We start from the raw sequence: 285,827 nt of genomic DNA on the forward strand, positions 1-285,827 counted from the left end.
CTTTCAGGGATTCTATGAGTCCTTTGAAACCATATGCAAGGTTTTCATAAGTGGGCCTACCTCTTTTTCTTTTCCTTTTTCTTTCAACCTAAATTTTTCTATGGAGAGAGCCCTAAGCTTTCATCAAATTCTCAACAGAGTTAGCGACCCAGAAGAAATTAGTAACCATTATAATAAATGGCTTCTTTAAAAAAAAAAACAACACTTTTTATCACGGAAAATTTCAAATATACACAAGAACAGAATAAATGGGAGAACTGTGTCCTTATTATTATTCAAGGTTAATAACTGAGGTGATCTCCTCATCCTTTTGAAAGTGTTAGCATTTTATTGCATGAGGTAGCATTATTTATGTTTGACTTTTTAAAAACTTATTACCTGTAAATGGGTTTTGTTCTTTAACAAATGGGTGTTTAAAAGAGGGAATGGTAAACTTCACAGACTTCCACTTAAGCCTCTCATCTGTCACACAGGATTCTCTGTACAACATGGTGGTGAATGTCCTTGCTTCTCTCTATGGTGCAGGAGTTCCTTTACTCCTGCCAGTTTAACTGTGGCTTTACCGAAGACTCAGTTGTATCTGTTTCTGCTAGTTGTCACAAGTATTATAAATATGTAATATCCTTCAATGTGTCCCTAAATTATTGCGTAAGAGGTCAGAGTATGTGAGCTGAAAAAAAGAACATCACTTTTTCTCATATATGCTCTTCTGAATTTTCTCCCTGCCGCTGGATGATCTCTCCTGTAGATGTCACAGCATTTCCACTCACTTCTGGCTCTTAAGAAATCATCTTGCATTTAGTTATTCAAAAGTGGCGACCAGTTATATCAAAGCTTCTCCTCCACCTCTGTCTTGGGCCTGACAGAATCCCATTGAGGGCATAGCTGGCTTTTTCTTATTCTTCTGCCTCACTCAGCTGTGGTTCCCCCCTCCGGCCCTCCCTCCCTCTCTGTGCTGCTTCTGAATATGCAGCCTTGGAAGCCAGAGGTGGGTGGAGGGGGGTGTGTCTGAGGCCAGTGAGTCTGTAATAGGGCACCAGCACTCTGAGAGAGACAGATGGCCCAGGTATTCGCTCTCACAGGACATTTTCGTGGACCTCCTACCTCACGACACCTTGGCACACACAAGGCTCTCCCAGTTGGCCATTTATGACTTTCCACTCAGCTCTGAACTTCTGATGAGTAGCTGGGCTGGCAGGCAGATGTCTTGGACAGGGCTCTTCCACAATGGTCAAAATTAGCTATTTTGAGTGATGTCCAGTCTGACCACTGGGAAGCACACCTGCTTGGCGGGCACTGGCAGAGGCATGACAGTGGGAGAAGTACCACTGTCCTTCCTGTAGCACTAGCTCCTTCTGCAGCCAGAGGCCGAGTCTTGCTCTTAAACTTCTCCAGGCACAAATCTGGCTTCCGGTCTTGGTGACCTTCATTTCCAAGAACCCGCCTCATGCTGTTCTGGCAGTTCCCTTAGAGGTCACTCCTTGACCTTAACTTCAAACAAATTCCTTCTATCCACCTCTTTCAGGACCTCTCCCCTTCTCATGTAGCCTGGAGGTTGATGATAAGCTAAGTTGTGGTGGAAAACTGGGGCTGTTCCACTGTGCAGGGATGACCTGTGTCCTCTCTTTCCATCTGTGTACTAATGATCCTTGTTTTCCGTTGTTGGGCCTCAGCCCAAATTGAGATAAGTGAAATATTCCATTTAAAATCCATTGTAAAAATGTCACTTAAAATGTGAAATGGGGGAAATGTTAATGTGGAAGGGAGTTATTTCTAGGAAAACGAAGTGAAACATTTGGGAAAGACAAAAAACAAAACAGAAAACCCAAACCCAAATCATTACAAAGATCCTATAGAATTCGGTGCAGATGGCAGCTACTGATTGGGGGCATCGTAAAGATCAGAAGGATTACGTCCTTAGAGTGTTCAAGATCTTTCAGTTCCCACTTCTCTCTCTCTCTTTTTTTTTTTTCCCAAAGAGAAGAATTTACTACTTGATGCACAGTAGGAATAATATATTACATACATGCATACTGTATCCATGGGGACTCAGGTAAACCAGATAGTCACATTTAAAAGCAAAGAAACAGCAAGAATACTCACGTACTTTTACTTATGAGTTTATACCCACTTAACTCTATTATCTAAAAGCTTCATGCATTTCTGAATTCATTCTTATAAATGAATTCTCAAATGCTTGCAACTTTATATTGGGCAGTAGGTAAAAATCTATAAACAGATTCCAAAGATTCAGGTATTTGCATGGAGAGTGTTTTTGAAGGGCTCAGGTGTGTCCCTAGAGGATTTCAGAACAAGATTGCTGCCGCCTCTTTTCAACATTGCAGCCTACTGTTTAAAGGAAGGTAGTATCCACCAGGCCCTGCTCCTCCGTCTTTGTGGTTTTAGCTGCTGTCTTCTTTCAGGATTTGGGTGGCTTGCACTATCCCCTAGGTCAGCAAGGGGTTGCTGTCCTCCTTGCTGTGGCTGTCTAGGACCAACGGAAAGCCATCCAGCTTCTTCACCTTGGCTCGGTTATTTTTGTTCTCATAGCACAAATTTCAGCCAGATGAATGAAACGGGACTTAATTCCTGTGGCCATATTGGAGAGGTCATGGTTGGCTTTTATGCAGCCAGAGGTGCTGAAGATGTTTGTGGTATCTTTTCCAGTCACATGAATCACTCATAAAAAGATTAGATTACTAGGGCACCTGAGCGGCACAGGTGGTTAAGGGTCCAACTCTTGGTTTTGGCTCAGGTCATGTTCTCAGGGTTGTGAGATCGAGCCCTGTGTTAGCTCCACACTCAGCATGGAGTCTGCTTAAGATTCTCTCTCTCTGTCTGTCCAATAAGTAAATAAAAATCTTTAATAAAAAAAAAATCCATGTAATACTTGTGGCTTACTAGGTATATATAGTTTTAAAATAAGTCCCTCAATTTCTCTTCTAACCATGAAGCTGTTCATGAACCCCTTCTGGAAAGAAATTCTCAACCTGGAGACAACTTGGCAAAGAATTCTTCCCTAAAAGGAGTTTTATGAATTAGAGTAGTACATTTAACATTATTACATTGACAAATATCTGGTTCTTTTCCTACTCTAGTCACATGAAGGGCTGTACTTCTCAGTCCTTGCGGGTGGACAGGGCCATGTGACTAGTTGTGATGGCCAGTATAACAGTGTACATCATTTCCAGGCTGAGATGGTGAAATGGTCATGGGTGATTCTCCAGGCTCTTTCTTGCTACACCAAGGAAATAATGGAGAAGGCCTTATGCTGAGATGGAAGGCCCAAAAGGTTGAAGCAGCCAGAGTAACTAGGTCACCATGTGGAGGATAACTGGCCAGGAGAGAAGCCTTGACCCACAGAGGAGTTTTATGTAAGAGAGAAATAAACCTTTGTTGTATTAAGCCTTTGAGATTTGGGAACTGTTTGTTACTGCAGCCTAACGTATCCCATCCTTACTAATAAAAGAAGGAATGTTCCAGGGAGTGCCTGTTATTTCACCTCTGATCCCATCCTTCTCCTCCAGGTAATCTTTTCTTTTTTTTTTTTTTTTAAAGATTTTATTTATTTATTTGTGAGAGAGACAGTGAGAGAGAGCATGAGTGAGGAGAAGGTCAGAGAGCAAAGCAGACTCCCCATGGAGCTGGGAGCCTGATATGGGACTCGATCCCGGGACTCCGGGATCATGACCTGAGCTGAAGGCAGTCGTCCAACCAACTGAGCCACCCAGGCATCCCCAGGTAATCTTTTCTAAGACAGACTCTTCTTCTCCAATCCTCTTCTGAACCAGAGAACCCTCCTAGGTCTTTCTTCCCCAGTCAAACAATCCTCAGACCCTGGTCAGTTATAGAGTTCATGCTTAACTGCTCAAAACTCAGGATGCTGGAAGACCCGAGAATCTTTCTCAGCTGCATTGGCCTATACTGGAAATTCTGCTGAAATTCTGCTGAAACTCATCTAATTGTTTCATGAAACAAAACCTATAAAGCCCGGTGGAGAATTAGTTTGTATATCAACATAACGGAAAATATTTGACTTTCTTAATAAGTCCCTGTATCTAGCTAAATCATAAAGCAGTTCAGGATAACACTACTTTTCCTTTATCTTGACACTTATATGCCAATCTTAGGACTTAAAATGTGTAACTGTCCCTCAGAACAACATACTGCTTAAAATATAACCCATAAAAAATTAGACTAGCTACCACGCATGCTTAAATATAACCTTAAGAAAAACACATACTGGCAACAGACCTCTGGGAAAGAGGACAATATATGTTCTTAAAGCCGAGCAACTAAAAATGCCCAGCCCGCTCACAGCGGAATGCTGCCTGCTTCAGTTTTCTGTTATGTCCCCTTCTCCAGAAAACACCTACAGTTAGTCAGACAATCCTTTTGCTTGGGCTTGCTCACTGTAGGTCATGTACTATGTGACCAGACATGCTCTGCCTTTCTTCTTACGTATCTACGAGACTCATGGCCAATGTGTAACCTACTCTGGCTTCTTTGTTGGTTGTTACCTACTTTCTGCTTTTCTACTGTCTTTTCTGTCGACCCCTACTCCCTTTGTCTTGCAGCTGACTTGTTTGTGCCTCGTTCTTCTCCCGTGTGGCATTTTTCCCGTGTGTGCTTTTTTCTTTCTCTGTGAGGTTAACACCGAAGTGTCTGGGAGGCTGTGTCAGTGACCCAAACTTGAACTGCAAGCATTTGTAGAGAAAGATGCCTCCCCCACCAAAGAAAATGCCTCCTTCGCCTAGAAGTCAGGCTTGTAGCAAGTCAAACTTGTGAACCACTCCATCAGTCTAAAACTTCTCACTCCAGCACCATGACTGCTAGAAGGAACTCTGGAAACTAAGTAGATCATCTTTCTGATCTCACTGTGAGCTGAGCCCAGCACATCAATGAAACAAGGGACCCATAGATGTGCTTTAAGAAATCCACTGAGATGAACTGTGACATTAGTCAAGTAGATACCACTTGGGTGAGATGACTCTGTTTGCTATATACCTTATTTAGAAGCAAATAACAGAACATCTCATTATAGAGCCTTAAACAACCAACAGTTTAATTGATCATTTCTACTGGTTTGATATTTTAGAGTTTCAAAGACCTCTCTGAAGGTGAGAAGTAGACCTCAGAAAGTATCAGAATGTTATCCTGGTGCTCAGGGATGGGAACTCTTCATGAGCTCTATAGAGAGATCAGAAAGCAGTTAATTGTTATGGTCTATGGACCATGGGCAGGGTAAAGAGGGCTCCAGGGCAGAGAGCATGCTGATCTTACTTTCTGTAGAGGATCCTAATGGTTGCCTCAATGGCAGGCCCTGTTAATTATCTACCCAATATCCTATGTGCCCTTCCCTTCCATCTCCACTTGTTTTGGGGTGGCAGTATGTCTGGTGGGAAATCATTCCTCAACAGAATCCCATCCTGACAACACTGCTTCCTGCTTTCTCAGACTCATTTAAGTTGAGAATGGCAGGTCCTGTGACCTCATTATGACCAATGAGAGAGATACAAGAGAAAGTTTGCTAGGGGACTTCTGGGAAAATAATTTGCATTGAAAATGAAATGGACTAGGGGCGCCTGGGTGGCTCAGTGGGTTAAGCCGCTGCCTTCGGCTCAGGTCATGTTCTCAGGGTCCTGGGATCGAGCCCCGCATCGGGCTCTCTGCTCAGCAGGGAGCCTGTTTCCTCCTCTCTCTCTCTCACTGCCTGCCTCTCTGCCTACTTGTGATCTCTCTCTGTCAAATAAATGAATAAAATCTTTAAAAAAAAAAAAAAAAAAAAAGAAAATGAAATGGACTAGCATGGATGGCATTAAATCCTGGGTTAAATGTAATGATAATGCTCAGTGATATAGTAACCATTTTGTGACCATTATTAGGTCCCATGAGTGAGGAAAATCTTCAAGAGAAAGATTAAGATGGGGACGCCTGGGTGGCTCAGTTGGTTAAGCAGCTGCCTTCGGCTCAGGTCATGATCCCAGCGTCCTGGGATTGAGTCCCGCATCGGGCTCCTTGCTCCACAGGGAGCCTGCTTCTCCCCCTGCCTCTGCCTGCCATTCTGTCTGCCTGTGCTTGCTCTCTTGCCCTCTCTCTCTGATAAATAAATAAAATCTTAAAAAAAAAAAAAAGAAAGAAAGATTAAGATGGTAGATGTCCCCTCACCCCCACCCCCCAAAGACTTCTGCTTCTGGCTAAGGTGGCATAATGGGGATTAGAGTTACCCTTCCACCTTAAATGAACATAAAAGAGAACAAAACATAGGAAGTGACAGATTTCAAAACGCTGGGACATCAGGCAATGAAAACAGGATACATAAGAGGCCTGGAAAAAAAAAATGGAAACCCTATAATTGCCCCAAAATACTGCCTTGAAAGAGTCTGCAGGCTGTGACAGGTGGGGCAATGTAGGTAGAACTCAGAAGACTCTCTGAGTGGCTGTAATATGGCCAGCACTTGAGGGGACCACAGCAGCTAGAGTTTACAGGACAGAGAACCAGATTAGAAAGAGCTATACAGAGAAATCCAGAGATCTGAAGAGGGCCCTCCTTGAGTTTTCACCAACTACTGATCTTCAAATACATATTTAAAAAGTTACCTAAAGCTGGAAAAGGAACCACCCAAATGGATTATGGTATGTTGCCTGACCATATGGAATTAAATTAGAAATGAATAATGAAAAGATTTCTGGAAAATCCTAAATATTTAGAAACTAAATACTTTTCTAAAAAATAGTGACCAAAGAAATCAAGAGGAAATTTAGAAAGTAGTTTGAACTGAAAAAACAAACAAACAAACAACATATCGTATCTTATGGGTTACCACTAAAGCAGTGCCTAGGGGGCATATCACAGCATTAAACATCTGTCTTAGCAAAGAAAAAGATCTTAAAGTCAGTGGTCTAAGCTTCCATCTTAAAAAAACATAAGAAGGGGCACCTAGGTGGCTCAGTTAGTTAAGCAGCTGCATTTGGCTCAGGTCATGATCCCGGGGTCCTGGGATTGAGCCCCACAGCCAGGCTCCCTGCTCAGCGGAGAGCCTGCTTTTCCCTCTCCCTCTGCCTGCTGCTCCGCCTACTTCTGCTCTCTCTCATCTCTCTGTCAAATAAATAAATAAAATCTAAAATAAATAAATAAAAATAAAGAGTCCATGAAATCCAGAGTAAACAGAGAACAGAAATAATAAACACCACGGCAGAAATCACTGAAATAGAAGATAGAAATAGAAAACAGAAGAAGGAGAAGAGGAGGAAGGGGATAAACAGGAAGAAGGAGGAGGTAGAGGCAGAACAGGGGATGAGGTAGTGGAGGAAGAAGAGCAATGAAACTTAAAGCCAGTTGTTTGGGAAGGTGAGTGTAATTGATAAATCTTAGTAGAAAAAAATTAGACACAAATTACCAATGTCAAGAACGATGGAAGTAATATCACTACAAATTCTATAGGTATTAAAAAGATAATAGGATGTAATGAGTACTTTTATGCCAACAAAATTGATAGTTTAGGTGAAATGGAAAAATTATTCAAAAGACACAAATTGCTAAAACTTACTCAAAAAAAAAAAAAAAAGGAAAAGTTGACTAGTCCTACATCTATTAAAGAAATTGAACGGGGGCACCTGAGTGGCTCAGCCAGTAAGCAAGCGTCTGCCTTCAGCCCAGGTCACGATCCCAGGGTCCTGGGATCGAGTCCCACATCAGGCTCTCTGCTCAGCAGGGAGCCTGCTTCCTCCTCTCCTCTCTCTGCCTGCCTCTCTGCCTACTTGTGATCTCTCTCTGTCAAATAAATAAATAAATAAAAATCTTTAAAAAAAAAAAAAAAAAAGAAAGGATGAATACCCAGCTTTTGTATCAATATGGACAGGACTGGAAGAGATTACGCTGAGTGAAATAAGTCAAGCAGAGAGAGTCAATTATCATATGGTTTCACTTATTTGCAGAGCATAACAAATAACACGGAGGACATGGGGAGATGGAAGGGAGAAGGGAGTTGAAGGAAATTGGAGGGGCAGATGAACCATGAGAGACTATGGACTCTGAAAAACAACCTGAGGGTTTTGAAGGGGCAGAGGGTGGGAGGTTGGGGGAGCCAGGTGGTGGATATTATGGAGGGCACACATTGCATGGAGCACTGGGTGTGGTGCAAAAAACAATGAATTCTGTTATACTGAAAAGAAAAAAAAGAAAAGAAAAGAAAAGAAATAATACTAATCCTACAAAAAAATCTTGTCAAAAATTGAACACCAGAAAAACACCGTAACTCATTCTGTGAAGCCATCATTAGCCTTAGACTAAAACCAAAGATATTACAAGAAAACTACAGTCAGGGCACCTGGGTGGCTCAGTGGGTTAAGCCGCTGCCTTCAGCTCAGGTTATGATCTCAGGGTCCTGGGATCGAGTCCCGCATCGGGCTCTCTGCTCGGCAGGGAGCCTGCTTCCCTCTCTTTCTCTCTCTGCCTGCCTCTCTGTCTACTGTGATCTCTCTCAGTCAAATAAATAAATAAAATCTTTAAAAAAAAAAAAAAGAAAGAAAAGAAAACTACAGTCAGAAATGAAAGATTGGTTTAACATTTGAAAACTATCTATCAACACTGATCTATCAATAATATATATATAAAATATCGGGGCACTTGGGTGGTTTAGTGGGTTAAAACCTCTGCCTTCAGCTCAGGTCATGATTCCAGGGTCCTGGGATCAAGCCCTGCATCCCACTCTCTGCTTGGCAGGGAACCTGCTTCCCCCACCCCCCAATGCCCCGCCTGCCTCTGCCTACTTGTGATCTCGGTCTTTCAAATAAATAAATAAAATCTAAAAAAAAAAAAAAAAAAAATATATATATATATATATATATATATATATATGTGTGTGTGTGTGTATATATAATATAAACTATGTAAAAATCTATCTAATGATATATCAATAATATATATAAAATAATAACTATATAAAAAACTGAAAACAAAACATAATAAAACAACGCTATAAGATGATCTCAATAAATTGGAAAAAATATTTAACAAAACTCAGCATTAATTCCTGACAAACTAGGAATAGAAGGAATTTTCCTTAACCTGATGAAAGACATTTATAAAAATACACAGTTGACATCATTTTTAATGATCAAAGATGAAAATGCTTCCTTTTTAGACTAAGAACAAGACAAGGATGACTCAATACTTCTGTTCAGCAATGCCCTAGAGGTCTCAGCCAGAGCAATCAGGCAAGGAAAAAAAAAAAAAGGCACTGAAACTGGAAAGCAAGAAATAAAACTGTCTATTTACAGACACTATAATCTGTAGGAATTACAGTGGAATCTACAAAAAAAGCTACTAGAATGAGTGAGTTTGGCAAGGTAGCAGGATATATGCATATCATATAAAAATCAATTGTATTTTTATATACCAGCAGTGGAAATCAGATATTTAAAAATTTAAGAGCAGTAATAATTATAATAGCATAAAACATATGCTATAATTAAGGACAAATCTAACAAAAATGCATAACGTCTGTATACTGAAGACATTACTGAAAGAAAATTTAAAATACATAAATAAATGACAGATAAAATGTGTTTATGAGTCTGAAGCCTCAATACAGTAACACCACCATTCCATCCCAGTTTATAGATTCTATGAATCCCACCCCAAATTCCAGGAGGGTTTTTAAAAGAAACGAATAAACTGATTCTAGAATTCATATTATAATACAAAGGACAAAAAAATGGCCAACCATCTTTGAAAAAAATTGTAGGACTTATAGTACCAATGTTGAGTCTGATTATAAAGCTACAATAATCAAATGGATCAATGGAACAGAACAGAACAGAGAGATCAGAAATAAACTCAGACATATACTGACAACTTTTCCAAAATTACAAAAGCAATTCAGGAGAGAAGTTAAGTCTTTTCAAAAAGTGATGCTGAAACAACTGAATACCCATAGACAAAATGAAAAAAAAAATGACGTCTGATCTATACCTCACACAGCATACAAAATTTCACTCAAGAGACCTAAATGTTGTTATCTATAACTTTTTTTTAAAAGCTTCCATAAGAAAATGTAATTAATCTTTGTGACTTTGGATTGCACACAGATTTCTTAGATACACCAGTAAGAGTGTAATTCATAAAGTAAATAATTTATAAATTCAATTTTATCATCATAACTGCTTTTTCAAAGATACAGTCAAAAGAATGAATAAACTGTATACTGGGAGAAAATATTTGTAAATCATTCATCTGATAAAAGACTAACTTCCAGAATAAATAAATAATTTTCAAAAATTGGTAAGAGGAAAACAAACAACCCAATAAAGAAATGAACAACATTTTAGACAGACACTTCACCAAGAAAATGTATGGAAATAAACACATACAGAGATACTTAATATCATTAGGGAAATGCAAATTAAAATCACAATGTGATACCATTATATACTTCTCAGAACAGTAATATGGAGGAAAAAAATGACCATACCTAGTGTTGTCAAGGATGGAGAAGAACCGGAACTCTCTTACCTGCTGGTAAGAATGTAAAATGGTGGAACCATGTTGGAGAACGTTTTGCACCTTCCTTAAAAAACAAAAAGCAAAAAACAAAAAATGACTTATCATATGATTGAACCATTCTACTCCTAAATAGTCCTGAAGAGATAAAGAAATGCATATCCATACAGAGGTTTTTACACAAATGTTCATGGCAACTTCATTTGTAATGGCCAAAATCTGGAAACAATTGAAAAAAAAAAAAAAAAAACCATCTGGAAACAATATAAATGCCCTTCAACAAGTGAATGGATAAACAACCTATGATATATCCACAGGTGCAATTCCACTTTGGAATTAAAAGGGGTGAACTACTGATACACAAAACAACATGGATAATCTCAAAACTGAAAACAGGCAGGGGCACCTAGGTGGCTCATTTTGGTTAAGCATCTGACTCTTGATCTCAGCTTGGGTCTTGATTTCAGGATTGTGAGTTCAAGCCCTGCACTGGGCTCCACGCTTGGTGTGGAGCCTACTTTTAAGAATTTTTAAAAGTCAGGAAGAAAGGATACATGCTATTGATTCTGTTTATAAAAATTTCTAGACAATGCAAACTTGTGATTTCTCTCTATCAAATAAACAAATAAAATATTTTTATTTATTTATTTGACAGACAGAGATCACGAGTAGGCAGAGAGGCAGGCAGAGAGAAAGGAAGGGAAGCAGGCTCCCCGCTGAGCAGAGAGCCCGATGCGGGGCTGGATCCCAGGACCTGAGACCACGACCTGAGCCGAAGGCAGAGGCATTAGCCCACTGAGCCACCCAGGCGCCCCAAACAAATAAAATCTTAAAAAAAAAAAGATGCTGTCCCTAACCTTGTTGAACAATTCAACCAATGATAGTGATCTCTCTCCAAATCTTTGAATATAAAAAACATTCTAAAGAATTAAGCCGTGGCAAGTCATTTTTCCACACTTGTAGCTGGAAACACAATTTACTGCTACATTAACCCCAAACCTTGGTTTACATATAAAAATTACAGAAAACTAAAGCTTGAAGGGACATTGGGGATTAGTCATGCAAAGCCTTCCTCGAATCCCCACCCCCCTTTTTAAAATATATGCAAACGAGGAAAAAGAAACCCAGAAAACTGGAGGGGACTGGCCCAGGTCCCTTGGGAGATCCAGGAAGAGAACCACAGCAGCCTGACTCCCAAAGGGGGATCTTTCTAGTACAGTATACTGCAATGTGCCATTTCAATTATTATTGTCTATTATTGTATTTTCCTAAAACGGCAAAGAGGAAAAAGTGCGGAGTGGCATTACTGCATACAAGTGGAATTAGCTAGAGGAAGGGTTGTATGTTTTATAAATGAGACAACAGAGCACCGAGGGACAGGAGAGAAAGGTGATATTTTCTCTTAGACTCACACAGCAAATACAAACACCACTTTCTTGAGGCAAGTCAAGGAAAATGACACCACTTGCCCTACATAATGCTCAAACGTAGAATTACTTCCAGGAGTCAACATCTGCCTCTGGTAAGTGCTCCTCTGCGCGTGCGTGCCTGGAATAGCATCAGACATTTTAATCCTGAAGTTTCTGAGGGTGTTCACATGCTAAAAGTGAGGTGCCAAAATGCAGGCATTCTGTGTTAGCTGACATTTTAAAAATGGCATATCTTTTTTTGTAACTTAACACTAAATTTGTTTGAGATTAAGCTTACTCATGAAGGCCTGGAAGTTTGTTTTATTCCTTAAATGTTCTCATCTTTGAGCAAAGGCCCAGACAATGAAAAGGAAGAAGTAGAATACCACGCAAATGCTTCCCCCAAACACCGTTTTTTTTTTTTAATATGTTCAGATGGGGAGAAAGAAACCCAGAAATTTAAGAGACTTGCCCAGATATGTTGGGAGATCCAGGAAAAGAACCACACCTTCCTGACTCCCAAAGCGGGGCTGAGGTAAAATAAGAAAATTAGTATTTCACCAAGTCATAGGTGCCTGAAAACCTTCCTGGCCACATGTTATCAAAATCCTATGTGTCAAACAAAAGTGGGGATCATGGCTTTTGTCTGTTGGTTAACTTCAGTTTTCTAGGACATAGCACCAACACACCTTATAAAACTTCCCAGCTGAGAAAGGCTGATTTCTACTATTCTTCCTTTACAGGAAGAGTAACTCCACATCCTGGCTCACAGGGGATGTTGGAAAGTCTAGGAAACTTGGGGAAAAGATACCGAAATGCCTGAATTTTGAAACATAAAAATGAACCACGAAGAAAGATGCAAGGAATTGAAATCACTCACCCTCAGTGACAAGATAAGAGGATAGTGGATCTCTACCCAGTATTATCTCCCGGTCTTCCTGTCCAAATTCTGTTGGAATTTTTTATGATGTTAATTACACCCTATGGCAGACACCGATATTTGCCTACCCAATATCCATTCTAGTTTCATCTCCCAAAAGGATCCAGGTCTTGTGTACAAGCGGCCACATGCCCACCAAAACCACTCTTCCACATTCCCTTGCAGCTGGGGGTACCCATAGGAATACTCATCCAACCAATGGGACACAAGCTAAGAGTTTCTGGACTGCTTTCCCCCTCTGCTCTCCTGCACTCTTTCCTTTACATCCTCTTTTCTGTCACGGTGACAGGAAGCTTAGAGGTGCAACAGCCACCTGGAGATAAAGGTAATGAGCATGAGGAAGATGGACCATGGAGCCAACCCCCTTTTTGAAATTCTCAGGAGAAATGTTCCTTGGGCAAAAGGGAACTGAGTATCTGCCTTTAGAATTTTCTGTTTTGCCGAATGGCTTCACCATGAGTGTGTTGCTATCATCAAACCCTTGGAAGTTACCCTTGAGCCACTCCCTTCACTCCCAAATCCCTACAATTCTACCAACCAATGATTGACCAACAGGTGCCACACACTCACCATTTTTCTTATTGTGGTAAAATACACATAACCAAATTTACCATTCTAACATGTAAATTTCGTGGCATTTACTACCTTCACAATGTGCCAACATCACTGCTATCTTGTTCTAGAATATTTTCATCATCCCCAAAGCAAACCCCATGCCCATTGAGCAGTACTTCCCATTCTCCCCTACCCCTGCTTCCTGGCAACCACTAATTTGCTTTCTGTCTCTGTGAATTTGCCGGTTCTCAATATTTCATATAAATGAAATCATAGCATATGTGGCTTTTTGTGTCTCACTTCTTTCACTCCACATAATGTTTTCAAGGTTATCGATGTTGTATTATATATCTGTATTCCATTCCTTTTTGTGGCCACATAATATCCGTTGTGTGGATAGATTACATTTTTGTTTACCCACTCATCCGTTTATCCACTCATCCTGGTTTGTTTCTACCTTTTGGCTATTGTGAATGGCGTTGCTATGAACATTGTGTATGTTTTTGTTGGAACACCTGTTTTGATTTCCTTGGGATACCTACAGATGGAATTGCCAGGTCATATGGTAATCCACATTTCACTTTCTGAGGAAGTGTCCACATTTTAGTGGCTGGACAACTTTACGTTCCCACCAGAAACTGGAGGGTTTCAATTTCTCTACATCTTCACCACACTTGTTATTTCCTGTTTTGTTTTCATTACAGTCATCCTAATGAGTGTGAAGTGGTATCTCACTGTGGTTTTGATTTCTATCTCCCTAATGACTAATGACATTGAACTTCTTTTGAAGTGCTTATTGGCCATCTCCTTCCTTGGAGAAATGTGTATCGTGTCCTTTGCCCATATTTTAATTGGCTTGTTTGGTTTACTGCTGTTGAAATAGAGTTCTTTGTATCTTAGATATTAGATCCTGATCAGAACTCTGACTTGGGAGTATTGTCTCCTTTCTCTGGGTTGTCTTTTCATTCTCTAGGTAATGCCCTTTGATGAACAAAAGTTTTTAATTCCGATGAAGACCCATTTGTTTATTTTTCTTTTGTTGCATATACCTTTGGTGCCCTGTGTTCACCTTGGAGTCCTTTAATCCATTCACAGAGCAGAATGCTTCACATATTTACACCAGATGGTCACTCCCTCCTAACACCTTTGGCAGTTTTCCACCACATGGAGGCTAAAGCCCCAGCTCCTCTCATGGACTACAAGGCTCTGCAGGACTTGGTCCCTGCCTTTCTCCTGAGTCTTATTTTGCTTTCTTCACATTCTTTGCCCTCAGTTTCCCCAGTATCCCAAGCTCTCTTTAATCCCAGGGCCTTGTTACATGCCACTGCCCCTACCTGGAAGACTCTTTCTCACCTTTTCTGCTAATTCCAATTCATCCCTCAGGTAAGTGTCACCCTCCCCCCCCCCCACACACACACCCGCCTTCCTCAGCTCTTAGCCCCAGGTTTGTTCCAGCTTGGGAGAGGTGCAGTTTTGCAAGATGGATGCTAAACAGCCATTAGAAATCCAATTATATAAACACAATGAAAGGCATTCTATTAAAAACAAATACTTGAAACATTACATACTTATTAATTTATGACTTTGTGCTATTATCCATGCTTTTGAGGCCATCTACACCTGACATTATAGCGTCCTGGCCCACTCCTGTGCATCTCATCTCCACTCTGCCTCTGGTGGCAGGTACAGCCTGTCATCAGTCATGGCGGAAATATTTACGCAAAGGGTACAAATCTGGGTTTTTTTGGTAGGGAAAGCAAGAGTAACATTCATCAACACACCACTATTGGCTCTCCCTTAGATGCCACCAGGACACCATAGACTTCTGTTTGGTTTTCTGCACTCTTGTCATCTTTTTTTTTTTTTTTTTAAAGATTTTATTTATTTATTTGACAGAGAGAGATCACAGGTAGGTAGAGAGGCTGGCAGAGAGAGAGAGGGAGGGGAGCAGTCTCCCTGCTGAGCAGAGAGCCCGATGTGGGACCCGATCCCAGGACCCTGAGATCATGACCCGAGCCGAAGGCAGCGGCTTAACCCACTGAGCCACCCAGGCGCCCCACTCTTGTCATCTCTTAATTTATTATTTGAAATAGTGTGTTTAATCTATGTTTCTCATAAGAATGGGAATTTTCTGAGGGAGGCATCGGGGTACCTGATGTCCCCTATTGACCTCCATACTGCCTGCGCCTCCCACAGCTAATGGCACACGATACATATCTAAGAATTGTGTTGACAGACTGTCAACAAGGCTCAAGAAGCAAATTCCAACCTTTTAGATATAGATGGATCAACGGCAAGGCCTCATCTAGAAGAGGATGACATTTTCTGTTTCACAGCCTGGGCTATCTTGAGGATTTAAACACTGATGATCATTTAATGATGTTCTAAACATCAGCAGGCTTAAATGTTTCCTGGATGCCCTTTTAATTAGAAGATAGCCAGTGACGGCCAAAGGCGCTTTTCACCTTAGAGGTCTGTACAGACCTACATGTCTGCCCCATCCCCCTGTCCTCCCCCAACTGATTTCCAACCTCCACACAGACTTTTTTCTTATGTGTTTTCACCATCTTCTTCCAAGGACATCAGTCACTCAGAATTAAGGACCTACCCTTCTTTAGTATGATGGCGTCTACACTAATTGTATCTGTAAGACTCTATTTCCAAATAATGCCACCTTCTGAGATACTGGGAGTTAGGCCCATGTCTTTTTTGGAAACACAATTCAACCCATCACACCCTGCACATGGCCCATGCCATCGTGAATGCCCAGTGCCTCACCAGCAGCTGAACCAGGAGGCTGGGCCTCTTTACTTCCTCTGCTTCCTCTACTGCCCCAGTATCCCACAGTGACCCCTCCTTCAAGGAAAATCAAGTTGTTTTGTTTTGTTTGAGGATTTATGTCAAAGCACCCACAGGCCCTAATTGCCAGGAATTAGAAGCTGGCTTGGCCTCAGGGCCCAAAGGCATACTTTCCAGCCCTAGGCTGGGACACCTGAGTGGAGGGAGCCAGGATCTGCCCCCAACTCTGCCTCAGCACTGAAATGCTGGAGTAATTCTATCTCTCCATCCCTCTGGGGACATTTGCCTTTACAAAGCACGGGTATAGATTCAGTGACTGTAGAGCTAGAAAAACCAGACAACTCATCTGGACCACCCCTCTATTTTACACAGCCACAAGCCCCTGCCCAGGGTCATCAGGTTTGAGAAGGGCAGAGCCAGAACTAATGTGCCCTCCCTTGTGCAGGCACGCTCAGCCCACGGCTTCGCAGTCAGGTCCGTGGCCACAGGGACCGGGACATTCTTCCATGGGTTCAAACTTATGGTGAAAAAGGTAAACCAGGACTACAGACAGTGGCCAAATGTGGACATGCTCTCTGACATGTAGGAAAGAATATGCCTATTGTGACTTCCTCCTGAGAAGACAATAACTTACATGGTTGCCCCCCCCACCCAACCATTAGAATCATTATCATAAGTGGCTTTGTTGGGAGAACAAAATACCAGAGCATTCATAAGAAGATTTAACTGTTACTAGCAGAATACAACCATCTTGGCCAACAGTTCCGAAGGCACAGAATTTAGAGCTTTGCGATCCAATTTCATTCTATTTAAAGGCTTAAGAAGAATTACACCTTGGGAAGTCTAATCAGAAAAACCAGTATCATATGCCAGGCGAGTACTCCCACATCCCCAAGGCCTCTGCCACTCCCACTCTACGTTCCTGGGAAGGGAAATGAATTAAAAATGACTATCATAGTTATATATAGATGTTTCTGGAAGGCTCTGGAAATTTTCTGCTTAAGTGGGGCAGATTAAGCACTTGCATTCATCTCCACTATCTCCTGAAATCCCACCAAAATGATAGTAAACCTGGGGGAAAGAGCCATAAATCCCAAGTTTTAAGAAAATGAAATCAAGGGGCGCCTGGGTGGCTCAGTCGTTTAAGCCGCTGCCTTTGGCTCAGGTCATGATCTCAGGGTCCTGGGATCGAGCCCCGCATCCGGCTCTCTGCTCGGCTGGGAGCCTGCTTCCCTTCCTCTCTCTCTGCCTGCCTCTCTGCCTACTTGTGATCTCTGTCTGTTGGATAAATAAATAAAATCCTAAAAAAAAAAAAAAAAAAGAAAATGAAATCGAGGTAACTAAGACATATTCAAAGAACAAAGTTAGGGGGAGCTGGAAAGAGAAAAAGACTTACCAGACCGCCCTCGGCCCGCAAGGATGACAAGAACCCTGGTTCGGATGCATCTTCTCTCTCTTCTCTTCTTTATTTCCACAAGTCTACACACTTATATACGCTTACATGACCAATCAGCGAGCAGGGTACAGGAGGGAGCGAATCAGGCTGTGCACCTAAACGAACAACTTCGCTAGCAACCAATGCTGTTTACTTCCTCTTTGGGCGTTCTGCTTAGTCTCACGAGGCAATCCTAACCTGGCAACTAGCCAGGCGCCATCTTTTAATGGCAGAGGCCGCCCTGGCCAGGGGCCTGCCTCCAACATCTCCCCCTTTTTTCTTTTATGGCAGGGATCGTGCCTGTCTTAGGTTGTCAGTGGCGGGGAATATCCTTACCCATCATCAGACGGCAGATATCAATGATCTGCGTCCTGTCTTAGGTTGGTATATTTCCCCCACCAATCTTACCCGTCATTGACTACCAATCCAGCATACTTAGCCACACTTGGGGGGATGTTCCAGACTCGATGGCTAACAAGGCCTGCACCATGGCTTGCTGTTGCCTAGGTTGCTGTCGCCTCCAAATTTGCAGTTTCCTTACTAGCAGAATCAAGCCCACTACGAGGATTGTCATCAGACCAATTACACTAACCCATTGTTTCGTAAAGGTTAACACATCTTGCAATGTTTTGATTATCTCTGGGAGGGTTGCAAGCTCAACTTTGGTGTTATTTATCCTTGTTATGCCTAGTAGCAGGTGCTGAGTATAGTTTTGGAATTCTGCGGACTAATTCCCCTGCAAGTATTGGGAGAGCTTTCGGGAGACATTCTGTAAGTCACTCATATTAGTATAGGCTATGGGAGTTACACAAATTGCCGGGAAGGGTGCTATACATCCCAGTCCCAATAGGGCCCCCCATATGTCCACTTGTTCTTGAACAAAATCCACTCCCTGGTTGACTATCAGGATTTCTGCTTGCAGATGTGCATTGACCTGAGTCTATGTTTGAAGGGCAGCCGCCGTTCCTTCTGCAAGGTGTTCACAGCTTCCGCAGTGGGTATAGTTGCAGCAAGCAAGACTGCTGCTGCCGTGGCAGCTGCTGTAGATATAGACAATGCTGTCACAACGGCGGCTGTGATACTAAAATCTCTCTTCTTTCTGGATAGCACCAGGTAACTTGTCCTCTGGAATGGAAACTGGGATAGGAACATGGGTAAGGATACGCATAATCACAGCCAGCTTGAAGGCCGTGACATTCCAGCACTGGGAAAGATAGCAATTCTTAGTGAAATTCAACGTATCATTCAGCTCGCTAGCATTTGTTACAAGGAAAAGGAACGGGGGCCAGACGCATATGGGAGTGGGCTGATAAGTAATATTATTGGGATAAGACACATTACTAGAGTCATTTTGTTTATAAGAACAGTTGAGGAATTTGCCACCATTTAACATGGACACTGCTGAGATATCAGTACATGCTCCTAGCAAGTTACAGACCTGCCATGCATCAAAGGGAGAGAAGAGAATATGAGAGAAGAGTTAGTCACTGGTAAAGGATATGGCCATGCTTTAACCACTGCTCACAGCTCTCTGGCTTGAGTCTGCCACAGGAGGTGTAGCATCCCCAGAGTTATCATCAGCATCTTCAGCATCATGACTGGTGTCTGGAGGCAAGGCTGCACGCACCAGCCGCTCTGGGATCCAAATTGGAGCCTCCTTTTCCTGTGGGAAAACACATACAGACCCCCTACTCCATACTAACACTGGATCTGGTCCATTCCACTTTCCTGTGAGGAGTCCATCCAAAGTACTAAAGGCTTAGGGGAAGCAGCAGCATCACTTGCATGTCTGTCTGCAACTGATTTACCCGTTTTGTCCAACGTTAAAAAATTCAAAATAAAGAGAATGGTGTCGAGCTTATCTTTAGGGGAACTGAAGGTGTCCCCTATTCCCCCTTTTTGTTTATAAAGCGCATTTTTTATTGTAAGACGCGCACGCTCCACAACACCCTGTCCTTGTGGGTTATAGGGTATTCCATGTATCAAGTGAATGTCAAGTTGTTGTAGGAAGGCTTTAAAGGGTTGTGAGGTGTAGGCTGGACCATTATCTGTCTTTAATTGGCATGGCTTTCCCCATGCCACGAAAGCCTGTAGGCAATGGGCGATAACATCTCTGGATTTTTCCCCCGTATGCACTGAGGCGAAAATTATTCCAGAGCAGGTATCTACAGAGACATGAACATATCTTAACTTTCCAAATTCTGAAACATATGTGACATCCATATGCCATATATGATTAGGTAACAAACCCTTAGGATTAACCCCCCAAAGACGGTGCAGGTAGTAAGATCATGCAATTTCTGCAGGAGACTACTACGTCCCGTGCCTGTGCTTTTGTTATGTTAAATTTGAGGCGAAGAGTTAAAGCATACTGTTTCTTCAAATCCTCCCCTAAGTGGTCCCATTGAGGTAAGTTTAGCAAGCCTTCATCTAGGAACCATGGAGCCGCCTTTTCCACTGTATTCAAAAAGGCCCGAGCAGTTTTTGCTTTTACGCGGACGTTAAAGACTTGCAGCTAAATTCCCGCTTTAAGACCGCCCCACTTCTTATTGCAGACTTGTAAAATCCCGGCTCTAAGGCCGCCTGCCCAGCTTCTTATTGCGGACTTGTACAAATTAATCCCGGCTCTAAGGCCCCCACCCCCCGCTTCTTATTGCGGACTCGCTAAATCCCAGCTCTAAGGCCGCCCCGCTTCTTATTGCGGACTTGTACAAGTTAATCCCGGCTCTAAGGCCGCCCCGCTTCTTATTGCGGACTTGTACAAGATTCCCACCACTTTGATTGTGATCCCTTCCCCGCTTACCTGCGGTTTTGATAAGAAAATCCCGGCTCTATGGTCTCCCCGCTTCTTGATGCGGTCTTGTACAAGTTTCCCCCCACCTTTGTCGTGGTTTTACCCCGCATACCTGCGGACTTCTCCCTTGCAAGGTTTTTCTATTTTTACTCCCCGCTTTACCGCGGAATTCCCACTTTTGAACGTGGCTAATGTCCCCGCGGACCTTTACTCCCCGCTTTCCTGCGGATTACCTTGCAAGATTCCTTTATTTAGTTCCCGGGTGCCGGCGCCATTTATCGCCCTCGACCCGCAAGGACGACAAGATGCCCTGGTTCGGATGCATCTTCTCTCTCTTCTCTTCTTTATTTCCACAAGTCTGCACACTTATATACGCTTACATGACCAATCAGCGAGCAGGGTACAGGAGGGAGCGAATCAGGCTGTGCACCTAAACGAACAACTTCGCTAGCAACCAATGCTGTTTACTTCCTCTTTGGGCGTTCTGCTTAGTCTCACGAGGCAATCCTAACCTGGCAACTAGCCAGGCGCCATCTTTTAATGGAGGAGGCCGCCCTGGCCAGGGGCCTGCCTCCGACAACCGAAGGTCCCTGGGACGGAAGCCTGCAGCAGGGAAGCCTGCAGGAAGAGGGTTAACTTCCCCAGCAGAAGCCCACACAAGCCTTGGGAATTGGAAAGCAGGGGTGCAGAGAAGGGCTGAGAACTGGAAGATCCTTTGAATGTAGGGGACCAGCGAGGAGGCAGAGCCCCTCCCTGACCCCAGCATCGCCAGAAGCCTGTCTCTCCTGGAGCTGGCAGGAAAACAGGAGCTGGACTCTTGGAGAAACTGAGTCACGGAGGATGTGGTCTAGGGGACTCCAGCAGGGAGGAGGCACCACATGAAGTTAGGTGAAGGTCTGCGCACGAAATGGAGAGAGCCCAACCCCTTCTGCTTCTGTCTCAGTACACCTCCAGCCAGCCACGTACAGTCCATGTGAGAGATGAGAGAATTCTGCTCTGCAGACTCTGAGCAGCCCCAGATGGATACTGACAAGGGTGCGGTGGAGTGGGGGTCTGATCTCTCAGCAGGGCCTCTCCAACTCTGGAGCACGCTGGAATCACCAGGGGAGCTAGGCTCCACTTCCAGAGCTGATGAAATTGCTTAGTACAGTCCAGCATCAGGAATTTTTAAGGTTCCCCAAGTGATTATAATGTATAGCCACGCCAGATAAATTCCACTTCAATGAAACCTACCAGTCCACAGCATCTTCTAAGTGTCTCATTCCTGATTTTTTCAAAGAACCAACTTTTAGTTCTACTGATCTCTTCTATTCTTGGTCCATTTCCTATTTCACTCATCTGCCATTGTATTTCCTTTCTTCTTCATATTTTGGATTTAATTTGCCTTTCTTCTTCTAGCTTCTTTTTTTTTAAGATTTTATTTATTTATTTGACAGAGAGAGATCACAAGTAGATGGAGAGGCAGGCAGAGAGAGAGAGAGGGAAGCAGGCTCCCTGCTGAGCAGAGACCCAATGCGGGACTCCATCCCAGGACCCTGAGATCATGACCTGAGCTGCAGGCAGCAGCTTAACCCACTGAGCCACCCAGGCACCCTTCTTCTAGCTTCTTAAAGTGGAAACATAAAGCACCTGTTTGAGATGTTCCCTTTTTTCTAAAAGTAGCACTTAATGCTATAAATTTCCCTTAAAACTCTGCTGTAGCTGGATCCCACAAATGCTGATATGTGAGGTTTTCATTCTGATTCTGCTAAAAATAATTTCCTAATTTCTCTTGTGATTTCTTCTAAGTATGCTGCTTAATTTCTAAGAATTTGGGTTTTTTTCCTGGATATCTTCCTGTTTATTTATTTATTATTTTAATTCTATTGTAGAGAGAATATACTTTGTGTAATTTTGATCCTCTTAAATTCATTGAGACTTGTTTTATGGCCCAGAATATGTTAACACCTTGGTAAATGTTCTATGTTCATTGAAAAAAATGCATACTCTGTTGTTAGATAAATTTTTCTATAGAGGTCAGTTAGGGAGTGTTATAAAACTGCCTATATGCTAACTCATTTTTTTGTCTATTTCATTTGTTCATTATTGAGAAAGGAGTATTAAAATATTCAATAATAATTTTAGCTTTGCATACTTCTTTCAGTTCTAAAAGTTTTTGTTTCAAGTACTTTAAAGCTATGTTATTGTGTGCCTATACACTTGGAATTACTATGTCTACTTGATGATTGTTCCCTTTATCACTGTGAAATATCTCTTTTTATCCCTGGTAATATTATTTGTTTAAAGACTACTTTATCTGGGGCACCTGGGTGGCTCAGTGGTTAAGCCGCTGCCTTCGGCTCAGGTCATGATCTCAGGGTCCTGGGATCGAGTCCCGCATCGGGCTCTCTGCTCGGCAGGGAGCCTGCTTCCTCCTCTCTCTCTCTGCCTGCCTCTCTACCTACTTGTGATTTCTCTATGTCAAATAAATAAATAAAATCTTTAAAAAAAAAAAAAAGACTACTTTATCTGAATGCAATTCAATATAGCCTCTGTCTAACTTTCTTGTGATCAGTAATTACACACCATATCTTTTCCAATCATTTTGCTTTTCCTCCATTTGCTCTTAGAGTTTAAGTAGTTTTCTTGTAGATAGCACATAGTTGGGTTGTTTTATAAGATTTTAAGATTCTTTTGATGGGAGATCACAACAGAATGATGTTTGGATAACTAAAAGGCAGGGTTCTGTTATTTACAGCTCCAAAGGGGAGCAGGCTGCCAGACAAGGCAACACAGGGCTCTGCCCCAGGGGGAACAGGAAGCTGGAGCTGGAGCGAACAGTTCAGATATGATAAGTGGGATAGGGTCTCTAGGTTTGGTAGTGTCCCTTAAATAATATCAAGGGCTCCAGAGGCATAGAGGATGTCCCTAGCTGTCTGGTACCTGGCCCGGTCAGTTATGGCTGGTGCTAGTGGGTGGTCGCCAGGCTTCTGCTCCCTCATCAACTGTGATAAAGGAAACGGTTGGAGTGCAGAGTCAATCAGCTGCTCCAGAAGGGAAATTCACTGGCTTCCAGCCAAGGTCAAGATTGCGTCAAGACAGCAGTTTAAAAAAAAAGTAATTTTTTTGTTTTTTTAATCAAGTGTAATAATGTCTACCTTTAATTAGAGGGATTCGATAATTTACATTTAATGGGATTATTATTATGGCCAAGTGTAAGCCTATTATTTTGCCATTTGTTTTCTATATTGTTGTTTGTTCCCTTTCCTCTCTTTTGCTGACTCTTTTAAAATTTAGTGTATTTAATGATTCCACTTGATCTCTACTATTGATTAGTGATACCTCTTTGTTCCTTTCCCATTTTTCCTCATGTAGTACAGTTTATATTTTTTGTTGTTGCTTTTCACTTTTAAATATTTGCTCTAGGGTCTTAGTCTGTATTTTTAACTTCTCATAGCCTCTGTCCACACCAAAGTAGGTCTTAAGGACCTTGTAACAAAGTACCACAATTTCCTGAAAAACACCCATTTTTTGTGTTATTGTGGGCCTAAATTCTATTTTACAGATGTTTTAAACCCTGCAGTACATTTTAACTTTTAAATTAAAAACATTTTTTTAAAGTAGGCTCCATGCCCAATGCTGGGTTCAGTATGGAGCCCAAACTCATGACCCTGAGATCAAGACCTGAGTTGAATCAAGAGTTGAACACTTAACCACCTGAGCCATCCAGGCTCCCCTTTAAAAATTTTTAAATAAGGAAAAATATCTTCTACAATTACATACATATTTACAATTTCCAGCATTTTTAATTTTTTGCATAAATCCAAATTTCTACTTGGTATCAGTTAGCTTTTGCTTGAAGACTTTCCTTTAATTTTTGTCTATGTGTGTGTATTTCAGGTCTTCTGGCAGTTAATTCTCCCAGGTTGTTTGAAAAAGCCTCTATTTTGCCTTCATTTAAAAAAGATGTTTCTGAGGGCGCCTGGGTGGCTCAGTGGGTTAAGCCGCTGCCTTCAGCTCAGGTCATGATCTCAGGTCCTGGGATCAAGTCCCACATCAGGCTCTCTGCTCGACAGGGAGCCTGCTTCCTCCTCTCTCTCTGCCTGCCTCTCTGCCTACTTGTGATCTCTCTCTGTCAAATAAATAAATAAAATCTTTAAAAAAAAAATAAAAAAAAAATAAAAAAGATGTTTCTGATAGATGTAATGTTCTAGACTGACCTTTTTTTATTTATTTTTTATTTTTTTTATTTTATTTTATTTTTATTTTTTTTTTAAAGATGTTTTTTTTTTTTTTTTTAAAGATTTTATTTATTTATTTGACAGACGGAGATCACAAGTAGGCAGAGAGGCAGGCAGAGAGAGAGAGAGGAGGAAGCAGGCTCCCCGCCGAGCAGAGAGCCCGATGCGGGACTCGATCCCAGGACCCTGAGATCATGACCTGAGCCGAAGGCAGCGGCTTAACCCACTGAGCCACCCAGGCACCCTAAAGATGTTTTTTTTTATTATTTATTTGACAGAGAGAAATCACAAGTAGATGGAGAGGCAGGCAGAGAGAGAGGGGGAAGCAGGCTCCCTGCTGAGCAGAGAGCCCGATGCGGGACTCGATCCCAGGACCCTGAGATCATGACCTGAGCCGAAGGCAGCGGCTTAACCCACTGAGCCACCCAGGCGCCCCTATTTTTTTTTTTTTAAAGATTTCATTTATTCATTTTACAGAGAGAGATCACAAGTAGACTGAGAGTCAGGCAGAGAGAGAGAGGGAAGCAGGCTCCCCGCCGAGCAGAGAGCCGGATGTGGGACTCGATCCCAGGACCCCGAGATCATGACCCGAGCCGAAGGCAGCGGCCCAACCCACTGAGCCACCCAGGTGCCCCTAGACTGACCTTTTTTTAATTAAAAATTTTTTATTTATTTATCAGTCAGAGGGAGAGAGAGCACAAGCAGGGGCAGAGGCAAGCAGAAGGAGAAGCAGGTTCCCTGCTGAGCAGAGAGCCCAATGTGGGGCTTGATCCTAGGACCCTGGGATCATGACCTGAGCCAAAGGCAGACATATGCCCAAGTTCTGGCAGACACCCAGGCGTCCCTAGTCCTCAAAAATATTTCAGTCAGACCACAATCAAAATGGCCTGATGAGTCACCTGCTCCTTTAAGAGCTATCAGAGATCAGCAAACTTTCTCTGTCAAGGTCTAGATAAGCAGCGTTTCCACTTTGCTGGTTATCTCTGTCCCAACTGGTGAACTCAGCTGTTACAGCTGGTTATATGTTTTATCAGAGCTGGTGTTTGCGTGTTTGGCTTTTTCATCCAATCCCTCCCCCCCTACCCCGCCCCGCCTTTTTTTTTTTTTTTTTCCTGTTCCAAGAAAAGTAACAGGATTTGCACCAGTGGACTTTCTAGAACAAGCTGGATAATGGCTAAGATGTCAGGGAGAGTCTATTCATTTTGGTTTGTCATTAGGATTTCATTTCATGGAAGGATTTTTCATGAGATTCTCACTAACATGCCAGGACAACTTCAGGTTCATTCTGTGAACTTACAGGTACTCTCTGAAGAACCACAGATGTTTTTTTACATAGCATGGCTCTCTGACCAGCTCTATCTTTTGTGTTTGTTTTCATCCTGGTTAAAAACCACAACAACTACTCAAATGCAAAGAACTGAAACAGCAAGAAGTAATGTCTGACTCCTGGAAATTGAATATTTTGCTTTTCCACTTGCTTGCAGCCTATCTTATTTAATCTGCTGAGAGCAAAAAGGCAAAATAAATGATCTTTTCCAAGAGCTGCGTTAGTTCAGAGGACAAGCAGTACTTGTAGACTGAGTCACAGAAACCTCAGAATGTCAGTCATTCAGCACCAACTTACTGGACACTTACTGTGGGTCTGGTGTACATAAAGAACAGAGTGCTGAATGACACCAGGGTCCCTGTCCCCATGCAACTTAAGTCTAGTGGGAGAGACACAGGTTTAAAAAATAGAAACACTACATCTATACTTATCAACTGTGATGAGTTTTCTACAGGAAAAGTAAAGAGAGAATATAATTTAGACGGTGGCCTCTTTGGAGAGATGTTCTTTGATCTGGGACTTGTAAGTTATTAACAGGAACTTCCAGTTATCTATAACTGCATGACAAACCATGCCAACTGAACAGCAGACAAGATCATTTTGTGCTAAAAAACCCTAGAGGTCAGGATTTCAAACGAGCCATGGTGGCAAGAGCTTATTTCTGCTGCACATTTAAGGTCTAGCTGGGGAAATGAGACTCTCTGGAAGTCATTCAAATAGCCGTATTCTGAAATCCTCCCTGGGCACCTTCAAGCACATGGCTGGTGCTGTCGTGGGTGGAACAGTGGCTCCAAATATATGCCCAAGTTCTAGTGCCACTACCTGTGAAAAGGACGTTATCTGGAAAATGGGTCTTTGTAGATAAAGTCAGGGATCTCGAGATGAGATCATTCTAGATTCAGAGTGGGTCCTAAAGCCAACAACCAGTGTCCTCATAAAAGAAAGCAGAGGGAAAGTTGAGAGGAGAAACACAGGGGAGAAGGGAATGTGAAGAAACAGGGAGAGACTGGAGGGTTGGGTCTACACTCCAGGAATGCCAAGTATGGGTGACTACCACCAGAAACTTGGAGGGAAGAATAGGTCAGATTATCCCTCAGAGACCCCAGAATGGGGCAACACCCATCGACATCAGGGTCTCAGACTTCTGGCAGATTTCAGAACGTCAGAGAATGAATTTCTCTTACCTCAAGCCAACAAGTGTCCGCCCCAGTAAACTAACACAGGGGCCTGTACTGGAATGACTCAAGGACCCAGCAGCTGCATGTTGCCTCAGCTTCTCACAGTGTGGTAGTGAGGTTTGGAGGCAGAGCTTCCCCAGAGCAAGGGTGGCAAGAGCATCACCTTCCAGAGACCAGGACAGAGGCTTTTCTTGCCTAGCCTAGGAGGTCACACAAACATCATTTCCATCATATGTCACAAACTCACCCAGATTCAAGGAGAGGGAATAGAGGCTCCATGTCTCGATTGGAGAATTTGTGACCATCTTCTAAAGCGGCCTCAGGGAGCTGGCCGTTGGTAGCTGGGAGTAGTGTGATCCGGATATGGACTGTCCATTCTAGCAGCAGCTGGTCAATGGGGCTATTTAAATGGAAACCAATCACATTGCAAGTACTCAAGAGCTGCCTGCAGCTAGGGGCCTCCATGTTGGAGAACATGGACAGAGGACGCACTTAGCAAGGTGGGAGGTTCTGTTGGACATGCTGCCCTGGACGGACGTAACATTGTGGCCCACATCTCTGAGTTAGAACATAAATGGACTTAGAAGTGGAATAGGAAAACAAAAACAGAAACAAAAGAAAAACAAAAAAAAACCCCAAACCCTGGCTTTACATACACTATATGCTAATTAACTGAATTTGAATAAAATAAAATTTAAAAAATAAACTACACAGTGAATATACACTACAAGATAAATATTTGTCTTTCCTGAAAACAAAGGGAGAAAGAAAGAGAGAGAAAGAGAAGAAAGAAAGAAAGAAAAATTTAAAAAAAGAAAAACTGGCTTTAAGGACAGGTTCGTTGGCTGTTTTTTGCTGGTGTGTGCCTACCATCTAGTCAATAATAGGCTCTCACAATTTTTTTGTGGAACGAAAGGATGTACACATACTGAAGGCTTAAGTATACCACATGCCAAGCTAGGGAAAAATGGCCTCAGATAAGATTGGAGGAGTAGACTGGGGTCAGATCACACAGGGCCTTTCTTTCTTAAGGAGATTATATTTTATTTTAAGTAAAATAGAACTCATATAATACGTTGTTTCATTTTTGCTTATTTATGGGAGGCTTAAAAAAATAAATTCATTGTAGCTAGTTGGTTTATTTGTCAGTAAAAAAAGCAGTAGACAGAAATCTAGAAATAACAAAAGTTTGACCAAATTAGAAATCCATTTATCTCCATTTATACAAATGTAGGTTGTGATGGCAACTACAGAATCATCAGGAACCCAGGCTCTTGGTTGAGACTTTTTTTTTTTTAAGATTTTATTTATTTATCAGAGAGAGAGAGGGAGAGAGAGCGAGCATAGGCAGACAGAATGGCAGGCAGAGGCAGAGGGAGAAGCAGGCTCCCTGTGGAGCAAGGAGCCCGATATGGGACTCGATCCCAGGACGCTGGGATCATGACCTGAGCCAAAGGCAGCTGCTTAACCAACTGAGCCACCCAGGCGTCCCTGGATTCATTTCTTTAAATACCTTGAGGGTTTTTCCTGTCCTTCTCGAATTCTTCTCTGTTCCTTTTGGCACATTAACTTCATTGGCTGATACAGCCTGGTCCGGGTATGGTGGGATACAGGGCTGCCCGTGGCTAGTAGGCCTGTATCCTTGGGTTTTTGTGATTAGAGAGAAACAAGAGGTTCTGTCTCTTTCTTTCTCTTTTTTTTCTTTTTTAAAAAATGGGCCAGCCTCTTTGCTTTCTTTTCAGGAACAAGAAATTATCCCCTGGCAGGAATTTGGAAAGTCCCAGAAACCCTAATTAGCTTAATTTAGGTCATGTGTTCTCTGCATAGACCAATCACGGTGGCTGTGGCGGTGAGGCCTGGTGCCTCCCCACTCTGTAGCCAGGAGGAGTGTTTCCTGAAGACTTGGGAGGGAGAACTGTTCAGCAGACCCAAGTGATAGCCACCCTTCTAAGGTTGTTTGTACTAGCTATTAGATTATAAGCCATCTTTGCTTACAGATTATGTCTTTTTCCTTTCTGGTTGCTTAGTTGGCTTCCTCCCAACCCCACAGTTTTTATGTTCAAGTTTATAGAGCTGGCTGCAAAGTTTGTTGCAAAAAAATATCAGCAGTTTCCATTTCTTCCCCCTTCTTCAGTGGCAACTAGTTTCAACTCTCTGAACTGGTTCTTTCAGTTTTATTTCCCACCCAGCAAAATGGCATTTTTCTATTGCTATACTTGATTTTTCAGTTTTAGGCATAATCTGTTGATTCCTACCATGAGAGATAATATCTCTCAAACACACACACCTACACTTTGCACCCCACACAGTCATCCTTTCTATCCCCCCAAATTCACAATAAATTCTGTCAGTATCAAGCGGACTAGCTCAGAATTTAAAACTCACATGTTAAGTAGTAAGTGATTAACATTATAGGATTATGACCATGTAAACACTGTTTCTAACTGAGCCACAGCTGCACAACCTTTGGCTCTCCTGTGGGCTCATCATTTTTTTCCCATAGACATTCAGTCCCTAAGTCTCCAATGGTCTAATTTGCCTCGAAAAAAATACATTCAGATTTATGAGGCATACTATATCTTCATCATCCTGAAGAAATATCTGAAGTTTGCTGACCTACTCCAAGATGAACCAGACCCCACTCCACTTCCCTACCTTCCATGTTGGACCCCTTACTTCCTGTGGGGGTAGCCTTCCTAACAACCATTGGTGAAACTACCTGTAAAATTAGATCATACTGGATAGCTACCCTGAATGAAAAAGAATTAGTATCCATTAAGAGTAAATCGAAACATGAATGTTAATTATTGCAATGAAACTTACCTGTTCTATGTTGCTGTTTAAAACAATGGGAAAGGTAGGAGCTGGTTTCCCTTAGGTTCTACTTGAAACATTTAAAGATGACATATAACTTTGTATCTATTTTACATTAGCATTCCTGTAGCAGCTTGAAAGAGTGAGGTTAGAATGATATGGCTCTCTGTTTCAATATTTATATATTTTTAGAACTGTCACATTGAAAAGCTCCTAAAAAACTCTGTCTTGAGTACTCAACCTCAACCAGCAAACATCTTGAAAAGAATTAACACCCAGGTCTGAATTTGAGACTCCACTACACTAATTCCAGGTTACCTAGACCCCCAAAATTCACTTTTTTTTTTTTTTAAATTACATTTCCTAAAATGGTTCAAAATAAGGCAGCAATGTGGTTGAAAATAACTTTAGGAGGACCTATAGTTAGGGAAATATATCAACTTCAGTCATTATTAAAAATATATAGATAACTACCTCTTCAACAATGTAGAGAACACATAAGGCAGAGCATATAAACCTATTTCTGAACTTCTGATCACAGCTTTTTAGGATCTGGCGGTACATATATTTATTGTAATATTTGGTGCTTTCTAAACGTTAACTTGGCCAAATGTTTCTAATGTAAAGAAATAATTTCAGGAAACGTATCCTCATAGCAGTTCTCAAAGTATGGTCTAGAACAGCATCAGCAAATTCACCTCTCCCTCCATGACTCCCCTTAATAAAAAAGTGAACAGGAGAGAGGAGAAGAAATTTGTGTTTTAACACCCCACGTGATTCTGCTGCAGACTAGAGTTTGAAAATCATCATCCTAGGAAAACACTGTAAGTTAGGGATCCACTGTTAGTAACAGAGAACCGAGGTAACAGTAGCTTAAAGTATGTACCAGTTTTTTTCACCCATAAAAGAAACTGAAGTGGGTGGCTTTGATGGTTCAAATGTCATATTTTCACTCTTTCCTTGCAATAGAACTTGTATCCCCATGGTTTTAAAATGGCAGCTGAAATTCCAGCTACCATAAACATATTCTAGACAGTAGGAGAAAGCAAGACAGGTGAAGGAAAGTGAACCAAGTAATCCATCTTTTAAGTGTATTCTCAGATGCCCCAATGACTTCTGCTTTTTCTTATTTGTGATCTCTAGTTGAAAGCGAGGCTGGGAAATAACATTTGGTCATATTATTGCTCAGAATAAAAATACACAGAAGCCAGGGAGAATGGGTACTAGAAGGAAACCAGCAACTTTTAGAGCCTTCCTTAGAATAGAGCTAAACAGGGGCGCCTGGGTGGCTCAGTGGGTTAAGCCGCTGCCTTCGGCTCAGGTCATGATCTCAGGGTCCTGGGATCGAGTCCCGCATCGGGCTCTCTGTGCAGCAGGGAGCCTGCTTCCCTCTCTCTCTCTCTGCCTGCCTCTCCAACTACTTGTGATTTCTCTCTGTCAAATAAATAAATAAAAAAAATCTTTAAAAAAAAAAAAAGAATAGAGCTAAACATAAAAAATTAGGCTTTCAGAATATTATTCTGAATGAGCACTTCTTTTTAAAGATTTTATTTATTTATTTGACAGACAGAGATCACAAGTAGGCAGAGAGGCAGGCAGAGAGAGAGAGAGGAGGAAGCAGGCTCCCCACTGAGCAGAGAGCCCGATGCGGGGCTCGATCCCAGGACCCTGAGATCATGACCTGAGCCGAAGGCAGAGGCTCAACCCACTGAGCCACCCAGGCACCCCTGAATGAGCACTTTTAACCAGACATAAAACACCTTCTTTTGGGTGCCTGGGTGGCTCAGTGGTTTAAGCCGCTGCCTTCAGCTCAGGTCATGATCTCGGGGTCTTGGGATCGAGTCCCACATCGGGCTCTCTGCTCAGTGGGGAGCCTGTTCCCTCCTCTCTCTCTCTGCCTACTTGTGATCTCTCTCTCTGTCAAATAAATAAATAAAATCTTAAAAAAAAAAAAACCTTCTTTGATCTGTTAGAGGAATGGCAGCATCCTTGTGTAAGATAAAGCATTTTGCTCACTTTGACAATCAGAATAGTCATTTATCAGAATAAATATATACAGTTCATTGCACATAGGTTGAGGCTATGTTTAATATACACCGACCAAATGTCCTATGCAATTCTTTGACAGGGTGATATGTCAAAGAACATGTAACATATGAAAAGCAATCAGTTAAAAAAAAATCCATTCTCTTCAGAATTGTAATTCCTTTTTCAGAAAGTAATTCAAGGAAAGGAGAAGCTATATGTACAAAGCTGTTCACAGTACTGTTATATATGGCAGCAAAGAAAACAATTAAGTAACTTGCAATCCAAATATCCTATAACAAAGGAAAGGCTGAGTGAATTATAGAGTGATCATTAGATAGCCATAAAGATCATGCAGGAACATGGGAATATAATTGTAAATATATTGGCAGTGGGCAGAGAGATAAAAAGCATACATGTATGTGGATAAGATTAGAAGAACATTCAGAGTGGATGGGGGAACCGTCCTACACTGTTGGTGGAAATGCAAGCTGGTGCAGCCACTATGGAAAACAGTATGGAGGTTCCTCAAAAAATTGAAAATAGAGCTACCCTATGACCCAGCAATTGCACTACTGTGTATTTAAAGATACAAATGTAGTAATCTGAAGGGGCACCTGCACCCCAATGTTTATAGCAGCAATGCCCATAGCAGCCAAACCATGGAAAGAGCCCAGATGTCCATCGACAGATGAATGGATAAAGAAGATGTGGTCCAGGGGGAGGAGTCAAGATGGCGGAGGAGCAGCAGGCTGAGATGATGTTAGGTAGCAGATCAGCTAGATAGTTTATCAAACCATTCCGAACACCTACAAATCTAACAGGAGATCAAAGAGAAGACGAGCAGCAATTCTAGAAACAGAAAATCGACCACTTTCTGAAAGGTAGGACGGTAGAGACGTGAATCTAAAGCAACAGAAAGATAGACCGTGGTGGGAAGGGCCAGCTCCCAGCAAGCGGAGGAGCAACGAAGCACAAAATCTGAACTTTTAGAACTCTGCTCCACTGAGGGACATTGCTCCAGAGGCTAAGCAGGGCTGGAGTCATTGTGGGGACAGTGTAGTCTCAGGTGCCCCGGGGTCATTGAAGGATAGGGGGTATCTGAGTATTGCAGAGCTCACAGGTATCAGCGCAGGGAAGCCAGCTACAGAGACGAAGCTGAGGAGTGAGCTCTCAGCTCGGGGTTACCTTAAACTGTGATCTGTGGCATAGTCAGACCACTGCTTTTTGAGCAGGGACCCCACAAGTGACAAATCTGGGGATACTTCCCGCCTGGAAGAGCAGCAGTGATCTGCTGGGTTTGGAGACTCCAGGCGAGGCTGTGTGCCAGAGACAGAGACGCTCAGTCACAGGCTGGGTGAGCTCGACACGCAGCTGGAGGCCAGGGAGATGGGAGTGATTGAGCGCTTTTCTCTGAGGGTGCACTGAGAAGTGGAGCTTGAACTCTCCACTCCTCTGGGGGGGAGATTGGGAGGCCACCATCTTCATTCCCGTCCTCCAGAAAACTATGGAAAGTGTTCAGGGAACAAAAGCTCCTGAGAGCAAAACTGAGCGGATTACTTAGCCCGGCCGCTGGCAAAGGCAGTGCAATTCCACCTTGGGCAAAGACACTTGAGAATCATTACAACAGGCCCCTCTCCCAAAAGATCAGCAAGAACATCCAGCCAAGACCAAGCTCACTGATCAAGAACAGCAGAGTTCCAGAGAAGGAGAAAGCAAAGCATGGAATTCATGGCTTTCTTCCCATGATTCTTCAGTCTTGCAAAATTAATTATTTTTTTAAAATTTTATTTCTTATTTTAATTTTTTTAAGTTTTACTCTTTCCACTTTTAATGTTTTTTAACTAGTTTATCATAACAATACCTTTCATAAAAAAATCTTTTTGAACCTTCATTTTTATAGTCATATTTTATCCTTCATTGTATCTAACTTTATTTTTTGTATACACACAGGGTTTTTTCTTTTAAAAAGTTTCGGGATCTAACTTCTTCTAATAGATCAAAATATACCCTAAATCTAGCACAGGGCTTTGTTCTAGTCTCCAGCCTGAGCAAATTCTCTCCACTTTTTTTTCTTTCCTTTCCCAACCAACTTATCTTATCAATTCCTTTTTTAGAATTTTTAAAAAATTTTCATCTTTACAGTCATATTCCGTCCCTTCATTGTGTTTACCCTTATTTTTGTGTATGTTTTTCTTTCTTTAAAATTTGGGAGGTAGTTTCTTCTAAGAGACCAAAGTACTCCAAAAGTTAAGTGGGTGGCGCTGTTCTATTCCCCAGTCTAATATCTATATTTTCTTTCTTTCTTTCTGAACATTTTAACCCCTTTGTCCCCGCACAGTTTGGGGTCTCTTCTGATTTGGTTAACTCACATTTTTCTGGGGTCTTTGCCACTCTTTTAGTATTTTATTCTCTCCTTCATATATTCTTATCTGGATAAAATGGCAAGGCAGAAAAACTCACCACAAAGAAAAAGAATAAGAGGCAGTACCAAAGGCTAGGGACTAAATCAATACAGACATTGGTAATATGTCAGATCTAGAGATCAGAATGACGATTCTCAAAGTGCTAGCTGGGCTCGAAAAAAGCATGGAAGATATTAGAGAAATGCTGTCTGGAGAAATACCCCCCCCCTTTTCTTTTTAAGATTTTATTTACTTATTTACTTATTTGACAGACAGAGATCACAAGTAGGCAGAGAGGTAGGCAGAGAGAGGAGAAAGCAGACTCCCCACGGAGCAGAGAGCCTGATATGGGGCTCAATCCCAGGACCCTGGGATCATGACCTGAGCCGAAGGCAGAGGTTTTAATCCACTGAGCCACCCAGGTGCCCCATAAAAGCTCTTTCTGGAGAAATAAAAGAACTAAAATTGAATGAAGCTGAAATAAAAAAAGCTATTAATGAGGTAAAATTAAAAAATGGAGGCTCTTACTTCTAGGATAAATGAGGCAGAAGAGAGAATTAGTGACATAGAAGACCAAATGACAGAAAATAAAGAAACTGAGCAAAAGGGAGACACACAACTACTGGACGATGAGGGGAGAATTTGAGAGATAAGTGATACCATAAGAAAAACAACATTAGAATAATTGGGATTCCAGAAGAAGAAGAAAGAGAGAGGGGAGCAGAAGGTATATTGGAGAGAATTATTGTGGAGAATTTCCCCAATATGGCAAAGGGAACGAGCATCAAAATTCAGGAGGTGCAGAGAACCCCCCTCAAACCCCCCTCAAAATCAATAAGAATAGGTCCACACCCTGTCATCTAATAGTAAAACTTACAAATCTTAGTGACAAAGAGAAAATCCTGAAAGCAGCCCAGGACAGGAACTCTGTAAATACAATGGTAAAAGTATTAGATTGGCAGCAGACTTATCCACAGAAACCTGGCAGGCCAGAAAGAACTGGCATGATATATTCAGAGCACTAAATGAGAAAAACATGCAGCCAAGAATACTATAACCAGCTAGGCTATCATTGAAAATAGAAGGAGAGATAAAAAGCTTCCAGGACAAACAAAAACTGAAAGAATTTGCAAACATCAAACCAGATCTACAGGAAATATTGAAAGGTGTCCTCTGAGCAAAGAGAGAGCTTAAAAATAGTAGACCAGAAAGGAGGGGAGACAATATACAGTAACAGTCACCTTATAGGCAATACAATGGCACTAAATTAATATCTCTCAATAGTTTCCCTGAATGTAAATGGGCTAAATGCCCCAATCAAAAGATACAGGGTATCCGAATGGATAAAAAAACAAAACCCATCAATATTCTGTCTACAAGAAACTAATTTTAGACCCAAAGACACCTCCAGATTTAAAGTGAGGGGGTGGAAAACAAATTTACCATGCAAATGGACATCAAAAGAAAGCTGGGTGGCAATCCTTATATCAGATCAATTATATTTTAAGCCAAAGAATATAATAAGAGATGAGGAGGACACTATATCATACTCAAAGGGTCTTCCCACCAAGAAGATCTAACAATTTTAAATATATATGCCCCTAACATGGAAACAGCCAACTATATAAACCAATTAATAACAAAATCAAAGAAACACATCAACAATAATACAATAATAGTAGGGGAAATTAACACCCCCCCCGAAAAGGACTGATCATCCAAGCAAAAGATCAACAAAGAAATAAAGGCCTTAAATGACATATTGGACCAGATGGACATCACAGATATATTCAGAACATTTCATCCCAAAGCAACAGAATACAAATTCTTCTCTAGTGCACATGGAACATTCTCTAAAATGGATCACATCCTGGGTCACAAATCAGGTCTCAACCAGTACCAGAAGATTGGGATCATTCCCTGAATATTTTCAGACCACAATGCTCTGAAGCTAGAACTCAATCACAAGAGGAAATTTGGAAAGAACCCAAATACATAGAGACTGAAGAGCATCCTTCTAAAGAATGAATAGGTCAACCAGGAAATTAAAGAAGAATTGAAAAAATTCATGGAAACAAATGATAATGAAAACACAATGGTTCAAAAATCTGTGGGACACAGAAAGGCAGTTCTGAGAGGAAAATATATAGTGGTACTAGCCTTTCTCAAGAAACAAGAAAGGTCTCAAGTACACAACCTAACCCCACACCTAAAGGAGCCAGAGAAAGAACAACAAAGAAAACCTAAACCCAGCAGGAGAACAGAAATAATAAAGATCAGAGCAGAAATCAATGAAATAGAAACCCAAAAAACAGTAGAATAAGAAAATGAAACTAGGAGCTGGTTCTTTGAAAGAATTAATAAGATTGATAAACCCCTGGCCAGACTTATTAAAAAAAAAAAAAAAAAAGGAGAAAGGACCCAAATAAATAAAATCATGAATGAAAAAGGAAAGATCACAACCAACACCAAAGAAATACAAACATTTATAAGGACATATAATGAGCAAGTATACACTAGCAAATTTGACAATCTGGGAGAAATGGATGCATTCCTAGAGACATATAAACTACCAAAACTGAACCAGGAAGAAATAGAAAACCTGAAAAGACTCATAACTAGTAAGGAAATTGAAGCAGTCATCAAAAATCTCCCAAAAAACAATAGCCCAAGGCCAGATGGCTTCCCAGGGGGAATTCTAGCAAACATTTAAAGAAGAAATAATTCCTATTCTCCTGAAACTGTTCCAAAAAATAGATATGGAAGGAAAACTTCCACGCATTTTATGAGGCCAGCATTACCTTGATCCCCAAACCAGACAAAGATCCCCTCAAAAAAGAGAATTACAGACCAATATCCTTGATGAACACAGATGTGAAAATTCTCACCAAAATACTAGCCAATAGGATCCAACAGTATATTAAAAGGGTATTCACCACGACCAAGTGGGATTTATTCCAGGGCTGCAGGGTTGGTTCAACATCCACAAATCAATCAATGTGATACAATACATTAATAAAAGAAAGAACAAGAACCACATGATACTCTCAATAGATGTTTAAAAGCATTTGACAAAGTACAGCATCCTTTCTTGATCAAAACTCTTCAAAGTGTAGGAATAGAGGATACGTACCTCAATATCATCAAAGTCATGTATGAAAAACCCACAGCGAATATCATTTTCAATGGAGAAAAACTGAGAGCTTTTCTGCTGAGGTCAGGAACACGGCAGGGATGTCCATTATCACCATGCTATTCAACATAGTACTAGAAGTCCTAGCCTCAGCAATCAGACAACGAAAAGAAATTAAAGGCATCCAAATTGGCAAAGAAGAAGTCAAACTATCACTCTTTGCAGATGTTATGATACTTTATGTGGAAAACCAAGAAGACTCCACTCCAAATCTGCTAGAACTTGTACAGGAATTCAGTAAAGTGTCAGGATATAAAATCAATGCACAGAAGTTAGTTGCATTTCTATACAACAACACCAAGACAGAAGAAAGAGAAATTAAGGAGTCAATCCCATTTACAATTGCACCCAAAACCATAAAATACCTAGGAATAAGCCTAACCAAAGAGGCAAAGAATCTGTACTCATAAAACTATAAAGTACTCATGAAAGAAATTGAGGAAGAAACAAAGGAATGGAAAAATGTTCCATGCTCACGGATTGGAAGATCAAATATCGTGAAACTGTCTATGTCAACTAAAGCAATCTACACGTTTTATACGATCCTTACCAAAATACCATCTATTTTTTTCAAAGAATTGGAACAAATAATCCTAAAATTTATATGGAACCAGAAAAGACCTCGAATAGCCAGAAGAATGTTGAAAAAGAAAGCCAAAGTTGGTGGCATCACAATTCCAGACTTCAAGCTCTATTACAAAGCTGTTATCATCAAGACAGCATGGTACTGGCACAAAAACAGATACATTAATCAATGGAACAGAATAGAAAGCCCAGAAATAGACCCTTAACTCTATGCTCAACTAATCTTCGACAAAGCAGGAAAGAATGTCCAATGGAAAAAAGACAGTCTCTTCAACAAATGGTGTTGGGAAAACTGGACAGCCACATGCAGAAAAATGAAATTGGACCATTTCCTTACATCACACACAAAAATAGACTCAAAATGGATGAAGGACCTCAATGTGAGAAAAGAATCCATCAAAATCCTTAAGGAGAACACAGGCAGCAACCTCTTCGACCTCAGCCGCAGCAAATTATTTCTAGGAACATCGCCAAAGGCAAGGGAAGTAAGGGCAAAAATGAACTATTGGGACTTCATCAAGATCAAAAGCTTTTTGCACAGCAAAGGAAACAGTTAACAAAACCAAAAGAGAGCCGACAGAAGAAGATATTTGCAAAGGACATATCAGATAAAGGGTTAGTATCCAAAATCTATAAAGAACTTACCTAACGCAACACCCAAAGAACAAATAATACAATCAAGAAATGGGCAGAGGACACGAACAGACACTTCTGCAAAGAAGACATCCAGATGGCCAACAGACACATGAAAAAGTGTCCACATCACTCGGCATCAGGAAAATATAAATCAAAACCACAATGAGATACCATCTCACACCAGTCAGAATGGCTAAAATTGATAAGTCAGGGGATGACAGATGCTGGTGAGGATGCAGAGAAAGGGGAACCCTCCTACACTGTTGATGGGAATGCAAGCTGGTGTAACTACTCTGGAAAACAGCATGGAGGTTCCTCAAAAAGTTGAACATAGGGCTACCCTACAACCCAGCAATTGCACTACTAGGTATTTACCCTAAAGATACAAATGTAGTGATCCGAAGGGGTACGTGCACCCGAATGTTTATAGCAGCAATGTCCACAATAGCCAAACTATGGAAAAAAACTAGATGTCCATCAACAGATGAATGGATAAAGGAGATGTGGTGTGTATATACAATGGAATACTATGCAGCCATCAAAAGAAATGAAATCTTGCCATTTGGGATGACATGGATGGAACTAGAGGGTATTAGACTTAGCTAAATAAGTCAATCAGAGAAAGACAATTATCATATGATCTCCCTGATATGAGGAAGTTGAGTAGCAACATAGGGAGTTTGGGGGGTAGGAAGTATAATGAAAGAAGATGGGTTCGGGAGGGAGACAAACCATGAAAGACTCTTAATCTTACAAAACAAACTGAGGGTTGCCAGTGAGAGTGTGGTATGGAGATGGTGGTTGGGTTACAGACATTGGGGAAGGTACATGCTATGGTGAGTGCTGTGAAGTGTAAACCTGGTGATTCACAGACCTGTACCCCTGGGGCAAATAATACATTATATGTTAATTAAAAATTTTTTTAATTAAAAAAAAAGATGTGGTCCATCAAAAAATATAAAATCTTGCCATTTGTAGCGATATGGATGGAACTTAAGGGTATTATTCTAAGCAAAATAAGTAAATCAGAGAAAGACAATTATCATATGATTTCATTCATATGTGGAATTTAAGAAACAAAATAGTGGAGCATAGGGGAAGGGAGGGAAAAATGAAAGAAGACAAAGTCAGAGAGGGAAACAAACCAAAAGAGATGCTTAACTCTAGGAAACAAACTGAGGGTTGCTGGAGGGGTATTGGGTAGGGGGATGGGGTACTTAGGTGAACGGTATGAAGGAGAGCATGTGATGTAATGAGCACTGAGTGTTATATAAGACGGATGAAACACTGAACTCTACTTCTGAAACTAATAATACACTACATGTTAATTAACTAAATTTAAATAAATTTTTAAAAAAAGGAGCATTCAGAGAACTATAATGGTTTTGTCAGGATGTTAGAATTATGACTATAAATGATTTCTGTTTATATTTCTTTTATTCTATAACAATGAAAACAAAAAAGTAAAATAAATTCACTCAAGTCAGGGACCACAATTTTTCCTCAGATTCTCTTCTGGTTGTTTGTCTTCTCCATGATCCAATCCCGGTGCTCCCAGGAAGGACTTTGCTGCTCTGCGTGAAGGCCACACCTGAGGCCAAGTGAAGAGTCAACACACCCATGTGTGTGAAGACACTGATCATTTGTCTTTGAAGCAAAGTTCAAGCTGTTTGCTATGCATTTTCCCAGGAATATCTTTCCAGCAGTGGGAATAAATTTGCAATCATCTGCTCTCTCTGCCAGGGTTTCCCCATAATTAGTTTCACGAAATGAGAAGTCACATGTTCTAGTTCCTATGTAGATTTCTAGATCCCAAAGGCAATAAAAAACACATAGAACTGACTCCTAGGAATAGAGCCTAAGGGTCTTCAATATGATGCGGAATAACCCCACCCCCAACCAGTATCAGAAAAAGTCCAAGTCCTTCCACGAGATTACTGTGGATGCGCATCGCTGTGCAGTTTGGCCAGAGTGAGAATTATCCAGAGGTTAAGAGTAGATGTTAATTTTTACTATGTCAAAGATTCCCAACATGGCCTTATTCCTTGAGGCAGATTGTGATTTGTGGATGTGACATGTGTACTCCTTGCCAGCTTGGGAGGCTGGTGACAATTATGGCTTTATATAGGATGACAGAGGAAAACTGGTCAGGGGCATTTTCCGAGTGGGTGGGAGGCATGGAGATCAGTCACGTGAAATGGTCCTTAGCTTTGCAGAGTAGGAAATGAGCCACCAACCAAACTTGAGGGCCCTGGAGGAATCCAAGTCAAGGGGCTCACCCTGAGGCAGGAGTCCTGGTGTGCGGGAGAAAAAGGCTTCATTCTCCAGGGACCAAGGAAGAGCTATGAAGAGCTCTCTCTCCTTGCTCTATAACTTCCACAAAGTAATCCAGCACAAAGGAATACTTGTATTGATATTTCATTTTAGGAGTCAGTCTGGAGGAGAATGAAGACAGAGATTCTGAAAGATTCCTTCAAATTGAAAAATTCAGGTCCAGGTGCCCATATTTTGTGGATAACCCACACAACAAACTCTTTAACTCTGAAGTGAAATCACCCGTGCTTTTCAAATACTGGGTGAGTGTCATAAACGGAAAGTCTTTGTGGGGAACCAGTACTATCAGAGAAAGGAAACATCACAAATGCCAGGGGTTTGGTTTTTGGAGCATATTTTATTTTTCAATCCTAGAGAATTAACATCTGCTAGCAGTGTAACACAAAAATTTAACATCAATCTATTTAAAACTCCTATAATGGGAACTATGTTTTTCAAAAATGGTAAAAAACAACACAAAACAAAAAAACCCCAGACACACAACAAAAACAGTTGTAACATACATATAGTACATCCACTTTCCATTCGCAAAGAAGATTGTCATTTTTCTTTTCGTGAAATTTGTCAAAATATATATGTCTGTATAATATTCACATTCTGGAAGGCAAGAGAAATCTTCAAATTTAACTGTAAATTTAAACATTTTATTTGTGTATGTGTGTATGTATGTATACATATACATATATGTATGGATATACATATGTATATGTACACATATATATACATATATCTTAGAACCAAAACATTAAAAATAGCAGCAACATTGATCTTTAAATATTATAATGTTATAGTAGATTGTTCATATAATGTCGATCTATTTTAGTAGCTTTTTCATTATTAATATCTAATACAACATACAAACTTTAAGGTCCTGGTCTTCTTGCCGAGTAACTTAGAACCTAGATTCCATAAATACTATGCAAAGAATCATTATAAAACACAGACTACAGAACATTTTCTAGACCAGAAAAAAAAATCATACAGAAAGGTTTTAGCAGAAAAATCAGGTCTCAAGGAGGTTCAAAGACATGTAAGGAAACTGCAGGATTCCCAAGGCAAAAGAGATGACCTGACAAGCTCCCTGAAATGTTGAATTGAATCCCAGGAAATATGTCAATGTGGACAAAAAGGCACTGCCGTGTCTTTGTGAGGCCGTGTTTCATTGGAATATGGCATGAAAGTGATTAACAACTGGAAACTTTCCAGAGATAGAATCATTTCTCACCAGGAGGCAAGACACTGGACAGGAGATCAATATTTATTTTTCAGCCTTTACATTTATTCTGATCGCCAACAGCATAAAAAACAAGATTTCAGCAGGACCTTGTGTACTGAAGCCTAGAAGGTTGGAAAAACTGATCCAAGCCACTGGAACGATGTGCTGATCCTGTTGGCTTAAAAAGAACTCCAGATGTGGTAACAGGGATTTCTTTGAACCCAGCTTCATTTACAGAAGTTGCTCCTGCAACTGTGACTTCTTTTATATTTCAAAGGTTTTGCAGAAGTCAATGGTTAGGTCTCACAATGGGGCTGGATCTCTGTCTGCCCTGTGATGAGACTCAGCTCTGGTATTTATTGTTAACAGTTTGTTTTCATTTTCAAACCAGTTCACACACAGTTTTAATTGATTCTCTCTCTCTCTCACACACACAAACACACACACGAATGTGTGAGGAAGCCAGGGTATGCATCCAAGTACTATCAGAAAAACAGAGGCTCCCACAGATCAAAATGACTTAACTTGTCACAGACACAAACACAATCAAACTCTAAGTGTCTTCTACAGAACTTAACTCTATCCAACAATTATTATTTTTATTTTTATTTTTTTTTTGGATTTACTTATTTTGGGGTGGAGAGAGGCAGTGGGAAAGAATCTTAAGCAGACTCCTCACTGAGCACGGAGCCCCACACGTGAGGCTCGATTTCATGACCCTGAGATCATGACTTGAGCTGAAATCAAGAATCAGACACTAAACTGACTGAGCCACCCAGGGGCCCTCAACAGTTACTTATTTTTAAGAAGAGGAATTTGGTCATAGTTGTTTCTGGAGAATAAAGTAATTTGAAGGGGGTAGGGGGAAAAAAGAGAAAGAAAAATGAGTTCCAGAGAAGAAGGTGAGAGAAGTGGTGCCACTTGGCTCTCAGTATCATAAACATTTTAAAACCAACAAAGTACATTTCACAGGTAGAACACAGGCACTTACAAAAATATTTACTCTAGTCTTCCAAATAGTCTCACATTGGCCTTGATTACTACATCTTTATGTAGATGCTGAGGCTGACACTGAAACATAAGATCAGCAAAAAATTTTTACATGAGTTCCATGTTTCCTGAGATGTAAAAAAAAATACTACAACCTGTTCTTACCCTGTTCCTGTCCCACTTCACCCCCGGTACAAGACAGTGACATTAAAATAGATGTATATTTGATTCGTCTGGTAGTTTTCTAAGGTGTAGGTTTTACAAAATACCATTAATGAATATTCTTCCTATGTCATTAAGAAACTTAAATTTTCCTCTATCTAAGCTGAGGAGACTTCAGTAGACTTAAATAGTTTTTGTAAATTTAAGCTTGGATTCTACTTGGATAGTTACTGGAGACGTAAGCAAAAATTTTAAATTACCATAATAGTTAATTTAGAAAGCTGTTGGGACGCCTGGGTGGCTCAGTTGGTTAAGCAGCTGCCTTCGGCTCAGGTCATGATCCCAGCGTCCTGGGATCAAGTCCCATATCGGGCTCCTTGCTCCGCAGGGAGCCTGCTTCTCCGTCTGACTCTGCCTGCCACTCTGTCTGCCTGTGCTCGCTCTCGCTCGCGCTCTCTGACAAATAAATAAAAAATCTTTAAAAAAAAAAAAAAAAAAAAAAAAGAAAGCTGTCATATTTTACAAACCTTTTCGAGAAAATTCAGTGATTCTTAGCTTAATGGTTCCATAAAACAAAATTACACTAATTCCACTATAAAAGAACCCTACATATAAGGATAATCTAGGAGCTAGAAGACTTAGGTTCAACATTTGGGAGTGTAACACTTTGAACTATTAATCAAGTTCTTATATTTAATCAATAATTTTAAAGAACTAATTGAATTAAAAAGAGATCATTCACGAAGCCATTGTGTAACATGATGTGAAAGTCCTACAGATCCCTTTGTTTCTCTTCAGGCACCATTTATCCCAATCCCCTCAGGCCCCACCCAGCCTCCCTGACATTCACCCACTGTAAATGTCCCGCCAACAGAGTCTTTGGACTCTGAACTCAAAGGGTGAGGCACCAATAGGAAAATTATGCTTTGGCAAGGAAGAAATTGGACAATCGTTTGAGCTTTCCTGAGGTAGTGGTTTCTCCTTCAAATATTCTAATGGTTAAGAAAAGTCTAGGGAGCTGAATTAAAAGACAAGTGGAGTGTTGGTCACTGAACATAAACACTACCCTGAAACTGGTGGTTTCAATGGTTACATGATTATCCCACACTCCAACACCTTTTCTGTAGAATCTTGATTGCTATGAGGAAAATGTAAGATATTAAGGTTGCTGTGGGGCTAGGGCAAGCCTTGAAGGCATTGTACAACTCATTGCAATTTGGATTAAATTCCTCCGTGTTTCTATAAAAGTACCTGGCATACAGCTGGAGCTCAGTAGTTTCTGAGCTCTGATAATGGACCATTTAGAATCTCTGATTTAGCTCCATAAGGTTACAAGGAAACAAACATAAAAACACCCAACCAAATTCAGGCTAATTGTCGCCTTTGTGCATGGAATTATGGACACCTCGCAAACTATGAGGAGGTTAAGTTCAAGTGGAACCCCAGTATGCCCAGTAGGGCATACAAGTCCATAAGAGCTCTATTTATCAGACACCTTCCTTCTATCATGATTTCATCATGATGTGATTATGGGATTTTTAGCCCTAAGTAAGTTTTTTGAAGATAAAGTGATCCATTGTCTCTGGTGCTCTTCAAGCATTTCCGCCAGGCATTTAATCAAGACAGGATCCACCTTAGAATCAAATTTATTAGCAAACCAATGCCCGTCGTTTATCAGCCACCTTAATTCTGCTGCCCCAAAGATACACACACTTCGAAGGTGGGAGCCCGTACATCGTGGATACAAGAGGCCTTCGTGATAGTTCCATTTGACAAGGCGGGTCTTACTCTGCAAGTCAGACACATCTTGGGCTGACCTAGAAATCTCCCCAGGTATTCCTGGTACCCGAATTAAGGTAGCCCAAAAATGTTCATCCGGCGAGTACGTATCTTCAGACCAGGCAAAAAAGTCTTTAACGAGGGAGTTGTTGAAAATGTATTTCACAAATGCCCGACTTAAAACAAAATAAGCACTGCCAACAAATATCTCAATGTTATGAGGGGGGGCTTCCTTGGAGACGTTTGTCCTTACTGGTAGCTTTACATATTCATAAGGCATCTGTCTGAGTTCATAGTGATAAGTGAATCTTTTCATTTTACTGGTTGGGGGTTTCACCGTTTCTAACATATTTGCTCCGTTGAGTTTCTTCAACTCTGATACCAATTCAAAATTTGACTTCAATGGAAAATCTTGCCCACACAGATTGATAACGTATTTCCACCGAACTGAGGACTTGAGGAGGTCTGACAAGCAATTCAGATCGGCCTGGAGTCTGGAAATGTGCGCATATTGCACTGTCTCCAATTTGGAGGCAATGAAAACATTGGAGAAGCACTTGGCTAAATTGTTCATGGCAACTTTGAAGACATCAGGTGACTTATGGTCATAGTGGATGCAGTAAATATTGTGCTGGTGGTATATAGCATGGAGTAGCCTTTCAACCATAATGGCATCTTTGTGAACGACCAAAGAGTAGGCTATGGGGAAGCTCTTCTCCTCCCTTGAAACGGGCTTTTGATGGTACCTTCGCAGGGTCTGATAAATGTCACAGTCACTGGTTATTGCCACGACATCCTCATCATCCAAGTCAATGATGTCTCTCCTTCTTATTTCCAGACTCTTGCCGATTTCCAAAGGAGCCTGTTCATAGACCCCTGAGCAGTTCACGTCATACCTGACTTCATTCTTCACATTAGTGTACCTGTTCCTTACAAAAGGCGAGGTACTCAGGAAGGACTCGACCAAGTAAATATCTCTTTGAGGGAAGAAGAGGCTTTTCACATTTAGAAGCTTCAACAGGGAGAACAGCCACAGAGTTACAAATAAGATGAAAACTTTCTGCTGTGCTGGGTATTTAAAACAACATTTGAATGCCTTCATTCTGTAAGAGGAAAGAGGAGTAATTCAGTTGAAATATGAGAAAGAGAACTAAGAGAAAATTAGTTCAGTTCAATCAAAATTCACTGGGTAGTACCTTTTACATGCCAGGCAGAATGCTGGGCCCCGTGGTAAATAAGACAAGGTTCTCTCACCATTATGAAAATCCAGAAAAAAAAAGGAATGAGAATATACAGAATGATAGTATTTTGCGGTATCTGTGTTAACTATATCTGAATTGTGAGAGATGTTGGTTACCAAACAGAATGGCCAATTATGTAAACTCCTAAAATATGGGTACTGTGTAACTTTTACTATCTGCATTTCTGCTTAGCGTATTTGGGGAGAGATTACTCCGGTTTGGGCAGAACTGGTCTACACAGTTAGATGTCATTTAGGGGTCAGGGGAGATGCGAATGCCCCACCTGAGCCTAAAAGGGGCATCCATAGTGAGTCTCCCTTCAGATCCTTATGAGATCTAGATCTGAAGTCAGATGGGGAAAGCCCATTGTTACAGACTGCATCTTTATGTCTCTCCCTGACTCACAGTTTGAAACCTAAGCCTTGGGGTGATGGCATTAGGAGATGGAGGCTCTGGGAGGTGATTAGAACATGAGGATGGGGCCCTGGTTGATGGGAGTAGTGCCTTTATAGAGCTCCCTTTACCCTTTCACCATGTGAAATATGGATTAATTACATTCACACCATGTGAAAAAGTCTGAGACTAGCCTGCATCTGCCCTTGTGGGACGATCCCCATGACACACAGTGAAAGGGAAATGAGCAAAATGTGTAGCTGTGTACAGTGTGCTCACATGTGCGTCAAAAAAAAAAAAAAAAAAAAAAGTGATATAAATAGCATCTACACCCAAACAGCGCACGTTGGCAAACTTTTCCTTCCTCTGTCACAACCACTCAACAGCGGCCATTGTAGTGGGAAAGCAGCTGCAGATAATGTGTTAAAGAGAGGGCTTGGCTGTGTTCTAATAAAACTTTATTTACAAAAAGGCAGGTGGCTGGCTATTTCTAGAGGGATACTGTATAGACACGACACCAGGAAGAGGAGCTGCTTTGCAGGGCAGGATGGGACAGGATGGGGGATTAGCAGCCTGGGTAGGAAGAAGATTTATTAATCACCAAATATCCTTCTGTATTTGATTTTTAAAAAATGATTATACGCTTTTTTTTTTTCCTCAGATAAAAAACAGACTAATCAAATGGAGGCACAGATGAATTTATTTTGTAAAGAGCAGGAGCATCCCAAGGTCTGAGGACAGGAGGGCCAGCTGAGTTCATAGGGCTGCTTCAGAGAGGTTCAAATCCTGAGACCTGTGGAGGTCTGAGGAGTCCGTGTGCAATTTCTTAATGATGAGGGAACTGAAGTCTGGCTGAGGACAAAGGAAAAGCTGACACCGTGCAACCTCCACCCACCCCCAACTCCTGGGTGGGACATATGGGACATTCTTTAGGAATCTCCCAGCTATCTTAATGTTAATACCTTGCTAGAGGTAAAAACCTTGACAATGGTAAGGCCTCAAGGCCTCCAGTATCTTGTAGGTCCTCTTTAGCATATGAAAGTTCTTTTGAAACCTCCCTTTTTCCTTACCTCCTCCCTCACAACCCCTGGGCAGCAGCTCTTTCTGCCCACAGGGCATGTCCCTGTGCTTTAATAAACCACCACTTTGCACCAAAGATGTCTCAAGAATTCTTTCTTGGTCATCAGCTCTGGACTCCACCCCACTGAACCTCACTTACATCCTAAAACTTCATCATTAACACATATCAGTAAATCTTACATGAGGACATAAATCCTTGTTCCCAATTTCCTTAGAATTAACAAGCCATTTGAACCTGATTTATTTTTTCATATTTCTTTACAGGTCAATTGAAATAGCTCTCCTGGGAAGGGCATGGCACGTCCACCTTCACTGGAAAGACTTTCGTTAAAGAACAACACCTTACTGACAACAAACTGTCCTCCCCAATCCCACCACAGCCTCTCCCAGGTGGGATTCTCTGGGGTCCTGTTTCTGAACTGCTCTTCTCACACACTCTGTCCCTAGTTCTCTGGACTGTGACACATTGCTGACACCTTTGTCTCCAGCCTCACCTGCTGCCCAGGCTTCTGACATGAACGTCCAGTTGCGTGATGGACATCTCCACATCTCCACCAGATATCCCGCAGGCACCCTACCTCCAATGAATCCCAGACTGAACCTGACATCTCCTCTCCTGTGTTTTTGTGTCAGTGTATGGTGAGACCAACCACTCAATAACCCAAGCTTGACATGTGAGAGCCAGAGTCTGACTCTTATCCACATTATCAGATCATCTCATAAACACCATCCCTTCTTCTCCAACTGCATTAACTGATCAGCATCCAGGGAATGCCAACCAGGCTTGTGGCCCTGGGTCTCGGCTTTCTGCTCCCCTGAAGCAAACTGAAGTGGGTTCCATACACTCAGGCTCAAGCCCAAGGTTCCTGCCAGTTGTTACAGAGCATGGGAGAATGGACTCTGGATACACAGGGCCACACAAACTGCTTGAGCATGCACTCAGAAGTACATGTTGTGATAAAATTTGACTTACAAGATTTATCAGTCCCAAATCAACCTATCTCATCATTGTCCTAATGCATGGTAAGTAGGCATACATAGGAAGGAGCTTAAATAAATGGTTAGGATTAGAATGAATCCTACCCAAAGTAAATTTTTGCTTTTTCGTTTCTCCCTTTATTGGTCTAAGGGATCTCTACTTAGCGTCCGTTACTAGTTCCCCTGATACACAGTGGTATAATGAAAAGATCCCTCCCTCTCTTCTTTCTTTCCTCCCTCCCTTCCTCCCTAAGATTGTATTTATTTATTTGAGAGAGAGAGAGAGCATGAGTGGGTAGGAGAGGGAGAAGCAGGCTCCTTGCTGAGCTAAGCAGGGAGTCTGATGGTGGGACTTGATCTGGGGACTCCGGGATCATGACCTGAGCCCAAGGCAGACACCCAACCAACTGGGCCACCCAGATGCCCCAATCCCCTTAAATTTCTAGAGAGGCTTTGAAAGACTTCCAGAGTTGTTGTGGTGCTTAGGATGTACCATGTAACTATCATCTTCACGTATACATAAAAAAGCAAAGGCTGGCTCCCTGTCCTGTCACCCATTTCCAGGGGCTCCTTGCACCCAAGCTTCCCCATCCTTCCTAAGAACCCCTGGAGCACACACTTCCTGATTCCAGTCTGGTGCCTAGAAAGCCTGATTTGAGGTAGGGGGCATGGCTGCCTGCCCAGAAAGGGAAGGTGACTGGGCACTGGTGGCAGGGGCGCTGTGAGAAGTCCTGTGGGAACTGGCTCTGGGTCGCATGTCTGAGCTTCACCAGCCAGGGATGAAAGGTGATTTTAAAGCAACGAGGGGAGGGAACTGGGACAGCCCAGGCATCTGGCTGTCAGATTCTTCTTCTCCTTTCCTACTCTGGGAATCTTTAAGGAGGAGAGCTCCTTACGGATCAGCCCTAGACATCAGGGGAACCAAGCAGCCCCCCAATACCACCCTGTCCCAAGTCATCGGGGGAAGTGTAAGCCCTTTGGTGTGAAAGAACTTTTGTCAAATCCTGAAAGGGACTGTGGGCCTCTTCCCGGCTTTGGTGAGAATCTCTAAGGGCACGAAAGCCTCAGGAAGTGAGAAACCACAGTTTCCGACCGTGGCTCTGCTTTCCTCTGGAGAGAATCTGTGTGTGACACCCATGGGGAGCCACAAAGGGTACAGGTGGGCTGCGGGCAGGTACCTGCCCAGTGTGGCACCTGCCTCAACCCCTTGCCACCTGCAGCCTGAACTCAGGAGTCCCCACGATGGGAATGAGCTCCTGAGGTCTGAGCAGACCTTGCTGAGGTCAGGCTGCAGTCCTGTGGCCACATGGTTCCTAGGAGACGAATGTAACGACGCCACCTTCTGCAAACACCCAATGCCGGCTGCTTCCTTCTTCAGGCCCCAGGAGCAGGAAGCAGGCAGGCGTTTTGCTGCCAGGAAGTAGTCTGATAATTACATTACAAATAAGTGCCCACCCACAGGAGAAGGGGTACTTCACCCTCCACCTGCCCAGACAAGTAAGGAGCCCGGTCCACTGCGGAGTTCACTGCCACACACGGGGACTAGGGAGGAAGACACAACTGAGAAGGACGTGATAACAAGGCTGGCTCGCTCTAGTTCAGCAGAAATAAGGTCTTTTTGGATAATTCAATAAAGAACCAACAATGATGGTGAATGAGGCCTTTTCCATAAACCCTGTTCTTTACCCTGCCTTTCCAGGCACTGTTTACAGCCTTAAAAGAAACAGCAGGCGCACAAAACATACACCCAGCTAAGTGATGATAATTGTAGTCAGGGCTAAGTGGCTACAACCATTAGCAGCTCTTCCTCGAACCCTCCTTAAGTCAGCAATCTCAAAACCCAGGACTGCCAAATAGCGCATGCTTGCCTTCCCGAGGGAGGAGGGAGAATGAAAAATCAGGACGCGGAGGAGGCGGCTGAGGACCAGAGCACTGACTCTGGTTTAGCTTAGGGACCAGGAATGAAGGATCTACCATCCGTATTTGCAGATTAGGTGTTCTCTGCTCCCTCCATTCTCCTGCCTCTCTTGCTCCCTCCCTGCACACCCACACTCCTCTCCAGTAACTCAGATGGGGAGGGCAGCGCTTGGGAGAGATAGTACGGAGTCGGGAAGAGGCTTCAGGATATTTAACCTCTGAAGCCCAGTTTTCTTGTCTCAAAATGGGAATGAGAAATCCCCTCGAGCTGCTGCGAGGGCACAGGAGCCCCTGCATGTGAATGGGGTCACCCCACAGAGAGGCACAGTGTACCTGACACCTGTGCCCATCGTGCCTGACTCCAAACCTTGGGGTTTCTAGTACATTACACAGGATGCGCTGACAGGCAGACAATGTTAAGGAAATGACTGACCCCTTTTCTGACCAACACAGGAGGTGGAAAGGACAACAGGGGAGCAGCCGAGAGCTAAGACCTCGCTCGGAGGCTGCACCAGAAAGGCGGATGCCACAGGGGTGCCACAGTACACGTCCCCTGCTCCAGCCACACAGCTGGGGCTTCTGCCCAGAGGAGGCCCTCCACTCATCTCAGAAACAGCCTATGGAGCACCTGCACCTTGGGCAAGTTGCTCAAACTCCCCCATCTCTGTGTCCACATCAGTACAAGTCTGCTAATCACAGCAGCCTCCTATAGGGCTCTGGAGGTTAAACGGGGTAAGGCATGCACAGTCCTGACACGGGACTGCCTGGCCAGTACTGGCTGTGGCTTCATCTTCATCATCATCTTCACCTGCATCACAGTCACCTGAACGAAGAGCTACCCCATCCTCCTCTGCATTGACTTCCTTAAAGATCCCGCCCACACCTCTGGTTTACTGTCCTTTTTTTTTTTTTAAAGATTTTATTTATTTATTTGACAGAGAGAAATCACAAGTAGATGGAGAGGCAGGCAGAGAGAGAGAGAGGAGGAAACAGGCTCCCTGCCGAGCAGAGAGCCCGATGCGGGACTCCATCCCAGGACCCTGAGATCATGACCTGAGCCGAAGGCAGCGGCTTAACCCACTGAGCCACCCAGGCGCCCCTGTCCTGTCTTTTTAATCTACTTTCCATTTTCCCATTCTGACATAAATTCAATGTTTTAGAATGGATGCCTGAATGCTTCTAGGTACTCTTTATTAAATTAATATCAGCATTATTATGAACGTAGAGTTCCCAAGGAGTCGTTACATGGGGCAACGTTCTAGGTCCTCTGCATGTGTGCAGCCCTTCAGTGGATCTATGCGGTGAGCACGACCTTCATCCGTCTTTTACAAGACAGGAAACTAAAACCCGTGGGGACTGAGAAATCACCTAAGGTTATACGGAGCTAGGATCCCCATCAGTTGAAACTTGAACCCAGAGAATTGTGTTCCTGGGATGCATTCTTAACCCTCTAGGTAATACTAATACTGTCTCTTGGAACATAACGTTTTCCACAACAGTTTCAGTCCTTGAATAAAATTTCTCATTACTATGTCTTACCTGACCGTCCCAAAGCTGAAACAGGAAATGAACATCAAATCACCTCACCCTGAGACCCCTCCACCCAGTTTAAGGGATTCCGTACATGGAGAATTAGCCTGGAGCCTTGCTGGGGGAGGCACACACTCTGTTCCTGCGGTCAGAGGCTGGGGCAATCCAGGAGACCAGTCAACCTTCCGGCCATGGAACCCATCAAAGGAAAAGCAAGCTAGCTCAATTGAATTCTTGTCTTATATCCCGTCACTGACGATTTACTTGGTCTGGTTGGGGTTCTCTGAGAATAACTAACTAGTTTAGCAAACTTTCGGGGCGAAATTTCTCTCTGCATGAAGAATATCCCCCCTGTGGGGAACCCTTTAACTTCTTAAACGTGGTATCATTACATGTTAGCGTGAAAAATGGGATTTGAGAGTTGACTGATTTAGAAATGTCAGGGTTTTGTTTGTTCCTAAAGCTTTACAAAGAAGAATCATCATTTAAGAACATTAATATAAAGATGAACTCACTATAAATAAATAAATAAATAACCTCCTCATCTAGCTGAGTAAGCTAAGGTCCTTCTACCACAGCGTTTTGATTTCATTAAGGTCATTGATTCTGCCCTGGGTAACAGGCTCATCATCAAATCGAGAGAAAGTTTTGGAGAAGACCATCAGTGGGAGGATGACTCACCCAAGATGCATTTCTCTAACACCCCACAGCACCTGCAGAGTCAGTAAAGGAGCAGAAAGGCAAGGCTCTTGCCCAGCTGACCTAACATTCTCATTGTTCTAGAGGGAAGACAGCAAAGGCAAGTAATGATCAGACCGTGAGTAGGTAAACAGTAACCACAAAAAAGACAAGAATGACGTGACTCCGGCCAAAATACGATACAACTAGAGGACAAATCCTCAAATAATTAAGAGGTTATAGGCTCCAAAGGGAAAAGAAAGTGTTTTTCCGTTCTGTTTATAAAAGTAAACACTTCCATTTTAAAAAAATGAGAAAGACAAGTCTAAAGAAGAAAATAAAGCTCACCAGTAATCCAACCGCCTGCCAAAAGCATTCTGTTGGCCAGGATGTCCTTCCAGACTATTTTCAGTAAAAAGACACTGCTGTGGGCTTGCTTTTTTAACCAGGAGTCTCGCTATTTAGGTATTGTCTTATCTGTTTCTTGCATTTCACAATAAACTTAAGTCCTATTCTAAACTGTGTCCATAATTGTTAGAAACTAAACCACTTCTGAGGTCAACATACTCTTCTATGGGGGAAAAAAAAAACCATTTCAATAATAGAATTTACTTTTCTGGGCCTTCTTCACCAAAGCTTAAATTATCGCATAATTCCTGCAGAAACCTAGAAGCAAAATCCTAAAACTGACAAGGACTTTAATGGTAATGGAGTTCAACTTCCTCCTTCTCTAGATGAGAAAACAGAGTCCTAGCCACCATTTTTTTTTTTTTTCATAGCAATCATTTAACACCGTTTTATTCTTGGGATGCCAGGAATGTGTTTATTCTGTTATGTACACGTTTGTACATCCAACTGCTCCCCCTGGAGGGCCTGGACAGAGCGGGGACTTTAATTGCCCAGGATTTAGAGCCCTCATGGTGGTATTCTGTCCAGCCTGGCTCGGCTGCTCCCTCAACTCAGACTGTTCAGGTCAAAGTCAATAAAAATCATCACTTTCCCAGATTCAATGGACCCATGCCTGTCATTTCCTAACGGTCTATCCTGAGCACTAATACTATTTGTGTTACTTATTCCACTCAATAAACCTACTAGGTCTATTATCCCTATCATTCATTCTTTATCCCCCCATCACTGTGCCCATTTTTCAGATTAGGAAATTGAGACACTGAAAGTAAACAGCTAGTATAGGGAGGACAGGATTTTCAACTCTAGCCTAATTTCAGAGCCTATGGTATTAACCACAATGCCAGGGTGCCTCTCCAATCTCTTGGCAGGAGTAGAACCCTGTTGGTTCTACATCTAAAATGTGTTTTGAGGGGCGCCTGGGTGGCTCAGTGGATTGGGCCGCTGCCTTCGGCTCAGGTCATGATCTCAGGTCCTGGGATCGAGCCCCGCATCGGGCTCTTTGCTCAGCGGGAGCCTGCTTCTCTCTCTCTCTCTCTGCCTGACTCTCCGCCAACTTGTGATCTCTCTCTCTGTCAAATAAATAAATAAAATCTTTAAAAAAAAAAAAATAAAATAAAATGTGTTTTGAATCCACCCACCACCACATCCACGCCATTCCACAGGAACCACCCAAGGCCAAGCCATCATTAACTCGTTGCCTCTAAAGGAAATAGCTTCCTCACTAGCCTCCCTTTTGTCCCTCTAATCCATTCTCTGTAATATAGCCAAAAGAATCATTTCAACACATAAATCAGACTGCTCTCCCTCTCTAGTCCTACTCCCCCCCCGCCCAACTTAAAACCCTTCACTGGGGTTTTACTGCACTTGGAATAAAACCAGAAATCCTTTCCATGGCCACAAGGCCCAGCCAGTTCCTGTCCTTACTTTCCTCTCTAACTGCATCTTATTCTGCTCTTCTTGCCCATACACTCTAAGCAACAGCTGCCTTCTCGAAGTTTCTAGAATGCCAGTCCCTTTCCTGCCTCAGGATCCTTGCACTTGCTGTCCCCATGTTTAGACCATTTTTCTCTGGATCCTGGGGTTACTTGGCCCTCACCGTCCTTCAAGCTGTAGGAGAAATGTCCTTTCCTCTGGTCCTCTCTGATCACCCTTCTCTAGTCTTTTTCCTGACTGTTGAATCCTTGTTTTCTTTCAAGCACTCATCACAGCAGCAGTAACTTTGTTTGCTTGTTTATTTCTGTCTCCCTGACAAGCCTTGGTCTTGTTCTAGGTCCAGATCCAGGTACATACCTAACTGGCACAGAGTAGTCATTCAGTGGGACAAAATCAGAAGAACCAAGTTCTAGTCTGGGCTGTGCCATCAAAAACTCCTCAAGTCAGGGCCTGAGTGGCTCTGCTGGTTGAGTGTCTGACTCTTGACTTCCACTCAAATAATGCTCTTGGGGGTTGTGGGCTCGAGCCCCTTATGGGGTTCTGCACTCAGCATGGAGCCTGCTTATCTCTCTCCCTGCTCATGTACGTGCTCTCTCCCTCTCTCAAATAAATACATAAATAAAATCTTAAAAACAAACAACTCAACTCATCCTGGCAAGTCATTTAATCTCGGGCACATCCTTACTTCCCATGTGTTACATGGAATAATGTTTTGCTATCCGGCAACGAGATCATGAAGGTCACAGGTATGGACCTCTCTACTCAGGCACAGGACTGCAACCAGAGGAAATGGTTTCTTGGGAAAACTGGGAAAGGCTCCATACGTTGCGGTTTGGTTTTCTTTTTCTGAAATAGCACATGCATTGTTTCCTGCATTCTGACATTCTAATTTTTTTTTTTTCTCACTCCCTGACGACATTCTTTTTTGCTAATGTCTGGTGCAAATATCGTTCCTGCGGACACACACCCATCTTGGATTTTGAAAGACAGGAGAATAGTTACTCTAATCAGAAGCTGATTTTTCTTTTTCCCTCCATCTGCTCAAAATTGTTTGAAAGACTGACAACCAAAGAACTCCTTTCAAAGCAACCAGTTCTGGGCAGTTATCATCGGCTAACCAGCTCCTGTAAACTCCGTGCATGGCAGAAGCTGTATCAGTTCCCCTCAGTTCAGTATCTTTACGGGCAATTCTCCAGACAGTGTAAGACTGCAGTGACGCGTTAGAGCATCCCTAAGGATCATGTCCCATGCAGAGCAGGACTAAGGACACCACAGCAGTGCAACACACAAAACACACCCTCAAACAGGGTCTCTGCCCGCACTCAGTAGCACTCAGTTGCTCAGACTGTCAAGCTAACACTGTCTGGGTGCAGGAAAGCGGACCCTCCTCATCGGAGGGGAAGTGGATGGAGGCACCTGCAGAACTTGTCACAGCTAAGAGTTTCGGTCTACAAGTAGGAACTCTATGGTCACCACCTTCGAGACTGAAGGTCTGAATGCAAAAGGTAGGCATGAACATCAGGGTGTCAACACTGATTAACACTGTTAATTCTTTCAACTAGTAACTTCACTGGAGTTTCTTCATTTTGGGGAGACTTATGGGGGTCATTTAAAGTCATAGGAGAAACGAGCAATCCATACCAGGCTGTATTTACCAGATGGTGGTCCCCCAAGGTCATCAGAAATCTGGGCTGCTGCAAAAAAGTGCAGAATTCAGGCAGGTTTTTATAGTCACAAAAATTGGGAGGTGGCCAACTTGGTTCTGGTTTTGGTGCATCTGGTCCACAGGGCAAACATCAAAAGCTGATTGTGTATCCTGCTGGGCAAAAGTACTGGGGTAAGTCTTTAGCAGGAAATCTAAAGGGCCATAAATGATACTATTGAATGAAGTTTCTATTTTGTAATGATTTGTGACCCTCATTATGTTGCAAGACATTGAGAGATTTTTCTGTAGAAAACCCCCAAAATATAAAAAGGGTGGGATTTCAAAATATCTACACCCTTAAATTTTAGCTTCGATGGAAATGGCTTAAATAAAATGCTTCCTCCTTTTTAGATAGAAAATATTACCCCCCAAAAGTTAATTAATGGATCTGACCTCTGTCTCTCAAGCTTTATGAACAGCAATGTTACATTCCTTTCTTAGTTCTTCTCGTCTCTGCCTTCCACACTTAGCCGGACACAATACAGAGCCAAATATATTTTTTATGTTCTAAATGTAAAATGTGGGTTGAAAATATCTTGGCTTCTTTTTCTACATGGAAGAAAAACTGAACCGAAAAACATTTGTGTCTTTCTTTAAAATGTATGCTAGAAAGAGAAAAAAAACTTTCCTCACCCAAGGTCGGCATGTAATTTCACCCCCCAGAAATTTCTAGAAGCACTTATTTGGTTTATGTCTACCTCCATATTTTATACTGTCCAGAATTAATTCCTCAAAGGTTAGGTAGCAGCCGATGAGGTATAGTAACTCTGATTTGCATGTGTGCACTTAAAGTGGAATCTTTAATGCCCGTAACCACATCACAGAGGCAGCACAGGGATAAACAGATGTGAATGAAGGATACGGATGGCAGAGATGGCTAAAGGCCAGGCCACAACTCTCTGTGAATGGATTAGACACACTCTGTTTTAAATAATCAGAAAAGCGTCTTTGTGTGTTTTCTGTGTTTCGTTGATGTGGTGGGGAGCTGAGCTGGAGACTTCAATATGCTTTGGGACTCCACTAAAAAACCCAAGACCAGCTACCCTAGTGTGACCTCATCATTTCACAAAGATCTGTGCTTCTTGGTTGAAAATGTATGTACATTGTGTGTGTATAGACACCACAAAGTTAAGACTCAGGAATTTAAAATTAAGATAAAGGGGCGGAACAAATACAGTCTGCAGTGCCTGAAAAAAGTTCTGACCAAAGAGGAATTTCCAAAAGCAGGGATTTCATGTGAAATATCTGCAGAAGTCCAATCTAGAAATGACTTTCGGGAACTCTCCAGTTGGCATCTCCTACAAGGATGCATGCTAGCAACGGTTTTAATTAAAATAACATGTCTCAACATACAGGTTTATATTTGAAGTTAATACCATGAAAAAGTAAAAGATTTTTTAGTTCAGAACAGTCTAAGCAAACATACACACCCAACTACACAGAATGCAAAAACAAGAACCAGACTCCTCAGATTTCCACGTGGATTATAAAGTAACAGTCATTAAACCGGTCTGATAAGGGTGCCAGAACAGAAAACAGCTCAGGGAGATGAACTCGGAAACAGACCCAACAGGTAAGGATGTTGTCTACAGATCTGGTAGAGATGGTCAGTTGCGCCCCAACATCCATCCTCCCTCCCATCTTTTTTTTTTTTTTTTTAAGATTTTATTTATTTATTTGACAGACAGAGAGATCACAAATAGGCAGAGGGGCAGGCAGAGAAAGAGGGGGAAGCAGGCTCCCTGCTGAGCAGAGAGCCTGATGTGAGGCTCCATCCCAGGACACTGGGAATCATGACCTGAGCCCAAGGCAGAGGCTTTGACCCAACTGAGCCACCCAGGTGCCCCCCCTCCCTTCTTTACTGAGGACCCCAACATCGTTGCTGGCAGAGATGTACCCCCCACACAGCCTTTCCGTTCAGCCTCCAATGTAGAGGAATGGTCAACGCAGGATACTGTATGGTATCTGGAACATTCTTTACAGGAGCCTGATTCAGGGGGAGGTATGCCATTTTGTACTTTTTCCCCTTTGCTCACTTTTCTGCATGGAACTCTGACATGATGGTTAGAGTTGCAGTAGCCATGTTGGGGCCATGACGAAAAGGTCAAGGAGTCTCAGAGACCTCAGCCCCAAAATCCTCAAACCACTGAACCAGCAGCAGGAAACACCCACTCTGCCTTCTTGTTACATGAGAAAAATAAGCCCTTGTATGTCGAAGGAACTTTGCAAAGATGCACTTTAAATGATGACCATATGAAAATGGCAACGCTCGACATACAGACACAAACACACAAGCAAGATGAAGCTTACATTTATCTAGGTTACAACAACTAGGTACAACTCCTGTACGACAGTACAATCCTGTAGATGGTCAAGTGTGAAATTCTAAGTCTCAGGTGATGTGACCTTCTCAACTGTGTTCAGAGGCAGATGCGGACTTCGGGTAAATATTTGAGCAGAACAGACCCCCTGATTTACCAAATGAACTCGGATATTGGCACCCCCATGCTCACCCCACATCAGGTAGGCACCACTCAGCTCTTAGCAAACCTCTGCTTTGCAGGGTTCTAGCCACAGGCAGGGGGGCGGGCCCCATGATCCCTGAAAGTCACCTTGCAGGCAGCCTGCCTTCTGGTGTGCTTATGCATTAACAGGCTTGTTACCTATTAAGGAAGGTATCAGTACCACGTAGGGTGACCATGTTGCATCATGCTTCCCTCCCTCAACCGCCTGACCCCATTCCTCTCTTCCCTGCCTCTCCTGAACCCCTGCATCTCACCCTCCTGCTTTCTACCTCTGTGTACGACGTAACTGGTTTGGAAAAAGCAGTTGAAGCCAGTGGTTCTGAATTTAAGTCCTGACATCACCAAGAAGCTGTCACCAGCCTAATGAGTCCTCTGCCTCCTTCCCTGAGAAGGTGGGCCAGGGTGCTAGTATACGGATGCTGGGATGACTAACTGAGCACACGCACTGAACATTCTTTTTTTTTTTTTTTTTTTTTTTTTAAAGATTTTTATTTATTTATTTGACAGAGAGAGATCACAAGTAGGCAGAGAGGCAGGCAGAGAGAGAGAGAGGAGGAAGCAGACTCCCTGCCGAGCAGAGAGCCTGATGCGGGACTCGATCCCAGGACCCTGAGATCATGACCCGAGCCGAAGGCAGCGGCTTAACCCACTGAGCCACCCAGGCGCCCCGCACTGAACATTCTGACAGGAGAGCAGACAGGCATATACACGGCACAGCAGTAAGGGGTCAAAAACATTTACACGAGCGACAGCTGTAGGAGGAGCACCAAAGATCAGAGGCCAGCGACTGTTCTGCAAGCTAGGACTGGGCTTCACCCCCAACCTGCCACCAGCACTCCTGCACCCAGAGACCACCTCTGAGAGGCAATGGCCAGGGGTCTCCGCAGGGCCGGATGGCTCAGAAGCCATACCAAAGGTTTCTGCAAGGAGAAATCAGCCTGTGACCACTGTAATATTCTTACAACTTTTCTGTAGGCTTGGAGTTTTTCAAAAAGGATCCCCCCTGCCTTTTTAAGTGGGAATCATAGGGTAAACAGGACTGTGCAGGATTCCAAGCCTTCAGAAGTCCCTGCCTCCAACGGGATTCAGGCAACTCATTTTTAGTAGCATGATCTTAAACCTCTCTGTAAGTCTGGTGCCACTGCTATCTTCCTTCTGCAATTATAGGTTCCAAGTCTTCTGTGGTTCACTACTTTGCTATAAAAAATATCTTCTCTTTTGTTGTTCCATATTTGTTGGAATCTAGTAATCTAGTGATCATAAAAATATTCTTTCTTCTATTATTTTATTGTGGTTAAATATACTTAACATAAAATTTACCATTTTGATTATTAGTGCTAAGAAAAAAAAAAATCTTTGCTTCTTGGTTTGTCCTAGAAAAGCCATTCCATAAATGTTGGAGACGACATGGGTGGATGACAGTGGACAAACAGATGGAAGGATGGATGGGTGGATGGACGGACGGATGGACGAGCAGATGGGTGGACGGACGGATGGATCCAGTTAAAATTTCAACCATTTTTAAGTTCTGCACCATTAGATATATTCATGCTGCTGGACAGTCATCACAACATCCACCCACAGAACTTTTTCTTTTTCCCCAGCTGAAACTTGGTACCCGTCAAACACTAATTCCTTGTTTCCCCCTTTGGCAGCTCCGGGGAAACATCCCTCTGCTTTCTTTTTATGTATCTGATTCCTCTAGGACCCTTGTATTGGAGGAATCATAGTGTCCATCCTTATTGTACTTAACATGTCTTTGAAGTTCATCTATGCTGCAGCGTGTCAAAAGTTTCTTCCTTTCAAGGCTGAATAATACTCAATTGTATGTACACCCTGCACTTTGACCATGCGTTTGTCCACGGACACCTGAGTGGCTTCAGTCTTTTTTTTTTTTTTTTTTTTAAAGATTTTATTTATTTGACAGGGAGAGAGCACAAGTAGGCAGAGAGGCAGGCAGAGAGAGAGGAGGAAGCACGCTCTGCGCTGAGCAGAGAGCCTGATCTCCCAGGACCCTGAGATCATAACCTGAGCCCAAGGCAGAGGCTTTAACCCACTGAGCCACCCAGGTGCCCCCCAGTCTTTTGACTATTACGAATAATGTTGCTATAGACAAGAGAATACAAATACCTATTCATGTCCCCGTTTTTACTTATTTTGTGTATGTTTTATATATACCTTCATCCTTATATCCTATTTCTATCCCCCTTCAGCTGGTTGCCCATCCACCCAGCCAACGTTTACTGTGTGCCCACCACGTGCCAGGGAGGGGCTTTGTTAGAATCTGGAGAGATATGCCCAGAAGCTGTCCTGCCTGGAGGAATCTAGAGAGAAGTAAATAGTGAGGTCCTAGGTGACCTGACAATACAACCCAAGAAATCCCAATTTTTTATACAATTTTACTGGATACAAATATTTCAGAAAAGGTAAGTCAGCAGCTAGCATGGAGAAATGGTTCTTGTGCTAAGGGATTTTCTTGCACAGTGGTGATTATACGTTCCTCCTTTTAAGGATCTCTTCCCCAGTTCCACATCCCTTCCTTCAGCTCTGTAATCTCCATAATCTCCATAGAAGTGCCCCCCCCCCCCCCCCCCCCCCGCCCATGCCGATCTAGTCACTGCAGCTTAACTGGTGTCTGCCTGGTGTGTCACTTCACTTCTGTCTCCGGACCCATCTGTGACTACATTGAGCTCTGGCCGCCTGTGGGTAGGGCAGGGTGCTTGCTGGGAAGACTAAAGGAAGGAAGAACCGGGTGGAAGACCATGGCTGGCCAGAGCAAGCCCCTCCTTGCTGCACTCAGGTGGAATGTACAGGGGGTGGTGGTGGTGAAGAAAGGACACAACTATGCAAATATTCCAAACGTGCCACAGTGATGCAAAGGAGCAGAAGGAAGAGAAAAGGAAGCTTGGCAAGCCCAGGAGCTATGGTAAGCCTAGTTTTTCCTGGTCGTGGGCACAACTGGCCACCCTCTGCTGCGGTCTGAATGAGCGGCTATCTGTCATGGGCTGTCTGGATCTGAAAAATGGCTGGGAGAAATAGCAAAGTTTGCAGAACCTTTAGAAATAGGTCCAACCTGTATCCAAGAGCAGACAGGCTGATCGTCTAAGTCTGAACATAGACAGAAAGCTCTCCTCCAAAGGGTCGGGTGGCAGGGGTGGGGGTGTGTGGGGAGAAAAGCAACCAAAGAGCGAGAACTACACAGTATTCCTGGAGATTTACTTGAGGGAACAAAGAGCTCCCTTACCACCAGGCACTTTTTTTTTTGGTTGCCTCAGTAAGGGAGAACATCCCATCAAGAGACGTTTGGAAGCATCTTGGAGAAGGAAAAGGGGGCTTAGATTTTATTGAGCCTTTTGCAGTTAGGTTTAAGGCTAGTGTTTCAGTGCAAGGGGGAGGGTTGTGGGAGAGGGCTCCAACAGGACTGGATAAGGATCATGACTAAGATTCCAGGCACTTTTTCTGTGCTCGAGCAACCATGGCTAAAAGCATTCTTGCCATCAAGTTGTTTTGCTTTTTGCATTCTTAAACTTTTTTGGTGCAATTATATGATCTAATTTTAATTAACTTAAGAATCTCCCTTAAGAATCATATGTGAACAAAATTCAACATTAAGGAAATTTTAAATAACCTGAATCTCTTGTCTAAAAGTGAGCTTTAGCACAGAAGTCAGGCGGTCTAGAGCTCGGCCGTGGCAGTGAGGGGTGGCGTGAAGCACAGAGAAATGACAAGGCACAAGTATCACTTCCGATTACTTTGAAATTTCTGTCCTCTTAATCTGCCATTACATAAGCCGAAACTTACCTCTGTGTTACCTACATGAAAAACCCCTAAGCTGACAGTATAAACAAAGCAGGGAGAGGGCAATCCTCATCATGGACATGTAGTTCCTGACTGTGTGTCGGCAGGTGACTATATGGGATACTGGGCTGTGGGTGGTGGGTGCTTGCGGGTGGGGACACCGAGGCTGGAGTCAGAGAATATGGTCCTCACGGAGCAACCCCATGAGGGATGTTTCAGAGCAGCTATAATTTAAATGCAAACAATGATGGGGCCGATGACAATTCTTCAGATGTCAGCTGCACAAGGACTGCAAAAGATGCCAACTTTTTAAGCCTCATTAACTGTAAGGAAGGCCTCTAACAAAGATACTCACATCGTTATTAATTCCTCTGGCCAGGACATCAGCAGCCAAATCAGCAGAGGACACAAAGGTTTATAGGAAAGAGGGCAGAAGGAGGATCCAAACAGATTTAGACAAACTTGAATCAGGTACGATGCAGTTTAATGCTGATTAATACAAAGACTAACATGTAGGGCCAAGAAATTAACTGCACTTGTACCAGATGGAGAAATGGAGTTTAACAGGAGTATTTGCAGAGAACAGTTCAGGGTTTGGCAGACTGTAAGTCTGGGAGGAGTCACAGTTTGTTGGATAGGAGACTGCCAAAAGATTTTTTAAGGCAACAAATGCAAAGCGAAACCCAAATCAGAGTGGTCCTGGACAGTATGAGAACCACAGAGCTGCAGAACATAAGGCCCAGAGCACTCTTAGAAAGCATCTTCCGGACACCTGGGTGGCTCAGTCAGTTAAGCGTCTGCCTTCAGCTCAGGTCATGATCCCAGTGGTCCTGGGATCCAGCCCCGCGTTGGGCTCCCTGCTCAGGGGGGAGTCTGCATCTCCCTCTCCCTCTGCCTGCCGCTACCCTCTGTTTGTATTCTCTTTCTCTGTCAAAGAAGTAAATAAATAAAAATCTTGAAAAAAAGAAAGCATCTTCTACCGGGCTAGACCTTGGGACAGAGGAAGGGACGGGTGGTGTCTGGGTACAACCCTCCACAAGGGTACCGACTGACAGAAGTGAAGCAGAAGAGTGACCACAGGAGGGAAATGGAAGGTCAAGACTGAAGAAGTAAACATTCCAGAGGAATAAAAGTTGGCTCTAGGGGCGCCTGGGTGGCTCAGTGGGTTAAGCCGCTGCCTTCGGCTCGGGTCATGATCTCAGGATCCTGGGATCGAGTCCCGCATCGGGCTCTCTGCTCAGCAGGGAGCCTGCTTCCCTCTCTCTCTCTCTCTCTCTCTGCCTGCCTCTCCATCTACTTGTGATTTCTCTCTGTCAAATAAAAAAAAAAAAAAAAAAAAAAAAAGTTGGCTCCAAATATTAAAAACACAAGCTGCGGGGCCCCATCCCCAGAAGGTCCAATTCAAAAGATGTGAGTGGTCTTGGAATTTCCATTTCTAAGTTTGCAGGGGATGCCGGTATGGCCAGTCCAGGGACCACACTCTGAGAGCAATGTTCTAAAAAGAAAATTGTAATTCAGAAAAAAAAATATGTATTTCTGAGATTTTACTAAGATACCATGGCCATTCCCTGATAAGTTCAAATTAGAGAGAATTTACTAGTTTTAAAAGCCCACACATTTATTTTGAAGATTATGCTCTTTTTAAGATTTTATGTTGCTGAACTCAAGTTCTACCTTTACTTCCGACCCTTAGTGTTTCTTATTAGTTCAGCTTCATAAAGCAAAATTTTGCTTCTGTTTCTGCTTTATTTTTTGACATTTTATACGGCAGGCAGTCTCCCTTTGGTCTTCCATGCCTCCTGTCCTGTGTATTATACTCAGCAGGTCAAGCTTCATTACATATTAAATGTGACCTGTTTTTATCAAATGGTATCTGGCTTCCCACATCTTCTAAAATAGTAAATTTTTTTTTTTTTTTTTTTTTTTAAGATTTTATTTATTTATTTGACAGAGAGAAATCACAAGTAGACAGAGAGGCAGGTAGAGAGAGAGGAAGGGAAGCAGGCTCCCTGCTGAGCAGAGAGCCCGATGCGGGACTCGATCCCAGGACGCTGAGATCATGACCTGAGCCGAAGGCAGCGGCCCAACCCACTGAGCCACCCAGGCGCCCCTAAAATAGTAAATTTTTAAAAAAGATTTTATTTATTTATTTGACAGAGAGAGAGAGAGATCACAAACAGGCAGAAAGGCAGGCAGAGAGAGAGGGGAAAGCAGGTTCCCCACTGTGCAGAGAGTCCAATGCGGGGCTTGATCCCAGGACCCCGAGATCATGACCTGAGCCGAAGGCAGAGGCTTAACCCACTGAGCCACCCAGGCGCCCCTAAAATAGTAAATATTGATCCAGTCCTTTCCCCCAAGAGTCCACACTGAGCCCACCATGCCCAGGGGCCCATTAGGTTTCAACCCAGCTGCATTCAATTCCTGATTAATTTTATTTGATCTTACATACTTGAAGCTTTGGCCTTTCGATCCCAGTAGGAAAATTACCAGCATATGGGATGCATATAAAATGACATGCAAAACAATGCAAATAAATACAAAACATACACCTTTAAATTGTTTGGGAAAAGTCTGTAAGCTAGGACATTGATACTATCTGCTTTGCTTCTCTATAGTCTGGTGAACAGCGACCAGGTTCTTCTAATACCATTTATTTTCCCTGGCCCCCAGCACCTGACACTTGTTAGCGTGCTACACAGAGGACGTGCCTTTGCCTGGGAGCCAGGTAAATGGGATCCAAGCCTTAACTTCGCCACTGTTTGGTTCTATGGCCTTGTACAAGTTCTCGAAGTTCTCTGGTTCTCAGATCCTACAGCTGGCAATGATGGAAGGGGCACAATCACAATAAAAATACCAGCACTAAGGCTTACAGAGCACCCACTAGCGGCTGGCGCAGTGCACACATGCACACAGCGTGTCCACACTTTGCATGCATGACTCACACACACTCCCCTCACAACAGCCCGGGACAGGGTACCATAAAGGCACCACGCAGGTGTGACGCTACTTCTGGGCCCGGGAAGCTCGGCCAAGGCCACACGCTCGGGAGGCAGTGGGACGGCGGCCAAGTTTGGCTCCAAGGGCCCCTCTGCCCTGATGCTGCAGCTTTGTGACACAATTCCCATCCGTGTTTTCCTAAACACGAAGTTTGTCTAGCCTATGAAGTAAAAATTTAAATTTCATGCTCATTTGTGCTTCAAAATATTGTTTCTGTAAGACAGGACTTTGATATCACAATCCCGCACAGACTGTTTTTCCGGAAATGGACTCCAGACAGCCTTTCCTGCCCACTGGCTCCATCCCATTCACATATAAATTATGTGTGAGGCTCTCTCATCTTAAAAAAGCCATTCCGCCGTCCTGCCTCTCTCTTGAGGAGTGGCTTCCAAGAAGCTAAGCATGGAGGCCACTGCCAGGGCTCAGCCCATACCGCGCCCCACCCCACGCAGGGTGCTCACTTCCCGTGGGCTTTGGGAGAGACGTGCAGCCTGGCTCTCACCCTTCCCCATGAAGGTAGGGGTTCTGTTCAGGCCTGCACCCCTGTCCCATCCACCCCAGGCTTTGAATAGTGCCCCAACACAGACACAATCAACCAAATCTATCTTTCCTCCAAACTCTACCCCTCCTCTAATGTTCCCTCTTTTGTAAATGGCAGCAACACCTGCTCAAACCTGGAGGGACTTGCCCTGCCCTGTCCTACACAAAAGTAGTCACCAAGTCACTCCAGGGTCTGCCTTGAGTCTGAGCACTTGTGTAACCCTACTGCCCTTGGCACAGCCTAGCCCACCAGGCCTCTCACACCCTTGCAACAGCCCTGTTTACCTTTCGGGAACCTTAGATCCACTCTCGCACAGCAACCTAGGAATTCTGAATGGAAATCTCACCAGGATACCCTCAGCAGTGAAACTGTTCAGAGGATGTATTCCACATATCGACCCCAAAGCATGGCATCATCTTTTCCAATGGACTTCTCCATTCCATGAACTCTCTGCTAGCTCTCCTCTGTCTTAGGGCACACCATTCCCTGGGGGGAGAATGCTTGCTTCTTCCTTCTCCTCCCCGCTTTGCCCTTAGTGTAAGCCACTCCCACCCACCCTTCAGGCCTTCTGACCTTAAAGCTCCCCAAGAAGGCCTCCGGTCTCTATCCCAGACTCAGGGCATCCGCTCTCCCACAGCACCCAGCACTGGCCTGACCCAAAGTAAATGCTCAAAAAACCTGGACCGATAAACCTGGACGGATGAATTGATTATTCAACCCTGCATCACATAATCTCACTATGTTGCTGTTTTCTTCCTGCTTCCCAAAGGAAGAAGGAAACTCTTTGAAGCAGACACAGTTACACTTCTGATATTGGTGCCAAGATAAGCCCCAGGTCACCAACTCATACTCCCCAAACCAGCTCCGGAGTCAGTGATTCAAGAGAGGGAGGGGGAAGAGAGGAAGCTGGGCACAGTCATGCATACTCTCTACTTGGCACACCTCCCCCCAGCCATGATCTGAGTTCGTTCAAAGGCAGATTGCTAACTACTGCTTGCCTGTCTTCAGAGTACTTTCTTAGCATGATGTCATCAAGTGCCAACTTTGACCTATTCCCCAATTATGCCATTCACCCCTACCTAACTCTGCCGCTATTATTCTGGCACTTAGCAAATTACTGTAAACTTTGGAATGAGTACAAGTACTAAACAGGAGGGGAACCCCCCCCCCCCCAATTCCCCTATCAGTTTTTGAGAGTTACTACCATACAACTGAATTCTTTGGCTATTGTTTATACGCTAGTAAAAGAAGATAATCCAACAGCATCCTAATTAGTGATTTCTCGGACAGTACCAGATCCTTAGAAAGTGCAACACAGGAAATGTTCTTTGCAATAATTAACTTATTTTTTTTAAGATTTTACTTCCTCAAGACACCATCAAAAAAAGCTGTCAAAAGGGACACTGGGTTCTAGAACGCCTTAGGCTGATAAGTAGTTTAATAAAGGCACGTTTTGGGGCGCCTGGGTGGCTCAGTGGGTTAAAGCCTCTGCCTTCCGCTCAGGTCAGGATCCCAACGTCCTGGGATGGAGCCCCGCCTCAGGCTCTCTGCTCAGCGGGAAGCCTGCTTCCTCCTCTCTCTCTGCCTGCTTCTCTGCCTGCTTGTGATATCCATCTATCATATAAATCTTTTTTTTTTCATATAAATAAAATCTTAAAAAAAATAAGGGTACGTTTTACGCGTGTAGGATCAAAAAGGGTGACTTCTATGCCTACCAAACTGCATGGATACTTAATATTATTCCTGATTCCCTTAGTATTCTGGTTTGTTGCTCTTCAGTATTACGGATGAGAAGAGGCCAGAATAAGGCCTTAAGGGCTGACACCACCTCTTCGCATGCCCAGTAAGGGGGTAAAAGCCCAAGTTTCCCAGGCTACAATGACCCCGAAAACCTCCCAAAGACAGGAAATTCAGTTCTAAAACTTAACGAGCAATACCCGTTCACTCGCCCTGTTCGCCTAAGATGGTAAACTGACTTGAGGGTCCAGACCTCTTGGCTCGGATGCCCGGAGGCTCCTAGCCTGCCGGAGAGGCGCTGCCAACTCGCCGGGGGAACGTCCCAGTCAGCTCTACGGCAGGAAAACTTGACCTTAAAAAAGCGCAGAAGCCAGTCCCTGGGAGGGCACTGCCGGGAAGTCCGCCCCGCAGCTTCCGACCCCCAAACTGGTAAGACACCCCCACTTCCCCTGCCAAGCACCTAGTCCTAACGGAGAAGCCACTGGAGCAGCCCACTCCCGAGCACCGCATCCGCTCCCGCCCACTCACCTCCCGCCTACCCCGGGCGAGGACGCCCACGGCCGGGTCTCCCGCAGCGTCGCTCGGCCCGAGGCTGGGGCGAAGCTGGCGGGCTAGTCGGGAAAAGCGAGCGTCGTGACCCTGCCTCTCAGCGTCCCTCGCCTGAGCGGTTCTTCCTGGCGCCCCGGCCGGGAGGTCCTAGATTGCGCGACCACCGCCTCGGGAAAGGGCGCATGCCGGAGCCGCGTCCTCACCGCTTCGGGAGAGTCTGGGGAAACCCTGGTGCGCACACGCCGCGCGACTCCCGGCCGCCGCGCGGGTTCCCGAAGTTGCGGCGTCCGCTTGGCGCGCGGCGGGGTCGCCCACAGTAGCTCCGGGCTCCATCTGCGCGCCGACACCGGCAGGCGCGCAGCCAGGCGGGGGCTCAGCTCGGGATCCCGATGCGGCACCCCGGGGCCGACGCCCCAGCTCTCACCCCCGAGAGCAACGCGGCGCCCAAGTTTTCCCCAGCGGGAAAGTGAAAGTCTCGAGGGGGTAAGGGTCCCGGCGTCCCGGCCACCCCGCGGCTGGGATCCGAGCCCCGCACCCGCCACCGCGGGACAGCTCTGCACCCCGGCCCCGGGCGTTCCTCACTGGCCTGCGTGGCCAAGTCGACTTACGAAAGGGAGCAGGGGAGCCCCGAACGCGGGGTCCCCGCGGCTGCAGAGGCCACCCCGGCGGGGTCCGCGAGCTACGCTCCGGGATCCCGGCCTCTCTGCGGCTGCAGCGGCTCGCTCCCGCCTCCTCCCCTTTCGCCAACTCGGCGGCGCGCCCTGCTAAGGGAGTTGCTCTCCCTCGGCCGGGGGTGGGAGAGCGGCGAGCGGCCCCCGTGACGTGGAGAAAGGAGGAGCGCCGTCGCCGCGCTCCTGCCGCGGGAGCTCCCCGCCCCTGCACTCCCGGGTCCTCGCTCCACGCTTGGGACAAAGTTCCGAGGCGCGCGCGGCGCGCTGCACTCCGGCTGAGCCGCGCTGCTCTGAGTGTCATCCAGGTTAGGTTTCCTCCCCGCAGGAAACACACAAGATCCCAGGTCGGGAGGGCCAAGATACTTGCCCGAAGTCGCTCAGAGGGCGGTGACAAGGCAAACTTAAATCTGCGACTCCTTGCTTTTCCCCAAGGCTGTGCTCTGTGGGGCTCTGGCCTGCAGGAATCGCCTGGCTCTCATTGGCAAGCCGGGGACAGTGTCCCACGCAGCTTGGAGAAATATCTAGGAACAGCGTGGGAAGGTGGAGCTTTATGGCCACTAAATAGGGTACAAAGTTGTTTTTCAATCAGTGCCTACATGCCAAATAGACACTCTACAGACCCCTCTTCACCCTAAAGCGGGGGTGAGGGCGGTAGCCTTGAGGACGCAGGATCCAGTGCCAACCCTGCTCACTGAATAATTGAAAGCAAGCACAGACGCGCTTAACCAATTGGGCAGTATTGAAATACATCAATTTTGTGTTGTGGGCGTGATGCAGGCAGACTAGTCTGAGGACTCAGAGTGACCCGGGGTCCTACAGATCAACCAAGTCTACAGGCAAGATGGAGACCAAATGCTTGCCAGGAGGAAGCGAAAACAGAGTTTATTGAATACCTGAGTACAGAGAAGAGCAGAGAGAGTGTGTCTGGGAGACTCCAAAAGGGGAATAAATCTAGTGGTTGCTTGGGTTTAGGGATTTCTATTGGAAAGGAGTGCAGGGTACCTGCCTTCAGTAATCCAGGATATGGTCTAGTGGAAGGTGAGTGACAGGTTATTAATAGGTGTTAATTTTATAAGTCATGGAAGGTACAGGGCGTTGATGCCAGCGTCTTCTCAGGTTTGTTCAAAACTAAAGTGTTTGGGATCTGGGTAGATGTTATCAGGTGTTTGAGGGCCTAGTGCAAAGCTCAGAATGACTAACTTTCTTGTTATCCCCTTGGAGTGGGAACATACTTCTTTGGTTTATTTAGATGCAGGAAATGGGACCTAGCAGGAAAACAGCAGAGATGGAACCCTTCTAAAAATGGAGTCTCTTCGGTTTTCCTGTTTCAGATACTTTACTAACTGTGCTGGCAATTGCCATACTTCCGGAAGTCTCCTGCAGCACTCCTGTTTGTTTCAGGGCCAGAGGATCCTAGGCCCTGCTTTATAGAACAGGAGGGGCACAAGGTAAGTCAATCACGGCAAGTGTGTTCCTTCCTTCCTCTGTCCGTCTATGTTGGCTAAGGGCATGCTATATGCCTGGCTGGTTGGTGGAGAGTCATATAGGACCAGGCCCCAACACCCCATGAATCCCAAAATGGGAGCACTGCATAGGACGCCATATCCTTTACTCCCAGTATCCTGAGTCTGTCCACAGTAGTAGAAACTTGGAGACAACTCTGCCTTTTAAAAAATTCTCTGTGCCAGGGGAGGGAGTATTTTCAAGCAGACATTTTCAAGTAAATGCCTGCTTTGCACTTACCTCCTTTTCCCCAGTGGAACCTCCATTTCCTGCAAGAGTCTTTAAGGTCAATTAACTCACCCTTCTGCTCTCCCTCATCTGCACAGGACGACGATGATGATGAGAAAAGCAAGTGAGGCTTCTATCATTCATCTTGGGTGCCATTCTAAGCAACTTATGTAGACTCCTTCAATCCTCACAGAGTTAGTAGGGAGGTGCCGTTTCTATTCTGATTTTACACATGAGAAAGGAAGCAAGTGAAGTGTGATAACTTGCCAGTAAGTGGAATAGCCAGAACTCAGATCCGGGGGTTCTGTCCCAAGTATCCAGGTTGGGAACAATGGAGGGAACCGAGCCCTCCATCCTGGAATTCAAGTGGTCCACCAGCACATGTCAGCCCCAACTCACACTAGCTCACACCAGTTCACACCACACATGGAGCATCCAATGATCTCAAGTGCTGTGAAATCCACACTCACATAGGGTTGATCCTATTTTGAATATATCATATAAGCCGTAATCTCTTCATTCACTTGCTCCCCTGTCTCCAAATCCCAGATCCATCTTTTTGTCATAAAGCAAACTGTTTCAGAGCACCTGGGTGGCTCAGAGGGTTAAGCCTCTGACTTCGGCTCAGGTCTTGGTCTCAGGGTCCTGGGATTGAGCCCCGCATCGGGCTCTCTGCTCAGCGTGGAGCCTGCTTCCCCCACCCTCTCTCTGCCTGCCTCTCTGCCTACTTGTGATCTCTCTCTCTGTGTCAAATAAATAAAATCTTAAAAAAAAAAAAAAAAAGCAAACTGTTTCTATGAGGGGACCTTGAAAATGCCTTTAACATCAAATGTGTAAACATTGTTTTGGATTGTTCTGTATTCTGACCATACCAGCTCTTTTCCTATCTTCTGCTTTCACTGCCTTCAATGACTCCCTTCCCTTAAAACAGTGCCCCAGGTCTTCTAAAAGCCAACTATCCAAGGCTGGATATGGTCTTTTTTACTCTGGCCTGCAGGCCTCTCCTACCTTTGACAAAATGCTCAGCATTCCTGGATTCATCTCCCAGGGCTGCGTAACAAATGACCACAAACTGGGTGACTTAAAACAGCAGAAATGTAGTCTTTCACAATTCTGGAGCTAGAAGCCTGAAATTAAGGGGTTGAGAGGGCCACACTCCCTCTAAAAGCTCAAGGGAAGAATCCTTCTCTGCCTCTTCCTTGATTCGGGTGGTTGCTGGCCCTCCCTGGCATTCCTTGGCCTGCAGAAGCATCACTCCAGCCTCTGCTTCCATCACTGCATTCTTTGTCTGGGTCTCCTCTGTGTCCAAATTTCTCTCTTCTTTAAGGATACCAGACGTTGGATGTAGGGCTACCCTAATCCAGTATGACCTCATCCTAACTCCTTTATATCTGCAAAGACTCTATTTCCAAATAAGGTCATGTTCACAGCTTCTGGGTGGACATGAATTTTGGGGAGACACTATTCAACCCAGTAGCATCTCTAAAAATCGTTGTTAATGAAAATGCTTGAGCTAAGAATGCAAAGAGGTATAAATCACAGGCCTTCTCCTCAGAGTAAGACACTGTACCTACAGATAGAGTCTCTATACCCAGAATGTAGTTTAGCAGCAAGACAGGAGATGTCAAGAGCCAACTGACTGGGGCCAAATGACAATCTCATGGGCCAAATGAGAGCTGTGCCCAAGAATTCAGCCAAGGGGGCAGAGTCACTGAGGACACCACTAAAGGGCTCTACTCCAAGCAGAGGGTAATCTAAGCATGTCCTTGAAGGAAAGCAAAGATGAATCAGGAAGGCTTATCAAAAGCACAGCCCTAAGGGCAGTATGTGTGCCAGGCAGAATCTTACTTCTGAAATTTCATTGCAGACATGAGAGACTGAACAGTTGTGAACACTTACTGTATAAGTGTACTACTTTGGCTATAATAATAGTATGTGGTAATGCCATAGCAATGAACATGCTTTATAGTGCTCTTTCCTTTCATTAATTTCATTTGTCTTTGTGACAATCCTGAGTGTCCATAGAGAAAAGGACAGCATATCTTACAAGGATTCTGGAGCTCAATAGAGGTGCAAGTAACTTGCTCAAGTCAAACAGCAAATCAGTTGTAGAATTGTTTTGAAACACATTGGCCTCAATAGTCCTTGTTCAGGAATTTCCTTGCCCCAAGTGAGCGTTCACCCTGGGTGAGAGCCTTCTAGTACTGGTTGTGTTGTTCCTGGCCCAAGGAAAGCATTTGAAGAACATGGTAATCCTGTAAGAAATGAAAAGCCTTCCTCAAAGACATGTGAATTCCAAACTGGAATTGTGATAAACCTCCCCCAGACATCCGAATTGGTTTCCCTAAAACTTCTGGTGATTTTTGACTGTATTAAAGAATCTCTTTTGGCCTTCAGAGACATAATAGGATACTGTGGCCTTCTGAGAACTCAGCTGATCATCTTACAAAAATAGAGGTTGAATGAAACTCGAAGGCACACAGAGACATGGGTGAGAAGTTGAATACAAAAGACCATAAATTATATCACAAAATAAGTTGGCAAAAACTGATAATCACAACTTAGTGTCTGATCTCATCAGTGCGGAGTCATGCACAGAGGACCAGATCTTGGCAGATTTTAAGGACTTTCTAATAAGAATCTGTAACTGTGGCTACAGCTGGAAGCAAGCAGAGATTCTAGCCTTGGACTGAGTATCTGATGATTGAATGTGTTTTCCTGGATTTTCCTTTACTAAGTAAGCAGGGAACTTACTGTATCCTCTGCGGGTTGTCCTCAAAGGTATATTTAAGGATGAACTGCTTTTGAGTCTAGTGTGATTGACTGAGTTCTTGATTGTGCAAAGTGCTATACTGGTTGCTATAGGAGAATACAAAAATACAGAAGACGGTCCCTGACCTTGAAGAAAAGCCCATCTAATTCAGAAGATTAAAAATGGTATAAGCGGGGCTGCAATAGAATTCTTTTTTTTTTTTTTTAAAGATTTTATTTATTTATTTGACAGAGAGAGATCACAAGTAGGCAGAGAGAGAGAGAGAGGAGGAAGCAGGCTCCCCACTGAGAGGACCCTGAGATCATGACCTGAGCCGAAGGCAGCGGCTTAACCCACTGAGCCACCCAGGTGCCCCAACTGCAATAGAATTCTTAAGCAATTTCTTATCACTTGGTTGACTGTTCCGATGCAACTTCTCCAAACCAGGCCTTAGCTTGCCACCCCTTTAAAAATAATGCCGTACAGGGCGCCTGGGTGGCTCAGTGGGTTAAGCCGCTGCATTTGGCTCAGGTCATGATCTCAGGGTCCTGGGATCGAGTCCCGCATCGGGCTCTCTGCTCAGCAGGGAGCCTGCTTTCTCCCCTCTCTCTCTCTGCCTGCCTCTCTGCCTACTTGTGATCTGTGTCAAATAAATAAATAAAATCTTTAAAAAAAAAAAATGCCGTACAGTAACTTCATATCACCTTCTAGCCCTTTATCTTTCTCCAGGGCCTTTATTACATTCGTCACTATCAGAAATTGGGTTGTTGCCTTGTTTACTCTGCTCCTAGACATAGTATCCGTAAGGACATGGAATTGTCTTGGTTTTTTTTTTTTTTTTTTTGCTATATAACAACTAAAACAATGTTGGGCATATGTTAGGTGCTCATTAAATATTTTTTAAATAAATTAAGTACATATTAATCAATGGAAAATGGCCCAAGACAACTTGAATTAAAACAGTGTTTCTCACATTTGCCTGATAAGACTTATGTGGACATTTTGATTCAGGAAGCTTCGAGTGGGGCCCAGGAATCTGTATTCTTAAGAAGCATCCCAACTAATTCTTTTAAAGGGGTAGTTGGGGAAACACGGGATTAATGCAATGATTGGTGGTGGTTGGGAGAAAAAAGTGAAGTGACGAGATTAGTTTCCAAAGATCAGTGGCTGCTCACTGGAATCATCTGGGAGAGATGAAAAAAATCCTGACAGCACAGACACTACTCCAGATCCATGAAATTAGAATCTTTGGGGGTGGGTCCTGGATTTGGGCCAGGTTTTAACATTCATCGGGTGATTCTAAAGCATTCCCAAGGCTGAAAATATTTTGTAGAAATATTTTGTAAGTACTCCAAGTATGTTACTGAGTTGTGCCCCTCTTGCTTCCAGCTTATGTCACGCAGCTGGAATCCTTGATCTCCTAGTCTAGAAGAAGCGTGCAGAAACTTAACACAATAACTCCATTTGGGGACAACTATAGTAACTTCTTGCTATTGTAAAAAAATGTTATCTAAAGCGACAACTGAATAAAATCTCATATACTTCATGGCTAGAGCAGAAAACAATTATAGTATATGGAAGGTGAGAAATCCAAGGCCCCTTGGGCATAGCCTAGGTGATTAGGGTGAGTCACAGAGAGCAAAAATGCTGTGCTTTTAACAAAATGGTAGAATGCATAGGAGAATACTGAGTTTCTCTTGAATGCCTAGAGAAAGAAAGATGACAGGTGGCCCAGGAGAGGGAAGGGGGCAACGTGGACAGAGTCTAGAGCAGTGGTTCTCAGTGTGACTGCATATTAAAGTCACGTGGGGAGTTTAAGAAATTACTGATCCCCAGACTTGTTCTCAAAGATTCTGCAGTAATATGTGTGTGTGTGTGTGTGTGTGTGTGTGTGTGTGTGTGTGGTGTGGCAAGATTGTTATTAGAGGTTTAGGGAGGAGAGCCTGGGCAAGTTACCCCTCATAATAACAACAGCTATCATTTTTTGAGCAGCCACAGTGGCTGATGCCTGCTTTACAGAGCCTACCTCATTTAATCCTAACAAACATCTGGGGAGGGAGGCACATTGCTAGCCCCATTTACAGAGATGGAGGGGTAACAAGGTTCTGTAACCCTAGAGAGGGTCACAAGGTTCTGTAACTAGAGGGTGGTAGAGCCAGGATGTTGGCCCACTGCCTGCCCTCATGTCCACTCTCTTGTACTGTTTCAATCGAGACAGGCTCTGATGAGAAGGTCATCAAGGAGAAGCTCCCTAGGCCGAGGTCATGTCCAGTAATTCAGTTTTGTGCTCTGCTGTGCTAGGACTCCTTCCCCTTTACCAGGCTTCATAGGAGAGCTGGGTGGGTGGTGCTTTGGGGGAAGGACAACTGGGTGAGAATAGTATGAGGCAGAGGTGTATGTGAGGTGGGGAGAGCTCTAGTGGCTGAGAGCAACGTCCAAGGACCAAGCTGATCAGGAGGCTGATAGAGTGTCATAGAAATGCTGTAGAGTGGGGAACATAGGTCCCTTCTTGGGAAAATGTAGAGAAACAGGAGCAGGGGGACATAAAATGGGGTGGTCATGGACTCTGCCCTTATGTTGACTATGCAGCTCAAGTCATTCCACTTGGATCTAAAGAAAAAGGACATCCACAATTCGAGAGAGTTAGGGCTCTCTGGGCTCACATGACTACACATAAAATAATTTGTGGCACAGAGCTGGGTTCTTCCAAATATGACTATCTACTCTTTTATTTATCCTAGAGATACACACACACACATTTTGGCAAAGAGGTGTCAAAACTTTCTTAAACCTCTCCATATCCACACCAGCATTTTTTGGTTTTGAGCCATTTGTACACAAAGAAACATAATTTTTGTTTTGCTCTGTGTAATCATCTCAGGACAGTTAATGTGTAGGCAAAATGAACAGAGAACAAATATGCAGTGTGTGGCTGCAGCTGTTGGGTGATTAGTGAGGCTCCCCCACCAGCTGGTGACCTGCCTCACCACTTCCGCACTTCTGGCTTTGAAGGATACGACCCAGCTTCTTACCTCAGCCAAACTGTCAGACATCATGGAATGTTAAGGTGTCTTGTGAAAATCTAAAAACAGAAATGTTAACTGCTTTTACTTTTAGAAATACCACTATTTACATTACAGCTTCAAATGTTTTCATCTGCTGTTCCTACTTTAAAGCCCCTGCCAAAGTAGCCTAAATGAAAGAATATGAAGTTACAAATATGTCCAAGGAATTTAAGGTTGACCATGCAGCCTGTATTCAGGGCTTAAGTTAAGATTGAGACAAGCTGATCTGACATGGCCTCAAATTCCGTTCCTCTTATTTAGGTGCTAGAAGAATTAGGGACAGGAGAATCTTATGATCGAGTTCAAGCAGAAGCTTACTATAGCTCTTGGCTTTAACCTGTTTAAGAGTGATATGTGTCCAGTTTCCTTCTGTAAAATAGGCTTCAACATAAATGAGCTGAGGGGAAATAGGACAGGGAGTCCAAAGAAACCCATGGAGGGTGCTGTTACCTCTCCACATACTGAGCATCTGAAGGGACTTAAAGTCCAGGTTGTATGGGCACATGCTTTCATTTAAAAACAACAGGATGGTTCTCCACGAAAACTGAGTTTGGGCAATACCTCAGATGAATTTGCTTTACTAATTTTTATACCTGGAATACCCTAGATTGAAAAAGAGAGAGCCCAAGAGCAGATACCCATGTGTTCATATCACGACTCATCCAGTAAGACTTCTGCCTTCCATTTTCCACCTCTGTCTGTCTGGGCCTGACACTACCTGTCATTCACCGAAGTGAGCAAACACTGACTCCCTCAGAGTGTGTGGGTGGAAGGAGTCAATAGGGTCATCATCACTCAGGATGATGTCAACACTCTTTGCATCATTTAACATATATATCCAGGCAGAAACTTTTGGTTGAGAAAGAGGAACCAGATGACGCCTGATAGCATGAGTTCTGAAGCCAGACAACCAGGTTTGAATCCCCGCTTTAGCACTGGGTAGCTGTGTGACTTTGGGTCGAGTTACTTCACCCTGTACCTCTGTTCCCTCATTCGTAAAATGCAGATAAGATCTCCTCCCTCATAGGGTATGGTGAGGAATTAAATGAGTTAATACTATAATAATGACTGGCATAAATAAAGTGCTCGATAAATATTGCTCTCTCAGCCCTACCTCTCCCCTTCCACATTTATTTGTTTCTGTGGGATTTTTTTGTTTGTTTGTTTTGGTTTTTTTTTTACTGTCAGAGTGTGGAATCTGTACAGCTAGCTAAGTACTCCCCTGCTCGGGGGCATATACTTACTCCTCTTGGCTGGTTAACCCCACTTCCCTGGCCAGTGACTGATTTACAAATGGGCAGATGGTACAATTCTAGCCAATGATACACAATGTCCAGGAGTTGGTGATGGTGTCCAGAAAAGATGTGCATTGGAAGAAAATATTTCTTTTCTTCTAATGATGCTGTTTCTGTATGTCCTCCTGCCTGTAACAGTAGAGCCACCTTGGCATCGTGAAGGGAGTTGGAAGCAAGATAGAAGCAACAGTTACAATGTTGAGTTGAAGAATGAACCAACTCTGAAGTTTCTACATCTGGACTTGTTATAGGAAGTAATATGTTTTCTTTATTGCTTAAGCCATTTGGAGTGGGGTTTTCTGTTATTGTGCCTGAAACATCCTAACTGGTTGGTATTTCTTGAGCATCTAGTATGCTTGAGATAGTTTACAGGAAATAAAGTATAAAACTCTAAGCCTGATCTTGCTCAGTTTCCCAGCTACTTTGGGGAGAAAAGCTATGAAAACTAGTAGTACCAATCTGTAAATATTAAGTGCTTGGATCGGGGTGATCTGAGACAGCAATACATGAGTTCCTATATGAGGAGAGGGCTCAAAGAATAAAGAACACATCAATGGGCAGGAGAAGGAATGTTCTAGATAGTATAAGCAAATGTATGGGAGAATTAGGGATTGTATTCACCTGCTTGAAGTGCCATAAAGGAATACCCCAAACTGGTTGGCTTAAACAATGGAAAGTTATTTCTCATAGTCCTGCAGTGTTGAGATCCAAGATTAAGGAGTTGACAGTGTGGGTCTTATTCTGAGCTCTGCGTCCTTGGTGTGTAGATGGCTGCCTTCTCACTGTGTCCTCACACGATGTTTATTTGTGCATGTGCATCTCTGGTATTCCTTGGTGTGTCCAATTTCTTCATATAAGGACAATAGATTATATTGGGACTTAACTTACTGACCTAAAGTATTTTAACTTAAACACCTCTTTAAAGGAACTATTTCTAAATATAGTCACATTTTAAGGTCTCAGGGATTAGGACTTCGACATATGAATTTTGAGGGGATACAATTTGGACTATAACAGGGGTGCTAAAGGATGACTTCCTCTTAAGAGTGAGTCAAAAGTTAGAGATGATTGGGAGATGAAGCTGGAAGGTTATTTTAGGGCCAGAGAATAGTGGGTCTTGAATGTTGGGCCTAGATTTTACTCTTGTAGCAGCAGGGAAGGAAAAGATCTTTAAGAATAATTTGGCACACCGTGCCATAGGTTTTATAAAGAACTGGGTTGAAATGGGGCAAAATTCCAGTTGCATTGACAAATGACTGAACTCAGGGAGGTAAGTTGAAAGGAAACAAATGAAAGAGGAAATTGAGGAGAAAAGGACACGATGTGTGGTTGGCCCTTCTCAGCAATCAGGCCAGTGGAAGTCTGTGCCATAATAATTCAACTCATGAACAGGAGTATTTTTTAATTTTTTAATTTTTAAAAGATTATTTATTTATTTATTTGACACACAGAGATCACAAGTAGGCAGAGGCAGGCAGAGAGAGGAAGGGAAGCAGGCTCCCTGATGAGCAGAGAGCTCAATGTGGGGCTCGATCCCAGGACCCTGGGATCATGACCTGAGCTGAAGGCAGAGGCTTTAACCCACTGAGCCACTCAGGCGCCACAACAGAAGTATTTTTATCCTAATAGGATTGTGAAGCCTGGAACATTGTGGTTCCACCTTTCTAACACAGGAATACCTGTCTGAAAGGGAATAGGCTTCCCTGTTGGGTATGGAGTATCCCAGGGGTATTCAAGTTAATGTTATAGAAAGGATACAAGTATCAGGTAGGAGATTGGATTATAGCTATTATTGGAGGTCCCTTATATGGCTTATGGCCAGAAGTTTGAGGGTTTCAACCCAGAAAAGACAAGACATCTAGCAAACACCCAAAATGTTGTCTTCTTTCAGGGATTATATGGTGTGACATAGCTCTCTGGACTCTAGCCCTGGTTGGAGTAGACCCTTTTGTTGTTTAGTTTGGGCAACACCAAGCATGCCTCAAGGGCACTGGATATTTTGTAACTTACCAGTTAGGGTATACATTTTTTAATTGGCTAAGGAAATTTAAGAATTTGATCATTAACATGAAAACTCAGATCTTCAAGCTCTTGTACTATAAACTTACAGTATATGACTTTTGTAAATTGTAATAACTAAGCAAAATACCTTTTTAAGTTATTCTTTAAAAAATATTTTTCAAGTTTCAAAAGAAATATGTGTTTTCTTAAGTTGAAAGTACACCGCAGAAGTATCCTTCCACACTTCCCAGTTTAACTTCCTTGGGGCAGGCATGGCAAATCATTTTCTTGGTGGCATTCCAGACTTTTTATTCAACATACCTCTACCCCCACCCCACACACATATTCATATATACAAGTACACATTTCATGACTCATCAAGTATATATAGAATACATGATATAAATACATGCATATTTATATGACTATATATATTATACACACATTCAAAGGCACATTTTTTATTTAACACAATCAGGACTTCTACATTTTTTAAAAAAAGATTTGAGAGAGAGGAAGCATAAGCAGGGGCGAGAGGGAGAAGTGTGGGGCTCGATCCCAGTGTCCTGGGATCATGACCTGAGCTCAAGGCAGACACTTAACCAGCTGAGCCACCTAGGCACCCCAGTGAGGACTTGCATTAACCACTGTTTAACAATGTACATTTTTTTCATTTATATACACGAGTTCCCATGCTAAAACATATATTTGCAAAGGAGTCATGTTTTAAATATCTCCTTAAGTAATAAAAGCCAAATAGACCACCTCATGTACATTATTCAAGAATTAGAAAAATAGGGAAGTCTAAGAAAGTGATGGCATAATAATCTTGTCAGTTCTCAAATATTACAACTTGTAGGGGCATTCTAACCTAAACATTTTCAGTGGACTCTCACAAGAATAAAAAATGATCTGACATCTTTACACTTTTAGTAATATGAAACCTTTCCAGGTGCTTTCTTTTCAGATAATTGAAACTTTTAACAGTAAGAACACACACATATAATCAACTTCAAAGTTTGCCAAAGAGCACATGTAGTTAAAAGTCCCCCTTTCCTCTCAGCTCTCTAACCCCATGATTTTTCTACCCGCAGGCAAATGTTAACCAGTTCCCTATATATTCCAAAGATACTTCAGATTCTGTATATTTAATATAAAAAAAATACAAAAATGGGTATTCATCCTTTCTGATGGCTGAGTAATATTCCATTGTATATATGGACCACATCTTTATCCATTAGTCTGTTGAAGGGCATCTTGGCTCTTTCCACAGTTTGGTGATTGTGGCCATTGCTGCTATGAATATTGGGGTACAGATGGCCCTTCTTTTCACTACATTTGTATCTTTGGGGGTAAATACCCAGTACTGCAATTACAGGGTTATGGGGTATCTCTATTTTTTTTTTTTTAAAGATTTTATTTATTTATTTGTCAGAGAGAGAGCGAGCGAGAGCGAGCACAGGCAGACAAAGTGGAAGGCAGAGTCAGAGGGAGAAGCAGGCTCCCTGCGGAGCAAGGAGCCCGATGTGGGACTCGATCCCAGGATGCTGGGATCATGACCTGAGCCGAAGGCAGCTGCTTAACCAACTGAGCCATCCAGGCGTCCCGGGGTATCTCTATTTTTAATTCTGTGAGAAATCTCTACAGTTTTCCAAAGTGGCTGCACCAACTTGAATTCCCACCAACAGTGTAAGAGGGTTCCCCTTTCTCCACATCCTGTCCAACATTTGTTGTTTACTGTCTTGTTAATCTTTGCCATTCTAACTGGTGTAAGGTGGTATCTCAATGTGGTTTTGATTTGAATTTTCCTGATGGCTAATGAGGATGAACATTTTTTCATGTGTCTACTAGCCATTTGTATGTCTTCTTTGGAGAAGTGTCTGTTCATGTCTTCTGCCCATTTTTTGACTTGATTACCTGTTTTTTGTGTGTTGAGTTTGAGGAGTTCTTTATAGATCTTGGATATCAGCCCTTTGTCTATAGCGTCACTTGCAAATATCTTCTCCCATTCTGTAGGTTGCCACTTTGTTTTGTTGACTGCTTCCTTTGCTGTGCAGAAGCTTTTTTTTTTTTATTTTTAAAGATTTATTTATTTATTTATTTGACAGACAGATTACAAGTAGGCAGAGGAGATAGGCAGAGAGAGAGAGGAGGAAGCATGCTCCCCGCCGAGCAGAGAGCCTGACGTGGGGCCCGATCCCAAAACCCTGGGACCACGACCCGAGCCGAAGGTAGAGGCTCCAACCCACTGAGCCACCCAGGCGCCCCTGTGCAGAAGCTTTTTATCTTGAAGTCCCAAAAGTTCATTTTTGCTTTTGTTTCCTTTGCCTTTGGAGATGTGTCTTGAAAGAAGTTGCTGCGGTCAGTGTCGAAGAGGTTACTACCTATGTTCTCCTCTAGGATTTTAATGGATTCCTGTATCATGTTGAGGTCTTTCACCCATTGAGAGCTTATCTTTGTGCATGGTGTAAGCGAATGGCTGAGTTTCATTCTTCCTGTATGTAGTTGTCCAATTTTCCCAGCGCCATTTATTGAAGAGACTGTCTTTTTTCCATTGGATATTTTTTCCTGCTTTGTCGAAGATTAGCTGACCATAGAGTTGAGGGTCCATATCTGGGCTCTCTACTCTGTTCCACTGGTCTTTGTGTCTGTTTTTGTGCCAGGAGATTATGCTGAGTGAAGTAAGTGCAGCAAAGTCAATTATCATATGGTTTCACTTACTTGTGGAACATAAGGAATAACATGGAGGACATTAGGAGAAAGAAAGGAAAAGTGAATTGGGGAAATCGGAGAGGAAGATCAACCATGAGAGACTGGGGACTTTGAAAAACAAACTGAGGGTTTTAGTGGGGAGGGGGCGGGGAGAGAGGGGATGGGTGAGCCTAGTGGTGAATATTAAGGAGGGCACATATTGCATGGAGCACTGGGTGTGCTATATAAAGTATCTTGGAACACTGAAAAAAATAAAAATTTACAACAATATCTTATCCCAAAGTCTAGCACTTGTGAGAGTTACTTTTATCGCAGCTTAACTTCTTTACCCAAATGAGAAAAAAAGGATGGACTCAAGCCATGAAGTTAAACAGCTTCTCTGGGTGCCTGAGATGGTGACACATGAAGAATAAGATGGCAACCAAAGGAGGAAAACAGGCCCTTAAGAAAACTTACCAAGTTTCTTTTACAAAAAATATCTTTCTTAAAAAAAAAAAAAAAGAGAATCTTCATGATGATAATGTACCAAAAGTCAAAGGTGAAGTATCCTATTTAAAATAATCAGCCCCCAAATCAACATTTGATTCATTTTTGTTCTATGACTTATCAGTTAGTTTTATTTATGCTAAATTTTATTTATGCTAAATTTAAATTTTATGGAATTTAAAATAAACCTTTTTGATGATTTTACATTTTGGTTATTTGGACATCAAATTTTCATGTGAAATAGATTCACTTTATTTGGGCCTTTTACAGACCAATTATCACTCTTTTTTTATCCTTACTTCCCTTAAGGAACAACTGTTATTTATACAAAGATAGAGGTGTTGATTGAAAGATTAGATTTACATTTATGTTTGTAAAATCAAAGCCAGAGAATCAATATGGTTTAATTCAAAAAGGCCTTTATTTCAATAGCAAAAAGGTATTAATTGTACTATAATAGTTCAAGTTATATCTTTTTTTACAATGGTAAACACACATTTTAAGTAGCAACTCATGAAGGGTGTGTTAAAATAGGCTGTCCAGCCCATAAAATATGAATGTGGGTTAATGAACAAATGTCTAATAAGTTACTACGAAAACAAAGCTTTAGAATGTTAGCTCTTCACATTCCACATAGAACTTCCAATGCTGATCCATTATATGGCATGGGAGAAGTTCTTGATCGCTGATTAATAGTACTTCATTTATTTGTAGATAATGTGGAATGCTTTGCATTGACTCTCTGGAAGTTCCTGTTTAAAGAAGTGCCAATAAATTAAAAACTGTCTTTATAAAATAATATTTAAATTTACTTATTACAAATCCTAGACCCTTGTCAAATCTATGAGCACACAGAGATTTTGGACCAGTCATAATTTACTCCATTTTTCTTTTCTTTTTTTAATAGACTTAATTTTTTATTTTATTTATTTGACAGAGCAAGAGATCACAAGTAGGCAGAGAGGCAGGCAGAGAGAGAGAGAGAGGGAAGCAGGCTCCCCACTGAGCAAAGAACCCCAAGTGGGCCTTGATCCCAGGACCCTGAAATCATGACCTGAGCCGAAGGCAGAGACTTAACCCACTGAGCCACCCAGGCGCCCTAGACTTAATTTTTTTATTTGTCAGAGAGAGAACAAGCAGAACTTTGATGTTAGAAGTGAATTTATATATCATCTTGGTCTTGGACCTGTTTTACAGATGATGAAACAGAGTCAGAGAGGTAAAATGGGTTGAATGAAAAGAATTCATAGGTTAGTGATATTTCAGAAGTGAAGTATCAGTTAAAATACTGAACCTGATTATTTTTGCTTTTGATCTATTAAGGGAAATTTTTTTAAAAACTAGAGGAAAAAGAAAAGTGAAAGCTAAAATTATTTTTAACCTAACTAGTTAGCCTGTCATTTTGAAGTGCTAATTTAGGCAACTAGATAACATGAATAGTTGCATGAGCCTATTCTTTTGCCTAGTGATGAATCTCACAGTTCACTTCAAGGAGACTTATGCAGAATATCTAACATTTGGTTATATTATTTGAGAAGGATGGCTTTCTCTCTACTTCTTTCATGAGCAGAATGGTTCTTTAGCTGTGCAGTGCTTGTTGGGGACGAGGAGCAGCAAGCAGAACCACACTCACTTATATGGCTATTTTCCTAGTTGTACTGGGCTTGAGAAGTCTTGTAACTTGCTTGAGATCACACAAGTTTGTATGGCCTAGAAAAGTGATTATCCATCTTCCAGACTAATACCATTTTCAGTGAAAAATAATAATAATAGCTTATATTTATTGAATGTTTGCTATATGTTAACCAGTAGCCAGTCATTTCACAGCAGCTTCCCATCTAATCTTCACAACGGTTTTATTCTTGGTTTATTGGAAATTGAGGCACAGAGGAATTTGTACAACTACCTTCAGAAGCCTCAGTCATCCTTTTCCTGCCGTGGTGTTTTAGACTACAAACAGCCTTTTTCTCAAGATAAGCTGATGCTGATTTAGTTTTATCTTGGACATAGAAAATGGAATGAGACTGGACACCTGGGTGGCTCAGTCAGTTAAGTGTCTGCCTTTGGCTCCGGTCATGATTTCAGGGTACTGGGATCGAGCCCCATATCAGGCTCAGTGAGGAGCCTGCTTCTCCCTTTGCCACTCATGAATTTAAAAAATCTTAAAAAAATTTTTTTATATGTAAAGTGTTCATGTTTTTTCTGCCTTTGTTGCACAGACATGAACTCTGGAGTTTTACTAGTTGGAAGCTCCTCGATGGCTTAATGTATATGCAGTGGTCTGGCAGGGGGCCTGGCATATGGCAGGTGCTCAACAGAAAATTAGTTTTCTTCTCTTTTCTCTTCTATCAGTAGATGTATCGTCCATTTTATGAATTAGGTCAAAGTTAATCATGATACGATGATGAAAAATAATTATGATTAAAGTAATGAAAAACAGGGAGCCTGGGTGGCTCAGTGGGTTAAGTCTCTGCCTTCGGCTCAGGTCATGGTCTCGGGGTCCTGGGATCAAGCTCCGTATCAGGCTCTCTGCTCAGCAGGGAGCCTGCTTCCCTCTCTCTCTGCCTGTCTCTCTGCCTACTTGTGATCTCTCTCTGTTAAATAAGTAAAAACAGTATTTTTAAAAATTTTTTAAAAAAGGAATGAAAAACAACACGAATTGTAAACAGGAGCTGAAGTAAACACCTTCTGCTCTGTTATCAGGCACACATCTTCCTTACGTGTTTAAGTTTGAAGAAATTCTTAACCACATAAAACAGAAGCACCTGTGAGTGTGTGTGCTTGATTACACATACTTCTACCAGCAATGACGCACAGTAACAGCACCGAAATGAAGAAAACTTCACCGAAATGAAGAAAACTCTTCCTCTAATATGTTAGAAGAGTTTTCTTCCTCTAACATATTATTGGTAGGGCAAGGACAGCTTTTATTAGAAACAAAAAAGAGTCTATTTTTTCTGAAAAAGCATGTTCTATCTTCAAATGAAGAAATAATGTTAGTAGGTCCCCTCAAAAGAAACTGACATTAATTAATTATGCAGTAAATTAATATGCAGCAAATGATGGCTTGGGAAAATAAAGATTTCAGGAGATAATTTTTTTTCTTAGATGAATACATTTGGCATAATGTGCTTTGACTGTCCTAATACTATGGTGACAGGTGATAATAGATATATATAAAGCTGACTTTTCAGGTAAATAATGAAATGTCATCTACCTTAACAGATTCTTTTTAAAGAACTGTGGAAAAGGTTGATATGTCTGTCCACAATGATCACAAATTATGTAGAAGTTTGGGAATGTTCATTTTTTCCCCTCCAGTTTATTCTGAAATATCAATGAAGATTCCCTCAAAAACACAGAAGAGAAACTACAGCCAGGTAGGCAGTGAGAATTGAGGCTTGAGAGGAACTTGTGAAATTTCAAGGAAAAATGCACCATAGATTCCCTCTATTTTACAGCTTCTAAGGACTTTAGGGAGAGGTACTTCAGGATTTCATCAACAGAATTTCATTTTTTAAAGGCTGGTGTTTGTATTTTTAAAATCTTTAGTTAGAAATAATATATGCCTTCAAATGTATTCATATACCATATTGTAACACTCTAGAGTCCACCAACACACTAATCTGGGTTACCAGTTTAACTAGTTTCTGTGCAGGACTAGGAATAAAGTTCTTCCATCATCTCTGATTCATTGAGGAAAGTCTTGAAAATGGCAAGATTAAAAACTTTTATCACTTATCTTCATGACTCGGGATTTTCTTGATACTAGAATTCCAAAATGGTATGTAGAAATCAACTGGATATTGAGTTTGCTATTTGTCCCATGAAGTGTTGATACCATTTGATCAAAGTTTAGGAAATGGTTACAAAAGCTAAACAGATTAATGATTTCTCATAAAGAGGGGGAGGAGGAAGTGTGGGGAGATAGAGGGATATAACTGTTTTAAAAATAAATGGTTCAGAAAATGTGAAGGGCCATCACTCTTATATCTCACAGTCAGAAGCAGAAAGTTCAAATAAAGGAGATAATACTAACTAACCAAAATTCCATTTACTATTTGTTGAATTCTTCACAACAAACTCCATTCATTATAGCCTGTGAGATCTAGGCATGTCTACTTATGAGGACAGTCAATCACATGTAAATCCAGTTTTAAATTAGCACTCCTTAGGATCGTATTCATGCTTCCATCCAATCATTATTTATGCGATGAATAAACATCATTTAATAAACTTCCACTGGGAAGCTACTTTGCCAGTCTTTGGGGGAATATAATAGGGAGCAAGAGTTTAGAAAAGTCACTCTAAACTCAAAGACCTTCTCTGTCAGGCGGTGAACATTAGGTAACCAGCAATTATTTATAACATAAAGTGATATGCATAAAACTTGCCTATTTAGACAACAGTATGTAAGATCTATATAGTTCTTAAAGAGAACAAACTGATGTTTACCAGAGAAGAGGGGGTAGAGGGTGGGTTAAATAGGTGATGGGGATGAAGGAGTGCATTTGTCATGATATACACAGAGTGATGTACAGAAATGATCAATCACTGAATTTGATACCTGAAACTAGTATTACACTGTATGTTAACTAAGTGGAATTTTAAAACTTTTTTAAAAAGTAAATGAAATTGAAGAGTTGCTCTCTCTCATTTTACCATGTCCAAATTTCATTTTTTCCAATATCTATTTGCTTGGTTCCTGTACTGGGTCATCTAAACAAGATCTGGCAGATCTGAAAATGAAGGGGAGTGCTACTAATAATTTGGCTGGATTGAGGACTGCGGTGGCTTAGCTGGGAAGCATCATTACTCTAGCTTTGGAAAATGTAAATAGCTCTTCCGAATTCCTGTATTCCCAAACAACACTATTTTGGACTGATCATTAAAAAGTGTAAGAGAGGGGTGCCTACGTGGCTCAGTCAGTTAAGCATCTGCCTTTGGCTCCAGTCATGATCTCAGTCAGGGTCCTGGGATTGAGCCCAGTATCAGGGTCCTTGCTCAGCGGGAAGCCTGCTTCTCCCTCTCCCTCTGCCTTCTCCTTGCTACTCCCCTGGCTTGTACTGTCTCTCTCTCTCTGTCACGTAGATAAATAAAATCTTAAAAAAGTGTAAAAGAACCGATTATGTTCATGATCTGAAGTGGGCTGATGAAATCCATAAGGCCTTGTTTATCCTTTAAACTCTGTGCACTCTAGAGTGTCAGTTCCATGATTTCCATGACCATGTTTTGATATGCAAACGAGGGAAAAGATTGTCTCTTGGATAGTTTGCTTGTTAAAGAGTTTACATTTTTCTAACTTGCCAGGTCTTTGGATTTCTGTCAGGTACTATAAAACCACATACAAAAGAATCTTAAATCAAATAGGTTCAAGTAAAACTCCCAACAGCAGCCTACAGAATGCCAGCAGGTAGAGGGCCCCTGGAGTGACTCAGTAGGTTAAGCATCCAGCTCTTGGTTTCGATTCAGGTCATGATCACATGGTCCTGGGATGGATCTCTGTGCTCAGTGGGAATTCTGCCTGAGATTCTCTCCCTCTCCCTGCTCATGCTCCCTCTCTAATAAAATAAACAAATAAAATCTTAAGAAAAAAAAAAGAAAAATAGGGGCGCCTGGGTGGCTCAGTGGGTTAAGGCTTCTGCCTTCGGCTCGGGTCATGATCCCAGAGTCCTGGGATCGAGCCCCGCATCGGGCTCTCTGCTCAGCAGGGAGCCTGCTTCCTCCTCTCTCTCTGCCTACTTGTGATCTCCATCTGTCTAATAAATAAATAAATAAATAAAATCTTTAAAAAAAAGAAAAAGAAAAAGAAAAAGAGAAAAGTAATGCCAATAGAGACCCGCAGATTCTTAGGCCCAGATTAAGGCAACAAGAAACTGGCTGGCCTATGGGCCCTCCATAGAGTTCATTAACATTTTCTGATATAGCTAAAGGAAAGAAAATACAGTATTTCTGAAAGAAATTAGTAACAAGAGACTTGTTTATACTGCAGGAAACAGAAGCAGCTATTCAGAACCCATTTTTTAATTTATGCTCACTTAGCAGGGGCACTGTGAGCCCTCTTTTTTTTTTTTTTTTAAAGATTTTATTTATTTATTTGACAGAGAGAGAGATCACAAGTAGGCAGAGAGGCAGGCAGAGAGACAGAGAGAGGAAAGCAGGCTCCCTGCTGAGCAGAGAGCCCGACGCGGGGCTCGATCCCAGGACCCTGGGATCATGACCCGAGCTGAAGGCAGAGGCTTAACCCACTGAGCCACCCAGGCACCCCACTGTGAGCCCTCTTGAGGAAGGAGAAGCATGGCTAGGGTTGAAAATGCCTGCTCAGAACCAGAAAATCTGAGGAGATAACCTTTGTGATACAAGGAAGATCCTGTATTTCTGTTCTGATTCTTGGGGTTAGAAACTAGGAGGATGAAAGTTTTGCTTGGCTTTCTTGTGTGTGTGTGTGTGTGTGTGTGTGATAGAGAGACAGAGAGAGCTAGAGGTTGAGGGAGGGAGGCAGGCAATGCATGCAAGCATGAGAGTGGGTGTGGTGTGGGATCGAGCTGAAGGGCTGAATATAAGAGTTTTCAAATTATTATCTTGTAAGAAATCAGATACTAGTTACTAGTCATTCAAAGTCTATAGTCATGCTGCATAAGAATCATTTAAAAAAGTTCAGGTTCCTGGGCCCCACGCCAAGTTTTGATTAGGTAGAGCTGCAGTGAGAGTTAGGAACCAAAGACCAGAATTTACTACAAGAACTCTGTCCAATTTAAACCCTTTAACTTCTTCATAATTTCTGTTTTACCTGACTGGTTTTCTCAAAGTGATGAAAAGCACTTTTGAGGCTATCTTCAGACTACTGGGGAAAATGTATCCTATTCTGGAACCAGTTTTTGAGAACAAAGCAGGACCCTAAGAGGTTACAGTGGATCAGGTATAAAGTTAGAGAGGGAAATAGTGAATTACTAAGGTTTGTTAGGAAGGAATGGCCCTGGGGAGCCCCTGGTTAGGGGCTTAGTGATAGTAATCCTTGTTTGTTTCTTGACTCTGGTTACCACAGAACTATCATCTCCTGTATTGTATCTCCTTTCTGACTATACTGTCCCCAGCTGGTCTGAGGCAGGGACACTAGTGGAAAAAGAGAGGGTGCTGCAGCAGAGAAGGGTAACACAACCTTAGTTATGTCTGTTTTACAGAAATGTGCGCTGCCTCTCTCCAGATCTTTTCAAAATCCGCTGCTAATTGGTGAAGACTACATTCTCTTCAGTTTTCTCAGGTTAAAGTCTATTCCATCAGATAAAGCACATTAGTTTACACTAATGAGCAAAGATTTATTTTAGTACTTGCTTTTAGAAAACTCACCAAATCATGCCTGCAGGAGGGAAAAAAATGCCATTTTTTCTTTCTGTATGATACTTTAAAAAATCTACCCAAAGTAAGTATAGCATAGGTTCAGAGAAAGGAACTGTGAAGGAAGGTGTCATTTAAAAAATTCTACAATCAACTGTGGTTAAAAATGCAGTGTTGTAAACAAACAGAAAATGCCAAGTGTTGGTGAGAATATGGGGAAATTGGAACCCTTGTATATTGTTGATACGATGTAAAATGATTCAGTTGCTGTGGAAAACAATTTGGATGTTCCTCAAAAAGTTCAACATATAATACTATATGATATAGCAACTCCACTCCTACATATCTATCCCAAAGAACTAAAAATAGGTACAAATACATGTATACGTGTGCTCATGGCAGCACCTCCAACAGCCAAAAAGTAGAAACTGAACATCCATCCCGGCAGGACTCTTGAAAGCATTATGCTAAGTGAAAGATGCCAGATACAGGAAGTTATATGATTCCACTTATATGATACATTCAGAACAAGCAAATTCATAAAGACAGAAAGTCGACTGGGAGGCATATAGAAAGGAGGATTGTTGAATGCATGTGGAGTTTCTATTTGGGTAATGGAAGTTGTTTTAGAACTACTCAAAGGTGGTGGTTGCACAACATTGTGAATGTACTAAATATTATGTTAAGCAAAACAAGTCAGTGAGAAAAGATTTCACTCATATGTGGAATTTTAGAAACAAAACAATGTACATTCAGGAGGAGGAGAAAGAGAGAGAGACAAATCATGAGAGACTCTTAACTATAGAGAACAAACTGATGGTTGCTGGAGGGAAGTGGGTGGCGGATGCGCTAGCTAGATGGGTGATGGGCATTAAGGAGGGCACAAGTTACAAGTTATGATGAGCACTGGCTGTTGTACACAAGTGATGAACCACTGAACTCTGTTCCTGAACCATACTGAACTCTATGTCAACTAACTAGAATTTAAGTAACAACAACAACAACAAAATACTATTGAATTGTTCACATTAAGACAGTTATTTTCATGTTACACAAAAAAAGCAGTGCTGTCTCCATAGCTTTGGGTGCCTTTCTCATGACTAAGAAATGGCTGTAGGTCTGCACGTACCTGAAAGACAAGGTTGATGTTGTTGAGGCACCACGACTGGCTCTGCAGGTATGGGCACTTCCTCAGAAACATACTTTAAAAGCTCCTTCCCCAGATATGTCACCTGCACATAATTAAGCACAGAATTTTAAAACTCTACATTTCGAAAGAAGCAAATACATCTATCTGTTACAAGTTTTACCTTCAGTCAAATCTGCTCTGCCACCTTTTCTTTTTTTTAAATTTTATTAGAACCAAAGATACCCATTCATTTACTTAATATCAACGGATGCTTTTGTGCTATAACACGACTGAATATTCACAACAGACCATAAGCCCATGAAGCCTGAGATTTTATTATTTGGCCCTTTAGTGAAAATATTTTTTGACCCCTGTTGTTTATCATTAATTTTCTCATCCATTCACTTGTTAAACAACCATTAATCCAGCATCACTACTTTATAACATTAAAAAATTAATGTTGTACTAATAAAACCAAGCCATAAAATAGTACTTTTCAAGAACTCAGACACTTAACTGATTAATATTTCAGGCCTGTGCATTCAAATTTTTTGGCTTTTTCTGGTTTGTTTGTGAACTTATTAGCTATTGTTTATCACCCAAATATCAGATCTTAGGAATACCCACACACAAACATGCTGGTTGAGGCTGATGCAAACACTTGCCCTCTGGTTGCTGTCTTTGGGTTCCCTACTCCTAGTTCTACGGCAGTCTGATAATAGACCCAGAAGCCTAGGTTCACTGTAGTTAAACTGTCCGGTGTCCACTCAAACTTCCCTTCCTCCTGGATGCTTTCTTAGAACTTCCTAACTCCAACAATCAGTCCCTTCCTCTAGGCCCCCATCACTTTTATGCTCATATTTGTCAAGGCACTTATCCTACTAAAGTGAAATTATGTTAATATGTCTGTTTCCATTAACATAAGCTCCTTGAAGACAAGGTCTGTGTCATAATTATTTTTATACTCTTGGCACTTCACATAGTGCCTGACAATTGCAGGGGGAAAACCCTCTGAAATTCCAGCTCTTAAGCAAGAATCTTAAATTGTTTAACCTCAATTTGTACATTTGTAAAACAAGTACCTCCAGCTTATTAGGCTGTTGTGAGGATAAGAATAAATAATATATGAAAAGCATTTGGCATACTGTCTAGCACATTCTGAGTGCTCAATAATTGCCCGTTATTTACCAGAATGAGGGCAGACAGAAGAAAAAGGGATCTGGAAGGTTTAGGCCCCCTCTGGGCTCAATCCCATAACTAAAGGAACTTTGTAATGGAAATGGAACCTCTCAGTCTACCCAGTGTGCTAACCCATCACCATTTGCCATGGAAGGATAGATGAGGCCTCTGAATGCCATTGGTTAGCTCTCCAAACAACTAACAATTAGAAACAATGGGTTTTGTTCATTTTGTGCCCAGACAATAACCAAAACACCTTCTATACCCATCAATGTGCAGGTTCAGTATGTTCTCACCAATGTTTCAGATTTAAAGTATATTTTTATCCGTTAATACTAGATAATATAAAGTAGTAAAACTATACCTTAGTAGCCTTAGAGGTCATGAGTCCGTACAGATCTTAAATACACCACTGGGGTAATTGAGACATCAAAAGTACACAGCTTTAAGAAAAATCTACCGAGTTAAGTACCTAGTTCCCACAAGGTGGGAGTGATTTATTCAACAAGGATAATAATATATACATCTTAAAATGAACAGGCACTAGGTCACTCCTGGAAACTGTCCATTTCATAATAGTGTCTGTGCTCTAGTTGGCTAAACAGTCATCACATTTGCATATAACTGAAACTTTGACTTCTCAACTAAATCTTGAATGAAAATCTAGCTCATATGCCTTCTCTCAGAGGCATGTAGGAAGAGCTGTAGGCGAGGTTCTTAGGGTCTTAGACTGGATACTGCCAGCAATCTTGACAACTTCACCACTCAAAATCCATTTTGGGTTGGGTGATGGGATGCCACCTTCCCCCAGATGAAAACAGTAATAAAGCTGGAATTAGGGCAAGGTATATTCTGTAAGGATATCTATAGGTTGTTGTATTCTTCCTTTTCTAAAAAGTGGAACTGCAGGAAGGGCTTTATCCTAAGGCCACTAATTCTCTCCCAGAAGCTCTTAGGCAGAAGGTCTATTATCCTCAGAAATCAGTTTATGCTGACTCCCTAATAGCATACTTAGGGAAGAAATGGCATGAATGCGTGTGTGTGTGTGTGTGTGTGTGTGTGTGTGTGTGTGAGTGTTTGTCTGAGTTAGGGTGGAAGGATGATTCAGTTAGCCACTATCCTGGAAATGGAGTTAATTGGCCAAGTGAAATTATTAATTAACTTTATTTGGTAAGGTCTCTGAAGAAATAAAGTTTAATCTCAATTGTCATTAATTGCAGTAACAAATGTTTCTCTATATCTTACATTCTAACATGCATCAAGAAAAAATGTAAAATACAGCCCGCCTTTAAGAATTAAAGAGGTGTCCAAGAACTTTTTCCCTGCTAGAGCTCCATTTGAAAATTTGAAAATATCAGTCCATTTTATCTATGTCTTCAGGAAAACTATTTGTTGGTACTAATGGGAATCTGTTCATGGATGACCAAATGACTGTTTTAATTCCATTTCAAGTTTTATGAAGCAAGTTCTTTTTTTTTTTTTTTTTAAGATTTTATTTATTTGACAGAGAGAGAAATCACAAGTAGGCAGAGAGGCAGGCAGTGGTGGTGGGGGAAGCAGGCTCCCTGCTGAGCAGAGGGCCCGGTGCAGGGCTTGATCCCAGGCAGAAGCTTAACCCACTGAGCCACCCAGGCGCCCCATGAAGCAAGTTCTTAATAAATTTGCACTACCCCAAGAAGAAGAAAGAGGAAAGGATAATTGTTTTTTATCTCGGGAGGTGAGGGGGAGGGATGGAGGAAGGCAAACAAGCAAAAGAAAACTGTCAGAAAAAAAAAAAAAAGAAAAAAAAAAAAGAAAAAAAAAAAAGAAAACTGTCAGTTTTCTTTTAGGTTCACTGTAATACAAAAATACATTTTGGCTAAAAAGTAAAATAATTCTCAAATATATGAGAAGGTAGTATCAAAATGTAGTAACTGCCACGAAAGAGCTGATCCTGGGAAAATGATGATGGAAGCAAAGTTCATCTTCATACCACCTACCTCCTCCCAATCCCCATCCTAAAGTCCCCCCTTCTCTACTTTCCATGGGTACTCCATGCAGCTCCAGGCAAAAGAAGGGCAGTACGCCTTTCGTATGTTATCAGGATTTACCCCTCTTGGATATTTGTATTTTAAAAGGACCCACATCTCAATTTGATATACTACATTAATGAAAGAAAGAACAAGAACCACATGATCCTCTCAACAGATGCAGAAAAAGCATTTGACAAAGTATGGCATCCTTTTTTAATTAAAACTTTTCACGGTGTAGGTATAGAGATAGATATCATAGAAGCCCACAGTGACTATCATTCTCAGCAGGGAAAAACAGAACTTTTCTCCTAAGGTCAGGAACATGGCAGGGATGTCCAGTATCACCACTGCTGTTCAACATAGTACTAGAAGTCCTAGCCTCAGCAATCAGACAACAAAAAAGAAATAAAAGGCATCCTGATCAGCAAAGAAATCAAACTCACTCTTCACAGATGACATGATATTTTATGTGGAAAACCCAAAAGACTCCACCCCCAAATTGCTAGAACTCATGCAGGAATTCAGCAAATCAGTTGCATTTCCATATACTAACAATGAGAGAGAAAAAGAAATTAAGGAATTGATCCCACTTACAATTGCCCCAAAAGCTATAAGATACCTAGGAATAAACCTAACCAAAGAGGAAATACATCTATACTCTCAAAGCCATAAAACACTCATGAAAGAAATTGAGAAAGACACAAAGAAATGGAAAATGTTCCATGCTCATGGAAAAACAAATATTGTAAAAACGTCTATGCTACCTAGACAAATGCAATCCTTATGAAAATACCATCAACATTTTTCACAGAGTGGGAACAAACAGTCCTAAAATTTGTATGGAACCAGAAAAGACCCTGAATAGCTAGAGGAATGTCCAAAAAGAAAACCAAAGGCGGTGGAGTCATTGCAGACTTCAAGCTGTATTACAAAGCTGTAATCTTCAGGCTGTATGCTACTGGCACAAAAACAGACACACAGATACATGGAACAGAATAGAGAATCCAGAAATGGACCATCAACTCTATGATCAACTAATCTGTGATAAAGCAGGAAAGAATATCCAGTGGAAAAAAGACAGTCTCTTCATTAAGTAGTGTTGGGAAAATAGGACAGTCACATGCAGAAGAATGAAACGTGACCGTTTTCTTACACCACACACAAAAATAGACTCAAAATGGATGAAAAACCTAACTGTGAGACAGAAATCTATCAAAATCCTAGAGGAGAACACAGGCAGCAACCTCTTTGACCTCAGCCGCAGCAACTTCTTCCTAGAAACATGGTGAAAGGCACGGGGAAACAAGGGAAAAAATGAACTACTGGGACTTCATCAAAATAAAAAGCTTTTTCACAGCAAGGGAAACAGTCAACAAAACCAAAAGACAACGACAGAATGGGAGAAGATATCTGCAAATGTCTTATCAGATAAAGGGCTAGTATAAAGCACTTATCAAACTCAACACCCAAAGAACTAATAATCCAATCAAGAAATGGGAAGACATGAACAGACATTTCTCCAAAGAAGACTTACAAATGCCCAACAGACAAATGAAAAAATGCTCAACATCACTTGGCATCAGGGAAATACAAATCAAAACCACAACGAGATACCACCTTGCACTCATGAGAATGGCTAAAATTAACAAGTCAAGAAATGACAGATGTTGGTGAGGATGCAGAGAAACAGGATTCCTCTTACGCTATTGGTGGGAATGAAAAGCAGCCACTTTGGAAACAGTATAGAGATTCCTCAAAAAGTTAAAAATGGAACTACTCTATTACCCAGCAACTGCACTACTAGGGATTCACCCCAAAGATACAAATCCAAAGGGACACCTGCACCCCAATGTTTATAGCAGCAATGTCCACAACAGCCAAACTATGGAAAGAGCCCAGATGTCCACCGACAGATGAATGGATAAAGAAGATGTGGTAAACAGATCTACAATGGAATATTATGCAGCCATCAAAAATGAAATCTTGCCATTTGCAACAATATGGATGGAACTAGAAGATATTCTGCTGAGTGAAATAAGTCAATCAGAAAAAGACAAATATCATATGATGTCACTAATATACAGAATTTAAAAAACAAAACTGATGAATATAGGGGAAGAGAGGAAAAAAATGAAAAAGACAATATCAGAGAGGGAGACAAACCATAAGAGACTCTTAGTCATAGGAAACAGGGTTACTGGAGGGGATGGGGTAACAGGGTGATGGGCATTAAGGAGGGCATGTGATGTAATGAGCACTGGGTATTATATAAGACTGATGAATCCCTGACCTCTACCCCTGAAACTAATAATACATTATATGTTAATTAAGTGAATTTAAACTAAAACAAAAACAAAAACCAAAAAGGCCACCTATCTCCTTTTTTGTGGTGTGGTGTGATCCTATATATCCACGTCTCCTGAATAGAAGCTAGGCTCATAGGAAGTGTAAGTTAAGACCCTGGGGATGATTAATTGACCAATGAGGATGGCTGGCAGTTGAGATCAACAATTTTCATCACTGTTTTAAAAAAGATTGATTTTAGCGGGAAAGCGCACAAGTTGGAGGAAGGGCAGAGGGAGAGGGAGACATGCAGACTCCCCACTAAGCAGGGAGCCTGATTGGGGGCTTGATCCTGGCATCCTGAGATCAGTATCTGAGCCCAAATCAAGAGTTGGACATATAATTAACTGAGCCACCCAGGTATCCCAGTAATTTCCATCACTTTCTTTACTCCTACCTCAACCTTCGGTATTTTGATATTCCTAATCATGGGGGTAGGAGGAATTGTTTTACAAAGTGTGTTGGGTGACGGGTAACCATACAGAAAAGTTAATACTAAATCCAAAGTAGTGAATTTATAAGGGTGGAAATTCAGAGAGTGAGTCATTTGAATGGGAAGTATGTTTGCACAAGAGAGCTGTTAATGCTTGTTCGGTCACTGCCCAAAAAGGCAGTCTGTTTGTCGTTTGCAAATCCAGTCCTAAGCATTCACAAAAATAAACTGTCATTGCCATTCTTATTTTCATACCACAACTGTATCACAAAAAGGCGTTTTTTTTCCCTGTGGAAGTAGACAATTTTTGCTGCAGAAGAATGAGACTTGGCATAAATTCATAAAGACAGCTAGGTAATACTGTATGTGCTCTTATGAGTTCAGGGCAACCTGTTTCCAATGAAAGGAATGTGGCTTCCCTTGTGTCATTGTTGTAAATGTAGAAAATAATGTTTTTATTAAAAATAATTTATTATTAAAAATAATAATAATTTTTATTTTATTTTTTAAACTCTAAACATAAATTTTAACTTATTGAGATATAATGTATATATAAAATGCATTCTTTCAAATGTAGAATTTGATGAATTAAGAAAAAAACACATTGTGGTAACCACTACCCACATGACATATAGAATATTTCCATCCCTAGCCCCAAATTCCCTAGTATCTTTTCCCAGCTAGTTTCCCCCACCTCCTGGACCTACATAATCCATGTGATTTTTATCACTACAGGTGAATTTCACATAAATATCATACATTATGTAGAGTTGACACTTGAACAACATGGGTTTGAACTGCAGGGTGGATATTTTTTTAAAAATAATAACAATATGGGTTTGAACTGCAGGGTGGATATTTTTTAAAAAATGATAATAATTAAGGAACCTTAAGACCAGGTTCTAGTCCTGGTTCTGGCACTTAACTGGCCTTGAGGCTAATCAAACCACCTAATCTCCTATAACTCTGGTTTTACATCCATAGATAAATAGTCGACTTTCTTACTTCATGAGGTTGTGAAAAAATATATGTAAAAGGCTTTATAAATCACACATGGCTATGCAAGTCCTAGAATCTCCACACTGGAAGGGTCTTTAGAGACAATTAGCACTACTACTTATTTTATATGTAAGAAAAATGAGGATCAGAAAGGTTAAATGACTTGATCTAGATCGGGGATTCTTACTCCAGGCTGCCTATTACAATTACCTGCAAAGCTTTTTAAAATATTACCACCTGGTCTTCAATTAAGACTATTAAGTCAGGGCACCTGGGTTAAGCCTCTGCCTCGTTCAGGCCATGATTTCAGGGTCCTGGGATTGAGCCCCGCATCAGGCTCTCTGCTCAGCAGGGAGCCTGCTTTCCCCCCTCTCTCTGCCTGCCTCTCTGCCTACTTGTGATCTCTTTCTGTCAAATAAATAGAAAAAATCTTAAAAAAAAAAATTAAGTCAGAAGGTATGGGGCTGTGGTCCACCAAGTGATTCTGATGTGTAGGCAGAATTGAAAACCATTCCCAGATCAAGTAACTTATCAACAGTAGAACCAGAAACTAGCTTGCCTCCTGTTTTCCATCCAGAGATCACTCCGCCATATCAGGATGATACCTAACAGCCATGAGGCTGCACGAGTGAGAGGAATCCGTGATGCCCAGTGGGGAGTAAGCATCAGGATTCCCTGTATAGCAGTCCAGCTGCTTGGGTAGGAAGTATGAGTCATCTGTGTCTAATGGCTCTGTCATTCTGTCTGAGGCAGGATAAGACTTAGTTTTCTGACATTACTTACCTAATGACCAAATATTCCTGGACTCATAGCCACACCAGCAGTCTCAGAATCAATCAGTAGAAACATTTACATTTACTAATGTAGCAAAAAACTCCTGTCATTGAGAATTGACTATGAATTCAAGAGTTCCCTCAAGACAAGAAGAGGTAGAGGTTTCTGTGGTAAGTTTTCAATTAGCAATAATCGCGCCTCGGATAAACCTCATTGGCTACGATACTGCCACTGCGCAAAGCTCTGTGGTAAGTTTTAAAAGAGGGTTTTAAATATTGTGAAAACTCTCACCAGGGTAGTGTTTCTCAGTCTAGGGGATTTGTTAGAGGTACATGAGTCCCTATAGTAATTCTTACTTTTAAAGATTTTTAGTTATTTGAGAGAGTGAGAATGAGAGAGAGAGCATGAGAGACAGAGCGTGAAAGTGGGGAGGGTCAGAGGGAGAAGCAGACTCCCCGCTGAGCAGGGAGCCTGATGCAGGAATCTATCCTGGGACTCCAGGATCATGACCTGGACTGAGGCAGTTGCCCAACCAACTGAGCCACCCAGGTGCCCCCTATGGTAATTTTTTAAACTGTTTAGGATACTAATAATAAAAAAAAATCTAAGTCTACTTAGATAATCTGTATGAATATCTTACACCCAAGAATCCTCCTAATTGTAGTGCCTGCATTTGCCTTTGGCTTCCCTATCACATAGGTGTTAAACCATATGACTAACTGATATGGCTGATGAGAAAAGACCAGAGGCAACGTGATATATAAATGAGGCTTAAGTACAGAGTGAGGGCCAAATGATGTCACAGTCAGCTACTCAAAAGCAGAAAATGCAGTAGTTCCAATAAAGAAAAAGAGTGGGAGAAGTGATTCATCACTGGGCACACTAAGCAGAGGCATGATAAGCTCAAAAAAACTTAACTACAGAAACCAGTACCATATTCATGCTGTAGACTATTATAGCAAAATGATATAATCTATCACAAGTTTAAGAAACTTTTTAATAAAAAGGGATTTCCAATGGTAAAATGTTAATTCCTCGCATGTACATATGATTTATGAATTGTGGAAAGTACTGAGCAGGTGAAAAGCAGATGATCTGGTGACTCCGGGGGTGGAAAATGAACAAGGAAAAAAACCTTTAAGAAAAAAAAAAAAAAACCCCAACGACTATAAAGTAGAGGCAATCTAAGATGTAATGATCTAAGTGAAGGAACTAAAACAGTTTTGGAAGCACCTGCAACAAAGGTCTAGGATACCAGAAAACAGATTACAGAGAAGGAAGGAGAGGAGGAGCTAAGAGGAATGGTGAGCAGAGCTAAGTGAGACAAAAAAAGAGAGAAGAAACTGCCTTTTATTACTCAGGCACTGCCTCTTACTGTAATGGACAGTGGAGGCTGAAGGGATTTGTAGTTCTGTTTAACAGTAATGGTGGATGTCTGAGGAGTCACACTTTCCTCAGTGAATCATTGCAAGACTGTTCCCTTAAGTGTGGCCATGGACATCTGGAGATGGCTGTTCATTGGACTTCAAGGGTGTCAGTCATTAATAGTCTTGAAATTGGTGGTTAAACTGGGTTTATAACTCAGAAGACAGAATTGTGGGGAAGACTACTAAGTCCAGGAAGTTGGAATGAAAAATATTTCTTTTGGGGGGGTGGCAACTGATGGATAAAATTGTGTTCAAACAAAAGTACACCATAACTTTTGTGGGTTTTCGGCTGCTTGCCCATTCCTTTGTCTTTAGGGGAAGTTATCCTTCATTGCATCAGAATACTAACATATAACTAAATGGTCAACACATCAGAGGTTTCAAATTTTCTATGTGGAGTCACAAAGACCTGAAATCACTTGGGAGGATAACAGGGGAAGATTGAGGGCATTTGAATTTCTGAGACTAGACGAGGACCAAAGAAGGAGAGGGCGTCAGCTGTCCAACTCTGTCCCTGGGGATTTGTGGCAAACAAGAGTTGTGGGAGAAAGCACATAGCATATTGTAGAAGGAACATGAGGACAAAAGCTAGCTTGGAGAACTTCAGATTTCTTAAAAAGTAGTTTTATCATAAAAAAATAGGTACCTTTCCATTTGAACATGAAGTTACAGATAAACTTAAGAATTACCCACCTTACTCCAAGCATAATTCCAAGTCACGTAACTGTCGCCTCCTAGAAGATGCTTGAGCCAGGTGACTGGATTTTGATAAATCTGACCGTTTTCTACCTTAATTTTACCACTCATTAAAACACTGGCTTTGTGGGTAGTCTCCTGAAATTCAAAATAAAACAAAAATTAAGAAGGAAAAATACCTGAAATATGTGAACTTCTGCTTTTGGTCATGATGAAGTAATAGGAACCAGATTTACCCTAACCAACAAAAAACATACAACATATATGGAGCAATGGTTTACAGCCAAACATCAGCCAACAAAGCACAGTGATGCCTAAGAAGTGAGAAATTAATGAGGTGAGCCTTCCAAGTGTCCCAGCTCACTGTCTTGAGAGTTTCCAGGTCATGGTGCAGGGAGAGGGAATCCAAGCAAAGCCTATGGACTCCCTGAGTTGAGGAGAAAGAGCAGAATCCATGGAGGTAAAGTGCCTAGAGTTTCCAGGACAGAATACTGCAGAAGAAATAAATACAAAGAGAACTTTGAAGATCTTCAGGGGGTCCTCTTCAAGTATTCACCTGAGTAGTGGCTGGCCATATTTGAGGGCAAATTACCCAGGGCTGGGAAAAGAACCACCGGAGAAGAGTAGAAGTAATGACACCTGCCATATTCGAAGGTTAGAAATAGTACCTGTTCCCAAGAGCAAGACTAGAAAACTTCAAAACTGGTGGGGCTTTGGTTGGGTACAGAATAGCCTTACCTCGGGAGTGGGAAATAATTAGCCCTAGATTGAACACATGCTCCAATCCTTCTTACCAAATCTTAAAAGCAAGACCCACAAGGATCAAATTATTTCCAAGGAACTTAACTGTATCTTAGAACAGATCTACAAAATATTTATAAGAATACAAAAATATCCAGCATCCAACCAGATAGATTTCACAATGTGTGGGATTCAATAAAAAGTTAATAGGCCTGGAAAGAAGTAGGAAAATACAACCCAGACAGAAGAGATAGAGCAATGAACTGAAAATGACAGAGAACTAGTAAGAATGTTAGCATTAGCAGATAAAGACATAAAGTAGTTATTACAATCATATTACACATGTTCAAAAGTTATGTGGAGACATGGAAAATATTTTTAGAAAGACCAAAATCAAAATTCTAGAGATGAAAATTACAATATATGAGATGAAGAATACACTGGATCGGATTAGTTAGAGATTGGGCATTTTAATCAAAAAGATTAGTAAATTCAAAGACAAAGCAGTAAGTACTGCATAAAAATGAAACAGAGAAAAGATAATTTTAAAAAATGAACAGATCATCAGTGAATTGTGAAATGATTTCAAGCAATCCAATATGTGTGAAATAAGAGGTTCAAAAAGGAAAGAAGGGAAGAAAAAACATTTGAAGAAATAATGGCTTAAATTTTTCCACATCTGAGATTCAAATGTGGAACCCAGAGATTCAAGAAATTTAATAACCCCTAAGCATAAGAAACATGAAAAAAAAATCAGCTAATGCTCCTCATGATCAAAATTGCTTAAAACCAGATAAAATCTTAAAAGCAGCCAGAAGGAACACTTACAGAGGAGCCAGAAGGAGTACTTACAGAGGAACAAGGTTAAGAACAACAGTGTATTTAAACAATGCAAGCAAGTAAACAGTAGAGCAACATCTTTAAATTACTCAAAGGAAAAAACTCTTTCAACATAGAAGTCTACTGGGGCATCTGGGTGGTTCAGTGGGTTAAGCCTCTGCCTTCAGCTCAGGTCATGATCTCAGAGTCCTGGCATTGAGCCCTGGATCGGGCTCTCTGCTCAGCAGGGAGGCTGCTTCCCCTTCTCTGCCTGCCTCTGCCTACTTGTGATCTCTCTCTGTCAAATAAATAAATAAAATCTTTAAAAAAACCCAACAGCATAGAAGTCTATTATCTAGCAAGAATATCTTTCAAAAGTGAAGGTGAAATAAACTTTTTTTCAGACATCCAAAAGTCAAAAGAGTCATTATCAACAGAAGACCTTCAATACATGAAATGTTAAAGACAGTCCTCCAAGCAGAAGAAAAATGACAGCAATTGGCAATCAGGATCTACATAAAGGAAAAAAAGCAGAAATAGTAACTACATGAGAAAAATATTTTCTTACTATTTAAATCTACTTAAAAGATAATTGACTGCTTAAACAAAAACAATAATCAAGTGTGGAATTTATAACATTAGATAAAGGTAAAATATATGATAACACAAAGGTCAGGAGTAGAGAAATGGAAGCATTCTAGTTTGAGGTTCTTACATGATGTGGTATACTTACAGGTAGACTGGGAGAAGTTAAAAATACGTACTATAAACTCTAAAGCCAAAACAGAAGTAAAAAGAATTGTAGCTAATAAACCAACAAAAGAGCTAAAGCATAAAAAATGAAAAAGGGAACAAAGAAGAGATGAGAGAAAAAGAAAACAGATGCCATGTGACAGATTTAAATGTAACTATATCAAAAGTCTCACTGAATGTAATATTCTTTTTAAAAAGAAATTTATTTTATTTTATTTTTTTAAAGATTTTATTTATTTATTTGACAGACAGAAATCACAAGTAGACGGAGAGGCAGGCAGAGAGAGAGAGAGGGAAGCAGGCTCCCTGCTGAGCAGAGAGCCCAATGCGGGGCTCGATCCCAGGACCCTGAGATCATGACCCGAGCCGAAGCGGCTCGGGTCATGATCCAGGGGTCCTGGGATTGAGCCCCGAGTCAGGCTCTCTGCTTGGTGGGGAGCCTGCTTCCTCCTGGCTCTCTCTCTGTCTGCCTCTCTGCCTACTTGTGATCTCTGTCAAATAAATAAATAAAATCTTAAAAAAAAAAAAAAGAAATTTATTTGAGAGAGAGAGAGAGAGAGAGCACGAGAGCACATGAGTGGGGGGAGGGGCAGAAAGAGAAGCAGGGCCTCCTTGCTGAGCAGGGAGCCTGATACGGGACGTGATCCCAGGACCCTGAGATCATGATCTGAACTAAAGTCAGATGCTTAACTGAATAAGCCACCCAGGCACCCTGGAATGTAAATACTCTAGAATCAACTTCTGGAATAACAATGTGAGGATCCAGTCCCAGGTGAAAAGTATTTTTAAAAATTGTTTAAATCTGGAAATGGTCATAAATGCATGCAGCAAATAAAGAGCCCTCTATTCAGTAAAATCTATGACAATTACATGGGGGAGGGGGGAAAGGTGAGTCTGTGTATGTGAGCCAAGATTGCCTTCTTCCTCTCCCTTCCCAGCTCAGTGAGATGCAGATTCCACTCCAAACTGTGCAGCCAAGAACACAGGGCTCCCTCTCCCAATAGCCTCCAACCACAGGGCTACCTTCTTGTTGGGGCAAGGATATCAGCATTCTCATCTTGCCCTTAGCTATCTCTTGCTAAGGCTAAGTTGTGAGTGAATGCAACCAAGAGGTGGGGAATCCCTTCTGCTTAGCCTGTACTGGTGGGGCAGAGGCTCCACCTTTGGCATGGTGGCACTGAGATTAGTAGGACCCTGATCACCCCTGCCTGGCTTATAAGGTAGTGGCTTAATGTCAGGAGAGACAAGCTGTAAAGGCATGAGGCCAATGTGCCCACCTTGGCTAAATCCTCAGTTCCTAAAGCCAGGGTGTCATTCTGAGAAAAGTTATGTTCCCACCCCAGATCCAGACCTATGGCACGGAGATTTTTGTCTGGGAAAAGAAGCAAGCCTAAAACAGATGGTTCCTAATCTCCTCCAAAGGAAATGACTTCATTTACAACAGAACATGGAGAAGTTCAAGCTCAAGGGCACTTTAAAGGCAGTATAGGTAGTGGTAAAAAGCAGTTGAAAGTAAATTGGTAGAGTCACTGGGGATACAGGCTGAATTGCAGGCTGGCTAGTTTTTAGAAGAGAACTGGGAAAATAAATAGTAAGGAAGAGCATTCCTAGAGTCAGAATAAAACTCAAACACTGACTTCATAAGCTATCCCTTCAAAGGGATACAATTGACTAGATTAGTCTATACAGCAATTTATGCTCTAGGTCATCACTGAAAACAATATAATAATTAATCAGCAATAACTGGAGCTTAACAGCTAGGTATGCACAGGGAAAGAGAGAGTCAAAGAGAGACCCTGCCAAGGTCTCAGTCCATGTGGTATAGTATTAAAAGTTTAGCCCTACAGTAAGGAAAAATAACCTCCACTAAAACATTCTAGCCAGTAGCTAAATAAGGAAGCAAATAACAATTCTCTTAAGCCTAAGAGAAGGTGGGAGCCAGTACACAGAGTTGCTACATCTTTCAAACTATCTATAATGTTCAGTCCAACCAAAAATTGACACATATGGAAAAACAGTAAAGTATGATACATACACCAAAACAAATAAAGCAACAGAAAACATCTGTGAGAATCACTAAATGTTGGATTTAACAAAGACTTCTAATCAGTCATTATAAAAATGTTAACAGATGAAAGAAACCATAATCTAAAAAGTACAGTAAGGTATGATGACAACAACATATCAAATAGAGAATATCAAATAAAGAGACGGAAGTTATAAAAAAGAACCAAACAGAAGTTATGGACTTGAAAATGACAATAACTAAAATGAAAAATTTACTAGAGGGGTTCAACAGATTCATGATGCAGAAGAAAGAATTAATAAACCTGAAGAGATCAATAGAGAGTATGAAGGCTGAATAAAACAAAGAAAAAAGGATGAAGAAAAATGAAAAAGCCTCAAAGAAATGTGGGACACCATTAAAAACACTAACATGTGCATAATGGGAGTACTAGAAGGACAAGAGAGAGAAAAAGGAACAGAAAACATACTTGAAAAAATGATGTCTGAAAACTTTCCAAATTTACTGAAAAACATTTATCTGCGTTTTCAGGAGGCTCAGTGGCTTCCAATTAGGATAAACATGAAAAAATTTATAAACAGAAACATGCTGAAAGTCAAAGACAATGAGAAAATATTAAAAGGAACAAGAGAAAAATGACTCTTCACTTACAAGGTAACCCCAAGAAGATTACTAGCTGTCTTCTTATCGGAAAAAATGGAGGCCAGAGCAGTGGAATAATATATTCAAAGTGTATAAAGAAAAAAGTGTCAATCAAGAATCCTATATCTAGCAAAGCTATCTTTCCCCAAAATAAAATTAAATAAAAACATTTCCAGGTAAACAAAAATGCAGAGAATTTGTTGCTAGCATACCTGCTAAGAAATACCAGAGGAAGTTTTTCACACTGAAAGCAAATGACCCCAAATGGTAAAATGAATCCACATGAGAAAACAAATAGCATCAATAAAGGTAATTACACATTATAAAAGACAATCTGGACAAATATTTCTTCTCCTTTCTTCTCTTCACTGATTTAAAAAATAATTATATAAGACAATAGGTATAAATATACATATCTGTAAATAGCAAAAAGGAGATGAGTGGGAGTAACAGATGGTAACTCAAATCCACAGGAACAAATGAAGAGAATTGGAAAGGGTAAATAAGATTAATATAACAAAATCTATAAACATACACTTGCTTTTTTCTCTTTCTTTACAAATCACAAAATTTTATAAAGTCATAATTATAACAATGAATTGTTACATTTATAACATTTATATATATAATAAATATATAATAATATTACAATAAGGGGTAAAGAGGGATAGAGCTATGTAGGAATTACAGTTCTTTGTCTCACTAGAATTAGGTTAGTATAAATTTAAAGTTGATTCTGATAAATGAAGATGTCCTAGGGTACGCACTATGGAAATACCTTGAAAAATACAGTGAAAAAAAGTCACTAAAGAAATGAAAATGCGGGGTGCCTGGGTGGCTCAGTGGGTTAAAGCCTCTGCCTTTGGCTCAGGTCATGATCCCAGGGTCCTGGGATCGAGCCCCACATCCGGCTCTCTGCTCAGCCAGGAGCCGACTTCCTCCTCTCTCTCTGCCTGCATCTCTGCCTACTTGTGATCTCTCTCTGTCAAATAAATAAATAAAATCTTAAAAAAAAAGAAATTAAAATGCTACAATGTAAAATATTCATTTAATGCAAAAGAAAGTAAAAAAGTAGTACAGAGGAACAAAAAAGACACGAGACATATTGAAAATAAAAAGTAAAACAGCAGACATAAATCCAATAATATTAATAACATTAATTGAATGAGAGTGGATTATGAAACTTACCCAAAAGGCAACGGTTGTCAGACTAAGTTAACAAAACAAGATCCAATTTAGCAATTTGTGAATACACAAAACAGACTAAATTCAAAGAGACAAGTAAATTGAACATGAAAGGATGGAGAAATATATATCATGGAAACAGCAACCTCAAAAACAAAAAACAAAAAAACTACCCCCAAACCAAACCAGAGCAGCTATACTAGTATCACACAAAATAGATTTTAGAACAAAAAATGTTACTAGAGGGGCACCTGGGTGGCTCAGTGGGTTAAGACTCTGCCTTCAGCTCAGGTCACAATATTAGGGTCCTGGGATTGAGCCCTGCATTGGGCTCTTTGCTCAGCATGGAGCCTGTTCTCCCCCTCACCCTACCTGCCTCTCTGCCCACTTGTGGTCTCTGTCAAATAAATAAATAAAATCTTAAAAAAAAAGTTACTAGAGATAATAAGAGACATTTTTTAATGAGGAGAGGGCTGATGCATCAGGAAGATATTATAAACACACATGCACCAAATGAAAGAGCACTGACACCAATGAAGCAAAAATTAATAGAAATGAAGGGTAAAAAAGACAACTCAACAGTAACAGAACTCCACTTTTTTTTCTATTAACAACACAACTCCACTTTCAGTAACGTCTAGGACAAACAGCAGAAGATCAATGAGGAAAGAGATAGCTTGAACAACACTGTAGACCAACTAGACCCAACAGGCATCTATAAAAATCTTCTCCTAACAACAGAAGAATATTCTTCTCATGTGCTCATGGAGGTTTTTTTTTAAGATGGCTATCAGCTAGTTAAGCCATAAAATAAATCTCAGAAAATTTAAAAGGATTGAAATAATACTGAGTATATTCTCTAAATGCAACAGAATGAAATTAGAAATTAATAATAAAAAATGGAACACTCACAGTTATGTGGAAATCAAACAATATTCTCCTAAATTACTAATGGGTTAAAGAGGTAACTTAGAAAATACTTTGAGATGAATGAAAATGAAGATACAACATACCAAGAACTATGGGATGTAGCAAAAGCAGTGGGTTAAAGGAAAATTTATAGCTGTAAATGCCTATATCTAAAAAGAAGAAAAATCGCAAATCATTAACCTAAACTTACACTGCTGACACTGGAAAAAGAACAGCAAACTAAACCAAAGTAAGTGGAAAGGACAAAATAAGTATTAGAGTGGAAATAAATAAAAGAGTCAACAGAAAAACAATAGATAAAATCAGTAAAATCAGAAGTGATTTCCTTGAAAATATTAACAAATTTGACAAAGCTTTAGCTAGACTGACCAAGAAAAATAAATGAAGAAACTCAAATTACTGAGGTCAATAATGAAACTGGGTACACTGCTATTGAACCTAGTGAAATAAAAAGGATTACAAGAGAAAGTATCAAGAATTCTATGCCAATAAATAAGACAAAACAGACAAATTTCTAGAAAAGATAAAAACTATCAAAAATGATTCAAGAAGAAATAATTTGAAAAAAAAAAAGGTAAGTAAAGAGATTAAATTAACAGTAAAAAACTACCTACAAAAAAAAAAATAAATCCCAGGTACAAATGGCTTCATTGATGATTATTATCAAATATTTAAAGAAGACTTAAAGCCAATATTTTGTTATTACCAATATTCCAAAAGATAGAAAAAGAGAAACACTTTTATAAGATGAGTATTACCTTAATATGAAACCAGACAAATACAAGAAAACTACAGCCCAATATCTTCAATAATATGGATGCAAAAATCCTCAACAAACTACCAGAAAACCACATCCAGCAACATAGAAAAAGAATTATATACCATGACCAAGTATGATTTGTCTGCTTTTCCAGGAATGTAAGGTTGGTTTAATATCCAAAGATCAAATAGTATTATACACTGTGTCAACAGACTATAAACCAAAATCCACATGATCATCTCAACAGATGTAGAAAGAACATTTGACAAAATCTAATATCCTTCATGATAAAAACAATTCAAGAAACTAGGAAAAGAAAGAACTTGCTCAGCCTGATAAAGAGCATTTATGAGAAAACCTACAGCTAACATTATATTTAACAGTGAAAGACTAAATTTTTTCTAAGAAACATAGTCTTAGGTAAAAAAATAGAAGTTTGAACACATTATTTTATTTCAACACTGTACTGGAGGTTTTAGCCAATGCAGCCAGACAAAAAAGAAATAAAAAGCATTCACAATGGAAAGAAAGAAGTAAAACTGTCTTTATTTATAGACAACATATCCATCTATATAGAAATTCAATGAAATCTTCAAAAATTTATAGGATGAAGTGACTTTAGCAAGGTTGTATGATAATATCTCAATATACAAAAAACAACTGTATTTCTACCTATTAGCAATAAATTGAAACTTTAAAAATGTCATATATAACACCATCAAAAACATGAAATGCTTAGAGATAAATCTTTTTTTTTAAATTCTTTTTTTTTTTTTTTAAGATTTTATTTATTTATTTGTAAGAGAGAGAGAGTGAGAGTGAGCACAGGCAGACAGAGTGGAAGGCAGAGTCAGAGGGAGAAGCAGGCTCCCTGCGGAGCAAGGAGCCCGATGCGGGACTCGATCCCAGGACGCTGGGATCATGACCTGAGCCGAAGGCAGCTGCTTAACCAACTGAGCCACCCAGGCGTCCCATTTAGAGATAAATCTGATAAAAGTTGTGAAAGACCTGTATATTGACTCCTACAACTGCTGGGAAAAAAAGAGAAGACCTAAATTAACAAGAGCTATATCATGTTTGTGGTTTAGACAACTTAATATTGCTAAAATGTCATTTGTCTCAAAATTATAGATTCAACTCAATACCATTAAAAACAATAGCACTGCCTTAGAAAAGAAAGAACTGAGAAACTCATTCTAAAGTTCATATGGGATTGCAAATGACCTAGAATAACCAAAACACTTTAGAAAAGGGAGAACAAAATTGAAGGACTAACACCACCTGATTTCTTAAAAAAGATTTTTTAATTTATTTGAGAGAGTGAGTACACATTCATGAGCCGGGAGAGGGCCAGAGAAGGGAGAGAGATAAGTCAACTCCATGCTGAGTGTGGAACATGACATGGGGTTCAATCTCACAACTCTGAGATCATGACCTGAGCTGAAACCAAGAGTCAACTTGCTTAACCAACTGAGACACCCACCCAAGTGCCCCAACACTACTGTGTAGTAACTATACAATCAGTGTTACTGATTCTAACACTTATTATAGAGCTACACAATCCAGGTGGCATTCACAGTAAGACAGATAAGTTAAACAGAATAGGGAATCCAGAAATATGCACATATATGAAACAAATGATTTTCCGCAAGGGTGCAAAGACAATAAGGGTAATTTTTTGAACACATGTTGCTGGAAGAATTGAATATCCAAATTCAAAAATATGAATGGGGATCCTAATTTGTACCACATACAAAAATTAATGGATCATAAACTTAAATTCTAGGAGAAAATCTTTGTGACCTTGGGTTAGACAAGAAACTCTTAGATATGCTACTAAAAACATAATCAGTCAAAGAAAAGAGCAAATTGCTAAGTTGTACTACATCAAAATTTTAAACTTCTGTTCTTTATAAGATAATTTTAAGAGAATGAAAAGACAAGCCATAGACTAAGAGAAGATATGTGCAAAGCATGTTTGATAAAAGACTTATGTCCAAAATATATCAAAACAAATTAAAAATGAAATAAAAGAACAGGCAACTAAATAAAAAATGGGCAAATACTTGAAAAGAAGCTTCACCAAAGAATAAATATGGGTGACAAATAGGACATGAAAAGATGCTCAACATAACTAATCATTATGCAAATTAAAACCACAATGATAAACTGTTATATATATATACATTTTACATACATATATCTACATTACTTGTTAGTATGGTTAAAGTTAACAAATTGATCATACTAAGTGTTAGCTAAGAAGGAGTGTGGAGGAACTAGAATAGTCACACACAGCTGATGGGAATGTAAGATGTCATAAACAACTTTGACAGTTTCTTAAAAAGTTAAATGTATACTTACCATATTTAATCCAGCCATTCCACTCCTAGGTATTTACCCAAGAAAAGCAAAAGCCTATGTCATACCAGAATTTGTACACCAGTGTTCAAAGTAGCTTTATTTGTGATAGTCAGCAACTGGAAACAACCTAAATGTCTATCACAGATAAAATGAAAAACTGTAGTTTGTCCTACATACTACACAACAATAAAAAAGGAATTAACTACTTACGCATGCTCTAATGGCAATGATTCTCAAATAATTATGTTCGGAAAAAGAAGCCAGATAAAAATGAATACATATGGTTTAACACCATTTTTACAGGATTCTCAGACATGTAAGCTAAAGTAGAGGGACAAAAAGCACAACAATAATTGTCTAGAGCTCAGCATGGGAAAAAAGGGTTATGAAGGAGGCATACAAAAGGGCAAAAAGATACTTTTGAGGTGATGGATTTGTTCATTACCTTGTTTGTGGTCATGATTTCATAGGTGTATACATGTGTCAAAATATGTCAAATTGCATAATTTAAATACATGTAGTATATGTTAATCATATCTCAGTAAAGCTGTTAATAGCTGAAATATGAAAAGTTATATTGAAATTTTATTACAGCTGTCAACATTTGAGTTAACATAACTAATTTACTAACTAAAATCTGAGTTGCTTTGGCTAATCTGAAGTAGGTACTACTTAGCAATAAATTCGCTGACAGACAAGCAAATAGAACATCAAGGGACCTGAGATCAAGCTATTAACTTGATCTTTACACTATAGTTTGGAATTTTAAAATTATTATTTTTTTTGCTCCTAACTTAAAGGTAAAGTCTATCAGGAAAAGCCTTATTAACCAGAAATGGAAGGACAGGAAACAGTGGTCATTCAGATTAAATTCCAGTTACCCAGGACTGATTTCTGTTCAATTGGTGGTCCCTGAGCAAAGAAGCATTCGAAGATTCTCGCACTCGGAATTCCTCATTCAAAAAGTGAATGTGGGCAAAGGAGAGAGGAAGTCTCTTTTGTCGGCATTTCTAGTAGAAAAATTTCTTTCCTTTTCTATTTTTATGCATTGTGATATTGTTTTAATTGAGTCAGATTTATCCAAACTCCAAGTTACTTCTTGTTCCTAAACTGAGCTCCTGTGGAAGAAGAATTTATACTTATCCCTTATCAGGGGAAGTTTTAGCAGTATACAGTACTTCCCTAAACTCTGGAACCAAAGATAGCTCCAATTTGTTATGGCTATGTTGTTCTTAAATCCTTCCTGAGGCAATATAATTGACTAATTCTGTCTTTAGAGCCCAAAGGTGCTGTGACCAAAATGTATAAAGCAATCCTAAGAGCACGATTTCATTAAGAACACAATGTTATACCCTTTCATTCAAGAAACTTAGCCAAACCCTATTTCTCTAATTAGAGCTAAAGGCCTACACTTTAAAAAAAAAAGATTTTATTTACTTATTTGGCAGAGAGAGATCACAAGTAGGCAGAGAGACAGGCGGAGAGAGAGAGAGAGAGAGAGAGGGAGGATGAAGCAGGCTCCCTGCCGAGCAGAGAGCCCAACGAGGGACTCGATCCTAGGACCCTGAGATCATGACCCGAGCCGAAGGCAGAGGCTTAACCCACTGAGCCACCCACGAGCCCCACTTTTTCATAGCAACCTTTATTAACTTATTTATAAAATTACATGATTTTAGGGGGCCTGAGTGGCTCAGTCATTGGGCATTTGCCTTTGGCTTGGGTCATGATCCCAGGGTCCTGGGATTGAGCCCTGCGTCAGGCTCCCTGCTCGGTGCAGAGCCTGCTTCTCTCTCCCTCTCCCACTGTTTGTGTTCCCTCTCTCGCTGTGTTTCTCTCTGTCAAATAAATAAAACCTTTTTAAAAAAATATTACATGATTTTTAGAGGAAAAAAAATAGGATACCTGTGTTTTGAATTCCAGAATGTTATTTCCTGGATTAATTCTTCCAAGTAATATAAGATCCTTTATCTGCATGCATTTCTTTCTAGGAGCTGTGCTGTAGTTTAAAGGCTTTTTTATAGTACGTTGACGGCCACACCTAGAGGAAGAGGAGCTCTGACTGTCATTAGCCTGCGGAACACCAAAAGCTGATTTTTTAAGATATGATTTCATCTGATGCCCAGTATTGTTGCCTAAGACATCAGTCCCTTGATGTGCCAAGGATTCTAATGTTCCTGTAGGTGGTTGCTGGGAAGCTCTTTTCCTCTTTCCTCCTTTTGGATCACAACTGGTAGAATCCTGATCACAAATAACAGTTGATGGATGGGCATCATTTCTGGCAATTATGCTTGTAGTCTCTGAAATATGTAATGCACCAGTTACGGCTGAAGGACTACTATAGGATTCTTGCCCTTCGGCCAGAGTTTCTGTAAGAAACTCTTTTTCTTTTTGCGAATGTTCTGCTTGAGCAATAAAAGCAATAGGTTGGGATGGTAATTTAATCTTCTTACTGCCATTTGAATGTCTGGATTCTGATAACCCGCCCAGGGTACAGTCACTGACATTTTGTTTAGAATTCAGTTCATTTCCAGAAAATTCTTCCCTTCTCACTGTTTCTGAGTTTACACAGGTGTTGGTATTTTGGCTGCCTTTCCACATTTGCAGAGTCAACTGTGTTTCCTGCATTCTTCCACAAATAAGGCCTACAGGAGAAAGTGAACCTGACTGAGATTGCAATGGATTTTCCAGACCGGTAAACTCTTGGATGTCCTTTTCACTAGAGGTTTCTGAGCTGGATGGCAGCTTCCTCAGACTGGGACCAGACAAGGATGTAATGTTTTTATAGTTTTGAATTTTCTGGCTAATTTTTTTCTGTTTTTTTGCTGCAACTAAAAGATTCTTCTGTCTTGTGGCCAAGTTAGCCAGCTGTTCTCTCAGGACTCCTTGCTTAAATGATTCTATGGACACCCTAGAAAAAGAAACAGAAAGAGGAAACAATACAAAAACTGTAGAGAACTTTTTTTTAGTAGTCATTTAGATTTTAAAGGTACTTTGTCTCCATTTAAATTTAATCAGCCCAAAGTACACAAGAGTCTATTTTTGCAATTAATTTCCTCTGAGAGTAAATGACTCTTAATATGAACACTACTGCCTTTCCATTGAGGTGATGGTTTGGTTATCCACATTTACATTATTTACCAGTTGTTAGTCAACTATGAAAAAGAAACAAAACTGTAATTGTTTAGTTGGAAGGTAGCAACTGATGGCCAAGGAGGAATACCATTCTTTAAATTTGGAGTTTGCTTACCTGTTTATAGGGGAAAGGTATATCAGGAAGTAACATTTGGGAATAAGTTCCAATTAAGTTCCCTTAGGGGAAGTGAGACTGTTTTGTGAGTAATCAGATCTGGGCTAGACCTGAGAAATGTCAGTCCATCAAGTAATTACTGCAATTATACTTTAAACCTGTACTGAAGCAGTTTCAGGTCCAGAGGGACTACCCAGACAAACATTATCCTGTGTGACTATAAAGGGCTGGATTTTGGAAGAAAATGGCTGATCCACAAACCTTTTTTTTTTCTGATTATACCCACTTATGCTATAGTGGCCTTCAGGATACTAGACTCTTTTGTTTAAAGTAGTTCTCAAACTTTTTGGTTTTATGACATTTTTATACTCTTAAAAATTATTGAGGAACCCTATCAACAGTAGCCAAACTATGGAGAGAGCCCAAATGTCCACTGACTGATGAATGGATAAAGAAGTTGTGGTATGTATATACAGTGGAATATTACCCAGCCATAAAAAAGAATGAAATCTTGCCATTTGCAATGATATGGATGGAGCTAGAGTGCATTATGCTGAGTAAAATAATCCAGTCAGAGAAAAACAAGTACCATATGATCTAACTTATATATAGAGTTTAAAAAAGAAAACAGATGAACATATGGTAGGAGGGAAAACAAAAAAAGAAGAGAGGAAAACAAGTCATAAGGGACTTAAATAGAAAACAAACTGAAGGCTGATGGAAGGAGGTAGGTGGCGGGTGGGCGAGATGGGTGAAGGGTATAAAAGAGGGCACTTGTTTGATGAAAAAAAAATTATTGAGGGACCCAAAGGGCTTTTGTTCAACCAACCTCTGGTGGTTGCCAGAGGTAGAAGGTGGAGGGTGGGTAAAATGGGTGAAGGGAGCCAAAAGGCTGTTTTAGAAAATAAAACAAATTTTTAAAACACAAGACTATACAAGCATACATCCCATTAGCTATTAGAATAATGATACCACCACAGTTCATGTGGCCTCCAGAAAATTCCATTACACACTCATGAGAGAATGAGAGCCAAAAAGGCAAATAACATCTTGGTTTTATTACCAAAATAGTTTTGACTTCACGCATCCCTTGAAATGGTCTCAGGGACCCTCAGAGATCGCCCTTAAGCAGCTGCTTTAAGGATAGCAATAGTATAGATATCTGTTTCAGCTATCACAGTCTGGATGTTGGTACTGAATTCCAAGAAGAACGGATGTTAAAATGAGTAGCAGATGTAAGTGGAAGAAGCAGGAAGAAGTTAGAAAAGCAAACAACTAGGAGCATAAAATGCAGGAAGCTGGATTGAGGAGAAAGAAAAAATTAGTAATATCACATTTAAAACAAAGTTCAGACAGAAAAATAAAAGTGCACTTTAGATTTCAAGATTTTAAGTTTTACAGCAAGATTAATAAGGATTTACACACCTGCAAACCCAACTGATCGGGAACTTTGCAAAATTCTCAGTATATTGTTAGTCATAGGACCTAAAAGAAAAATTGAAGCTAGCCTTCTCCAGTATCCTAGAAAATATCCTGCAGTCAATTACCCACCTATAGGTCTTATAAGTTCACTTGCTTTATACTGACAGAAAAATAGGAAACAGACAAGAATTTATGATACTTATCATTGGAGAAAAAAGCACAATGAAGACAGAAGACTTATAAATGAAAATAAAAAACTGAATTTTAAATAGGTTCAGAAAAAAATTGAATATGCAACAGATGTCAAATGTTTACAAGAACATAAAGGAAATTAGAAAGATCACGTGTGAATAAAGAATAAAGTCAAAAGGTACCTGCAAAGTCATATTTCACTGCAGCATTATTAACAATAGCTGAGACATGGAAACAACCTACATATCCATCAAAGGATAAAGAAAGGGACGCCTGTGTGGCTCAGTTGTAAAGCGTCTGCCTTCAGCTCAGGTCATGATCCCAGAATCCTGGGATTGAGCCCCACATTGGGCTCCCTTGCTCAGCAAGAAGCCTCCTCCCTCTTACATCCCCCCCTGCTTGTGTTCCCTCTCTTGCTCACTATCTCTCTGTCAAATAAATAAAATCTTTTTTAAAAAAAGGATAAAGAAAATGTGGTATATATACACTATACACACACAGAAAAATATTATTCAGCCATAAAAAAGAAAGAAATCTTGTCATTTTTTATAACATGCACAGACCTTGAGGGCATATTAGGTAAAATAAGTCAGAAAAAGAAAAATAAATTCTGTATGGCCTCACTTATATGTGGAATCTAAAAAACCACAAAAACTGAACACACAGATTCAGAGAACAGATTGGTGGCTGCCAGAGGTAGAAGGTGGAGGGTGGGTAAAATGGGTGAAGGGAGCCAAAAGGTACAAACACCCAGTAATAAAACAGGTAAGTCTTGGGGATAGAATGTACAGCACGGTGACTATAGTTAATAATACTCTATTGTATATTTGAAAGTTGCTAAGAGACATCGTGACCAAAAAAAAAAAAAAAAGGCATATATAGCTAAGTCTATGAAAAACTAATAAAAATAATGCCCAAATAAAAAAAAATAGAACATTAAAAAAAAAGATTTTATTTATTTATTTGACACACACAGAGAGAGATCACAAGTAGGCAGACAGGCAGGCAGAGAGAAAAAGGGGGAAGCAGGCTTCCTACTGAGCAGAGAGCCTGACTCGGGGCTTAACTTAACACTTAACCATGACCTGAGCTGAAGGCAGAGGCTTAACCCATTGAGCCACTCAGGTGTCCCATCTTCCTCTTTTTTATTATTATGTTCAATTAGCCAGCATAGAGTGTACATCATTAGTTTTTGATGTAGTGTTCAATGATTCATTAGTTGCATGTAACACATTTTTCTCAAGAAAAGGACAAAAAATGGTAGATAACCAGTATCATCATGATGAAGCTTCTTAAAAATTCTGAGTTTAGAAATATACAAAACTAAATAATAAACACGGTTACATTGCTTAGAAAGACAGTATTTGTGATAGCAAAAGGAAAAGTTTGTAATGTAAAAAATCTGAGTTCACTATGGAAAGAAATTTATTTTGGGATTTAGGAACAGAGACACTTTCACAAAACTCTTGGCTGTAGACAAGTTTTTAAGACACTAAAATGTCTTTTTCTGAATATTTCAAGTAATAAAATAGAAAAATATATTTCTGGGACGTACAACTACCCATGGAGGTAATAGAGTAGGCGACCTCATAAAGTCATTCTTTGGTCCAAAGCAACAATTGCACTCTTAAGAAATTTTAGATCTAACTCTTGTAACTAAAAAGGGGTAAATTATGAAAACTCTAAAGCATTCCTTTTTTTTTTTCACTCACCTGTATTTTTTAGCCAGATCATCTCTTTCTGCCTTCTGTTTGGCAAGCACATTATCCATAACCTCTTTTACCTCTAACATCTTTTCAATGTATTGTTCTGGAAACATAGTAATAAAAAAGTCAGTTAATTGAGAGATAGCAAATGTTAAATTTGATCACCCAGGACTCAACCTTATTGTTACTTTTAAAAAGCCATTATTTCTCTACCTGCTCCCTAGTATCAGTGGCCCAGATACATAAATCAAGGCCCACTGAATTATGCCATCCTATGGAAGTACCCTGAATACAGCAGGCCAGTCTGCGTTCTAATGCTGCTACTCCACTAAGCTCTGCAAACCTGGACAAGTCACATGACCTCTATAGTCCTCTTACTAATCTGTGAAATAAGGTTAGTAAAGAAAGATAAATAGGAAAATGACTATTTTGTTAAAATTACTTTTTAAAATACAAAAGGAATACATTGTAAAAAAAATTCAATCAATATGAATGTTTACACAGAAGAATAATACCCGCCCCCCCGCTTTTTTCTCTTTTTCACTCCACAAGAGACTATTAATCCTTTGGTAGCAGTGTCTTTGTTTGTGCATGAAAAAATGTTTAATATATTTAATGTATAATTCTATATATTTATACTATATGTAATTATAATATTATATGTGCTTAAAAATAAGAAGGATGCTATCAGTTCTTGTTCTTTTTTTTTTTTTTTTAAAGATTTTATTTATTCATTTTACAGAGAGAGATCACAAGTAGACTGAGAGGCAGGCAGAGAGAGAGAGGGAAGCAGGCTCCCTGCTGAGCAGAGAGCCCGATGCGGGGCTCAATCCCAGGACCCTGAGATCATGACCTGAGCCAAAGGCAGCGGCTTAACCCACTGAGCCACCCAGGTGCCCTCAGTTCTTGTTCTTTACACTTAATACTTAAATAGGACTATATGATATCTAAGGTTACTTAAAGATGTATATAAAATTATTTCTCTAGTAATTACTTAAAATTTTCTTACTTTCTTCCACTGCTTCCTAAGTAAAGGTCACTACCTCCCTCACCCATCACAAATCCACAAGATTTACACATAAATGTCAATTAAATCCAGATTCTCAAACAGTAAAAGGAAAGGCTTAGACGAATACATTTTACTTCTTTAAGCTTCTTGTTATTTATTTCACTTTTGGCTTTGTTTCTAAATTTTTTCTCAATTATTTTAGACCAATGCATAGTTTTCTATATAATTTAGAGAAAATAAGTGGTGGGAAATGAAATCAAGCTCAGAGCATGAATTTGTTCCCTTTGCAAATCAGACAAATGATTTGATTAGCACAGAATCAGTGTTCCCATAGTAGTTTCTGTCTCGTTATTACTATGATCGAGGATTAATTTTATATGATGCATGTGCCAAAAAAGGGGGGAAACTGGATGATCATTAAAAATTTATATATAAATTTGTTCGGCAGATTTGACATTATTTAATAAAAGATGTTCATACTATGTACCCTGTCACATTGAGGTTTTCTAACTGAATTTTAAATCACAGATAAAATTCACATTATCATAATAACATAGAAGATTCTCTATGTTTCTATAAAAAAGGATATAGGGACGCCTGGGTGGCTCAGTCAGTTAAGCCACTGCCTTCGGCTCAGGTCATGATCTCAGGGTCCTGGGATTGAGTCCCGCATAGGGATCCTTGCTCAGCAGGAAGCCTGCTTCTCTCTCTGCCTCTGCCTGCCACTTTGCCTGCTTGTGCTTGCACTCTCTCTCTCTCTAAATAAATAAATAAAATCTTTTTAAAAATTCTCTTAAAAAATACAAATAAAAAAGGATATAAAGAATTTTACATTAATTTGATACTATATACTTATTTGCCAGGTATATTAATCAGTGGTATCTTAGTGAAAAACTAGAAGTTGCCCTATATATGTAAGATTTTAATCTATGATAATAAGGCATTATAACAAAAGGAGAATGACAGAAATTATTCAACAAATAGAGGAGGCAAATAGAGTAGCAATATGGGGATGGGAGACTCTATTCTATCTTTATCTTGTGCCACATGTGGAAAGAGATTTCAAATGAATAAAGGAGTTGAAACACTTAATTAAAAAATAACATATGAAATGTTCAAAGTAAACATTTTTCTGGTCAGTATGGTTCAGGCCCTAAAGATATTTGATACCCAAGTGAATGCAAGACATCTATAAAAAAAACTTAACAAAGAAATGTACACAATGAGATTCATTATTTTCAGATCCCTCAGCCAGATCAAAGATATAGAAGGTTTCAGAATATGGAGGTGGTGAATTTGTAAAGATACTTCAGAGAGCTATTGCTCGACTGGATGGGAATCTCCAATATGAGCAGCTAAAGTGAGAGGTGAGAGGTTTCTCTCCTTATTCAAGCCTAATAGGGGTGGGGTGGGCAGTCTCTCAATGGATTGTTGAAGACAGTAATAATTTTCTTTTGAGGTGATGATGGACTCACATCTGGTTTCTTCCTTGAACATCAAAAGGTTGAGACCCTGCAGAGCAAGAGGTCTGAACAGCTGGGGAAAGGGAAAGCTGCTGCTAGAAATTAACAGTCCTCCCTTCTAACCACTGGTTCAGAGTGCTAGGATCCTGAGAACTTGGTGTGAAGCCTGCCTGTGATCCTGACTATGATGGCTTCTCCTTCAGAGAAAGAGTCTGTATAGGGTGAGATACCAAAAAAAAAAAACAAAAAACAAAAAAACCCCCAAAACCACAAAGAAGAAGAAGACAGAGGAGGGGGAGGGGGAGGAAGAGGAGGGATGGGTGGAGGAGAAGGAGGAGGGATGGGTGGAGGAAGAGGTGGAGGTGGAGGTGGAGGAGGAGGAGGAGGAGGAGGAGGATCTTTTGCCAAAGACTGATGGAGTCAATAGCAGTCAGTATTTAGTTACTAGTCAAGAACTCTAGAGTCCCATTGCATTCCTCTCCTCCTGTAAAGGGGCAGTAAGATGAAAATAAAGGGATCCTGATGAAAAAGAATAAAATTACATTATAAAGCATAGGGATGGGCAGAGGAGAAAAGTTTCTAATCTTAAAAGCATGAAAAGAAATAGCAAAGGAAAAAGGCTGATACATTTTACTATATAGAATTTGAAAATATATGTACTTAAGCATAAATTAACACATTACACATAAAGACAGTTAAGTAGTTGAAAAACATATTTGCAGCAGTTATGGCAGAAAAGGGGTCAATAACTTGATTACATAAAATGGCTCTAATTTATTAATGGACAAAGGAACAGTCCATTCACAAAGCAGGAAATAAAACTAAAGAAAAAATACCACTAATAATAAGGCAAGTGAAAATATAAGGCATTCTTCTTATTAAACTATTCAAATTAAGTTAAATGAAAATACTGATGCTATTAGCAGGGCAAAGGAAAACAAACACTAATGTGTGTTGGTGAAAGTGCAAATTAAATTAGTATTTAATATTTAATGAAATAATTTATCGATATAAAGCAATAGATTTTAAAATGTTTACATATTTTTGACCCAGTAGTTCCAATTCTTTTAATATTACCTAAGGAAGATATATGCTATAGAATAGCAAAAAAATTGGAAAAATGTAAATGCTCAACAAAAATGGAAAAATTGAGCCCTGGAACATTAATAGAATACAATACTATGTAAACCACCACAAATAATGGTTATAAGGGAAAAAATGTTAAATTGGCAAATTTGGCATGATCCAAACTATTTTTTAAATAATTTTATTGAGGTATAACTGCATACCTAAGTTCTTAGAAAAAGAAAGAAAACAAATATTGTGGTGGGATAGTAGGTAATTTTAGCATATTTTTTATCCTTTTTTTTGAAGTATATTTTTATGTCTTTTAAAGAAAAAATTATAAAATTGGAAAATTCACCTTAGGTGTATAAGACATTATAAATACTAAATAAAATATATGAACTATTCACATTTGTTTGAGGGTATAAATTATTTTGTATTATTTTCCCTAAATCATAACATGTACCATGTATTAGACCAAGATGAAAGGTAGAATGGGTATAATTTAAAAGGAAACACTTATTTATTTATATTATGTTATGTTAGTCACCATACGGTACTTCATTAGTTTTTGAGGTTGCATTCCATGACTCATTGTTTGCATATAATGCTCCTCCATGCTCCTCCATGCAATACGTACTCTCCTTAATACCCATCACCCGGCTACCCTATCCCCCTACCTCCCTCCCCTCTAAAACCCTCAGTTTGTTTCCTGGAGTCCACAGTCTTTCATGGTTCCTCTCCCTCTCTGATTCCCCCCTTCATTTTTCCCTTCCTCTCCTACTGTCCTCCATGCTATTCCTTATGTTCCACAAATAAGTGAAATCATAAGATAACTGACTTTCTACACTTGACTTCTATCACTTAACATAATCTCTTCCAGTCCCATCCATGCTGATGCAAAAGTTGGGTATTCATTCTTTCTGATGGCTGAGTAATATTCCTTTGTATATATGGATCACATCTTTATCCATTTGTCTGTTGAAGGGCATCTTGGCTCTTTCCATGGTTTGGGTATTGTGGACATTGCTGCTATGAACACTGGGGTGCATGTGGGCCTTCTTTTCACTACATTTGCATCTTTGGGGTAAATATGCAGTATTGCAATTACTGGGTCGTAGGGTAGCTCTATTTTTAACTTTTTGAGGAACCTCCACACTGTTTTCTGAAGTAGCTGCACCAACTTGCATTCTCATCAGCAGTGTAAGAAGGTTCCCCTTTTTCCACATCCTCTCCAACATTTGTTGTTTCTTGCCTTGTCGAATTTTGCCATTCTAACTGGTGTAAGGTAGTATCTCCATGTGGTTTTGATTTCCCTGATAACTAACGATGAAGAACATTATTTCATGTGTCTGTTAGCCATCTATATGTCTTCTTTGGCTAAGTGTCTGTTTAAATCTGCTCATTTTTTGACCTGATTATTCGTTTTTCGGATGCTGAGTTTGAAAAGATCTTTATAGATCTCGGGTATCAGCCCTTTGTCTGTAGTGTCATTTGCAAATACCTTCTCCCATTCTGTGGGTTGCCTCTTTGTTTTGTTGACTGTTTCCTTTGCTGTGCAGAAGCTTTTGATCTTAATGAAGCCCCTAAAGTTCATTTTCACTTTTGTCTCCCTTGCCTTTGGAGACATGTCTTGAAAGAGGCTGCTATGCCCAATGTCAAAGAGGTTACTGCCTATGCTCTCCTTTAGGACTTTGATGGATTCCTGTTTCACATTGAGGACTTTCACCCATTGAGAGTTTATCTTTGTGTATAGTGTAAGCGAATGGTTGAGTTTCATTCTTTTGTATGTAGCTGTCCAATTTTCCCAGCACCATTTATTGAAGAGACTGTCTTTTTTCCATTGGATATTTTTTTCTGCTTTGTCAAAGATTAGTTGACCACAGAGTTGATGGTCCATATCTGGGCTCTCTATTTTGTTCCACTGACCTATGTGTCTATTCTTGTGCCAATACCATGCTGTCCTGATGATCACAGCTTTGTAATATAGCTTGAAATCAGGCAACGTGATGCCCCAGCTTTTTCTTTTTTCAACATTTCCTTGGCGATTCGGATCTTCTCGTCCATACAAATTTTAGGATTGTTTTTCCAGCACTTTGAAAAATGCCATTGGTATTTTTATCAGGACGGCGTTGAAGGTATAAATTGTTTTGGGCAGTATAGACATTTAATAATGTTTATTCTTCCGACCCATGAGCACTGAATGTTTTTCCATCTTTTTGTGTCTTCTTCAATTTCTTTCATAAGTATTCTGTAGTTTCTAGAGTATAGACACTTCACCTCTTTGGTCAGGTTTATCCCAAGGTATCTTACAGTTTTGGGTGCTATTGTAAACTGAATAGATTCCCTAATTTCTCTTTCTACAGTTAGGTTATTAGTGTATAGGAAAGCAACTCATTTCTGTGCATTGATTTTGTATCCTGCCACATTACTGAATCGCTATATGAGTTCTGATAACATAGGGGTGGAGTCTTTTGGGTTTCCCACAAAAAGTATCATGTCATCTGTGAAGAGAGTTAGTTTGACTTCTTTGTTGGAATAATTTTTTAAAGACTATATAGTATGAACTAGGATAAGAGATGAACTAATAGGTATATCCTGTTACACAACAGATTGATGAGATACTTCAAATTACTTTTTACCTAACTACTTAACATCCAGATCTGCATGTATCAGGAGCTAATTTCTTTTCTTTTTTTTTTTTTTTTTTTAAAAGATTTTATTTATTTATTTATTTGACAGACAGAGACCACAAGTAGGCAGAGAGGCAGGGAAAGAGAGAGGAGGAAGCAGGCTCCCCGCTCAGCTGGGAACCCGATGTAGGACTCGATCCCAGGACCCTGAGATCATGACCTGAGCTGAAGGCAGAGGCTTTAACCCATTGAGCTACCCAGCTGCCCCTCAGGGGCTAATTTCTACCTTGTTAAGTTATAACTCAAGAAAACACAACTGTGATCTATCAAAGATTTGCAAGCAGTCACTGAAATTTTGAGAAATTCAGATTATTAGGTGGGGAATCAAAGTCAAATTTACGACTTTGCATCACTAGTGTTTTGTAAATAGAAAGACATCTATGCAGCAACACGTTTGCATAGTCTATCTGCTCATCTGAAAGGTATGGGGATTTTCCCTACTTGAGTCACAACTGCCTATTTCTTTTCTAATCTGTTTTTAAGGGTTTCATTAGCTGGGTGAAGCTGGAGGAGCTAAGGAGTAACATAATTTCATCTCTAGTCACTACCTTATGCTTTTTTCCCCACATATTCTTCTAAACACATCACCAGTGGGACTTTACCTCTGATCATTGTTCTAAGCGTCTCTCATATTACTTATGCTATACCTTGAGTCTAGAAGTATTTCGATCAACAATTACACTAAATGACTTCTAATGGTTTGCAAAATGACTTCTAATGCTTATTCCTGGTACTTTATTATCACATTAAAAAAAAAAGGTTACTTTTCAGCCACCATAAATAATCTTTGACATAAACCTGTACCTTAAGAAGTAGAGGGAGTAATGACCTTGGATGTATGAAATAATCAAACTTGAGTATGGGTCCATATTTACCTGCATCTTCAGGGGTTCTTATTTCAAATTCTAGCAAATTTTCTTGTTTTTCTTCTATATCTTGTAGAATGGCACTGATGGTCTGATGCTATCAGATAAAGATATTAAAACTTATTACACAAAGGTAGATATTTCTCTCTGATACACAATTGTCAAATGCACAGTAAAAGTGCTAAAGAAAGTTGCTAGAATACTCATTTTACTTTATGTTCGAAATGTATTCATGCTTTGTTTAAACTTAACTGCATAAATTGTTGCGTATTGGGGGGGAGTAAACCTAAGTATTTTGATTTATGTAGCAGATCTATTCCTGGTAAATAGAAGATACGAGTAGCAACCATATAAAGACTCATAATTTCTCACTGACTTCTGTTTTAATCATAGCTATAGGTGATAAAAGAACAACTCAACACATAATATTTAAAGATCACATATATGCAATAAATTCACTTTAAGGCTTTATGACTATCACTGCACACTATTAAAATCTCACACATAATCTTAAATACAAAACACAACTCTCTCAAAAATTCACAAATGGGAATTAAGGCCACCTCTCCATGCAGTTGTTAGTACTGACTATCTTGCCTGGAATGCCTTCAATTTACTTTGCCCAGATGCATCTCTTTCTTATGAGAGAAGTAATCATGAAGTGGATGCTGGGACTAGACTGCCTGGATGTGAATTCTGGCTTCACCTTTTCCTAGCTGGGTGGCTTCACATGTTACTTGTCCTCTCTTTGCCTGAATAGAGTAACATATGTAAAATGCTTCGGGCAGTGCCAGCAAAACATGAGAGCTCAATAAGTACTGCTTATTATTATATAAAACCCGTATCATACATGAAACCTCTGACTAATCTAATTTATACAGATTTCTCCTTTCTCAGAATCAGTTAAGAATTTTGGTGATATATAATTTACCATTAATATATATAATGTCTTACACATTATATTTCTCTATCAAGAAAATAACATCTTACATGGCAGGAGCAAAGCTTTTATATTTGTCACTGGTTTCCACACTGTTGGATGTATAGCTGGTGCTTAATAAACAAAAACTGATGGACTGACTCATATTACCTATCCTTTCATATATTCTTAATATATATTCATTTAAACAATGTGACAGTCCTCAAAACTTTCTAGAGTACACTGCTCTGAAATTTTACTTTGGTGCCTACAGGGACATGAAAAATGCACATAATAAAACCACCCAATTATGTGGAAAAGCAATCTCACTGCTGTCATTTATGAAATGCATCAGAGCAGAACTATAAAACATAAATATGCAAAACAAACAAAATGAGATTTATCTCTTTTTACACTGAATGGCTATAAAAGCAAACTAAAGGTCTGCATCTGAGCCCTAGCTTAGCCTCTATCCACAGGTCAGCATAAAGAAAACATTTTTTGGTGCTGATTTTCCTTTTTGCTTTGCTCATATTGTGGATGCACTCAGTCTTGGCTACCACAGGCAATAACCTTCAACTCCACACCAGCTTTTCCTTGAAACTTCCCTCCCTGAAGGAGCCAGCATAACTTTCCCTCTAAGATCCCCCTTCTTAATCCTCCATTACTGCTTATTTATCTTAAGAAACACCAAAAAAACCCACCCTGTGATCTGTTTTTGGAACAAGCAGCTTTAGACAGTTTATACTGTGCTTATGGAAAGCTTCACTCTAATTTTATTCCAAATTTCCTATTTTTTTTTAAAGATTTTATTTATTTATTTGACAGACAGAGACCACAAGTAGGCAAAGAGGCAGGCATGGTTGGGGGGAAGCAGGCTCCCCGCCGAGCGGAAAGCCCGACTCGGGGCTTGATCCCAGCACCCTGAGATCATGACCCGAGCCAAAGGAAGAGGCTTTAATGCACTGAGCCACCCAGGTGCCCCCCAAATTTCCTATTTTTAATGGCAGGATCATCTTTGCCTCTGACACCTGTCTTAGAGTTTTGTACAGTACATCACTGTGGTCAGAAGCACAGGCTCTGTAGCCAGACTGCCTGGTACTGCTTTAATTCTGGTATTGCTACTTAACAAAAATGTAATTTTGGATTAAGTTACTTAACCTCTTTTACTTTAGCTTCTTCAACTGTAGTGAGGAAGATAATGAGATAACACAATGCACCCAGAAGGGTTATTATGAGGACAAAATGAGTTAATATAAGGACTCAGAGGAGAGCTTATCATATAATAAGTACTCAGTGAATACCAATGTTAGTATTATTACTCCATCTACATGGGTATAGAGAAGAAAACTGCCTATATGCTGTGATCTGTAGGTGTTATAAGGTAGTAGCAGACTAAAATCATCTCATTTCCTTTGTATCTGGCCATAGAGTCACCCTTCTCCCCAATTTGATTTGAAGTTTCCAACATTCAAAAATAAGTTTACATTTACAAAAGACTAATCCTTAATGACTTTATTTTTTTTTTTTTTTTTTTTTTTTTTTTTTTTTTAGATTTTATTTATTTATTTGACAGAGAGAAATCACAAGTAGATGGAGAGGCAGGCAGAGAGAGAGAGAGGGAAGCAGGCTCCCTGCTGAGCAGAGAGCCCGATGCGGGCCTCGATCCCAGGACCCTGAGATCATGACCCGAGCCGAAGGCAGCGGCTTAACCCACTGAGCCACCCAGGCGCCCTCCTTAATGACTTTAAAGGTTTAATACTTCTTGAGTTTTCCTCCTACTCTAAAGTTGTTTTTTCTTTTTTTTAATTGAGGTATAGTTGATACATAATATTACATTAGTTTCAGGTGTACAACAATAATTTGACAAGTTTATATGTTAAATACTATGCTCACCACAAGTATGGTTACTATCTGTCACAACACTATTACAATATCACTGACTATATTACCTATGCTGTACCTTTTACCCCTGCGACTTACTCATTTCATAACTGAAAACCTACCTCCACTCTCCTCACCCATTTTACCCATTTCCCATCCAAATTTGGTTTTCTTTAGACTCCTGTGTCTCCATTATATTTTTTCTGAAGTTTGGCATGTGAAATGATGTATTACTCCTGAAGCAAACACCCATACAGTTAATAAAAACAGGCAGTATTTGCAAAATGTTCTAATCTTTACATGAAAATATTCCTTAAAGATACTTAAAATCAATATGGTGTGCTGAGCTGACACAGAAGAACCTCTGCCTACTCCAAACACATGGAACAGTACAAAAATACAGTAAACTTTAAATATACACACATGCAGCTAAGAATGGAAAATGACTGAAAAATTCCCTGGTGTCGGAAATGAAACTAGTGGTGACCCATCAGAGATCTGGAACAAGTATAGGTATTAGTGGCTGGGTTTTTAATGCTCACAAAGGAAAAAGAGGCACAGAATCCCCACATAAAACTAGTGACCTTTATGTGAACTAAAGGTTAGAAAAACTCCACTTGCCACCACCCAAGGCTTTGGGTAGAATACTAGAGACTCAAGCTTATACCACACATGTATGTAAGAACTAAATTTATATAATCTATGTGGTTCAGGAACCCAAACTGAGAAATTAACACAAAAACTTGCACGAAATTGATCAACTTCTAGGGCTTCAGCAGATGCAAATGTTTAGCACAAAGGTTAGGCACACCAAAATTCCCACAGTACTCAGTCCTCATGGAAATGAGATTACAATAAAAAATTAAAAACCGGGGCACCTGGGTGGCTCAGAGGGTTAAAGCCTCTGCCTTCGAGGGCTCAGGTCATGATCTCAGGGTCCTGGGATCGAGCCCCACATCGGGCTCTCTGCTCCGCAGGGAGCCTGCTTCCTCTCTTCTCTCTCTCTGCCTACTTGTGATTTCTCTCTCTCTGTCAAATAAATAAAACCTTTTTAAAAAAAATTAAAAACCACATAGAGAATCATGTTATCATGAGAAAGAATTGGGAAGGGACTCCCAAATTCCTTTTAAAAAATGTTTGGATTTTTAAAAATGCTATCAATATTTTAAGAACACAAAAGTCTTTTTAAAATTTTTTTCTTCTTTTAAAACAAGAAATTTGAATAGCAAACAGAATTTCTAGAAATAAAAAACAGTTATTTAAATTAAAGCTTGACGTAATGGTTAAATAGATTAGAAATATTTAAAGGAGAGAAAACGAACTACAAGAGAGGTCAAAGGATATCACACAGAATATTCTGTGGAAAGTTAGATGGAAAATACGAAGAGGATATTATAAGACATGGATACTGGTCTAAAAGACATCTGAATAGAGGTTATAAAACAGAAAAATACTGAGAATGGAGTAGGGGCAATTTTCAAAGGTATAATAAGGACTAAAAGTTCCTGAAATACAAATAAGAAATGTGCCTTCCATATTGCATGGAGCACTGGGTGTGGTGCATACATAAACAATGAATTCTGGAACACTGAAAAGAAATCAAAAAAATAAATTGAAAAAAAAAAAAAGAAATGTGCCTTCAGATTAAAGGAACATTTCTAGGCCTGAGTATAAATTAAGAATGTTCCAGGGGTGCCTGGGTGGCTCAGTGGGTTAAAGCCTCTGCCTTCGGCTCTGGTCGTGACCTCAGGCTCCTGGGACCGAGCCCTGCATCCGGCTCTCTGTTTGGCAGGGAGCCTGCTTTCTCCCTCTCCTTTGCCTGCCTCTCTACCTACTTGTGATCTCTCTCTGTCAAATAAATAAATAAAATCTTTAAAAAAAAAAAAAAGAAAAGAATGTCCCACATTTAGACACAACAGTAAAAATGGAGAACATAAAATCTGTAAGATTAAAGGACAGATTATCTACAAGGGAATGATAGACTGATGGATGACTTTCTGTCCATGACAACAGATACCAAGAAACAATGTAAAACATTTTCAAAGTGCTGAGGCAAATGCAATTTAGTTTGAATACTACTTAAGATAAAATATTTAAGCTATAAACTTGTTGATTAATAGTTTAGATTCAATGAATGACAATGTCCTTTTTAAGAAATTTTATTTATTTATTTGACAGAGAAAGAGAAAGAGAGGGATCACAAGTAGGCAGAGAGGCAGGCAGAGAGAGAGGGGGAAGCAGGCTCCCTGCTGAGCAGAGAGCCTGATGTGGGGCTCGATATCAGGACCCTGAAATCAGACCCGAGCTGAAGGCAGAGGCTTAACCCACTGAGCCATCCAGGTACCCCTCACAATGTCTTCTTTACAATGGTTAACAGAAAGCATGTAAGAGAAGTCTAATCAACATACATAGTCTTTTTTTTTTTTTTTTTAAGATTTTATTTATTTAACAGAGAGGGAGAGAGCACAAGCAGGGTGCACCAGGCAGAGGGAAGCAGGCTCCCTGCTGAGCGTGGAGCCTGATGTAAGGCTCAATCCCAGGACTCTGCGATCATGACCTGACCCAAAGGCAGATGCTTACCTGACTAAGCCATCCAGGTGCCCCTCAATATACATAGTCTTATTTAAAATAATATTTCATTGAGGATGCTATTTTCTCAAGAAGTTAGTTTCTAGTAATCTCTACATTTTTATCAAGTTACACGTATTTATCTTAACAAGTAATATTTTTTATTGAGCAACTACTGTTATTTTTGTATACACACACTTTAATACAAGGAGTTTCACATACAGCAAACAGTATCATTATAACCCACATGAGATTCCAGGTTGGCTAACCCCAGCTGCCTTTCTCTCCTCTGCCTGGGTTCCAGGGTCTTTTCAACCTACTACGCGTCTTAGACTTTTTGTGGGAATGGGTGGGTGAAGATACACTGTGATAGTGGGAAAAGAAGTAAAGAACACAACCTAATTGTAAAGAATAGCAACAAATCCATAATTCTGTATTCAAAGCAGATAAGTGAGTTAACTATACAACATATTTTCTTGGCTCATTAGCCATATTATTTTCTTGTGCAAAAATTACTTTCAGGGTGCCTGGGTGGCTCAGTCATTAAGCATCTGCCTTCGGCTCAGTTCATGATCCCAGGGCCCTAGTGAGTTCTGTATTGGGCTCCCTGCTCTGTGGGAAGCCTGCTTCTCCATCTCCCTCTGCCTGTGCTTGTGTTCCCTCTCTCGCTGCTCTCTCTCTCTCTGTCAAATAAATAAATAAAATCTTAAAAAATATATATTTTCAACCTGTGTGTTCTTAAAATGTAAAGAGTATTGCCAACAGCCACTGGCTGGCTGGCTGGCCCAAAGAATGACATATTCCAAGCTGAAAAATGAAAGGATTTCAATTTTACTCACCACAGGATGGTTTTCTCTTGTTTTTTCTCTGTGTGAAAGAGAAGGTGGGTCAACAGTTTTGCAGTCATCACGAAAACACCGTTTAAGTCTTTTTGGTCGGACAGCAGGAATTTTGACTTTAAAAATTAAAATTAGAAAATACAATAATGTGAAAAATTTAGCATCATTTTATCAAGTTTAATGGTGACAGAAATAGAATTAAATCTACAATTACATAATAATGTTGATCAGCATCTCATTCTTTATTATTATTTTTAAATACTTTATTTATTTGACAGACAGAGATGACAAGTAGGCAGAGTGGCAGGCAGAGAAAGAGGGGGAAGCAGGCTCCCTGCAGAGCAGAGAGCCCAATGCAGGGCTCGATCCCAGGACCCTGGGATCAAGACCTGAGCCAAAGGCAGAGGCTTTAACCCACTGAGCCATCCAGGCACCCCATTATTTATTATTATTATCAGTTGAGTGATTACAGCTAACATTTACTGAATGCTGATCACACACTGGATGGCAAACTCTTTTCCTGAACCATCTTATTTAATCTTCATATGAACCCTGTAAGATAGGTAGCTTATTCTATCCATTTTACAGAAGAGGAGAATGAAGCTTAGAGGGATTCAGGAAGTTTCCTTAATGTTACACAGCTTTTACTGAAAACAGATCTGATTCCCAAATCCATGCTATTAATCAACTGTGTCTATGATTCACTGTCTTGGATCTTTTTCCCATTCTGAATTCCCTTTCTTCATATAACTACTGTACCCTACATCCCTCATCCTTTTAGGGTACCTGATCAAGGAAATGCCTACATTAGAAACAACAGACAAGTGTGAATAGATACAGCACTTCATAACACAGTATCCGATAATTTCAAATATGGCTACAGAGAGGAAAAGAGACATGGCTGGAGCTCTATATGGTAGCAGGCAATGAAAAGATGAACCTTGTATCAGTCTTGACCTTGACCTACACAAAATCTATCACACTAGTAAAATATGAGACAGTGATTATCTTTGGGTCTGACCAATCACATCAGTAACATGATTCCTCTCTTGAAAATCAACAACTGGTAAAGATAATGGTAGTCTGGGAAAAGAGGGTATGACAGGGGTTCTCTCTTTCCAGTTACTCTGCCTCAAAGAGAGAAAGGGCAGATATGTTCCTGGGTTTCTCAAATAAGTCAAGGCTCAAGCAGGACAGAAAAGGAATAAAAAATCACTCTTCTCAATACTTAATAAACTGCATTTAACTGTTTGTTTTCTGGTTGATCTCCCCACAAGACTATAAGTTCCTCATAGGCAAGTACTTAATTTGCTTGGCATGTACTTAACAAATACGTATTTTCAAATTAGTGTTCACTACATGCATATTTCTTACAGATAATACATTATATCATTTAAATGCAAACTATTTCTTAAAAATGGTTCATAAAATTTTGCTTCACTGTAAATTCCCTTAAATATTTTTTATACTATATTCACACATACACACATGTGTATTTGCTTAACAAATTCACACTCTAGCATTAGGACATTAGAGTAGTGAAAAGTTGGCATCAGTCCCTTTCACATGACTCACTACAAATTTTGAAGGAACGGAATCTTAGTTGCAAAGACTTTAGTATAATGCCAACCGTTTCCAAACCCCTACCAGTAAGTCAATATGTATGGCTTCAGTTACATCTCTAACTCAGATCCAACGTTAGAGATTAATGATTGTTTAACGAATAATATGGATTCCATTTCAACATGTAATGCCAATCCCACAGGATCCTATGGTATATAAATTAAAACAATTTGGAAATGCTAATTTCTAAAAATAAATAATTTTTAAATGCCTTTCAAAAGTTTAATAAACATACAAAACATCTACGCCAGTTATGAAACAACTTACACTAGAAGTCTGAAGATTTTTCTAAGCAGAGGTATATACTTGTCTAAAATAGCAATACTGACATACATACCAGTGGCTATAACATTACTTTCATCGCAATTATCAGTCTCAATTGCACCGTAAGATTTCAGCAGCTCTTTCATTTTTTCATCATCTGCTTCATCCAAAGCAGTCTTCTGCTTTTGATTCCTTTGATTTGGGTTTGCTCCATGTTGTAATAGAATCTCAGCTGCCTAGAAGATATTTTTTCAAAGTTATTTCTTTTTTTTTTTTTTTTTTTGACAGAAATCACAAGTAGGCAGAGAGACAGGCAGAGAGAGAGAGAGAGAGAGAGAGAGAGAGAGCAGGCTCCTTGCCGAACAGAGAGCCCGATGCGGGGCTTGATCCCAGAACTCTGGGATCACGACCTGAGCCGAAGGCAGAGGCTTTAACCCGCTGAGCCACCCAGGCGCCCCTTTCAAAGTTATTTCTATAGACATAGAAGATCAGTAATTTCTGCTTTCATTACGCTACCACTATTAAAAGTTATCAAAGTATTAAAAGTTATCAAAAGAAGTTTCAAACTCTGGCCAAGAAAATTTTTTTATTAAAATTTGATATGAAAGCTGTAAACTGCTCCGTGGATTTGGCCCAATCTCTCCCCTCCCCCTCCCGGAAGATGAAAACATAATGACAAGAAAATACCAGATATGCTGCCTTCATTGCAATAAAGAAGTAAACATAGGCAGAATGACATGCAATACTGACTCTAACAGAGTCCTTTGTCTCTTCCTCCAAACTGCATTACTGTATTTTAGGTATGTTACTTGTTCAAGAAGTTTAATGAGCTAGGTCGAAAAATCCAATACCCTTCTAATAATGTTTGTGCAAATCTGTCATGTGTCCTAAATAAGTGACTTATATGAAAGGATGCAAAAGGAAACAGAAATAATCTACTCCCACCCCATCACCTTACAGAAGAGGAAACTGAGGTCATAGAGGTTGTGACATTAACTGGGGAGCAGTTTCTAATACAAATAAGGTTTCTCTGAGTAACTCAAAGCTGTTGTATATTAGAAGTTTATAAATGAAAAAAAAAAAGAAGTTTATAAATGATCGAAGTTAAAGATGTTATTAATTAACTTATGGTATAAGTCAACTAGTGGAAAAAAAGCCAATGATTCCATCTAGGTAAGGCAAGCAAGTAATTCAAATAACTGAAAAACCTGATTAGGAAAAGATGGTCAGGATTTTGTTTAAAATAGAGATATGCTTGGGGTGCCTGGGTGGCTCAGTGGGTTAAGCTCTGCCTTCGGCTCAGGTCATGATCTCAGGATCCTGGGATCGAGCCCCGCATCAGGCTCTCTGCTCAGCAGGGAGCCTGCTTCCCCCCATCTCTCTCTGCCTGCCTCTCTCCCTACTTGTGATCTCTGTCAAATAAATAAAATCTTTAAAAAAAAAATAGAGATATGGTCTGAGTTAGTGATTTATCTCTTTCTCCTTATGTCCAGGTATGGAGAAGCAGAGAATTTAGGAGCATATGGGCAAGTGAAGATGATAAGGATAGCCCCTCATTTGTTCCATCAGCCCGGAGTCAGCACAGCATAAAAAAAAAACCAAAAAAACAAAAAAACACGCTTGTTTTTTTTTTTTAAGATTTTATTTATTTATTTGTAAGAGAGAGAGAGAGTGAGAGTGAGCACAGGCAGACAGAGTGGAAGGCAGAGTCAGAGGGAGAAGCAGGCTCCCTGCGGAGCAAGTAGCCCAATGTGGGACTTGATCCCAGGACGCTGGGATCATGACCTGAGCCGAAGGCAGCTGCTTAACCAACTGAGCCACCCAGGCGTCCCAACACACTTGTTTTAAAGTCAAGTATACAAAACTCACTCCCCTAACCTATTAGCTACATCCTTGGGCAAGTTATTTACCATTTAAACCTCATTTTTATCATCTATGAGAACTAAATGTGAGCCCTTGTCAAATACCTTGTACATAGTAAATTCTTAATGAAAGTAGTCCCCTAAACCCTTTTTTTCTTTAGAAGAGTGAAAAGACCAACTGAGGTAATTAGAGACAGTAGATAATAAATAGCATATGAAAAAAAGTCTCCTGCAAAGATAACTGATGAAAACTTAGTGAAGTCTGAGTAAAGGTATTTTGTTTTGCTTTTAAAAGATGGAGTGAGCACTACCTCAATCCAGTGGTTTGTTTCTAAGCCTGAGTGATCAGTAAAGTCACCCATGGAATTATTTAAAAATATAGATTCCTTACACCCTCTTTCCACTGCTCTATATGGAGTCAGGAGAAAGCTGGGTTTTTGTTTGTTTGTTTGTTTGTTTAACAAGGGAAGCTTTTCTCGACTTAAAAATCACGTTATATTACTAATGATTATTCTGCATGTTAAGATGAGGTCTTCCTCTAATGTATTAACATGGATTCATTCAACTTTTGTTTTGGAAGACACAGAACTCAGCAAAGAGGGAATGGGACCCTGAACAGCTTTGTTTCCATAACACTCATTAGTAGGAAAAAGCCAAAAAAGCCTAAGAGAACAGCAAATGGGCCATAAGGCACTAAACAGAAAAGGCTAAAGCTATAGTTAGGAGAGTTCCAGGTCATACAATGGGGTAGACCTGAGGAACAAAGAACTTGACAAAAATAAGGTGAACAAGAAGTAGGCCCCTTGTCTGACTTTTCTTTCTTCTTTTTAAAGTCAGCTTTTCTGGAGTAATCACTACTATAACCATGGCTTAGAAACATTCCACAATTAAAAAAAAAAAATTCATTATGCCTTGCTTAACAGTCAATCCCTCCCCACCTCTCTTTGGCCCTTGGCACTCAGTAATCTGCTGCAACCACTATAATATTTGCCTTTTGTCTAATTTCATATGAATGGAATCATAAAGGATAAAGTCTTCTTATATGTCTTCTTTAAATTAGCATAATGTTTTTGAGATTCATCCATACTGCTGTGTGTATCAACAGTTTGATCTGGCTACCTGCTAGCTGATAATGAGAACAGTGTAATAACAGTGACTAGAATTTATATCTACTCTTCCATGCATGTAGAGAACAAGAACGCTTGTAATAAAGGTATTTCTAGGGTCGCCTAGGTGGCTTATTTGGTTGAGCATCTATCTGACTCTTGATTTCAGTTCAGGTCATGATCTCAGGGTCATGGGATTGAGCCCTGCATCGACCTCTGTGCTCAATGTGGAGTCTGCATGTTCCTCTCCCTCTGTTCCCTGGCCACCCACCCCCAAACAAATAAATAAATAAATAAAATCTTAAAAATCTGAGAATGCTACTTGCAAGGTATGATGAGAACATTATTGATATGCATTTGTTTATACATTCATCAATTCGTAGACATTTGGGTTGTTTTTACTTTTTGGCTATTTGGAAAAGAGTGCTCTAAATAATCACATACAAATTTTTTTGTGATTATGTTTTTAATTCTCTTGGCTAAATACCTAAGAGTAGAATTTGCTCCATCATATGGCAACTCTATGTTTAACTTTGAAGGAACGGCCAGAGTGTTTTCTATAGCAGCAGTACCATTTTACGTTACTGCCAGCAATGTATGACAGTTTCAGCTTTATCACATCTTTGCCAACATCACTTTTATTTTTGAAAAATTTTTTTGCTGGGTATACAATTCTAGATCGACAAGTTTACTTCTCTTTGCAATATTTTGTAAAAATGTTGCTCCTTTGTCCAATGGCTTGCAATTTTTCCCCATTATTTATTAACATATAATGTATTATTTACCCCAGGGGTACAAGTCTATGAATCATCAGGCTTACACATTTCACAGCACTCACTATAGCACATATCCTCCTCAATGTCCATAACCCAGCCACCCTCTCTCTACCCTCCCACCCCCCAACAACCTTCAGTTTGTTTCATGAGATTTAGACTCTCTTATGGTTTGTCTCCCTCTTGATCCCATCTGGTTTCATTTTTCCTTCCTTACCCCCTATAACCCCCCACCCCGCCTCTCGAATTCCTCATATCAGAGAGATCATATGATAATTGTCTTTCTCTGACTGACTTACTTCACTCAGCATAATACCCTCTAGTTCCATCCATGTCATTGCAAATGGCAAGATTTCTTTTGATGGCTACATAGTATTCCATTGTATATATATACCACTCTTCTTTATCCATTCATCTGTTGATTGGACATCTAGGTTTTTTCCATAGTTTGGCTATTGTGGACATTGCTGCTATAAACATTCAGGTGCATGTGCCCCTTCGGATCCCTACATTTGTGTCTTTAGAGTAAATATCCAGTATTGCAATTGCTGGGTTGTAGGGAAGCTCTATTTTAAACTTTTTGAGGAACCTCCATACTGTTATCCAGAGTGGCTGCACAAGCTTGCATTCCCACCAGCAGTGTAGGAGCATTCCCCTTTCTCCGCATCCTCGCCAGCATCTGTCATTTCCTGACTTGTTAATTTTAGCCATTCTGACTGGTGTGAAGTGGTATCTCATTGTGGTTTTGATTTTTATTTCCCTGATGCAGAGTGATGTGGAGCACTTTTTCATGTGTCTGTTGGCCATTTGGATGTCTTTGCAGAAATGTCTGTTCATGTCTTCTGCCCATTTCTTGATTGGATTATTTGCTCTTTGGGTGTTGAGTTTGGTAAGTTCTTTATAGGTTTTGGATACTAGCCCTTTATCTGATATGTGCTTTGCAAATATCTTCTCCCATTCTGTTGCCTATCTTTTCGTTTTGTTGACTATTTCCTTTGCTGTGCAAAAGCTTTTGATCTTGATGAATTCCCAATAGGTCATTTTTGCCCTTGTTCCCTTGCCTTTGATGATGTTTCTAGAAAGAAGCTGCTGCGGCTGAGGTCAAAGAGGTTGATGCCTGTGCTCTCCTCAAGGATTTTGATGGATTCCTGTCTCACTTTGAAGTCTTTCATCCATTTTGAGCCCATTTTTGTGTGTGGTGTAAGGAAATAGTCCAGTTTCATTCTTCTGCATGTGGCTGTCCAATTGTCCCAACACCATTTGTTGAAGAGACTGTCTTTTTTCCATTGGACATTCTTTCCTGCTTTGTTGAAGATTAGTTGACCACAGAGTTGAAGGTCTATTTCTGGGCTCTCTATTCTGTTCCATTGATCTATATGTGTTTTTGTGCCAGTACCATACTATCTTGATGAGGACAACTTTGTAATAGAGCTTGAAGTCTGGAATTGTGATGCCACCAACTTTGGCTTTCTTTTTCAACATTCCTTTGGCGATTTGGGGTCTTTTATGGTTCCATACAAATTTTAGGATTATTTGTTCATTTCTTTGAAAAAAAAAAAAAAGGATGGTATTTTGATAGGAATTGTATTTTAGACTGCTTTAGTTAGCACAGACATTTTCACAACATTTATTCTTCCAATCCAAGAGCATGGAATGTTTTTCCATTTCTTTGTGTCTTCCTCAATTTCTTTCCTGAGTACTTTATAGTTTTCTGAGTACAGATTCTTTGCCTCTTTGGTTAGGTTTATTCCTAGGTATCTTATGGTTTTGGGTGCAGTTTGCAATGGGATCGAATCCTTAATTTCTCTTTCTTCTGTCTTGGTGTTGTTGTATAGAAATGCAACTGATTTCTGTGCATTGATTTTAGGCTTGCAAAATTTTTGATGAGAAGCTGCCTGCCGTTCTTTTATTTGTTCCTGTATACAATTACATTTCAAAACTTTGTTTCAAAGATTTTCCCTACATAAATCAAAACCACAATGTGAAACCACCTCACACCAGTCAGAATGGCTAAAATTAACAAGTCAGGAAACAACAAATGTTGGTGACGATGTGGAGAAAGGGGAGTTCTCTTCCACTGTTGGTGGGAATGCAAGCTGGTGCAGCCACTCTGGAAAACAGTATGGACATTCCTCAAGATGTTAAAAATAGAGCTACCTTATGACCCTGTAATTGTACTAGCAAGTATTTACCCAAAAGATACAAATTTAGTGATCCAAATAGGCACCTGCACCCCAATATTCACAGAAGCAATGTCCACAATAGTCAAACTGGGGAAAGAGCTGAGATCTCCATCATCAGATGAATGAATAAGGATATGGCATATATACACAATGGAATACTATGCAGCCATCAGAAAGGATGAATACTTACCATTTACATTGACATGGATGGAACTGGAGGGTATTATGCTGAGCAAAATAAGTCAATCAGGGTAAGATAATTAGCAAATGGTTTCAGTGGTTTCACACATATGTGGAATATAAAAAACAGCACAGAGGACCACAGGGGAAGGGATAGAAAACTGAATGGGAAATCATCAGAGAGGGAGAAAAGCTATAAGAGACTCAATCATAGGAAACAAACTGAGGGTTGCTGGAGGGGAGGTGGTTAGGGGAAGGGGTAACTGGGTGATGGGCATTAAGGAGTGTGTGTGATATAACAGCACTGGGTGTTATACACAACTGATAAATTATTGAATACTACATCTGAAACGAATGGTGTACATTTTGTGTACTTTGTTAGCTAGTTGAATCTAAATTAAAAAAATAGTGGCATGTACATTTTAACAATGTTAATTCTTCCAGTTCTTGAGCATGGTATATCTTTCATTATGTATCTTTATTTTCATTGCAATGATCATTTATTAATGCTTAGAAGTATATTTTTCTTTTAGGACACATAATGACTTGATTGGTGGCATCAGTTAAATTATCTCCCTTTATTGTACTATTTTATTATACTATGTTGATAGTGATGTTTTAATTTATTTTATGAGAATATAAATAAATAAATATTTCCCCCTTTTTTACTGATTCTCAGCAATTTGGTTATGGTACGTGTTGCTGCAGTTTTCTTTATTTTTCTTTTACCAGAGGGCTGGTGAGATTTTTGGTTCTGTGGGTTCACTGCTTCCATCAAAATTGGTTAATTTTGGTTTTTATTCTCCAAATTTTTTTCTATCCCTCCTTTTTGGGGATTAAGCCTGCATGTATATTACATAATTTGAGATTACCCTACAGATATTGAGGGTTTCTTATTTTGTCTTTGTTTATTTTCTCACTTTTTTTCTTTATTTTGGATAATTTCTAATGCTTTATCTTCAAATCCACTTTTTTTGTTTTCTTCTCCTGCTTATGGATAATATTTTGTACTTTTTTATTTAAAAAATTGTGGACTGGTTGATAGACACTGTGATTTTTATATTGCTTAGTGCTGAATTTCATTATGTTCCTCAGATGTTGTTGGGCTTTGTTCTGGGACATGTTTCGGTTACTGGAATTCATATGATCTTTTTGTTATTTTCTTTAAAATTTTAAGGTTAGTCCAGAGAACCTTTTTGTACCAATTTAACTCAACTATGCAAGAAATACCCTCTACTTGATGCTTCCAGTTTTAAGAGTTCCTGCCATTTTGGCTGGTGGAAACAAACTACTCAGCCCTCTACAAACTCCAGCAATGGTTCTGCTCATCCTTCCCATTGGCTCTTTGCCTAATCTTACATAGTTTTCTTGAATGTATTTGTCTATCTGTCAAAGAAACAAGAGGATTTTCCTTCAAATTTCTAGAAAGTTCTCTTTATGCAGATCCTTTCTCTCTGGTATTTTGCCCCATAAATTCTACCTGTTGGAGGTAGACTCCAAATTCTGTCTTCTGAACTTGAGGCCACAGGGCTGTTTGTTTTCTCTCTCTCTGCGCTTGTCTGGAAACTCCCTCTAGTCCATATGATAAGGCAACCACAAGATTTATTTCATTTGCTTCCCTTCCTTAGGGACTACTGCCCTGTGCTGCATTTTGCACAACTGGTTCAAAACTGCTATGTTACGTATTTTGTTCACCTTTCAAGTTGTTAAGATGGGAGGGTATATCTTGTCCTTTCTATTCTTTCTTGTGTAAAAGTGGATGTCCATCCCTGCCTACTTTTAATCTTTTGTCCTATCTTTTCCTCTCACTCTCCTTTTCCTTATCTTTTAATCCTCTTCGTTTTATAAAATACATGACCATTTTGGAAAATAACTTAAAACAGAAATTAAGATTTAAAAAGATGAGTTGGAAAAATAGGTGATTGAATAAATTTCCATGCAGTAATGCAAGAGTAAAAAAAAAATCTAAGAATTAAATTTATAGGCTATGATAGAATTGACATTGATTAGATCTATGATACCATGTATTTACCTTTCCTGCTATCTTTTTTTTTTTTTTAAGATTTTATTTATTTATTTGGCAGAGATCACAAGTAGGGAGAGAGGCAAGCAGAGAGAGAGAGAAGGAAGCAGTTTCCCCAGGGAACAGAGAGCCTGATGTGGGGCTCAATCCCATGACGCTGGGATCATGACCCGAACTGAAGGCAGAGGCTTTCACCCACTGAGCTACCCACGCTCCTCTCTCCTGCTGTCTTTTTAATCTTTCTAGTTCATCTATCAATATTCTATCTCAAGATAAACAAAAACAAAAGGGAGGAAATTAGAAATAAAATGAGCCAATGATAGAAGAACTCTCACATGGAAGAAGAATTAATGAAGATATAAGGAAGGATGTTGGCAATATATCAGTGTCAAAGGAATGAAAATATCCTTAAACATACTACCTCCTTCTTTTCAAATAAAACATTTCTCCTTAAAATAAAGGCAATATTGATGTGAGAGTCTACTCTAAATGCAAACTTCGTCTATACTGACACTTATGTGAAGAGACTTAAGTGATCCTTTAGATTATGCAATAACAAACTCTGCCCATGGGCCAAATCCAGTCAGTTGCCTGATTTTATAAATAAAGTTTTATTGGAGCATAGCCATACTTACTCATTTACACATTGTCTATGACTGCTTTCTCAATACAATAGTTGAGTAGCTACAGCAGAGACTGCGTGGCCCAGAAAAACCAAACTGTTTATTATCTAGCTCTTTACAAGAAGTATTTAGCAAGCCCTGCTCTAGACCAGGGCTGTCCAACAAAATTTTCTGTGACAATGGAAGCACTCTAATCTACATTTCCAATGTGATAGCCACTTCCAATATGGTATGATACATGTAGCTATTGAGTACTTCAAATATGGCTAATGCAACTGAAGAATTGATTTTTTAATTTAATTAATTTAAAATAATTTAAATTAAAATAGCCACATGTGGCTAATGGCTACAGTACAGGACAGCATAGCTCTAAATCACATTCCTTTTCCAGGGGTAAAGATATTTATAATCTTTCTCAAGCAGCAGAACTAGGCCTAGAACTTGGGCTTTCTAATACCTCATCCAGTGTTTTATCCACTAAACCAAGCTCCCCTCTCCCATCTTCTGTGGTTAAGTTTAGCTCTTGACATTTATTTTTACAGAAGGTCCTTTGTATCTGAGTAATCATTTTCTCTGTCCCTTCAAGTTAACAAATTTCTTTTTCCTTTTTTTAAAAATTTTAAAAGATTTTTATTTATTTATTTGACAGACAGAGATCACAAGTAGGCAGAGAAGCAGGCAGAGGGTGGTTGGGGGTGTGGGAAGCAGACCCCCTGCTGAGCAGAGAGCCTGATGTGGGGCTTGATCCCAGGACCCTGAGACCATGACCTGAGCCAAAGGCAGAGGCTTTAACCCACTGAGCCACCCAGGCATCCCAAGTTACCAAATTGTTATAAAGGAAGCTAGAGTCTTCAAAACAGGAAAATTCTCACTCATGGAAACCATTTATAAAATGTTACCCAAACAACCTCTCTCCTTACTAACATAGAATCTTTCCTATCCATCAAGTCAACAGCTTTGTTGTTCAGTTTATTACTCGTCAATTATGTTGTAAGCAGCTAACAATAAAATGTAAATACACTACAAATTGATTACAAAGTCCCAAGGTACAAATATAAAATTTCCTGAAGTCAAACATTAAAATAATGTTGGAGAAATACTTGAAGCACCTGTGAAGCCATGATGAATGAGAAACTGACAGGTAAAACTGTTAACCTAAAAAAATAAATATCATAAGAATTTGAATATAAAAGGACTGATAGAAGACCTAGTAAAAACTTGTTATACCTCTGAAAATGTTTGCAAAAAGAACTTCCTTGAGGTAGGGGTATAGAAAAATCAAGTATGAGATGAAGTATATCCTATGTACTGTCACATAATTTTGCCAGAAAAATTAGGCCATGAAAGCAAACTTTATTCACTCTTTTCCTGTTTTAGAAATTAGCATATGTAGCAATTAGAACCTAAATAAAATACTGCTTAGAAAAGAGTTAACACAGCAGGCCTGAGACTGCAATCTAGAGAGGTTGCTTGCAAGGCTGGCCTTTAGCTGACATCAATGAACCTGACTGGTAAACAGTACCATACATTGGTAGAAAACTTTCCCTATTGATAATGGTAACTTTCTTTGCTTAAACATTCTACACAGCCAATGTGGTTTGTGCTCTTAGGAGTCTGGAATCTTGGTATGTGCTAGGCAGAGAGTGCTTACATGACCAGTCCCAATATAAATCTTTGAAACTGAGTTTCTAATGAGCTTCCTTGGAGGGGAAACACAGAAATGACATTTTTGTTGCTGGGGGAAAGGTAAGCTGTGAGTGACCTCCCATGAGGAAGAGAGCATAATAAAGCCTTCACTAAATACCCTCAGACTCCACCTGTGTTTTTTCCTAATGAGTCAGCAGCATATCCTTCCTATATTGTTGTAACAAATCTTAGCCATGAGGGGTGCTTGGGTGGCTCATTTGGTTAAGCCTCTGCCTTTGGCTCAGGACATGATCTCAGGGTCCCTGGATAGAGCCCTGCTTGGGCTCCTGCTCAGCAGGGAGCCTGCTTCTCCCTCTCCCTCTGCCTCTACACTTAGGCTCTCTCAAATAAATAAAATCTAAAAAAAAAAACAAAACAAAACAGAAAAACAAAAAGAAAGAAAAAAGAATCTTAGCTATGAGCATAACTGTATGCTGAGTTCTGTAAGTCCTTCCATTCAATTCCCAAATTTACGGGTGGTATTATGGACCTCCTTATTTTCTTTGTTTTATATTGCATTTTTCAGGATAATTTCTAAAAATGTGATTTACCTACTATAGAGTTTTGGCCCTTATTTAAGTGGTTTCACTCTAAGTGGCCTTTTCCCTGTACACATAATCAGTAAGCTAATTAATGACTCTTCCTGTTTGCCTCCCATTTTATGATCAGACCTTATCTATTCTTTTTAAATTAAGTATCATAAAGGCCAAAGAGCTTCTTTGGTCAAAAGAAGCCACTCTGGACATTAGTCCACCCATCTGGTATTATTAATATATATATATTTTTAAGTAGACGCCATGCCCAGGATGGAGCCCAAAGTGAAGCTTGAACTCACAAACCTGAGATCAAGACTGAACTGAGATCAAGAGTTAGATGCTTAACCAACTGAGCCACTCAGGTGCCCTTTTCTGATATTACTCTTAATCATTAGTTTAATCTCTTATTGCTGCAAATCATAAATTCAATACTATTCCTTTACATGACTACCTTTAGGCTGAAAACAGTGGGGATATGCTTTCTTTTTTTTTTTTTTTTTAAGATTTTATTTATTTATTTGACAGAGAGAGATCACAAGTAGGCAGAGGCAGGCAGAGAGAGAGGAGGAAGCAGGCTCCCTGCTGAGCAGAGAGCCCGATGCGGAACTCGATCCCAGGACCCTGAGATCATGACCTGAGCCGAAGGCAGCGGCTTAACCCACTGAGCCACCCAGGCGCCCCTATGCTTTCATAAAATTAACAAAAAAATCACCAGGGCCTTAAAAATATCTACAGACAGATATATTGGTGTTAGTGAAAGGTTCAATGTATTTTTTATATGAACTTTGGTTTTATATTGTTGTTATTGGTGTTGGTTTCCTTCACTAGTTTTTCAAAGCCAGTGGTTATTCCTGAAGTCTGCATTGTCTATTGATAAAAGTCTTCTGCTTAGATTTGTCAAAAAGGAGTTTAAAAACATTAATAATTTTAAGGTTTAGTTTTGAAATTCAGTGTTACTGAAATAATTTTCTTTTGTGCAATTTTCTTTTGTGACAGCTGTCTGATTAAGAAAAACGAAGGAGAAAAATATATAACAAACCCACAGGAACATGCATTTTTATCCATTTCTTTGAAACTTAAACCTACGGAGAAATTGAGTTAGGAAAAAAAAATCTGTCAACATATATTATCACTATAATTAGATCTTTTATACACAAGAGCAAATCATTTAATACAATTAAAAATGGAATGTATTAGATTTATAGCCTACATTTACCCTGAGACATTTCATTTTATTCTGAATTACATGAATTTTATGAGGAAAAGACAATGGAAAAACAATTCATTAGTTAATATGATTTTCCAGTCAATAAACAACATCCTATCTTCATTTAAAATTTTAAGTAGGTTTTAAAAATTATTTATTTTAAGGAATTACTTTAGTGTTCAGTTTAAAATACCTTCATTTTCTTCACTCATTTTTCTAAGAAAAAGTAATGGGAAACCAATCTGATGTGCACTGTACCTTTAAATGATTGTTGGCAGCAGCATCATGTAAGGGATCAATCCCATCTAGATTTTCACAATTAACATTAGCACCAGCTTTTAACAACTCTACAATTATATCATTAGATCCCTCACTAGATGCCTCATGAAGTGGTGTCCAACCTAAAAAAGGAAAAAAGAAAAAAAACAGAAGCTGCTGCCTATAAATCAACATTCATGTAATAACGTCATTATTAATTTTATTTGCCTTAATACAATGGATATCTATGTTGATTCAAATGTATATATTAAGTATCAGACAAGAAATAATATTGAAAACCATGGCCTCAAAATGTTTCAATTTTGAAAACCAATCTCATAAAAAATATTTATCAATTCAAGTGCCAAAACAGAAGACTCACAGAACATAAAATATAATGGGACTAGAGTAAATACTAATCATGTCAATTTGTCTCAACTCAGATATTAAAATAGAGTAAGATCAGGTCTGCTTCCCCATTTGTATCTCTGTATTGTCATATATCTCTTTAAAATGACATAATATTCTTGAAATCAATCTTTGAGTTTTTCCCTCTGTTAACTCCTCACACAAGATTATTTTGTGCTTGAGCAAAATGTCAGATCAATTTAAATATGGAGGCTGAAAATAAAAATAAGGAAAGAGAGAAACAACAAATAATTAAAAAGAGAGGAGAAGAGAAGGGATAGGGAAATGGGAAAAAAAAAAAAAACTGGCACTCTCTCCAAAGTGACAGTTTAGTATTAAGATCTCTGAGGAAAAAACCTAAATAAAGCTCTCTGTACTCCTCATTCTGTATACTTCCTCTGAATGCTCCCACATGTATGTTAAAAACTGTTTCAGAGGAGGTTATTTTAGCATTGGGTGAAAACCAAGATAAATTTAACTACTCAACTAAATAATATATTATTATTTTTTAAAATTTATTTATTTATTCTTTTTAATAAACATATAATGTATTTTTATCCCCAGGGGTACAGGTCTGTGAATCGCCAGGTTTACATACTTCACAGCACTCACCAAAGCACATACCCTCCCCAATGTCCATAACCCTACCCCCCTCTCCCAATTCTCCTCCCCCCAGCAACTCTCCGTTTGTTTTGTGAGATTAAGAGTCACTTATGGTGACTCCAATCCCATTTTGTTTCATTTATTCTTCTCCTACCCCCTTAATCCTCCCATGTTGCATCTCCACTTCCTCATATCAGGGAGATCATATGATAGTTGTCTTTCTCCAACTGACTTGTTTCGCTAAGCATGATACCCTCTAGTTCCATCCACATCGTTCTGGAATTGTGATGCCACCAACTTTGGGTTTCTTTTTCAATATTCCTTTGGCTATTTGAGGTCTTTTCTGGTTCCATATAAATTTTAGGATTATTTGTTCCATTTCTTTGAAAAAAATGGATGGTATTTTGACAGGAATTGCATTAAATGTGTAGATTGCTTTAGGTAGCATAGACATTTTCACAATATTTGTTCTTCCAATCCAGGAGCATGGAACTAAATAATACATTATATAATATAATATGATATGATATGATATGATATAATATAATATATTATTAAAAAGTTCAAAGTTAGCAGCCAGCATGAGAACTGGGGTAGGGTGGATGAAATGTATACTTCAGTAATTTCGGTTATAAACACAATTAAAATTTCAAGAATCCAAACCTGCATTATCTTTTAGATTCACATCTGCTCCAGATTCTATTAGAGCCTTCACCAGAGACAAATTTCCTCTTCTGGCAGCCAAATGAAGCCGGCTTTCCCCTCTGGCATTCCTCTTATTGATCCCAACTGTTTTCACTTCTGTAAATTTGCCAAGTAAAGCTGAGGTTTCTTTTCTGTCAAATGCTGATCATTACAAAGGAGCTCAGAAAATACACTGCAACTTCCTCAAAATATCCTAAATAGGGTGCACTACACAAAACATACGTGAATATCATCATTGCTATTACTGTTTAAAAATCTAACTTGTGAAGGAATTGTAGAGCATCTAAGCACATTAGTTTGCATTCATTCTAACAGCTGTTTAATCACTCTATCATAAGCTTGATTACAACAAATAAACTTCCTTCAGCTCTACCCTCATTTTGCCCTCAGTAGTCCTTTAACAATGGAAAAAATTTTTCTTAAAAACAAATTATAATTTTATAAAACTCCTCTTTCTATAACTCTTCTCTAACCCAGTGAGTGTGTTTCTGATCACAAAAGACACCAAAACCCAGAGTATGGCCCAATGGATTATTTTTTCTTTCAAAAAAGCATGCAGTACAACATCATTATCCAAAGATTTTTTTAAAAAATCTTCTCCTTGCACCACAAGTTATAGAGATTTAAGTTGGAGATAAAAAAAAAAAAAAAAATCAAAACCAACCAAACAAAAAAAAAAACCTGACTATGTTTTCCCCTCAATTTCCTCCCCAAACCATGCTAAAATGATAGTAAAAGATTTTTTTTTTAATACCATAAAAAGAAAATAGAAAAGGAAAAAATAGAGGACAAAGACTTCAACAACTTTTTGGCAAATGGAAAATCACTGCTGGAGAAGGGTTAACCAACTTCGTGAAGTGGGGGAAATGCCTGACCCAAATGCCTGCAAAAAGAATTAGAGAGAGAGCCCATCTGAACCCAGCATTTGGGGGCAGGGTGAAAAGCAGTGTGCGTTGAACTGGGCTAGAAACATGGAGATTGACTAAAAGTATATACATAGAAGTTGGGACTAGTTCCTTTCCCTAACCCTGAATGTCTGGCAATCATTCCTCTCACCCAAGGTCCCCATCCCCAAGCCAGATTTATTTTCTGTAGAAACTACATCAGAGAAGCTTGAGAGTGAGACACAAGGAAGGCAAAGTAGAGGATTAGAGTGATGAAATAGAAAAGAATATTCATTAAACCAGTAGTACTCAAATGTAGTCCCAGATTAGCAGTATCAGTATCACCCGGAAAACTTGTTAGAAATGCTAATTCTCCAGCTCACCCCACAAGCCTACTGCAGAGGACAGACTTTAAGGTAACTCCTTATGATCCCCATCTCCTGGTATTTATGGCCTTGTATCATCCATTCCTCTTGAATAATTTGCTTCTAACCAATAGAATGCCTTAATATTGAGGGTATTTCATTTCCTTGATTAGGTTTTAAGAAACTGTAACATCTTCTGTCTTGCTAGCAAAGTTGCTCTACCACCTTTAGCTTGCATGTTTTGAAGAACCAAGAGGACACACTGGAAAAGCTCATGATGGAAGAAACTGAGGATGACCACAAGCTGGCTACAACCCTCAAGGAACTGAGTTCTGACAATAACCACATGAGCTTGAAAATGGATCCTTCCCTGGTTGGGCCTTCAGAAGAGACTCCAGTCCTGGCCAATACCTTGACTGTAGTCTATGAAATAGACCTACCTAAGCCATGTCCAATTCCTGATCTACAGAAACTATAAGATAAAAAATGTGTGTTGTTTTAAACTGCCAAGTTTGTAAATGTGTAATACACTAATAGATAATATACCTAATGATTAGACTTTCTGGGAACAGAGCCCAGCAATCTGTGTTTTAACAAGCTTTCCAGGTGAATCTGATGCAAAATAGGGTTTGAGAACCACTGCATTAAATCTTAAGATGCGCTCCCTATTCTATTTCCTAAAGCCAGGAACTAGGCACCTAGTTTCAGGGCAAGAGATATAAAGTTCAGAGAATTACTCTCTAAAAGATGGATTCTTTGGTTATGTGAATCACAGGGAACACTGACAGCTTCATGTCTGCCACTGACATCTAGAGAAAATCATACTGCTCTTAAATATTTGCACTTAGAAATTCTTTATTTGAAGAATAAAGACATATTATATATATATTTAATGTTATATATAATATATAGAGAATATATTTTAAAATTATGTAATATCCAAAACAGCAGACCTGTAGTTTGCAAGTAGACTTGTAGTTTGGAAACACTCTCCAAAAATTGTTACTTTGAATGGTACAAATCTTCTCACCTAGCTCATGGTGTGTTGTAGCGAAGAATATAGGCACATGAAAAACATTTTGGGGCAAAAATTCAAAAACTGTTCCATTTTCCTGTCATCATAAATTTCTACAGCACATAACTAAAATTTTAAAATAAAATCTGGAAAAAACTGGAAAAGAAACGAACAGAACTCATATTTTCACAAGAAACTTCTTCATAAAGTCCACTGTGGTTAATGCTGAACACTTCTTAATAGCATCATACTTCATTAACAAATTAACAAATATTAATTGATAATATTTAATAACTGGCATCAATATTATTTATTAATAAAGTATAATGCTACTAAGGCATTCTCAGCTTTCAGTTACTTTGTATGTGATTTTTTTTTTTTTTTTAACTTTCTGGAAACTCAAGATCCTTAATTATATCTGCAGAGATTCTTTTTCTATTTAGGTAAAATTCACTCTTTTATATAAGATATCATCACAGGCTCCAGGGATTAAGACATGGACATGTGCTGGAGGGCCACTATTCAACTACAGGAGGGATGTATAAGAAGGGCTTTAGATTACACGAGAGGGGGACACAGAGAATGCCTAATCCTACCTTTTAATAGACAATAGATAAATAAACTTTTCAGTGTTTACTATTTAACCTGAAGTGGCCTGACCTCGCCTACTGTTCACCACAGAACTAGCTCCAAGAACTGTCAAAGGATGGTTAACTTGTCCATACTGCCAAACATACTCAGTTCATTCATCTGACAATAAGAAACCAGTGACCATTCTTTAACTTGCCTTATGGTAAAAGGGCTCAATGGAAGTATCTAATAGATCCGGCATAATTCAGATGCACTGCCCCCATTCAAAATTCTTGCTGTCTCTCTGTTTATCTTACCTCCCCTAACATTTAAAATTAGAAGTCATAGGCAGAAACATGACAAGAATATACTGACAACTAATGGATTCTCATGTGGTACTTTATAATAAAACAATCTAAAAAAAAAAAGCTGAAATAATCTTATAAGTTAGTGAATGAGAAGAACCAACGGTAAATCTGAGAGTTTAGAAAGTTCCTGAAGTACAGTGCACTGCTGGGTGTGATCATGTTAACTTTTACCTATACAGGTATAGGAATACAAACCTTGACTGCAGGTAGCTTTCAAGAAATTTTGCCTTTTTCTGATACTCTGAACTTTTTTGTGTTCTTGGATATTAGATGTGCAAATTTCAGAATCTGTTTTTTCTTTTTTCTCACCATTTCTCATAGTGGTTTCATCTCCATTGATATTATTAGTTAATTCCTCATCTGAAAAACAAACATTTTGCAACCTTAGAGCTGCACTTCTTCTTACTTGTTACATGATTAGAAAAGAGTCTGGCATCAACCTCTTCTAAGTTTCTATTCCTAACTGGACTGATTTTTAATTTTATTTTATTTTATTTTTAAGGGAATGAAACTATTTAAAATGATTTTGGGGGCGCCGTGCTGCCTCAGTTGGTAGAGCGTATGATTCTCCTTCTTCGAGTTGTGAGTTAGAGCCCTGGTGGATATAGAGATTACTTAAAAATAAAATCTTTAAAAATTTTTTTTATATAATAAACAAAGTTTGCTGGATGCAATTCTGATGGGAATATAGTGAATCACTGAAATCAACAGAGTTAACAGTTTCCTGCTATGGAAATGTTAGTTTAACGGATACTAAATAAGTGCCATATTAAAAAGAAAAATATAAAAAATAGATTAAAAAACATAAAACATAAAAATTGATAGAAATACTGCTTATTCTGTCAATATCAATTTAGCAACAATCTCTGAAAATAACAGTTTGATTTTCAAAGTCAACAATATTACTTAACTAACAGTATCCCTAAATTATATAGTCTACATGTCCTCATTCTTGTCAGTTCGGCTAGTTCAGTGGAATTCAGTTAGAAATTTCTATAAAATAAGTAAAAATACAGATGTGTACAAAGCAAGTGATACTACCAATACCTGGTTTATGAGAAATTTCCTTTTCTTCTTTCTGTCTAAGTTGTGAGATATTGGTCAATTCCTTACTGATATTGTCAGTAGAATAAAAAACTGTATCATGTATGGTTTTGCTCTCTGGAAGATCTTGTTTCCTTTTTTCAACTGTAGTTGTTTCTATTACTTGAGAATTAACAACTGTGGATAAAGACCCATTTGAAGAACTTGTTTTCTGGCTTTCATCACTGTAATTCCTTTTAGGGTCTTCTCCTTCATTTACCTTTCCCACAATATGAATATCTGTTTGATCCATTAAAGGAGTTGGTGCTCTAGTGCTAAAATCTTGAGGCCTTTTGAACAGCTTCACATGACTAGTCAACTTTGAAGCTTCCTGTGTTGAAAATGTTCTTGGACAAGCTAGGAAAGTATGCTCAGGACTGCCATGTGAGTGATCAAAAGAAGTTTCACATGCGCATTGTTCATAATTTGCAACATGTTGTTCAGGACCTATTGTATTTTCTGAATCAGAAAGATTAACAGCTTCCTGTTGTAGAAGTAATAGATTGCAGGCTTTCAACTCATTTTCCTGTGAAAAATGGTCTTCAGAAGGGAAAAACTGTTGAAAATCCATTTCTTCTATATTTGTTATAATATTCTCATTATCGTTACAATGGTTTTTGCAACCTGTAGAACATACCACTCTTTTACATGCTACAGTCTTCTCAGAGGTAAAGCAATCATCATCATCATTATTAAAATTTTCCTTTATCAAGGATGCAAAAGAATTTTCCCACTTTTTAAGGCTCTCACCTTTCTGACCTGAGTTATTGTTTTCAGGAGATTTATGAGGGCTAATGCTCTGTTGTTCTAGGTGACAGTTAGGCTGCTGATCTGTAGTAACAAGTAGTAACTTGGTTTCTTTCTGTAAGCCAAGTCCTGAGAAAAGAACAGCTTCCTCTTGGTCAGTGGATTCTAAGAATTTTATTTCTTGATTATCTGATAAATCCAGGCCCTGGGCATGTGTCTCTTTGGGAACTGAACAAGTCTCAATACTGTTACCTAATCCATTTTTCAGGCTTGACAGAGCTGGGCTAAAAAGTTTATGTGACTCTTCTGGAAGGTCATCAAAGGTTTGGAGATCATCGTGCTGACCAGTAACCAATCTGTTTCTTCTTCTGAAAGAAGAAAGAGCTATTGTCTTTCTTGGACTGCATATTTCTTGTTTTGCATCATCCACTTGAGTTCTTTTATGTCGTGTGTTTCTTCTTCCTTTATCAGTAGACACGTTTGTGTTAGGACTTTTGACACTCTGAAGACTCTTCTTTTGGAGTCCCGTAGTAGAGTAGATTTGGTGAAGTGTTAATTGTTTATGCTTAGAGTTAACAAATTTTGTGTCTTTGGAATCTTTTTGGTAAGGTTCATATACATCTTTATTTATAAATAAACCCTCTTTGCTTCCTTCATTAACTTTTACAAGTTCTGACTTCTGTCTGTTGGAATTTTCATCACAAACAAACCCAGTGAGATTTTTAGAACTGAATTTTGGTTTCTAAAGAAAAAAACATAAAGTTAGCTTTAATTTTCAGCTGTAGTTCTATATTCAATTAATTCAGGATTGCTGATTAATCAAACCATTACTTCATTCAATTATATGATTTGATCTAACCACAGGGCCTGATGGGATATGTACAACTGATATTTTAAAGAAGACAACTAACAGAAAAAGACAAATGTAGTAGACTAAAACTCATTATGTACATTACTGTGTATTTTCTGCTTCATATTTTAATTTGTTTTTGCCAGTGTTTAGCAGTATCAATCCTAGAAAGCATAATAAAAAAATTTAATTTACTTCATTTTTCCGGGCTTTAAGCAAAATCAAACAAGAATGCTTTAGAAATAATTTCATCTTTTCATTGTTGTATAGACAGAGCTAGATTAAGAGAGTTCTTTCATCTAGTATCTGTGACAGACTATAGGTAGGGCAGCAGAAGTAGGAACTTAAAAACAAGACAGACATCCTCCCAAATTGATCTGCATGAAAAAATCATTGTGGGCTGAAGATTAAAACAGAGAGACCGCTTCCTCTCACTCACCACAACCCAAGTACCAGATGAAGAGTAACTGCCCACCATATAAAATTTGAAGGAATGGATCAACACCTTTGGCTCTTGTACTGTGCTTAGGCCAGAGGAAATTCGACATGGTTGATAAACCTCAAGGTTCCATGAAGAGGAGGACAAAGGAAATGGCTACTGATACATCAGTGTGCCAAGATAAGCTAAATTTACTCAATTGCTTCACAAACTAACAGCCCAGAACCCTCTGATCCTCATGTAATTATTCCAAAGTTTCTTAAAAGCAAAGGTGATGTCACTGTTCCTGATGAATGCTTCAACCATCTTTCTTTCCACTCTGATAATCTATAAAATAAACAGCAGGTTCATTCCATAAACATATTTATTACTAAACAGAGCTATACCTTTTGCTGGTATGTATCCTCTATGTCTAATGGACCGGTACTGTTCTTTTGAGCTATAAACAAAAGGAGAAAATCAGAGAAAATAGCCTCCAATGATCAGACTCTAGATTTCCAAAACCCACCAGTCCTCTGCCATGAAAAAAACAGAGAAATAAGTGAAATTATGCAAACGTTTTCCATTCAAATTGGCACATATAACATTCCTATAATTGATAACTTTCCTATGTTTTAGAAGCCCAATACTATAGGAAAAGCAATATGCTCCAACAAAAACTAAAGACTAGCAATGAACTCACTATTTTAACATTGGCCACAGATATATCCAGATACACAACTGCTACAAACTACTTTAATAAGGCAAAAGATTCTTTTGTAATTAACTGGATTATCATTTCCTAATATGTCAGCTTCTTAAGGTTCTAGTATGAATTAATGCTTCACTCTCTTAAAAGAGAAACATACATGCATGGAAAAGGCTACTCTTGAGAATGTGTAAGACAAAAAAAGATGATCTGAATAAAATATACCTAGGTTGATAATAAAAGTACTTTAGTGTCTCTTTTAAATAGTAGAGATACAATTAGTTACCTATATATGCATTTGGCCACAAAAGATAAAAACCTAGAAACAGTGCCTTGTACATAGGAGGTATTCAATGATTATTTAATAGAAGGAGGAATAAATGAATGAACATCTTAGATGTGATATGTAAAAAATACAAAATTCTTTAAATCCATTATGATCTAGAAATGTAAAAATATTTTAACAGCGATATAAGTGGGAAAAAGAACATTTTATTTCTTGAGAATAATTTTCATGACAGCAATCAAATTATAATGTACATAATGAGGCCTGGCATTCACCTATTCACCTCATGCAGGAGGGCTGACTCATAGAATGTCCTTCAATGGAGCACAGTCTCTGAAGCCTCCTCCTGAGTTTCTATTTCCACTCATTTGCTTAGCAGCTCAGTGACCCTGGGTTAAGTTTCTTAATGCCTCTGCCTCAGCTCCATAAAATGAAAGTATTAACAGTCTTTATCTTATAGAATTGTTACAAGGATTAAATAAGATAATCCATGTAAAAAGTTCAGAAAACTTCCTGGCACAAAGAAAGTACTCCATTATTAATTTTGTTATTATTATTTTTCAAGAGCAAAAAGGACTGTGTGCCTTCTCCTAACTTTGGTTCTTAAATAAAAGAACAGGGGGCACCTAGGTGCTCAGTCAGTTAAGTGTCTATCTTCATCTCAGGCCATGACCCCAGGGTCCTGGGATCAAGTCCTGCATCTGGCTCCCAGCTCAGCGGGAAGACTGCTTCTCCCTCTCCTCTGCTCTTGCTCTCTCTTGTCTCTCTCTCTCTCTCTCAAATAAATACAATCTTAAAAATACAAAAATAAATAAAAGTATTTTAAATAAAAGAGCAGAAACCTTTTTCTGGTTCTACGGAAACCTGCTTCTGGTTCTACAGGAACCACCATTTGGGGCATAATTCCTAAGAGAATCTGGAAGCAAGAGAGGGGCTTTCATCCCTTCTCACTTTGCATCTTTCAACTAACATTTTTTCTTTAATTTTCATCTTATTTTATTCAAATTCAATGAAGTAAATACAGTGTATCATTAGTTTCAGATGTAGAGTACAGTTATTCATCCGTTGTATATAACACCCAGTGCTCATTACATCATGTGCCTTCCTTAATGCCCATCTCAGTTTTCAAAGTCTATATTCCCTAGTATAACCAACTTAAAAAAAAAAAAAAACAGTACACAGATATAAATTCTGAGGTGGTGAATTTTTTTTTTAAAGATTTTATTTATTTATTTGACAGAGAGAAATAACAAGTAGACGGAGAGGCAGGCAGAGAGAGAGAGAGGGAAGCAGGCTCCTTGCTGAGCAGAGAGCCCTATATGGGACTCGATCCCAGGACCCTGAGATCATGACCTGAGCCGAAGGCAGCGGCTTAACCCACTGAGCCACCCAGGTGCCCCTGAGGTGGTGAATTTTAGTGATGTTGCTGTTATTCTTTTCAGTTAGTTAGTAAGTTAGTAAGAAATTGCTTACAATTTCTTACTAACTTATAAAGTTGGTAAGTTAGGAAATTAGTAAGAATGAACTCCTGTTCTATACCAAAGTAGATATATTATATTCTATAACAGAAAAGCACCAAAAATACATTGCATAAGGAAAAGTCTTTTATTCATTAAAAGATCTTCAATTGAAATTTAAAAGCAAATACTCTGATATTCTTTAAGTAAGCTAATTTTTTCATTTATATTAAGTAAGCTGATTATTAACTTAAGAAATATTCAAACCACCCAATGAAGCATAATATAGCCCACCTTGGTAAATTGCCTCCCTAAAGAAGAGTGGGAGCTATCTCCAAAGAAGAAAGGCTTGGGATTCCTTCCATGAATGAAATTCCCTTGGGTAAGTATAGGTCAAAAGTGGGCACTGTTGAACATGAGATTCTAGACTTGGAGAAAGAGCTAAAATGCTGGAGAAAGTACTCTCAGCAGAGCAAAACCATGCATGCTACCATGAAATAGAGAAGTTAAGCAATTAAGCAGATTATCAAAACAAAAATGTATAAATATACATACTTTTGCTTCCAACTGAATATTTGCAATTTTTCATATAGCTTGAAATGTAAATATGAATGCAATAATCTATACAGTTTATATAAATATGAATATAATAATCCATCTCAATGTGCTTTTATAGACCTGGCCTCAAAAAGGTATAGTCTGTCCCTCTTATTTTCTGATGAGATTGGGCTAGAAGGGCAAGAAGTCTTTTGTTCTAAAGAACTATTAATTACCTCTTGGTAGCCTTTAATTATCAGTAATGTTATCTCTTTATTATACAGTAGGGTGTTTTAATCCAAGTCTTGGTCCTTAGTCAACAGTATTCAAACAGTTACCTCTTTAGGGAAAATTTTATTAAAATATAGTTTAATGGAGTGCCTGGGTGGCTCCGTCAGTTGGGCACATTCCTTCAGTTCAGGTCATGATCCCAGGGGCCTGGGTTTGAGCCCCATGCCAGGCTCCTTGCTCAGCAGCGAGTTTGCTTCTCCCTCTCCCTCTGTTCTCCCCTTGTGCTCTCTCTTTCTCTCAAGTAAGTAAATAAAATCTTTAAAAAACATATATAGCTTAATGAAAGTGAATGAGGCACATACACATCTCTTGAAGGTAAAGAATTTGCTTGTTTGTGTTTAAAAGGACTAACACACTATTTATTCGACAAATATTTACTAATGCCTACTGCAGACAAGGCATTTTAGTACTCATCACCACACTAAATAAAGATCCTTTCCTTCATTGAGCTTAGATTCTTGAGGAAAGACTGAAAACAAAAAATAAACTGTCCAATGTGTTAGAAGGTGTTAAGTGCTGTGGGGAAAAGATCAATATAATAGAGTAGGGCAAGAGGGATTGGAATGAGTGTGGCAGTTTGAAAGACATGTTTATAAAATTTTTGATACTACTCCTTTCAAAAGGTGCTTATAACAAATAGAATGTTGCAGAACTGGTTATGTATCACTTCCAAGACTAAGTTACAGAAAGTTTGAAGCTCTGTCTTGGGTGGATTCTCTCTCTTGATCACTTCCTCTGAGCCAGGCTATCAGCAGACCTGTGGAAAAAGCTCATGTAGCAAGCAACTGAAGCCTCCAGCTAGCAAGCAGTGAGGAAATGAGGCCTGCCAAGAACCACTCGAGTGAGCTTGAAAGTAGATTTTCCTGTCCTAGCTGAGCCCCAAGATGACCATCCCTCACTAAGAACTTGCCTGCAACCCATAAGAGACCCTAATCCAGAATGGTTACTCACTTTAAAGGTTTCCAGACTTCTAATCCTCAGAAACTCTGAGAGATAATAAATGTTTGTTGTTTTAAGATGTTAAACTTTGGGTAATTATTGCATAGTGATAAATAACTAATACAGTGAGGGTAGGAAGGAAGCAGTTTGCAGTATTAAATAGGATGGTCTAAGCACCCCCCCCCCCCCGAGAAGATCACATTTGAACTAAGACTTGAAGGATGTGGGGAAGGCCCACCTGAGAAACAGCAAGGAGGCCAGTGTTACTGAAGTCCAGTGACAAAGACAGAGAATGGCAGGAGAAGAAATTAATTAGCGTGGCCAGCTAAAACAGGGGCCTGTAGGCCACTGTAAGGATATTGACATTTCTTCTAGATTAAATGGAGAGCCGCTGCAGGGTTCTGAACAGAAGAATGTTGTGATCTTACCAAAAAATCTAACAGACATGTTAAGGAGAATATAAAGAAAGTGCCATGATGTAAATTCTTCTTATTGACAACCATAAATCGAGTTCTTTTGTAGTTCAATTTTTACCACTGTAATGGATGACAGGGTAAAAAATACAGCCATAAGAAAAGACTGTTTGGGAATAGAAATAGAAATAAACAATCCTGGCCATACTCGTCAAAAAAGATACAGCCAAATACAATTTACATCATATCAGGTTATTCAGCCAAAAAACTGTCAGGGAAAAAAAAAAAAACACAACTTTATAGAAGTTTTCTTAACAGTTTGCAATGCACAGCTAGGGGAAAATTACATTTGATATGATCTCTCTTTGTTCTCTTTGTTCTTTTAGAATCCTTCCATTATGTGTACTTGCGAACAAGTCAGTGTGCTTCATTAAAGGAATGGAACAAGGACACCACTGGTTGGATTTTCTCAAAACTAAGAAGGAAACGAAACTTTCTATAATTCTAAATTCAATCTGTAACTCTCTATGAATATGATAAACAAATATAACAGAACAATTTACCTGATGTAAGGAGATGTTTTTGGTGTTTAGGAATATATTTCTCAAGAAGACGCTTCATACGTGAATCTTTGGCCTCATCCACAGCACATTTTCCACTGTCACTTCTAAGTAACGGATTGGCTCCATTCAAAAGAAGTAACTCTGCCACCTACAGGAAGACTGTTCATGTGAGCATGCCCAGACAATAGGTATATTACTGGACATGTGAGCTAGCACACAATTCTAAGCAATACCTGGTATTTCTTTCAGTGTGGATTTACTTACAACTTTGCCGAATAAAAAAATTAATGTAATTGTTACTGAATCATAACTTGTTGATATACATACTCTTCTCTTACAACAAAAAAGAGAGAAAGAGGGAGAGAAGGAGAGGAAAAAAGAGAGAAAGGGGTAGACCGGGAGAGAGAGGGAGGGAGGAAGGTATTGAAGGAGGAAGGAAAGGTCAGAAATGTAAATATAGTTCAAGTGCTGGTAAATTAGAGATGGCAGATATAAGAAGAATTAGCATTGGGTTCTGTAGTAGAAAACATAAGTTTAACAGGTTCCAGGAGATGGTTATGTCTTCTACCTCTAACTGTGTTGCTGCTGTTCCTCCTCAGAGTATTAGGGAAAAACCATTCAACCCTTAATCTGTTACTGCTCCTCAAGGAACCTCCTCCATGAAGCACTCCCTGATCTCCCATCCATAGTTGCTCTAGAGAAAAATGACCTCTCCCTTCTTTCAGGTACATATTTTACTGTAATGCACAATATATATTGTATTTATCATTGTATTATTTCTTATATATCTGTCTCTTCTATACACTAAGGTTTCTGAGAGTAGGACTACATTTTTCTTCTAAAATTTGTTATTTTTGAATAAGGAGTTAATAAATATAGTTCAAATACAGAAGGCTCAGAAAAGTATACAATGAGAGATAAGTTTCCCTCCTCTACCCTTGTTCTCCAGGCATCCAATTTTCCTAAGCCCTTTTTATAGTTTCTCCTGAATTTTTCCACAACCTAGCCTAACAGGGGTGTGTGTGTGTGTGTGTGTGTACACAGACATATGTATACATATTTTTTGTTATGCAGGTAGTCATATATTATATACATTCCCCTATATTTTGTCTCTGAACAAAGCTTTGAGATTGTACCATATCAGTATAAAATGAACTTCATTATTTTTAGCAGCTAAGTAATAGTCTACTATTGAATGTGCAGTACTTTATTTAACCAGTAGCCTCTTGACAGATGTTTAAGTTGCTTACAAGCTTCTACTACAAATACATGTCTTAATCATCTTTACATCGTTACTGCCTATCTCAGTGTCTGGCATAGAGTAAATATTCAATAAATATTCTTTAATAAAAGAATGCATGTTATCAGGGAGGATGTGGGGAGTATGCTCTAAGTAAACCTACACTAAAAGGAGCCTAAATTTTTATGTTAATCTGGAATGAGAAAAGGGATCTGAATTTCTGTAAATTACATATCCCCTTCAAAGTAAATACATATACGTTCTTCCTTTTATAACAAAGCATACTAGGAGAGAAAAAATCACAATACCACAAAGGGACAATGTAAGCCAGATCCCTTAAACATTATCCAGACTCAGCAATTCTGCTTTTCAAACTATTTTATTATGAGAATTTAATGCTAGATAGGGAAATTGAAAGTAACAGTAGATATAATTAAATCTGTAATCATATATAAGCCAGATGAGGTATAAGAAGATAATGAACTTATGCTAGATCTTCATGCTTTATTCAGAAAAAAAAAAAAAAAAAAGAGTACACAGCTTTCTTTTAGGAAAAGAAGTTTTGGGAGAGAGGAAGGAAGATGGCAGAGAGTAAGGGACACTAGTTTTGTCTAGTCCCTGGAATTCAGCTAGCTAGCTATCAAACCATTCTGAACACTGTGAATTTGACTGGAGATCTAAAAAAAAGAACTGCTATAATACTACAAATAGAAAAGTGACCACATTCTGCATGGTAGGAGGTTCGGAGAAGTGAATCTAGTGATGTATTGGAAAATAAACTGCAAGGGGAGGGAGCCTCCATCAGCTGGATACTGAAAAGTAATAAGCAGTGGAGCACAAAATGGAAACTTTTAGAAGTCTGTTCTGGTGGGGAACGTCCCTGCCTGAAAGGTCCTCGGGCAGTGAAGTGGGGCAGAATCCTAGGTGGGACAGCATGGTCTCAGGATCCCCGAGGTCACAAGCAGACTGGGCATACCTGAGTGCAGCAGAGTTCCCAAATATCAGAGTGGGGAACCCAGCTGCAATCAGTGAGCCCAGGCGTGGGCTTTCAGCTTGGGGTTGCCATAAACTGCAAACCGGCAAGGTCAGGCAACTGCTCTGATCAGGGACCAGCAAGTCTCAGAACCAAGGCAAGAACTCCCTTTCTCCCCCAGAAGGAAGCACGGATGTATGCCACAGGAGTCTACAGGGTTTGGAGACTTGAAACGGGGTCACATGCCTAGATAAAAATGCTCGGTCACAGGCTGGGTGAGCACAGACAGTAGATGGACACCAGGGAGACAGGAGTAATGACTGCTTTTCCTTGAGGATGGGTGCACTGAGGAGTGAGGGGAGTGAGCTTTTGGCTCCAAGGGCCGGAGATTGGGAGACTGCCATTTTCATTCTCATCCTCTAAAGCAGTACAGAAAGCCTTTAGGGTACAAAAGCCACACAGAGCAATCTGTACTGGGTTACTTAGCCTGACCCCTTGGTGCATTTCTGCCCCAGGCAGAGACACCCAAGAATCAGAACAATAGGCCCCTCCCGGAGAAGATCCCGGAGAAGATCAATAAGAACATCCAGCTAAGACCAAGTTTACCCATCAAAGACAACTGTAAAACTCCAGTACTAAGGGAAAGGATATACAGAATTCATGAGGTTTTTTTCTCACAATGCTTTAGTCTTTCTTTCTTTCTTTCTTAAAAGATTTATTTATTTGACAGAGAGAGATCACAAGTATGCAGAGAGGCAGACAGAGAGATAGGAAGGGAAGCAGGCCCCCTGCTGAGCAGAGAGCCCAATGCAGGACTCAATCTCAGGACCCTGAGATCATGACCTGAGCCAAAGGCAGCGGCTTAACCCACTGAGCCACCCAGGCGCCCTGCTTTAGTCTTTCAATTTTAATTTTTCCTCTTTCTTCCATTTCAACTTATTTCTTATTTTATCAACTCTTTTTTAAGTCTTTAAATATTCATTTTTATAGTTACATTCTATCCTCTCATTGTATTTAATTTTATTTTTGTAGGTATATGTTTTTCTTTCTTTACAATTTTGAGATCTAGTTTCTTCTAACAAACAGACCAAAGTACACCTGGGATCTAGTGTATTGCTCTGTTCTGTTCACTTGTCTGATTATATTCACTCCCTCTCTCTTTTTTTCTTTTCCATTTCTGGTCTCCTATGATTTGTTCAGTGTATATTTCTCTGGGGTCATTGTGACTATTAGTATTTTATTCTCTTGTTCATCTAAGCTTCTCTGGACAGAAGGCCAAGATGGAAAAACTCACCACAAAAAAGAGAACAAGAAGCAGTACTGACTGCCAGGGACCCAATTAATATGGATGTAAGTAAGATATAAGAACCAGAGTTCAGAATAATTATTATAAAGATACTAATTATACTTTTAATAAGATGCAACAAAAAATGAAGGCTCTTACTGCTAGGATAAATGAGGCAGAAGAGAGAATGTGTGATACAGAAAACAAAATGATGGAAAATAAAGAAACCAAGAAAAAGAGAGATAAACAACTACTGGATCACAAGGGGAGAATTCGAGAGCGAAGAGATATTATGAAGCAAAACAATATTAGAATAATTGGGGTCCCAGAAGGAGAAGGGGGGGCAGAGGGAATATAGGAATAAATTATAGCAGAGAACTTTTCTAATTTGGGGAAGAAAACAGGCATCAAAACCAGGAGGCACAGAGAAGCCCCCCCTGTCAAAATCAATAAAAATAGGTTAATACCCCATCATTTAATAGTAAAACTTACAAGTCTCAGAGACAAAGAGAAAACCCTGAAAGCAGCTCCAGACAAGAGGTCCTTACCCTACAATAGTAGAAACATAAGCCGAGCAGCAGACCTATCCACAGAGACCTGGCAGGCCAGAAAGGACTGTGATGATATATTCAGGGTGCTAAATGAGAAAAATATGCAGCCAAGAATACTGTATCCACTAAGGTTATTATTCAGAATAGAAGGAAAGATAAAGAGCTTCCAGGACAAACAGAAACTAAAAGAATTTGTGGTCACTAAAACAGCCCTACAAAAAATTTTAAAGGGAATCCTTTAAGTGAAGAGAGAATCCAAAAGTTACAGACCAGAAAAGAACAGAGACAATATACAGAAAGAATGACTTCACTTATATAACACAAAGGCACTAAATTCATATCTGTCAATAGTTACTCTGAATGTAAATGAGCTAAATGGCCCAAACAAAAGATACAGGGTATCAGATTGGATAAAAAAGCAAGACCCATTGATACGCTATCTATAAAAGACTCAATTTAGACCCAAAGACACTCCGGATGGAAAGTGAGAGGGCAGAAAACCATTTATCACACTAATGGATATCAAAAGAAAGCTGGGATAGGAATCCTTATAACATACATAGTAGATTTTAAACCAAGGAAGGTAATGGGAAATGAGGATAGACACTATACAATAATTAAAAGGTCTATCCAACAAGAAGAGCTAATAATTGCACATATTTATGCCCCTAACATGGGAGCAGCCAATTATACAAACAAATTAGTGACAAAATTAAAGAAACACATTGATAATAATACAGTGATAATAGGGGACTTTAATACTCCACTCACAGCAATGGGCACATCATAAAAGCAGAAGATCAACAAGGAAACAAGGGCTTTGAATGACACACTGGACCAGATGGACTTCACAGATATATTCAGAACATTCCATCCCAAAGTAACAGAATACACATTCTTCTCGAGTGCACATGGAACATTCTCCACAAGAGATTACATACTGGGTCACAAATCAAGTCTTAACCAGAACCAAAAGACTGGAATTATTCCCTGCTTATTTTCAGATTATAATGCTTTGAAACTTGAACTCAATGACAAGAGGAAATTTAGAAGGAAATCAAATACATGGAGGTTAAAAAGCATCTACTAAAGAATGAATGGGTCAACCAAGAAATTAAAGAAGAATTTAAAAAAATTAATGGAAACACAACTTTGGGATATAGCAAAGCTGGTCCTAAGAGGGAAGTATACAGCAATACAAGCCTTTCTCAGGAAACAAGAAAGGTCTCAAATACACAACCTAACCTAATAACTAAAGAAGCTGGAGAAAGAACATCAAACAAAGTCTAAATGCATCAGGAGAAAAGAATTAATAAAGATTAGAGCAAAAAATCAATGGAATAGAAACCAAAAGAACAGCAGAACAGATCAATAAAACTAGGGGCTGGTTCTCTGAAAAAAATTAATAAAATCGATAAACCTCTGGCCATACTTCTCAAAAAAATGGAAGGACCCAAATAAATAAAATCATGAATGAAAGAGGAGAGATCACAAGAAACACTGAAGAAATACAAACAATTATAAGACACATATTATAAGCAACTATATGTCAACAAATTAGCAATCTGGAAGAAATGGATATGTTCTAGAGACATATAAACTACCAACACTGAACTAGGAAGAAATAGAAAACCTGAACAGACCCATAACCATCAAGGAAATTCAGGCAGTAATCAAAAACTCCCAGAAAACAAGAGTCCAGGGCCAGATGACTTCCCAGGGGAATTTTACCAAACATTTAAAGAGTAATTAACACCTACTCTTCTGAAGCTGTTTCAAAAAACAGAAACAGAAGGAAACAAACTCATTCTATGAGGCCAGCATTACCTTGATCCCCAAACCAAAAACCCCATCAAAAAGGAGAAATACAGACCAATATCCCTGATGAACATGCATGCAAAAATTCTCACCAAGATACTAGCCAATAGGATCCAACAGTACATTAAAAGGCTTATTACACAACCAAAGAGATTTACTCCTGGGCTGCAAGGGTGTTTCAACATCTACAAATCAATCAATATGATAGACTACATTAATAAAAGAAAGGACAAGAACCATTTGGTCATCTCAATAGATACAGAAAAAGTATTTGACAAAGTACAGTACCCTTTTTTGATTAAAACTTTTCACAGTGTAGGGATAGAGGGAACATACCTCAGTATCATAAAAGCCATCTTTGAAAAGCCCACAGAGAATACCATTCTCAATGGAGAAAAACTGGAAGCTTTTCCCCTAAGGTCAGGACCATGGGAGGGATGTCCACTATCACCACTGTGGTTCAACATTGTACTAGAAGTCCCAGCCTCAGCAATCAGACAACAAAAAGAAATAAAAGGCATCTGAATTGGCAAAGAAGTCAAAGTCTCACTCTTCACAGATGAAATGATACTTTATGTGGAAAACCCCAAAGACTCTACCCCCAAATTGCTAGAACTCATACAGGAATTCAGCAATGTGACAGGATATAAAATCAATGCAAAAAAATCAGCTGCATTTCTATACACTAAGAATGAGTTAGAAAAAGAGAAATTAAGGAACTGATCCCATTTACAATTGCACCCAAAGCCATAAGATAATTAGGAATAAACCTAATGAAAGAGGCAACGGATCTGTACTATCAAAACTACAGAACACTCATGAAAGAAATTGAGGAACACACAAAGAAATGGAAAAATGTTCCATGATTATGGATTGGAAAAACAAATGTTGTTCAAATGTTTATGCCCTAGAGCAATCTACACATTCAATGCACTCCTTATCAAAATACCAATAATATTTTTCACGGAGTGAGAACAAACAATCCTAAAATTTGTATGGAACCAGAAAAGACCCTGAATAGCCAGAGAAATGTTGAAAAAGAAAAGCAAAACTGGGGCACCTGTGTGGCTCAGTGGGTTAAGCCTCTGCCTTCAGCTCAGGGTCCTGGGATCAAGTCCCACATTTGGCTGTCTGCTCAGCAGGGAGCCTGATCCCCCCCCCCCCCACCTCTGCTTGCCCCTCTGCCTACTTGTGATCTCTCTCTGTCAAATAAATAAATAAATAAATAAATGAAATCTTTTAAAAAAGATAAGAAAACAAAAGCTGGTGGCATCACAATTCCGGACTTCAAGCTGTATTACAAAGCTGTAATCATCAAGACAGTATGATACTAGCACAAAAACAGACACACAGATACATGGAACAGAATAGAGAACCTAGAAATGGACCATCAACTCTATGATCGACTAATCTTTGATAAAGCAGGGAAGAATATCTAATGGAAAAAAGACAGTCTCTTTAATAAATGGTGTTGGGAAAATTGGACAGTCACACACAGAATGAAACCTGGCCATTTTCTTATACCACACACAAAAATAAACTCAAAATGGATGAAAGACCTCAGTGTGAGACAGGAATCCATCAAAATCCAAGAGGAGAGCACAGGCAGCAATATCTTTGACGTCTGCCACATTAAGTTCTCACTAGACATGTCTCCAAAGGCAAGGGAAACAAAGGCAAAAAATGAACTATTGGGAGTTCATCAAGATAAAAAGCTTTTTCACAGCAAAGGAAACAGTTGACAAAACCAAAAGAAAACCCAGAGAAGGGGGGAAGATATTTGCAAATGTCTTATCAGATAAAGGGCTAGTATCCAAGACCTATAAAGCATTTATCAAATCCAATACCCAAAGAACAAATAATCTAATCAACAAATGCGCAGAAAACATAAACAGACATTCCTCCCAAGAAGACTTACAAATGGCCAAAAGACATACGAAAAAATGCTCAACATCACTTGGCATCAGGTAAATAAAAATCTAAACCACAATGAGGGGTGCCTGGGTGGCTCAGTTGGTTTGGCAGCTGCCTTCAGCTCGGGTCATGATCCTAAGGCCCTGGGATCGAGCCCCATGTCAGGTTCCCTGCTCAGTGGAGAACCGGCTTCTCCCTCTCCCCCTGCCTGCTGTTCTGCCTAATTGTACTCTCTCCATCAAATAAATAAATAAAATCTTAAAAAAAAAAACAAACCATGATGAGATTCCACCTCATACCCGTCAAGAAATGGCAGATGTTGGTGAGGATGGGGGGAAAGGGGAACCCTCTTACACTGCTGGTGGGAATGCAAGCTTGTACAGTCACTCTAGAAAACAATATGGAAGTTCCCCCCAAAAAGTTGAAAATAGAGCTACCTATGACCCAGCAATTGCACTGCTAGGTATTTACCCCAAAGATAAAAATGTAGTAATCCAAAGAGGCATCTGCACCCCAATGTTTATAGCAGCAATGTCCACAAACTAGGGAAAGAGTCCAAATTTCCATCAACAGATAAATGAATCAAGAAGAGGATAGACAGACACACAGACGCATGTGTGTGCGCACGTACACACACACACACACACACAAACACACACACACTGGAATATTACTCAGCTATCAAAAAGAGTGAAATCTTGCCATTTGCAACAATGCAGACATGGAATTAGAGGGTATTACGCCAAATGAAATAAGTAAATCAGAGAGAGTCAATTATCATATGATGTTACTCATATGTGAAATATAAAAAACAAAACAGATGAACATAGAGTAAGGGAGGGAAGGTAAAATAAGATGAAAATATAGAGGGAGACAAACCATAAGAGACTCTTAGAACTCTAGGAAACAAACAGGGTTGCTGGTGGGGAGGTGGATGGGGGAACGGGGTAACTGCTGACCAGCCTTGAGGAGGGCATGTGATGTAATGAACACTGGATGTTATGTACACCTGCTGAATCACTGAACTCTACCTCTGAAACTAATAATAGGCTATATGTGAATTAAATGTTAATTGAATTTAAATTAAAAAATGAATAAACAAAATTTAAAATAACGAAAAGAAGTTTTGTAAGGGAGTTGCCAAAAGGGCTATATTGTTTATCTCTGGAGGTTATGTGTCAATTAATAACCCATATAACATGAGAGTGACTCAGGATCAAGGATCATGAGAAAGAAGACTAGGGGAAGGGAAAAGGCAGGGGCTAGAGCTCTACTTTCCTGAAAATCTGAGTTGGTAATTCCAAGGGAGTAGATACATTATTTTAGCAATCTCTGATTTAGGCAATGGATAATCTGCTTCACCAAATATCCACACTTCCCATTTCCCTCTGCAGTCTTAATTTTATGAATTCTGAAGCCTACTTACATATCCTCTAACTTGAAACATTCTCTTCTCACCAAAAGGCAGTAAATAAATGACTTTTTTTGAGTATTTCCCCATCTATATATATATATATTTTAATATTTATTTGAGAGTGAGAGAGCACAACTGGGAGGGGCTGAAGGAAAAGGAGAAAGAGGCCTAAGCAGACTCTGCACGGAAACAGGGCTTGATCCCACGACTTTGAGATCATGACCTGAGCCAAAACCAAAAGTTGATGCTCACCAACTGTGCCACCCAGGCACCCCTCCCCTCTATTTTAACCTATATTTAGGTTCTATATTAGCTCTACCTATATTAGTTCTATATTAATTGCTACCTAATTATATTAGTTCTATATTAGTTGTGACCTAACAATTTACCCCCAAACATAGTGGCTCAAATAAATAAATATTTATAATCTCACAGTTTCTGTGGGTCAGGAATTTGGGAGCAGCCCAGGTAGGTGGTTTTATATCAGGCTCTATCTCTATCTTCTTTTTTCTTTTCTCTCTCTCTCTCTCTCTCTCTCTCTCTCTCTCTCTCTCTTTTTCAGAGGCACCTAGATGAGGTTACTATCATTCAAATATTTCACAGAAACAGGAATGTAGCAACTGAGTACAGGTAGGACAAGAAAGTTAAAAAATCTGCAAGTATGTTTATGTTGGTCTATTTACATCTGGAACAGGCTCTCCTCCACATGAGGCACAGCAGCTGCACTTGCCTGATGCCTCCTTGCAGATGCAGACCTGGGCACACTTGGCACTACCCAGGGGGCAGCAGGAGCAGCAGCTCTTCTTGCAGAAGGTGCATTTGCACTCTTTGTGTCATCAGGAGACAGAGCAGATGCAGGAGCCCCTGGTGGAGCAGTTGGGGTCCATTTTTGGGCTGAGGTGAGGTTGGAGGTCCAAAGCAGGCAAGGCACAGAGATACTGGTGCAGGTTGGAAGTATGGTCAGTTTCTTATGAGGATGTAGTTAAGAGGATGGCTGAAGATACAATTGTGTAAAAACCTGATTGGGGCTGGAGGTTCTGTTTCCTAAGATGCCTCAGTCACACAGGTATGCGATGGAGACCTCAGTTCATTGCCATGTAGACCTCTCCATAGAACTCCTTAAATGTCCTAATAATATGACATCTGGCCTCTCTTATTTAATGAACCAAAAGAGAGAGAGAAATGAAAGAACATGGAAGAACTACAGTACTTTCAACCTAGCATCAAAAGTCATATACTGTCCCTTCTGACATATCCTAGTTGTTAGAAGCAAGTCACTGACACTCCAGCCCATAATCTTGGGGAAGAGAACCCGGCTCTACCTTCTGAACAGAGTCTGACATGACTTGTTCTTAGTAATGCTTACAGATTCTCAAGTATCACTACATTCTTCTTTTTTTTTCCATTTTTTATTACATTATATTAGTCACCATACAGTACATCATTAGCGTTTGATGTAGTGTTCCATAATTCATTGTTTGTGTATAACACCCAAGTGCTCCATGCAATCCTTGCCCTCCTTAATACTCATCACCAGGCTCACCCATTCCCCCCTCTAAAACCCTCAATTTGTTTTCTGGAGTCCACAGTCTCTCATGGTTCCTCTCCCTCTCTGTTTCCCCCAACCTTTATTTTTCTCTTCCTTCTCCTAATGTCCTCTATGCTATTTCTCCTGTTCCACAAGTAAGTGAAACCATATGATAATTGACTTTCTCTGTTTGACATTTCATTTAGCATAATCTCTTCCAGTCCCATCTATGTTTATGCAAAAGTTGGATATTCATCATTTCTGATGGCTGAGTAATATTCCATTGTGTATATGACCACATCTTCTTTATCCATTTGTCTGTTGAAGAACATCTTGGCTCTTCCATGGTTTGGGTATTGTGGAAATTGCTGCTATGAACATTGGGATGGATGTGACCCTTCTTTTCACTACATTTGTATCTTTGGGGTAAATACCCAGTACTGCATTCTATTCAGGGTAGTTCTATTTTTAATTTTTGAGGAACCTTCGCACTGTTCCAAAGTGGCTGCACCAACTTACATTCCCACAAACAGTGTAAGAGGGTTCCCCTTTCTCCACAACCTTCCCAACATTTGTTGTTTCTTTCCTTGTCAATTTTTGCCATTCTAACTGGTGTAAGGTAGTATCTCAATGGTTTTGGTTTCCCTGATGGCTAATGATGATGAACATTATTTCATGTGTCTGTTAGCCATCTATATGTCTTCTTTGGAGAAGGGTCTGTTCATATCTTCTGCCCATTTTTTGACTTGGTTATTTGTTTTTTTGGGCACTGAGTTTGAGAAGTTCTTCATAGATCTTGGATATCAGCCCTTTGTCTGTCGTGTCACTTGCAAATATCTTCTCCCATTCTGTGGGTTGTCTTTGTTTTGTTGACTGCTTCCTTTGCTGTGCAGAAGCTTTTTACCTGAAGTCCCAGAAGTTCATTTTCACTTTTGTTTCTCTTGCCTCTGGAGACGTGTCTTGAAAGAAGTTGCTGTAGCCAATGTCAAAGAGGTTACTGCCTATGTTCTCCTCTAGGACTTTGACGGATTCCTGTCTCACACTGAGGGCTTTCACCCATAGAGAGTTTATCTTTATGTACGGTGTAAGCAAATGGTTGAGTTTCATTCTTCCATATACAGCTGTCCAATTTTCCCAGCACAATTTATTGAAGAAACTATCTTTTTTCCATTGGATATTTTTTCCTGCTTTGTCGAAGATTAGTTGACCATAGACTTGAGGGTCCATATCTGGGCTCTCTATTCTATCCCATTGACCTATGTGTCTAGTTTTGTGCCAATACCATGCTGTCTTGGTGATCACAGCTTTGTAATATAGCTTGAAATCAGGCAACGAGATGCCCCCAATTTTGTTTTTCTTTTTCAATATTTCCTTGGCAATTTGGGGTCAGATAACTATATTCTTGTCTAAATGTCTCCCTATGTCTAATAATTTTTTCTTGATTTTTCTAAGGAATCAGAATAAGCCAATCATCTATAATTCTCAAATTTCATTTTTTCAATTTAAAAAATGTATTTAACAGTTTTAGTGAGATATAATTCACCCATTTAAAAAATATAATTCAATATTCTTTAGTATATTAAGAGAGTTGTATAACTATAACCACAATCTAATTTTGGAACATTGAGCACAAGCAGGGGGAGCATCAGGCACAGTGAGAAGCAGGTTCCCTGGGAGGCTGATGCAAGACTTGATCCCAGGACCCTGGGATCATAACTGAGCTGAGGGCAGACACCCAACTAACTAAGCCACCCAGGCATCCCCAATTTCAAAACTATTTTAATATCCCCCCAAAGAAACCCTTTAACCATGACCTGTTATTATTCTCCATTCTCTACTCTCTACCTTTCATTCTTAATATTCTTTCTGTCTCTAAAGATTTGGACTTCTGCAAATATTGATGGTTTTTTAATTCTTAAAAAATAGGGTATTATCTTTTAGTATGTCCCATCTCTTAGTATGAAAGTCAATTCCTGTAAGACAATATATATTCAAGTTTCTTCAACTCTGGAATATTTAAGCTCACACTCTCTAGGTGCTGAGTCCAGCATCAGGTTCCCAGGACTTCCCTGTCTGACACCTTAGTCCTGTGACAAGGAAGTCATGGGACAATACAATACTCAGGGTCTATACCATTTTTCTGATAATCTTTGCATCACATAAGAGATTTCCCCAAGGTTAGCCTAGAGACTCATCTGATGCTCTTGTCATCCCTACTCCATCCTCCAAAACAATGTTCTGCCTTACTTTGATTCTTAAGGCTTTGGTTCTTAAGTCAGTCCAGAACTGACCTGGCACTTTGGGAATCTCTCTTGGATTGCATTACATAACTTTCTGGCTCCTCCCAACCCCCAGCTAAATAAAAAGGGAAGGGAAAACAGTGATTTCATCCCATTCCACTGGGTTTTAGCTTTTAATTCTCATGACCATTCTTTCGGCTTCCACTTCTGTCTTGTCATTCTCTTTTCTCCTGCCATTAGTCTGGACATGCCTCAGTGACAGAAGTACATGAGCCCCAAGAATACATAGTTTGGCAAGAGGGAGTGAGACAGGTAGTGCAGAAAAGAGATTCTGGGTCAGAGGCATGTGTCTTTGGTTCTTTTACTTCACTGATGGAGTAGGAGAGGGCTGGCTACATATCTGCAAAGGCCAGAAAGGAGATAGCTGGTTCTAACCCATGAGGCAGAAATTGACTAAAGCCAAGTTACCAGATGGGACAAAAGAACAACTGAGAATGAAAAGAAGAAAAATTAAAGTGCTCAGAGCTTACCTTGTCCAAAGGGCAAAAAAACTCTTGACTAGGATAGGTCAGCTCTGACAAGTTGAACAGCAGATGGGCCATGAGGAGAAGGAAGAATCCTTGGCATGAGGTTTCTCTAATGGAGACCAGCTTTGAAGATGGGGTAAAGGACAGAGAAGGCTCACACTATCACTTGTCCAAGCCTGCATTCTTCTGGCCATTAAATTAAGGCCCAAGCAGAATTCTCTCCCCCCAGCCCTTTCTACAATGTGCAGGGGTGAACACCTACAAGCAAGTGGTGTATTATCAAAAAAGGCAAAACAGCCTAAACTTTACTGAAGTACTATTTCACATTAGAAAGGGATATGCTCTATCTGTTTCTGCCTGTGGCTCCCGGCAGCCATCTCCAACTCTACCTGTCAAGCATTTCTTCTGGAAGTATGTAGAACATAACTTGCTGAGCCCAGATAATTAGCTCCCTTTCCTACTCCAGGAGTCTGAACCCAGAGGAAACTTACAATACCCAAAATAAATAACAGGATATTTTTAGCAAGTGCCTCAGTCCTATAGTGTAGTGCCTAGACCAGAAAAATGTCTAGGAGGCTCAGAGCCTGTATGTGTATTTGCTGGGATCAATCATCTGAAATAAACTGTATGTGCTAGGATCAATCATCTTAACTGCAGCTACTATTAACCAATTTGTATGGAACTATAGTATTTTGATATTTTAACCACTGGTACATCTATGCTAGTATATACTGGCAGATCATTAAACCCAAGAGATTCAGGTTTTATGTGGTCTCTGAAAGTAACAATTAGTGCCCATAAAGCTGGATGCCTCCTATCAGGACTGGACATCACTGTGTAACAATCTACAAGTAAGAAACTTCATGATAAAACCTTTAAAGCACCTTATCAAAGAGTCTTAAAGATGCTTAATTTTAAAAAGATTATGTATAACCAAAACATGATCTGTACTTATGAAAAGTAACATGTTAAATGGCATCTACTATATTAGGAACAACAAATCATCACATAGTACTATTTTATTACATAGTCCGAGTATCCACTAGCAGAATGAACTAAAACTGAATTCCTAAAACTGAAGTTACAGAGATTTTTAATACTTGCAGAATATAGTATTTGCTTTGCAAACAAAAGCATCACAGTACCTTATAATGTCCATTTAAGACAGCATCATGTAGGGGAGTGATCTGGTACATTCCTTTGATATTTACATCTGCTCCACCTTTTAATAGTTCACTTACTGTCTGATAAAATCCTCCCACACTAGCTTCATGAAGTGCTGTCCAACCTATTATACAAGAAGGAAATGGAATTTGTTTATGTTTGCTATCTTAATGTTTAGTGCTTGCCCTTTAAATAAAAACTCTATGTTGTTTCTTTAAAAACATTTTGATTATATGAGACAAGATAATCTTACCATGAAAACAACTTGTATTATCAGATGAATTCAATAAATCTGAGGAACAAATCAAATTCATAGCCCCAAATTAATTGTGAAGAAATATGTAAATAAGTAAATTGTGAAATTCAATTATGAAAAACTCAATTGTGAAAAAATATAGAAAGAAGTAAAAAAAATTTTTTAAAGAAGTAAAATATTTGAAACTATTCCTGCCCTCCTCAGATAAAAAGGCTGTAAAGGAGTCATTATTAGCTCACAGAGAATGCCAGCTGCAGGCTACTTTTCTGCAGAAAAGGTGGGGGGAACTATTTATAGCTCAAGGTACTTCCATTAAAGTAACCTAGCTGGTAGGAATACACAGAAGTCACTTCAAAAACATACATTTCTTTTCTCATTTGTTTTTTGTAAGATTTTATTTATTTATTTGACAGAAACGGAGACAACAGGAGAAGGAACACAAGCAGGGGGAGTAGGAGAGGGAGAGGGGGAGGCAGGCTTCCTACTGAGCAGGGACCCCAGGATTATGACCTGAGCCAAAGGCAGCCACTTAACCAAATGAGCCACCCAGGCATCCCTCTTTTCTCCTTATTTGTGAAAAGCTATTTATAGTAAATTTTTAAAAAAGATTTTATTTATTTATTTGAGAGAGCGTAGAGAGAGGCAGAGTGAGAAGAGAGGGACAAGCAGACACCACACTGAGCACAGAGCCAGATGTGGGGCTTGATCTCAGGACCCTGAGATCATGACCTGAGCTGAAACCAAGAATTGGATGCTTAACTGTCTGAGCCACGCAGGCATCCCTATTTACAGCAATTCTAATACCAACTGTTTTAAGAAAACCAGCCACACAGAAAAGTATCCTTTATCTTTGTTAGCAAGAAACAAAGGTATAAGTTATATTTATTAAATTCTAATAAATCATAGGATTAATGAAAGAAAACCTAAATGCTGCATTTTAAAAGCATATTTCACTAACTCCTTCCAGAACCTTCTCCATAAACCGGGGTTCTTTAACTCAGTACTAACATTTTGGGGTGGATAATTCTTTGTGGTTCTGAGCATTTTATTAGATGCCAATAACACCCCATCCCCATTCCAGTTGTAACAACTAAAAATGATTCCAGTAACTGCCAAATGTCCCCTGAAAGGTGGTATCACTCCAGTTAAGACCCATTGTCATAAAATGTTATGGAAGCAGTTTCTCCTATATTATTAATTAGAAAGCTTTGAGGAAGAAATGAAAAGTATCAAAAATGGTAAATATATAGTTAATACAAGTTTTTTTCCCTATAAATTTCCTTAAAATGCACGTGACTATTTAAATTGAATATTATACACTATATTTTTGTGTTATTTATGTATACAGATGTGTTATATATCTATACATAACACACACAAAAGGGAGACGTGTTCAATGTTTTTACATTTTATAGAAATATTAACACACTAACTCTAAAAAAGACTGAAACATCAAAGACATATATTGCAATCACCAGAGTAACTACTTCAAAATAATGCAAGGACAAAGCGGGGGGAATGTGCACAAGAAACAATTAGTAAAATTGTAGTCCTCAATCCAATCTTTTATATGAAATGAAAATTGATTAATCACCTCAATTAAAAGGCAGAAATTGTCAGAATGGATAAAGAAGCTGCCTTTAAGAAATATGCTGCCTATAAGAAATACATTTTATTGATTAAAGATTTTATTTATTTGAGAAAGAGTAAGAGAAAGAAAGCACGAGAGAGGGAAGGGTCAGAGGGAGAAGCAGACTCCCCGCTGAGCAGGGAGCCTGATGAGGGACTCCAACCCTGGAGTCTGGGATCATGACCTGAACCAAAGGCCTAAGCCACTGAGCCACCCAGGCACCCAAGAAACAAATTTTAAATAAAAAGACATAGATGGGACACCTGGGTAGCTCAGTGGCTTAGGCCTCTGCCTTCTGCTCATGTCATGATCTCAGGGTCCCAGGGTCAAGCCCTGCATCAGGCTCTCTGCTCAATGGGAAGCCTGCTTCCCCCCACCCCCTGCCTGCCTCTCTGCCTACTTGTGATCTCTGTCAGGTAAATAAATAAATAAATATCTTAAAAAAAGACATAGGTTGAAAATAAAAGGATGGTAAAAGACATAGCAAACAGATGAGAAACATAAGGAGGCTAGGATGCCTATACTGATATCATATAAAGTAGCTTCAAGGCAAAGTATATTACTAGAGATAAAGAGAGGTATTTTATAATAATTAAAAGGTCAATTATCAGAAGACATGACAGTTACAACTGTGTATGTACCTAATAATAAAATTTCAAAATACAAGCATAAATGGACAGAATTAAAGGGAGAAACCAACAATCCACAATCACAGTTGTTAATATTTCTATACTCTTCTCATAAAATGATACTCGACTAGACCAAAAAATCCATCAATACAGTCATGATCTGAATATTACCAACCATCTTCATCCAAATGACATTTAGATACAACTGAAGATAGATACAACTATCTAAATGACATTAGATACAACTGAAGAATAAACATTCACGTATACAAGGGATATTAAGCAAGAAGACCACATACTAGGCAACAGGCCACTCTCAATAAATGTAAAAGGATCAAATTCACAGAAAGTATATTCCTTTAACCAAAGGAATGAAGTTAGAAATCAATACCAGAAACATACCCAGACAATCCTCAAATATTTAAAAATTTAACAACTTCCAATATAATCTTGGGGTCAAACAAATAATCATACAAAAATTAAAAGTATTTCAAAGTGAGTGATAATGAAAATATAACATATTAAAATCTGTTGGATGTAACAAAAGCAGTATTTAGAGGGAAATTTAAAGCTTTGAATGACCATAGCAGGGAAAAATGTACAAAAATCTGTGGCCTCATTTTTAAACTTAAGAAGCTAGATAAAGAAAAAAATTAACCCAAAATAAGCAGAGATCAAAAGAAGCAGAAATTAATAGCATTTAATACAGATAAGAGAGAAAAATTTAAAGCCAGATGTTAGTTCTTTGGGGAAAAAAAAAGCAATAAAATTGATAATATTCTAGCTTAAACTACTTTAGGAAGGAAAGAAAAAAAAAGAGAAAGGAAAGAAGGAAGAGAGGAAATGAACAATATCAGGAAAGATAAATATCCCTAAAGATCATAGATATTAAAACAATAATAGGGAGATATTATAAATAACTTTATGACAATAAATTCTATAGCTTAGATAAAAAGGACAAATTCCTTAAGAAAGTACCGCTTAACTAACTGAGCCACTCAGGTGACCCTAAAAAAGTACAGCTTACCAAAACTGACACAAGAACAAACAAACAAAATTAAATTACAGAGAAAGAATTATAGGCTCTCTCTATAGTTTCACTCTAAGTTCTGTCAAACATTTAAGAAAAAACTTCCAGTTTTAAGAAAACTCTTCCAGAAACTAGAAGAGAATACTTCTTAACTCATTTTATGAAGTCTACATAACGTTGATACCAATACCAAAATCATTACAACAAAAATTATGAACCAATATTACCTATGAATATAGGTTACATAAATATCCTTAACAAAATATTAGCAAATCCTGATCCCAAACCAGACAAAATCATTACAACAACAAAAAATTACAGACTAGTATGACTCATGATCATACATGCAAAGATCCTTAACAAAATAGTAGCATAATGTATCTAACAATATATGATTTATTATGACCCAGGATCCATTCCTGATAAAAAACACTCAAGAAATTAGGAATGGATTCCTCAATATAAAGAGCAGCTATAAAACCTACAGCTAACCTCATGATTAATGGTGAAATACTACCAGAAATAGTGAAAAATACCAGAGAAATATCAGAACAATAGTGGCTTCTAGAGAGTGGGGATGGGGAATGACTGGAAAGAGGCCTGACGGAAATTTGTGGAATGTTGGTAATATTCTATCTTGATAGAGGTTTGGGTTACATAGGTGAATATATCTGTCAAAATTCATCAAACAGCACATTTAAGATCTGTATTTTACAGTATGAAAATTTTACTTTTCAAAAAGAATAAGACTATTGAACTCTAGCTCAACATTAATGTTGAGCTGTTCTGTGGTAAAATGCACTAACTTTCTTTGAAATCTGCCCCCTGATTCCTGGCACAGAGCTCCTAAACTCTAATAAACAGGGGTGCTAGGACAGATTTCTGTTCTAGTATTTGGTCTCTCACCCAAGCTTCTCATAGAGAACCCCCAAGACCTTTGCAATTTCGTAAGTGATAAAAGTATATGACACAGGGGTCCTAAATTCCTTGCTATTCCCTGGGTTACAGAAGTATCTTTTGTCTTAATGAGGCAACTTTTGTAGGGCTCCTGGATGGGGGCTGGTCATAAGAAGGACCAAGTCATGATCAGAAACTTGTAAGTTTCAGCTCCACATCCCCTTCTCCCCTGCCCTGCCCTCATGATGAAGCCTTCATAAAAATCCCCAAACTCTGGGGTTCAGAGAACTTTTCCAGGTTGGTCAACACATCTACATGCTGGGAAGGTAACATATTCCAATTCCCAAGGGATAGAAGCTCCTGTGCTCAGGACCCTCCCAGGCCTGATTCTGTATCTTCATCTGGGCATTCATCTGTATCCTTTGTCTTATCCTTTATTATATAATAAACTTATATGGTAAACGTGTTTCCCTAAGTTCTGTTAACTATTTTAGGAAAAGATCAAATTTAAGGAAAGGATCATGGGAACCTCCAGTTTGTAGCCAAGTTGAACAAAAATTGTGGGTAATCCAGGGACCTACTACTTGTGACTGGCATCTGAAGTGGGGGTGGCTGACTGATCCCTTAACCTGTGTATTCTGTACTAATTTGGGTTAGTGTCAGAAATGAACTAAATTGCAGGACACCCAGGTGGTGTTGGAGAATTGCTTGATGTGTCAAAAATCCCATACATCTGGTATCAGAAGTGTTATGAATGTAAGTAGAGGAGAAATACATGAGTATTTTCCTTGATAGTAAATACGCAATAAAAATAAGTACACAGAATCTAGGTACAGGGTTTCTGGAAGCTTAATGTGGAATTCTTTTAACTTTTCAGTATGTTTGAAATTTTCCATAATGTTACAAGAAATTTCAAATGAATTGAACTTCACATGTGAACTTTTGAAACATAACCACTTAAGGACAACCTGTTTTATTTTTTTATTCATTTGAGAGAGAGAGAGAGAGAGTGCACACGCAAGCGGGGAGAGCATCAGAGGGAGAAGCAGACTCTTTGCTGTGCTGAGAGCCCGATGTAGGGCTTGATCCCAGGGCCCGGAGATATGACCCGAGCTGAAGGCAGACGTCCAACCATCTGAGACACCCAGGAACCCCAGGAACTACCTATTTTTAAAAACAGAATATAAAAATTATCTCCTTCTAATAGTATTTGATAAAAAGTGTGAATTCATTTAGGTTTCAGGACCTGTAGAAATTTGTTTATCAATGTGTATACTAGTTAACCTGATTATCTGCCACCAGTCTAGCATGAAAAATGAAATATAAGAAATCCAAAAGTTATTAGCTTTGGAATGTAGATGATGAATTTCCTCCTAGGAAACTTCCTTTCCTTATTTAGGCTTTGCTTAAGCTAAAATAAAAATTAGTTTCCTAAAATGGAAAAAAACAGGGTGCCTGGGTGGCTCAGTTGTTAAGCGTCTGTCTGCCTTCTGCTCAGGTCATGATCCCAGGGTCCTGGGATCCAGCCCAGTGTCAGGCTCCCTGCTCTTCAGAAGGCCTGCTACTCCCTCTCCCACTCCCCCTGCTTGTGTTCCCTCTCTCACTGTGTCTCTCTCAGTCAAATAAATAAAACTTTAAAAAGAACAATTTTTTTCTTTTTGAAAATGTAACCATCTTAAAGGAAATCTCTCCAAAGCTTTGTAAGATAATAAATTTCCCAGAAAGAAAAAATAACAAATTTTAAATAAAGATCATAAAAGCAACATGGACGGGACTGAAAGAGATTATGCTGAGTGAAATAAGTCAAGCAGAGAGAGTCAATTATCATATGGTTCCACTTATCTGTGGAGCATAACAAATAGCATGGAGGACATGGAGAGTTAGAGAGGAGAAGGGAGTTGGGGGAAATTGGAAGCAGAGGTGAACCATGAGAGACTATGGACTCTGAAAAACGATCTGAGGGTTTTCAAGGAGCGGGGGGGGGTGGGAGGTCGGGGTACCAGGTGGTGGGTATTATAGAGGGCACAGATTGCATGGAGCACTGGGTGTGGTGCAAAAATAATGAATACTGTTATGCTGAAAATAAAAAATAAATTAAAAAATTAAAAAAAATCATAATATTCCTTATAGGCTATAACATAGCAATTGTTAACACCCACAGAGGTATAAGTGCATGCTTTTCTGTGTTATACAGTCCTCAACAATGTGGCCTCTCATTTTTATGTTTTTATCTGTCTCTTGCCTTGCTGTTAAGCTTCTTGCTATTATCAATATCTTGGACTGTGCCAGCCTTTCCTTTCAGTTCTAATGTGCCACAGGCTTAGGAGTCAGATAGAATTCTTTGTAAAATAATGCTCAAGGCATTGGTTTGAGAGGGTTTTAGCAAAGAAGCTTTATGAGATCTGTTTTTGGGTATTCAGTTTCTTCAGCCTACTTTCTGGTTTCACCCTTGTTTTTGATAGGTAAAGAACGATTGCATCATTTTGCTTTTTTTTTTTAATCAAAGACAAAGATATCATAAAATGTAAATGAGGATTTACAATGCAATTGTTACCTATGACAAGACCATCGGTCTGTTATTATAACATCTTATTAATTTCTCAAAAGGCACTTACCCTTTCTTGGACTGTATCACAGAATACAGCCAAACTTTTCTAGTATACATATCTTTCTGTTTTTATAATATCTGGCATATGGGGCATACTGTAAAAGCTGACTACAGTGAACTGGTATATTACATGAAGGTCATATATCTCTTACCAGTAGTTCCTGAACTTCACTGAGAATACAAATCATCTGAGGAAATATGTTAAAATGCGGATTTCAAGGTTTCAACCTACAGATTTCAAAGATTTTATTTATTTATTTGACAGACAGCATTAACCTACAGATTTTAATTGCGAGACTGTGTGTATGTATGTATGTGTGTGTGTGTGCATGTGTGTGTTTTGGAGGGTGAAATAAACATTTTAAACAAATTGCATCTTAAACAAACATTGCAGGTGACTCTGATGAAAATGGTTGTAGTCAAGTCTTTAAAAACAGTACCCTCTGCAATTTTATAAGATGGAATAGCCAGATATAAAGATAGGAGCTAAGATGCCAAGTGAGAAGGAAAAGTAGAGAACAGGAGAGTTCAAAAAGACAGGAAAGTATGTTAAGGATAAAGAATTCATTAAGGTCGCAGAAGTATCTGGGGCAGTGAGGAGAACGTGCAAAATAAATGGCTGAAGACAAGCAGAGAAGAGACACCAAGGAAGTTAACAATGGCACAGAAAAGGGCTAATGAAAAGAAATATGTTATGAGATTCTTGAGAAGTCCATAAAGTAAAGTTAGAGCTACTACTGAACTTAAGGAGCAGATAGAGACAAATAGCAAGTACCACACATTTTGTAAGGAAGCAAGTGCTCTGGTTAGCAAGTGACGTAGGTGGTTCACTTAGGTATGGGATTTAGAGTAACATCCTGTTAAAACTCTGATTATCATATAAATCCAGGCTTTGCTAAAGCAAGTGTAATCACCTGTTTGTCCATGGACTATCCTGTTCATCCCTGTGCATCATAAGACTTTTCACACTGCTTCATAAACTGAAAAAGTCTAGAAACACTAGTAAAATTATGGATACATAAAGGCACTACCCAGAGTACCCTAGTGTTGCTAAGTGCCTTGTACTTAAGTGTCCTTAAGGAATCTTTCTTGTCCAGGAGAATAAGACAATTGAAAAAGACAATACTAGAGATCCAGCCTTGCAGAAAGAATGTTCTGAGCTCCCTGTCCCACCCCTTCTACCTTGTACTCTGTTCTCTCCATATCCCTGGCCATTGGTCCTGGTGTACATCTACCATGTTATCTTGGTATCCCCCATAGCTCACCATACCATCAGCTTCTTTCAGCTTTTGAGCTCACTTCTCTTCCATTGAAAGTTGAGTCTCACAGTAACAATGCCCATGCAAAGCCAGCAAGTCAGCCACAGGAACAGCATCATTCTGTGGAAGGCCACTGCACCTGGCCCACCTGGTAGGCCTTGGCAGGCATAATCTTTGAAGGTGAAATACAATGTCCTTCTCCCTCCCTCCTCATCTTACCACTTTCCTGGGAGAAGATGGTGATGAACTACCTAAGCAGAAAAATCACCTGGAAGCTTTCTGTTTGAGACTTGCCTTACACCCACCCACATTGTCATACTTTCATAGGAGTGACTAAGCAGAAACTACAAACCACTCTCAAGATAATTGTGTGGTAACCCCAACTTACCAGCATAACTTGGCTGATTAACACTTCCTCCTTTCATTATATAATGACGAACAAGATCAATGTCATTATGCAGAGCAGCCTGATATAGTAAGTTCTCTCCAAAGATGTTTCTACGGTTAATGCTAGACAGAGATATTTCATTCCTCTTCATTTTTTCTGAAAGGAGGGGATAAACAAAAGAGAACAAAAAGTAATAATCCCTTTTTGAAAACCAGGAAGAATACAGGTAATAGAGTGAATCCAGTCAACATTCTGGAATTGTATTATAAGAGTACTTCATCCATAAACCCAACTATTATGTTATCTACATGCAAAAAGATAAAAGGAAAAATGTCATTAGTTTGAAAATACTTGCAGTATATTATAAATCATGTAAGCAGTTTATGTTTATTGAAACCCCATGAAAGTGCATACATGAGAAGACTAACAGATTACCTTCTTAAAAGTTCTGGTGAAAATGATTATTTAAATCTAGAATTAGATTGTCATTAAACCCAACAAGATACTATAGTGCCAAAATGTGATACAACACCATGAGGAGAAAATCTCAGACATACACAAGGAAGATACAGAAATTAAACACAATGAGGCCAGTAAAGGAAATGTTAAATTTCTTTCTTTGCTACAAATAGTTGTTCCAAAATTAAATAAAGATACATGATCTTGATCTATATAATAGTTTTATTTCCTAAGCCAGGTAATAGACAATTAAAATAGATTCCCAGGTTGTACATATCAGGTATTATTTCTTCACTGTCTCTCCTAAAATACTGATACTCAAAATCCTGTCAATTTTGATGGATACTAGTTCATTTGGTTTTCCTGAATTTTAGAATAACTCTGATGATAGCTTTTATAATTTTGATCTAGCTAATCTGTTCCATCCTAAAATCTCACAAAAGTAACTGAGTACAGCAGCACATTAAAAAAAAAGATTTTTATTTATTTATTTAACAGAGAGAGAGAGATCACAAGTAAGTGGAGAGGCAGGCAGAGAGAGAGGAGGAAGCAGGCTCTCCACTGAGCAGAGAGCCCAATGAGAGGCTCAATCCCAGGACCCCAGGATCATGACCTGAGCCAAAAGCAGAGGCTTAACCCAGTGAGCCACCCAGGCATCCCAGCAGCACACTTTTTAATGGATCACAATTTATCTGCTTTGTCTTTATTAGATTCCCTCCATTCAGTTCCACTGAAAAATAAACCAACTTCTGAACATTTGATCCTATCTTGTCCCACTCAAAACTACAAAGCATTCTGCTCCTACCAGATAAACTGTATTTACCAAAACAAAAGTAGTCTTTACTTCAAGATCTGTTTTTGCCAGTTGTACTTGCTAGTTATGTAATTTATTAAAAATAACAAATTAAGAATACAAAATTTTTCAATGAAAATGAAGATGGAGAAGACATTCACTTCCAATCACAACTTAATAATTGCCATAACTTGCCCTTCCATTGCAAACTAAAAAAACTAGACAAAATATATAGATTAAAAAAAAAAAACCCTATATTAAGACACTGGAAAACAGGCAATTCAGATCTATGACTCCTTCCAGAGAAGGGAAACAACAGACTGAGCTGTCTGGAGGTACTTTACAGAATATAGAACAAGCATAGCAAGGTGAAGCTTCTGAGCTGAGGAAATAAATTTAAGTTCAGGAGGCTAGGGTGATTAGATTTTGCACAGTAGGGTACCAGAGATGAGGGAATAGGGACTCCTTTATCACTTTCTAAATACTACAGTGCTCATACACAGGTTGAGGCTTCATGAGGCTGGGTAAGAACAACTACCCAAGAACTATAAAACAACAATCCTGAGAGATCACACCAGCGGGGAAACATGTACATTCCTGACAGCCGGAGAAGAGTGACCCTGGTAACATCGAGAGCATTAGTAGAGACGCTTAACAGGTCATGTCTTAGTAGAAGGGGCTAAACTAGCTGTAGAACCTACACCAAACCTGCCTAATAAGGTTTTTTAAAAAGTTTTGAAAGGATCAATCTGATCTTCAAGTAACTTGGGCAAAAACAAAATACAGTATTTTTAGAATATATAGAGACATTCAATAACATGTTGTTGCATATGGATATCTAATTATTCTTCTCCACAAAAAGCCTTGTGCCTTTGTCAAAACTCAGGATTTATTTCGGAACTCAGTACATTACATTACATTGATCTGTTTCCCTATCTTGATGGAAATGTCATGCTATTTTGATTACTATAGCCATATCATTTTTTTGGTTTTGTTTTGGGAGAGAAAGAGAATGTGCACATGTGAATGGGGAAAGGGAGAAGGGACAGGGGAAAAGGGAGAGAGAGAATCCCAAGCAGGCTCTACATCAAACACAGCCATCTCAACAACCCTGAGATCATGCATGACCTGAATTGAAATCAAGAGCCAGATGCATAACCAACTGAGCCACCCAGGAGTGTCCAGAATAAATCCCTTAAGTAGAATTGCCAATTCAAGAATTGTGACTTAAAAGTTTGAAGAATGTAAATAAACTGCCCAGTGAAAAGACTGAACAGGGACACTTGGGTGGCTCAGTCAGTTAAGTGTCTCAGTCTTAGTTTCAACTCAGGTCATGATCTCAGGGTCTGGAGATTGAGCTCTGCATCAGGCTTCGTGCTCAGTGCAGAGTCTGCTTGTCCCTCTCCTTCTAGTCTTCCCCCTATTTTCTCTATGTTGAATAAATTTAAAAAATCTTTAAAAAATAAGACTGAATAAACTTACAGTATTACCAAGAAAATAAGAGAATGCTTACTTTTTCCATATTATTACCACTAGGAATTCTCAAATGTTTAAACCTTTGACATTCTCTTAGTGAACACTGTACTTCCTAATTTACATTTTTTAAATCATAAATGAGATGCTAATCCTTTCAATTATTTTTTTTAAAGATTTTATTTATTTATTTATTTATTTGGGAGAGAGAGTGTGTGCATGCAAGCAGGGGGAGGGGCAGAGGGAGAAGGAATGAGTGGCAGAGAATCTCAAGCAGACTTGGAGGTGAGCAAGGAGCCTGATGCAGGGCTGGATCTCAACACCCTGAGATCATGACCTCAGGCAAAACCAAGAGTCAGATGCTTAACTGACTGAGCCAACTAGGTGTTTATATTATATATAAGTTATTTATATATATGTATATTTTTTTCCCCTGTGAACTGCTTGTTCGTGTTCCCGACTCATTTTTTGTTATATTTATTGTTTTCTAAGAGCTCTCTGCAAGTTAATGCAATTAACCCCTGCTATGTGTTATTAATATTTCTTCTGTGTTCAATGTTTGATTTTCTTTAGGGTATTTTCCATGCAATCTTTTTAAAAATATGTGTAGTCAATTTTATCATTCTTTTCTCTCCTGGCTTCTGGGTTTGTCACTCTTTAAGAAGGTATTTCCTCCTCAGAGATTACAAATATAATTCATTTATGTTTTCTTCTAGTATTTTTTTTTCAGTTAGTCTTTGGCCAAAATGGAATTAAATTTAGTATATGGAATGTTATAGATATCCATCCAAAATTTGTTTATGTTTTTACTATTTACTGCTTGGACCTTTTTTTTGCTACCAATTTGAGATGCCATCTTTATTATATACCTTCCCCCAAATTCACACTGTATCAGGCTTCTACATTTAAACTCAATTATGTTTCATCAATTTATTTGTCTATTCCTGTGCCTGTACCCAATTATTTTAATCTATATGGCTTTCTAATTGCTTTCATATTATGTACAGCAGGTTCTTGTCTCTCCAGTCTCCCTGTGCTTTTATTTTTCAGAATTTTCTAGGCTAGTCTTTCATGTTTAGTATCATTTTATAACATTCTCATAATTAATCTCCAGCTTTATAAAGCAAAACAAAACAAAACAATTAGCAAATAAACAAAAATCTGTTTTTGATTGAGCTCTCACACATTTATAGAGTAATTTCAATTAGGGAGATAAATTTCTTACATGAATATTTATGGTCAAGAGTAAGATTCTTCTTTCTATTTATTCAAGTCTCTCTCTTTTTTTTAAAGTCCCTCAGTGGAATCTTCAACTCTTTTCTTATAGGCAAGGCACATTTCTTATTAGGTGTAGAGCAGGTATTTTCTCTTCATTATAGTTATTTTAAATAGGACTTTCTCCTATATTTTTCTAACTGGGCAATACTTACACGTATGAAAGATATTTATGTCTTGTTTCAGTTCACTGAATTTTTAAAATATTTTATCTGGAAAAAACTTCAGACTTACAAAAAAGTTATAAAAAGAGAACAAAAGATTCACCCATTATTAGTATTCTTCTATCTGTTTATATCATTCTATCTCCCTTTTCATATAAATATATGCATGCACACAGACATAAATATAAATAATAACTTAAACACACCCTGCCCCTTTACTCACTAATACTTAAGTGTGTATTTTCCAAAAACAAGGACATTCTCTTAAATAACCAAATTATTATTAAATTTAGGAAATTTAACAATGGTATCTTATTATTTAACCTACAGTGCATATTTTAATTTTGCCAATTGTACCCTTATTGTATCTTTTCTTTTTAAGATTTTATTTATTTATTTGACACACAGAGATCGCAAGTAGGTGGAAGGGCAGGCAGAGAGAGAGAGAGAGAGAGAGAGAGGAGGAAGCAGGCTCCCCGCTGAGCAGAGAGCTCAATGTGGGGCTTGATCCCAGGACACTGAGATCATTACCTGAGCCGAAGGCAGAGGCTTTAACCCACTGGGTCACCCAGGTGCCCCCACCTTATTATATCCTAACCAGTCTTTCTACAGTCTTATGGTTTCTCATAGTTTCTTAGGTTATTCTTTGGGGTTTTATAGGAACAGAGAAATAACACCAAAGAGTAATAATAATTTTGCCTTATCTTTTCCTCTATTCCTCTTAGTATGATTTCTCAAAGCCTTATGCTACATTGGTCACACCACAAATAGATCACATATCTAAATTTGAAAAGGGTTCTGTAACTCTTCTCTCCAAATAGAAGTATAGAAAAAATACCAGCTAATAAGCCAGTAGTTCATGACCAAGTCCTAGTTAAACAATGAGCTGTGCAATGCTGGGAAAAATCTTCAACCTCTATGAACTTCCTCATCAGTAAAATGAGAAAGTCGAGATAGATAATCTCTAACTCCTTTTCAGTACCAGAATTCTATGTCTGTAAGTTACTTAATTAAAAAAAAATTAAGAAATCAAATATGCCTCACCACTTTTTCCAGCAAGTGTTTTGTTTCTCTGCATCTGTTCTCCACTTTTGAGTCTGGTTGAATGCATATTCCTCCCTTTACCTTTAATCATTAAAGCAGGATCCTGAATTCTTGAAAAAGAAATGTGTTTTTAAAATTACTATCATGCTCTCTACAACCATCCATAGAGAATCATATTAAATTTTTACCGAGTTTTTAAAACTGAAAGGTATTTTACTGAGTTGCTATCAAAGAGCATGGCACTTTAAAATATGGAGATGGCTCCTGAGTAAACTGCAGGTAATTCTGTGACAAGCCTGCCGATTTTGGTGGTTTCTAGCTTTTTCTTTGTGCCACCTTGGGGTTTCTTTCCTGTAGGAGCAGTCACCTTTACAAGTATTCGGAGTCTCTTGCCCCTCATACCCTAAACCGCCATGCCACTATCTATTCACCTTCTAGGGACAAAGTGATAGGCTCTTTCAAGAAAACGGGACTTGCCATGTGGGATTACACTGATCAAACACTGCAAAATACTGGAATAAAAACAGACACATAGCTGAATGGAATACTGTAGAGTCAGAAAATAAACTTATGTATAGATGGCTAATAAACTTACAATAAAGGAGCCAAAAATATACAATGAAGAAAGGACAATCTTTTTAATAAATGATGTTTGGGAAACTGGATAGCCACATGTAAAACAATGAGATTGGGCCTCAATCTTACATAACACACAAAAATCAATTCAAAATGAGTTAAAGACTTCATTGTAAGACCTGAAATCATAAAACTCATAGAAACAAAACACAGTGGGTAGGCACCTTGACATTGGTCTGGACAATCATATTTTGGCTTTGGCACCAGAAGCAAAGGCAACAAAAAAGCAAGAATGAAAAACCAGGGCTAATCAAACTAAAAAGTTTCTGCATGGAAAAGAACACCATCAATAAAATTAAAAGGCAGCCTACTGAATGGGAGAAAATATTTGCAAATCATATACCTGATAAGGGGTTAATATTCAAAATATATAAGGAACTCATAAAACTCAATAACAGATTAAGCAAACAATCCAATTCAAATATGGAAGAGGAACTAAAATGACATTTGCTCAAATGGCCAACAGGTACATGAAAAGGTGCTCAACATCACTAATCAGCAGGAAAATGCAAATAAAAACCACAGTAAGGTATCACCTCATACATGTTAAAATGGCTACATTAAAAAGACAGGAAAGAACAAGTGTTGCTGAGGATGTGAAGAAAAAAGAACCTCTGTGCATTGTAAACTGGTGAGGACACTATGGAAAACAGGATAAAAGATCCTCACAAAACCAAAAATAGAACTACCATATGAGACAGCATTTCTACTTCTGGATATTTAGACAAAGGAAATAAAATTACTATCTTGAAAAGATATCTGCACCTGTGTCCACTGCAGCTTTATTTATGATAGCCAAGACATGGAAACAACTTAAGTATCCATTGATGGATAAATGGATAAAGAAAAGTGGTGTATACACACACACACACACACACACTCACACACAGACACATATACATACATACACATACAATAGATTATTGTGTGTACATATACATACATACACATACACACATAATAGATTATTATTCAGCCATAAAAAAGGAAATCCTGCTATTTGTGACAATGTGGAAGGCTCTAAAGGGAATTATGCTAAGTGAAATAAGTCAGACAGAGAAACACAAAAACTATATGATCTTATATGTGGCATCTCAAACAAAACAACCTAAACTCATAGATACAGAGAACAGATTGATGGTGTCCAGAAGCAGAGAGGTGGGGAGTGAGTGAAATAAGTGAAAGTGATTAAAACGTACAAACTTCCACCTATAAGATAAGTCCTGGGGATAGAACATACATGGTAGTACTGTATTGCATAGCTGGAAGTCATGGAGGGAGTAAATCTTAGAAATTCTCATGACAAGAAAAGAAAATTCTGTAACTATGTGATGATGGATGCTAATCAAACTTAATTTAAAAAAGAAAGAATGGAAATTAGAATTAGGTTGAAATCCAACAAATCTCTCTTAACTTGTCTTCTTAAAAAAAAAAAGTAGAAGAGTTTTCTGGGTTAAAAAAATTAACTGTACAGTAAATAAGGCAACAACACTGAAAAACAAAGCTCTTCACTTAGGGGTAACTGTGCATTGACTCTAGTGTCACAAGCATAGAATTATCTATAAGGTTTGCAGCATATCTAAAGAGAAAGATGTAATTTGGGAGTATACCTGAAATTCTTAGTTGAAGAGATATTACTTATTTGATCCTCACTGACAATAATCTTTGGTAAAATCTTTTCTGGCATATTATACAAGTCATCTGTGTGCTTTGCATCTCTGCCTGCTTTTAGTCTGGACGATCTCCTTAACACACATGGAGTATCCTGGCCAGATTTATTTTCCACTGAATTTGAATTTCCTTTATTATGCATTGGATCACATGAGGTGACATTTTGATGAACCAAAGTTTGCAGCCCAAAGTTTGGATCTTCTAGAGTCTGTAATAAGATGCAAATACACAAAAAACTTTAACAATGTAAAAAATTTTAAATGAGAAGAAATTAAGTTTTATCTTGTTCTTTGATTATAAAAAAATGCCTCTTATAATATCAAAGTACAAAAATTCACAGACCACATAATGAAAATTTAATAATATAATAAAAGCCAAAGCGGATTTAAAAGTCTAAGATAAGAAGAGCATAAGTAAAAATTATTCCTATCAATATTCATCCTTAAAATTCAAGGGCAAAACTAAGGTTACTCTGGATGCTTTAACTTCATAGGAAACAGGCAGCAAAAAATGACATATAAAAAAAGTAAAAATGTCATACTAGACCAGAGCAATGTTCTACTCAGCCCAGTGGTTATTGTTTTACAGTAGGAAGTTCGTATTTTGTGGGACAAAATTGTATATAACCCCCATTATATTGACTTTAAAAGGTTACCAGTAAATCACGAATGACTCTAACTTTCCCTTAATAATCCATTATAGATTTAACTTTCATGAAGATACATGTATTTTTACACATATCATGTAAACCTTTCTAGAGCTCATTTATATATACAGTTTGCAAAGCTTTTTAGTGTACCAAATTCTGTATTTTTATTATGGTTGAATAAAAGGGTATTTAATTTGTTCTCAATCTCTTTTTTACTTTTAAAAGGGTTCCTTTTTTCGAATACTTGCTAAATTCATGCTCACTCTATTAATACCCATCAGTTATAATCTCTTACATTTTACTTATAGTACCTCTTTTCAGATTAGGATACTGGAATGTTTAATTTAATCTTCATGCCCTATCCCCATGATTATTAGTTTTTTTTTCTGGATTTTTAAAAAGTTTATTTTGTCTGTTTTGAGATGTTTTCTATGAGAATTTCATGCAGTATTATGCCAGGTATGTATTTTACAACATGAACTTAGTAACGTGTTATTCAAATTGTCCCAAGAATGTTCATAAAAGTAGTCTGGTTATAGCCAAAAGAAAAAAAAGAGAAGAAATAAAAAAATAAAATGACTATCATTAGTGAATTAGTTAAATAAATTATATTTATATAATATACGTATACCCACACACAAAATATCCACATGGTGGAATAGTATTCAGCAAGTAAAAAGATTTTAGTATGCTACATTCACAGACACAGATAACTAAGATGTATAATCAAATTTTAAAAAGCTGCAAAATGTCAACTATACTTTCATAAAAAATATTTTTAAAAGTTGCAAAGTATTATGTATAATATGGTCTTACTTATACAGAATAAACTTACATAGAATATGCATAGAAAAAATTAGAGACAGATAAGCCAAACTGTTAATAGTGATTAACTCTGAAATATGGAATTGTGAGGGACATTTTCAAAAATTGTATTATTATGTATATTGCTGTAATGTTTGATTTTTTTAAATAATGAGGGTGTATTACTATTATAGTCAGGGGAAAAAAATAAGACTCCTTTAAAAAGGAAAAAAAAACTGTCAACATAAAAAGAGACTTGGCTAGTGGTAGCCCACTGCAGGGTCTCCAGGCATAATACTGCAGGAATTCTAAACCTTAGGAACTTTGCTACCTGACAGTAGCCTCAGATGTAGATTGCAAAATTCTGCTGAAGCCAGGCATAACTTCTCCTTCTCCTGGAAGCCCAACCACATATACTCTATCCTCAACTAGAAATTAATGTGGGGTATCTCATCTCTACTCTACACTAGGTAGGCATAGCAATTCTGTGAGCTAACAGGAAAAAAATCTGGTAGATAATTATTTCCTTCCTATACACAAGCAATCTAATAATAAGTCTCAGGTCTTTGATGAGAAACTTAACTACTTCAACATTTAAATCCCTTGAAAACTCTACCCTGGAATCTCTAGAAAGATTAGCTTCAAACTGAAAAAGCATCTTTTGGGTGTTGAAATTTGGGAAGAAGATCTGAATTTAAGATAAAGTATATAGGCAATGAAGACTTGGCAAAAGTCACTAGAAAAGGCAAAATCAGAGACTCACAGTTGCAATTACATGCTGCAGTGAAAGATGCTTGTCCTGCAGCTCCCCTGACTTGGAATCTTGTTCAAAGGGTGGAGCAGAACGAAGAGACTCAAAATTCACCTCTGTTATTTGTGTACAATCTTCACTGGTCTGAGACATCTTGGGCTCCACTCCTGAATATTCATTTCCAGCACTGAGACTGCTGTCTCCCCCTTTTCTGTAACAGATGGATCCCACGTTGCCTTCTGATGATGTGTTTATGGCTGCTAACAACTCAGCTGGCAAGGCATCATCCTTTGTATTTTCTAGGAAATCTTTGGAACATGTCAAGGATACTGATATGGAACTTGGAGAGTTGCTCAATGAGATGTCCAACTCTTTAGGTTCAAAATCACTCATTACTTCAAACAGTCTTTCTTCCTGAGCCATTTCTGGTGATGTGAGTAACCTTTCTAAGGCAGACACAAATGTCTTAAGAGAACTTTCTTCATCCTTGGTTTCTTCAGAATTCATGGTCAATGTGGCTTCCTTTCCAGATTTAGAAAACTTACTTGGTCCTGCTAAGATCTCTGGCTCTACTAACAGCTTCTCCTTTACAACCACCACATCAGATACTTCAGCAGTAGTACCAGACAAAAAGCTAATTTCAGGAGCATTTCTGTCTGTGCTTAGTTCCTGCATATTCCAAATAGAAATTCCATCATTATAGCATATGCTAAAAATTAAAATTAAAACTTCATAGTTTTCTAGTTTATCATCTTGGTAAATTACCACTAAAGAGTTTTATCAATTTTCTTCCTCTTCCATAAAAAAAAATACTCTTTACTAATTTCCTGTACCAAATTACTAATGATTCTGAATACATGGCTAAACATTCACAGTGGACCAAGAGCAAAATTGGCTGGGTCATATTAGCGATTCCAATTATCTATTCAACTAAGTTTAAATTATTTGTGCAAAGAGAAGAGGCAGAGATGACATGAATAGTTAGATTAGTAGCTAATCTCAAAACGTCATTGCAGGTAATGACTGTAAAATTCTCTCTTGGGGTGCCTGTGTGGCTCAGTTAAGCATCTGACACTTGATCTCAGGTTCATAAGTTCAAGCCCCCTGCTGGACTCGACACTGGGCGCACAGCGAAAGGAAGGAAGGAAGGAAAAAAATTTAAAAATCACTACTGAATTTTATAAAAATCATTAATCAAGAATAAAATTGGTATAGTTTCACCTTCTTTTTGTTCCCCATCTCTGTATCACTATGTAACTGTGAAGTAAAAAGGCCAAAGGAAAGAAGATCAGAGGGGGAAAAGAAGAAAACTAAAGATACAACTCTATGTAAGCCTTAGCTATAAATCAATGGTTCTGCATTACAGTTAATTTAAACAGGTAACACAAAACTTACATTTATAAATGACTATGACTTTTCAAAGACATCATCTTAATAGGTTATATATACCTCTTCTTCTAATTTTTCCAATGCTCAAAATATTATTAGACTCTATTTTCTGAAACTGCTTTCAAAAACCATTTACAAGCCATTCAAAAGAGTCTCAATACTTTGAAGACATTGGACATTTTTTTTTTTTTACCATTAAAAACTGTTAATGTGCTGGGCACCTGGGTGCCTCAGGTTGTTAAGCGTCCAACTCTTGGTTTTCAGCTCAGGTTCTGATCTCATGGGTCCTAAGATCAAGCCCTGCACTGGGTCTGTGCTCAGTGGAATCTGCTTGGATATTCTCTCCCTCTGCCTTTTCTCCTACTTGTTCACACATGTGCATGCTCTCTCTTTCCAATAAATAAATAAAATCTTTTTTTAAAAAACCTGTTAATTTGCTTAACCTTAAATAACAGAGTGGGTTTCAATAATTTTTGGCAATTTCTAAACATCAAATCCATCTTCCATTGACACACCATTCTCAAAGAATGCACTGTAATCTGTAAGCTCTCTGGTATTCTGATTTAAGTAAGAGAAGGGAAAACCATTTTACTCTCCCCCTTCTTTCCACACCCGCCACCATTTATCTTCTTAAGCATACAGAGCTTAAGAAGACATATTTATTAGTAATGTAAAATATAATTTGTTCAGAAAGATAAAAGAAATCTAGGGAAAAAATCAAGAACCAAATTCTATCCATTCTTTATGTCATAGTCCTCCTATTTGTAGAACTTTCATCTACTAAATTCAAGGCCATATATGTAATAAAGTATATACTTTGGATTCTGCCTTAAAGGAACTTAATTTCTAAATGAAGACTGAATATATAAGTACGTAAGATATTAAATATGTATAAATAGTATCAGAAACACTGTATAAAGTCAAATGAATGGCATAAACAAAAGATCCCAGTGTGTTATGGTTTTCTGGTGGCCGGGGGGGTAGGGCGGGGGACAGACAGCAAGCAGTGGAGGGTTTTAACAATTGCTAGAAAAATGCCTGGTTAAACAAAGGTAACAAGGTTTCTTTACCACAAAACTTCTCAGAACATGTGCATTAAAATCTCTGAGGAAGGGCGCCTGGGTGGCTCAGTGGGTTAAGCCTCTACCTTCGGCTCAGGTCATGATCTCAGGGTCCTGGGATCCAGCCCCGAATCAGACTCTCTGCTCAGCAGGGAGCCTGCTTCCTCCTCTATCTCTGCCTGCCTCTCTGCCTACTTGTGATCTCTCTCTGCCAAATAAATAAAATCTTAAAAAAACAAAAACAAAAACAAAACAAAAAAAAACCTCTGAGGAAACTTTAAGATAGAGTAATCTCCAAACTTCTTTGTTCACAAAGACCCTTTTTCTCAGAAGATCTATTAATGTCATAGGATGCAAGTGATCGAGAAATACTGATATAGTCAGTGAATAATGAACATTAAAGAGGGAGCAATTAACCTTGGTCAAGATCACCAGAGTCATCTGAGATAGATCCACAAAGGAAAAAGGACTTGAACCAGAAATTAAAGATTTGTGAAGGAGTTGAAGAAGGGAAGATACATATTAAGTACCAAGTAGGTACCAGACACCATGAACTATCATTGCTCTCAGTTCTCACAATAATCCTGTGAAATAGGTATTTCAATTGGTATTTTACACATGAAAATGGACATACTTGCCCCTGAAACACACACTTTCTGGTTCCATATTTTATGTTCTTTCCCTTGCTTTTTGGCTCCTGACTTGAACAAAGGCATGGAAGTAGTAATGTATAAGGTATACCTGAGATAAAAGAAGGTACAGGTATAGGTATGGTAAGGTTGACTTGGGGAGATCCTGGACTGTTTTGAGTCTGTTGTGGGCAGAGTCAGTCTTAAATTCCTCTAATTCCCCACAGCACCAAGGAGAAAGCAAAACCAAAAAAAGCACTCAATATGTGGTTACTGAATAACATCTGGAGGATGGGAAAGCAGTATCTAGCAGGAAATAGTAAATGAACTGTGGTAACAGACAAACCAACAGAAGGCATTTTTGCTACATCATCTCCACGATTAGTTTGATAATAAATTACATACTTCTCTTCTAGATACACAATAAGAGACTAATAATACTGGATATGAAACACAGATCAAGGTACATTCTAAGGAAGATGGTAGAGTAGAAGGACTCTAAGCTCACCTTATCCCACAGATTCAACACTGGTATAAATAATTCAGAAAATGACCCAATGACTGGAAGAACAAACTCATAGCTAAATAAAGAGAAGAGGACACAATGAAGAGGATAGGAAGGCCAGAGATGCAGTGGGGAGCTAAAAAGACCTGCAGGACCCTCCCTGGGAGGGAGAAACTCCATGTGGAGAGAGACAGGAGACAAACACACTATCACACTGAGGGGAAGACTGCTGGGAAAGACAAATTCCCATAACATTTGGCTTTGAAAACCAAAGGGGTTAAATTTCACAAGTTCTTACAACCAGTCGGACTTAAAACCTAGAACTTTAAAAATCAGCGAGCTTGGCCAGGAGGGTGAGAGGAAACAGTCCTTGTTTAAAGAGAGCACAAAAAACAACCTACAGAGATATACCACAGAAGCAGCAGCTGGTAAAACACTTGTGGAGTAGGGAGGGAAATTTGTTTATTCATCTCAGAGCATGTGCTAGAGGTACAGGAATCCTTGGGAGACTTCTCTAGAAACAAAGGAGCTGGATGGCAGGTGCCATTTCACACCCTGTCCATGCCCCAGTCTAAATACATGGCCACGTGCAGGAACCAGTGGGATGCACTTCCTACCTAACTTGCTAGCAACATACCTCCTGCTCCTACAGATTTTGTGGATCCACCCCCTCCCAAAAGCTCTCTGCCAGAGCCCATCCAAAAAGGCACAAAAAGACTTCGAGTGCACGAGCAGCCCCAACAGGGGCCAGCACCACTCCAAAGTGACTCTTGCCCCAGGGAGAAGAAAAGACAAACCACATATACCAGTCTGAATGCAGCCCCGGCAGTGGGCTAGGAGCAGACTGCTGGTCTAACCGCAGGTACTGCCTACTAAGAAAAACCTCTAAGGGGACAACACAAGCAAAGTGCTATGCAGTTTGGTGATACTGTCTCTCTGGAAAATGTCTGGTCTGACTCAATTGTCCACCCCAGGGCGGCTCCAAACACTAACAATAGAGGGACCAAATAGTGCCCACAACAGATAAAGAGCACTGTTGCACACAACTGGACTGAAGAAAAAGGTGGCTCTGCCACAATAGCAAGGTGCACACAACACACACAGAAGACGCCCCTGACGGACCAGGTTCTGGAGAATGCTGCACTGCAGGACACTACAGGAACTCTTCTTCATAAAGCCACTGCTTTTAAGAGCAGGAGATGTAGCTGTTCTTCCTAACACAGAGAAACAGATGCAGAGAGCTGGACAAAATGAGGAGACACAAGAATGTGTCTCAAATGAAAGAAAAAGAAAAAAATCACAGAAAGAGAGCTAAATAAAACAGGTAAGTAATGTACCTGAGAGAGAATTTAAATAATGGTCATAAAGATACTCACAGAGAAATGAGTGGAAGACCTCAGTAAGACCCTTAACAGAGACAAAGAAAACATAAAGAAGACTCAATCAGAGATTAAGAACTTCACTGAAATTAAAAATACACTTAATGGAATAAACAGTAGACTACAGGAAGCAGAAGAATGGATCTGTGACCTGGAGGATAGAGTAATGGAAAGAATCAAGACACAAGGTGAGAGAAAAAAAATACAAAATGAAAACAGATTTAGGGGACTTGGCAACACTATCAAGCATAATAACACACTCATAGGAATTCTGGAAGGAGAAGAGCAAGAAATGGGGGCAGAAAATTTACTTGAACAAATAATAGCCGAAAGCTTCCTGAATCTAGAAAAGGAAACAGAAATCCAGATTCAGAAGGCACAGACATCTGCCAACAAAATCAACCCAAGGAGGTATACACCAAGACATATAAAGTAATTAAAATAGCAAAAAGTAGTGATAAAGAATTTTAAAAGCAGCAAGAGAAAACAGTTACAAACAAGGGAAACCCCTTAAGACTATCAGCTGATTTTTCAGCAGGCCAGAAGAAAGTGGCATGATATAGTCAAAGTGTGGAAAGAAAAAAAACCTACAGCCAAGAATACCCTATACAGCAAGGCTATCATTCAGAAAAGGAGAAGAGTTTTCCAGAAAAACAAAGGTTAAAGGATTTTTATCACCACTAAACCAGCCCTACAAGAAATGTTAAAGGGGACTCTCAGTGGAAACAAAAGACCATAAAGAGAAGGAAACAAAGTAGAGAGCACACACACAGTAAAAATAAGTGTATCTGTAAAAATCAGTCAAGGGACTCACAAAATAGAAAGATGTAAAGTATGACACCGTATACCTAAAATACGTGGGGAGAGGAATAAAGAATGGGTTCAAGCTTAAGCAACCATTAACTTAATACAGACTGCTATATAAAGAAGATATTATATACAAACATAATGGTAACCACAAATAAAAAACCAGTGATACATATATAAAAAATAAAGAGAAAGGAATCCAAGTATATCACTAAGGAAAGCCGATTAATGGCGAGAGAAGAGAGCAAGAGAAGGAACAAAGAACTATAAAAGCAACCATAAAACAATAACAAAATGGAAATAAATACATATCTATTGATAATTACTTTGAATGTAAACAGACTAAAACATTTATCAAAAAACAGAGGGTGTCGGGGCGCCTGGGTGGCTCAGTGGGTTAGGCCACTGCCTTCGGCTCAGGTCATGGTCTCAGGGTCCTGGGATCGAGTCCCGCATCGGGCTCTCTGCTCAGCAGGGAGCCTGCTTCCCTCTCTCTCTCTCTCTCTGCCTGCCTATCCATCTACTTGTGATTTCTCTCTGTCAAATAAATAAATAAAATCTTTAAAAAAAAAAAAAAAAAACAGAGGGTGTCAGAATGGATAAAAAAAAACTAGACCCATCTCTATCCTGCCTACAAGAGACTTGTTTCAGACCTAAAGACACATGCAGATTGAAAGTGTAGGGGAAAAAAAATGAAAAGAAAGTGAAGGAATGGAGAAGTACTTACCACACAAATGAATGTGAACAAAAGTCCAGGGTAACAATACTTACATTGGAAAAAATAGACTTCATTATTTTTACAAATAGAATTTCATTGTCCTTTTATTTGAACAGCTCATAAGAAAACACTTCTTCAATTTAAAATCAGTTAATTGGGATGCCTGGGTGGCTCAGTTGGTTAAAATCAGTTAATTAACATATAGTGTATTATCAATTTGAGAGGTAGAGTTCAGTGATTCAGCAGTTCCATATAACACCCAATGCTCATTACATCATGTGCCTTCCTTAATGCCCACTACCCAGTTACCTCATCCCCTGACCCACCTCCCCTCCAGCAACCGCTGGTTTGTTTCCTATGATTAAAAGTCTCTTATGGGGGCGCCTGAGTGGCCTCTGCCTTCGGCTCAGGACATTATCCCAGGGTCCTGGGATCAAGCCCTGCATCGGGCCCTCTGCTCAGCCGGGAGCCTGCTTCCCTTCCTCTCTCTCTGCCTGCTTCTCTGCCTGCTTGCGATCTCTGTCCAAAAAAAAAAAAAAGAAAAAAAAAAGTCTCTTATGGTTTGTCTCCCTCACTAGTTTTTTTTTTTTTTTTTTTTTTTTTTTTTTTTTTTTTTTAGATTTTATTTATTTATTTGACAGACAGAGATCACAAGTAGGCAGAGAGGCAGGCAGAGAGAGAGAGAAGGAAGCAGGCTCCCCGCTGAGCAGAGAGCCCGATGTGGGACTCGATCCCAGGACCCTGAGATCATGACCCGAGCCGAAGGCAGCGGCTTAACCCACTGAGCCACCCAGGCGCCCCTCCCTCACTAGTTTTATCTTGTTTTATTTTTCCCTCCTTTCCTCTAACCTCCTCTGTTTTGTTTCTTAAATTCTACATATAAGTGAAATAATACGATAATTGTCTTCCTCTGATTGACTTATTTCACCTAGCATAATACCCTCTAGTTCCATCCATTTCTTGCAAATATACAATAGAATATTACTCAGCCATCACATTTAGGTTCTTAATTTTCAGTTTATTTTTGTGTGTGGTTTAAGAAAGTAGTCCAGTTTCATTCTTCTGCAAGCAACTGTTCAGTCTTCCCAACACTATTTGTTGAAGAGACTATTTCCCTTTCATATTTTTGCCTTCTTTGTCAAAGATCAACTGACCACATAAACACAGATTTATTTCTGGGCTCTCTGTTCTATGTTTCTGTTTTTGTGCCAGTACCATACTGCTTTGATTACAACAGATTTACAGTATAACTTGAAATCTGGGGTGGTGCTATTTCCAGCTTTGTTTTCCTTTTCAAGATTTCTTTGGAGATTTGGGATCTTTTGTGGTTCCATACAAATTTTTGGATTGTTTTTTCTAGTTCTGTGGAAAATATGTTGGTAAAATATGTGGAAAATATGTTTTGATAAGGATCGCATTAAATATGTAGATTGCTTTGGGTAGTATGGACATTTTAACAGTATTTGTTCTTCTTATCCATCAGTGTTGAATATCTTTCCATTTGTTTGTGTTGTCTTCAATTTACTTTATCAGTGTTTTATAGTTGTCAGCATATGTCTTTCACCTCCTTGGTTAGGCTTAATCCTCGGTATTTTATTGGTTTTGATGCAGGTGTAAATAGGATTTAAAAAAAAATTCTCTTTCTGCTGCCTCATTATTAGTATATGGAATGCAATTTCTGTATACTGATATTGTAACCTACAACTTTACTGAATTTATTTATCAGTTCTAGTAGTTTTTGGATGGTCTTTAGGATTTTCTAAATACAGTATCATGCCATCTGAAAACAGTGCAAGTTTTACTTCTTCCTCATAATTTGCATGACTTTTACTTTTTTTTGTCGTCTGAATGCTGAAGCAAGGAATTCCAATACTATGCAGAATAAATGTGCTGAGAGTGGACATGCTTGGCTTGTTCCTAACCCTGGGGAAAAGCTCTCAGTTCTTCCTCATTATGCATCATGTCAATATGGGTTTTCATATATAGGTTTTATTATGTTGAGGTATGTTCCCTCCAAACTTACTTTGTTGGGGATTTTTATCATGAATGGATGTTTGTCGGGTTTGGCAAGCAAACCGAGAGATGGCAAATGAAAAGATTACTCCAGACACCAAAGTAGGAGAAAGGAGAGGGCAACGGGACATGACACTCCAGTGGCGGAAGGTCTCAAGCCAAACTTTGCCTCCACTTTTATTTTGAGTTTTATCAATATACCACATGCAAGAAGGATATACCAAAATACCAAAACCAAGAAGGAATGTGTAGCTTCAAGATCAGGACAATAGGGACGCCTGGGTGGCTCAGTTGGTTAAGCAGCTGCCTTCGGCTCAGGTCATGATCCCAGCGTCCTGGGATCGAGTCCCATATCGGGCTCCTTGCTCGGCGGGGAGCCTGCTTCTGCCTCTGCCTGCCATTCTGTCTGCCTGTGCTCGCTTTCTCCCCTCTCTCTCTCTGATAAATAGATAAAATATTTTTTAAAAAAAAGATCAGGACAATAATATATGGGGCAGCAGGTGACAGAAGCAAGAAGCGCTTGTGACATATGAACAAGGCAAGGAGTTCGCGAAGCACATGACCACTGCAGGTACCTGAATTTCTTCAAACTTTAAACATTTGTTCCCTAGATGAGAACCTTAGGCACAGTAAGAATCTAGCCGCTTTCAGCCAAGAAACTTCAAAGAAGGCCCAGCATTCCAGGCACTCCTCCTTTGCTTTTCAATTAGTCTCATCCAGGGAGGTATATACAAGTCAGATTTTATCATTCCAGGCCCTGTGAATCCCCACATATGTGTACTCTGTCAAATGCTTTTTCTGCAACTACTGAAATGTTCATGTTTTTTACCCTTTTTCATTGATATAATGTAGCATGTTAATTGTTTTGCGAATATTGAGTCACACCTGTATCCTGGGAATACATCCCACTTGATTGTGGTAAACAGTTTTTTAATGTATTGTTAGGTTCAGCTTGCTAATACTTTGTTGAGGACTTTTACATCTATATTCATCAAAGATATTGGCCTGCCATTCTCTTTTTTTGTGGTGTCTTTTTTGGTTTTGGTATCAGGGTAACACTGGCCTCACAGGATGAATTTGGAAACCTTCCTTCCTCTTCTGTTTTTTAGAACAGTTTGAGAATAAATATTGACTTTTTAAATGTTTGGTAGAATTCGCTTGTGAAGTCACATGATTCTGGACATTCTGCCATGGGGAGTTTTTCATTACTGATTCAGTTTCATTGCTGGTAATTGGTCTGTTCAAATTTTCTATTTCTTTATAATTCAGTTTTAGGAGATGATATGCTTCTAGGAATTTATCCATTTCTTCTAGGTTGTCCAATTTGTTGGCATATAATTTTTCATATTTTACAATCCTTTGTATTTCTATGGTGTTGGTTGTTATTTCTCCTCTTCCATTTCTGATTTTATTTGTATGAGTTCTCTCTCTTTCCCTGATGAGTTTGACTAAAGGTATTGACTAAAGGTTTATCAATTTCATTGTTCATTTCAAAGAACCAGCTCCTGGATTTATTGATCTGCTCTATTATTTTTTTAATTTCTATTCTGCTTATTTCTGCTCTAATCTTGTTATTTCTTTCCTTATCCTGCTTTTGGGGTTTGTTTGTTCTTCTTTTTCTTGCCCCTTAAGGGGTAAGTTTCGGTTATTTGAGATATTTTTCTTCTTGAGATACATCTGTATTGTTATAAACCTCCCTTTTAGACTGCCTTGCTGCATCCCAAACTTTGGAACTGTTGTTTTCATTTCATTTGTTTCCATGTATTTTTCTTAAAGCTTTATTTATTTATTTTAGAGAGAGAGTGGTGGAGGCAGGGGGAGAGGGAGAAAGAAACTCTAAGCAGACTCCATGCTCAGCACAGAGCCCAACATGGGGTTTGGTCTCATGACTTGGAGATCATGATCTAAGCTGAAACCAAGAGTCAGATAACTAAGTGACGGTGCTACCTAGGCACCCCTCTCTCCACATATCTTCTGATTTCCTCTTTGATTTTTTGGCTGACCCATTAAGTGTTTGGTAGCATGTTTTTTAACCTCCATATTTCTATGATCTTTCTGTATTTTATCTTGTGGTTGAGATTTAGTTTCATAGCATCGTGGTCAGAAAAGATGTATAGTATGATTTTGACATTTGTGAATTTGTTGAGACCTGTTTTGTGGTCTAACATGGAACTGTTCTGGAAAATGTTTCATGTACACCTGAAAACAATATGTATCCTGCTGTTTTAGGATGGAATGTTCTGAGTATTTCTGTTAGATCCACCTGGTTCAGTGCTCATTTTCAGCTACTGTTTTCTTACCGATTTTCTGTTTGGATGATCTGTCCACTGATGTAAGTGGAGTGTTGAGATCCCCTGCTATTATTATGTTATGATTGATTACTTCCTTTATGTTTGTTATTAACTGCTTTACGTATTTGGGTGCTACCTTGCTGGGTGCGTAAATATTTACAATTGTTTTATCTTCTTATTAAATTGTTCCATTTATGATTATGCACTGTCTTAGTCTCTCGTTTTAAAGTCTATTTTGTCCAATGTGTTCAAGTTGTATCACAAAGCTGTAATCATCAAGACAGAATGCTACTGGCACAAATACCAACACACAGATCCCCGGAACAGAATAGAGAGCCCAGAAATGTAACCTCAACTCTATGGTCCACTCATCTCTGACACAACAGGAAAGAATATCCAGTGGAAAAAAGAGAATCCCTTCAACAAATGGTGCTGGGAAGATTGTACAGCCACATGCAGAAGAGTGAAACTAACACATTTTCTTACACCATATGTAAAAATAAACTCAAAATGCATGAAAGACCTAAATGTGAGACAGGAATCCATCAAAATCCTAGAGAACACAGGCAGCAACCTCTGCGACTTTGGCCACAGCAACTTCTCCGAAGGCAACGGAAACAAAGGCAGAAATCAACTACTGGACTTCATCAAGATAAAAACTTTTTCACAGAAAAGGAAACAGCTGACAAAATCAAGACAAGTGACAGAATGGGAGAAGATATTTGCAAATGTCTTATCAGATAAAGGGCTAGCATCCAAAATCTATAAAGAACTTACCAAGCTCAACACCCAAAGAACAAATAATCCAATCAAGAAATGGGCAGAAGACATGAATAGACATTTCTGCAAAGAAGACATCCAAATGGCCAACAGAAAAAATGAAAAAAAAATGCTCAACAACACTTGACATCAGAGAAATAGAAATCAAAACTACAATGAGATACCACCCTACACCAATCAGAATAGCTAAAATCAAAACACAAGAAACAAGTAAGTGTTGGTGAGGATGTAGGAAAAAAAAAGACCCCTCATGCACCTCTCGTGGGAATGCAAACTGGTGCACCTGCTCTGGAAAACAGTATGAAGGTTGCTCAGAAAATTAAAAACAGAACAACCATTTGATTCACTAATCACACTACTGGGCATTTATCCAAAGAATATGAAAAGATTAATTTGAAAGGCTATATGCATCCCTATGTTTACTGCAGCATTATTTATAATAGACAAATTGTGAAAGCAGCCCAAGTGTCCACTGAAAGATGGGATATTATTCAGTCACAAAAAAGAATGAAATCTTGCTATTTCCAAAATCATGCATGGATCTAGAGAGTATAATGCTAAGTGAAGTAAGTTAGAGAAAGACAAATATCATATGATTTCATTCCTTTGTGGAATTTAAGAAACAAGTGAACAAAGAAAAAACAGACAAAAAAAAAAAAAAAAGACTCTTAAATAGAGTACAAACAGATGGTTATCAGAGGGGAGGTGAATGGGGGGGATGGGTGAAATAGGTGACAAGAATTAAGAGTACACATATCTTGATTAGAACTGAGTAATTTACAGAATTGTTGAATCATTTTGTACACCTGAAAGTAATAGAATACTGTATGTTAACTATACTGGAATTAAAATACAAAAAAGAAACACAGATCAAAAAAATACCATTTCATTAGAGATAGGGAAGAACAAATACTGGAAGAGGTTTTTAGACAAGAACACATTTCTATTAAAATGGTTTAGTTATATACTCACCCAGGAAAAGAACATAAATGGGCTTGATACTTTAATTAATAAAGTAAATAAAATCTAAATAAAATAAAATCTAAACACATGATCTGTAAAGGTAATCTCTGATATACAGACCAACCTTTTCTGGGTCTGGCAAATTTTCAGGATTTTCAGCCTCAGGCCCTAGAAGGTAACAATATGTTTTACTCCAGTTTTATTAGAGTCCTAGAAACATAACTCTGACTTAGCATTTCTTAATCAAAATAACTTGAAATTCTTCTCACAGGCATTCATGTGATACACAAAACATTTTATAAATATTATACCTAATTATTGATATAAAAGTATCATTACAGTGGCAATGAAAATACAAAAGAAAATTCTTCCATTTCTTAAAAAAACACTTTACACAAAAATAAGTAAAATTATAATTATTTAGTATTAGTTTAGCTAAAACCTCTCTATTTTGGTTGTTATTCTAAGTATAGGTAACTACAGGAGGAAAAATCATACCTACTTGCTCAGGGTCATCATCTCCTCCACTATAGTTAATACAACATAAATTAAAATCATGCCATCAAGTTAGGCATGAAAAGGAACAACCCAAGTAGGGGCAAAAAGGAATCAACAGGTTGTCCTAAGTGACTTCCATTTTATTATGCTCTCCTCATCCTGCTCCCTCTGCAATTCATACCAAGTGAAAGTGAAGGAGGAGCGGGGGAAAAAGATGGTTCTCCTACACCACTCCTCTTGCCTCCTACCTTCAGAATCAAGGCCCAGGCACTCTGATATATTTAGGTAGGGGTTTAGGGTTCACTGGTGTTTCAAGCATTTATTTGAATCATTCTTTTGGTTTCTTTCAATTAGGCAGTATCTAGAGCTATAGCATAAGACAAGTAATTATTTGCTGAACCTTAGCATGCATCCTCATAAGCAAGACAGGGTTTTCAGGGGGGGAAACCCATAAATATGCTTCCTGAGTTTTACATCATGCAAAAATCTGCTTTTTATTGTTATTGTTTTTGTTTTGTTTTGCTTCACCTTTGCCATTTTTTTTTTTTTATTTTTTTTTTAAAGATTTTATTTATTTATTTGTCAGAGAGAGAGCGAGCGAGAGTGAGCACAGGCAGACAGAGTGGAAGGCAGAGTCAGAGGGAGAAGCAGGCTCCCTGCGGAGCAAGGAGCCCGATGTGGGACTCGATCCCAGGACGCTGGGATCATGACCTGAGCCGAAGGCAGCTGCTTAACCAACTGAGCCACCCAGGCGTCCCCACCTTTGCCATTTGATGATGATAAGCTAGGAATATAAGCTAGAAGGGTTAACATCATGGTATTACACACTCTCACAGGATGATGAGCAAAACATTACTAAGTAACTTATTCTTGCATTAGAACCCTCTGTGCCAAGCAATGATGACTGTATGTTCTGCTATGTATATCTTGTTATTTAAAGTTTTATCTCTTGTTGTGTAAAATTTAGTATATGTGAAACATAGTAATAGATACATCTTCAATTATCTTCTTTTTTTTTTAAATGTCAGATCCTTGGGGGGGTAGTTTAAAAACAGAGACTTCATCCTCTTTCCTCCTCTGAATTGTAAAGAAAATCCTCAAAGCCATCTCTTTCTGTATTTTTAATCACCTCATAATCAAAATGATCACTTTTATGCCAACAGTTGGTATTTTTTAAATTTGATAAGTTGGTATATATTATGCTAATCTGACTACTATATAAAAATAAACATATTTAAGTACTTCTCATTTTCTAACTACAAAATCTACTTAAAATAGTTTTTACAAATCAAAAAAATTGTGGAGGGTGCCTGACTGGCCCAGTCTTAGATTTTGTACATTTTCTACTTAACACCTGAAAGAGACAAAATGTAGTAGTAGTAGTATGTATGTATGAAAAATAATTCAAGGGGCACCTGGGTGGCTTAGTTGGCTAAGCGTCTGCCTTCTGCTCAGGTCATGACCCCAGTGTCCTGGGATTGAGCCCCATGTAGGGCTGGCTCGCTGGTTGGCAGGGAGTCTGTTCCTGACCTCTCCCTCTGTCCCTCCCCTCCTGCTTGTGATCCTTCTCTCTCTTTCAAAATAAATACAATTCTAAAGTACCAAATGAGAAGAAAATGCTCAGGGGCGCTGAATTTTAACTTATAAGTAAAAATGACAATGACTAACGATAATTTATTTTGACCATTCTAGAGTTTGGTTAGAATTACTCTTTGAATTGGGAGGAAGAAAATAGGATTGTATTAAAACAGAGTTAGCTAAACTAGTGAACAATCTAATAGTTTCCTTACATGTGATTTAATCTAAAATCTGAATGAAAACAAAATGGACTTTCATTCTAAACACTCTGAAAGGAATGAAGGAAAGGGAGTTGCAATGAAGTATCAGAAGGGAAGGGGACTATCAATTCTATGGGCATCTAGTCACATCAGCTCATGGCAGCAAGAAAGACCACAAAGTTATAAAGGAAGAGCCAGTTAAAGACCTCTGACTTAGAAGTTTATTGAGTGTCATGGTAAAAGTACAGAGATGCCAAAAACATCATATGGCATTAATGGCTCCCAAAACACCAAATGTCCTGCATTTCCTATTCTTCTAACCTTCTACCCATTTGGCCTTCTGAGAGCTGTTAATGCAAATAAATCCATACCTAACTAAGCCTTCTATTTTTAGGCGCAGACAAATTTACTTTATATGACTCTACCCACAAAAACATACCTTGAATGCTTTGGTGGTTCACTGAAATTTTTGCCTGGGAAAATGACCCAGTGAACTCTGGAAAACTTCTATTCCTAAAAAATAAATTATTTAATAAATAAATAAAAGTTTTGAAATGAAAAAAAAAAAACACTACTTCTCATTTAAATATAATTCAAGGTTTTTTTTCATTTAAAGGAATTTCAAAGTTGCATAATTATTTTTGCTCCATCATTCAATTACTTTTACAGTTACTACAAATTTGTTAACATTTACATTTCAAGTGACTGCAAAAATGAAGGAACAGCTGAAAATTAATGGATGAAATTTAGGAGTATAAATAAGACAACCTTAAGTTTAGTTATAAAAGTCACTTTGGGATGACTGTGTATCAAATGAGGGTAGTGGGGGAGAAAAAATTGGTTCTGAATTATGTTCCTTGGTTATCTAAATCCTCAAGTACATTGAAAGTTTGTCATTACAGTTTTAGATGTAAGTACAAGTCACTAATGAGAAAATTCTCAAGTATTATTTATCGTTCTTCTATTTTACAGTAGAAGAACATGTATGAAATATTGATGGAAAGTGGTTGAAATAAGGGTCATGCCTAATCTATAATTTTTATCATCTGCCTTGGGATAATTAAAAATTGATTGAAGAAAAGCAATCAGTTAACTACTTTTTTCCCTCAATCCAATTTACTATATGCAAACACAAACAAGATATCTCCCTTTAAAACAAACAAAAAAAGCTTCTTGTTTTAGCTGTTTTTTGTTTTTTGGTTTTTTTTTAAGATCTTTTTTTTCTTTTTAAGATTTTATTTATTTATCTGTCAGAGAGAGAGAGAGCGCGAGAGGGAGCACAGGCAGACAGGGTGGCAGGCAGTCAGAGGGAGAACCAGGCTCCCTCCGGAGCAAGGAGCCTGATGTGGGACTGGATCCCAGGGCCCTGGGATCATGACCTGAGCTGAAGGCAGCTGCTTAACCAACTGAGCCACCCAGGCGTCCCTGTTTTAGCTGTTTTAAGAGCAGTTTTTAGATACCAGGTATAGCTACTTGAAGCCTAAGCAAGAATAATAAATTGAACACTCTCTCCTGTTGAAAAACAGAAATGATTAATATAAGCCACCTTAAAAATGGAAATGAAACTGCTCAATATATATAATTTCTAAGGCATATAGAAAAGAATGTTGATTTTTTCCCCTAAAATGCAATTCTTTGAGAAGAACAAGCTGATTTAAAACAAAACTGAATCATACTTTGAGTCAACAATAGAATTTTTCCCTTTAATTGCAAAAGGGAATTTAAGACATAATTCTGAAAATAGAGCAAACTCTTAACTAAACTATTACAATATAGTCATTTATATTAGGCAACATAGCAAACATTGTACATGTCTAACAGTAGAGGTATAGTTAAATGTGTTACAGTACAGTCAAGTTATAGGCCATTAAAATTCATGTTTTTAAAAATATGACACGAGAAAATAATTATGATTTATTACTACTTAAAATTTTTAGGTAGGATACAAAAGAATACCCACGGAATGATTTTATTTCATAGAAAATATAAATAAAGCTATATACAAAGCCTAAAATAAAATGTACCAAAATGTTAACAACAGTTCTGGGCAGTAATGGATGCTGTGTTAGTCTTCCCTAGTTTTTTCTTCTCCATTTCTGGAGATGAACTTATAGTGCTGATATATTTAGTAATAGGGTTTTTAAATATAGTGGTTCTCAAAATTTTTTGATCTTTGATCTCCTTTATACTCTTAAAAATTATTGAGGAACCCAAAGAACTTTAATTTATGTGGCATATACTTACTTATACTCACATATTAGGAGATAAAATTGGAAAAATTTTATATAATCACTAATTTTAAAATAACAGTAAAAGCACAGTTGTCGGGGTGCCTGGGTGGCTCAGTGGGTTAAAGCCTCTGCCTTCAACTCAGGTCATGATCCCAGAGTCCTGGGATCGGGCCCCGCATCGGGCTCTCTGCTCAGCAGGGAGCCTGCTTCCTCCTCTCTCTCTCTGCCTGGCTCTCTGCCTACTTGTGATTTCTGTCAAATAAATAAATAAAATCTTTAAAAAAAAAAAAGCACATTGTCATAATGAGCACTGAAGAATATACAGAACTGCTAAATCACTACATTATAAATCTGAAATGAATATAACACTATATTAACTATACTGGAATTAACATAAAAAATAAAATTAAAGATAAATAAAAGTAACAGTAATAATCCAATAACATGTGATTACATGTTTATGAAAATTTATTACATTTTACAAAATGAAAAAAAATTAATGAAAAGAATAACACTATTTCACATTTAAAAAAAATTTTTTTTTAAGATTTTATTTATTTATTTAACAGACAGAGATCACAAGTAGGCAGAGAGGCAGGCAGAGAGATAGGGAAGCAGGCTCCCTACTAAGCAGAGAGCCCGATGCGAGGCTCGATCCCAGGACCCTGAGCCCATGACCTGAGTCGAAGGCAGAGGCTTAACCCGCTGAGCCATCCAGGGGTCTGGAAGGAGTATTTTAAGTATAGTATCATACCAAAGCAAATATCACATCAAAACTCTAAAAAGGAATAACTTCTTTAAAGCTTACTGGAAATATAGAAATTGAAACACCAATGGACTTTTTTTTTTTCATTTATTTATTTTCAGCGTAACAGTATCATTATTTTTTCACCACACCCAGTTCTCCATGCAATCCGTGCCCTCTATAATACCCACCACCTGGTACCCTGACCTCCTACCCGCCCTCCACTTCAAACCCCTCAGATTGTTTTTCAGAGTCCATAGTCTCTCATGAATTCACCTCCCCTTTCAATTTACCCCAACCCCCTTCTCTCTAACTCCCCATGTCCTCCATGCTTTTTGTTACGCTCCACAAGTAAGTGAAACCATATGATAATTGACTCTCTCTGCTTGACTTATTTCCCTCAGCATAATCTCTTCCAGTCCCGTCCATGTTGCTACAAAAGTTGGGTATTCGTCCTTTCTGATGGAGGCATAATACTCCATAGTGTATATGGACCACATCTTCCTTATCCATTCGTTCGTTGAAGGGCATCTTGGTTCTTTCCACAGTTTGGCGACCGAGGCCATTGCTGCTATAAACATTGGGGTACAGATGGCCCTTCTTTTCACTACATCTGTATCTTTGGGGTAGATACCCATGAGTGCAATAGCAGGGTCATAGGAAAGTTCTATTTTTAATTTCTTGAGGAATCTCCACACTGTTCTCCAAAGAGGCTGCACCAACTTGCATTCCCACCAACAGTGTAAGAGGGTTCCCCATTCTCCACATCCTCTCCAACACATGTTGTTTCCTGTCTTGCTAATTTTGGCCATTCTAACTGGTGTAAAGTGATATCTCAATGTAGTTTTAATTTTAATCTCCCTGATGGCTAGTGATGATGAACATTTTTTCATGTGTCTGATAGACTTTTTGTATTCTGTGCCATTATGATCCATTGCTCTACCTTGCACTTTGAACGGATCTTTCACCAGTAAGTGATTGTAAAATGTGCATTTGTCTTTTAGAAAATACTGTTTCACTGAATTATGCAAATCTTCCTTATATTGATAATACTATTAAACATCAAAAAGACCACCTTTGTAAATATTACCACTGATTTCACTGGAAAATTTTAAGTACTGGAAGCCATCAAGGTCAAGGTGGTACAAACAAGTTTTCTACACTAATATTCACATGGAAGCTTGAATTTTTTTCATTGGCAACAAATACCACCAGCTGTTTTCCTTGAAGTGACTGGCTTACTTCACTGATTTTGAAGAAAATGTCTGCCATATACCCAAGTGTGAATACCATTTTGTCTGCCAATTATTCTTTCAAGTTAAAAGAAAAAGTGAGCTAATTTTCTTATAATGTTTACAACTCAAGCAAGTACTCTCAAGACTACCACACTTCAGTATTCACAGAAGTACTTGGGCATACTTCCCCTATCAACACAACCATATCAAAAAGATATATAGGGATGCCTGGGTGGCTCAGTTGGTTGGACGACTGCCTTCGGCTCAGGTTATGATCCTGGAGTCCCGGGATCGAGTCCCGCATGGGACTCCCAGCTCCATGGGGAGTCTGCTTCTCTCTCTGACCTTCTCCTCGTTCATGCTCTCTCTCAAGTAAATAAATAAAATCTTTAAAAAAAAAAAAGATATATATTCAAAAGTAGAAATTTAATTAAACAAGAATTTTTCTGCTTCACCACATGCATTAAATGAACCTTGGCTTTTTTCTTCCTAACTGCTAGTTCATGGCTATGAAAAATATAGCCACTGCCCTAATCCTAGTAAGGCTTCAGCATTTTACTTACCATTTTCTTTAGCAATCTATGTGCAAATGTCAGTACTATGAAACAGGCAAATAACTGGTTAGTATTATTATGAAAATAGTTCTGACCTCAAAAACCGCCTGGAAAAAGTCTCAAGGACTCCCAAAGAGTCCATAGACCATACTTTGAGAATCATGGTTTTAAAAGAGCTGAAAGGATAAAATCTTTTAAGAACAACAGTCCTATAAAGCCTAATTTCAATAAGGTCTATAAATTATTCCTCCATGCTATGCTATAAATTTTCTTTTTAAATAATATTAGTAGACAGAAAATCAACTTAATATGAACCAAACCTTCTCATGAAATGAAACTTATCTAGAATGTTTCAAAATAACATATTTAGATTGCTAAAGGGACAATTATTTAAAAATATACAATAATTCTAAAACTCTTAAGAAAATGAAGACTCACTTTAAAGAGTAAAATTACAAAAAGAAATCTATAATATAATAAAGCCCAAAATTAGTATACTTACAGGAACAGAGCTTCATTTTGTTCCATTTCATCTTGAGGTTGCTAGGGGGAAAAAAGGTAGTTTTCTTTTAACTGATAAATTCTAATACAATGCATTAATTAAAAATTTAATATTTAAGGGGCGCCTGGGTGGCTCAGTGGGTTAAAGCCTCTGCCTTCGGCTCAGGTCATGATCCTAGGGTCTTGGGATCGAGCCCCGCATTGGGCTGTCCACTCCGCGGAGAGCCTGCTTCCTCCTCTCTCTCCCTCTCTGCCTGCCTCTCTGCCTACTTGTGATCTCTGTCTGTCAAATAAATAAATAAAATCTTTAAAAAAAATTAATATTTAAAAAATTCTTGCATTATTCTTTCTTAGCATCTTCTCTGCTATGGTAAAATATATGCAACATAAAATTCACAATTTTAACCATTTTTACACATATGGGTCTGTGGCATTTTGCACATACTATTGTACAACCATCACCAGCATCCATCTAGAGTACTTTTTCATCTTTCCCAACTGAAACTCCATACCTGTTAAGCACTAACTCCCCATTCACCCCTCTCTCAATCCATGGTACCTATCCTGCTTCTTTCTTTCTACTACTCAGTCTCTACTGTGACTACTCAAAGTACCTAATATAAAAGGAACCATACGATATTAGTCCTTTTGTTTCTGACTTATTTCACTTAGCATGAGGCTTTAAGGTTCACCCATGTTGTACCATGTATCACTATTTCTTCCCTTTCTAATTACATTGTATGTAACACGTTTTGTTTATCCCCTCATCTGTTGGTGCCAGCAATAAGAAAGAATTCCAGTTTTCCTATATCCTAACCAATACTGGTTATTATTTTTTTTTAATAATAGCTACCATAATGAGTGTAAGGTGGGATCTCAATGTGGTTTTCATGTGCACTTCCCTAATGATTAATGATGCTGAACATCTTTCATGTGCTTATTGGCCACTAGTCTATCTTGGGTGAAATGTCTATTCATGCCCTTTGTCCATTTTTAAATCAGTTTGTTTTTTGTTGCTGAGTTCTAAAAGTCTTTATATATTCTGGGTAGTAATCCCTAATGAGATAAACAATTTAAAAATATTTTCTCTCATTTCTTAAGTTGCCTTTTCACCTGTTGATAATGTCCTTTAATCCACAAAGGTTTTTAATTTTCATGAGTCTAGCTTTATTTATTTTTTCTTTTGTTGCTGGGCTTTCATGTCCAGGAAATCATTGCCAAATCCAATGTCATTATACTTTTTCCCAATGTTTTCTTCTAAGAATTTTAGCTCTTGTTTTTAGTTTTTAAAATTTCTTTCCATAAAATAATTTATGGAGATTAAATAAAGAGAAAGGATGTGCCCCTCTTTTTATTCCTAGTTCATTAATCCACAATGGTTCTGGTAAGCCATTTTTGTCAGGTTCTCAGTTCTAATATTTCTCCTTGAGGGCCAAAAATCATACAACCTCTGTGTTACAATGTTTAAATACTAAATGACTTTTGCCCAATTCTTAAGTCATGCCAGAAAATCTGAAGTTGTGTCCCTTAAAAAAAAAAAAAGATAAAGATAAAATGCACTGATAAATGATTCCATTTTAAGTTTTGCAGCATACTGGCTTTCATCACTTTTAAACATTTAATTTCTTGTTTCCATCTAAGTGGATCTTTAGAAAAAGATCTCTCTCTGGGGGCCCTCTATGTTTCTATGATCAATAACGTTTTCTGAAAATAAAGTCTTCAGTCTGAATTTCCAAGCATTGTTCAATCAATGAAAAACCATAATAACAGGAAAACACAAAGTACTGAGAAAACATCAATCTTCTCCAATGAACATTCACTGTTATTTACTGATAATGCATCTTTACATACTTCAAGGTTATTAGATTAGTTCCACATATATATACTTCCCAAGCAGACCTTACAAAGCTCTGAAGACCCAGAGACAAGAAGGAATTTCAAGAAGTAAACCTAGAAACTCCCAAGGATTAATTAAATAGCATATATGTATATACTTATATACTTATTAGAGATTTCTTTATCTTCACAAAATAATTCATTCAAATACCTGTAATACTCCAGTCATTTCCCTTACTATAGATCCCTTACTATAGATCAGTGACTTGACCCTACCTAGGTAAGGAAAATACAAAAAATAAGAGAGGAAGTAAGAAGGAAGTTTGCTCCTGATAGATGATGTTTTTCCCCTCCTCCATAGCCAAAAATAATACTTAAGAGCTAATACTTCTAAATATAATGGGGGCTGGAGTTGGTTATTTGTTAATTAACAAAATGCAAGTATACATTTCAATCAACTCTTTCCTAAGGCATCCAAACTGCTGTTTATCCTTTTGATTCATGTGACTGTTATTTTTTTCCTGCCCTTACCACCCCTATATTTTGATGGCCCCTTAAGCTGCACAGTTTTTGTTTTATTTCATCTGTTGGGGGTAGGGTATAGGAGGTGAAAAAAAGTTTAAGTTAACTGTGCTAATTTGGAGGATCTGGAAAAGGGGCAAATCTATTTATATATCCTCAACCAAAAATATGTGAAATCATTCTCTTCAACTGAATAGTGTATCACTGGGAGTGGTGTGGAAGAAGTCTCTACAGTCAAATCAGCCTAACCAACCCTGGGTCGCCAGCAGGCAAGAGATATCTCACACAAACTATCCTCATGTTCAGTATAGCAGAATAAACATTCCTGGTACTGTTTTATTTATTGATCAGTTACTGATAACATTTGTTTAAAATACCTCTCAAATTGACAGTATACAATAAAATTAGGGGACTTTAACACCCCACTTGTATCAACGGATACATCTTCCAGAAAGAAATCAACAAGGAAACAACGGCTTTGAATGACACTAACAATGGCTTAGAACAGATGGACCTAACAGATAAATACAAAATATTCCATCCAAAAACAGAAAACATATTCTTCTCAAGGGCACATAAAGTATTCTCCAGGATAGATCACATTATTAGGCCACAAAACAACTCTTGATTTAAAAGACTGGAATCACAGAGCAATGGGATAGCTAAGTTGGCTAAGCACCTATCTCTGGGTTTCAGGTCAGATCATGGCCTCAGGATTGTGGGATTGAGCCTCAATTCAGGCTCCTCACTCAGTATAAAGCCTGGCTAGGATTCTCTCTTTCCCTCTCCCTCTTCTCCTCCCATTAATTGTCTCTCTCTAAAAAATAAATAAATAAAACCAAGAAACTTTTATGCAGTGAAGGAAACCATTAATTAGAATAAAGAAAGGCAATCTAATGAATGAGACAGCATATTTGCAAATAATATTTTGATAAGAGGTTAACATCCAGAACAGATAAAGAACTCATACAATTCAAGAGCAAAAAACAACAACAAAAAACAGTTTTTTAATTAAAAAGTGGGCAGAGGACCCAAACAGACATTTCTTTAAAGAAAACAACAGGTGACCAACAGACACATGAAAAGATACATATCACTAACCATCAGGGAAATGCAAATCAAAATCACAAGAGATATCTCTTCACACCTGTCAGGACAGCTAAAACCGAAAAGACAAGAAACAACAAATGTTGGTAAGGATATGGATAAAAGAGAACTGTCATGCACTGTTGGTGGGAATGTGAACTGGTGCAGCCACAATGGAAAACAGCGTGGAGGTTACTCAAAAAATTAAAAATAGAACTACCATATGATCCAGTAATTCTACCTCTTGGTATTTTTCTGAAGAAAATTAAAACATGAATTCAAAAAGACATAATCACTCCTATGTTCATTACAGCATTATTTACAATAATCAAGATATAGAAGTAACCTAAATACACATACACACACACAGGAATATTACTTAGTCATAAAAAATGAAATCTTGCAATTTTTAATAACACAGATAGACTCAGAGGGCATTACACTAAGTGAAGTAAGACAGACAAAGACAAATACCTTAGGATGCCACTTACATGTAAAATCTAAAAAAAAAACCCAAATGAATAAATAAAATAAAACAGAAATAGGCTGATAAATCAGAGAATTGATGGTTGTCAGAGAGGAAGGGAGATGGGAAGATGGACAAAATAGGTGAAGGGGAGTAAGAGGTAAAATCTTCAAGTTATAAAATATGAGATATGAGAATGCAAACAATAATACTGTCACAACTTTGTATGGGGACTGCTGGTAACTAAACCTAGGTGGTGACCATTTGAGAATGTATGTAAATATCAAATCATTATGTTAGACACCTGAAGCTAACACAATACTGTATGGCAATTATTCTTCGATTAAAAAAACCCAAATTTGAGATTCACGACAGAATACAGCATCTCTGATGAAATGTTTTCAGTATAATAAAAAAGAAAGATGAGTTGTCTTATTCTAAAAAGGAAACAACACAATTTTTCCCTGAAGTCTTCAATCTGTGTAAAATTAACTATCTTCATTCATAAAAATGCATGTGTGTGAATATTTCATTCATTTCAAAACAATCAATAAAAATGTTAGGATTTTTATTTTATCCTCAGAGAGGGAAAAAATGTATCTATGGTCCCTTCCTTCCTTAAGACTTTATAGGTATCTCTGGTTAGCTGACTTATTTATGCCACAGGTGCTAACTAAATCACCCCTTATCTCTCCCCAGGGTGACTACATTAAAAAGAAACAAATAAAAATTTGTGTATGTAAGTGTATATATATACACATGCACTCACACACACATTAGATAATAGAAGGGCCTTTCAGTAGCCCGTATCTCAAATTACACCATGCAGACTAACATCTTCCTCACAAATTTAAAGTGATCTCTAGATGAAAATCACAATTATTATATTCTATTTTAACCTTCTGTTTCTCTCACTTCCACACTTCTACTTGAAAGAGAGAAAAGAGAGGAAAAAATGAAATATTTTAAATACCTCCTTCTAAAACAACTGCTTTTCAACGAAGTTGCAACGAAAAAACAGAATGACTAGCTAAGAAAGGGTAAAAACCGAGTAAGAGAAGAAAGAAGGAAAATAATAAACAAAAAGAATTAATCATTAGTAATTTGGCCCTCTTTAAAATAGCATTTCCAATTTTTAATAAGTGTGTATTTAATCAATATGATATATACCTGTAAGACTTCTTTCTCACTAAGAGGCGGCATTATATTATTTTTACTCTTCTGCTCTTGTGGAATCTCTCTGAATTTGAAAGCAAGTTGAATCTCAGGAGAAGGAGTGCCTAGAATGAAACATAATCATAAATCATTTGCAACAGGTTTATTGCTCTGCTTTGACAATGACTCCATGATTTTACAGAAATTATAAAATGTCATTAAAAATTATTTTGTAAACTATAATTTCCTAACTGCCACTTTTACATATCAAAGTCTTTAAATTATTAATTTCAAAGAAACATATACTACACTGGAATAAAATAATACTTGATATTTCTTAGCTTCAGGTGGAATGAATACAAAGGATACATAGAGACACTATACAGACTTAAACCCCCTTAGAAATACAGACTTAAACCTCCTTAGAGAGAATACTTTCTTCTTTTTCAATTCTGTGTGAGGTCATTTTTTAAAACTCCTAATACTAATCTATAATCCAAAAACAGAGTTTGTGTTTTTAAGACAGGAATAAGATCCTCACTGGATATTTGAAATTGTTTTTCCAAGTTTAGCCAATTATAGACTGTTTGGCTTACTGGGTAGCTAGGATTAGAACAGATATTTGACTTCTTATTAGTAAGTTACATTATTATCCCATCATTCCCTTTTCCATATTTTTTAAGTAGTAAAGTAAATACCTGCTCACTATAGAAACTTGGGAAAATAAAGTAGTATAATGGAGATACTAATAATCGCCCAGAGATAATTATTCATAACATACTTGTGGATTTCCTTCTGATCCTTTAGTGTGTGTGTGTGTGTGTGTGTGTGTGTGTGTGTGTGTGTTTTATAAAATGGAGTTGCCCTGTATAAATTAGGTTTTCAGATTTTTTTTTAAAAAAGGATGGGGAAGTAATCTCATATTTTAACTTTTCTTCCCTACCGAGTTCCTAAAAAGAATCCAAAGAAATTAGTTGTTGCTGTTTTTTGAAATTAGTTTTTTTTTTTTTTAAATCTGAAGCAATGAGGAAAAATATAGCAATGAGAAAAAAAGGAAATATACGCACTATGGATCAGAAGATGAGACTGGATTAAAGGGAAACCAAACACAGGTAAACAGTATATCACTCTGCATGGGAAAAGGAGTGGCTCCTTCAGGAATAACTATATGAATTTCTTCCATGAGAATCTCAGAAAACCACTCAGCTCAGAGCAAATCACACCAACCAAAGATGGAAGAGGGTACACTGGAGGATCACCATGGGTAGTCTCATACTTCACTGATATTGCTGTTTGTACCAAAGGAGCTCAGAATGAATAATACAGCCAGTTACTCTGTGTAGGAGGATATCTTCCCTACCAGATAAAGAAACGTACTAAAAGCTAGGCCTCATAAAATAACAGTGCTGGCACATCACTGAATATAGTCAAATAGAACAATGAAACAAAATAAGTGGAAAACAGATCTATATATATATATATCTGGGAATTTAATATAAAATAATAATGGCATTTTAAACAGTGACAAAAAGATGAATAAATATAATAAATGTAAATAGAGATAAAAGAAAAGCTTTTATGGTCTTGTGGTAGGCAAAATATTTCCAAGTTTGGAAAAAAAACAAGAAATCCCAGAAGAAAAGACTGACAGGTTTTGTTATATAAAAACTTAAGGGCACCTGGGTGGCTCAGCTGGTTGACTGTCTGCCTTCAGCTCAGGTCACAATCTCAGGATCCTGGGATCCAGCCCCACATCAGCCTCCCTGCCCAGCACCCTCACTTGTGCTCTTTCTCTCTCAAATAAGTAAAAACTCTAAAAAAGAAAACCTTAAACTTTCTGCTTACAAAATATATCAAGAATAACATTAGGGGCGCCTGGGTGGCTCAGTGGGTTAAGTCGCTGCCTTCAGCTCAGGTCATGATCTCAGGGTCCTGGGATCGAGTCCCGCGTTGGGCTCTTTGCTCAGCAGGGAGCCTGCTTCCCTATCTCTCTCTCTCTGCCTGCCTCTCCATCTACTTGTAATTTCTCTCTGTCAAATTAATAAATAAAATCTTTAAAAAAAAAAAAAAGAATAACATTAAAGTTAACTTTAAAGTGAAACTATTTTCCATATATATATGACAAAGTTTTATTATCTTTAAAATATAAAATGATCTTATAAATCAATAATAAAATGAGAATATTTTATGAGACATGTAAGGAATACTCAATATAAAGTATGTCTAACCTTGGTACTCTTTGAAAATGCAAATTAAAATAATCAGATACTTTTTATTTAGCAGTTTGGCAAAGACTGAATATATTCTTTGTTGGATCTAAAGGAAAAAGTCATCTTTTTTAGGGGTAATATGTGTCAAGATCTGACATGTTTCTTTTAAAATCAAATATAATTTTTGCTAGTTATACTAAGGAAATAACCAGAAAAGCAGGCAAAGGTATAAATACTAGAACAGTCACATTTATTACAGTATTGAGAAATACCAAAAATATTATCAATTCATTAAATATGGGTAGATTCATACAGAATAACATGCAGCAATTTAAAAAGTTGAGGAAGATCAATATAACCAGGAAAGAACTATATTTAACACAATACTGATTATAAAAAAAGATATTCATATTGGCATACAAAAGTCTAGAAAAATATATAAATACTAAACACTGGCAATTCTTGGAATGGAATTGTAGGGAAGAGTAGGGGGTGGAACCTTACACTTTCTACATTATATAGTATTATATTTAGAAAATTTTTATTCTTGGGGTACCTGGGTGGCTCAGTGGGTTAAAACCTCTGACTTTGGCATGGGTCATGATCCCAGGGTCCTGGGATCGAGCCCCGCATCAGGATCTCTGCTCAGCAGGGAGCCTGCTTCCCTTCTCTCTGTGCCTGCCTCTGCCTACTTGTGATCTCTGTCTGTCAAATAAATAAAATCTTTAGAAATGTATATATATATATAGAAAAATTTTATTCTTTTAATAGTTAGCAAAAGTAACAAATTCTATCAATTTGGAAAATCAAAGAAAAAGAAAAAGGAAAGCGAAGAAAAAACTTGGTTGGAATATTAAAACACACCTCTAACTTCTTCTTAGTGGTACTTTATATGACATAAAAGCACGTTCTAGAGACTATTATTACACATTGCCTCTTCCAAATACATGTAAGAAAAATACCTCCAAGACGAAATTGCAACTTCCCACTGGAGTACCAAGTGAAATGATGTACTGTGAAAAGACTCTCTGAACTATAAATAAAAGATCTTTGCGGTGTTTAAGAAATTTTTCCTTTTTACCACACCTATTTTCAGACATCCTTGAAAATAAAAAAAAAGGCTCCCAAGAAGAAAGCATAAAAAGAAATAATGTACCCCTTAAATAGTTATTGCAAATATATCTTTTTGAACCATGATGCTCAGTGATATATTTTTCTATAAGCATTTAAATTGACCTAGAAGTGGACTCAGGAAGTATAGAAAACTGTAGGTAAAAGGCACTTTTAAAAAATATATGTACCACATATCAATGAAATCATACAGTATTTGCCTTTTTCAGTCTGACTTCTTTCATTTAGCATAATAACCTCTTGGTCCATCCATATTTCTTGGTCCATCACATCTTTTTCATGGCTGTGTACTATACATACACATATACATATATACACATATACATATACACCACATCTTCTTTATCCATTTGTCTACCAATGAACGCTTAGGTTACTTCCATATCCTGGCTACTGTAAATAATGTTGCAATAAGCATAAGAGTGCATATATATTTTTTTACTTAGTGTTTTCATTTTCTTTGGGTAAACACCCAGTAGGGGAATCACTGGATCATATGGTATTATTCTTTATTAATTTCTTGAGGAACCTCCACACTGTTTCCTATTGCAGTTGTAACAATTTACATTACCACCATCCATGCACAAGGGTTTCTTTTCTCTATAGCCTCACCAACACTTGTTATTTGTCTTTTTGCTTTTAGCCATTCTGATAGGTCTAAGGTGATAACTCTTTGTGGTTTTGATTTGCATTTCTCTGTATGCCTTCTTTAAAAAAATGTCTATTTGGGGCCTCTCCCCATTTTTTACTCAGATTGTTTGTTTTTTATGTATCAAGTTGTATAAGTTCTTTATACATTTTAGAAATAGGGGCGCCTGGGTGGCTCAATGGGTTAAGCCTCTGCCTTCAGCTCGGGTCATGATCCCAGCATCCTGGGATTGAGTCCTGCATAGGGCTCTCTGCTCGTCAGGAAGCCTGCTTCCTCCTCTCTCTCTCTCTCTCTCTGCCTGCCTCTCTGCCTATTTGTGATCTCTGTCTGTCAAATAAATAAATAAAATCTTAAAAAAAAAGAAATTAACCCCTTAACAGATACATCATTTGCAAATAACTTCTCCATTCAGTAGGTTGTCTTTCATTGTGTTGATGATTTCCTTTACTGTATAAAAGTTTTTTATTTTGATGTAGTTCCAATAGCTTATTTTTGCTTTTATTTCCCTTGCCTTAGGAGACATATCTAGCTAGAAAAATGATGCTAGGGCCAATGTCAGAAAAATTACTGCCTGTGTTCTCTTCTAGGGTTTTTGTAGTTTCGGTTAAGTCTTTAATCCACTTAAGTTTATTTTTGTGTATGGTATAAGAAGTTAGTCCAGTTTCATTCTTTTGCTTGCAGCTGTCCAGTTTTCCCAGCACCATTTTTGAAAAGATTGTATTTTCCCCATTGCATATTCTTGCTTAATTTGTCATAGATTAATTGATCCTATAAATGTGGCTTTATTTCTGGGTTCTCTACTCTGTTCCATCAATCTTTTGTGCCAGTACCACACTGTTTTGGTTATTACACCTTTGTAGCATACCTTGAAGTCTGGGATTGTGACACTTCCAGCTTTGTTCTTCTTTCTCAAGACTGATTTGGCTATTCAGGCTCTTTTGCAGCTCTATAGATATTTTTAGATTTGTTCTAGTTCTGTAACAAATGTTGTTGGTATTTCCATAAGCACTCACTGAATTTGGGTGATATGGATGTTTTAACAATATTAATTCCTATAATCCATGATCATGGAATATCTTTCTATTCGTGTCATCTCCAATTTCTTTTATCTGTAGTTCATAATTTTCAGAATATGGGTCTTTCACCTCCTTGGTTAAGTTTACTCCTAGGTGTTTTATTGTTTTTGCTGCAATTATGAATGGGATTGTTTTCTCAATTTCTCCTTCTGGTACTTTGTTATTAGTGTATAATAAGCCGGACTAAGAAAGACAAATACTGTATTATTCCACTCATACAGGGAATCTAAAAAAACAAAACAAATGAATTCACAAACCAAAAAAAAGCTGAACCAGACCTATAAATACAGAGAACAAACTGGTGGTTGCCAAAGGGGACAGGGGTGGGGAGAATAGACAAAATGGGTGAATGGGAGTGGAAGATACAGGTTTCCAGCTATGGAATAAATAAGTCACAGTATTAAAATCACAGCATAGGAAATATAGTCAATAATATTATAATAACATTATATGTTAAAGATGGTAGCTGAAACTGTGGTGAGCCTAGCATAACCCATAAAGTTAAATCACTATGGTATACACCTGAAACTAATGTAACATTATGCATTAACTATACTCAAATTCAAAAAATTAAATATATAAAATTAAACAAAGGATATTTGGTATTTCAGTCTGAAATAGGCTGGTTATTAAAAAGTACTATTCACTTTTGCAAATAAACAAGTTCTAGGCTAAGCCGGAAATTTTTGCAAGCAGAAGAGCTATCTGAAGGCCTCTCAAGGAGTCATTAACATCTTCCAGAAGTTATAACTTCCCTTGCTATCTTTATAGTAACAGACCTTAATAGACCTTAGACTCTATTACAGATGAGTATAAGAAACTAATTCTGTGTAAAGTTAAAAGCAAAACTAACTATAAAAGGAGAAATTGACAGAGTAATAACACTTGGCAAATTAAAGGGACTACTTAGTGAAAAAAAATTTTTTCTCACCTTCGTACATTCCACTTATACCAGGATGGAGACTGAACTCAGATCTAAGAGATGTGTCTTTAAAGAGCAACCTTTCAAATAACAAAACAGAAAATACAGATTATGTTCCTAAACAAAGACTAACAATTTAACCACAATTTGTTATTATACTTAAACTTGCTAAAATTCTTCGTTACACCACACTATTAATATCTACACCAAAATGTTTTTTTAGATGTGTACCCTTTAATTAAAAACTTATATAAGATGAAAAATAAAGACTTATTTATATGGTCTAGTTCATTTTTATAAAACCCTGTTATTTCTAAGTACTTGGGAGTAAGGGATGAATATCAGTATAGTTTCTGAACAGAGATGAAGTGAGATGATTTGAGGGAACAGTGCAGGTAGGTTTCCTCCTTCACATTTCTCTATACCACAGAGAATTTGAGATTGGAATTCCAGGACTGAATCTGAGTACATATTTTCAAAATGATAGAATTCCTTCAGTTTTTGGATTTACTTCCTACTATGTTCTAAGGTGCATCAAGGTAACAGAGAGAGAAGACACACAATCCATACCCTCAAGAAGCTTCAAATCCAGTGACAAATACAAAACTAAAAAATAGCAATGATATGCCATGGTGAGTACGCTAGTAGGCAGATTTAACATGTTTGTGTTTTCTGATTTTAAAAACCCTACAGAATTCAAAACTAGGAAAAGGACTTGAAAAGAAATTTATCCAAAGAAGATGTACAAATAGCTAACAAGAACACAAAAAGATGCTCAACACTACTAAATATTAGGAAAATAAAAATCAAAACCACAGTGAGATATCACATCACATCCATTAGGTTATGATCAAAAACAAAACAGAAAATAACAAGTAGTGACAAGGATATGGAGAAATTGGAACTCTTGTGCATTGCTAGTGGGAATGTTAAACGGTACAACCACTGTGGAAAACAGTATGGTTCATCAAAAAAGAGATTTTTTTTTTAAAAGAGATCTTTAACCACCATTTGATCTAGTAATTCCATTTCTGGGTATGTACACAAAGTAAATGAAAGCAGGAATCTGAAAATATTATTTGCACACTTCTGTTCAGAGAAGCATCATTCACAGAAGCCAAAAGGTGAAACCAACCCAAGTACTCATCAACAGATAAGTGGATAAACAAAATGCTGTACATACATGAAATGGAGTATTATTCAGCCTTAAAATGGAGGTAATGCTGATACATGTTATAACACAGACCTTAAAAACCTACCAGTGCAGTGGTGCATAAACAATGAATTTTGGAACACTGAAAAGAAATAAAATGAAACAAACAAGCAAACATACCAGTGCTTGCTTTGGCAGCACATATACTAAAACTGGAATGATACAGAAAAGACAGCATGGCCCAAGTGCAAGGATGATATACAAACTCATGAAGCATTCCATATTTCAAAAAATTACACTAAGTGAGTGTACCAGACACAAATGGACAAATACTATATGATTCCACTTACATGAGATAGCTAGAGTAATCAGATCCACAGTGATCAAAAGTAGAATGGTGGCTGCCAGGGGCTGGGAGCAGGGAGGAATGGGAAGTTAGTGTTTAATGAGTTCAAAGTGCTAGTCTGGGAAAATGAAAAAGTTCTAAAGTCAGATAGTGGTGATGGGTGCACAACAACGTGAAAGCACTTAATGCCACTGGACTGTATACTTAAAAATGGTTACAACCATAATTATCACACTTAAAATGGTAAATTTTATGATACATATTTTTATGATGATAAAAATAAAATTAAAAAATATTTTTAGAATATAACAGTATACCAAGGCATGAATATATGATTTGGCACTAAATGGGTTCTTTTGTTTACTTATTTGTTCTTTCTGCTCTTCACTTTTTTAAGGAAAATTACAAACAATAACAACACAAGAGACAATAGTATACTTACTGTCTACATTCAACTACCAGACAATCTTATTTCTTGTATAATCATTCTGCCACCCTCTCTGTTCCTGCCAGTCTCACTAGATTATTTTGAAACAAGTCCTGGACTTCTTATTCCATTTTACCTAGAAATATTTCAGTATGAAACTCTAAAAGGACACTTTTCAAACACCACCATAATAACCACACCTTTAAAAAACAACCATAATTATCACACTTTCAAAAAGCCGATAATTCCTTAATATTACTAAATTTTCAGTCTTTAGTAAATAGCCTCTGAAATGGCTCCTGGTATTTATGCCCTTGTGTGAACCCCTCCCTTGAGTACAGACTGAATCCAGAAATTCTTCTAATAAACAGAATATAGCAAACATGTTAGGATGCTACTTTGAGAAAGACACCAGCTTTCATCTTGCTCTCACTTTATTATTCTCTTACTTCTTCCCTCTCATGGAAGTTGCCTTGCCATGCTGTGAAACACTCTGCAGAGAAGCCTATGTAGCAAGACACCAAGGAAGGCCTCCAGTCAACCATGAGAGACAACTGAATCTTAACAAGCACTACACAGGAAGTGAATCCTTCTCAAGAGGACTAGAGGGGCACCTGGGTGGCTCAGTCAGTTAAGCGTCCCTTCTGCTCAAGTCATGATTCTGGAGTCCTGAGTTCTGCACTGGGCTTCCTGCTCAGCAGAGAGTCTGCTCCTTCCTCTGCCTCTCAACCCACTTGGACTCTCTCTCAAATACATAAATAAAATCTGGAAGAAGAAGAAAAAGAGAAAGAGAAAGAGGAAGAGGAAGAAGACGACGACGACGACCACCATCACGACTAGAAGTAGAGATGAATGCAGCCTTGTCAGTCTGTGAGCCTGATGACCCAGTTAAGCCACTCCCTAATTCCTGACCCACAGAAACTACAAGAAAATAAATGTTCACTGTTTTAAGTTGCTAAGTTTTGGACTAAGTTTTTCTACAGCAAAGGAAAACCAAATAAACTGTAGTCACATTCCCCCAACTGTTTCTTTTTAGTTGTTTTATTCAAATCAAGATCTAAACAAGGGGCCCACATTGTTTTTGGTTGCTATATCTAAGTATCTTCTTAAATATATAAATAACTCCCCCACTGGAATTTAAGAGTTGAAGGAACTAGACTGTTTTTTTTCCTCAAGTTTCCTACATTTTGAATTTTCTAACTGTACGTCATGTAACATGTTCCTTTATCCTATATACTGCCTATAAACTGATTATTAGCTAGAAGTTTAATCAGATTAAACTTCTAGCAGTTTAATCAGATTAAACTTCTAGCTAGAAGTCAACTGGGGGTGGGAGGCATGTGTGTACTTCCTACAGGAGACAAAGTCTTTCAGCTCCCCCCTTTGCCTTGGGCCTGGAACACTTTCTTACCAAGATTCAGAGTCCTCCCAGCCTGCACTGGACTTTCTACCATGTATGGGAATACCTTTCCCAGTTTCAGACTTGGTGTGTACTCCTTTGCTGTGAAAGCATGTGTGTCCTATGTTACCTGGAAAACCTCACTACTATATATGTCCTCTGTGGGGACAAGATGAAGTCACTCTGTGGCACAAGAGGAATGTGTGCAGACCAAAGGTCCACATCAGCTGCAGAGAGTGACTGCTAGCCATGGGGGTCAATACCTACTACTGAAGCTGCTCTTGCTTTGTCTCTTCTCTATGTGAATAAAGAACTGTTCTAGCCTGCCACCACCCAGATCTTGGACTTCCAACCTCCAGAACCATAAGAAAATGCATTTCTGTTAGTTAAGCCATCCAGTCTGTGGTATTTTTATGGCAGCCTTACAAACTAATACACCACTATCTTCCCTAGTTTCCCAGAATAAAATACTGTATCCTACTTAGATATCATATCATATTTAGAGTCCACAATACTAATATTATCATTAACAGTATGATTACTGAAGTTACTTTGCAATTCTTTATGTCCTTGGAGTATATCTTATCTGGCATGTATAGATAATTTTGTTTAAATGGCACTTAATTCCTTTTGGTGTAATTATGCTATCAAGTCAATACATAATTAGGTTCACCTGTTTAATCTTGCCTCTTATTTTTTTAAAATATTATTTATTTATTTATTTGGCAAAGAGAGAGAGAGATCACAAGTAGGCAGAGAGGCAGGCGGGGGGGGGGAGGGGAGCAGGCTCCCCACTGAGAAGAGAGCCAATGTGAGGCTTGATCCCAGGACCTGGATCATGACCTGAGCTGAAGGCAGAGGCTCAACCCACTGAGCCACCCAGGTGCCCCTCTTTTGCTTTTTAGAAAATTTTTCATGTTGGTTTAATTTTGTTTTATAATTATGCAAACCATAAATGTATAAAATAAGATCTATTTAGAGAAGTCTAGTCTTGTCTCATCTTGTCTCTTCACCCATCTGTTCTTTCACTTCCCATTTTTTAAAATTGTATGGTTTATCCTTCCAATGTGTTTTTGAAAATATGAGCAATGTGAGTATCCATGCCCTCACCCAGAAGCAGTCTATATATCTCTTTACTTTTTCTTCCTTAACAATAAATCCAGTAGATTGATCAGTGCAGGGGAAGAAACTTTCTTCGTTCCTCTTTATCAATTCATAGTATGCCACTGTGTGGATTCTCACATAGTTTTTAAAAAATATTTATTCATCTAAGTAATTTCTATACCCAACAAGGGCTTGAACTCACAACCCTGAAATTAAAAGTCACGTGTTCTTCCAGCTGAGACAGCCAAGTACTCCTCAGTTTTAAAAGCTTAGTAAAAGACAATAGTGGAAGTTTAAAAAAAAAAAACGGGGAGAGATTAAAAAAATTTACAGAACTATCTTGTTTTCCATTCCCAAACACAAAAATACATCACACATATAATCTCACATACATTACAAAGAACATGTTACTAAGAAAAATAAGTAACCATTAACAACAACAACAAACCCATACCTCCTAATAGTTCTCAGCACCACTAAAACTAATAATAAAAAGGACTCCAGTCCTTAATCTAACAAACCCTCTGTGAGAGTAAATGCTGGCTCCCGTTATTAGGAGAAAAATTATCTTTTTTTATTCAATTACTACTGGCAATTACCAAGGATTGAAGATTTTATTATTCAAATATAGATTAACACCATTACTATAGCACACTTTTCTAAGTAAAAATATCTAGGGATGCCTGGGTGGCTCAGTTGATTGAGTGCCTGCCTTAGGCTCAGGTCATGATCCCAGGGTCCAGGAATCGAGTCCCACATCAGGCTCCTTGCTTCGCAGAGAGCCTGCTTCTCCTTCTGCCAGCTGCTCCCCATTTGTGCTCATGCGCAGGCATGCCCTCTCTCTCCCCCGCCCCCACCCTAACAAATAAATAAAATCTTAAAAAAAAAGAAGTAAAAAAAAAAAAACTATTCATTTTAATGTCCCAGAAGTTTAAAAAAAAAAAAAAAACCCGAAACTATTCTTCTTAATGTCCCTAAAAGAATTATTTTACTTTTTAAAAATTTTTGAGGGTTTGTTTTTAATCTAAAAATAACACAAAAAAGGCATGACGGAATTATGGAGGCTAATGGGACTGCTTTTTATCTTCATTGTGGTAATGGTTATTACACAATTGTATGTGTTTATCAAAACACACAGGATGAATTCTGCTGCATGTAATTTGTATCTTAATGAAAAAGTAACATGATGTTAATTTTCCGTAAGTAAATTTATAAATATAACTTTATACCAATAAAAGTACCAGTAAGACTTTTTATTGAACCAGACAACTGATTCTAAAGTTCATGTGGTAAAATAAATAAGAACAGCCAGGAAAATGTTTTAAAATAACAGTAAGGAGGTAATAACTCATAGGACATTAAAATATTTTTGGATATAAAATGTTTTTAGGGTGCCTGGGTGGCTCAGTGGGTTAAGCCCCTGCCTTTGGCTCAGGTCATGATCTCAGGGTCCTGGGATCGAGTTCTGCATAGGGCTCTCTGCTCAGCAGGGAGCCTGCTTCCTCATCTCTCTCTCTCTCTGCCTGCCTCTCTGCCTACTTGTGATCTCTCTCTGTCAAATAAATAAAATACTTTAAAAAAATAATAATAAAATAAATAAAATGTTTTAAAAATGTGAAACTAGCACATAAAATGATAGACCAACAAACAGAATAAAATCTCCTAAGTAAACTCATGTATACATACAAATTAAGTTTACTTAAAAAGTGGCATTTCAAATCAGAGAAAAAGATAGGATTTAAAAAAATACAATATTGGGACAACGAAGGAGACATATGGAAAATAATTAAGTTGCATCCATACTTGACACTGTACTCCAAATAAAAATCCCATATGAATCAAAACGTAAATGTTTAAAATGAAACAAAAAGTATAAAAGAAACTAAGGAGGGATTCTTTTATCATTGTGAAGGAAAAAAGCCTTTCTAATTATGAGATAAACCCAAATAATTCAATTATCAAGATTACAAACACCCAAACCCTTTGACAGAGTGCTTCTATTTTTTAGAAAACAATTTTATATACGTTTGAGAACATATATACATAACTTGGAAAATATCTCTGGGAGGACAAAAATCAAATATATTGATTGCCTGTGGAAAAGAAGACTGAGTGGCTGAGGAGATAGGGATGAGAAGGAGATTTTTTGCTATACACCCTTTAATACTTAAAAAAACTTCCCAGAACCATGTAAATACAGTACTTATTCAAAAAAACTGTAGAAAATGTGGGCAATAAAAAGAAGTATAAGTATGAAGATAGAAATCTCCTTTTAGCTTTCTATGGAGGCTTACATATGTTAGAACCAAAAATTCTTTCACAAAGTTTGGATCAATCTGTATAAAGTTTAAGAAACTACACTTCACATTTAACATTATATTGAAATATTTGCAAAGTCACTGAAATTCTTCCTAAAACCATTAAATATTGATAATACTCCCTCATAAGGACATACGATTTATTTATTTATTTAAGCATAAGGATATAATTTATTTAAGCATTATATAATTCTAAAACACTTGTTTTTAATTTTTCATTTTTGCAAATGTCTCAGGGATAATTTCCTCTGCATAAATCTTTGGGTTTTTTTTTTTTTTTCTCCTTTAGAGAGGAGTCAGGGCTATTTTAAATTCTAAAAGGAAAATGAAAAGAGTGCAAACAGAAGAATTACTCATATTCATGTTCAGTCAATAAATTAACTGAAAAGAGACATTAATTTCTTAGTGAGTTCTAGTCAAACTACTAGACTACATTAGTAACTAATACTCTTAAAAGTCAATGACCACTTCATTACAGACACAGTATTTTAATAATAAAATTTAACTTTGAAATACTGGAAAAATGGAATAGTACCGAGTACTAAAAACAGAAGAGAGAAGTAGAAATTAGATGGCTGAGTTAAAAGGAAAACTTGGGCAAAATTTGATGGAAATCTTCAAATAATATTCACTGTTTTGTTAAAAGTACAATAAAATTTTGGGAGACAATTAGGGTTTCAATTTTATATTTTATCGAAGTTTTGATTGCACAGTTCAGTGTAACAGTTCTAAACATAGTACTTGGCACCACTGTGCTTTTCACTGGAGTTGCTACTACTTTGATACACACCCTGACCAAAATGTTACTTTTATTTTAAAGATTTATTTTTACTTATTTTGCATCCACTATTTTTTTTATTTAAATTCAATAATTAACATATCATGTATTATTGGTTTCAGAGGCAGAGGTCAGTGATTCCTCAGTCTTATATACTACCCAGGGCTCATTACATCACGTGCTGCCCTCCTAAAGATTCACTTGAGAGAGACCACATGCGCATGCATGCACAGGATTGGAGGAAGAAGCAAAGGGAGAGAGAAAATCTCAATCGGACTCCCCACTGAGTTTGTAGCCCAAGGTGGGGCTCAGTTTCACAACCCCTGAGATCATGACCTGAGCCAAAATCATGAGTCAGATGCTTAACTGACTCCCCCAGGAGTCCCCCAAATATCAGTTTCTTTAGCCAATTTAATGTGGTTATTAAATCCTTGTCATCTTGTACTTTGCTTTCTTTCCCTCCTTCCTCAAGTATATCCTTTGTAACGAGTATTTTTCTATCTAGACAATTCACATGAAGACGGTGTTGGTCCGACTTGAGGGACAGAATTAACACCCTTCTTGCAGGGTAATTATGTTGAATTAGCTTTTTATTAAATGCAGTTATAATGTTCAGAAGACACGTGACCTGAGCACATACACAAATCCATTTAACAATGAACTACGATGGTTCTGTTTAAATCTACTGAATAGGATTAATTTGAGATCTATCCCTTCATGCTATAGAGCAGTTAACCTTATTAGCAGAGGCTGAACCAGAATACAAGGGCTAATAAAAGATTTCCAGGGCATATATACAAAAAAGGATCATGCCTCTTAGAAAACAAATTACAAGCTAACAAAATCTTATTAGTCAGCAACTTGAATTTTTACAAAAGATGAATAGCAACACCTACAAAGCCACAAAAAAGACTGGATGCAGAGTGCCTGGATGGCTCAGTTGGTTAAGCGTCTGGTCTGCCTTCCGCTCCCATCATGATCTCAGGGGGTTCCCTGCGGACCCTGGTGGGTTTCCTGTTCAGAGGGGAATCTGCTTCTCCCTCTGCCCCTCCCTCTGCTTGTGTGTACCTGCATTCTAACAAATAAATAAAATCTTTAAAAAAAAAAAAAAAAGACTGTATGCACTTTTGGATATGGTTTCCAGAGGGAAAGCTAGGACTTAATCCAGACTCACAAAGAGTGTTTTTTTCAGACACAGTTAACACACCTGGCAACCTGGTTCTTTATAAAAAGCCTTGCCTTTCTCCCGTCTTCGATAAAAGACCTTAGGGGCGCCTGGGTGGCTCAGTGGGTTAAAGCCTCTGCCTTCCGCTCGGGTCATGATCCCGGGGTCCTGGGATCGAGCCCCGCGTCGGGCTCTCTGCTCAACAGGGAGCCTGCTTCCTCCTCTCTCTCTGCCTGCCTCTCTGGCTACTTGTGATCTCTGTCTGTCAAATAAATAAAATCTTTAAAAAAAGAAAAAGAAAAAAGACCTTAATAGCTGCAACATTTAAGGATTATTTAGCTATGTGAAACTGTATGTTTTGCCTCTTGGGGATCTCTACTAGAACTTGTGTCCCTCATTCTAGTTAAAGACCTTGTGCATAAAAAAAACAGCCAAAACAAACCGCACATAAGCAAAGAAGATGAGAAAAAAAGGAAAGCAACACTAAATAATGGCCCCAGCAATTCAGCTCCAGCAATGCTTAGACTTTAACTATATTGCCATGCCAATAAGAACACTAGGTTTTTGTTTTGTTTTGTTTTTTAAGATTTTATTTATTTATTTGACAGACAGAGATCACAAGTAAGCAGAGAGGCCGGCAGAAAGAGAGGAAAGCAGGCTCCCTGCTGAGCAGAGAGCCCGATGGGGGACTCAATCTCAGGACCCTGAGATCATGACCTGAGCCAAAGGCAGAGGCTTTAACCCACTGAGCCACCCAGGCACCCCAAGAACACTAGTTTTTAACCTTGAGCTATGAGGTCTGAAAAAATGATGTTTATATGGCACTGCAGAGAAGCATTTTAAATGAATCACAGGGGAAGAAAAAGATTGGCCAGCCAAGATAGAGTGAACTATCTAAAGCCTATTTTTCCTCTCATTACACAAAAACTCAAGAGTATTTTTTAAAAGCTTCCTGCGTAATCTGAAAAGTAAACAATAGCAGGTAGATTGAGGACTGAAGTCACACCATGAAACAGGTGAATTTCAGAGTTTGTTTTTGTTGTTTTGTTATTCCCTTATTTGTCTCCTACTTTGATCCAAAGCCTAATCCTGAAACTGCAGAGTGGGCTCAGACAGCAAAAACTCCATAAGACACCCCCTATCTCTATCCAGCAGACTAGGGAAAGGGAACCCTGTGAATGCCAGAAAGTGTGAAAGGAAATCTCTGGGTTTTATTTGTTTTCTCTCTTTAGGATTAGAAATATACTACTATCAATCACGGCAATTTGGGCACTTGAAAATCCAAGACAAAACCTGTCTGTCTTGCCAGAGGAACCACATGCTCAAGAGTATAGAGAGCATCTCTCTTATTTTCTTCTCTCTTAACACTTTTCCCTGGAGGTGGCCTTAGTTGCAAGGCACTGTTCTGAAGTAAGAAAGCTCACAGAAATGTCTTTCTGGTCATATGAACCAGCATGTGGATATGACTGTGGTGGTTGTTTTAAGACTCAATGTATTAGTCAGAAATACTCCCTGTACACCAACAGCAAATATTACTGTATGTACATATAAATGAGCAAAAACCTGGGTATGATCATCTCTGCTCTAAATAATTCCAACTGGAAGCTTGCTAGAAATGCAGAATTTCAGATCCCACCATAGAAATTCAGAGTTGGACTCCGCATTTTAATGGGATTCAGAAGTGACTTTATAAGGGCATTAAAATTTGAAAAGCTCTGCTCTAGGGCATGCTTGAGTGAACAAAAATCTGATTATGCTTCTCTTCCACTTAACATTTTACAAGCACACTCGCAGGATATATGAAGCTTTATATTACCTCACCCTACCTTCCTCTCCAGGCTCATCTCCCATTACTCCCCGTCTCACCATTTAACACTTCACTTCAGTAAGAATTAACTATTTGTACATTACAGCACACAACACAATGCTGTCCCCCCAACCTTACCCATGCATTTCCCTCAGCCTAGAACACCTCTTCATCTGCCTAATTCTTAACCCACCTTAAAGCCTCTATTCGTAAGTCAACCCCACCAATCTCAAAAGACTACCTGGGCTCCTAAACCAGCCAAAGTCCATCCCTGGACTATCGCATTTTATTTAAGTTACCTGGTTATTTAAAAAAAGAAAGAAAGAAAGAAAGAAAGAAATTATCTATTTATGTGACTTCCCTGGCCTGTAGGTTTCTCAAAAGCAATGGCCTCATCTCTTATATAGTTCCCCTGGATCGAGCACAGAGAACTAGGTATGTTCAAGGTTTTAATAAACTACCATCTTTTTTGATTTTTAAAAAGTATTAGATTCCAGTTTAGCAGTAAATGGTTCCCCCATCACACATTCTTTTCCTGAAATTGTTAACCATCTCCTAGATCAGTGCTTCCAGTTGCTTAAGCAAAATGCATTTCAGAAATTTAGACCCAAAACTTGTTTGCCTGTACAACCTGGAGACTCTGGCTAAGTTTGCTTCTGCTTTTTCTTCTTTTAGATGCCATAAAGCCATCTACCAGAAAGCTCATTTTGTCCTAAACTGGAGGCTGGGGGGATTGTGTTTTGTTTATTTACAAGTTCTTAGCACAGGCCTCGCTGCCTCACAAGACTCGAATTCCGCCCGCCATTGCACATTCATCTGGTAATTTCTACGCAAATCTCCGAGGGCCACTCCACTGCCAGTACCCAACAGAATGGCGGGCTCACTGTCCAAGGGCTGGCGCTAACTGTGGTCACCTTCTCCATGGAAGCTCCTCTTCATCCAGGTCGCTCTCCGTCACCGACTCGTCAATCATCGTTTCATCGCTGTCCCAGTCTGGGGTCTGGGCGCCCTCCTCCATCTTCGCCTCACACCCGGAACCTTTTTTATCCTCCTCCAACGCCCCGCTTCCCGCGAAAGGAAAGGGCACTCCGAGGGTCGGGGGAAACTGTGTTTGAAAAATGAAATTCGAGGCGGGAGGCGGGAGACGGGCCTGGTACAGAAGGCTGAGGGCACAGAGCTACAGCTACAGTCGTCGTCGGGGACTCGCTCCTGCAAGCTCCCGTCACCTCACGCCTCCCGCAGGGGGAGCCGCGCGCCACACGTCGCACGGCGCAGCCGCGTGCGGCCCCGCCCCACGACGCCAGTAGCCGGAAGTGGCTGGCGGAGCGTCGGCTCGCTTGGGGTTTCCCCGCCGCCTGGGGCGTGGTCCCTGCTGCATTCGCTTTCTGAGCGTCCTTGCAGATTGGTTCGCTGGACGGAGTGACTGCGGTTGCGGTCGTACGGACCAGAGAGACAGCGGTGCCACGGACAAGACCGCAGTCCGAGTCTGCCTAACGCCATTGGCAGGAGGGAGACTTAGGTCATCTTACCTGCAGGGCTCGTGCTTGTGAGACCCAGACCTGGAAAGAACTGTCAGCTCCTACCTGCTCGGGTAACCCCCACTGTCAGTCTGACATTCTGAAGCCAGAATGTTACGTAACACCAGAAGTGTTTGTTGCAGTCCACCAAATGCTGCCTTTCTCCTTAATTCCTTTGATACCCCCTCCTCGAATGTCCTTTGAGGTAGGCAGGACAAATATGTTTATCCTAAGTTTAAAGATCATCAACCCATCTAACTGATGTGTTTTTTATTCGTATTTTTCCCTCATTAACTCTTGAATTGCCTTGAAATACAGGTTGTGTAGGAAAAGGAGAATAAATGCTTTTTTTTTCCTATATAAATTTTTAGAATGATAGTGTCTAGCAACTTCCAAAAATAGCCAATTACGACTTTTCAATGAAGAACGAGAGGTGTATATATTTGATGTGTTTCAGTGTATTTGAAAGTTTTAAATTCAAACATCCAAAACAAAACCAAGTGAACTCCATTTGCCAAGAGAGGTAGTTTAAGAATGAGAATCCCCTCCCCCATCAAGTGTTTAGTATTCACTTTGAAATCTCCAGCGGCTAGCTCGTATTGGGTCTTTAAAAGTTTGTTGAATAGGTGATGCCTGGGTGGCTCAGTTGGTTAAGCAGCTGCCTTCGGCTCAGGTCATGATCCCAGCGTCCTGGGATTGAGTCCCTAATCGGGCTCCTTGCTCGGCAGGGAGTCTGCTTCTCCCTCTGCCTCTGCCTGCCATTCTGTCTGCCTGTGTTCACTCTCTCTCCCTCTCTCTCTCTGACAAATAAATTAAAAAAAAAAAAAAGTTTGTTGAGTAAATGGATGGAACTAGGGTTTTCTGACCCCACCACTTCACTGCTCTTTTCTTTACATGCAGTGACTTTTTCATTCTTATTATCTTACTACTTGGATTATATTTAAGCTACTACTGTTTAAAACACTTGGTTGGTAATTTTCTATTAAATTTGTTTGATTATTCCTCATTTCCATTCTTGTAAATGGGGTGAAACAGTAATGAATATGCACAGAACTAGATCTCTCCGTGTTTTTCACACCTCTCCACCTACATCCTCCATGTTTAAATCAGTCCCCAAACTCCCATCCACTCTCCTGCTCACATACTCCTTTGATCATCTAATTCTGTTTCCACTTGTTAAAAGTGTTAAGTAATTGCCAGCAATGGAAAGTGCATGTCCATTAAAAGTCTGGTGGGTGGCTCTAAATGCCCTAAACCAGAGGCGACTTTGCACTAATAAAAGATTTGTTCCAGGCGTCTGGTAACTCTAGCTAAGTATAGAAACTCCTAAGTCTGAAATTCAGATTCCTTTTTAAAATACTTTCTCCTTTGGTGGATAAGAGTCAGTTATTTTTGCATCTTTAGTTCTTTTATTTTATTCAAGAGAGTTGCCAAAATTCAAAGCGTAAAGAAGAAATAGCAAAGATGATCCCAATAAACGCCAGCATGATTTTAAAGGAAACTTTCTTTGTTTTTATAAAATCCAAAGTTTCACTGCAGGACAGTGATAGAAGAATGACTGATCTTTGTTAGAAATCTAGGCTGCAAATGACAAGACAAAATACAATTCAAACTGATTTAAGCAGGTAAAACAGGTGAGTAGGGCATGTAATTGAACCATCTGTAAGTACCCAGGCCTTTCAGATATGATATGATCTGGATACTCAAACAACACTGAGAGGAAATTTAGCTCACCTTTCTTTTGAATTCATTAGTTTGAGCTAAACACTCAGATAAATTGAAACACATCAAATGTATAAAAATCCACCTATTCATTTTAAAATAATAATTGGTAATTTAGAAGATTGATAGGTACCATTTTATTATTTTTAAAATTAATAAAGGGCGGGGAATAAAGCATTTATCCTGATGTTTCTACAGTCAGAATTTCAAGGTGACCAGAGTTGATTGGGGAAAATTTTCTTTTTCTTTTCTTTTTTTTTTTAAGATTTTATTTATTTATTTGACAGAGAGATAGAGATCACAAGTAGGCAGAGAGGCAGACAGAGGGAGAAGGAGAATCAGGCTCCCTGCCGAGCAGAGAGCCAGACGTGGGGCTTGATCCCAGGACCCTGAGATCATGATCTGAGCGGAAAGCAGAAGCTTAAACCACTGAGCCACCCAGGTGCCCCAGGGAAAATTCTCTTTATAGAGAAATCCACAGCTAACAAATCTAAGAGATACAATAGAATTAGAAAATCATCATTTTGCAACCTACAAAACAATGGATCTAGGCAATGGTCAGCAATAGCTGCAATAGTTAGGCAGAACAGTTAAAAAAAAAAAAAAAGAACAAAATTGTGAAAAGAACCTACATGTCCATCAAAAGGTGAATGGATATAGAAGATGTGATATATATATATATATATATATATATATACACACACACACAATGGCATACCATGCAGCCTTCAAAAATATGAAATCTTGCCATTTGCAACAATGTGGATGGAACTAGAACTTATTTTGCTGAGCAAAATAAGTCCATCAGAGAAAGACAATTTCATATGATCTCTCTGATATGAGGAATTTGAGAGCCAGGGCAGGGGTTCGTAAGGGTAGGGAAGGAAGAAATGAAACAAGATGGGATTGGGAGGCAGACAAACCATAAGAGACTCTTAATCTCAGGAAACAAACTGAGGGTTGCTGGGGGATAGCAGGGGGAGGGATAAGGTGGCTGGGTTATAGACACTGGAGAGGGTATGTGCTATGGTGAGTGCTGTGAATTTTGTAAGACTGGTGCTTCACAGACCTGTACCCTGAAGCACATAATACATTATATGTTAATTTAAAAATAATAATAAAAAAGTAAAGAACTAGACCTCTGTTTTTTCACACCTGCCCACCTACACCTTCCGTGTTTAAATCATTCCTAATTTCCTACGTAAAAGGAATGGAAAATTTTATAATAGACAAGTCAGGATGAAAACACTTAGTCCATTGATAATCTTAACATCACTAAAAGTGAGAAAACCAAATATGGACCTCCTGGCACGATACTATAGGAATAAATGCCACTTAATTATGAAGTAGCCTAATTTAAAAAAAAAAAGATAAAAACATGAATCTAATTACTATATCTAACTATCAGTTATTCATATGCAAGAAGAGAGGACAGAGGAATATACTAACACCATGAGATGAAATCTACCAAACCTAAGATGAGGGAAATTCTATAGGACAAGTGACCTGATTTCTTTCAACAATTAAATATCATGGGATTTTAAAAAGAAGAGGGAATGAGAATGCTTTTACATTTAAAGAGACCCTAAGATGCGGAGAATGGGGAACCCTCCTACACTGTTGGTGGGAATGCAAGCTGGCGCAACCCCTCTGGAAAATAGCATGGAGGTTCCTCAAAAAAGTTGAAAATAGAGCTACCTTATGACCCAGCAATTGCACTACTGGGTATTTACCCTAAAGATACAAACATAGTGATCCGAAGGGGCACATGCACCCAAATGTTTATAGCAGCAATAACCACAATAGCCAAACTATGGAAAGAATCTAGATGTCCATCAACAGATGAATGGATAAAGAAGATGTGGCATATACAAACAATGGAATACTATGCAGCCATCAAAAGAAATGAAATCTTGCCATTTGTGATGACGTGGATGGAACTAGAGGATATTATGTTTAGAGAAATAAGTCAGAGAAAGACAACTATCATATGATCTCCCTGATATGAGGAAGTGGAGATGCAACATGGGGGGCTTGGGGGAGTAGGGAAAGAATAAATGAAAGAAGATAGGATCGGGAGGGAGACAAACCATAAGAGACTCTTAATGTCACAAAACAAACTGAGAGGGGCTGGGGGTAGAGGTATAGGGAGAGGGTGGTTAGGTTATGGACATTGGGAAGGGTATGTGCTATGGTGAGTGTTGTGAAGTGTGTAAACCTGGCAGTTCACAGACTTGAACCCCTGGGGCTAATAATACATTATATGTTTATTTTAAAAATTTTAAATTAAAAAAGATAAAGAGACCCTAAGAAAAGGGGGAAAATAAAGTAGTTGAAAAGGAAAATTGATTGTTAATATAAATACTAATACAGAGTGAATTAGGAAAAAAAAAAAAAGGAAAAAACCTTGAGAAGAGCCTTATATCCTTTTTAAACCAACAAATATTTGAAAAAAATTAAATAACAAGGTAGAATAAAATTAAATTTGATTAGAGCAAAATTTAAATCTTTGAGGATTCATGAAACCAATTAATCCTTAAGAACTGTAATTAAATTTTATAGCTTGATTCCATTTAGGCTGTAAGTCTTTAAATAAAAAGTCCTATATGGGAATTCTTTACTTGTTTTAAAGGTGAATTAAAAGGAGAATGTCAGTTCTACCACCTCAAATTTGTGTTAGGAAGGAAAATTCCAAAATCATATCCAATAGCATGTACACTAACACAAATGCTAGTAAGGCTCAGTGCCCTGAAGGAGGGCTGAGAATAAGGGCCTTTCCCTTACTGGCCTTGCCTTCTGGATGAAGCAGACAGTAAAGAGTTATATGAATGAATGAGATAATCCAGAGAGTGATGCATGCCAGGAAGAAGTAAATAGGTGGCTGAGATAGAGAATATGATTAGAGATGGCCTCTCTGAGGAGGTGAACTTTGACCTAAAACCTAAAGCATGGACATAATTACAGAGGTTCTGAGACAACCTAGAACAAAAAGGAGGCCTGTGTGCCTGGAGCTGGGGAATAAGGGGAGAGTGGTATGAGATGAGGCCCGAGCACTAAGAAAGTAGTAGAGCATATACAAGGTGTAATGTAATGAAACTTGTTTGCAAGTATGGATTTTGGGGGGAAAATACTTATTATTTTGTACTTGCACAATATATTTACTTTTATCATTAAAATTCTTTTCTGCGTCACCTGGGTGGCTCAGTTGTTTGAGCAACTGCCCTCAGCTCAGGTCATGATCCTGGAGTCCCAGGACTAAGTTCATCATCAGGCTCCCTGCTCCGGTCTGCTTCTCCCTCTGACCTTCCCCATCTCCTGCACACTCTCTTTCATTCTCTCTCTCTCTCTCTCTCAAATAAATAAATAAAATCTTAAAAACAAATTCTTTTCTGCCTACTTTGTATCATTTACATCCTATCCAGGTTGTTTTAGATTCCAGAACTATGAAAGGCGAGACTTCCATGGAAGGTTTGATTTAGCATAACCAAACAACATGAATCTCTAAGAAAGTAAACCCAGCAGCTATTTTTCACCCAAGTAATATTCTCCCCGCAAATAAAGCTCTATAAAGTATTTTACCGTGTATTCTATAGTATTTTAAAATACATTTTCCGAAAGAATCTTTATTTACTCAATGATTTAAACATTTTTTTTAGAAAGTGTGGCTGTCCATTAACCCAAGCAATTCACATGGTGTTCAGGCACAAATTAGAACTGTTTTATGAATAAGCAGCACTTGGCAGGCTTGATCGGTAAAAAAATGCAACTTTTGATCTCGGGGTTGTAAGGTCAAGCCCCACAGTGGGCCCAGAGTTTACTTAAATAAAAATTATTTTTTTAATAAAAGAACTGGTTTGTGAATGAGATATAGACATAACCAGGAAAATCAGGATATCCAAAACTTTCTGAAAAACTGTAAAATGTGAGAGCACACAAAGGTCGGCTTACACAGGATTAGATGTCAGTTCAGTATCCTCATTGTTTTTTGTTGGTCACTATAGTTGATTCACTGCCATAGGGATACACTGACACAACTTCTGCATGTATGCCCTTTCTTAGTGCAGAATTTAAGATAGAAGCTCAACTTTAAAATGGCACAAAATAGATACAAAAACACTTCAAATTTAAGATAGCAACCTAATAGATAGTTAATATTTTATGAAGAAATATTTCTGGAGAATAACTAATTGCATCTGTTATTCCAATAAATGACCAAAAGGTATATTATAATATTGAAGTCCATTAAAGCAGCAGAGGAAACTGAGAAACCTAATGGGTAAGAAGCTATGTTTGCTTCTGATAGTAGATCACAGGGTATAATCAGTATACACTACCCATGTTTGTTTGGAAACACGGTGTTTCTTGCAAGCTAGATAGGGGATATGCTCAAGAGAGAACCAGCCTAGTTATATCCTGTCAAAAGGGTAGTCTGGAGGGAGAACTCAGAAGAGAAGGTGGAAGTGGACTTCTGTGTTCTGTCTCCCAAGAATGGAAAAGGGATCATCAAAATCGGGTACATACTCCCAAATCAAGGGAACTGCAGGAGAGAGATCATCAGTGGAGGATCAGATTTCCAAAAACATTACAAAATCGCTTATGAAAGAGTCAGCTTTAAACAAACGCCAGACCCAGAGAGGGGTCTAAATGCTCTAAATGTTTAACAGCGTACCCTCTAGGGGGTAATGGGGAGTTCTAACTAGTAGAATTGGTAGATTTCTGTGGTGTAAATACTCCACAACTTACTCTACACATTATTTCTTGTTTCCTCGTTCTCCTCCTTGGACTTCATTTAGTTAGCCGCAGAGTCTGGCCCCATGGTAAAATCTAAGAGAATAATGAGGAACTGATGAGTTGTGGGTATTTATTGCCTTTGTTTTTAAAACGATTTATGCAATTGTAAGTTTATATTCTTAAATTTTTAATAGTGACTATATTTAATAACTAACAAATTCCTGAAAACACTTGGCTCTTACAAACTAGTAAAAGCTGGCTCCAGCGCACCTTTGACTCCACCCTTATAAGAACTTCCCTGCCTCCTTTCCCCCCCTCCCTGTCTCCCCCATACTCCAGGGCCAGAATGCTCAGACTTTATGGTCAGCTGAGGGCAGGGGAGCCAGGAAAGTAAAAAGTAATGTGTAGAATAGGTTTGGGAAATCTCAGTTCTCTGAGAGTCCTACTTGTGGGAGAGTGAATTAATCCTGCATTCAACAATGTAGACATTACAGTGGGAAGATCATGTGAAAGGTGAAGGACTGAAGAGGGGCAGGCAAGAAAGAAAACAGGTGAAATGACTGCAAAAGGAGAAAGGTGACAAAACATAACAATGACCACTGGACTCGGGCTTATGTTCATTGTGGTTGCATCGCCTGGACATAATCCACCGCAGTCAATGCTTGCCAACACTGGTTGACTTCTACTTCTTTAGTCATGTAGCTGGCTTGTAAAATGATTAACTAGATCTCAACTTTGAGATAAAGAAATCATGTTACTTATTTCTTTGTTAGAACACACGACCAACTGAAAAACTAGTTCCAGCGTTATGGCATTCTGTGCCTGTGCCATGACATTCTGTCTTTCTACCTAGAATGTCCTTTCCCTCTTTTCTCTGTCTAGAAAATCGCTCAGTCTTCTTTCATCTCATTTAATGTTTTCCTTTTTACTGTGCCACACCTCTCCTTTTGTAATCATTGTCTACACTGTAATATTTTAAATTAATGGACACACATTTACATTTTTTCTGAATACAGATTATGGGAGAAGAAACCAATGCTCTATAGTCTAATTATGCTTTATCTGTATTTAACTGATAGTTGTTGTATGTCATGTCATGACTGTTTTAATAATATGTGGAAGCACCAAGTCAATTAAACAAGGAAGCACTAACCTTTTTATCACAAGGTTCTAGAACAACTGGATAGTCATGTGGGAGAAAATAATGAAACTTGTCCCCTATGTCATTACATACACAAAAAATAATTTGGAGTAAATAATAGAATAAGCATCCTATAATCCAGGGATTTGATTTCTAGAGAAATTTTTGCACATCTGTATCAGGACACATAGACATTACTCATAATAACCCAAAATATAAACAACCCAATTATCCCTTCATGGGAGAGTAGACCTAAATGTTTATCAGGAGGAGAATAGATACGTAAATTGTGGGATATTATGTGTTAGGATATCTTGTGGCTGAGAAAAAAGAACATACCAACATTGACGAGTTTTAGAACCCATTCTTACAAAGTTTAAAAACAAACATAAAAAGTATATGATTTAGGACCTATTGACATATGATGAAACTCAAACTAAAGGGTTAATTTAAAAAGAAAATTCAAAGTATAGATCAGTTCTCTGAGGAGGCAGATGAATGGTGTGGGGAAGAGTTCACAGGGAACGCAAAAGAACTGGTAATGTCTTATATCTTCAGCTGTGTAGTTCATCACAGCTGACCGTTATTATGTTTCATAGCTTCCATATGAGATATATATATATGTATATATATATAAAACAAATATAATAACATGTGATATTTTATAATAAAACAAAAATACATATGTATTTTAAATAATTAAAAATTATATGTGTATATATACTATGTAAATAACACTTTCTAGTTAAACAAAGAAGTACAGGGAAAAAAATGGAAGGGTATGAAATTTGCTAAAATGCTAACAGATAGTCACCCTGAGTGGTAGAGTTCTATGTCATTATTTTCCCAATTATAATTTTTTACATTGTCCTAATTGCTTAAATGGTAATATAATACTTTTACCAAAAGAAAGTAATTTTTTTGACGTCACAATGTCACAAAGCTAATGCACAAATTTCAACTATGCCAATGTGACCTCTAAGTTCAGTCTTCCCTAGTCAGTCTTTCTTACTTCCTATCTTTTGAAGATATACTTTCTGTTTCTGTGTTTAAGTTCTATCCTTACTATTTCTGACAGCTCTATGGTTTCTTTGAGTTTTAATTCCATAACTGAAGCCTTGGATGAAAATGATGATTGCTTTTTCCACAACCCTTTAGCAACATCTAGTGGATATCTTAAGACAGGACAAGACAAACATTTTCTTACATAATTTAAAGAGCAACAGTTTAAATGGCAAATCTGACTTAGCAATATAAGTCTTAAATTCTCAAGACAAAATAATCTCTCTGGTGATTATATAACTTTTGATACATGGGTGTGTATGCAAACACTTAGGATAAAATATAGCTGGCCTCTCCTCATCTAGCCCGCTGTGAACTGGACATTTATTACTGCATTATATAATTGGCATTATCATCAACAGTAATAGAATGGTGTAAAAACCTCCAAAAGCAAAAAGGAAGAACTTGAGGGGAATGGCATCTATAAGGAATAGAAGTTTCCAGGAATATAGATTTCCAGAAAGATCTTTGCCATTTTTTTCCCCTTTGAGTTGCTCCATTACCTCTCCCATCTCACTTTCACTAAAGTTCTGGACCCAGATAGGTAATGAGTAGTAGCTGATGAGTGAGAGAAAAGAAGTCTGACTTTCAATCTTTGGATGTCTTTTAGATAAAGAAAACATGGTTGCAACCCCTCTAGTCCTAACCAAAACTTGAGTCCTATCAAAGACAGCTCTCTCCCTAGAAAGCTGGTGACACATTCCTAAAAGTAATTTGCATTCTAATGTTTACAATATATGAGGACATTCTCTCAACATTATCCAGTAACAAGGAAGAGATGACCTGAGATCAGGCACCTTGGATCCTTCAGCCCCTTAACTCTCTTACCTAAGAAACTTTCTCTAACTTCTCTTTGCTTTAATTTTCTAGCTACAAATTGGGTAGAGATTAATCCAGTCCCTGAAACTTTCATAGACATTTCTCAATAATCAATTAACAATTATTTATGAAAATGCTTTTACTCATAGGAAAAATCCACAAAGACAAGATAATATTATTAACATTTCCATGCACATAGAAGAGACTAGTTTCTGCTTAAGACTATCAACATGTGAGGCTGGGCTGAGTTCCACATGAATTCAGAAACCTAGTTCTGCAACCTGGGACCTTTTTTGTTTCAATTTGGCTTGTGGGAGAGGGCAATAGAGGCATTACTGATGAATTCTTGAGGTGTTAAGGTGAGAGGCAGCAAAAATGAGTCTGGGGATAGGGGGCATTTGCTCTATCAGCCATCCAAATGTATTTTAAAGCTCTATTAGTTAAAATAGCATGATCCACTGGAGCAGAGATAGACAAATAGCTCAGTTAAAGAAAATGGGAACTCCATAAACAGATCATGCATGTATGAAAATGCTTGGCAACACCGATCAATACAGAAAGAAGGCCATTAAGAAATGGCATTGGTACAGTTACTTGTGTACAAAATATCAAATTTAAATCCATACCTCAAATTATACACAAAAATCACTTCCATATGTATCAATGAAAAAGCCAAGTTTCAAAATGTTTTGAAGATAATGTAGAACATCTTTATAATCTAAAGGTAGGAAATATACATAGTATTCTTATGAGACACACAAGACATAAAAAGCAAAATTCATAAAGAAAAGGTTGATAAAACGACACAGAAATTAAGAATTGTGCTCTTTGAAAAAACAAGGAGAGAGTAAAAAACAGCAATGCACAAACCAGAAAAAGAACATATGTAGAATATATAACCAGGAAATTATTAAAATCCAAAATATATAAAGAACTCTTCTATAATAAGAAGAAAAAAATCAAGCAATGCCATAGAAAAATGTGCAAAGGTCGTGAACAGGCATTTCACACAAGAAGAAACTGACTGGTGGGTAAACACATAAAAAGATGCTCAACTTCATCTGTCATTCAGTTCATATCTACCCAGGTGTACTTCCTCGGAAATCTTACAAATGTGCATTAGAAGACAAGTACAGAATATTCACCAAAGTCTCATTAGTAGTTAGCAGAAAGCGGGAAAAGTTATTAACAGGAGAATGGATAAATAAATTGTGAAATAGCCATATAATAACTAGAGCAGCAAAAATAAATGAATAAGCAGTTATAAGACATAAATAACTCAGAAACATAAAGTTTCTGGCCAAAGAGTAAGGTATGGCAAGAACGTGCTTATTTATATAACTTCCAAAGGAAAAGCCAAAACTATTCAAAATACATTGCCCAAAAATACACAGATCTTATGACATTGTAAAGACAATCAAGGTGAAGTGGCAGTGGCACAGTTTTTTAATCCCAATTAATTAATGTAATCATCCAAATTCCCACATAAAGACAGAAAACCAAAAATTCACAAATAACATTTACCAGTCAACCAAATGGCAAGGTCTTTCAACAGACCAGAAAACACAATGGGTGAAGATAAATTATACCCATGTTTGTAAGAGCTGTGCAGCCGCAGGATCTGTACAGGAGAAGCCAAGGGAAACAGGGAGTGTCTCACACCCCTGAGAACAAGAAAGCCCCAAAACAGCCAATGGGTACTCACTGGAAAGCATGAGGGGACCATCTCAGAACATCCATTGAAATGGAAAAGGGTGTTGTCTATTCCTTAAGGATCCTTGGTAAAGCCTGAAAAGTACTCAAACGGCCAGGCCATGTGAAGTTGGAACGACAACCAGACAAAGCTGTGTAGACAAAATTCCGTGCTGGGAGCAACTGCTGAAAATAGAATAGAAAAGCGATGCAATGTGTGTCTCATAAGAATACTATGTATATTTCTGTGTTTTTTTATATATATACATTATGATGATGGGGAGAGAGTCCTCTTCCTACAGTTGGTTCCAAGCAAAAATTTTGAGAACCATACTGCAGTTGCTTTCAAAATCTTTGGAATTCTAATCTTTCCTACTCTGCCTTCTGAATTATGTCCTAAAACTCTCATGTAGTTTTTTTACTTAGACTTACCCATGGGCATTCAGGCCTGTATTTCTCTATGTGAGATCCATTGATACCGTGCATCCAAATTACCTGGGCCACTTTTTTAAAAATACAAATTTTACTCAGGCCCCTTCCTACCTAGGAAGTGAACATCTGGTGGGGAGTCTCAGGAAAGTGCATGTTACACAACTCTCTCCTAATATATTGTTGTTTTTTGGGGGGGAGGGGGTTAAAGATTTTATTTATTTATTTGACACACAGAGAGAGATCACAAGTAGGCAGAGAGGCAGGCAGAGTGGGAGGGGGAAGCAGGCTTCCCGTTGGGCTGAGAACCCGATGCGGGCCTCCATCCCAGGACCCTGAGATCATGACCTGAGCTGAAGGCAGAGACTTAACCCACTGAGCCACCCAGGCACCCAATATTGTTGAGCACACTACAGTCTGAGAATCTTTAAGCCCTGAAAACTTAAGTGTGACCCAAATAGGCCCCATACATCCACCCACAAGGGACACCGGCGCTACAAGATACAGGACAATGATGTTTCTATGGCAGATGACTGGTGGAGATAAGAAGTGAGGGGGTGTTATTTTTCTGGTCTCCTGAACCTAGTTTGGGGTGCTATAGGCTTAAAATGAATCTTGGTCAAGTTGAACGCATTAGGAGCCTCTTTGTTCCAAGCGGTGGATCCTGATGACAATGGAGACTGAGTTTCTACTTGTTCTGGCTTAGATCTCCCTGGAAACATGAAAACATACACCCCTCCATTGGCCTCTTTAGGGCGGGGTCCTGTGATAATCAAGTGCCCCAAGTCTGGACTAAATAGAGGTTTAATGAATCCATGGCAGAAATGCCAAGGAGATTTTTGATACATCAGTCAACAAAAGATGAAGAGAATGATGAGCCATTCTACCCTGGAACAAAGAGGGAAAAGGGACATTTTCTGTCTCCTTCTTCTCATGTTAAGACCTCACATGACTGAATGCAATTTTAAGTCTTTGAACGGAGTGTGAAAGTGGATGATGATGTTTTTCTGGTGCCCTTTCACTGCGTTCCTGGTGCCTTGTATTAGTGCTGCTTATAGGGCGTATCTCAGTTGCCATACAAATGTTAGTTTGTATTAAAGCACTTAAAACGTATAAATTGTTTTCATATGTCAATTAGTAAGGCCTAATCACCCAGGAGAAGAGTTGAATAACTTGTATTTTTAGTAAGCATCTCCTATGACTTTGTAGGAAACTTTAAACTAAATACAAAAGCTGTGGAAGAGAATAAGCAATATATAGTCTTTAAATTTCAACATTTATTTAGGTCACAGTGAAATCAGGTGTTCAAGCTGTCATTGCGCCATTCATTTTGCACAGTTTGTGACATTTGCATGTCAAATTTATTGCATCATAAAGGAAGTGGCTCTGACAGGCTTATCTGTTTTTGTACATTTGTCTGGTGCCAGCTGATGATGAAACCCATCTTCTCCAAGTGACACCAGGTAAGAGCAGCACTAAAAAAATTTCAAACAGGAGTCCACTGCTCCACAGTCCCTGGTAAACTGGGGGAATGACACATGGATATCAGTCCAAGACCAATATAATTTCATAAATTATACAGGGAATCATCTGGGGTGCCTCACTATTCTCTTTATTTGCCTGTGCTGTTGACTGACGAATCCTAGGCCATTACTTGACTTTGCCTGCCACCGTGTGGTTCCACTCCAGCTTTCTGAGGCCTTCTTAGGCTCCAGGTGTTGACTGTACAGATCCCTCAAGCCCAGATGGCATGTCTTCTGTCTTCAACATTTCCCCTCCTTACATTTCAGGCATTCCAGAATAGCCCTGAGGTTAAAGCAACACCGAATTTTTTTCCTTCTTAACTTTTCTTCAAGTCTTTGGAAAAGGTAAGGTCAGTGCATATCCTGCTGACTTCAGAACTGCCCCTTCCCAAAAGGCCCTGTATTTTCAGACCAAGCTCTGGTGCTCTAACTCCTTAGGCTGAAGATGAGTTTTTTCCCTGGAACTTCTGCCATTCTCATGGCCCTCTGCTCTACTATACCACAACTTTCTTGAACCAACAGGATAAATAGTTTATGCTCCCATTCTGGGATTACCACTGAATGGCATATTCTGAAAGAAGTTGCAGCAAAGAGTGTATGTATAATTTGTCTGCAAGCTGTCAGATGGCTAGATTGTAGAAAATCTAGAAGGTATTTTCTGGGAATGCTCTAAAATACAATTATGGTCATCTCAAATTATTGAGTGAGAACATGCCAGTTACTATACACACATTCAACCTAATAACATTTCTGCAAGGTAAATCATCTGATTTTATAGGTAAAGAAAGGGTCCTAAAGAAGTCAAGTAGCTTGCCCCAAGTCACAGAGAGTGGGGGAAGGAGAGATCAGAAGGAGACTAGGTGTGGTGCCTGGTCCAACGCCATAGTCTATAGTCTTCTAAACTCAAGACTTTTTGAAGTGGAAGGGCTTTAAGAAACCAAATCAGTGGAGATCCTAGAGGATCGAGATCCTACTTCGCTGTTTTCACTGTGTTGTTTAAGGAAATGTAGCTATTCAAACACAAATCAAACAGGTGGATTATTCAAAAAGAAATTTCAGACACAGGTATTTCCCACTGCTTAATTGCTATCAGTTCAGTGACATAACAGGTCTTGAAACACTGCAGAACTACTTGGTGGAGGCCACTTGTAGGCAAACAGGCTTGCACAATGGAATGCTGAAAGGGCCGCAGTGACCAACTGGCTGAATACAGACAAGTCCATCAAGTGAACTACCTCAAAATACCCACAGGCCCCAACTGACCAATGGGCTACTTCCATCTAGGCACAGTTCCCCAAATATGGAACTTTCCATATGTCACCCTACCTCCTCTTCCCCTTTAAAAAACCGGTCCCCACCCACCGCTTCTCCTCAGGTGTCCTGCCTACAGCTCCCTTGCAGTGTATTCGATACTTTTAGCTCCTTTGTTCTGTCTCAGGTGGATTCTTTCACTGCCTGTACCACTGGCTTCTACCCAATTACTGCCCCATATTGGGAGGCCTCAATGGATGAAGAGACACCCCATGGGGGCACCCAATTAAATCACCATTTTTCAAAACCCAGAATTCTGATATTTTGCGTGTGAATCATGGTTTAAGTTTCTGTAATTGGAGTACAGACCTTTCTGATAAGTTTAAGCTGATTTGAAACCAAATTGTGTCAAGTGAGAAGGCACAGCTTTCCTGGAATGATGAATATTAGCATATAATTAGTAAAACTGTCTTTTTTTTTTTTTTTAAAGATTTTTTATTTTATTTATTTGTCATAGAGAGAGAAACGAGAGCAAGCACAGGCAGACAGAGTGGCAGGCAGAGGCAGAGGGAGAAGCAGGCTCCCTGCCAAGCAAGGAGCCCGATGTGGGACTCGATCCCAGGACGCTGGGATCATGACCTGAGCCGAAGGCAGCCGCTTAACCAACTGAGCCACCCAGGCATCCCAAAACTGTCTTTTAATTCCAGCCTCTAGCAAGCTTCACTCAAGCACAGGTAATGTTTGGGTCCATCTAATAGAATATTATCTTTTATAAAGCCACTAGTCTAAAAGCTGGAATAGACTTTTTGTTTTTTAATTTTATTTTTTAAAAGATTTTATTTACTCATTTTACAGAGATCACAAGCAGGCAGAGAGAGAGAGAAGGAGGAAGCAGGCTCCCTGCCAAGCAGAGAGCCCGATATGGGGCTTGATCCTAGGACTCTGGGATCATGACCTGAGCTGAAGGCAGAGGCTTTAACCCACTGAGCCACCCAGGTGCCCTGGAATAGACTTTTTAAAAACATTTATAATACTGAGATCTGAGTATACCAAAAACTCAGTATTTATAATACTGAGATCTGAGTATACCAAATTCAGAGCTCTGAATTAATAGAATCCACAGGTTCTGATGAACCTTGAAATATCATGTGGTAAGGTATTGGAGAGTAGAAAAATGAGCTACCCCCAAATATTCCACATTGGCATAAGGATTATCTTGAGCCAAAGGGAAATGAGAAATACAAGAACAGCTCTCTGTTCTCCCTCATGTATCTAAAGACAGGACATAAATTTATAAAAGTTTCCCCCCTCTCTTCTTGAAAAGAAAACACACTTAGTTTTCATTTTTGCTCTTAAACTCTAATTTCAGAACACTCTGACACCAGATCTGTGAGAAGTTTTCCCACCGAGCCATTCTCAAACACCAGCTGGGTGTCCTACAATTTAACTCAATTCTGAAATTACCTGGAAATAGCTTCAGATCCCACAGGTTAAGGGGTTGGTCCCACAGGACTGCCCTTCTTCAAACATTAATCACAAGTCCAGGTTGTCACCTGGACTTCTGACCAACAAGCTACACATTGAAGCTTCCCACAATCCCTCCTCAGGTTAGATCTTTTGCCAATATGGCTCACAGAACTCAGAAAAATAGTTTGCTTGCTAGATTATTGGTTTATTCGAAAAGGTTGTATCTCAGGAATAACCCAATGGAAGAGAACCATGAGGCAAGTTATGTGAGGAGGGATTGAACTCTGATGCCCTGTCCTGGTAAGCCACTCTTTTAGCACCTCCATGTACTTACCAACACGGAAGCTCTGAACCTCCTCATTTAGGATTTTTATAGAGGCTTTATTACACAGGCATCATTGAGGAAATCATTGGCTATCTGTAATTGGTTGAACCTCTATCTCCTCTCTACTCACTCTAGGTCAGGAGATGGGGCTGAAATTTCCAACCTTCTAGTCACAAGGTTGGTTCCTGTGGGCAATCAGTCCCCATCCTGTTGTTATCTAGGAACTTTCCAAAAGTTACCTTAGTAAAATAAATTCAGGTATCTTTGAAGGGGCTTGTAAGAAAAGACACTTTTACCTTAATCACTCTGGAGCTATTTGAGGACAAAAAACCAAATATTATAATAAAAGATGTTTCCATTGCTCTAATAACTTAGGAAATTACAAGGGTTTGGGGAACCATGAGCCAAGTATTATGTTTCTTATTATATCACATTATCACTCCTCTCTATCAAGGAAGACACAAGTCAATCATCAGAGACAACTCTAGACTCTTATCAGCCCAGAGTCTGTACAGGGATCTACATAACAAATTTTATGAACTAGTTGTTGTTTATTTAAAGATTTTATTTATTTATTTGGTAGAGAGAGAGAATGCACATGTGCACACATAGGCAGGGGCAGTGGTAGGCAGAGGGAGAGGAAGAAATAGGCTCCCTGCTGAGCAGAGAGTTCAATGTGGGGCTTGATCCCAGGACCCTGGGATCATGACCTGAGCTGAAGGCCAACACCTAACTGACTGAGCCACCCAGGTGCCCCTGTGTACTAGTTCTTATCCTCCCTTGGCTCCCCCAATATTTATCTTCCTACAATTTGCCATCCTAGAAATTCAATTTTTTTGTTTTTGTCATCTCTCTAAAAATTTACGGTTCTTTTGTTATGATGCTATGTAAACTTGGGGCACCTACCTGGGTGGCTTAGTGGGTTAGAGCCTCTGCCTTCGGCTCAGGTCATGATCTCAGGGTCCTGGGATGGAGCCCCGCATCGGGCTCTCTGCTCGGCAGGGAGCCAATTCCTCCTCTCTCTCTCTGCCTGCTTCTCTGTCTACTTGTGATCTCTGTCTGTCAAATAAATAAATTTAATTTAATTTTAAAAAAGATACTATGTAAACTCAAGGTCAAGCTATCCCCTTTGAGTGATGCATCACTGAGTTCTCCCATATCTAGGTACAGTGTCAGTGAACTTCTGTTCTTCTGTCCATCATTGGTCTTTTATCAGTCTGATTTGCAGAGCCTCATTAGAAAACCTAGAAGAGTAGAGGGAAAAATTTTGTCTCTTCCCCTACAATATTGTCAATGCAAAATGAACAAACCTTCTAGAATCTCTAAAAGAAACAGAGTTTTATTTGAGTCCAAGTTAGGACAACTCCCTAGGAAACACGGTCTTAACAGGGAAGAAAGTGTTCCAGAGAATGAACAGTTTATATGGAGTATATACTTTTTTATACCTCTTAAAGGCACAAAAAATTGTAAATTAACACATAGGTAGGAGTCAAGAGTTTTAACATCAAGGAACACAAGGAATAGGAGCATTAATCAACACCTTAAGGACAAGATGGTTTTCCTTTAGGCTACTCGTTTACAAAACTTGGCAGGCCATAAATGAGGCTTTTGGCTTAAATAAAGTTTAGGTACAGTCATTCTGACTTAGCAAGAAGTCCAAAATGGTTTCCTTTATATTCAGGCCGTTAAAGAGTTTTTCTCTCCTCAGCATGGGTATTTAGATCGTTTTAAGTACAAAAATGTAATTTTTATATTTTTCCCCTTAATCCACAAGGAAAATGAAATTCAAATATTTATGCTTCACAGATTTGAAGCATATCCTTCAAAGATTTGAAGATTAGGCCACCAGCCACACTTACTTTATAGTTTTCAAGAAAAGAGAGATTCACTATTCCGTTAGTGATGATCAGGGTTCTAGGTTTCAGGGACTACCTAGAGAGAAACAACGCTTTGAAAGACAGAACCCAAGAAAACAAAAAGAAAAAGGGGTAGATTTCCCTAAGTCTAACAAGGAAAAAAAGCAAAGGGAGGTAGGATGTTCCATACATATAGAAATGTGGTTTTATTTACAAGGGCAACCCTGTCATGCCTTTAGAACAGTCTTCATTAAAATTTGCTAAGAGAGTAGATCTTATGTTAACTGTTTTTGTAAAAAAAAAAAAAAATAAGTGATTAAAGTAATAATAATAATAAAGAGAACAGAAGGAAACTTAGAGGTGATGGATATGTTTAATGCGTAGATTGAGGTAATGGTTTCATGGGCATATACTTATCTTTAAATTCACCAAATTGTTTAAATTAGATATGTACTGCTTCTTGCTTGTCAGTCATACAGCAATTAAAAAGAAAAGAACAATAGTCATCATATGGTTGTGCCATACGTCTCAAGCCTCATTTAGGGAATTGTTCAAATGGTCTCTGATAACAACTTCTCTGTTTCTGAACCCTGAACAACCACCCCTAACCCCTGACATTAAATTACCCAGGGCATATGGAAGTCCAGGAAAGGGGTGTGGTGTGTGTGGCTAGAAACCTGGATGTGTGGGAATTTCTTATATATACCTACACTTGTTAGAGAAGAAGGAACTGAAAGACCCTGAAACCCACTAGGCTAGGACAATATTAATAACACCATTTAACATTAGCATTGCCATGACCTGCTCAAAATTGATCAATGACCACCACTGAGGTGGTGACCAATGTGTTCGTTGGTCACTCAAACTGATTAGATTTTCTTTCTCTTCTTCATTCCTTTGTATTATGGGGGGGGGGGGACATCCCACACACCATATTTTTATCAGTAAGAAAATTTTATGATACATGATTGTGTAGTTCACTACTGAAATAATATGGTAATAGAGTTTAAATGACCAGGATGCACTTTAATGGAAAGGACGGAGGGATTTAGGTGCTTGGAATTGACAATATACTCAAAGGAAAGAGGCAAAAGAGCTGAGCTATCATATTTTCCTCCATGTTGTTCAACATGAGACAGTAGGATTATCAAGGAGACAGGAGCAAAAGCACCATCTTAGAGGAAAAAAAAAAATCATTCATTTAGCGGAGATGTCTCAGAAAAGGGAAGAAAATGTCAAGACTTTCTCCAATCAAAGTAAAGCAACAGAAAGCTAGAGAAAGAAAGTTGTAATACAAATACGTATGCAGTTGAACCTGCTAAAGGCCAAGTAACTGCTCCTTTGCTTCAAATGCAAAAAAACCCAAAACCCAAGAAATGAAGAACTAACAGAGTTTCTGAGACCAATTTTCTCTCACTCAAAATCAGACAGAATACTGAACAGGTCAAGAAGCAATTCACAGACCTGTACCCCTGAAACAAATAATACATTATATATTAGTTAATTGAATTTAAATTTAAAAAAGAGGCAAACGCTTAGGAAAAAAAAGGACTACTCACCCCACTGCCTCTGCTAGAAATGGGTGGTCTCATGGAGGTCATGGGGCAGTGGATGAGACAGTCATTGTTTCCTTCTCCTCAGCCCACTTGTTATTTTGAAAGCTCCAGTTGACAGGAAACTCTAATATTACTTCTCCAAACCTTGCCTCGATTTTCCCCTGATGTGAACTTGTTTTTTGGCTTGAGAGAGAACCAGCAGTACAGTATAGCATCTGAAGGCCTGTAGGGTGGGTTGTTTTGGTAGGACCAGGAGTCACTTCAGGAATGTGTCCACTCCTAGTATTTTTCTGTTGACTTCTTTAAAATGTGTTGTTCGGTAAAGTAAGCAATAGACAACAAAAGGAGAAAAGCATAACACAAATAATCATGCTGCCAAATGCGGTACATCCTGTCCTAGATTGCTTACTTATTCCTCCAGAGTAAGGTTCTTTGGCCTTTACTTAGGATTGCAGTTGCCTCTCTGGCTGCCGACTCCCGCTATTGTGGTTCCAAGGGGAAAGGCGTTCTAGTAAGCTATGAGCTTTCCTCCTTTAGGTGTGAAAATGCAACCAGACTACCTCACAAAATGGTTGTGAGACTTAAAAGGAGATAAACATTGGGACATAAGGAGCCCAACTGAAGACATCCATGTTTTCCTTAGTCATGTTAGGAATAATTGAGGAATATGTCAGATAGAAAATGACAATACCACATGTATTAGCAATAAAGCTAATACTGGAAAAACTGCTTCTATCGGCAAGCAGGTAGAATTCCAAACATGGAATCCAAGAATTAAAAGGACTTAGGCACCCAGAACTGGAATACTATAGTGTTTCTCCATGGTCCCCCTAGCCTCCTTCCCAGTAAACAGAGGGAATGGAGGAAAAGGGGAGAATATATGGTTCTGTTGGGTAGTTTTCTCCCAAGAAGAAGAGGGCATGGTTGAGCTGAACTTGGTCAGTTTACACTTACCAGTCTCACCAATCTATTGGGTCATTCCTTCTTTTCTGGGGAGAATCAAAACAAGAGACAGAAAGCATGAGGAGTGTCAAGTAAAGACATCCCCGCATGGAAGGGCACATCAGGAATGGAGAAGAAGCATGTTCTTTACCTTCTCAAACAACCGACCTCATTATAACACACAACACACACACACAACACACACAACACACAACACACATTTGTATTCAAATACACATACACACACATATTTGTACTCAAAAGCTTTAAAAACAGTACTTTGTAAAGGTGTTAGAAGAAAATATACAATAAAACATGAAGGAGGTTTTCTGGAGCATTAAAGAAAAGCAGAAACCAAAAAAAGAGTAATCCAAATTTCTGATTTTCTCTTGCCTTCTTGCTTGCTTACTCTGATATACCAGTGCCATACTTGGAAATGTTCTATGGAAAAGCCCAATGACGAGGAGCCAAGGGAAGCCTCCAGCCACCAGGGCCCTGGTCCAACAGTCAGAGAGGAATGAAATCCTGCCAACAACCACGACACTGAGCTTGAAAGGGATTCCTTCCAGCCAAGCCTTGAAATGACTGCCTCCTGGCTGACACCTTGATTGCAGCACTGTGGAAAAAAACTGAGGCAAATGTCACAATGGGGCACTGGCTTCCTCAGAGGAGCTAACACAGGCCCTGCCTATCTCATCCAAGATATTATTTACAAAACCAATTTTATTTCTCTCCAAAGAACTATATAAACCATATGAGAATTTGTAGGAACAAGTGAAGGTAAAAATAACCTGTCCTGAACAATTAAAGTTAAGGTATAGGAACACTTGGGTGTCTCAAGTCTGTTAAGTGTCAGCCTTTGGCTTAGGTCCTGATCCCAGGGTCCTGGGATCAAGTCCTGCATTGAGCTCCTTGTTCAACAGGGAGCCTGCTTCCGCCCTACCTGCCGCTTCTCCTGCTTGTGCTCTAACAAATAAATAAATAAAACCTTAACAAAATAAATAAAGTCAAAGTATAAACAAAGTGAGAACTCAGCTGAGAGGTAATGCATCTGTGAACAAAAGAAAGTTGAGTGACTAGCAAATCCAGTGGCCTGTATCATCTAGTACAAGTACAGAGTTGCATTTAAAGAAGTACTCAAGGGTGCCTGGATGGCTCAGTCCTTCAGTGTCTGCTTTCGGCTCAGGTCATGATCCCAGGGTACTGGGCTCGAGCCCTGCATGGGGCTCCCTGCTTGGCGGAAAACCTGTTTCTCCCTCTCTCACTCCTGCTGTTTGTGTTCCCTCTCTCGCTGTGTCTCTGTCAAGTAAATAAATAAAATCTTTAAAAAAAAATTAGGAAGTACTCAAGTAGCCAAACATAATTAATAAGAGGTTCCATTCTTTCCTCCAAATGCTGAGGAACATCAATAGGACTCAGGACATAACCCACATTGACTCTCCTCAATTTCCTCCACTCGGCAACTTTTTGAATCCTGCCGAAGTCCCAGAACTTCTCACACTTAATTTCCAAAGACTTTCTCTAGGCCTAGTTCTGAGTAACTTTTATTTTCCCTCTCCCCAATGCACCTGTGTTCTTTCCTAACAGGGAGAAATCCTTTTTTGTCTGTTTTGTTTTGTTTTGATGGGGAAGGAGTTGTAGAAAAGAGAGAGAAAACTGATCTAAAGAACTTTAGTTGACACTCAGTTGCATGCTAAAATGAAATGTTCATAATTTTTATCTTTGGAAGGAAAACTGACCCCTTCCCCTGCTTCCATTATGGACCAGTGCACACCACGTCTTACAGTCAGGTGGAAAGTTTGTAACTGCGAAAAATCTCAAACAAACAAAAAATAGGGATACTCTGTTTAGGTCTTGAAGCCTGAGCCTTTCCTTTAAGTTACTAACTCACTATTAAAAGAACCTCATTCTGGGGCTCCTGGGTGGCTCAGTGGGTTAAAGCCTCTGCCTTCAGCTCAGGTCATGATCCCAGGGTCCTGGGATTGAGCCCCGCATCGGGCTCTCTGCTCCATGGAGAGCCTGCTTCCTCCTGTCTCTCTGCCTGTCTCTCTGCCTGCCTCTCTGCCTACTTGTCATCTCTGTCTATCAAATAAATAAATAAAACCTTTTAAAAAAATAAAAAATAAAAATAAAAAATAAGTAAAACACACTCATTCATTCCTGACTTTTGCAGATCTAATGCATGAAGCTATGTGACTGGGCTAGTTATGAAGTTATTGTCTCTCAGGTCCAAACCACCCTTCTCTATCCTCCTTTGTGATACATGACTAGAACTCAACAAATCACATTTTGCTTTGCTAGCTGGCGCCTTAGCAAGATCTTCCAATAAGGATGCTAAGGGGCTGGAAGAGGAAAGGGGACTTGCTCTTTCCTGTTGGCTTCCTTCCCTTCTTCTGGTTCCTGTGAGATCCCTCCTGTGAGATCCCTTGGCAACACTTCCCACTCTGACAAGCAGCAGTTCATTTCCCACAGCAGAAGCTGAAACCAGTTTGCCACTTCTCTATCGTTCATAGAACCAGCCTTATCACATTCCTTCATGGAACCAACAATGGCCAGCTCATGCTTCCTCCTCAAAGGGATGGGCCTTAGATCCAAAAGGATTAAAATGAACTCGGAGACAGACAGCAGCATCACCAACCCAGGGATAGCCCTTCCTCAGAGAGTTTCACCTCCACTTTGACCTTTCCTCAAAACTTTTAAATTTTAATAATCCCTTTATTTTGCTTCCACAGCTTGAAGAGGAATGGCTATTTCTCTGATAACCTAAGCATTCTGGTTTTACCTTTTCTGCTGCGTAGTTAACAACTTTATGCCTAGTTAACAATCCTTTATATTGAGTTCTTTTTGTTGAAGTAACTGGTGTGGTTTCTTTCTCCTGACTAGACCCTGAAAAATATAGAAATCTGTCCTACGAATGGTCCTAGAAAATGGGTCCTCAAAGAGGATTGGAGGATTGATTGAGTCATGTCCTTAGATAGAAATGCATAGCTGAACTCCTTACCAATGAGAAGTAGAATGTTAGTAATCCAGAGTATTTTAGTTTTCTACTGCTGTGTAACAAACTAACAGATAGTTGGTGTTCTAGGCTTTCTATACTATTCTTCTCAAAATTCTTCCAGTAAGTGCCCACTATCTGGTTCTACAGTTTCTCCTGAACCCTCAAGTAGGCACCATAGAATCATCCCATTTCTGGTACCTTAATAATAACCATAATCTGTGTTAGTTTTGGGGGGTACCTAAATAAATGACCACATTTTAGTAACTTCAACAACATACACTTACTACCTCACAGTTTTTATGTGTCAAGGGTCTGGGCTCTGCACAGGTAGGTCATTTCCCAAGCTCATGTAATCATTAGCAACATACACTACATGGACTATGTTATTTAGAGTTACCTAGCAAATTACTGGACAGATTACCAGGTTGGCATACGATATAGAGTTTTCTGCATTTTCTTTTTTGCAAATATCTCTTGGAGCTCTTTTCATAACAGCACATCAAGAGGTCTTGTATATTTTTTGAAAGATTTTATTTATCTGAAAGATTTTATTTATTTATTTATTTATTTTAAATTTTTTTTTAATGCTAATTTTTTTTTTAAAGATTTTATTTATTTATTTGACAGAGAGAAATTACAAGTACACTGAGAGGCAGGCAGAGAGAGAGAGAGAAGGAAGCAGGCTCCCTGCTGAGCAGAGAGCCCGATGCGGGACTCGATCCCAGGACCCTGAGATCATGACCTGAGCCGAAGGCAGCGGCTTAACCCACTGAGCCACCCAGGCGCCCAAGATTTTATTTATTTAAAGATTTTATTTGACAGATTTATTTATTTGTCACAAGTAGGCAGAGAGGCAGGCAGAGAGAGAGAGGGGCAAGCAGGTTCCCCGCTGATCAGAGAGCCCGATGTGGGGCTTGATCCCAAAACCCTGAGATCACGATCTGAGCCAAAGGCAGAGGCTTATCCACTGAGCCACCAGGTGCCCCTTATGCATTTTTTAAGTGATAGATAGTTTTTCATTGTATGGGTGTACCAAAGTTCTTTAATCTCCCATTGATGAACATATTTTGCTACTGTGAATAATACTGTAGTGTATATCACTCTGCCCACATGAGAACAAGGCCATTGCCGGCCCACTGGTGCTGTCTTAGTTAACTCCACCTTATTTCCTACTTCAGAGACACAGACACAAGGGCTTGGGTGCAGTTCGTTTAATGAGATGTAATCCCAGGAAGCAGAAGTAAGGAAGTAAAGAGAGTGAGATGGGGGAGAAGGAAAAGCCAACATAAGCATGTATTTTAGAAGTTTCTAGGACCTACTGAGAAATGTACAGAGCATCCCAGAATTGTTCACAGAAGGCCAGAAGGCTGGTGCATTTCTGCACTGCCTTTTGTGCCTCATTGAATAAAGGTTGCCCCCTTGATGCATTAGCCTCTCATACTCCCAGCACTAATTTTACCGTAAGGAAAGAAAGCTGTCAACAGAGATGAGTCTGAGACCATAAAACCAACCAGTGCAATGAGGCTGAGAGAGGGCTGAGCTATGTGATGCAGAAAGCTCAGTTATTTTTGCCTTTGTGAAAATTAGAAAAAAGGTACTCCCTCTAGGCTGAGGCTATCCTGCATTCTCATAGCATCTCTGGGTTAATTTCTCTAAGCTCTTCTTGTCTCTGCCCCAGTGCCAGGGGGCTCAATTAAAAAGGAGAAGACAGACTAGATTTCAACACCTTGGCCCAAAGACACTCCCGAAGTGAACAACTTGTGCAACAGTACAGTGTGCCCCTGGGTACGCATGTGTCAAGAGGATACATCCCTAAGAATAGGTCAAAGGTATAATCATCATTCTTTCCCTGACTTGGTTTCCTCACACATTTGCAGTGATAAGTACTTAGCCAGAACTTGAGGGAACTTAAGCATCTGAGCCACGCAGGCACCCCAGATCTTATTTTTATAGTTCAAGTTAGCCAGACTTGAGGGAACTGAACTGCAGATTTCTGGCCATCCTTTCTGTACTTCCTCCTTTCTGTCACTCTGCTCACAAATTCTATCTGCCCAGGCCTTTCATGTTCCAAACTCTATTCCCCAACTCAGGGAGATTTATGGGCTCTGCCTGGGTTTCTCTGGCCTGTATAAGCCTGGAATCTCTCTCTAGGTAGTGAACTTGGACCCTCAGAAAGTTTGCCTCGTTTATTTCCTATCTCTCCCAGACGACTTTTCATGCTGCTTGATGGCAAATATCTTCCAAATCATTTTTTCTTACATTTGGTCTGAACTGTGTCTAGGTGTGAAAGTAAGTAGATTACCAGTTACTCCTTCTTGGCCAGCAATGGGAATCTTTATATGTGCATTTTTAATTTCTATTAATACTTCCATGCTGGTTATACCAATTTCTATTCCAACTAGCAGCGACTTATAAGTGCCTATGTGTTGTGTGCATGTGCCAGCCACAAGACAGAATGTTATAGGTTTAAATCATATCTTAACAATAGTTTCAACATGCATTTATCTTACCATAAGCGATATTGAGACTCTTTTCAGATATTTAAGAACCATTTGTATTTCCTTTCCTTTAAACTCTTCATTCATATCCTTTGCCCATTCTTGCTGGGTTGTTGGTCTTCCCTTAATGATATATTGAGGTCCATTGCTTCAAAGGGTCACATCACAAGTTGAAGGTCACACCAAGTCAAAGGATAATGCTGTTGTTATGGTGCACCCTATACCACTGGTGTTTTATTTATGAAGCATCATAATATTTTAGATTTTATCTTAGAATTTCTCAAGCAGCATATGAAACTGAAAACACTTTTTTAGTAGCTGCAATAATGTTCTCAATACGTGAGAACACACACGTGTAAACATATTTTGAAGCTAGAACTTCAAAGACAGGTACATGTACTGCTATCTCTAAGTGCATTGAGGTTAGGGATCGGAACCTTTTTAAAAAGATTTTATTTATTTATTGACACAGAGAGAGTGAGAGAGCACAAGCAGGGGAAGCAGTAGAGAGAGATGGAGAAGCAGGTTCCTTGATGAGCAGGGAGCCCAATGCGGGACTCCATCCCAGGATCCTGGGATCAGGATCCCAAACTAAAGCAGACACTTAAGCATCTGAGCCACGCAGGCACCCCAGATCTTATTTTTATAGTTCAAGTTTCCAGAATATTTTAGGATCAATCTCTCTCTCCCTACCCGCCCCCTCTATATATATGTAAAACACGTGCTCTCTCTTAAAAAGCTTCTCTGATATGCTACCCAGCATCTCATACAATGGCAGAAGTCCTAAGGTTTCCTTTTATTTTCGTAACTCTGTCTTCTGGCTTCCCTTTTAGACTATATTTTCTTCACAGTGTGCTCACTTTCCTTATAGTAAGTCTATTCTTTTTAATCCTTTGAGGAAAGTTTTACTATGTCTTCATTTTCATCACAAAGAATTCACTTTTACCAAAGAATTTGAAAGAAATGTACTTTTTAAAAAAAACATTTTTGTTACGGAGGTGAAACTTAAATATGGTGAGATCCATATACTTTAAATGTATGTGATTTGATGGATGTTCCTAAATGCACACCCATGGCAGTATTATGATTTTTCCTGGGCCCTAGGTACTTTTGCATTCGTGTGCCCTTTTCTTTATAAAAAATGTTAAAAATTATATTTTATGATTGTGTTGGTAAAACAACCAATATAATTGAAGATATGTGTATTATCAGTATATTCATTTTACATTTCTAATTTTCAAAGAAATTAAAATGAAAATGTTTTCATGACCCCTAAAAATCTTGTGGGTCCTAGGCGTACATACTGTGCCTAGTGTAGAAGTGGGCTTTGTGTATACATTTCTGTAGCCATCATCCTAATCAAGATATTGGATATTTCAGGGCACCTGCGTGGTGGCTCAGTTGATTAAGCATCTGCCTTTGCCCCAGGTCATGATCCCAGGGTACTAGGACTGAGCCCCACATCAGGCTCTCTGCTCAGAGGGGAGCCTCCTTCTGTCTACCACTTTGCCTACTTGTACACTCTCTCTCTGTGTCAAATGTATAAATAAAATCTTTTTAAAAAGAAATGAAAAAAAACTATATAGAATATTTCTGTTACCTCAGAAAATTTTCTTGTGCTTTCTTCCTGGGGGTCTCCATCCCCAAAAGCAACTACTTTTCTGATTTCTATTACCTTATTCTTGAGCTTTATATAAATATAATCATAGTTTGTATTCTTTTCTATCTGGCTTCCTTCATCAACAAAATATTTTTATGATTCATCCTTATCATTGTGTGCATTAATTCATTCCTTTTTATTGTTCAGTAGTACTTCATTTTATAATATGCTGTAATGTGTTCCTCAGCTCTCCTATAAATGGACATTTGAGTTTTTTTCTACTTTGGGTTACCATGAATAAAACTGCTATGAACATTATTGTACAAGTTTTTTTGTGGACATTAAGTTTTTGTTTTTCTTGAAAAATCACCTAGGAATGTAAATACTGTGTCCATGAGACGGAAAATATAGATATATCTATAAATATAGATATAGATAGATGACGAAATTTATATCACACAGCACACAGAATTTTCTAGAAAATTCCTCATTAGACATCTTCCTACTCTTTTTCCCCCCAACTAGCAGTCACCAGCTCTCTCTCTTTTTTTTTTTTTTTAAACTTTCAGCATAACAATATTCCTTATTTTAGCACCACACCCAGGGCTCCATGCAATCCGTGCCCTCTCTAATACCCACCACCTGGTTCCTCCCAACCTCCCACCCCCCCGCCGCATCAAACCCTTCAGATTGTTTTTCGGAGTCCATAGTCTCTCATGGTTCACCTCCCCTTCCAATTTCCCCCAACTCCTTTCTCCTCTCTAACTCCCCTTTTCCTCCATGCTATTTGTTATGCTCCACAAATAAGTGAAACCATATGATAATTGACTCTCTCTGCTTGACTTATTTCACTCAGCATAATCTCTACCAGCTCTCTTCTTATTCAGTTTCTCATGCTAGTCGGTATATCACCTACTCATGAATACTAATACTGTTTTTAATTTAAGAAAGGTCACTAGGAGGAGGATAACAAGCCATACACCATCTGCCTTCCTTTAGAAGACCATGAGGTCTTCTAAATGTAATATATATATATATATATATATATATATATATATATATATATATATATATATATATTCTGCAACACTGATTTTCTTTCTGAATTACTTTTGGCAGCCTGATTACTTAATACAAAAAGCACTTTCTTATATGTAACCAGTAAGGTCATCAAGGAATAGTCCACCTGTCAGATTGCATAAAAAGATCTTCCCCAAACAGATATATAGTAAAGCAAAATAAATAAATCAAAACACTCTACCACCACTATTACTATATATACAAACGTCACTGTTGCAGCTGTTAAATTTTTGGAAATCTGCATGAACATCATGTTCTCTTACGTCTACCCTGCACAACTAGGAATGGCTGCTCTGTTGTACCATCATGGAGATGCGTGGTTCTTTGGAATGCTTGTAACTGTGCCCTCCAACATAGCAGGGAAAGTAATAACCTTTATGGATGTTTATAACAAGCTAAGTAATGACAATTTACACTATCAGCCCACCATGGAAAAAATATGCAACACCAAAGAGTCTTGTAATTTCCTCTTCAAATCTATAGATGAGAAAATACACCTGGGTGGAGTTTAGGATTATGTAAGGAGAAAGGGGAACCCTCCTACACTGTTGGTGGGAATGCAAGCTGGTGCAGCCACTCTGGAAAACAGTATGGAGGTTCCTCAAAAGGTTGAAAAGAGACCTTCCCTACTACCCAGCAATCGCACTACTGGGTATTTACCCTAAGGATACAAATGTAGTGATCCGAAGGGGCATATGAACCCCAATGTTTATAGCAGCAATGTCCACAATAGCCAAACTATGGAAAGAAACTAGATGTCCATCAACAGATGAATGGATAAAGAAGATGTGATATAAAGGGCACCTGGGTGGCTCAGTTGGTTAAGCGATTGCCTTCAGCTCAGGTCATGATCCTGGAGTCCCAGGATCGAGTCCCAAATTGGGCTCCTAGCTCCATGAGGAGCCTGCTTCTTCCTCTGAACTTCTCCCCTCTCAAGTGCCCTCTATCTCAGATAAATAAATCTTTTTTAAAAAATTAGAAAAACAGAAGATGTGATATATATATATCACATACATTTATATATATACACACATATATACATACATACAATGGAATACTATGCAGCCATCAAAAAAACCAAAATCTTGCCATTTGCAATGATGTGGATGGAACTAGAGGGTATTATGCTAAACAAAACAAGTCAATCAGAGAACAATAATTATCCTATGATCTCTCTGAAATGAGGAATTTGAAAGGCAGGGTGGGGAGCTGTGGGGGGTAGAAAAGGAAAAAAATGAAACAAGATAGGACTGGGGAGGGAGACAAAACATAAAAGACTCTTAGTCTCAGGAAAAAAACTGAGGGTTGCTGGTGGGTGGGGAAAGGGATAGGGTGGCTAGGTTATGGACATTGGGGAGGGTATGTGCTATGGTGAGTGCTGTGAATTGTGTAAGACTGGTGATTCACAGACCTGTACCCTTAAGCAAATAATACATTATATGTTAATAAAAAAAAGTAAGATATGGTATTATTTCATGTAGAATAAAGGAGAGAAAGATTGGATTTGGCAGAAGCCTCTCTATTGCTTTGGAGTACTATTATTAATCTTCATTTTATACTTTTTATTTTTTAATCCAAAAAAGTATGTGTGTCTGTTTGCCTTAACACCTTGGTTTTGAAATTGCTATTGTTTGGACTTGTACAGCTCAAAGGAAATCTTGAGTAACCCAACCATCAAATTTTGGTTGAGTAATAAAAGCTATCATGTGGAGTCTTTGCTTGCAATCTTGAGTACTTAGTGTTCCCTCCCCTCTGTTATTAATGCTACACTTAATTGAGCCTTTAGTATGAACTAAACAGGGATGGTACAGATCATTGTTCTTCTCTCAGTCTGAGTTCAGTGACACACAAGTAAGTCAATTATTGCAATGTAATATTTGAAATGGGAGGCACTTCACTTAGACTGGAGTCTGGGGCCTGGGATGGGAAGTATTAAGGAATATTTTCGGTTTTTATGGTCTGGGAAAGATTAGATAGATACATAGATGGCATTAAAGTCTTAAGTGATGTGTTTTCCCCTCAGTATTTAACCCTTTCTCCCGAATTGTTAACTAATTCTATTTCTTCTCATTTGAATTTTAAGTTACGTTGAATTACTATTATATAACATTTATTTACACAAATGGGAGTTTCCTTTTTGGTTCCATTCATTTTTGCATTCTCATGTGGTGTCTAAACTTTACATTATCACAATTTTATGATATTTTAGTATCTGGTAGGCCTAGTCCTCCTAAAGGTTCTTTATAAAACTTTCCTTGCCATTCTTATCAGTTATTACACATGAATTGCAGCATTCTTTTGTCAAGTACTCTCCTCCCCAAGCAATTCCTGTGGGGGAACTTGGTAGGGATTACACTAAATCCACATATTAATGTGGGCTGAACTGACATGTTTCTATTCTTCAGTCTTTTCATCCTTTTTTTTTTTTTATAGATTTTATTTATTTATTTGAGAGAGAGAGCATGAGCGAGGAGAAGGTCAGAGGGAGAAGCAGACTCCCCATGGAGCTGGGAGCCCGATGCGGGACTCGATCCTGGGACTCCAGGATCATGACCTGAGCCGAAGGCAGTCGTCCAACCAACTGAGCCACCCAGGCGTCCCTTTTCATCCTTTTTTAAATAAGGGGCAAAGATTTATTCATATTATCTTAGAAAATTAGGAGTTTATCATAAGAAGAAGTAATGGAGACATTAATTTACATTCTGAGCATATTTCTGAAGTTTGCTGTTTTCCTCCTCATGGCACACTTATTTTTTTAAAGTTATCTATGATATTTTAGATATTTTGGTTGCTGTTATGAAGACGATTACTTTTGTTTTATGTTTCCTTATAAAGACTTTTTTTAATGTTTTACTTTATTCAGCCACTTTATCAAGTCCCAGTTTTTCTTTTCTTTTCTTTTTCTAGAAGTTTTTCCATGGATTCTTTTTGGACTTCTATGTAAACAAAATCATTTTCAAATAATGACTATTTAGGCACCTTTCATTAAGTTGTTTTCAAACCAGTCTCTCTGGAGACAGCATGAAAGATGGGGAAGTGGGATTGAAGGCATGGAAATCAGATGAGAAATAATGGTGGTCAAGAACCGAAGCAGAGGGGTGCCTGGGTGGCTCAGTGGGTTAAAGCCTCTGCCTTTGGCTCAGGTCATGATTCCAGGTTCCTGGGATCGAGCCCCGCGTTGGGCTCTCCACTCCTCGGGGAGCCTGCTTCCTCCTCTCTCTCTCTGTCTACTTGTGATCTCTGTCTGTCAAATAAGTGAATAAAATCTTTAAAAAAAAAAAAAAAAAGAACCGAAGCAGATTAATAAGGGTTGAATGGAGAGGATGGATTATGAGAAAATCAAAAGGTAAGAAGTGCAGGACTCAGGGACTGGGGTAAAGGGAGTAGGAGAGTGATTTTAGACATCAGCTTTGATTGATTCTGGAGAATAGAACTAAGTAGGCAATTTTTGTGGAAAAGAACAGAGTTACTCAGGTTAAAATTAAGGAACTTAATTGCAGCGGTTTATGGTGTGTTCATGAATGAAATAAGGATACAAGGATTTCTGGGCTGCAGAGTCTAGGGCCTAGTGAGGACAGTAAATTGGTTAAGCCAGGTGTCCATGTTCTTACAGCAGTTTGATGGGCCCTTGCATTTATGGTGACAGCTTCTCTCTTTCCCTGTGTTGTTACTACGAACTATCTCACCCTCTGCCTCAGGTCTACTACTTACTACTCATAGTTTCTGCTTACTCATGGCTTCTGTGTACTCTGTTCTGAGTGTCTTTTGGATTCTGCCCCTGCTACCATCTGCTTGGCTCTTTCCTCAGACCTACCATTCAAATTTCCTAGGAAGAGAATTGGCCTAACCCATAATTGTCCCTATTATAATTGAGTTTTCCTATCAGGGCACTTAGGATCCATTTCTGGAATGGCTGTCTTTAGGCAGGTGCTCAATTTTCATCCAGTTGGCTGAGGCAATCTGTAGATAAGGGAAATACTTGAGATTTCCACAGTCAGCAAGATCTTTGGGTGTGGGGGTTCACCATCACCAATACAGAAAGGGTCTGTGGCCATATGCACATGGCTCATTCTCTCTGGTACTACACTAAAGAAGGAAGAATGGGCTTGGGGAGTGGGAGGGAAGGGGAGTCGCAGTTAGGTTTCAGTCACATTTTGTTAGAGCTGCCTGTAGTATGTTTCCCTAGATATGTCCTGGAGGCTGTGGGAAATGTGGGCTTGAAGTCTGGGAGCTTTTGCAGCATTTTTCAGATCTCTCTGGTAGTTCCTCCTATATTATAATAGCTAATTAACTTGTTTCAAAACACCAGGTTGTTGGCTCCTTGAAGCCAAGGATTTTTGGTCTTATTCAGCTTTGTGTCCTCGGTGTATGATACAGATAAGTATCAGTTATTAATAAGTATTTGTGGAATGAATGAATGGTTGTGTTTTGGAACCTGAACATTAAGAATGTTTCCTGTAGTAGGGGTTTGCCTGGGTGGCTCAGTCTGTTAAAGCATCTGCCTTCTGCTCAGGTCATGATCCCAGAGTCCTGGGATCAAGCCCCTCATTGTACTTCCTGCTCAGTGGGGAGTCTGCTTGGGATTCTTTCTTTCCCTCATCTTCTGCCCCTCCCCCTACTCATGCTCTCTCTCTCTCTCTCTCTCTCTCTCTCTCAAATAAGTAAAATCTTAAAAAGAAAAGAAATAGAACTTTAATAGCACATAGAAACCCCTTCCTGTAACCCTCCAGTCCCTCTTCTACCTACAGATAATCACTGCACTGTCTTCAAATAGCACAGATTTGTTTTGCCTGTTTCAAAACTTCATGAAGTTGAGTCACATAGTATTTACTGTTTTGTGTTGGCTTTTCTCCCAAAATTATGTTGGTGAAATTTATCCATACTGTTGCTTATAGTTGCAGCTCATTTGTTCTCATTGTTCTCATTGTTATACACACAGTATTTCATTGTGGAAACATATCACAAATTATTTGTCTATCACAGAATGGAAAACCCAGAAATGGACCCACAACCCTATGGTCAACTAATCTTTGACAAAGCAGGAAAGAGTATCTAATGGCAAAAAGACAGTGTCTTCAACAAATGGTGTTGCATAAACTGGCTACATGCAAAAGAATGAAACTGGACCCCTTTTTCACACCATACACAAAAATAAATTCAAAATGGATTAAAGACCTATACCGGAGACAGGAAACCATCAAAACCCTAGAGGAGAACACAGGCAGCACCCTTTTGACCTTGGCTGTGGCATCTTCTTACTAGACACTGGAGGCAGGGAAACAAAAGCAAAAATGAACTAATGGGAACTAATAGGACTTCAAAATAAAAAGCTTCTGCACAGCAAAGGAAACAGTCAACAGAACTAAAAGGCCACCTATGGAATGGGAGGAGATATTTGTAAATGATATACCTGACAAAATTGCTACAGTCCAGCAATTGCACTACTAGGTATTTACCCAAGGGATACAAAAATACAGAGTCAGGAGAACATGCACCCTGATGTTTATAGCAGCATTAGCAACAATAGCCAAACTAGGGAAAGAGTCTAAACATCCATCAACTGACAAATGGATAAAGAAGATGTGGTAGGTGTACATAATGGAATATTACATAATGGAATATTACTCAACGGAAATATTACTTTGAATATTTCATTCAAAGGGAATGAAATCTTGCCATTTGTAATGATGTGGATGGATCTAGAGTGTATTATGCTAAGCAAAATAAGTCAGTCAGAGAAAGAGAAATATTGTATGATTTCACTCATATGTGGAATTTAAAAACAACACAGCTGAAAATGAGGAAAGGGTAGCAGGGGGGAGATGGAGACAAACCATCTTAACCGTAGAGAACAAACTGAAGATTGGTGGAGGGAGGTGGGCAGGGAGGGGTTAAATGGGTGATGGGTATTAAGGAGGGAACTTGTGAAGAGCCTGGGTGTTATATGTAAGCGATAAATCACTGAATTCTACACCTGAAACTAATGTTGCTCTAGAAGTTAACTAACAAGAACTTAAATTAAAAAAAATATATGAAAGTAGGGGAAGCAGATACGGGTATAACTGAAATAAGATTGGCCACAAAGGAAGATGGTTGGAGGGTGCAGGAACATTGCTTATGTTTCCCTACCAATTTTTGTGTGTTTGAAATTTGTTATAGCAAAGTATTATTCATGTGTAGAAAAATTTGTTAAAATTATTTTCTTCTTTTTTTTTTTTCTCCCACCAGAATAGGGAATTCCTGTCTATTTGTTATGAGATTTTAATCATGGGTGAGTACCGAATTTTATAAAAATATTTGTTCTGCATCCACTGAAATAATAATACTATTTTTCTCAGGACGCTTGGGTGACTCAGTGGGTTAAAGTCTCTGGCTTCGGCTCAGGTCATGATCCCAGGGTCCTGGGGTGGAGCCCCACATCAGTCTCTTTGCTCAGCAGGGAGCCTGCTTCCCCCTCTTTCTGCCTGCTTCGCTGCCTACTCGTGATCTCTCTCTCTGTCAAATAAATAAATAAAATATTTTTAAAAATACTATTTTTTCTCTTAGTATGGTGAATAAAACACTTGCTTTTCAGAAGTTAAACAACTATTGCATTCCTCAATTAAATCTCACTTGTATGTAGTATATTGTCCTTTTTCTATTTCATAGGATTTAATTTTCAATCTTTTTGTTGGGATTTTTGCATTTATGTTCTTGAGAGAGATTGGATGTAATTTTCATTCCTTATAATGTCCTTTTCAATTTTCGGTATTGTGGTTATGCTCATTAAAATAAAAGTTGGAAAATGTTTTTCTGTTCTAATTTTCTTGAATATTTTATACGAGATTGGTTTAATTTCTTCACTGTATGTTTGGGAGTACTCATTGGTGAAGTATTCTGGGCTTGGGATTTTTTTTTTTTTTTAAGATTTTATTTATTTGAGAAAGAGAGTGTGCGTGGGGGCACAAGAGGGTGGGGAGGAGCAGAGGGGGAAAGCAGACTCACCATTGAGCAGGAAACCGCACATGGGGCTCCATCCCGGGATCCAAGCATCAGGACCTGAGCCAAACGCTGCTTCTTAACTGACTGACCCACCCAGATGCCCCTGGGCTCGGGATTTTCTTTGTGGGAAAGTGTTTAATGGTAGACTCAGTTTCCTTGATAGATATTAGATTACTCAGATTTTCTATTATACTTTCATTGTGTTTCTCAGAAAAATTATCATTTATATAAATTGTCAAATTTATTGGCATAAAGCTGTTTATGATACTATCTCATTTTTAAAATATTAACATGTTCTAATGATCTCCTTTTCCACCCTGAATATTGTTAATTTCTATTTGTCTCTTTTTTTCCTTATTCAATCTTGTTAGATTTATCAATTTTCTTCATCTTTTTAAACACCCAACTTTTAGCTTAGCTTCTCTATTGTATGTTATTTATTTTATGGATTTATACTCTTATCTTTATTATTTCCTTCTTTCTACTTTCTTTAGGTTTAACTTGACCTACTTCTCCTAGCCTCTTGACAAGGAAATTTAAGTAGCTGATTTTTTAGCATTTTTTTCTATTCTAAATATATGCATTTAAAAAAATATGCATTTAAGAGACAAATTCTCCTCCAAGTGCCACTTTAGCCACATTTCACAGGTTTGGATATATTGAGTCTCTATTATCATTCAGCTCAAACAATTTTTTTAATATTCTTTGTGATTATTTCTTTGAACCATGGATATTTGAAGTGTATCATTTAATTTTTAGGTTATAAGGAAATTTTTGTAATTTCTAGTTAAATTCTACTGTGGTCAAAGATACTTTGACTAATCAAACATGGATTGACTTCCGCTTGCTAGGAAATACAACAAAATTGTCAGTCTTATTGTATTGATTATGTATTCTTTTTGTTCTCTATACCCATCACCTTATTTTTCTTAGTTACATTATTTTTATATTATTGGAGGTTATAGTAATGGTTAAGTGTATATTTATATAGTTATATAATTATAATTTTTGCCAATCAATTAGTCTTAATTCTGTTTAAATTGATATAAATTTACTAGTCTTATTACTGTATTTTCTCCATGGTTGGGCTCTCTATTTTCATTTGTTTCTTGGCTCACTGAAATTCTTCAACAAGTAACATATCCAAGCACACTCATGAGTGCTGTACTCTGTGTGTATCTTCATCCTAATAAAGTCTGCCCTTTACCTTTGTACCTGAAGGACAACTTGCTCAGTTTCAGTAGATTTTGGTCATATATATTTTCCTTCCAGCAATGTGTAAATATTCCTCCATTTCCTTGCAGCCTTGGATTGCCTTTTGTCCTCTTAATATTGATTTCCAGATCCTCTCTTCATTAGCTGGATTTATCATCTATACATTTTTTATGAAAGACTGAGTGTTACATTCCTTAAGTAATTCCATGTTTAGGAATTTCTGTCTGCTGCATTTTCAATTACATTCAACCTGGATGCATATAGTATTTATGCATATAGTATTTTTGCGTCATACTTTTTTTTTTTAAGATTTTATTTATTTATTTGACAGACAGAGATCACAAGTAGGCACGGAAGCAGGCAGAGAGAGAGGTAGAAGCAGGCTCCCCGCTGAGCAAGAGAGCCGGATGCGGGGCTCGATCCCAGGACCCTGGGATCATGACCTGAGCCGAAGGCAGAGGCTTTAACCCACTGAGCCACCCAGGCGCCCCATACTTTTTTTTTTTTTTTTAAAGAGCTTATAGGCATAACTGCAATGTCTTCTGGTATTAAATGTTTCTATAGAAAAATCTAAGTTAAATATTTTTTTTCTTATGCTTTTTGTACCTGGAATCTAAAGACTTCTTTCTTGGGATGCCTGGGTGGCTCAGTCTGTTAAGCATCTGACTTCAGCTCGGGTCATGATCCCAGGGTCCTGGAATCACAAGTCCCCCATCAGGGACTTGGCAGGGAGCCTGCTTCTCCCTCTATCTCTGTGCTTCTCCGTGCTTGTCCTCTCTCTCTCAAAATAAATAAATAAAATCTTTAAAAAAAATAAAGACTTTTTTCCTTATATATGAAGCTTAGCAACTGAACCAGACATTGTCTTAATTGCAACATTCTTTCTTTCCATTTTTTTCTGATCCATTTAATGTCCTTTCACTTGGCATGTCAATATATTGAATTCACAAATGTTTTTCTAGTATATTTTTTGTTGCTTTAAAAAACTTTAAATTATAACATACATAAATACAGAGGAAATAGTATAATGAAATCCCATGTATACATCATTCAGCATCATCATTTATCAACATCTCCCATCTTGTTTCTGAATACTTGTTTTGTCTGATTTGGAGAGTTCTTTACTTCAAGGACATCAACTTATTCTTATGTTAGCTAATCTTTTTATGCCCTACATATTTATATTTTATTTTCTCATTGCTTTAATTGATTTGTTTTTTCACTTTTCATTGTCTATGACATCCCAAACCTTTCTCTTTACCAATAACTGTATATTTTAATTCTGTCTAGCAAATTCATTGATATTTAAAATTTGTTAGTTCTCTAATGGCATTATTTTGGAGCCCAATTCATTTCCTTAGTGCTGCAACTTCCTTTTTCAGTCCATTCTGTTATTCAATCATCTAGTCTTTGAATTTCTGTTCTATTGAGTTTATATTAGTATACTATTCTTATAATGAGAAAGCGTTGGGAGACTGTTCTTTTCCTTGAGTTGTATTTTCTTCTAGAGTGAATTCACTGTCTATATTTTACTTGCTAGCTTACTTAATTCATTTATTGTTTTGGTATGGTATGTTTCTCTAGCTGCCATGCCATTTTTTCTCCTCTTGCTCATGGTTAAATTAGGCTGCCTGTCTAAACTCTGAAGCAGTGGCTTTCAACTTAAGGTGATTTTGCATCCTAGAAAATATTTAGTAATATTTGGAGACATTATTGGTTGTCACAACTAGGGCAGGAGTTGGAGTAGGTGCAGTATTTGCTATTGGCATCTAGCAGAGAGAGTTTAGGGACCTGCTGAACATTCTGTATTGGACAGGATACTCTCCATCCTCAACAACAAAGGATTATCTAGTCCCAAAATGTTAAATGCTCAGGTTGAGAACTCCTATTTAGGGCCATCTGTTCATATGTGTATGATCTATGATATGGAGAAATAATGCTCATTACTCTTCAAAATATATGGAGAAATCCACAAACCTCTGTGCATCAGAGTTCATCCTTTCTGCCCCCAAATGTTTAGTCAAGGCTGTGTACACAGTATGTTTTGATCACCAATGAGAGCTCTGTACCTTCAAAACACTTAAGCTCACTAATAATCATTTATTGAGAATCACAGGGTATAGGGCACCATTTGTCAATAGATGTAGTCTTCCCATCCACAGAATGCCCCAGGGAAGAAGCTTGCAGAGACAGATGTCTCCACATGGACAGCCCAGTCAAGAGCCCAAATCCCATGTCAGGAAGGAGCCACAAAAACACTCTGCTCTTCTGTAAGTACTACATTTGGAACTTCTCCGCAATGTCCGTATTCTAGGTAAACACAGAGCAAGCAGCCAGACATAAATATCCATTTCTCACATGCAGGAGGGGGCCAAATCTACAACTTACATGTACACCTGCCTTTGGCTTACTGTCCACAGCTATAGTTCATGAGGACATAAAGCTGGCCTAACACAGGTGGGAGACACTCCTAGAGTGTGGGCCAGAAGGGAGAAGAAGATAAAAAGGCAGAAGATAAAAATGTATCAGCACTTTTCTCCCCAGCTACTTCCCAAGCACTGATGGTCCCAGAAGGCTATAAAAAACTTTCAAGAAACTCTGTGACTATCTCCATCTGTTTAATTATATAGCTACATAAACTCCCATTAAATGGTGGGAAAATAATTTTGTAACTATGCATTTCTTGGAGTTCCATCAGTGACTAACCCACTTGGTGTAGGCTGAGAAGTTCTAACCAAATCAGATGGTCAGATCCCCAATAGTCTTGGAGTTAGCTCTGGTTTCTGAAAGTTAGGAACCTGACATTGTTGTAGACTCATTTAAAGTGCTTGGCCGCTTTCATCAAATTGGTCAATTGGTCAATTGGCTTTTGAAGCAATTCTTCTCAGGAACATGACCTGGATCCAACTTGTCTCTAGTCCTGTACCACTTACTCCAGCCCTTAATATGTCACCCTTCCTGAGCTCTGGCACGGCCAATCTGCTCTCAGGTCTTGGACCTCAGCCCTATAGCTGGCCATAAACATCAACCATTGAGCCATTAATCAACTTGCTGCCATGCCTGAAGTCCTTCTAAACTCCTTTTTATCCATAACTCTCATCCTTGATCTCTCTGAAGCATTGTCTCTTTCTGTGTTGAAGCTCACTGTTCTTAACTCTACCATCATCTGTCTTTTGAACTCACTATTACAGGTCAAGGGAGATTCCTTCTCTTGGGTAAGCTGGTCCTCCTGTATTATGGTGGGAGGCCTCCAGAGTGGTTTAACTCATCCTCTACATTTTTTTGCTCTGTTGGTATCTCCAAGCTGTTTTTTCTCCTAACATTTCTGACACCAAATGTGTGATGTCTTTTCTGACAATGCTTCTCCAACTCTCTGACACCAACTGGGTAACCTATAATTCTATTCAATACCAATACTATTTACTGGGCATTTGAGTCAGATCTCTGCAAGTAAAGGGCACAGTCCCACAAGATTGCCCCCAATTCAGGTACCAGTCATGTGTGCTTCTGACCAACTCACTATTAATTTGGGTATTCCTATAAACCCCTCCCAGGTCTGATAATTCACTAGAATGACTCGTATCACCAGTTTTTTGTTGTTGTTGTTTTAAAGATTTTATTTATTTATTTGACAGAGAGAAATCACAAGTAGACAGAGAGGCAGGCAGAGAGAGAGAGAGAGAGGGAAGCAGGCTCCCCGCTGAGCAGAGAGCCCGATGCGGGCCTCGATCCCAGGACCCTGAGATCATGACCTGAGCCGAAGGCAGAGGCTTAACCCACTGAGCCACCCAGGCGCCCTGTTTTGTTTTGTTTTAATAAAGGATACAGTTAAGGAATAGCCAGATGGAAGAGATACATGGGGCAAACTATGGGGGAGCTTCCATGACCTCTCAGGGCACATGACCCTCTCAGCACCTTGATGTGTTCAGCACCCCAGAAGCTCTCTGATGGTCACTGTTTAGGGATTTTTATGGAGATTTCATTACATAGATATGATCAATTATATCACCAGCCGTTGGTGATTAACTCAATCTCTAGCCCCTCTTCCCATGTTGAAGGTGGGTTGTGAAGGGGGGCAGGTGCTGAAAATTCTAACTTAATCATACCTCGTTCTTTCTGGTGACCAGCCTCCATCCTGATGGTATCCAGAGGCCTCCAGCCGCTAGTCATTCATTAGCATACACAAGGCTCATTGCTCCACATATTCTGAGGATTTAAGTAGTTGTGTGCTAGGAAGCTGGACAAGAGCAAATATTTATTATTTTGAAAAAATATTTTATTGAATTATTTATCAGAGACAGACAGCACAAGTAGCAGGAGTAGCAGTCATAGGGAGAAACAGGCTCCCCACTGAGCTCCCCCCAGGGAGCCTGATGCGGGACTCGATTCCAGGACCCTGTGATCCTGACCTGAGGTGAAGGCAGATGCTTAACTGACTGAGCCACTCATCCTTCAAATCTTTATTTATTTATTTTTTATTGTACCACAGTATCCCAAACAGTACAAAACAAAACAAAAACTAAACAACTCAACTGATCAATTGCTAAATTTCTGAAACCAGGAATCAAGATATTCCTACTCAACAGCAAAAAGATTGCCCTAAATTATTTAAAGGGGGGTTGTCTTTGCATTTCTAGATCTGACAACACCATCAATGATCACATACAAGTATATTACATTGTTTACATGTTTATGTTGCTTATACTTACATACACTAAAATATGCTGTCTCTTTGCCTCAGTGTCCCCAGGAATAATCCCACAGCAATCAGGATTGTGCTTGCAGGATGGTTCCCTGCCTGTAACCTCACTAGGAGTGAGCAGCTAACCGACGCTGGCCCAGCTAGCCTCTCTCACATGAACTTGAATTGTGGGGTATAGAGCCTGCAGTTGGGAGCTGCCGGCCATCCCAATACTTCTCCATCATCTGCAGTTTTGCTTTCTGAAGTTTCAGTCTCCCCATAGTCAGCCTGGATCAGGATCCCAAAGCAGATGAGCCTCCTTCTCATGAATCATCAGATATCACAGTGCCTATTCATTCATTCACCTCATGGCATCTCACCATGTAGGCATTCTTCATTTCAGATCACCACAAGAAGATGAAGGTGGGTACAGTATAAGATATTTTGAGAGAGAGAGAAAAGCCACCTTCATATAACTTCTATTACTGTATATTGCTGTAATTGTTATCTTTTATTTTTAGTTATATTTAATCTCTTACTATACCTAATTAATAAATTAAACTTTATCCTATATATCTATATATGTATATATGGGGAAAAACCTGGTATATCCAGGTTTGGTACTACCTGCGCTTCAGGCTTCTGTTGGGGGTCTTGGAATGTATTTATTCCCTGAAGATAAGGGGGGACTACTCTCATAACAGAACTTGAACCAGAAGATCCCTGAACTCATGCTGTCGAAGTTCTTACTCTCCCTGAAACCTACTTACTTAAACTTTTTCTTAGATTTTACAATATCTGGCCTTGCATTTTCAGATTTGTACCATACCAAGCACTGCTTTCAGAAAGCAGAAAAGAGATCTTTCATTGTGGCTGACTCCTCCACTGACTGGCTGACTTGAGTAGCCATACCTAAATCCCTCTCCCTTGTATCTTCTCCTGATAGAGTTTGCAGAACTTATTCTTTTCCCCTGCTTCTCTTGCATCTGACAGTGGCCAACTGATAGAGTTCTGACCAAGGAGACATAAGCAGAAGGCTTCTGAAGAAGTATAGGCCAAGTTTTTTTCTTATAAAAGAGATAGCTGCAACTGGCATTCCCCTTCCCATTTGAGGTTCTTCCTTTAAGCTGTAGGAGAGGCAAAACTTCTCCTCCATTCTTTTAGAGTCTCTGGCTGGTCTCTTCAGTTGATTAAGAGGACAAAGGCATGCAAATTTTGTATTTACATATGCAGGGAGACTTCATAGGAAAATGAAGTCTCAAAAAGTGGTTGGAGCCCTGTGGTTTTATACTAGGTTGAATAAAGAGCAGTGATGGTGAAAAAGTAACTAAAACATATGGGAAGGCTAAAGCAAGATGAGGGTTATTTTAACAAGGTCTGTTTTACAGATTTTCCATGGCCTCAGCTTCCCATCTCTGGTCATAAGAATGTTCTTTTCTCCAATATCACTACTGAGTATGGATGCTAAGATTCTCAACAAGATCCTAGCAAACAGGATCCAACAGCACATTAAAAAGATTATCCACCATGACCAGTGGGATTCATCCCTGGGCTACAAGGATGGTTCTACATTTGCAAATCAATCAATGTGATAGAACAAATAAGCAAGAGAAGAGAGAAGAACCACATGGTCCTCTCAATTGATGGAGAAAAAGCATTTGACAAAATCCAGCATCGGTTCCTGATTAAAACGTTTCAAAGTATAGGGATAGAGGGAACATTCCTGAACTTCATTAAATCTATCTATGAAAGACCCACAGCAAATATCATCCTCAATGGGAAAAAGCTCACAGCCTTCCCGTTGAGATCAGGAACATGACAAGGATGCCCACTCTCACCACTCTTGTTCAACACAGTATTAGAAGTCCTAGCAACAGCAATCAGACAACAAAGAGAAATAAAAAGTATCCAAATTGGCAATGAAGAAGTCAAACTCTCTCTCTTCACAGATGACATGATTCTTTATATGGAAAACCCAAAAGACTCCACCCCCAAACTACTAGAACTCATATAGCAATTCAGTAACGTGGAAGGATACAAAGTCAATGTACAGAAATCAGTGGCTTTCTTATACACTAACAATGAAAATACAGAAAGGGAAATTAGAGAATCGATTCCATTTACTATAGCACCAAGAACCATAATACCTGGGAATAAACCTAACCAAAGAGGTAAAGGATCTGTATTTGAGGAACTACAGAACACTCATGAAAGAAATTGAAGAAGACGCAAAATTCCATTCCATGCTCTTGGACCGGAAGAATAAACATTGTTAAAGTGTCTATACTGCCTAGAAAAATCTATACTTTTAATACCATTCTGATCAAAATTCCACCAGTATTTTTCAAAGAGCTGAAGCATAAAAACAGACACATAGACCAGTAGAACAGAGTAAAGAGCCCAGATATGGACCCTCAACTCTATGGTCAAATAATCTTCGACAAAGCAGGAAAAAATATACAGTGGAAAAAAGATGGTCTCTTCAATAAATGGTGCTGGGAAAATTGGACAGCTATAGGTAGAAGAATGGAACTTGACCATTCTCTTACACCATACACAAAGATAAACTCGAAATGGATAAAAGACCTCAACGTGAGTCAGGAATCCATCAGAATCCTAGAGGAGAACATAGGCAGTAACCTCTTCGATATCAGCCACAGCAACTTCTTTCAAGATATGTCTCCAAATGCAAAGGAAACAAAAGTGAAAATGAACTTTTGGGACTTCATCAAGATCAAAACCTTCTGCACAGCAAAGGAAACGGTCAACAAAACAAAAACGCAACCCACGAAATGGGAGAAGATATTTGCAATAGCAGTACAGACAAAAGGTTGATATCCAGGATCTATAAAGAACTTCTCAAACTCAACATACACAAAACAGATAAATGGGCAGAAGATATGAACAGACACTTCTCCAATGAAGACATACAAATGGCTATCAGACACATGAAAAAATGTTCATCATCACTAGCCATCAGGGAGATTCAAATTAAAACCACATTGAGAAACGACCTTACACCAGTTAAAATGGCCAAAATTAACAAGACAGGAAACAAGGTGTGTTGGAGAGGATGTGGAGAAAGGGAACCCTCTTACACTGTTGGTGGGAATGCAAGTTGGTGCAACCACTTTGGAGAACAGTGTGCGGATTCCTCAAGAAATTAAAAATAGAGCTTCCCTATGACCCTGCAATTACACTACTGGGTATTTACCCCAAAGATACAGATGTAGTGAAAAGAAGGGCCATCTGTACCCCAATGTTTATAGTAGCAATGGCCACGGTCGCCAAACTGTGGAAAGAACCAAGATGCCCCAAACATGTAAAAACCCAGGGTGCTAGAAATACAAACTCAATTCATTCAAATTCAAGCTTGTCCAGACCCTGGTCATAAACCCTCATGAGGTGCATGTGAGCACCAAGTCAGGGAGGGGGGAAAGGAGTGAGGCCAAGAGAAAGGGTAGAAAGAGGGCCCCCACAGGCCCCCTAGGGATCACCCTCACAGTGGTACCTCCACCTTCCCAGTGACAGTGAAGACCTACTAGAAGATCAAAACAATGTCAGAAGAAGACAAAACAAAATGTCAGAAGAAGATCAAAAACAAGACAGAAGATCAAAAGAATGTCCTTTTTTTTTTTAATGCAAAACCAAATTTATTTCCACGCATAACAGTGAAGATTGGGATACTAGATTAAAAGGAAAGCAGTCTTCTGTCAAACAGATCAAGATTCTTAAGTAGCTGCCTTAAGAATAAGGAATACATGGATAAGGAAGACATGGTCCATATACACTATGGAGTATTATGCCTCCATCAGAAAGGATGAATACCCAACTTTTGTAGCAACATGGACGGGACTGGAAGAGATTATGCTGAGTGAAATAAGTCAAGCAGAGAGAGTCAAGTATTATATGGTTTCACTTATTTGTGGAGCATAATAAATAACATGGAGGACATAGGGAGATGGAGAGGAAAAAGGTGTTGAGGGAAATTGGAAGGGGAGGTGAACCGTGAGAGACTATGGACTCTGAAAAACAATCTGAGGGTTTTGAAGGGGCAGGGGGTGGGAGATTGGGGGAGCTGGGTGGTGGGTATTAAGGAAGGCATGTATTGCATGGAGCACTGGGTGTGGTGCAAAAACAATGAATTCTGTTATGCTGAAAAGAAATTAAAAAAAAAAAAAAGAATGTCCTTTTCTTCTGGGTATACCTCCTGCTTTCAGGAAGAAAATGGAAAGTCACAATGTCCTTTTTTGATCTGCTATATTTCAAATGTCTCGAGCTCAAAATAATGTTTATGCCAGAGGGGTATATTTTGAGCTCGCATATTTTACTACTCTTTAGGACATGGATGTAATGCCTAGAGCTTCAGCAACCATATTGGAACCATGTGCCAAAGGCCAACACAATGGTAGAGGCGCTATCCCTGACACTGAACTAGTGAACCAATGCTTGTAACCACTTACCTACAAATTTCTTGATATAAGAGGAGAAAATATGTTTAAGCCTGTGGGAGTTACCTTCTCCATTACCTGCAGCTGAAATGAACTCTTCAAAAGCAGCTCCTCCATAAACACCCATGGTCTTAGTACAGAGAAATACCTTCTGGTAGGAGGCAGTAACCAAAATGTAAATTCCACTTTCTATGTTGCTTTTGATTGTTTTCTAATCAGTCCACAAGTGCTTCCACCAGATGAACTCTTTAAAACATGGGAACCATATCATCCACCTTATTTAAAATTTCCGCAATCACTGAGCAGGGCTGGACCATCAGAAAAGTGCTTTCCAAACACAGTATTCTGTTCATGAAGCACAAGGACTCCAAATAAGGGACACCCCTAGAATCTATAAACAGTTCTAGAGAATAGTACCCTTTGAAACCAAACAAACAAAAAAAAAAGAATGTGACTCACTATTGGGAGAGGTGACTCAGCCTATGAGAGAACTTATGAATGCGTGACTGAAGAGAACACAGTGTTTTGTGTATAATAAAACCAGAAATATAACCACTTGACAGAAGATAAAATTGTATCTACATCTCACACTACACACAGGAATAGACTCCAAAGGAAGTAGAGATCTTGATGTAAACCCAAATAAGTACTAAAAGAAAATGCAGATAAATTCCTTTTCTACTGGGGTGTGAAAAAAGGCTTTTTACCTATAATTCAAAATCCAGATGCAAGGAAAGAAAGACTTCATTAAAAGGTTTTTAAAGATCTTTTTGTATGGAAAATATCACCATAAGCCAAGTCAAAGGACACATGACCAACTGGAAGAAAGTATTTGCAGAACACATCACCAGTAATGGGTGAATACTGACAACAACACATCTCAAATCTAATAGCACAGAGTGGAGTGACACAGCTTTGAGCCATCCTGTAGACAAGCAAGCGCATAGTAGCTTTCACCAACTACCTCTCATTCATTTTAGGATTTAATAGTTGAATCTTAAAGGCAGAAAGATTGAACATACTTAACTATTTTTAGGTAGACTCTCCCAATATTCAAGGGTTTCACACCTAGTGTGCATAAGAATTTCTGTCCAACCTGTAAAAACAAAATATGCACACTGTTTTTTTATGAAATATAAAGAGATTTTAAGAATTTTTGACTCTGATATTTTCCCTCCCCACACTGTTAAAACACACACACACACACACACACACACACACCTGATATTTTACTGCAATTTCATTTTTACACTGATTTTAGAACCAACCCCCCACCCCCAACCCCGCTCTGCCCCTGAGATCAATATGACTCCTCTGTCTGGCAAGATGAGATTTTAGATACCAGAAACATTGCAACTCCATCTGTGCATGAAAGTTCCATGAATTTCTATTTAACTGCCCATCTGCTCTCTTTTCCTTTTTTTGAAATACTTACTGCAAGAAATGTTTGTTGATTTTATATGACTAGACAAGTTCCTGCTTAACAGTGTTTCTAAGAGTTAGAGTTTCCCTGTTAGAATCATCAACAAGTATATATTGATCCCTTTCCATCGGTAAGCTAGAGCACTTGCAAGCTTACAAATGTTGACTGTTACCAGTTACTAGGGCCAGGTCAACTCAGAGGCCAAGGATAACCAGAGTGAGAAAATCAGACACTTTTAGAACGTGATTGATGAATGGAATACTACTGCCTAGCCATGAGGAGGCAATCATAACAATTTCAGTGGGAACAGTTTCAGGCCATCTCTTAAAGTACCTTAGGGATGTACCCAATGGGAAAGTAAAAGAACAAGAAGACTGGTATGGTAACTCATAATGCAGTCCTCATAGTAAATGAGTTACTTGTCACATCTCTTACCTATGTGCCACCTTCAGCTGCAAGTGTGGTCAAAAATTTCTGGCAGGTTGAAATCTTCTCTCTTCAAGTGCCCACCATCAGGTCTTTCAGCTTTTTTGCCTCAGGGTTTTTCCATAGCCTCAGTAGCTGAGTCCTTGCACACACAAACACACAGCTGAAAGTGTGCTCCAGAAGGCATTTCTCAACCAAAGAGGGACTGGGGTTGGTGAATAAATGTTCCCACCTCACCTAGCCATCCTTCAGAGGTTCATTCTACAAGGCTCCTCAGAGGGTTCCCAGCAGGATTGAGCCCCACTTGCCCACAATGGTAACTAGCTGGATATTGGCCCTTCTTTCTTCCCTTCTACACTTTGTATTCTTATTCTGACTTTACAGGGTCATCCCCCAAAGAAGCCATTGCACTCCAGATTTTGACTCAGTCTTTACCTTTGGGGAATCCAAACCAAGACAGTCCTACTCCCTTCCTATGGTAAAGGAGGGAAAAGATTTAAAAAATATGTAAATAAAAATTTTTTTTTAAATTTAAAAAATTAAAAAAAAAAAAAGGAGGAAAAAGATCCACTAAAGAGGCAGGTTGAAGTTTTAGACTCTGCTGGGCCTGCTGGAGAAGAGTGGACCAGATGGTAGTGGCTTATTCGGGAGGAAAAGAGTGGAGAGGAACGCTTCACTGTACCTGAGGCCTGTCAGAATCGGGATCCCTTCCTTCTCTGTACCACACTGTACTTCTCTATTTTTCTTTTCATTGCCTTGAGAAGGCCACCTAAAGATAGAGACCAGTCAAACAACTTTACTCTCACTTTATTCCCTATTAAACATAATGTCACACAATGGTCAGGTATTGCCATCCGTGTTTTGAGTTCTTTACCGAAACTAGAATCATTTGGTAGTCCAAACAGTCTTAGATTCCAGAAGAAAGATGTTTCTCTTGGTGAGAAGTAGGGCAGAGACATGGCCTAGAGCCAAGCACCTAGAATTTCTAGAACAACTCTGTCAAAAAAGGGTCAGGGAAGGAGAGGGGTTGTCTTGCCTGCTTTCATTACCTTTATGAGGGCAAAATTATTAGCCCATGGTGACATCAATTATAATTTTTAAAAATATTTTATTTTTTTATTTGACAGAGAGAGAGAGACAAAGAGAGAGAACACAAGCAGGGGAAGTGGGAGAGGGAGAAGCAGGCTACCCACTGAGCAGGGAGCCTGATGTGGGACTCAATTCCAGAACCCTGGGATCATGAGCTGAGCAGAAGGCAGACGCTTAACTACAGAGCCACCCAGGTGCCCCCCAGTTATAATTTTCTTAACTTTTCTGGGTGAATATGGGTCAGATTTCTTCCTACATTATTTATAGTGACATATATTTCAGAAGAACAAGAAAGAGGTAGATCTAAAAGAGCACTGAGCAGAATATTTGCACATGTTTTACGTTTTCCTTTGGGGAAGATGAGAAGCCTATCGTGCTGAAAGAAGCAGAGAGACCTTGGCAGTACCTTTCCTGAGAACAGTGGATAATTTGCTAATCCTACTCACTTTCTATGGGAAGGGAAAAATTAGCTTCAGACATGGTCGGACCCAACCAGGGAGAGTTTACTGAGAACATCACATAACATGCTGTCATTGATGTAGCACAAATTACCCAAAGCCTAGAAAGTGCAAAATGGAAGGATAAAAGTCAGATTTTAGGGATGAGCCAAGACTGATTTATCAGTGTTTACTGGACCTCCAAAGGAATGGCCTTTGGAAGTACCATTAACTGTAGCTTTAGTTTATTCCAGCTGAGACATACATGGAAAGAGCTGGAAACCTCCTCAGAGAGGTAAGATTCACAGGCAGAAGAAACTTCAGAGTGGGAACCTATTGTTGTGCAGAGTTAAAATCACATGGAGAACATGCTAGGTATTTAAAATGCACAGGAAAAAGCAGGGAGTCTGTGTAATGAGAAAATCAAGACAATAAAACTGTTTAGAAAGTTGCTGTTGTTAATTCAGTCATTCAGTGTTATAGGTGCTGAAGATAGAGCAATGGATAAGATGCCCAATATTTTTTCTAAAAAGAGAGCCTGTTTTGCTAGTTTGTCAGATTACTTCTTTACACTGGACCATTTGTATCAGTGCACATTTTTGGGGATTTAGCTAAAAGTCAAGTCTAGGTGTTAATGAGCGTTCTATTGACATTTTAAGCTCATGTTTATAAAATAACATGTCTTTGATCTTAGGTTTATGTCCTTTTCTGTGCCCCCATACTCTTGATAGCAAAGTTG

The 285,827-nt window shown here is 38.9% G+C and overlaps 2 protein-coding genes, 1 non-coding gene and 2 pseudogenes across 5 annotated transcripts; 1 reads left to right on the plus strand and 4 right to left on the minus strand.

The window, feature by feature from the left end:
- Window positions 1-44,030: 44,030 nt before the first annotated feature.
- Window positions 44,031-69,622, minus strand: GCNT4 (glucosaminyl (N-acetyl) transferase 4). 3 transcript variants are annotated; one of them, XM_059175259.1, is made up of 3 exons: window positions 69,420-69,622; window positions 56,601-56,775; window positions 44,031-46,403 (listed from the first exon to the last, which is right to left on the minus strand). In XM_059175259.1, exon 3 carries the CDS (start codon window positions 46,400-46,402, stop codon window positions 45,038-45,040), a length of 1,365 nt encoding a protein of 454 aa, XP_059031242.1. In that variant the 5' UTR covers window position 46,403; window positions 56,601-56,775; window positions 69,420-69,622; the 3' UTR covers window positions 44,031-45,037. The 3 variants fall into 3 exon arrangements, with proteins under 3 accessions (XP_059031242.1, XP_059031240.1, XP_059031241.1); XM_059175257.1 differs by lacking the exon at window positions 56,601-56,775; XM_059175258.1 differs by lacking the exon at window positions 56,601-56,775 and having other exon boundaries at window positions 68,791-69,622.
- Window positions 69,623-83,948: 14,326 nt separating this feature from the next.
- On the minus strand, window positions 83,949-235,388 carry ANKRD31 (ankyrin repeat domain 31). The gene is given in 26 exon segments (XM_059173363.1): window positions 83,949-84,276; window positions 88,187-88,254; window positions 91,985-92,091; window positions 101,849-101,989; window positions 113,974-114,979; window positions 118,645-118,741; window positions 125,744-125,831; window positions 131,945-132,060; window positions 133,905-134,067; window positions 146,269-146,411; window positions 147,943-148,080; window positions 151,382-151,546; window positions 152,234-153,758; window positions 154,692-154,744; window positions 159,480-159,627; window positions 174,115-174,257; window positions 182,831-182,986; window positions 188,039-188,148; window positions 190,285-190,553; window positions 192,664-193,218; window positions 205,209-205,252; window positions 207,800-207,873; window positions 212,628-212,668; window positions 217,707-217,816; window positions 223,689-223,759; window positions 235,091-235,388. Coding segments are annotated over 26 exon segments (5,781 nt in total). The 5' UTR covers window positions 235,195-235,388; the 3' UTR covers window positions 83,949-84,130.
- On the minus strand, window positions 99,807-99,971 carry LOC131832759 (U4 spliceosomal RNA; annotated as a pseudogene).
- On the minus strand, window positions 169,340-169,561 carry LOC131831491 (metallothionein-2-like; annotated as a pseudogene).
- On the plus strand, window positions 225,015-225,120 carry LOC131832854 (U6 spliceosomal RNA). Its single transcript, XR_009354212.1, has one exon. It is a non-coding gene; the product is annotated as a U6 spliceosomal RNA (small nuclear RNA).
- Window positions 235,389-285,827: the final 50,439 nt, after the last annotated feature.

The sequence above is a fragment of the Mustela lutreola genome, chromosome 5 (genome assembly GCF_030435805.1).
Source record: "Mustela lutreola isolate mMusLut2 chromosome 5, mMusLut2.pri, whole genome shotgun sequence".
Taxonomy (NCBI): Eukaryota; Metazoa; Chordata; class Mammalia; order Carnivora; family Mustelidae; genus Mustela; species Mustela lutreola.

Bases quoted from the DNA above. Each gene is read 5' to 3' on its own strand.
- GCNT4 (XM_059175257.1), bottom strand. From the start codon at position 46,402: ATGAAGGCATTCAAATGTTGTTTTAAATACCCAGCACAGCAGAAAGTT.